The sequence below is a fragment of the Artibeus jamaicensis genome, unplaced genomic scaffold, assembly GCF_021234435.1.
Source record: "Artibeus jamaicensis isolate MK-2021 breed Jamaican fruit bat unplaced genomic scaffold, CSHL_Jam_final contig_384, whole genome shotgun sequence".
NCBI lineage: Eukaryota > Metazoa > Chordata > Mammalia > Chiroptera > Phyllostomidae > Artibeus > Artibeus jamaicensis.
Window position 1 is genome coordinate 10,940,147 of NW_026521810.1, and position 288,358 is coordinate 11,228,504.

General features: G+C 45.1%; 1 protein-coding gene across 4 annotated transcripts; it reads left to right on the forward strand.

Annotated features, from left to right (window-relative positions):
* The first annotated feature begins 16,445 nt into the window (after positions 1–16,445).
* ANAPC1 (anaphase promoting complex subunit 1) lies at positions 16,446–139,115 on the forward strand. Of its 4 annotated transcripts, XR_008391481.1 has the most exons (51): positions 16,446–16,651; positions 18,791–19,027; positions 20,080–20,238; positions 23,193–23,244; positions 23,462–23,562; positions 24,149–24,231; positions 32,964–33,037; positions 34,706–34,851; positions 35,039–35,259; positions 36,193–36,402; positions 39,237–39,332; positions 41,671–41,761; positions 41,852–41,917; positions 48,606–48,740; positions 50,953–51,093; positions 51,650–51,710; positions 55,330–55,517; positions 59,852–59,926; positions 60,682–60,950; positions 62,222–62,313; positions 63,846–63,994; positions 65,909–65,987; positions 66,361–66,397; positions 66,491–66,561; positions 68,850–69,028; positions 72,964–73,178; positions 76,797–76,915; positions 80,531–80,802; positions 84,767–85,001; positions 87,417–87,508; positions 88,705–88,839; positions 88,984–89,066; positions 89,948–90,026; positions 90,724–90,798; positions 97,587–97,663; positions 98,222–98,312; positions 98,404–98,457; positions 99,570–99,763; positions 103,900–103,986; positions 106,179–106,296; positions 108,065–108,142; positions 109,250–109,317; positions 116,543–116,681; positions 118,727–118,813; positions 120,225–120,320; positions 121,703–121,901; positions 126,244–126,378; positions 126,962–127,157; positions 134,580–135,451; positions 138,013–138,105; positions 138,749–139,115. XR_008391481.1 is itself a non-coding variant. In XM_053664556.1 (48 exons), exons 2-48 carry the CDS (start codon positions 18,815–18,817, stop codon positions 127,075–127,077), a joined length of 5,832 nt encoding a protein of 1,943 aa, XP_053520531.1. In that variant the 5' UTR covers positions 16,446–16,651; positions 18,791–18,814; the 3' UTR covers positions 127,078–127,320. The 4 variants fall into 4 exon arrangements, 2 of the variants coding, with proteins under 2 accessions (XP_053520531.1, XP_053520532.1); XR_008391480.1 differs by lacking the exons at positions 138,013–138,105; positions 138,749–139,115 and having other exon boundaries at positions 134,580–137,995; XM_053664556.1 differs by lacking the exons at positions 134,580–135,451; positions 138,013–138,105; positions 138,749–139,115 and having other exon boundaries at positions 126,962–127,320.
* Positions 139,116–288,358: the final 149,243 nt, after the last annotated feature.

Here is a 288,358-nt window from a genome sequence, read left to right on the forward strand (position 1 = left end):
CCTGTCAGTTGTTCTGCCACCAGCCTGGGAGGGAAGGTCAGGATGCTCCTCTTCTCCTCCTTTACAAGGGGCTTAGTGGTCAGAGGGCCTGGGTGGTCTGTCCCTGGGGATGGAGTGGGCGGTCCAGCTGGCTCCAGCTCCTGAGCTGACCCTGGGGCTGAAGGTGGGGCAGGTTCCTGCCCCAGGTCTGATGGAGGGGCTGGTGGAGGGGACACTGGCTCCAGCACTGGCACCGCCGGGGCGGGATCCGGGCCTGGGTCAGGCCCTTCCAGTGGCACTGGAGCGCTCTGGAGCTCTGGGGGTGGATCTGGGGCAGGGAAAAGAGACAGGTTCACACACGTGCCTGAGCTTTCTCTGCCTCTCCAGAGACAGGAGAGGAGCCTCTGCCTTTAAGGGAGCTCCGGCCTTCCACTCCCTCCCGCACCCCCCACTCCTGATCATCTCCCAAGACTGCAGCCCCTCACCTCTCAGCCCTGCCTCATTGGACTCTGGATGCTCCAGCTCCAGCCGAAGCATGTGGATGAGGCAAACCAGATTTGCAGCAGGGAATCTGACCTCCACAAAGGCCTGCTTCACAATGAGCCAGGGAGTCAGCAGGGGCTGGCCACAGTGTGTTATGTCGTGTGGCCAGCCTCCCGACACACAAGCAAGGGTCCTGGGGGGAGGAGGTAGGTGGGCAGCAGAGTCAGATTCCTGCCCTTTCCTTCCACACACCCTCCCATGCATGGCACCCTTGTTGAAACTTGGGACTTCATGCCTGCCCCGCCCATCCAGGGGACGACCCCATGCCACCCCACACCCATGTGGTTGTCCTGGGAACAGCAGGACAGGTGACCTGGCAGGTTGAACACAGAGTGTGTGTGGTCTCTTCTTCCCACCGACAGCTCTGCTGAAGGTCCTGTACCCGGCCCTCCCCTGCCCTCCCTGCACCCAGCAACCTGGACTGCGGGCTGAGACACACGTGTGAGCAGCCTGCTCCCCACAATCCTGTTCTGAGCCTGTCAGCGGGGCTCAGGTGACATGGGTGTGGAGAAAAGCAGGCAGAGTGGGATGGGTCTGTGGTGCGGATGGGGCTCCAGAGCACAATTCATCCTACCTCCCCCCCTTTGGTTCTAAGAGCACTGGGACCCCATCCACAGTTCACCTTGACCCCTGACCTCTGGGAGTGGAAGCCACCCTAACTCAGCCCACCCTCGGGAATCAGATGTGTAAGATCACAGTTCTGCCAGGCCCTGTCCAACTACAATCCCCACTTTGCAGGACCAGGAGGCCCTCCTTCTGGATCCCAAGGCCACTCACTGCTCCATCTGGTCGGGTGGTGTGTCTCCCTGGTCATTATGAGGAGGTTGGCCTCCAGATGTCGAGAAGACTCGTATGCACTCAGGTCTGGGTGGTGGAAAGGACCTGTGAATGATGACTATGTGTGACTCTCTCATTCCCTTCCTCGAACTGAGGACTAGGGATTGTGTCTGCTCCATTCATTCAGTTATGCTAAGTGTCTTCAAATGCGCCTCATGGGTGTAAGCACTCAATACACATTGCCAAGCAAAGGAACTTGGACCAGAACCACCCCAGAGATCTGAGGGGGCCTGGGGCCCCCTGCCATCCCAGAGAACCCGAATCTGGCTACAGCAGAGACAAGGACAAATGTCAGCTAAGTGGTGTCCAAACTCCTTGACAGGTTGTTTTCCATGTGCCTTCCCAAATTCAGAAATGCCACAGGCCACTGATGGGTGAGGCTGCTGACTTTTCATGGAGGTGAGAGAAATAAGTGCCAGGAACAACCACAGCATCAGCTCCTAGTATCTGCCAAGGCTGTTCTCTAAAGTAGTCACTACAAACACCTGTGAGGTTTATTCTCTACCACGCCAGCTGTCAGAGGAGCACATTGAGGCTCAGACAGACGTGGTGACCTTTTCCAGACACACAGCTAGTGGTGGGCAGAGTCAGCACTGTGCCAAAGAGGGGGCGCGGGTTCACCCAGTAAGCAGCTGGTCCAGGAAGCGCTGGGCTCTGGAGAAGGCCGGGTGGATGGACACGAAGGTGGAGATGTCGGGGGTGTATCCACCCAGGAAAGCTGGTACCAGGGACGCCGTCACCTTCTCCAGTGTGAGTCCCCGGAGGGCCCGCATCCTGCAGGCCACCTGCAGGTCAGGTATTAATTCGGGTGCACGCTGAGGGGGACAAAGGAAAGACAGGCAGTCAGTACGATCACTGTGAATCACCAGGAGGACTGAGCTCTGTCTCAAGCTCACCCAGGAACTCCCAGGCCCTCAGGGATATGAAAAGGGGAGGCACAGGAGTGCCCTCGCCAAACATTTGTAGGTGTTAAAAGGACCGTTAAAGCTGGGGGGGCAGTTGGGGTGTGCGTGTGTTCAATTGTACTTTCCAGGCATTTTTTTAGCAGAAGAACATCAACCCTCCTTGTATTGAATCCGTATTAAGAGTGTTGTCCCCACGAGTCCTCGATAGAAATCTCTGTCATAGAGATGAGAACACAGAGGCTTTGGGATGACAAATGGCTTCTCAGGGTCATGCAGGTCAGAACTAAGAACGGTCCTGCGTCACAATCCCTCCAGCTCGCTCAGACTTCTGATGTGGATGGACAGTGACTGGGGAACCTTGCCCTCCCCAGTTTAGACTTAGAGCACTGGATAGACACGGCCCATGAAAGGAATACACTTCAAAACAGACACTTCATTTCTCTTCCATTGACTTGAAAGGGTGTTTGAGACGCTCACTCTGAAGATCCCAAATTCCGTACGAGGGGGAAACCCTTGGGGAGTCCAGACTGGAGAGAGCCCATCACAGCAGCATGTGGGCAGCAGCCTCAGGAAGGAACATTCCATGTGGCAGGTGAGAAGCTGGGAGGTGACTCGAAGTACCAGGGAGGGGATTACCAGTCAAGGAAGGCTGGGGTTGCCCTGGACACCTTGTCATCAGATGGGTCAAAACGGACCAGAGTGAGAGATGCCCAGGCCAGGCTGGGCACAAGGCAGCAGCTACACTGAGAAACTGCTGTTGGCCCTGTGCCTGCTACAGGCTCTTCCATTTGGGATCTGTCTGCGGCCCTTAAATTTTACATGTGCATGTCCTTCCACCAGCAGTCCCATCATCCCTGGCCACATATGCCGACCTGGGGAAAGTATATATTGGGTTGAATGATGTCCAACTGGAAACAGTATATATCAGGTTGAATGATGTCCCCCAAATTCCATGACTTTGTAAGCCATGGAACTTCACTACATGCCTGTACTAGGACTTAGGGTCTTTGAGGAAGGAGTGAAGTTCGAGTTCACTGGGGTGGGACCTGATGCAGTATGACTGGTGCCCTTTGAAGAGGTGAGGAGGACACATGGAGCACAGAGGGGAGTCCATGTGACTCAGAGACAGCAGACAGCCATCTACAAGTCGAGGAGAGGCCCCCCTGGAGAAGGAAGCCCCGCTGACACGCTGGTCTCTACCATCTGGTCTCCCGAGCTGGGAGGAAAGGAATGTGTGCTGTGTATACCCCCTGTTGTGGGCCCAGTCACAGCAGTCTGAGCAAACTGCCACAGTCCCCTCGGACACACTTCAGTGTTTCCCGCAGCACTGCTGAAATGGCACCTGAGCTGAGTTTCGTGGAGGCCCAGCAGCCTCCACTGAAAGGCTGCACCGCTGAGGCCAGCATCCTCCCTTATAAAATACTGAGGACAGAAGTGAAGCCATATCTCCAGGCCTGGCAAGGCCTTGTGATATGTTGTGTGGATGACAAGTAGCAGAGAAACATAGAGAAGAGCTTCATGCCACCCTCCCCTTGTCCATGAACAAACCGTGATGATACGTGTGAGGATGTGTAGACTTGGAGACAGTTTGCAAGGACAGTGGAGCTGACTGCTCCCCTGGTTCCCTGAGCTGGGCGGTTAAAAAAAAACAAACAGCAAAATGCAGATGTGCTCGTGCTCTGCTGTGAAGTGAAACATCGCACTTTTTTCTCTAATATTCCTACAAATTCACGAGGAGTGTCTCTGGTGGGGCTGGTGAGGGCAACAGAGGTCCCAGTTGCCTGTGCACGGGACCATGGGGCAATCCAGTGGGGAAGCTCTGCAGGGCCACAGCAGGGTTCCCAGCTTGGAGTCTGCATCCTTGTCCCTCCCTGCTCATCCTGGGGTCCTGGATGCAGAGACCCCTCTGGACCAGCTCTCACCTCAGACCAGCCCTGGACGGTGTTGTTGGCCCGATGAATCTGCCCCTTGGCCTGGTAGGTGGTGTTTTTGGGCCCGTGGCCCAGCGCCTCCACGATGTCCTTGTTGGAGGTCTGCAAAGGTAGAGCTGGGCACTGAGCTGCTCCTGTTGGCCCAGGAGGCTCCCCCCAATCTGCACCTCTGCATCATGGCAGACCTAGCAAAGCAGCACACAGTCCCGCAGGGCACAGTGTGGACCTTCCCTCAGCCCTGCCGAAGTGACAGCACCACTGGATCCTGTCAGCAGGGCAAGGCTGAATCACTGAGGAAAATCACCTCCTTCTGATGTTATGGAGATGAATACGGCCAGTGCTCCTCACCCGGCTGCCTACACTGGTTCCCTTTGCTTCGGGAGAATACAGATTGCAGGAAAGGTAATCCATACCTTAATCCCCCTCACGCTTTTGGACAAACCACCCTGTCTAGTGTGATGATAAGGCTCTGAGCAGGTCTGCAAGGACAGTGAGCTGGCTGGTCCACAGGGGGCTTGGGGCAGGTAGTTAAACAGTGGAAACGAGCTAAAGGGAGACACAGCAAGGATTCTGTTTTCTCTGTGCTTCCAACAGAACTGTTGAATGGTATTTATGTTCCTTCCCTTCCATGAATCTGGTCAGGAGCATTGGAGGTGAAGATATTAATGAGGGGAGTGGCCCCTTTGAAAGCTTTGAGGCCCAGATTTGAGTCTGGGATCTGGTCCCACCCCAGTCAGCCTGGGGCCTAGGTGTGGGCCCCCTCTCACCTCAGACCGGCACTGGATGGTGGCCATGGCCTGGCCCTCTTGTCCATCGCATCGGTCGATGGTGGAGGTCAACCCCTCAGCCAGCTCCTCCACGATGTCCGGGGTGGAGCTCTAGGAGGACAGAGCCAGGTCCAGGCCAGGAGGCATCAGGGGCCTCCCTGGACGTGGCCCGGGGGGCAGACACCCACCACAAGTTCTGCTCCCCACAGCAGATGCAGAGGGACAGACCTCGAGGCAGTGAGGGAACAAGGTGACAGCTTGAGGACTCCCGATGAAGAAGCGAGCAGAGGAGCGTCGGCCCCAGCACTGAGCTTCTCATTGTGCCAGCCATCAGCGGGGCAGTGAACATGACCCACCCATCAGGCCTTCAACCCTTAACTGTCTGCTCTGGCCCAGGGTGAGTGCCCCTCCTCCCACGCTGTCCCTCCCCACACTGGACACACTCACACAGGCAGGGTGGGAGGGAAGAGGTGTGTGGCTGCCCTGGTCGGGTCCCAGCTGGGGCCTGGTCTGGAATGGCCTGCCCTGGGCTGCCCTCTGTTACCTGAGGGTGCCTGGTGCCAGAGGCTGAGAGGTGTCTGAGGCGAGGTTTGTGCCAACACCTAAAATAAGTGAGACATCCGTCACTCCGGGCTTTCTTCTGCCCAGAGCCTCGGGAAGTCGGGAAACACCAAGGAATCATCCTTGTCTCTCGACTGCTAGCAGTCAAGTGAGCAGTTAGGGGTGCGTGGTTACCAGAATTCTGAATTCTCTTGTGACCTGTCACCAAGGAAGTGAGGTGGCCCATCAAGGTTCCATTACCTGGGCCCCTTCCTACCATCAGAGCCACCCACAGCTTCCTGGGGGCCATTCACTGCCACCAGGCCTCGCCCATGTCATCTGCACACCTGTGAAATGATATCTGACACAGCCCTCCCCACAGCCCCCTGGGAACTGCCCAGGGTCCCAGGCTGCAGGGGACAGCTGAGTCCGGACCTCGTGCACCTTGGCTCTTTTGGAAACTCGGCCTCCTTACTGATGCTCACAGTGCTTTCCATGGGAACTGAACCAGGTTTTGCTGGTGGCCCAGAGTCCAGAAGAGCCACCTGCAGTGGTCACCAGTCTTCTTCCCGCCCTGAGGGGATCTCTGGATGCAGAAAACTAGTTTTCCACAGGCACTTGTTGTGATTCCTGGACATAACCTTTGCCATTCATCACTCCCGACAACAGCGCTCATTAAATCTTCATGTTTCACTTTTGTCTCTCAAGTCCACTGCACCCTTGAGGTGAGGATAAGGTCTGGGTCAGGTTTTGTGTGTTTTCAATTCCATTGCCCAAGTGCCTGGGATTCGCTGGACTGTGGCAGGCGCTTAGTAAATACGTGGTGAATGAATGTTTGGATGAGACTGGAGTTCTCATCTCCTTTTGGAGTCGGCAAAACGAAGACTCAGAAACATAGTCAGTTGGGGTCCCTCGGACAAGCTGCAGAAACCACACACAGGTCCTCCCTCTGACCCCCAAGGCTCACTACACTCACCCCCCACCCCGGGCACTGGCTGACTGCAACCACAGAGAGGGTTGGCTGGGGGAAGGGACACCAGTCTGGGTGCACGGGGCCCCCGAGCATCGGTCCTGGTTCTTCCAACTCTGAGGCCTTGGCACATGGTCTCCGAGACTGGTGGGTTCACTGGAGGCTGGATGTGGATGGAAAGCCCGTCCTGCCTGAACAAAACTAGCAGAATCAATGACCCTTTTCCATCCCTCGTGCTCACAGCCAGTGTTTCCATCACGCTTTCAGTGAGACCCTCCATCCCGAGCCTGCCTCTGCTTCTGAGCCAGTGGAGCCGGCAGAGCTCACTGAGGGCAGCACCGCCTCAGAGAAGCCAGGCTCCTGGCCCAGGCCTGAGAGCCCACATGTCCAGGGGCCTTCCTGGGAATCACCTGTGGAAAAGGGCAAGGTCGTAGGGAGGAGTGTCCAGAGGAGAACTACAGGGGTTCCTGGGAGTGCCCAGAGGAGTGTCCGGTGGAGGACCTGGAGGGGCCCTGGAGGGGCCCTGGAGGAATGCTACTGGGCAGCACTGAGGGGATGGGACGTTGCTCAGCCTGTCCCTTGCATGGGCCTCCCACCCTGGCTTCCCTTGGCTTGTCAGAGAAAACCCATGTAGGTGGCTTCTCACAGGCACCTGTGTGCTCTGTCCACTTTTTTAAAAAATATGTATTTTATTGATTTTCTGTTACAGCTGTCCCATTTTCCTCCCTTCACTCCTTTTGACCCTGCACACTTCCTCCCACCCACATTCCCCCTCTTTAGTTCGTGTCCATGTGTCATAAGTTCTTTAGCTTCTGTATTTTCTGTACTAATCTTACCCTCTCTCTGTCAATTTTCTACCTACCATTTATGGTACTTATTCTCCATACCTTTTCCCCCTTTCTTCCTTTCCCATTCCCCTGTTGATAACCATATAATTTCGTTTTTTGTGGTTCTGTTTCTTTTCTAGTTGTTTGCTTAGTCTGTTTTTGTTTTTGTTTTCGGTGTGGTTGTTAATAATTGTGTGTTTGCATTCATTTTACTGTTTTCTTTATCTTCTTTTTCATAGATAAATCCCTTTAACATTTCTTGTAATAAGTGCTTGGTGAGGATGAACTCCTTTAACTTGACTTTATCTGAGAAGCACTTTATCTGCCCTTCCATTTTAAATGACAGCTTTGCTGGATAGAGTAATCTTTGAGGTAGGTCTTTGCCTTTCAAGACTTGGAATACTTCTTTCCAGTGTCTTCTTGAGTGTAAGGTCTCTTTTGAGAAATGAGCTGATAGTTTTATGGGCTGGGCACTCCTTCATAGGTAACTCTCTCCTATTGTCTTGATGGTTTTAAGATCCTTTCCTTATTTTTAATACTGAGTAATGTAATTATGATATGCCTTAGTGTGTTCTTCTTGGGGTCCAAATTCTGTGGAACTCTCTGAGCTTCCTGGACTTCATGGAAGTCTATTTCCTTTGCCAGATTGGAGAAGTTCTCCTTTATTATTTGTTCAAATAACGTTTCCATTTGTTGCTCTTCCTTTTCTTCTTCTGTTACCCCTATAATTCGGATTGAAATGTTTAAAGATGACTTGGTGGTTCCTAATCCTCTCATTTTTTTAAATTCTTTTTTCTTCATTCTTTTCTAATTGGATGTTTCTTTCTTCATTCTGGTCCGCGCCATTGTTCTGAGTCCGAGTTTCCTTCCCCTCACTATTGGTTCCCTGTACACTTTCCCTTCATCTCACTTAATGTAGCCTTCATTTTTTTCATGTAATTTGTGACCAGATTCCACCAGTTCTGCGAGCATCCTGATGACCACCGTTTTGAACTGTGTATCTGATAGTTGGCTACTTCTTTGTCACTTAGTTATATTTTTTCCTGGAGATTTGATATGTTCTTTCATTTGGGCCATTTTTGTTTTGTTTTGTTTTGACATGCCTGTTCTGTAGTGAGAGGTAGAACCTTAAGTGTTTAACAGGGTGGGGCAATCCACGTGGCTGTGTTGCGATGCTGTATAAGGCGGAGTGGTCTAAGAGGGAATAATGGTGCCTGCTCTGCTCTCCATCAGCTTTCAGTCATATTCCACACTTCCCACAAGCAAACTGGCCCTTCTAGTGATGATTCCTGGGTGGGTGGGTTTGTGTACGTATGGGACCCTGTAGGTCTTTGCAACAAACTCTCAGTTGAAGCTATGAGTTTCTCCCAGGTCGTCAACCCCCCACAGGTGTTTTCAATCAGTACTTTGAAGCTTTGTTTCCCAGCATTGGGGCCCTGGGTTGCTTGGTCTGTCTCACTCCCCAGTTTTGCCTGGTTTATCTGAGTGGGAATTTGCCTGGTGTGGCAGCTGCCTTGTGTTTCCTGCCCCTCCACGATCCCCAGCCTTGCTGGATCTGCCTGCTGCCACTTTGTCATGAGTCCTCTCTGCCTGGGCTGTCCAACTTCGCCCCTCCTACTGGTCAAAATGAATGTGTCTCTTTGGTTGTCGAACTTCTATACAGTTCAATTTTCTGTCAGTTCTGGGTGTTTTTAGTTTCTAAATTATTGTTGTTCATTTGTTGGCTGTGTGAGGAGGGACAATGTGTCTACCTACACTTTCATCTTGGCCGGAAGTCACCATCCACTTTGGCAGTGGATGAGTACACACTTGTTGGGGGTTTTGGATTAAAGCTACCACTTCAGTTGGTTTGGCTACCTGGGGCTTTAGCACAGGAATGACACTGTCCCCTCACTCAGCACTAGCCACTGCTACACTTTTCTGTCCCCATGCAGCCAACACTGCACCCCCGCTCAGGACCCACAGGATCCCCCTCTGTAGTTGTTTGAGGGGCCAGGGTCCCTGTGGTTTCCAACCTCCCAGGCCCAGTGGCCTCAATTCCTCCTCAAGAGGAACACCAACGTCCATCCCCTCTGGGCTCATGAGAATGACCTCCCTGAGCCTGAGTGTCCTGCCAGGGTCACGGTCCTCCATGTCCCTCCCAGAGCCAGGGCTGCTATTGCCATGCAGCCAGGGCACCACCCCTTGGCAGCAGGTTCACCCATTACCTGCCCTCCCTGCCGTTCTGCCAGTCTCTTCCACTGACCCTCTGCCCAGGCAGCCCCAGGGGACAGTCACCCTTTCTTTGCGACCCAGCTTCTCCTCTACAGGGCCCCACACCCAGTTCACATCCAGCCTGGGTCCATCTCACCCTTCAGTTCTGTGACAGGAAGGCTATGGACACTGTTGAAGCTCCTAATTCCCGCTGTACCTAAACTAAACTTTGTTAAATTGGGAGAAAGAGGACAAGGTGTAAGGAAGGAAAACAAAATGTGGCAATAAACATTAGTGGGAGAGATTTGCCCATTATCTAAATGTTGTCTTCACCACACCCCCTCTTCCTCTGAATGAAGCCAATGGAGACACGTTGAGGCATCTTTAAAATCAGGATTTTATTACAGAGAAGCAGAGTGCCATCACCAAGCAAGCAATTCACAGAGACACTTGCCTGAACATGCGAATAATACAAGCTGTCTCTGTGGAGGGGCGGTATCAGTGGTAGCCCTGGGCTGAGTGTCTGCCATCCATCATTCCTGCCCATGAACTTTGTATAGATCATGGGGTGTATAGATCAGGCTTGCAGATGTCCGGTGATGTCTCCAAGGACACAGCATGTGTGAGACATGGTCCGTGCTTCCCACCAGATCCAGGGTGCTCTGGCCCTGTTTCCAGGGTCCCTGAGTGGGGACCCCACTCAGACCAAGGCAGACAGTCACATAGCCACATGGAGCTTCCTAGGGCACGAGATGCAGCCCGAAGCAGCTCTGACTCCCGAGCTCAGGGAGAAGCACAGGGGGATCCCCACGTTTGGTTTCTGGTACCCATTTCTGAGCTCTCTCTCTGGATGAGGGCTGTGTGCACATCGCAGCACGTCTGCCCAGTGCAGCCTGAATCAGAACCTGGGGAAATGGATACACTCTTGTGAAAACATACACACACTCTTCTTCACCAAAGGTAATCTAAGCCTTTCACCAGTCTGAGAGACTCCCATTTTTGTGCCTTTTATCTCCTTTTCTCACCTTGCTTTGATGGCCCATAATATTAACCTACAGAAAGAAATGAAGGTAAACAACCCGACAAGACCAAGCATCTGGTTCCAGGTTGCACCAGCAGCAGGCCCTGAGACAGTTAGAGGGCAGGGGGGCCTGGGTGGGCCTCACGACCACCCCACACCTGTCCCATCCTGATGCAAGACAAAGTGCCTTGTGGCGTCTGGTCTCTGTGAAGCTCCCATAAACAAGCATGTGGGCTAATTCTTTTAAAAAATTCCTCATTCTGTCTTTCTTTCTTGCTCTCTCTCCCTCTTTCTCTTCTTATCTCTTTATCTCTCTCTCTCTCTGTTTCCAGGTGTCTCTTTCTGTTCCTCTGCAGAACCCTCCGTAACACAGATGGCATTAAGAAGGCAGGAACTGAAACATTAAAATCTTCCTTGAATCCATAACCTGACCACATCAGATGTGTTCTCAATGAGAAAAAAGGGCCCTGAATCTCCAAAGTGTTCAGAATGAGGCCAGTGGCCCAGAAAGCTCTCTGGCCCCACCTCTGCCTAGAAAAACCAGAGCCATGAACTGTGTGAATGGAAACAAGGCAAAGGCACATGAAGGAGTAAGAATTGTGTAGAGTCCTGGCCTGTATCACCTGCTTCTCCCACGTGGAATCTCCTGACTCCTCCCACTCAGAATGCACCCTGGGAGAGCTCAGGACCCAGGCAGAGCTGGCCTGATACCCAGGTCCAGCTCCACACCCCCGACTCCCAGCCTGACCCGTGGAGGTTTGGTAGTTCTCCTAGCCCTGTGTTCCTGCTGAGCTCTTGGGACATCACCTAACACTATCTGAGAGTGGCAGATGCCCTTTTACTGTGACTGAGACCCAGGTGTCTGTAGGAGTCCCTCCCACCCCTTAAGAGCTTGTCTGCTAAGATGCAAAACAGAGACCCTCCAGCAGTCTCTGGCAGCCATCCTCCCCTCCCTGCCTCTCTCCAGGTGGCCCTCAGCCACAGAGGGGTCCTCACTCCTTTTTACCAGCACAGCCTCTATTTCTGCCCTGTCGATGGGGCCCTGGGGCTGGTGGGAGCACCATGGACCCTAGACTGGCAACCGAGAGCAGCTGACATTCCTGCCTGAGAGGCTGGGGCCCTCGGCTCGCTGTGCACCCAATGGTCAGCTCTGTAACTCTGAGCAAGTGAAACCACCTCTCCGGCGCTCACCTCTGAACCTCGTTCGGAGAAGATTCAGTGACATTGTGAAGAGTTTTTAGTCCTGTACTCCAAATGGTGTCTGTGCTCAATGAAATTTTGTGATTGCTTTCTATTTGGACCATAAGCACTTTTTAAAAAAAACTTTCTTTTATTGATTATGCCATTACATTTGTTCTATTCCCCCTTCCTTTCCCCTCCACCCTGCATACCCCTCCCCCACCATTTCTTTCCCTTTAGTTCATGACCACGTGTCTCAAGTTCTTTAGATTCTGTATTTCCCATACTATTCCTACCCTCCCCCCATCTACTTTCTATCTACTGTCTATGCTACTTATTTTCTGTATCTTCTCCCCCCTTCTCCTCCTCCTCCCCTGTTGCTAACCCTCCACGTGATCTTCATTTCTATGGTTCTGCTCCTGATCTAGGTGTCCTCTTAATTTGCTTTTGTTTTAGGTGTGGTTGTTAATAACTGTGAGTTTGCTGTCCTTTCACTGTTCATCTTTTTTTATCTTCTTTTTCTTAGGTAAGTCCCTTTAATATAATAAGGGCTTGGTGATGATGAACTCCTTGAATTTTGGACCGTCAGCACTTTTTTGCAGATGCATCGGTTCTGGTAAGATGACATGTAACCTTCGGGGCTTAGCACAGACCAGCATTCCCTCCATGAAAGTGGTGTCCAAATGAGTCTGCGTGACTCACCGGAGGACTTTAACTGAGCAAGCCCAAAGACAAGCCATGTGAAGTGACCATTTCATTTCTTCCTTCCTTCATTCAGTGATTCAATAAACACTCGTTGTGCCAACTGTGTTCCTGTCCAGGCCATTGAGAAACTCATAGGCTGAAGGAGGAGGCTGACCCAAGATCAAGCTCAGCCCCGAGCCTCATCACAGCCCAGAGATAAAAGATAATAGTGCAACTTGGGCATAGGTAGTGGTCAGGGAAGACTCCCTGGAGTAGGTTTCAGGGGTAGTGAAGTTCAAGTTCCAGGTGGGCAAACAAAGATGTGGTGGCAGAGCCCTCCAGGAAGGAATATAAATAAAAAGGGCAGAGAGATGAGAGAGGAATGAGTGGGGTGGGTACGGAAGGTTCGAGAGTGTGTGAGGAGAGTGGTGAGACGTGAGGTTGGAGACCAGCCTGGAGGTGGTCCTGGTGGCCCCATGGGCTGCAGGGCAGGGCTAGAGCTTTGCCCTGAGGACGGTGGAGAGCCCCTGACACAGGAGTGCCATGGCCAGCTTTGCATTTTTTAAAAAAGCTTTTGAGGCCTGGTAGGCATCTAGGGATTGCCTTGGGGTACTTGGTATCAGATTGGTCAAAACTCTAAAGAATAAGAGATTCCTGGGCCAGAGTGGGACCAAGGCAGCAGGTATCATGAGAAACTGCTGTTGGCAAGGTCACTGCTACAGCCTTTTCAATTGAGAATCTGTCTGCATCTGTTAAAATTTTACCTGTGCGTGACCCTCCGCCAGCAATTGGCATCTATCTCCAGCTGCGTATATTATATATACTGTGTTCTGAATTGTGTAACCCCAATTTTTGTGAGTTCAGAAGGAGAACTGTACCCAGCATGGCCTGGGATGAGACACTGACGCAAACAAGGCCCTCAGTGTAGCCTTGCGAGACCCTAAGCAGAAGCCCCTTTTGGGCTTGGACTACTGAACCACGGAAACTGTGACATAATAAAAGTTATTTTAAACCACGAAGTTTGTAGTAATATTGTTATGCAGCATAACCACTAATGCAGAGACCTGTGTATTTTGTCATAAACAGATTAAAAGTGAGAGATAAAGATTTGATCTATTCAAAATTTTCTTTGCATACCATTTATATCTGGAGAGTTTTGCTAACCAGTGGAATGACTACACCAAAAAAAAAAGAGGTCTATTTTATATCAGACATATCTGTATTCAAAATTCAACCTCCTGGGTCCAGAAAGGAATTGCTCCTTGTCTGGAGGACACAGTGGAAGAGCAGCAAGTTGGTGGCCTGCAGGAGTCTACGCCAGTGTGCCTGTGTTCTGTGGAAGCAGATGCCCAATGGCAGCAGGGCAGAATGAGAGGATGGAGAAGACAGATGGTTGTTCTCTGAAACCACCAGAAGTGTGGTTTGGACCCCCATGAGCAGAGCATTTTGAGGCAGAAGCAGAAGATTTGTTTTCTTAAGAGACTTTGTCGATCATGAGTCCAAACAGAGTTTTTAGTGACTTTGGAGTGCTGCAGGGGGCCAAGTGACATGTTCTGCCAGGAAAGAAGCCACTGCTCCTGCACCTGAGGACCAGCAGTCTTTAGGAGTGCTGGAGGGAAACTCTTAGCATAGGCCTGGTGTCCTCGCAGAGAACATCATTGGCTGAGGCCACAGAGAGGCATGTGGAGAGGGTTTATGGGCAGACAAAGAAGAATCCAGGAGGGAGAGCTGGTGAACCCTGTCAGTGACGCTACCTCACAGATGGACCAGTAAGCAGCGTAAGATACTCTTTGTGGATTGTGCTGCTCCGGTTCCCTAGAAAACGGAGCTGATAGGGTAATGTTTGATGCTTACTGGTGCTTAGACCCCATAGAGAGAGAATGAAGTCCTGTTCTGGCACCGCTTCACTAGACTTCCAGAACCTCAGCTGACCCCTGGGCAGGTGTGCCCAGTCAGTCACACAGGGCATCTAACTGGCTGTGTGGAGAAACCATGCTTCAGAACAGTGCACCAGAGGGAGAAGAAAGAAGACTTCAGAAATGGCTCCTTTTTGCCTGTTCCTGTTACCAGGAGAGACTGGAGTTGGGGACCCGATGGAACTTCTCAGTTCCCGTCTCTCAAGACTTCTCATTCAAGTGAGAGACAAACACATACAGTGGAAATGAGATAGCAAGTTTATTTATGAAACAGACACGAGTACAAAACTGCAAGCTGGCACCTGGCTAGTCTGAATGCCCACGTATAGAGGAAATACAGTTGTTAGTAAGCTTGTTAGTAAGTTAGTAAATTTGTTAGATACACTTGAGTTGAGGCTACAAGTGGGCACTCAGCTAATCTGAATGCACCAACTACTGGGGTTCAGGGGTTACATACCTTAGTCAGCTTTCAGATTCCCCCTCCTCCCTCTTATAAATTTTGGGAATAAGGCACAACTAGAAAGGCTTTCTTTCTCAGTTAGTAGAGGCTCTTTGTGTTAGTTAGAGAAGTTGTTACAGAGGCTTCTTTCCCAGCACAGAGTCTCAAGGACTCCCCTTCTGCTGCACTGTTTTTGCTTCTGATGTTTGGAAGACCTTGGCAATCTTATCGGACCAGGCTCAGGACCGCTGAGTTAACTGGTGAGATGTGACTTCCTTTTGTTTCCTGCCTCCTGTTTTCAGTTCTTTGTTACATTATAATGGTGAGGTCCCTGGTTTATTTTCCCTCTGGGTGCTCATTTCTAGCTGCTTCCTACAGTGACATTCCCACAAACCAAAAATTTCCCCCTTATCCTCAGGCCAGGGCAGTTTGGGATATTTTGGTGTTAGAGAAATGACTAGAGTGCAAGGCAGATTACTTTAAGCTCTAAAGAGAGGCCTGGTCTTAGTCTGTTTGGGCTGCTATGACAAAAATAGCATAAATCATGTGGCTAATAAATAACACTTTATTTTTCACAGTTCTGAGGGCTAGGAAGTTCAAGATGATGGTGCTGGCAGATTTAGTATCTTCTGAGTGCCTGCCTTCTGGCTCACAGATAGCCATACTTTTGCTGTGTCCTCACTTGGTGGAAGGGCACTAATGCCACTCATGAATGCTCCACCCTCATGCCCTAAGCACTTCCTGAAGGTACCACCTCCAAACACCATCACATACAGTGTATGGTTTCCACATAGGAATTTGGGGGAGTTACAGGTATTCAGCCCTCAGTAGGCTCCTTCTTGGAGTGAAGTCTTCTGAGAAGAGGCATTTGAGCTAAACCCTGAAGGCTGACATTCCAAATAAAGGGACGAGGATATGCCCAGATACCAAGGCCACAAAGTACAAGGAGTGTTTGGGGAATCTCAGGAGACCATTTTAGTTCAGACACAGAGTTTCAACCAATTTTACACTTCTGGATAAAGAATTTGAACTTTATTTCTTAGGTAATAAGATGTCCATCGATAGTTTTAACCTAGAGATACTACACAATGGGAGCTTAGAGCTCAAGAAAGTTTTCTGGTTCCCATAAGTATGATAGTGTACAGTTAAATCCACAGAAAGGGAGAGCAAGATAAAGCTGAGCTTCCTAACCCAGGTCTGGGAATCACCTGGGGGTGTGCACGTGAAGCTCAGAAACTGCATACAGTATTTTCGTGAGAACCTCCATACTTTCAATTTTTCAAAGGGTCGGCCCCTACAGGTTTAAAGTGCACTAGCAAAGAGAGAAAATCAGCATGCTCCTTCTCTTCCCCCAAACCTGGAGGGAGGTACATCCCATCTGGGGGTCAGCAAAACTAACCCGAGGAAAGTCTGCTAGGTCAGACTTAAGTGGCAGTTCAGGTTCCTAGTGGGATGACCTGGAGAAGATGTGGACACCAGAAGGGTCCTGTCACTATACAGATTCTAGCTGATTTGGTCCTGCTTCCTAGCTGGATGCTCTGCTGGGGAGGGAGCTGGTACCCAGCCAGAAGGTGGTACCTAGCCAGAAGGTGGCACCCAACCAGCTTGGGTACTCCAGCATCTTTACTCATATGGACTTGCCGCTGATTGCCAGGAGCCCAGACCCTATCTCTCAAGGCTCCGCCCCCTGGCCCTGCGCGAAGCAGGACGGGAAACCAAGATGGACGCTTCCATTTGACTACCTTTCCTGAGCGGGGAAACTTACGCCCGCCGTCCTCAGTTGCTGCTCGCTCTTCAGCAGTGGGGGAAGGAGAGGGAATGAAAAGTTGCAGCGGCGGAGGAGTCCCGGTGAACGACTCTGCTGTTGCCCTGGGGGCGCAGCCAGGGCTCGCTGCGCCTGACGCGTCCTGAGTTACTCAGGTAAGGGCCCGCTCGGCAGAGCTGGTGATGACCGCGTGTCCCCTAACTCTCGCACACTACCTAGCCTGGTAGCTCGGAACCGGAGAGAGGACCGGGAGCACGGGCGTGACATGTCCTGTGGGCTGGGGTCTGCGGTGCACCTTGCCGCGTCTCCTCTCTGGCCTCCTTCCTTAGCTAAAACGCGGTGTTCAGGTGCTGCGTCTGCTCCCCGATTGGCCCCTTCCCTTCGGACAGGGTTTTCTGAGGCCCAGGTTCTTAGTCTGTTTTTTTCACCCACCCCTAGACAGGCCGAGGAAGCTCTGCCCTTTTGCGGAGACTTAACTCTGGTGTGCCTTTGGGTTTCCGCTTGAACGAGCTTTGTGGTTACCTTTGGCAGGGTAGTTTTTGTTCCTAGCGAGCAATGCAGATGTCCTGTTTTTAACACATCAATTTAATACAGTACTTTTATATGTAGCTCCTGATGTTGTTCCTGGTACACATCAGTTTGTGGTGCTGTACAAGTATTCAATATATTGCCTTAGCACAAAATGATGTTGTACTGTGAAGATAATTCTATAATACTTTTGTAATTTTTCTCTCAAAAGTTTTAAGATGTTGGTTATCCTGTTGACTAAAATTTAGGAAGACCAGATGATTTTTTGGGAGGGTACATTTTATTAGGTACTCTTTCAGGCATGTCCCAAGTTTAAGTGGTCTCAGTACTGACTTCTCGGAAGGAGGAAAAAATGTCATGATTGTAACATAACAGTTATGTCAGAAATACCATTTAATTCATAGCAAAAGTAATTGCAGCTCTAGAGGAGCTGCATAGGAACCACAGAGGCTTTGAGATATTGCAGCCAAGAAACCTACTGGTGCCACAAAGACTTCAGAGGAGAAACTAAGTCAAATTAAACTTTTCATTGTAAATGCGTTCCAAACACTGTTTTTAATGGTTGTCTACAGTGCTGACATGAATGTTTGTTTTGATTTCTGTATTTGAGGATTGCAGTTTAACTGTGAAGCCATAATCCCCCACCCTCTTAAAAATACATGTTTATTGATTTAAGGGGGAGGGGAGAGTAAGATAGAGGGGGTGACAGAGACAGAGACATACATGGATGTGAGAAACATGATTGGATGCCTCCCATCATGCCGAACTAGGGATTGATCCTGCAACCTCTAGGTAGTATGTTCCCTGACCAGGAACAAACCCCCAACCTTTTGGTGTATGGGATAATGCTCCAATCAACTGAGCCACATTGGCCAGGGCACAAAACCCTTTTCTTATATAAGTGTTGTCTTGGAGACAAAACTGGCACCCACCTTATATGCCACATTATATAGGGTCAGAATTTGACTGCTGGGCATTGCATATAGAAATGGTTTGGAAGCAGAGGGCCATATTTCCACCCACAGCTCATCCAGTTCTTTGTGCTAATAAACTGAACTCTGATATGTTATGATAATTCAAGGCTAGGACTCATAAATTTTCAAACAAGCAGGACTGTCCCATTGCCAGAGTTACTTTATTTGTGCCTTGATGTTTGGACCAAAAATTGGAATTGATTGTAGTTGTATGTTTGGGTGGATTGGAGCTCAAGATTACTGATGACATTTGATAGTTTCTTAAAGCTGGAAGTAGTTTAACTTTTGATGAATTAGAAGTCATATGTGGTTTTTGTTCATTTCAGTATGCCAGTGATCTTTTAGGTGTGCTTTTGAAATGAGGTTCCAGCATCTGAACAGAAATGCCCTTAACGTTGAGAGCCATTTAGTATAAAACTTGTCCAAATACTTCAGTGTAAAGTGTGGAGAAATTAGTGTGTGGTATAGGTGTTGTGGGACATAAGTGCTTGTCTGAACCCAGTAGTTTCCTAGGGTGTTAACTGTTAATTGTTGATTTGTCTGCAACTAAAATGTAACTGTAATGTTAGTTGTGTGATGCTAATGTAACTGTAAAATGATAACTGTGATTACCTGAAAAATCAGAGCTGGTGCTCCCTTTGATGTTATGATTATGTGTATATATATATAACATTATGCATAGGATTGTGTGACACTTATCCAAGGATTAATGACTGTTCTGTAACATTTTATGGTATTTTTCTTCTGACTTTGACTCCAACAGCTGACCATAGTGTGTTTGAATTCTTTTAGAAATAATGTTGATATCTGGAACCCATGTCGAACTTCTATGAAGAAAGGGCAACAATGATTGCAGCTGGGGATTTGCAGGAATTTGTTCCTTTTGGTCGAGACCACTGCAAGCATCACCCTAATGCTTTGAATCTTCAGCTTCGTCAGCTTCAGCCAGCGTCTGAGTTATGGTCTTCTGATGGTGCTGCTGGTTTGGTGGGATCTCTTCAGGAGGTTACAATCCACGAGAAACAGAAGGTTCTCTTAAGATTCTCAGTTTTGTTTTTGAAATGTAGAGAGACGTGATCTACTTGTAATGTAAGGCTATTAGATACAACTGAGAAATGAGTTTGGTGATGGTATTTCCAGGGTAGAGGTTAAGATTTGGTAATTTTATTCAAGGCTAAAATAATGATCTTACTGTATTATGGTGTCATAGCTGTTAATTAGACATGTAACTCATGGACTTGTAATGAGAGTTACTATCATTCAGGTCCATTTTAAACCTCTTTTTCCACTCAGTATGTGAGGACCAGATTTCATGTTATTTGATGGTTAAATAGTAGAGTTAGAAATGGTCCCTACTGCTAAAAAGTTCCATGTTCATAGAGAAGAAAAGAAATGCCACGTGAGTAGATACAGTACTAGTTTTTAAATAGGGGAATGACATGTAAGTGTGTGTCAAAGTCGGTGGTTCTCATCTTACTCTGTTTTCATAGTTTGGGATACCAAAATCTCAGGGAGGGGAAGTCTGCGTAGTCACAAATCTAAACCTTTCTCTGCCTTGTTCATTTGACAGTTGGGACAAGGGAAGGAAGGTGAATGGATGTGCATTTGTGAAGCAGGGAAATCTGCATGGTGTATATAAGCTCCCGGTGTCCCGTGTGCACCTCACTGCTTTCTCTTCACCCCTCCCCCAATATGCTTATTATTTCTTTTTTGTTTCCCAAACATGCTGGTTTAATTTTTATATATATAGGTCAGGTATAAATTTTGTTTGTTTACAGTTTTGGCAGCATAATATGGTAGTACAATATAAAACATTTAATATAGAGAATTCTTGAGCATAATCACGGAGTCCTGTAAGATACCTGATTCATACACCCACACCCCCCACTCTGTTAACAGTCAGTGGCATCAGACCTTTTAAGAGTTGGGCTCTACTGAGTCTTACTCCACAGGAAAAAAGAGAGAGTAGGAGGATTGTATTTGGATGGCTGTTTGATTTTAATTAATAAATCTTGCTCCATACTGTTGAAAAAGAAATAAAAACAGTGCTTGAACATGTCTTACATATGTAAATTTTGAAGGAAAGCTGGCAGTTAAGAAAAGGTGGAAGCGAAATTGGAGAAGTGGATTATGATGAGGAACTCTATGTGGCTGGAAATATGGTGATCTGGAGCAGAGGAAGTAAAAGCCAGGCCTTGGCTGTTTATAAAGCCTTTACAGTTGATAGTCCTGTTCAACAGGTGAGTTGATCGGAGTTTTAGTATTTGATTGATCTTTTTTTTTTTTTTTTTAAACAAAGCTTTTGCTTGAAATTTAACAGAAATGATAAAAACAGCATAATGATCCCAGAACTGGGTGTACATTTTTAACATGTGGTGAAGATAATGCTGGGGAAATAAAAATTTCATTTATTTTCTGTATCATCACTTTTTTACACTATTGTTTGTTAATTTAAAGGAAATGTTTGAACATTCGAGTAACTTGGTTTATTATTGTCAATAAAAATTTATAAGACATTAAGGGTACAAAACTAAATTAACACATGATTATATTTCATTGGGAAGTATTAAATAAATAAAAAGCAGGTTCATTATAAAAGAGTAAGAGAAAGGAAAAAATCAAACTTACTGTCATTGTACTTGGCTGTTAAACTTTATTCTAACAATTAGTGACTAAAGGGATAGAATTAACTATTACTCGTTCAGCTTTTTTAGGAAGACATGCAGGTTTATTTCCAGCTAAAGAAGGAAACCATTATTTAAAGGACATTGCCAGCTAATAAATATAGAAGGAATGGTAGAATTAGAAAATGACCATTTTGTACCCTTCATTGTGATCACTGGTTCAGACAAGGTTTGTAAATAGATAGTAATGCTATTGGGTGACAGGTGTTAGCATGGCATGAAGGTGTCACCCAAGATGAAGGAACAAATACATCTACTTTGAAGCTGCGTGGTGTTCTCCACCTCAACAACGTGATGGGTTTGCCACCACTCGTAGGGAACAAAGGAATGTTCTTATGTACTTACAGCTGTAATGCAGCATGAAGACATGATGTCATCTACTCCATTTTCTTCCCAAAAATATTTGACATGAGTATGTAAACCTAACTTTTAGTTACAGGAAATATGGGGAACCCTAGAGAATCAACTTGTAAAATCTCATGAGTGGGTGGAGGTGTAGATGAAACAAGAATACCCAGAAGTCGATAATTATTGAAGCTGGCTGATGGGGACTCATTATGTTACTCTGTTTGGTTTATATGTATTTGAAATTTTCTGTAATTTAAAAAAACAGGAAAAAACACCATGAGGAACAATGAGACAAATTCAGTATTGGGCAGCGGTCTACATTCTGTCTCTTTAAGGAGTCAGTCATAGAGAGAAGAAAAAACTAGATTAAAAGAGACTAAAGGGACATCACCAAATGTGGTATTTTTTACACCTTGTTGAATGAACTTTGAATCCTGGTTCTTGAAAATCGGCTATACAAGACATTGTTAGGGGAAATTCGAAAAAGTTGCAAATGGATTGAATATTAGGTGATGTTAAAATTTTTCCCCCCTCAGGCAGGTTGATGGTTTTATGGTTGGTTATATAGGAGAAATATTTGTTTTTTGAAGTGCACAATGAAGTGTGTAGGGGTGCTGTGTCATGGTGTAGGCGGTTTTCAGGCACCTCCCCCACTGCAGTCCCCACACGCACACAAACGCACATGGGCAGCTGCGGCAGAAAGTTAGCAAGTGTTAGAGCTAGGTGAAACAGGGGTTCCCTATACTCTTTCAACTTTTGTTACTGAAAATTTTTAGAATAAAAACTGGGAGGGGGGAAATGAATACATTTATAATAGTCGAATTAATCATTGGGCTATTGACAAGATATTTTAAGGCTTTTTGACTCATTTAAGCCCCTTATTGGTAAACAATGAAAATCTTGGTACCTAGACACACTGCTTTTTGCTTGTTTCCCCATTACCTGTTTCCTGGTGAACATTGTGCTTTTCTAACAGTGTACTTGGAAAGATAAACTGAATTATTCTTAAACTTGAGGACATGTGTAAAAGCATTTCTGTCCAGGAGTGTCGAAGCAAGTGATTGTTTTGATGATAATTTTCCCAGCATAACCATATAGTTGGTATAGATATGAAAAGTGACACATGAGAACAGGGACTCAGATAGCTGAGCACCAGTATTCATAGCAGCGTCATTCATAATAGTCAGAATTGGAAACAACCCCTGTGTGTCTGGACAGTTGACTGGATAAACAATATGTGGTATATGCCTATGATGAAATATTGTTCAGCCTTTAAAAAAGGAAGGAAATTCTGACACGTGCTACAACATGGCTGAACCTTGAGGATGTCACACCAGATGCAACATAGCAAACACTGATTACACCTTTGTGAGGTACTTCGAGTAGGCAAAGTCATAAACACAGTAAGCAGAATGGGAGTGGGTCAGGGGTGAGAACCGGGAAGTTACTGTTGAACTGGCGGATTCTGTTTGGGATAATGGGAAAATTCTGGAAATGGATAGCAACGCGATTGCACAACTTTGTGAATGTGCTTAATGGCACTGACTTTGTGAATGGCACTGATTTTGTGCAGCTCCAGGTGGTTAAAATGGTAAATTTTATGTTATATATATTTGTCACAATTGAAAAAGACCCATAAAGTGCCATTAAATAATTTCAGTAAGCCATAAGCATGTCAGTGAAAACTGAATGGCTTTTCCTAGGTTGTATTTTGTAAGGTGAAAGTTAGTTTGGAAAAGTTAGTTTTTTAAAGATTTTTCTAAAGTGAGGATAGGAATGTCTAAGAATGATAAGGTCATTAAGTAAGTCTAGAGATTATAAAATGGCTCTTCTGATCATTTTTAGCTTATTTAGCATGTAGGGTGAAATATAGGTTGAGCCACTGTTTGAAGTCACTTGTACTGCAAGGCTTCTATGTAGTAGATTTAAAAAATTTTTGGCTTTTCATAAAATTTATTTGCAAACATAGCTTATATTAATTAGTGTAATTTATAATATTAATTAGTTTAATTTTTTTCTTTTTTTATTCCTATAGTGAATGCGTTGAGCTGATGAGGAGACAGTTGTTATGTAGATATCATAGTTATTATTTAGATACCCTTAGTTAATAGGTTATTATTTAGATATAATTTTCTTAAGTAAACATTTTGTTTTAATTTTAGGCATTGTGGTGTGACTTCGTTATATCACAGGATAAGTCTGAAAAAGCCTATAGTAAGTTTCTTTTTGAAATTTTATTGCACTTTTTGATTCCAAATATGTATCTTATTTATTTTGTTGTTCAAAATAAGTAACTACTAATAGTGGTTTCGCCTAAGCATTTTTATGTTGTTCATTAAAGAACTTGTGTGGTTGGGAGTTGTCATTTGTGATCGTTGGGATATTTCTGAAGAAAGACCTCCCCATAATCTTACTATGCCCTTGCTCGTAGGCACTGCTGCAGTGGAAAAGTGTATGTGTGTGCTGCAGAGCTCCTGCATCAACGTGCACAGCACGGAGGGGAAGGATTACATCGCGTCCCTGCCTTTTCAGGTGAACCGGAGTGTTTCTTGCTTTTGCATTTGGTTGGAGATTGTTCTTGCTTTAACTGGTTTCAGAAATATTGCTACTTTTCTGTCTTATGGTTAATCTGGATGTTATTTTTACTCAAAATAACTAAATTTAGTAACTTTAGATGCTTACCATTTTTTCATTCTTCGCATAAACAGTAAATTAGTGGAGTGAATTATGAAGTCTTTCCTGAGGGTATTTTTTCTGTTGAAGTGATACGTAGGAAATCCTTTCAGTTATACTAAGCACATGATAAAATTGGTCTTTATCCTGCTTCTCAGCTTTTTCATGCCTAGTGCTAATGTTAAAGTTTTATCACACTGTCACTTTGGTGCTGATATTTGCTGCCCCGGCAGGAAATTGAGATTTAATTCTTTCTTAGACTTGATTTTGTCTTACACTTGCTTGTTAAAACTGCTTTTTAAAAATATTGTAGTTAATGATCATATTATTTTGTAAAACTCTTATTAAACTGGAAGAACATCTGGTGTTTTATATTGTTTCCTGAAAACATGTTATGAAGAGTAGCTTCTTTTACTTCTGTTTTTCCCACCCTTTTACCGGGCAGGTTGCAAATGTTTGGCCCACCAAATATGGATTACTGTTCGAACGAAGCAGTTCTTCACATGAGCTACCTCCAGGTCCACCCAGGTATCCAGTTTACTCAGTTCAGAATATCGTTACTTGGGCTTTTTGTGTTGGTTCTGAGGTGAAATTGTTTCCCTAAGAGTTCGGGATGATGATAACTTCCATGGTAACAGCACAGATCTATGCCATTTTCTTTCATGTCAGTGTTACGCACTCCTGACTTCTGCTCCTCACTTGATATGGAATCATGTACAGCCTTTGCCTCCCAGTTGTAAAATTGAACAAACATACGGCTTTCTTAAAGATAACAATACTCGGTTCTAAGCTCTACCATCTTTTTATTGTGCTACTTTGGGCAAATCATCAGAGCTTTCTTGGCTTTAGTTTCATTATTTGTTACAGAAATACTATCATTTACCTCTTAGAATTTATACAGGATTAAATGAACTAAGGTATATAACCTCTGTCAAAGGGCTTAGTATGCATTAGAAGCACAAGAAATGGTAGGTGCCTATTGATAGTGTGTCTGCTGTCTCTGGAATCAGTTATGAGCTCACTGAAAGGCAGTGCCTATCACAGTGTAGTACATGTAGTAGATAATATGTGTTTAGAAAATGACTTGCAGATTTTAATTTCTTTCTGTGTTTAGATAGAGGGCCTGTTTCCCCTCCACCCCCTTTTTTTCAACCAGTCCTTAAAAACATGCAGCATCTTTATTTTCTTGAAGTTTTTTTTGGGTAGAGACTTTATTATTTTTCCTTTTTTAAAAATTTATTTAATTATTGTTCAAGTACAGTTTCCTGTTTTTTACTCCCATCCCAGCCCACCGCCCCCAGTGCTCCCCACCTCCCTCCCATTTCCACCCCCCCACCTTGGTTTTTGTCCATGCGTCCTTTATACTTGTTCCTGTGAATTATTCCCTTTTCCCCTGAAATTCTCTCCCCTCTCGTCTCTGTCAGTCTGTACTGTATTTCAGTGTCTTTGGTCATATTTTGCTTGCTTGTTTGCTTTGTTTAGGTTCCTGTTAAAGGTGAGATCATATGATATTTGTCTTTCTCTGCCTGGCTTATTTCACTCAGCATAATGCTTTTCCATCCATGCTTTTGCAAAGGATAGTAGCTCCTTCTTTCTTTCTGCTGCATAGAATTCCATTGTGTAAATGTACCATAGTTTTTGGATCCATTCATTTACTGATGGGCACCTAGGTTGCTTCCAGCTCTTGGCTATTGTAAATTGTGCTGCTGTGAACATTGGTGTGCATAGGTTCTTTTGGATTGGTGTTTCAGGGTTCTTAGGATATACTCCTAACAGTGGAATTGCTGGGTCAAAAGGCATACTCATTTTTAGTTTTCTTAGAAAATTCCATACTGTTTTCCATAGTGGTTGTACCAGTCTGCAATCCCACCAACAGTGACCTAGGGTCCCCTTTTCCCCACAACCTCTCCAACATTTGTTGTTTGTTTATGATAGCCATCCTGACCAGTGTAAAGTGGTATCATTGTGGTTTTTATTTGCATGTCTCTGATGGCTAGCGATATTGAGCATCTTTTCATGTGTCTCTGGATCCTCTGCATGTCCTCCTTGGAGAAGTGTCTGTTCAAGTCCTTTGCCCATTTTTTAATTGGGTTGCTTGTCTTCTTAGAGTGGAGTTGTGTAAGTTCTTTGTGTATTTTGAAGCTTAAACTTTTGTCTGAGGTGTCATTGGCAAATATGTTTTCCCAAACAGTTCGTTCTTTTTTTATCTTAATACTGTTTTCTTTAGCCATGCAGAAGCTTTTTATTTTGATGAGATCCCATTTGTTTATTCTTTCTTTTATATCCCTTGCTCTAGGGGACATATCAGTAAAAATGTTGCTGCGTGAAATAGCTGAGATTTTCCTGCCAATGTTCTGCCCTAGGATTTTAATGGTGTCACAGCTTATATTTAAGTCTTTTATTCACCTTGAATTTATTTTGGTGTATGGTGTAAGTTGGTGCTGAAGTTTCATTTTTTTGCACGTAGCTGTCCAGTTCTCCCAACACCATTTGTTGAAGAGGCGATCTTTACTCCATTTTATGTTACTGCCCCCTTTGTCAAATATTAATTGACTGTAGAGAGTTGGGTTTATTTCTGGGCTCTCCGTTCTGTTCCATTGGTCTATGTGCCTGTTTTTATACCAGTACCAGGATGTTTTGATCACACTAGCCTTGTAATACAGTTTGGTATCAGGTATTGTGATCCCTCCTACTTTGTTCTTCTTTCTCAAAATTGTAGTTGCTATTCGGGGTTGTGTATGGTTCCATATAAATTTTTGAAGTGTTTGTTCTTATGTCTGTGAACTATGCCATTGGTACTTTAATAGGTATTGCATTGAATCTGTAAATTGCTTTGGGTAGTATGGACATTTTGATGATGTTAATTCTTCCAATCCATGAACATGGTATATGTTTCCATTTGTTTATGTCTTCCCTGATTTCTTTCTTCAATGTTGTATAGTTTTCTGCATACAGGCCTTTTACCTCCTTAGTTAGGTTTATTCCCAGATATTTTATTTTTCTTTTTGCTATATTGAATGGGATTTTTTCCTTGATTTCTGCTTCTGCTGATTCATTGTTGGTATACAAAAATGCCTTTCATTTCCAGATATTGACTTTGTAACCTGCTGTTTTGCCAAACTGATTAATTAGTTCGAGCAGTTTTTAGGTAGAGTCTATAGGATTTTCCATGTACACTATCATGTCATCTGCAAACAGTGACAGTTTTGTTTCCTCCTTTCCGATTTGGATGCCTTTTATTTCCTTTTCTTGTCTGATCGCTGTGGCTAAAATTTCTAATACTATACTATATAGTATAGTAAACTTCTATACTATATTGAATAGAAGTGGTGAAAGTGGACAACCTTGTCTTGTTCCTGATCTTAGTGAAAAAGATTTTAGTTTTTGCCCATTGAGTATGATGTTGGCTGTAGGTCTCTCATATATGGCCTTTATTAAGTTGAGGAATGCTCCCTCTAGTCCCACTTTGCTGAGTGTTTTTAACATAAATGGGTGTTGTACCTTATCAAAAGGTTTTTCTGCATCTATTGATATGATCATGTGATTTTTGTCTTTGTTTTGTTTATGCAATGTATTACATTTACTGATTTGTGAATATTGAACCATCCTTGCATCCCTGGGATGAATCCCACTTGGTCATGGTGTATGATCTTTTTGATATATTGTTGGATGAGATTTGCAAATATTTTGTTGAGGATTTTAGCGTCTATGTTCATCAGCGATATTGGCCTGAAGTTCTCTTTCTTTGTTGTGTCTCTGTCTGGTTTTGGAATTAGGATGATGCTGGCTTCATAAAAAGAATTTGGGAGTTTTCCATCCTTCTGGATTTTTTGGAATAGTCTGTGAAGAGTAGGGGTTAGCTCTTCCTTAAATGCTTTGTAGAATGCTCCTGTGAAACCACCTGGTCCAGGGCTTTTGTGTGATGGCAGTTTTTTGATTACTGCTTTAATTTCATCTGCTGTTACTGGTCTGTTTAGGTGTTCTGCTTCTTCTTCATTGAGTTTTGGAAGATTGTATTTTTCTAGAAATTTGTCCATTTCACCTAGGCTTTCAAATTTCTTGGCATACAGTTTTTCATAGTAATTTCTTACAATCCTTTGTATTTCTGTGGGGTCAGTTGTAATCTCTCCTCTTTCATTTCTGATTGTGTTTATTTGTGTCCTCTCTCTTCTTTTCTTGATGAGCCTACTTAATGGCTTGTCTATTTTGTTTATCTTTTCAAAGAACCAGCTCCTGGATTCATTGATCCTTAGGATTGTGCTTTTAGTCTCTATGTCATTTAGTTCTGCTCTGATCTTGGTTATTTCCTTCCTTCTACTTGCTGTGGGCTGTCTTTGTTGTTGTTCCTTGAGTTCTTGTAGGCATGGGGTTAGGTTGTTTGTTTGAGATGTTTCTATCTTCTTTAGGTAGGCCTGTATTGCTATAAACTTCCCTCTGAGGACTGCCTTGACTGTGTCCCATAAGTTTTGGGTTGTTTTGAGTTTATTTTCATTTGTTTCCAAAAACTTTGATTTCTTCCCTAATTTCATTCTTGACCCATTCATTATTTAATAGCAGACCATTCAGTCTCCATGATTTTGGGTGTTTTGGGGTTTTTCCTTTGGGGTTGGTTTCTAATTTCAGTCCCTTTTGGTCAGAGAAAATGCTTGGTATGATTTCAATTTTCTTGAATTTGTTGAGGCTCGTTTTGTGTCCTATCACTTGGTCTATCTTTGAAAATATTCTATGTGCATTTGAAAAGAACGTGTATTTAGCTTCTTTGGAATGAAGGGCTCTCTCTGTATATATCAGTTAAGTCCATTTCATCTAGGGTATTGTTTAATGCCATAATATCTTTGTTGATATTTTGTTTGGTGTGTCTGTCCATTTTTGTTAGTGGGGTGTTAAAATCCCCTACTATAATTGTGTTGCTGTCCATATCTTTCTTTTTTTTTTTTCAAGGTTGCATAATACGAGACCAATATTAAAATCAATTTTATTCATATTTAAACTGAAAAACTTCTGTTTGTGATAGCATCACACAGCATAAAATACTCTGTGAAGTTACATCTTTAAAAAACACCAATTTAGTTTTAAAAAAATCGCTAGAGGTTTTTCTAGCAACCACCATGGGTCAGACTTTTAGTTGCGTCTCCAATACCAAAGTCTCCCAGACTGGAGTCCTGCGTCCCGATTTTCAAATAGCTTCTAAATTTTCTTGCATTATTTAAAGTTGCTTCTTTTTAAAAAGCTCAAAACCTTCCCTGCTCGTGTGAAGAGGTGTTTTATACTATCTGTGATCCGGCCCAGCTCCATATCTTTCTTGAAGTCCTCTAAGATTTTCTTTATGTAGTTGGGTGCTCCTATGTTGTGTGCATATATATTTGTGAAGTTAATGTCTTCTTGGTGGATTCTTCTCTCGAGTATTATGAAGTGACCTTCTGGGTGTCTCTTTATGGCCCTGTTTTTGAAGACTATTTTGTCTGATGTGAGTATTGCTATCCCAGCTTTTTTTTCTTGTCCTTTTGCTTGGAAAATTTGTTTCCAGCCCTGTACTTTTAGTCTGTGATGGTCTTTTGTCCTGAGGTGGGTCTCTTGTAGGCTGCATATGTGTGGGTCATGCTTTCTTATCCATTCATCTATTCTATGTTTTTTGATTGGAGCATTTAATCCATTTACATTTAAGGATATTATTGATAGGTACTTATTCATTGCCATTTTTGTACCTGTGTTCCTCTCTGTCTCTCTCTTTTCCTTCCTTTCCTTAAAGGAGTCCTTTTAGTATTTCTTGTAGGACTGGTTTGGTGGAGGCGTATTCTTTTAGACTTCTTTTGTCTTGGAAGCTCTTTATTTGGCCTTCTATCTTGATTGAGAGCCTTGCTGGGTAAAGTAACCTTGGTTGCAGGCCTTTGGTTTTCATTAGTTGGAATATTTCTTGCCATTCTCTTCTTGCTTGGAGTGTTTCCAGTGAGAAGTCAGTAGCTAACCTTATTGGGGCTCCCTTGTATGTTACTTCTTTTTTCTCCCTTGCTGCTTTTAAGATTCTCTCTTTGTCTTGGAATTTTGCCATTTTAATGATGCTGTGTCTTGAAGTGGGCCTCTTTGGGTACCTCTTGATTGGGACTCTGTGTTTCCTGGATTTGTGTGATTTTTTTTCTCTCATCAAATTAGGGAAGTTTTCCCTTATTACTTTTTCAAATAGGTTTTCTATCCCTTGTTATTCTTCTTCTTCTTCTGGTATCCCTATTATTCGGATATTATTACGTTTCATATTGTCTTGCATTTCTCTTAATCCCTCTTCATTCTTTCTGAGCCTCTTTTCATTTTCTTCCTCTTTCTGGGATTTTTTTCCTACTTTGTCCTCCAACTCGCTGATCCGATCATTTGCCTTATCGATCCTGCTTTTGATTTCTTCCACTGTGTTCTTCAGTTCAGAAATTGTATTCTTCATTTGCTCTTGTCCCTTGCTGATAGTTTCTATTTTCTTTTTCATGTTGATATAGTTTGCAGTGAGTTCATTGTAGCGCCCCTGTAATTTCTGGTAGCTCATGGTGAGCTCTTTGAATTTCCTGATAACCAGTGCTTTGAATTCAATGTCTGATAGTTGACTTGCCTCCATTTCATCTAACATTCTTTCTGAGGCTTCCTCTTTTTCTTTCATTTGGAGATTGTTTCTTTATCTTCCTGTTGTTTGTGAGACTCTTCTTATTTGCCTCAGCTTCTTAAATTGATCTGTTCTGGGTTTGTGGTGTATACGTCTGTGGTAGAATACCTGTGAAATTCAGTGGTGCAGTCTCCTTCAGGTATCTTGATGTTCTCCGCTTCCAGCTACTCGTGTGTGTGTGTGTGTGTGTGTGTGATCAGTTGGAGGGGGAGGCAAAATGGTTTATGACAGTGAGACAGTATTTTATGATATTTACAGTCACAGCCGGTAGAGAAGAGATAGAAGATCTTTAGGCCATATATAGTGTTAACTGTAATCTTCAACCCAATTTGCAACTTTTAAGAAAGGAAGGACAAAAGATAAGTCTGTTGTTGGGGAAGGAAGACTTGTGAATTGGATCTAGAAAGCAGTGAGGTTCCGGGCGGTCAGATTTTGAGGTAAAGTGAGAGGTAATAGTAAACAGGTGTAGCGTGTGAGCAAATAGAGTTGATCACTACAGTAATAGAATTCAGGAGCCTGTAAAGTGGGCTAAGATTGGGAGATGTGTTGTGAAGTATTTACAGTTGTATAGAACAGCTATTATTTACAATAATATCAGAGCAACAATCATATGACAGACTCTATGTGATCTGGATAACATGAATAGGGGGTATAGAACTTTGGGTAGTGTGCTAAAGGAAAACAAGTGGCTTGAAGTATAGAAAATTAGCAATACACTGTGGAGGAGAGAACAAGGGAAACCTGTCAAATAATACAATATAACCAGCCAAGACTAAGAAGCCTATACAGAAAGAGGAGGAATACAAAGATACTATTAAAATCTCAAAGAAGTAAGAATAATGAAAAAAATATGCAGCAACTTGTGGCTTCTCTGCTATAACAAAGTGAAATTTGTCTCTCTGTCTCTACTGTTGGGATGCCCCCTCTTTGGGTCCCACTCTGGTCTCTTCGAAGTTCCCAGTTGTTTGTATCCCTTGTGGGTAAAAGAAAACAAAGCAACAAACAAACAAACAAAAAAGGCAGGAGAAGGGAGGAAAAAGCAATCAGTTTGGAAAGAAAGGAAGGAGTAAAACGGGGAAAAAGAAAGAGGAAAAAAGTATTGAAAGATAAAGCAATAATAAAATTAAGAAGATATAAGATTACTAAAAAAAAAATTACTAAAGAAAAAAAAACATCCCTTGTTGGTTTCAAATTGTCCAAACCGGGTTTTCTGGTTACAGCAGGCAGAGGGTCAATTGGTGTGGTTTTTCTGAGAGTGCTCTCCCAAGAGCTAGCCCGGCGCCTTTCCCCTGCGCTCCACAGGGCGATCTGGGTTCTTTTCAGAGCACCTTCCCCAGGGGTCCTTTCTGTGGGCAGGGTGCAGGCCCGCATGTGCCAGCCAGGCTGCTGGACTGGGGTGTGGGCTCCCGCCTGCCCACCAGGCTGCCTGGGTCCAGTGAGATCTGGTACGATCCTTCCCAGTTCTATGGGGGACTCAAGTGCTTCCTCCCTCCTCGGGATCACTGCCAGGCTGGGTGGGAAGCAAGCCAAGCTGCTGTCGCAGGAGAACACCTCAGTCCACTTTCCAAAAACACTTCCCTAGAAAGCCTGCCTCTCAGTCTAGCCCAATCCCCAGCCAGATTGGTGACAACAATACGTCTTTCAATTCTCCCAGGCTGGTGACCACAGAGTCTGCAGTTGAACACGGCCCTTTGTCCTCATTACCCTCTCTGTAAACTAAAGCAGACAGGTTTCTGCCCAGTGTTGCCCAGCCTTGCTTAGAAGGGGAGGGAGGGAGGGAGCTGATGACCCAGCTCTCTCCTGAGGACCCTCCAGCAGGCCCAAGGCTCCCAAAGAGTCTGCTGTAGACCCGCCAGGTGCCGGGGCTCCTGAAGAGTCTGTGGCAGGCGCCCCCGGCGCTGGTTGCAGAGTGAAGCCTCTAAACCCCGATCGAGGCCACCAGGCACTGGCCGAGGGCGCCGGCCGCTGCTGCTGCTGCTGCTCTTGTCTTTACTCAGGTCCCCAAGACCCCACTGACCTGCCGCTTTCTGGTCCTTCCATCACAATCGCTGGCCTCTTATTGTCATAAATGCTGGGGAACTGTTGGTCGTTTCCGCTGTTCCTCAGTAGATCTGCCAGGATTTTCTCCCATGTGTATGGGAAATGGAATCCACTCTGTCCTACTCGCCACCTTCCCAATCATCCTATTTTCTTGAAGTTTTTCTTTTCTTTTTTTAAAAGTGCATTCCTGTGTAAATAGGTGTAGGAGACAACATTTTTTCTAGCTTCCAAAGACACATTGTTGCTAAGGGAGGTTACAGAAAGAGACTACCTTATTGCCCATTACCCCACTGGTTCTGTAATGTCATGACTGCTGTTTACAGATGGTTCCTGGGCTGTACTGATTTTCCACTGCATGTGTGTCTGTTTCCTGCATAAGAGGAGATTTCTAGGAACGAAATAGAAGATACAGTGAAAAACACTAAGTAGAAAGTTTATAGGGTTTCTTTTTGGGAGGTAGTTTTCTAGTTGCTTGTGTAATCTGGAGAAGATTTTTTTTTTTTGCAAGGAAGGTGCAAAATTTGTGCATAAATGGATTTATCTTCTCTTGATTGATTATTTGGTTGTTTGTTACTAGAGAACCTTTACCAACTATGTTCAGCATGCTGCATCCACTAGATGAAATAACCCCACTTGTTTGTAAATCTGGAAGTAAGTGTATTTTTTATATAATTTTTTTCATAGCTTATTTTTTGTATTTGGGGGAGGGGAGAAAATGAAGGTGCTTATAAAAATTTGACTTGCTTTATAAAAATAATAATTTAAGCATTTTACAAAAATAACTTTTATATTATGAAAATAGTTCATGTTAAGGCAAGAACTTCTTGCATACCATGGTATTAACTGTTTTAGTAGTTATTCTTTCCTAAAAATAAGGCCTATAAGTGGATCAGGATTACTGATGTTTGCTAACCTAGCTGTAGAATGATTAATAAGTAACTGATAGATGAATTAAAATTGTTTATTTATTTTTTTGAGAAAAATAGGTTATTAGACCTGTACTGTGTAAATTTTAATATTTCATTTTCCCTGTTCCTCTTAAGCTGATTTACTGGGGCTCAGAATTTTTAATATTTGTTACAAGTATTTCTGGATGTATATTTAAAAATTTTCAGTGTGTCCAAACATGATAAGTAATTGTGACTAACAAGAATAGAAAGTTTAAAAAAATTTATATGTTTTACTTTAAGACTTTATTGCAAGCATGAATGATATTTTAAGATATCACTGAGGTGCTTATCTTCTGTATCAGGGCTTGGCAAACCATAGCCTATGAGGCTTAAGTGCTAAGAATAGTTTTTACCTATTTAAAGGAAGTAGAAAAAACAAAAATGATTATGGAACAGAGTCAGTATGTGGTCCGTAGAGCCTAAACTAGTTACTCTTCGGTCTTCTACAGAAAAAATTTGTTGATGATTCTGTATTAATTTGGTAGCAGTTACAGACAACCCAGATAAACATGTTAGCACCTGTGATTGAATTGCACGTGGCCATCATTGATCATGTTTTTGAATAATATTTAATGACCTTGGGAATTGCTTACTCATAATGCTAAATAAGATACAGAACAATACAGAGTGATTTTGATTTTGTAAAATTGTAAGTATATATACCTATAGGAGAAAAAACTAGAAGGAATACTCCCTGATGTATTAGTAGTGACTATTTCGAGATGATGGTATTATGAGCAATTTAAATTTTATTTTTTATAAAATATTGTAATAAAATAATTGTATGTTTTTATTTGCTAATTCAGCTGAGAGGGGAACATTTAGGGTGCTGTCAGGTAGAGACAGAAAAGTCAATTCATGGTATATAGAGATAGAAAGTCATAAAACTCACTAGGAAAGCCTTATTTTGTATGTGTAATCAGCAAAGTAGAAATAGGTATACTGTTCAGTACTGTTTGAATGGTTATTGTAGAGGACAGATTTCATACAGAAGAAGGGAACCAGTAAGGAAGTCAAACTTGGCAGAAGAGTTCATTGAAATTGATAAATAATTTAATTATTGAAGGATTCATGGACCTTTTATCTGTGGCTGATTAATGATGGATCAGCACAAATCTTTACCTTTTAATTGTGTATTTGTGAAATTGAAACTGGTAACACTCTCATCTTTAATGTATTTTGAGGAATTTAGTGCCCAAAGTAAATTTATTAACAATATTGGGTTAATTAATTAATATATTAATGGATTTTTATGTCGTAATTGGCTTGGTTTGTCTTGATCTCTAGGAATTGTAAGAAGTCTTTTTATAAAGAACAGTTTCGTTAAGTTCATTGTTCAAAATCTCATCATTTCTGTTTCTTCATTAAGGTCTTTTTGGTTCATCACGGGTGCAATATGTTGTAGATCATGCAATAAAGATAGTTTTTCTCAACACTGATCCCTCCATTGTAATGACCTATGACACTGTTCAGAATCTGCATTCTGTGTGGGTTCTTCGGAGAGTCAAAGCAGAGGTAAGGATAAAGTGTTGTTAATACTGAAAACCTTGACATGTTTTGTGAACTAGATTGAGCTTCTGAGGCAAAAGAAAGATTTGTCTTTAATAACTCAAATCTACCCTGAATTCTCACAAGGAAATTACTTTACCCTTTTCATCTAATAATTATCTTTTTCTCCCCCTTCTTATAATTTTGATTTAAGGAAGAAAATGCTGTTTTAAAATTCTCTGAGCAGGGGGGAACTCCACAGAATGTGGCCCCTAGTAGCTCCCTCACGGCACACCTCAGAAGCCTCTCTAAAGGAGACTCCCCCATGGCCTCGCCTTTCCAGAATTACTCCTCCATCCACAGCCAGAGCCGCTCGGCCTCCTCACCCAGTCTGCACTCGCGCTCTCCTTCGGTCTCCAACATGGCGGCCCTCAGGTGGGACTCTTGTGTGCGGCGTCTCCTCTCTTACCAAGACAGCCCAAGAAAAGCATACCCCTTTCAAAACTTTCTCTAGTTTGGGGGCACTTAAAATTTCTTTTGCCAGCCCCTGACTATTTTTGAGGGAAGACAGCCATTATTCTAGTTGTCTTAGTAAGACTTGCGGGTCTACTGTGTTACCCTTTTCAGCAAGTCATATTTGGAGGCTGCCTGTGCTTGCCATAAAATTGGTTCTCTCATTTGTACCACTCAGTGGCTGTAGTTTGATGAATATTGGTTGTAAAAATACTTCAGTACTTTAATTGGCATTATTTTTTTCTTCTTGGCTGTCTATCTGTCTTTCTAGCTATCATCTTATATATTGATATAGAAATACAGTTTTGTTGGTGTGCATATGTGAGTATATAGGAACATAGTTGAGGCTTTTTAAAAAGTCTTCACCTGAGGACGTGTTCACTGATACTGGAGAGAAAGGAAGGTGGGGGGAGGAGAGAGAGCGAGAGAGAGAGAAAGAGAGAAAGAAAGAAACATCACCATGAGAGAGAAATACCTATGTGTTGCCTGCTGTATGCTCCCTCCCTGGGGGTCAAACCTGTAGCCTTTCGGTGCATGGGATGATGCTCCAGCCCACAGAGCCATCTGGCCAGGGCCAGTTTAGACCTTTGAATGATATAAGTGGTACATTTTTTGAAGCAGCAAAAGAAATAATTTTCACTTTTAAAAGGAGGTAGTCTAAGAAGAATTGGAAATCTTTAGAGTATAGTAAAACACATTAACATGAAGTAGTTATACTCTTCTAAGAAACTGTTTTTCTGACTGGGCTTGTGTCATGGGTGCTCTTCGTACCCAGAAATTTGGAAGATGGTGCTGGAAAGTATGGGATGTCATCCTGCATCATTGTGTGATGCCCTCTCTCTCTTTATTTTGCAGTCGCGCTCATTCCCCTGCCTTAGGAGTACACTCTTTTACGGGGGTGCAGAGGTTCAGCCTGTCGGGCCATAATCAATCTCCAAGGAGACACAGTATTTCTCATTCTCCAGAAAGTAATTCGAATAGCTCTTTACTTGCACCAGAAACAGAGCCAATTGTTCCAGAACTTTGTATTGACCATTTATGGACAGAAGCAATTACTAATATAAGGTTTGGAATTTTTTTAAGGTTTTATTTATTAATTTTTAGAGAGGGGGGAAGGGAGGGAGAAGGAGAGGGAGAGAAACGTCAATTGCGTGGTTGTCTCTCATGCACCCCCTATTGGGGATCTGGCCAGGCATGTGCCCTGACTGGGAATTGAACCCGGGATCCTTTGGTTTGCGGCCTGAGCTCGATCCACTGAGCTACACCAGCCAGGCCATATTTCTATATTCAGAGGAAAATGTTGCTAAAAGTCTTAGAAGATATTTGGTATTTTATTTAAACTTCCTTTTAGTATATTCAGTTGTTAATGCTTATAAAAATACATAGTGTGTTAAGGCCATCTGTTTCAGTAGAGGACATTAATGTATTAAAGTGATCATAAACATTTTTGTCATTTATTTTTTTAATTTAGTAGTAAAATAATCACTCAGATTTGAGGTGCTTGATGGTAATGGGAGAAATAATTTATTTATGTAGATTAGGAAACTTGGGATTTTGTATCATTTTAAGAAGTGTTTTAAAGTTTTTGAGTTGGGGGAGAGGGATAAAAATTTTTTGTTAAAAATAGTTTTTGAGTATCGGCTGTTATTTTATTTTTAATTTTTCTTGAAACATAGTTCAGAGCTCTGTTTTATGTGATCTTTTATAAAATTTCCTCCTTAATGATTTGTTCATGAATTCAGCTAATCCCAGTTCAGTTGTAGGGGCTAGTCACTATGGGTTAGCAGGCAAATTAGTCACTTCCCTGTCCTCAAAGAGACATGGGAGGATGATGACACAGGAGACATGGCCTGGTCTGCTGGTGGGGCTTTGGGAAAATGGAGAAAGCACAGTGGGCAGAGGGCATCAGAACCTAAGTTAAGGATAAGTCTGTGGTGTGCTCAGCTACAGATGTGCTCACCAGGGTAGAGAGAGAGATTACCTTTAGGGCTATTCCCTTTGATGAGAGCTGTAAGAAGGTGCTTTGTGTATGGGTCTAAACTCAGGGAAGAAGATCAGAGCAAAGAGAGGTGCTTGGAATTTAAGGAGTATGTAGAGGTCAGGTTCCTGGATGGCCTGTGGATGAGCTCGCAGTTACAGGGCATCTGGTAGCCCTCTGGAACTGTGCATTGTAATTGTGTATATGTGTAGTGTATAGGCTTTTTCCTAAGGAGAGAGTTTTCACACTCCGTAAAGTCTCAAAGTGGGTCTGTGACCACCATACAATTAAAACCTGGTGTTGTAGAATCAGAAGAAGGGTAGGGACTGAAGTCTTGGAAACTTAAAATTTTGGGGGTGAAAAGAGAGAGAAGAGACAAAACAACGAAGCAAGAGAGGTCAGATAGGAGCAGCAGCAGGAGAGAAATATCATGGAACTGAAGAGCCTTTCACAAAGAAAGTGCGAGCATTGCCAGGTGCTGGTGAGGTGTGGTATCAGAGGTGAGTTTAGAGAGGAGATACGTGGAGGGCAGTGAGTTCACCGGTGACCTTGGCCAGAACTCTTGGGGAGAAGAATGGTGGAATAGAGTGGGGGACAGGAAGTAAATGGGGCTGAGGAAGGGAATGTAGACCTAGAGTCTGTCTTAAGGAGTTTGCTTTTGAAAAGGGGTGAGGATGCATAGCTTGCCAGATGGAGGCTGTGGATCAGCGAAGAGTATTGTTTATGCGCACCTATTTAAAGAAAATTTGAATTCATGACTAAATACCTCAGTGTCTCCAAAAAGTAAGGGTAGTTCCTTACCCAACCACAAAACCAGCGTTACACCCAGCTGATTAATATTCAGTCCATCTTTATGTTTTAAGACTTTTATCTTAACATGAGAGAGTAGGTTTTATTTTTAAAGATTGTATTGATTTTTAGAGAGGAAGGGAGGGAGGAAGAGAAGGATGGAGACATCCATCTGTTGCCTGTCATATGTGCACCAACTGGGTACCGAACCCACAACCCATGGATATGCCCTGACCAGGAATCAAACGATGAGATTTCACTTGTGGTACACACTGACCAACTGAGCCACACCCATCAGGGTGAGAGAGTGGAGCATACCCAAAGGAGGGAACGTGTCCAAAATACAGGGAAGAGGAAATGACTGTGGACAAGGAACAGCAAGGATCAACAGTGGAGAGATTAGCCTGGGGGGAGAAAGAAGGCCATGTTTATCAGACACAGACGGGGTGTTTGTGCCAGAAGGCAAATACCCGTGAGTCTGTCTTAAGGAGTTTGGATGCAGAGGCAGGGTAGAGGATAGGTCGCTGAAGGAAAGTTGAGATGGGAATACAGTGTTGAAGTAGCTTTTCTGTTTTTGTTTCTCATATCTAATAAAAAAAAGTTCTACCCTTAAGGGCCTTGCTGTGGTAAGTTGAATATATTGCACATCAGGTTTTACATCTTTTTGGTCTTCTGTACCACTCTAGGAAGAGATCTTTGGGAATAAGAGGTATGGATTGAAAAATAGTGAGGAAATAGAACCTGATATGAGAGCGAGGGAGAAAAGAGATAGGAGGGGGCATGGTGTAAAACGCCTGAGCCCTTCAGCCACGGAAGGCATAGGGATTCAGGTCTGCATTTACTTTAGTAGTTGGTGACTTGTGTGACATGGAAGTAAAAATTTCATTGATGTTGATTTAACTTACTGTGATATTCCCCAAAAGAGCCGTGGAGTGGGCTCAGAATCAAAAAGCTGAAAGAAATCTCTGATCTTGAAATTCAAAGCCTAGAAGTGTTTTTGGGTCTTCAAGGTTATTGGTTGTCCCATGTAGTTTTTAGGTTTCTTGCAGAATATTTTCAAAGACTTTTAATAATTACCATGGTATATTTTTGAACCAGTGCTGACAGTTACTTCTTAATGTATCTATTGTAGAGAGAAAAATTCACAGGCCTCAAAGGTGTTCATTACATCTGACTTGTGTGGGCAGAAGTTCTTGTGCTTTTTGGTGGAGTCCCAGCTGCAGTTACGGTGCGTGCATATTCCTGTTGATTCTGTGTAAATGACGTAGGGCCTCTTTGTCTTTCTTTTTTCCCTCCTTCCTCCATCCTTAGTAGCATTATTGAAATAATTTACATACCATAAAGTTAACATGTACAATTAAACCACTTTTAGTAAATTTACAGAGTTGTGCAGCCATTACCACAATCCAGTTTTAAAAGCTTCTCTCATCTTGAAAAGCCCCCTTGTGCTTGATTTGCAGTCAGCCTCCTTCACACCCCTAACCTCAGCGACCGCTCTGTAGGCCTTTGGTCTTCATGGATTTACCTTTCCTGGACATTTTATAGAATCATACAAAGTGCAGTTTTTTGTGGCCAGCTTCTTTCACTTAGGTTACATAAGGTCTGTGAGAACCAGCCATGTCTTAACACATGCTGAGTGTTTCATTCCTCTTCTGTGCAGCAGTCCGTAGTGTGGGTGCATCATGCCTGGTCTCTCTCTCATGAGTTGATGGACATTGGGTCTGTTTTCATTTTTGGCCTTTGTTAGTCATAGTGCTAAAAACATTGGAGTTAAAGTCTTTGTGTAGACATACACGATTTATTTTTCCTTGGGTAGATTCCCAGGAGTGGGATTGTTGTGTCAATGGTAAATTCATTTTTAACTTTTTAAGGAATTGCCAGACTGTTTCCAAATAGGCTGCACCATTCATTTTACATTGCCACCACCACATTTGAGGTTATAGTTCTTTCTTCTTGACAAGGTTGGGTGAGAAGTGTTTTTATTTTATTTTATTTTTAATTTAATTTATTTTATTGGGTTGGTGAAAAAGTTTATTTAGTTTTTTTGTATAAAATAAAATGTTACAGAAAATTTTTCATTTTCACCAATAACTGTATTGATTTGAGTACGTTGGCTATCTTCCACTATTGGCTTCTAGCGGGTAGAGGCCAGGGGCGCTGCTAAGCACCTTCCAATGCAGAAGACAGCTCCACAGCAAAGAATTATTTGGCCAAAATGTCAATAGTACCATGAAACTTCACAAACCACTTTTTACACATTTGATCAGTCACAGCACCTTCTCTATACACTGCACAAATCTTTTGCATTTCAGTTCTGTTTTTACCTTTTTTGAAGTAATAAAGCATAATACACTGAGTATATTGCATATTTTCTTCCATCTTTAATATTAAAATGGCTACACAAAAATTCACCTATTTTGGTACATTTAAAAAAATATTTATTTATTTTTAGAGAGAGAGGACAGGAAGGAGAAAGTGGGAGAGAAACATCAATGTGTGGTTGCCTCTCATGTGTCCCCTACAGGGGACCTGGTCTACAACCCAGGCATGTGCCCTGACTGGGAATTGAACCGGCAACCCTTTGCTTCACAGGCCTGTGCTCAATCCACTGAGCTACACCAGCCAGCGAAATATTTGGTACATTTTTTAATGAACACTGATATGACTTCTGTCAAATACAATATAACCAAGTTGTTTCTAATGAAGTCAAGCACAACTAAGCACTACTAGAGCCATTGTATGGTAAAAACTAAATGGACTTTTTGGCCAGCCCAATATTTTATTTCTGAGGATATATTTATTGATTTTGGTAGAGGAAGTGGGGGGAGAGATATGATAGACATCAACCTGAGAGAGGAACATCAATAAGTTGTGCCCTTAATGGGGTTTCAACCTGCAGCCTAGGTATGTGCTTACACCTTCAGCCTTTTTATGTGCTGGATGATGCTCCAGACAACTGAGCCGTCTGCCCAGGGTGAGAAGTGTTCTTAATTTGCATTTCCCTAATGATTTATGGTGTTGAGCATCTTATGTGTTTATTAATCATTTATTTCTCTTTTTAGGTGAAATGCGTATGCATGTTTTTGACTGTTATCATTTTACTTTGACCTAATTATAAATCACAGGGAATTGCAAAATAGTAGAGTGGTGCTGTGTATTGTGCGGTCTTTCAGTCCCAGAGATGATCAAAGCTAAGGAGTTGACATCAGTATAAGCCACAGACCTTGTTCAGTTTTCATCACTTTTGCATGGATGTGTGTGTGTATGAGAGAGATTTGTTCAGGCACCACAATCAGGGTACAGAACTTCTTTATCATCTCAGAGATCGCCCTGGTGCTTCTTTGAAGTGACACACACCACACCCACCCACCCCTGTCCCTAATCCATGACAACCACTAATCTATTATCCATCTTTACACTTTTGTCATTTAAAGCTGTTATATAAATGGATTCATATAGTATGTAACCTTCTGGGATAGGGTTTTCCCATTCACTGTTTCCCCTTCAGATCAGTACAGGTTGTCACATGTGTCACTACTTTGTGTTTTTTTTAATTTAATATTTAGCTGTGTAAAATTTCAAGAGAGTAACGATAAGAGCCAGCTCATCTTTGGTGCCATCACCAACATACAGGCAAAGGATGCAGCACCAGTGGAGGTAAATGCAGGCACTTTGCTTAAGAAATTGAAAATCATTATGCTTTGTAATTTGCATAGATTGGAAAATAAAATTTGTGTCCTCTTTTAGAAGATAGACACTATGCTGGTCCTGGAAAGCAGTGGAACCCTGGTGCTCTACACAGGAGTGGTTCGGGTAAGCAACGAGCAGCCTTTGGGTTCTTTGTAGGACTGCCTCAGGATGATTTAGCAATGTTACTTTAGTTCGATATTTGATATTTGTTACCTCCTGTCTGTAGGATTTGGTAGAAGATTTGTCAAAGGGTTGAAAAGTAAGCCTGTGATTTAGATTGGACCTAAATTGGAGGTTTAGGACTTGTTGCCCTTAGATGGATTGGCACTGGGAGTCTAGCCCAGTTGGGGAACCTGAATGCATATAGGCAGGTTGTTTTTAGAAAAAAGTTAAGATGAAGTTTTATAAAGAATAGTTTTGAAATTGATATATGGGTAGCTTTGTTAAGTCTAAAAGTTTTTGTAAAGTTCCATTATATTAGATGTGTAATAATGTGTGCTGGATCTTTTATCAGTTATGAAATTTACAGATGAAGGATGTAAATTTTACAAATTTAAATACATGTACACAGTTTGAAGAGTAATGGCATGAACATTCGCATAGGCTTGACCCAGGTTAAGAAGTAGGCTGCTGCCTGTTTGGTTACAATCCCCGGGGCTCTCTCCTGATTGTTTTGTCATTTCCCCACCTCCCCTAGATGGACACTGTTCTGAGTTTTGCAATAAATCAGTCCTGTTTTTTTTTACTTCTGGTCTTACAATTACATATATATCAGTAGAGTGTGAATTAATTTTCCTTATTTTGAATTTTTATATAAAGGAAACTATACCATATACTCTTCTCTGAGTTATTTTGTTCAACATTGTGCCATTTTTAGATTTATCTGTGTTGATGAGCAACTGTTTTTTTCCTCAATTACTGTTATATGGTATCCTATTGTATAATGATACCAAAGCCTATACTATTTCACCAGTTATTAAGGTCGTTTGCATTGTTTCTGCTGTTCTTCTAGTAAACTACACTTTGTTAAAACATCCTTATGTATGTCTCCTAGTCTTTATAGTATATGCATATTCACCTCACCCAGGTGGTGCCAAAATTGTTTTCCAAAGTGTAGGTTGTACCAGTTTACATCTCTCCCACTCCTGGCCTCCACCAGCGTATGAGAGTTCTGAATACTTTTTACATTCCTGCTTAATCCACTGTACTATTCGTTCTTGCTCCTCCACAAGTCCCCACTTTCACCCGCCCCCAAATCGGTGCCTCATTTAACAGCCTGGTGAGAACAGAAGTCTACATACCACACTTGGCTTTGCTGACACTGCTGAGAGGTGGGACCCAGACTTCTCCATGGTGTTTGGAGTAGGTTGGTTATTGTCCAAAAGGATTTTTTTGTTAGGCTGTCTGTTTTCTGATTCTTTGCTCAGGGAGAGGAGAATTTCTTGGGCTTATTTTTTTGTTTGCTCCCATAATGAGATTGTGCCTCAACTTTTGTGCTGCCCAGAGACCAATCTGAGACATGAATGGTATTGCAGAGCAGCATTCAGTTCTCAGATGTTTTACTGTGTCCTTGTTGGTCAGTTTCACACATGGGTCACTCAAGGCCTGCCTAGGATTTCATACACATACTTAGAAAATCCTTTTCTCTATTCTTCTGCCTGATTACTGCAGGGTGGGGGTGGAGTACAGTGCAGGAGGGAAGGGGAGAGGTGTATTGCCTTATTGCAGAACAGGGATGAAAGCCAGTGCTCTTGCCCGCTGCACAGTGTCTGCACAGTGTGGGGAGGTGAAGGGGCTGCCTCAAGGCACTACAAACAGGGCTCTCTCCACAGTCTGCAATTGCAGTGCCTACTGAGGAGAGGAGGTACAATCTAAGTTACTATAGAGCAGGCCGGTAAGGTCGGCCTGGCGCACAGTTTCTGTGATGAGGGAGGATGAAACTTAGTCCTCACAGGTGAAATGCAGTCTCCAGACCACAGCTCTAGAATAGGAAGGAGGCCACTGAGTGCCATGGCTTTTTCATAATGCTTGCCTGGAATGGGGCAGGTATGGTGAAAATGTTTCTGTTCTGCTTGCCCAAAATTTTGGCTTAGAAGGAGTAAGGTTTTCGTGGGGCCCCTTTTGGTGTGCGCCTGTAGCATTTCTAAGTTGAAGGCTCCTTAAGAGCCCAAAGCCTGGTTATGTGTGGAGTTTAAGAAAATAGAAACTTAGGGATTTCATCATAGGTTGTTACTGCTGTGTAGGTCCCTAAGCCAGTCAGTTGTCCTTCGTCACCTTTCAGAATCTTCTGTTGCGTGCTAAATTTCATGCAGAGTTTAGTAATTAGTGGGAGGAATAGTGTGAAATGTGCTTACTCCATATTTTAATTAGATGGAGGTCTCTCATAGCTTTTTAAAAGCATTGTATGTATACAGGGTGGGACAAAAGTAAGTTTACAATTGTTTGTATGGAAAGTAGTACAAGAATTAATAAACAATAATACAAGAATAAACTGTTTTGTATACTCAAAACTGTGTTTTTGTCCCACCCTGTATGCATTAGTTTTCATTCTCATTTTGTTTTTTAATACTATGGGTTTTAATTGGGCAACTGGTATAATTTTAATAAGTTTTAGGGAAGTATATTGACATAAATACGTATGTTGTTAAATTTCTTTTTAGTTTTAATCATTTCCTTTTAGTATTATCAAGAGTTTTCAGCTGGTATGTATGAATTTATGTTGTGTTTTCCCAAGAACCCTATTGATAGCTAAAATAAGGGATGATTAGCATGGGTTGTCAATTCATCCTTTTTAGGGTCAGTGAGGAATTTACTTGATGGAAATTTTTTTTGAGGAAGAAGTATTTGAGAGTCTGTGATGGAAGACAGAGAGTGAGCTAGAGAGCACAGCTTGAATTAGGTTGGATTGTTTCTTTAGTATCACTTAGCTGCATTTTTTTTAGCCGTAGACAAATAATTGGTGTTCTGACTCTCTTCCTGGAGATTTAGTTAACAAATTTGCTACTTAGAGTCTCTGACAGCTTAGTACCCCTGCTGTCTTTATCACCAGTAAGGTAAAAGAAAAAGTACATTGTATATGGAATTTTGTATAACATTGATGTGGACCCCAGCTCATGGGGTCCACCACATTGTGGATGGAGGAGAGACATTCACACGGACTACCGAGTCCTGTGGAGGAAAAGGGACAGCATGGCTTTTTCTCTTAAGGGGAGCGAAAAGCCACAGCCCTTGCTGTGACTGGTCTTTATTGGGTTTCTTGGCACATTACATGATGGTCCTCACTTACTATGCACAGGTTGCTTAGGTGGTTACCTTTTACAGAAAACAAAGGAGCGAATGCTGCTTATCACACCACAGAAGAGGGATATTTGCAAAGGAAAAGGGCAAAAGTGGTTGAACCAGTTATTCCTTGGAAGTTTTAGCATGGATTTTAGGAAGTTACTTTGCAGTAAATGTTTGCCACAAATTTGGGTGAGAGAGTTTTTAGCAAAAAGCAAGACTCAAAGCGGCCTAGGCACATTGCAGGCCTGATTCCCCATGGCAGAACCTATCTGTGGGCGTGGATCCTGTGCATCTCCAAGTGGGAGCTGGGCCCAAGCCACACAGAAAAACGGTCTTCTACATAACATCTTGACTGTGTTAACATTTCCCCCCTTCCTACCAAGAAAAAAAACAGCCAAATCCCAGTAATGAAGAGGGGTCAGCCCAAGAGAAATTATACCGAGATATTTGTAGTTAAGTGGAGGAATTTGTCTTTCTAAATTTAATTTAAATTATATTCTATTGTTAATGCTATTACAGTTGTCCCAGTTTTTCCCTTTTTGTTCCCCTCCACCTGGATCCCCCCACTCCCTTAGGTAATCCCCACGCCATTGTCCATGCTCATGGGTCATGCATGTATATTTTTTGGTTACTGTATTTCCTGTACTATACATCCCCATAACTATTCAGCAACTACAAATTTGTACTTCTTTTTTTTTTTTTTAGATTTTATTTATTTATCTTTAGAGGGGAAGGGAAGGAGAGAAGGAGAGAAATATCAATGAATGGTTGCCTCTCATGAGTCCCCTGCTGGGAACTGGCCTGCAACCCAGGCACGTGCCCTGACTGGGAATCGAACTACGATCGTGTGGTTCGCAGGCCCGCGCTCAATCCACTGAGCTACACCAGCCAGGGCTAATTTGTACTTCTTAATCCCTTCACCTTTTTCACCCATGCCTCAGATCCCCCTCCCATCTGGCAACCATCAAAATGTTCACTGTATCTGTTACTCTGTTTCTGTTGTTCGTTCATTTATTTTTAGATTCAATTATTGATACGTGTTTATTGCCATTTCATCATTCATATTTTTGATCTTTAACATTTTATGTAATACTGGTTTGGTGATGATGAACTCCTTTAGCTTTCTCTGGTCTGGGAAGTTCTTTATCTGTTCTTTGATTCTAAATGATAGCTTTGCTGGGTAGAGTAATATTGGTCGTAGGTCCTCACTTTTCATGATTTTGAATATTTATTGCTAATCCCTTCTAGTCGGCAAAGTTTCTTTTGAGAAATCAGCTGATAGTCTTATGGGAGCTCCCTTGTAGGTAACTAACTGCTTTTGTCTGGCTGCTTTTAAGTTTATCTATTTGCCTTTTAACCATTTGCATTTTAATTATGATGTGTCTTGGTGGGAGTCTCTTTGGGTTCATCTTGTTTGAGACTCTATGCTTCCTGGATGTGCATATCTTATTTCCTTCACTAAGTTAGGGAAGTCTTCTGTTATTATTTTTTCAGATAGGTTTTCAGTTAATCACTTGCTCTCTTCTCCTTTTGGCACGTTCATGTTGTGATTATTCGTACATTTGAAGTTGCCCCAGAGGCTCCTCACACTGTCCATTTTTCTGGATTCCTTTTTCTTTTTGCTGTTCTGATTGGGTGTTTTTTGTGCTTTCTTATATTCCAAATTGCTGATTTGCTTCTTGGCTTTATCCACTGTACTGTTGATTTCTTGTAAATTGTTTATTTCAGTTAGAGTATACTTCATTTCTGACTACTTCTTTTTTATGGTTTCTATGTCCTTTTTAATGCTCTTGAAGTTTTCTCTGAGTTCATCTGCTCTTCCCCTAAGTTCATTGAGTATCTATAATCAGTATTTTGAACTCTGCATTTAGTAGATTTTTGTACCCATTTTGCTTCTTTTCTGGATGAAATTTTGTTCTGCTTTTTAATTTGGGGCCTGTTTCTTTGTGCCCTCATTGTGGCAGCCTCCCTGTGTTTGTTTCTATGTGTTAGGTAGAGCTGCTATGACTCCCTGTCTTGGTAGTGTGGCATAAAGTAGTAGGTGTCCTGTAGGATACAGTGGCACAGCCTCCCCTATCACCTAAGCTGGGTACTCAAGGTGTGCCTACCATGTGGGCTGTGTACAGCCTCCTCTTGTAGTTGAGCCTTGATTGCTGTTGGCAGGTCAGTGGGAGGGATTTACTTAGGCCAGTCAGCTGCAAGGACTGGCTGTGACCTTGACCACCGTGTAGGATCAGCTGTGTAGGGGCCCATTCCTCAGAGCAGGGCTCTGGTGCCTGCCAAGTCTACCCCTTGAGTGTGTTGCTTGTGCAGGTGATGGGTAGTGGTGCTCTGACATGGTCTGTAGTTGTCTGCTGGGTACACAGGCTCTAGGGCTTCCCAGGAGGTGCAAGCCAAGGTTAGCCACTGCGTTTGTTCTGTTCCTGGCCACCTGGCATGAGCAGCAGAGTGATATGGCTGCTACTTGTGTTGGGCACTTGGGTGCCCAAGTGAGGCCAAGCTGTGAACCTAGGCCAGTTGCTGCTAGTGCCAGGCCTGGGGCCACGTAGCCAGAGGTACAGGGCTTGCTAAGGCCAGATGCTGCTTGTTTGAGAGAAGTTAGGAAAATCTCAAGTATGAGCCAAGGCAAATCATTTGTATGCAAAACCACTGAAAACAGCTTGGATGGTCCTGAACTTGAGTGGGGTGAAGCCTCAAGGAATCACCAGGGTGGGGCAAACAGTGCAAGCTAGGTTGATGGAATCTCATATGGTGCCTGCTTGCACTGTGGGTGAGGGCTCAGAAAAGGAACAATGGCCTCTGCCAGTACTTCTGTCTGGGAGAAAACTGCGCCCTCCCAGCTCTTGCCCCAATCCCAGACACTTCAGTTTCTCCCCGTATGCCTCTGGTGCCTTTCAGGCTGCTGCCCTGTGCTATAGCTCAGAGGGAGGGAGTTAGAATACATCTGTATGCAGGCCCTTTAAGAGGAACTGCCTGAGACTCAAGCAGTTTCTGTGTTCCACAGCCTCAAATCCCCACTGGTTTTTATAGCCAGAAGTTGTGGGAACTTATCTTTGTGGCACTGGAACCTTGGGCTTGGGGGCCTGTTGTAGAGATGGGACCGCTGGATCCTGAGATATACCTCCTGATTTGGACGCCCCCCCCCCCCCATGTGGTGGTGGGACCAGCCTGTTCTACGAGTTCACCCCTCCTACCATTCTCAATGTGGTTTCTTCTCTAATTCCATGGTTATCAGACTTCCATTCAGCTCGATCTTTTGTGGTTCTAAATAATGGTTGTTTGGTAGTTTAGTTGTAATTTTGATGTATAAGTAGGTCAGCTGTGTTTACCTATGCCACCATCTTGACCAGGAGTCAGATGGAGGAATTAGATACATTACTAAAATTTCAATTCTTTTTTTTAAGTGTGTTTGGTGAGCATAAAGTGTGAAATATCAAAAGAAATGTATGCTTACATTCCATAACATTTTATTTAACAGTATGATACTTTAAAGCCAATATTTTTTTTCATATATTTTTATTGCGTACAGGTGGGAAAGGTGTTCATTCCTGGACTGCCAGCTCCTTCCCTGACAATGTCCAACCCGATGCCTCGGCCCAGCACTCCGCTCGACAGCGTTAGCAGTCCTATGCCTCTGAGTAAGCTACTCGGATCCTTGGATGAGGTGAGAAAGGAATTAGGTGTTGTCAAAAATTATTAGTGTTTTAAAGAAGTTTGGTCAAATGTTCATTCCATGATGATTTTTTTTTTCTGTTTTAAAAATGACATAATTGGAAGTTTAGCTGATACTTGTAGAATATAAATGTCTTGAAGCACAAATGATTTATTAAATATGCACTGACGTCTGGTGTGATGTGTAAGGTACTCTGGGAGGTGCTACAGAGGTGAGACTGAGGCATTCTTTTCCATATAGGAATCTCAGCATTTATTTGAGTGGAACAGATGTAGTGTCTGCATATGAAATTATGTTTAAGCTGGATTATTAAGACATATAAATGATGAATAAATTGTCCCAGGGGAAATTCACTGATAGGAAGATACGTTCTGATAGGTTGAAGTGGGAGAACCACATCTTGGAGAAGCCTGTCTGACTGGGTTGGACTGTGATACATAGGATATCTGTAGGTGGGAAGGAGTGTTTGGGGCAAAGAGGGTTCACAGGAGCCTGGGTGTGGGGGCAGGAGAGTGCAGAACCCTCGTGCGCATGTTCCCATCTTCATCTCCTAGTGCGCAAGTTAAGACAACTTGTCTGGGGGGCAGAATGAATGAATGCTTATGAAAGTACAAGAAGTCTGTTGGGTGCGGCAGGCAGGGTGGAATCATCATGATGACGTGTTTTGGAGTGTTTCCTGTGTGTTAAGCACTGTTCTGAGTGTTTTGTATGTATTAACTTATTTAATTTCTTAGAACAGCTTCATTGGGCGTATACCGATCCCTGTTTTACAAATGGATGCATGGATGTACAAAGCTTCCTTGTCTGGAGCCCTATAGCTAATAAGTGGTTGAGCTGGGATTTTCACTTTTACTAATATGCTCTTAGAAGAGGGATGCAAAGGTGGTTTTTATTCTGAATGTAATTACCAGAGCATTGCTGGTGTCTGAGTATGGAGTTATGAATGTTAGGTTGTGTCTTTTAGATGATAAGTTTATCTTAGGATTGATAAAAGACCAGTTAGATTATAATTGATGGTGTCTGTGTTAACTGAAGAGATGCAAAGAGAGAGCCTGCGTTGGGGCAGTACTCTCGAAAGGAGGGGAGTGACAGGAAAAGCCTAAAGAGGTGGAAGTGACCCTGTTTGTTAGCTGCTGGGGTTTGTGCTGTGCTAGGGTGAGGTGCTGGGGAGCGAGGCTCAGTCCTCTGAGCAACCTGGGTCAAGTTAAGAACTCTGGAGAAAGTCTGTATTTGAGAGACATCTGAGTGCAGATGTTTAGGGGCAGTTCAAAGTGAAGGTTGGTGGTGGCACTTGTGCTGGGTAATGTTGGGCCCTAAGTATTATTTTATAAACACATACAATATTGAGCTCCTTCCTTTCAAGCTAGACATTTGCAAAACTCTTGGAAAGGGAGCTGTAGAAATACCTTTTTGTGTGTGGTTTGAAAGAATTTCTTTTATAACATAACATGGTTCCCAACTTTTCTTGGCATTCAATAAACCTAGGAATGGTTAGTGTCTTTATGGCAGCTGCCAGATTGTAGCCTAGCGTAACTTGTTGGCTGGTCCCACTACTCTGGGGGATTGTGCAGCTAGACTTGGGTCTAAGATGAGTGGAGCTTCATTTTGGGGTAGCTATTGGGGTAGAAACTGGAATATAATAAATACATCTTATGCCGATTGGCTCTTATTGTTGACAAGATAGTCACTTAGAAATTTCCTGTAAATTGAATTACAGGAATCCAGAAGGGTTGGTGGTCAGGACTAGATTTAAAGTAGGAAGCATCCGCATGTAATTAGTAATTAAGATCATTTAAAATTTTTGTTTGCACATCTACAGTTGAGGAAATAAAATGTTGTCCTCAATTTTTAGAATAGACATTTGCCTGTAGGGGAAGCATCACTAAGTAGCTGTCTCAGTTCTTTGCTTTCTCTTTGCTCTTCTTTCTTCTCTCTGGCATCTTGGACCCTCTCGTCATATCTACCTTGCCTTTCTCACATTTCGTCTGTAGCCCTGTGAGGTTGCCAGGAGTGTTGCTGCCTTCTCTTCCCGCAGCCCTCCCTAACTTGCATACTCAGTTTGGCATAACTTCATCATTGCACCTTCAGCAGAATGATTGTAAGTCATTATGTGCAGTTGTTAGACTATATGCAAATGGAATAAAGTTTCTCTTTCACTTCTCAAAAAATACTTCACATGTGTTGTATTTTTTACTTTTTATAGGTCGTTCTGTTGTCTCCAGTTCCAGAACTAAGGGATTCTTCAAAGCTTCATGATTCTCTCTATAATGAGGATTGTACTTTCCAACAGCTTGGAACTTACATTCATTCTATAAGAGACCCTGTCCGTAACAGAGTGACTCTAGTAAGTACGTTTACATAAATGGCCTTCTAAGAGATATGGCTGTCATTTCAAATTTGTCATAATGAAGAATTTTGTCCGAAAAATGAAAACAAACATTTCTCATGATATTTAAGATTTTTTGTAATGTGTTATTTCTTCTCACTATTTTACTTTAAAGTAAATCTGGTTAACTTTTAAGAAGTTTTTATATTATTAAAATGTATTGAAAATAGCCTGTTCAGTAAGTTGAATTTTATGTTGATTTTTGTCTTCAAAAGTTAGTTTCCCCTTTTTTTGGTGATGATGAGTCTTAGTGTGTATATGAAAATTATACACTTTGTTAGAAACAAGAATTTTTGTAAATGTTTTACAAATATGAACTTTTACAGTGTCTGAAACTAGGAAGTATTTACTCTGCTTTGAAAAATATTTGTGTTTTTTTTTTCATTAATTTTATTGAATATTGCTTTGACAGGCAAAAAAATCTTACAAAACATCAGCTATGTCTGAGACCTTCAGAAACTTGGCAGCACAGATTCTGTTGATTTGCTCTTGTTTGTTTCCATTCTTTTCCTAGGAACTGAGTAATGGCTCCATGGTTAGGATCACTCTTCCCGAAATTGCCACATCTGAATTAGGTATGTTGGAGGAGCACAGCTGGATTCCATGTATTCTTAGTTTGATTTGTAAGATTTGCAGTCATTGCTGACTTGTGTACATAGTTGGGGTTTTAAAATTTTTGCTGTTTTTGAAGCCAGGAGATGGCATTTTTTCCTTTGTGGAAAAGCTGTAAAGAGCCAGGAACATGTGCTGTCCCTTCCCTGGGCACTGTGAGGCTAGGTGTGACTTGCAGGATGTGCTGGTTTTGTTTCTCTGGCTTTCCTTACGTGGAAGGTGCCATGCAGGGACGTGACAGCCTAGGAACATGCCTCCTGCAAGAAACTCTGGGAAATGGGGAAGCCCAAGCAATTAAAGTAATTGTTAGAATACTTGGTGGTTTTAATCCTAAATCTCTCAACTGTTAGAGCAATGGAGACGTGAACATAATTGCATTAATTGTATTAAAATATTATAGTAAAAATACAATCAGAAGTTTGTTGTTTTTTTAAAGATTTTATTTATTTATCTTTAGAAGAGAAGGGAAGGAGAGAGGGAGAGAAATATCAGTGCGTGGTTGCCTCTCTCGTGTCCCCTGCTAGGAACTGGCCTGCAACCCAGGCATGTGCCTTGACTGGGAATCAAACCGTGGTTGTTTGGTCTGCAGGCCCACGCTCAGTCCACTGAGTTATATCAGCCAGGGCTCAGTCAGAAGTATTTTTAATACAACTGGAGTCTCCTTGAATTATTATTGTAATGCAGTTTGGAAAATGCTAGGTGGAGAATATTTCTGATCATAGAATAGTAAAGAAAACTAGAATTGAAAGGATGTACCAACAAACATAAGTTAAAAAAAGAATGTCTATATGACATAAGGAAAAATGCATGATGTCTATTAGTTTCGAAATCTAACTGCCAAAGCAAAGCACTAGCAGATAGTGTGATTTCTGGATTTTGGTAAGTGGCCCAGAATGATTTTTTCATTGTAGGAAATTGGTATGATAAATGATATTCTGAGTTGGTGTAGAGATAACTTTGTTTTTTTCAAAGGTATTTAGCTGCTAGTTGCAAGGCTACATACCTAGAAGTATAAGCCTAAGCAAAATATGTAGAAACTTGGAGTTCCGGCCAAGATGGAGGTGTAGGTAGAAACTCTTTGCTTACTTACACAACCAAAAGAAGGGTACCAACCAATCTAAAAGCAATAAACAACCAGAACTGCTGGAAAATCAAACTGCATCAACAACCAAGGAGTTAAAGAAACATTCACCCAGACTGACACCACCACAACACAGCAAAGAGGGTTGCCTCACCCAGGTGAATACTTAAGGCCCCGTCCGCTTACAACCTAACAGGTGCATGGAGGCAAAGAAATATGGCCCAAATGAAAGAACACAGCAAAACTCCAGAAAGAGAGCTAAGTGATGAGAAGATAGCCAACCTATCTGATAGAGAGTGCAAAACACTGGTAAGCAGGATGCTCACAGAACGAGCTTGGTCACAAAATGAAGGACAAAATGAAGGCTACCCAAAGTGAAATAAAGCACAATATACAGGGAACCAACAGTGATGGGAAGGAAACTGGGACTCAGACCAACAATTTAGAACAAAAGGAAGAAATAAACATCCAATGAGAACAGAATGAAGAACAAGAAATTAAAAAAATGAGGAGAGGCTTAGGAAACTCTTGGACAACTTTAAACGCTCTAACATCCGAATTATAGGGCTACCAGAAGGAGAAAAACAAGAGTAAGAAGTTGAGAACTTATTTGAACAAATAATGAAGGAAAATTTCCCTAATCTGGCAAAGGAAGTAGACTTCCAGGAAGCCCAGAGAATCCCAAAGAAATTGGACCCCAAGAGGAACACACCAAGGCACATCATAATTAAGTTACCCAAGAATGAAGATAAAGAGGGAATCTTAAAAGCAGCAAGAGAAAAGGGGACAGTTACCTACAAAGGAGTGCCCATAAGGCTATCAGCTGATTTCTCAAAAGAAACTTTACAGGCAAGAAGGGGCTGGAACAAAGTATTTCAAGTCATGAAAGGCAAGGACCTTCATCCAGGATTGCTCTATCCAGCAAAGCTTTCATTTAGAATGGAAGGGCAGATAAAGTACTTCTCAAATAAGGTCAAGTTCAAGGAGTTCATCATGACCAAACCATTATTGTAAGAAAAATTAAAGGGTCTTATCTAAGAAACAGAAGATAAAAAATTATCAATAGTAAAATGACAGCAAACTGAAAACTATACATAACTGAACCTAAAAAAAAAAAGAAAACAAAAACTAAGTAAACAACTAGAACAGGAATAGAACCAGAGAAATGGACATCACAAGGAGGGTTTTCAGTGCAGGGTGGGGGGCGGGTGAAGGGAAGAATGGGGGAGAAAAGTACAGGGAATAGGAAGCATAATTGGTAGGCATAAAATAGGGAGAGGTTAAGAATGATATGGGAAACAGAACTCAAAGAACTTATATGTACAACCCATGGACATTAGCTAAGGGAGGGGGGATGCCAGAGGGTTGAGGGGTACAGTGCCGAGTGGGGAGAAAAGAGAGAAAAATATTGGGAAAACTAATAGCATAATCAATAGTAATACTTAAAATATATAGAAACTCATAGCAGATTAAAAAATAATTAAAACCAAAAATGAAATCCTATTTCCTGACAGCTGAATAGAAGTAACATAGTCCATGCACATAAGTTTTTGTACTTTTTTTATAAAGTGCTCCTCAGCTCCTCAGGCAGTATCTGGTTTACACTTATTTTGGATTCAGCCATGACGGATTTGGTTATGTGCTTTTTTAATATTTACTCCATTTGATTTCAGTGTATATACACAGATAGCAAATTGATGAGAAAAGGAAATACAGCTGAGGATAGGTCAGGTGACAGTGACAGTGACAGTGTGCTGGGAAGAATCTTGAACGAGAATGTAGGAGAACACAAGCACTTTGCTGTTTGGGGTCAGTCAAACAGCAAAGCCAGGCTCTTCACAGCAGCAGTGCTCACCACCTGGAGGTGTCACTGAGTGACAGTGTAACCCCACAACTGACATTCACACTAATGACACTGAGTCAGTAAGAGAAGCATGGGATTGAAGGGTCTGTTTAAGACAGCATGGGAAACATTTTTAGACACTGAATGCTGTCAGGTGTTTGAATGCATTCAGTGTTTTAAAGCTCCAATAACAAGAATGTTCACTTGTGGAGAATATCTCTTGTACTGAAGTGTTAAGGCAGTATTTCATATGAATTTATCTGTGTGGAAACTGTTGGCATAACTACCTTTAATTTATTGTCCAATCTAGGAATGTTTGAGACTGAAATGGGTAGCTATTAATAATTGCTGGGCAGTGGATGTCAATTACTTCTGTCTCAGGTTAAGTGGGCTGTTTGTTACCTTATTTCTGACCTGAAATTAATGACTGAAAAGCTGCCCTGAGACCTCTTGCAAATCCTGTGGACTCCTGTAGTTGATCTAGGTTTCCAGTGATGGCCCAGGATAATATGGCATTTTATTGGCTCTTTTATGACAGTTCTCTCTTTATAGTAGTTGGCCTTTAAATAGTAGTAATAATTTAAAAACTTTCATATTAAAAGGGGGAGAGAAATGCATGCATAGGAAGCATACTAAAATTAATCCTTGCTTTTAACAGTACAAACATGTTTGCAAGCAATTAAGTTCATCCTGCCAAAAGAAATAGCTGTTCAGGTGCTTGTCAAGTGGTACAGTGTCCACAGTGCTCCAGGTGGACCGAGCTATCATTCAGAGTGGAATTTATTTGTGACTTGTCTCATGAACTTGATGGGTTATAACACAGACCGCTTAGCATGGACAAGAAATGTAAGTATATCTGGTTGTTTCTTTTTCCTGAGTTATTTTGGTATCAACGTAATGTTTGCATAAATAGTAATACAGCTTTCAGAGTATATAGCAGATCAGTTTTCTAATAAGCATACTTTATTCAACAAAATGGAATAATACTAAAGTGTATTATATCTATATTGTAAATTTCATATTGTTTCATATTTTATACTATTTTACCAGTAATTATAATTACTGCACTTTTATAATGTGACAAAGCATGTTTTACTATTATCATTTCATCTTTTAAAAATGACTGCAATTTATGCTAGGGTTAGTAGTGATAGTCTTGGTTTTACTGATGAAGAAACTGAGTTACAAAGAGCTCACAGAGTAGAGATTTGCTCAAAACGCGGCCTAGACTGTGTCTGCTGACTCCTGGCTCAGTGTTTCTTTCTGAAGCCCAGAGTCTTCACACACAGATTGCTTGGTCTGTGGGAAGGAATGTTTGATTTGAGGGGGATCGAAACTGCTTAAGCCTGAGTATCTGTAGAAAGCTGTGTCCCTCATCTCCTGCCCTATAAACGTCCTTAGAAGGCCCTTCAAAGCTACTTACAGAGTCAAGAAGTGAGAGCCTTCATTTTGATTTCCTCTGGGCTCCTGAGGTTTACTCCCAGGACAGCCTTGCCTGGGCGACTGCAGAAATCACTCTTTTGTCCAGGTAACTCAGCTGTTTCTGTCTGTACATTTTAGATCATTTTAGATCTGTACTGGCAAATCTACCCCCCCTCTTTTTTTAAATCCTCACTTGAGGATATGTTTTTTGTTGATTTTGGAGAGAGAGAGAAACAGAGAAAGAAACATCGATGTGAAAGAGTCATTGATCAATTGCCTCCTCTCCTGTACTGCAACTTAGGTATGTGCCTTGACTGGGAATCAAACCTGCAACCTTTTGGTGCATAGGATGATGCTTCAACCCACTCAGCCTCTGGCCAGGGCCTGACAAATTTATTTTAAATATCATTTATTTTTCTTCATTATGAAAGGGTACGTGCTTATTGAGGACAATTTTCAAAATGGAAGAATTCAGAAGAGGAAAACAGTACTGTACAGAGATGACCAGCCTAAACTTTTTTGGTATTTCATTTTAGAATATAATAGCAGTGAAAACTTCCCATAATTTAAAGAATTCTTCGGATAGAACTTCTAGTTTCATTATCCTCATAAAAGGATACCATGTGGTGTCACCATACGTAACCAACAACCAGTCCTCGAACATTGTTGAATACGGTTTTTTCCTTATGGGTAATTTGCAAATACTCTTTTACACACAGATTTATATATAGGTGCACATATATATACACTCACACATACACATATACATATATATAGTCCTTTCCCAAGATTCGAACCTTAAAAGAGGGATTATTAGGTCAAGTAACGTTCAGAAAGGGCCTTCCAATTGACATTCTCACTAGCATCATTTAAAAGTGCCCATTTAGCACATTGATGATTGGTGGTGTGGTGAACCTTTGTCAGCTTCGTGAGAAATTTCATCTTATTTCTGTGTAAACAAATGGGAATGGTTTTTCCCAATTCTCATTGGTCATTTATAGTTTTTATTTTTTGACTTGCATAACATGTCCTTGCCTCTGTTTCTCTCTCTTCTTAGCCCAGCAGCCAAAGTAATCCTGTCGGATAAAGTCAGGTTATGTCACTCCTGCATGGAACCCCCTGTGCCTCCCATCCTGCTCTGAGTAGAGGCCGGAGGCCTTCCCCCAGATAAGATAAGCTTAGGTCTTTTTCACATGTCACCTCAGTGCACACCGCCCCATCCATTCTCTGTAGAATTCTCATCTCCCCACACTTTATCCCCTTTACTTGTTTTATTTTTTTCTTACCACTAATTAAATGTAATATGCTGTATATTTTACTTTGTTTGTGTGTCTCTCCTTCTCTTATTGGCATGTCAGTTCTACGTAGGCATGTCATGTAGGCAGGGTTTTTTTAGTTTTTTGTCACGATCTCTAGGACCTCCCATGGGGCCTGGCTGGCTCAGATGCTCAGTGAACATTTGTGGAATAAATGCCCTTTCCATGTGGATGTAGCTTTAAGAGTTTGTGTAAGTTGTAGCGTATGAGAGAATTGCCCTCTGTGGTATTATTGAGAAAAATCAGTCCACTTCATCTTTTTGTAGTGTTTGTGTGTCACTGTCCTTTGGAACTTGTTGATGAATACAGATTGTTGTGCTCCGTTCTCCAACAGAGAACCTGTGGGCCCTCATGCTTCTCTGTTGTGGGAGGACTGAGCACCCACTGTGATTTCTTTCGTAGAGAAGGACATGGCTCTCTGACTTGTTTACTGCATGATAGTTCTAAAGGAGGGAACAAGGGAGTTGGTGTTGAGCCCAGGTTATTCATTTTATAAGAGGCCATAGTTCAACCCTTGCCGTGTTTCATCCTTACAGTCAGAGCTCAGGAAGGAACAGTCTTTATTATCAAATTGTGTTTTCGTGTACTTTGTCCAGCTTTAGCCTTTTTTCCTACTTACAGAATGGGGTGGATAGTAGGGAGTACAAAATTTCTGCCAATGACTTGTTATGTGATTTTTGGCATTTCTTTGCACTTTTCTTAATGCACCGATGTAGTAAATGAGAGCACTGGACCAGATGATGTTTCCCTCTGGTGTCCTTTAGGATGCTCGTGTTTTTGTTACATACAGAGCCCCTGCTGTGGGCCAGGCCCGGTGCCAGGCTTTCAGATACACGTTGGGCAGGACAGATAGTTCCTCTCATGGGATTGACTGTGTCGGGGGAAGGCAGGTAGATAAATATTTTACACACAGGTTATGACACAGGAGCATAGAACAGGGCTGGCTGACCTGAGAATTGGTGAAATAATGAAGGTAAAGCAGATCTGTATATGCCACAAAGGGGTGTATATATCAGACAGTTTCTGCTGTTCATTCCCATAATTTCAGGTGTTAGGACTCTGGGAACAATAGCAGGGACATTTCTCTCTGTGGGACTTAGACACTGTGTGTGCGTTTGTGCACTAATGTACAGGGTGGGGAACATTTATTCTTGTATTATTATTGAATGAATTATGAACAACGGTAAACCTACTTTTGCCCCATCCTGTATTTTGGCTAAATTTTTGGGTAAGATAACTATCATGGCATCTGTTGCTTTGATTTTAGTCTTTTTTGTTTTGTTTTGTTTTTTGATTATACTGTATGTGAGTTGGGCTGTGTTTTATTTGAACACTTCACAAGAAAGAATATGTTTTCTCTTGATCAGCTTTAAAAATTATTTTATTCAGTTTTGTATTTAAATGTTCAGCTTTTAAAATTACTTCTACCTACATTTAGTTTTTGTAGAGACATCAACTTTTAGGGATAGGATTAATTGAAATATATATATATGAAAGTTCTGTTGAGCATAAAAAGTAGTCATTGCTGTCTTTAGAGTTATGGTTGATGAGGTGGCAGTGAGAAGTAGCAGAGACGGGGCAAAGGTTATGCCAGAGGGAACCGAATAGGAGGGCACTCTCAGAAAATGGCTTTTATGTAACTGCATTAGTTAGGGCAGGCTAACTACCATACCAGGAAGTCCTCAAGAGATACAATGGCTCACACACAATAAAACTGTGTGTCTTGCTCATATGACAGTACTTAGCAGGTCAACAGGCCACACAGTTATTAGGGACCCAGGTTGATGGAGCAATGAGCCATCTCCAACTTGTGGGTTGACTCCATCTAGTCAGGTTCGAGGTGCAAGTTCATGGGTTGTGATGTCCAGGAAATGGGCCTGGACATGGCGGCCTGCACTTTCATCAGAGTCTCACTGTGTCAGGGCCACACCTAACTCTGAGGGTGGCAGGGATATGTAGCCTGGCTGTAGGGCCAAGAGGAGGAGGAGAGCACAGATTTTGAAAAGGAACTCCCTGTCTCTGCCATAGAATTGTTAGACTGTCCACTGTGGACAGACCCTAAATAAAATGTCTTCTTCATTCTGGCATGTGGCTGACATTGAGTTGATTTTTTTGAGACGTGGCATATTTGGTTATGGCTCGTGGTCCTTCTTCTAAAGGAGTGAAGATACACATCATCACAGAAATAGAGGAGGAAAGGGAACTCCCACTGAAGTGCCTATGAGCCCAGGCACTGTGCTTCACATACATGGTTTCACTTAATCTTCACAGTGATCCTAGAAGGAAAGTCTTTATTTGTACTATGTTTTGCCAGGCAAAAGGATGAGTTTTGGTCACTCAGTTTTCATGGTTGGTGGAACTAATTTCTGCATCTTTTCAGTTGGTCAGTCGATGCTGACAACTTTATATGATTTTGTCTTCTCTTTTGGGGTTATTTTCCAGTTTGACTTTGAAGGGTCACTTTCCCCAGTAATTGCACCCAAAAAAGCAAGGCCTTCTGAGACGGGATCTGATGACGTAAGTATTATTTCTTGCTGATATTAATTGACTTGTAGGTGCTTTTATGGGCCTCCCATTTCGGTGGTGTGTATGCTGATTTGTGTATGTAAGCATACCTCATTTTATTGCAATTCACTGACACTGTTTTTTCAGAATTGAAGTTTTGTGGCAACCCTTCCTCAAGCAAGACTGTTGGCACAGCACGATTCTTCTAACAGTGTGTCTTTGCGTCACATTTTGATAAATCTTGCAGTATTTCAAACCTTTTCATTATTATCACATTTGTTATGGTCATCCGTGATCGGTGATGTTTGATGTTACTATTGTAATTATTTTGGGGCACCACAAACTGCATTCATGGAAGATGGGGAACTCAGTTATAATGTTGTGTTTTGTCCTGACCCCTCTGCTGACTGGCCGTTCCCCATTCCTTGTGTCTCCCTTTCCGCGGGCCTCCCTTTTCCCTGAGACACAACTAATAACCTTACCACGGCCTCCACGTGAAAGGAGGAGGCACGCATCTGCCCCTGGTGAAGATGCCGTGAGGACTGTTGAAATGGCAACAGATGATTTAGGATATTGTGGAAATCACTTTAGCTCTTATTTTACTGCATTGTGATTTCTTTTCATATTCTTAGATCAATTTAATGTGAAAATGTAACTTGAATTGCTTTTTTAAAAACATCCAGAATACCTGGAACTTGAATTGCTTTTTTTTAATGATGAAATTACAAGGAGGCGTGATTTTAAAATTAATATCCTTTTCTTGGCAGGATTGGGAATATTTACTCAATTCAGACTACCATCAGAAGGTTGAATCTCACCTTTTGAATAGATCTTTATGTCTGAGTCCTTTGGAAGCTTCTCAGATGAAGGATGAAGACTTGTCACAGAATCTCAGTCTGGATTCTTCTACACTCCTCTTCCCTCACATACCTGCAATTTTTTTTGTTCTTCACCTTGTCTATGAGGAGCTTAAGTTGAATACTCTGATGGGGGAAGGAATTTGTTCTCTTGTTGACCTCCTCATTCAGTTGGCAAGGTAAATGCTGTCTGTAGAGTGGAAACTTCTAGAAGTACTTAGGTGACTCGATCTTAGCTGTGAATGTTATAGAGGAAACTTGTAAATAGATTTCTGAAATTGGTCTTCTTAAATCCCAGAGCATTTTTTATAAACCACAGAAGTATCTGAAGATACTGGCTGTGTAAGGGCCTGCGGGTCATGCTAAGGTTGCTAGTTTTGTCCCAAGATCAGTGAGAAGTGATGGAAGTGTGTTAAACGGTGGGGATATCCTGCTGAGCACTTCATGTTGACAGGATGGCCGGCTGCATATGGTGGAAGTTCTGTGACAATACTCCCCACATTCAAATAGCGCCACACTGCACAGCATCAGAGTTTAGCTGCATCAGTTGTCAGAAAACATAGGCATCTTGATCCCCATTTAGGGATGAGAACACCTGGTCGTGTGTTCCAGGAACACGAGTCTTGGCTAGCCGCTATCTCCCGTCTGTGCTGTGTTGTCACCGTCTTCGGTCATCTCTGTCTTCTGTGGATCTACACTCAGATTATTCTGATAATGCACTTTAACAGTCATTCAGGAGTCTGTGCTTGGCACTGGTTTCTAAACACACTTAGGCATTATTTACTCCTTTGTGATCCTTAATGATAAAGAGAGTTCAGTTGAATCAAAGTATGAAGTCTGAGTTAAGATTATAGCATATTTTCTAATTCCCTTGATCTTGCTTGAGATACTGAAATTGTTTTCTGAGACATAACAGTTTTAATTGATGGTCAGCTTCTCTCAGGAAAAATCTTACTATCATGAAAATTCTTTTGTCATGAAATTATTCCAAACTAATCATGGGCCTTCTAAAATAACATTTGTATAATGTTTCACATTTTCATAAGGTATTTTTCACAATTGAATCTTAAAACTTCACCATGGGTAAACCAGCGTTTCCCTGTTTTCTACAAGAAAATATTGAGGTTCTGGAGGTGGTTTACTGAAGATCACACAGCAAATAAGTAACAGGGTAAACTGGGCCACGGTGTTTTTACAGTAGTTTTACCCTAACAGAATGTGCCTAGCAGAAGGAGTTGGATTGCATTTATCATATTGGGAACTGGAAAGTCTAGAAAGAGAATAAAGAGACTCTAGATTTGATTATTGTTTTTCTAAGTGAGTTTCCAAATTGCAAAGTTGAACTGATGAATTCTAACTCTGGGGTGGGGCGAATGCTGTAATTCCTTTCTTATTTTTTCTATTTTGTTCTTATTGTTTTCTATTTTCTATTTTATTCTTATTGTTTTAGGGACTTGAAATTGGAGCCTTACTTAGATCATTACTACAGAGATTACCCAACACTTTTCAGAACTACTGGACAAGTGTGCACAATTGATCAAGGTAAGCATTTGTGTTAAGGAGTTTGTGAATGGTGTAGTGACATTTGCTTGTGTTTTTCTTACCACTAGTCTCTAAGTCAGGAGGCAGGGCCTTTCCACTGGGCAGATTTTAGTTTGTGCTTGATCTCTGGTTTGCAATAAGCCATAGCTTTCATAGTGTGTGGAGAAAATTATACCCACCCCTAAGGTTCTGAGTTGCAAAAGCTTAGAGAGCTTTCAGTGCTAAGGACGCTGTGTCCACGACCTGCACTTTGTCATCCAAGTGAATGATATTAAAATGTAGTTCCTTAGTTACACTGCCCACATTTCAAGAGCTCAGTAGCTGCTTGGGGCTAGTGGTTGCCATACTGGAACATGTTCATTACCACTGCCTGAGCTAAAGAGACTCAGGAGTGGGGCCCAGTTGTTAGAACACGGAGGAATCCTGGCTGTCTCTGCTGTTTTCTCACCTTTCAAGTTTGGGTAGAAAATTTTGGTTAGATTCTTTATATGCCTTGAGCACAAAAATACACTCTCTTTCCATCCAGTATGGGATAAAATAGTAACTATTTAAATTCTACATAGTATAATATAGTCAGCTTGTTTACTGTGGCAGAAAATATGGAACATTTGGGGAAATTTAGAAAATGTTATTCTGCTCAGTATTATGAAAGGGGGATCCCAAAAACCTCAGAAATTATTTATAAAGAATTGAGTGTTTATTCTTACATGTTTAAACTTTAGTCACTTTCAGAGTACTCTTCATTTGATGCAACACCTCTCGAGATGTTTTTTACATTGCTCAAAATAGTTTTTGAACTTACTGATTTTGAGGTCTTTTAGTGCTTCTGCTGTTCTTGGGCTTTTGTTTCACCTCTTCCACATCAGAAAACCATTTTCCTTTGAGGACTTTCAGTCAGTGAAACAAAAAAAAAAGCTGCTCTTGCCCTGGCTGGTGTAGCTCAGTGGTTTGAGCGCAGGCCCGTGGGCCCGCGGGTCTGCAAACCAGAGGATCGCTGGTTGGATTCCCAGTCAGAGCACATGCCTGGGTTGCAGGCCAGTTCCCAGCAGGGGACCTACGAGAGGCAACCATACACTGATATTTTTCTCCCTCTCTCCTTCCCTTTCCCTCTAAAGATAAATAAATAAAATCTTTAAAAAATAGAAATGGATATTTAAAAAAAGTCACTCTTGGGTGAATAGGGAGGTTGGGGTATGAGGGTTAAAAACTGCTGAGTACTCAGTGTGGTGTGGGCAGGTGCACCTATAAATCACCCATCATAAAATGGGCAAATGAATTGAAAGAGTTTTCAGACAAATTCTGTTTAGCTGAATGCAGCCTTTCACTACAATACCAGCTGGTACAATGATACAGATGCGTTCCTAGAACACTAGCCTTCCGTGGGAAACCTGTACTACAAGGGACCTGCTCTCCAGAAGATAATTCCAGTGTTTTTGGGGTCCCCCTCGTATCTGTCAACACATTTTTTGTTTAGAATACAACAACATTGTTTTAATGTATTCTTGTATGTCTATAAACATCGAATTTTGAAGGTCAAACAGGGTTTATGCATCATCCATCATTTTTTACCTCTGAGCCACCAAGCATCTACCAGTGGGTGAGTTCTTGTCTGAAGGGTGAAGGGACGCCACCCTATCCTTACCTCCCTGGCATCTGCGAGAGAAGCCGACTTGTAGTTTTGGTAGGTACTCATAGTGTTGCCTAACTTGTTTGTTTTTCTCTTTTTAAAAAAAAATATGATTTAAAAATTATCATACAGTAAAATGAACTTTAAAAAAATTTGTGTGCAGTTCTGTGAATTCCAACAAACATAGATATGTAATCACCACCATAGCTAGGTTACGGAACAGACCTCCCTCCTTCCCGGCTGAAATTCCCTGACGCTTTTGAGGTTCATGCACGTGTTCCTTGTATCAGCAGTTGTGAATACAGCTGCAATAAACATTGAAGTCCAGCTTTTTGTGTGAACATAAGTTTTCATTTCTCTAGGGTAAATACCCAGAGGTGGGATTGATGGTCATATAGTAAGTACATATTTGGTTTTTTAAGAAACTGGACTGTCTTTCAGAGCGACTGTACCATTTGACCTTCCCCCATCGGTGTGGGAGCGTTTCAGCTTCCCTGCATTTTTGTCAGTGTTTGATACTCTCATGATTTTTAATTTTTGCCATTCTGCTAAAATGTGTAGTGATACCTTTTTTGTTTTTAATTTGCATTTTCTTAGAAACTGGTGCTATTTTGAGTCTTCTAGATTTGTCAGATTGTGGATTGCAAATATTTTCTCCTGGTTTGTAGCTTGTCATGTTTCATCATTCTCTTAATGTTTATCTTGCAGAGCAAAAATGGTTAATTTTGAGGAAGCCAATTTATCCAGTTTTTTCTTTTATGGATAGTGTTTTTGGTGCTGTGTCTAAGAATTCACTATTTAACTTTAGAATACAAAGATTTTTCTCCCTGTTTCCTGGTAGAAGCTTTACAGTCTATGATCCATTTTGTTAATCGTTGATGAGATGTGAGGTTTAGGTTGAGGTTCTTACTCAGTTTGGATGTGTCCAAATCTTTTAGCACCATTTGTGGAAAAGATTATTGTTTCTTTTATAGTTTCGTCGAAAATACGTTATTTTCACTGTTTTTTCAGTATGTGACTCAGTAACATTAAATACATTCATTGTATTCAGAGCAGCTTAATCCCAGAAGTTTTTCATTCCTTGCAGCTTGGATGGAGGCATTTAAGTGAACCCACCAAATACACTGGTTTGGCCCTGTGGCATGGACCCAGTGTATGTCTAGCCAAAAGCGGAGCCAGAGGAGTATAGAAATGCCAGAGTTCTTCAACCTCCAACTCAAGTTGTATTAGTCAACAACTTACAGATGCTTGTGTTGTAACTTTCCATTGTTAAATATGATGTCGCCTAGATTCAGGAATATATCATGTGATATACTCGTATTGGTTTGGAATGCAGAGTTTTAAGGTCCCCCAGCTTTGCACTGAAATTTCAGTAAAATCATGCTACTTCTTTCTTTCAAAAAAAAAAAGGCGGCTGCAGGTACAGATCTGGGAGATGGAAGCAGGTATTTGAATGAGAAACTTAAAGGCTGAAGTGGAAGAACCTTAGGGTTGGAGGGTCAGAGGATCAGGGTTTACTTAACCAGAAACGACCCGGAAATGTCCATTAGTTCATGAGTACATAGACAAAGTTGGTACATCTGTATAATGGAATACTGCTTAGCAGTAGAAAGAAACAAACTCCTAAGAGATGTGGTCAATGTGATGGTTCTCAAAGGCACACTCATGAAGTAGGACACAGAAGACCACACATTTGTGGTTCCATTTACATGGCACTGTAGAAGAGGCCAACTACAGGGAGAGGACACAGATGAGTCGCCTCCGGTGCTTGTGTAGGAGGAGCAGCTGGACCACAAAGGGCAGGGGGACCTCTTTGGGGAGAGGGAAGTATTCTGCATCATGATTGCAATAGTGGCTATACAGCTGTGCAGCATTTGTGAAAATGCAGAGTGTGCACCTAGATGGATGAACTTTCCTATGTGTAGTGATACCTTAGTCATTAAAAAATGTTAAAATTCTCCTATGCAGAGTATCGCGCTCTATATTCTTGGTGATGAAAGCTCTGTTTTTGATGAATCCTCACGCTACTTATCAAGAATAACTCCAGGTAAGTCAGTGTATTGTTAGACTTCCCAAATAAAATTTAATGAATGCTGATACAAAAATTGAAATTTAAAAATTAAGAATTTCCTAAGTGTTTGCCTAGAGACCACATCTTGCCTCATTTTAGAAATTGCAACTTATACTATTCTGGTCTAAGTCTGCAACTGATTGTCAAACACCAGGATGATTTAAAATTGTATTTTCGTTGTGCCTAAGAAGGATTACTTTAGCTCCAGAGAAGTACTTTCCAGCCTGCTTATTTTATTATTTTCTAGGAGTTGTTAACAAAATTTTATTTCAAGATTCCTTTTGCATGTTATGTATTTTTTTTAACCAGGAAGACTATCAAAATAAAGTTTCATTTTTTTACTTTGTAGCCCCCCCAAAGTCACAAGCAGATCAAGAGGAAAACAGGTGACTTTTATTCAGATTGTGCTTTTATATTAAAAATATAAAACAGTTATGTGTCACTCTTCTGTTTAATAACTGAGTTTTGTTTTTTTACAGGTTTAGTTTTAGTCATTCTACATCGGTCTCTAATCTAGCTGAAAAATTAGTTGTCTGGATGGCCAGTGTAGGTAAGGTCTACTTACTTTCTGTGTGTCACTGAAATGCTTTCCCTGGACCCTCCTCCCCAAGCCAGCGTCCGCAGAGCTAGCTAGACCTGGGAGGCATGGGGAGAAAGGTCTCATTCTGTGAGAGGGTCCCAGTTTCCCTGACAGTCTCACAACTTTCATATGACATCAGCAGTACCTGCTCTTTATCTCTCAGCCTCATGATGGAGAGCACCAGTCACTGCATACCAAACCTGAAGCCATTGTCATACTCAGACATCAGAAAGGACTAGTTCTGGCAAAACCTGAAAGTAATTATACAAACATTGCAGGTGTGCTTTGGAAGGGAAGAGGCCAGGGATTTTAGGCACCGAAATGAAGATTCATGGGTACAGCAGGGAAAAGAGTTTTCTCTTCTTTAATCCTAACCTTGTGCTCCTAGGTTTCAACTAAGTCAAGTACTAAGGAAATTTTTCACAAAAATATATTTTAAAAAATCAAATTACTGATACGAACATATAAAAAATGAGGATGTTTCTATGCTAGGAAATAATGCTCTAAATATTACAGGATATTTCTGAATCCTTTTTTTAAATTTTATTTATTTGTTTTTTAGATTTTACTTATCTCTCTTTAGGAGGGAAGAGAAGGAGAGAGAGGGAGAGAAATATCAATGTATGGTTGTTTCTCGTGTGTCCCCTGCTGGGGAACTGGCCTGCAACCCAGGCCTGTGCCCTGACTGGGAATTGAACCGCAGTCCTTTGCTTCGCAGGCCTGTGCTCAGTCCACGGAGCTACACCAGCCAGGGCCTATTTCTGAATTCTTAAAGACTGTTCTAAATGACTTAGTTTTTCATTATTCTTTCTTATATGCCCCCTTGAAAATTATGATAGCTGTCATTAATATCACAGGATACCTATGCTGAAAAAATATTGGATGAGTTCTATTTATATATTTAATAAAAGTATTATTTTCATATAAGGAAACATTTTTGCCTTTAATAATTAACTTTCTATATTAATAACATACAATTAATAAAATTGAGAAATTATTTCAGGGAAAATAAAATTTTAATTAACATGCAGATTTGAAAAATTTTGCATACATATGAAAGAATGTATGAAATGTTTAGAGAATAACCATAAAGTGAATATGGATGTACTGGCCCCCACTATCAGAAATAGAACACCGCCAGTGTGGTCAGGTCCGTGTGTAATTACTCCTGGTGGTGTCCTCCCTCACCGCCCTACCTCAATTTTGTATTCTTTTTTTCTTTTTTTTTTGTAGTTTTATCATGTTTATATATTGCTTAGTATTTTATATTTTCTAAAAAATTTTTTTATTTACTGATTTTTTTTTGAGAGAGAGACACACACACACACACACATACACAGGCATGTTGATTTGATGTTCCACTTATTTATGCATTCCTAGGTTGATTTTTGTATGTAACCTGACCTGAGATTGAACCACAACCTTGGTTTATCAGGACAGTGCTCTAACCAACTGAGCTACCTGGCTAGTGCCCCTGTTTTATGTTTTTGAACTTTATGTAAATGGACATAAATATGTTTCTGCTATCTTATTTTCGCTGCATGTTATTGTTTAAAGATTCATTCATGTTGATTCATGTAGCAGTAGGTCATTTGTTTTCATTGCTAGATACTTCATTATTTGAATATATCAAAACTTACTTATCCACAGAATGATAGCAGTGGGGCCGTTTCCTCCCTTTCGTTTTTTGTCACAGTGAAACAGTATTTCTAATGAGTATTTCAATGCCCGTGTCCTTGTGCTGATGTGCACAAGTTTCTGTGTGGCTATAGTTGTACACTGGCCCATCTGTACATGCCAGTGTTTTCCAGTGTGGTTGTCTGGTATGTACCACTGTCAACTGTGGTCAAGAATCACTGTGGCTCTGAATGGTTGCCAACACTTGGTATTGACTGACTTTAATATTTTTCTGTCAAGCAAGTGTGAGCTTCTATTTTCCAATGGTTTTAGTTACCCTGATTACTTATTGGGTAGACCATCTTTTCATACATTTATTGACTGTTTTCATCTGATGGAATGCTTAAGTCATTTGTAGTTTTCCTATTATATTGGTTTTCTTTTTCTTAAGGTTTTAAAAAATTTTATGAAGAGACCTCTTCTACTAATCCCTGAATGTCAAAAACATTAGCCTGGTAATGGAGTAAATAAAATTAATTTTTTTCTCATTTGTCAGGATAGATGTTTGCTAAGTAGTCAGGGAGTAACCAGGAGAGTGGAAAGTCTAAATTAAAAATGTTCTCCCTTCCTTTTACCATCAGGTTTCACTTTAAGAGACTTGGAAACTCTTCCCTTTGGAATTGCTCTTCCCATCAGAGATGCAATCTATCATTGTCGCGAGCAGCCTGCTGCAGACTGGCCAGAGGCTGTGTGTCTCTTGATTGGACGTCAGGACCTATCCAAGCAGGCCTGTGAAGGGAACTTACCCAAAGGGAAATCTGTGAGTGTCAGCAGAAAGTTCAAGGTTCAGTTTAAGCATTAGTAACATCAAAGGAGCAGTGCTCTACAGTTCTCTTAGGTCTTTCTGCAAGTGTATATATCACATTTGTCTTCTTTTAAAATATATTTTATTGATTATGCTATTACAGTTGTCCTATTCCCCACTTCATTCCCCTCCACCCTGCACACCCATCCCCCACCCTCCCCCCTTTAGTTTATATCCATGTGTCACAAGTTCTTTAGATTCTATATTTCCCATACTATTCTTGCCCTCCCCCTGTCTATTTCTACCTACTGTCTATGCTACTTATTTTCTGTACCTTCTCCCCCCTTCTCTTCCGACTCCCCCGTTGCTAACCCTCCATGCAATCTCCATTTCTGTGGTTCCGCTCCTGATCTAGCTGTCCTCTTAGTTTGCTTTTGTTTTAGGTGTGGTTGTTAATAACTGTGAGTTTGCTGTCCTTTCACTGTTCATATTTTTTATCTCCTTTTCCTTAGATAATTCCCTTTAATATTTCATATAATAAGGGCTTGGTGATGATGAACTCCTTGCATTTGATCTTATCCGAGAAGCACTTTATCTGCCCTTCCATTCTAAATGAAAGCTTTGCTGGATAGAGCAATCTTGGTTGTAGGTCTTTGGATTTCATGACTTGGAATACTTCTTTACAGCCCCTTCTTGCCTGTAAGGTCTCTTTTGAGAAATCTGCTGACAGTCTGATGGGAACCCCTTTGTAGGTGACTGTCCCCTTATCTCTTGCTGCTTCTAGGATTCTCTCCTTCATTGTAATCTTGGCTAATGTAATGATGATGTGCCTTGGTGTGTTCCTTCTTAGGTCCAACTTCTTTGGGACTCTGAGCTTCCTGGATTTCCTGGAAGTCTATTTCCTTTGCCAGATTGGGGAAGTTCTCCTTTATTATTTGTTCAGATAAGCTTTCCACTTGTCGCTCTTTCTCTTCCTCTTCTGGTACCCCTATAATTCGGATGTTGGAATGTTTAAAGATGTCCTGGAGGTTCCTAAGCCTCTCCTCATTTTTTTGAATTCTTGTTTCTTCATTCTTTTCGGTTTGGTCGTTTTTTTCTTCCTTCTGGTCCACTCTATTGATTTGAGTCCCAGTTTTCTTTCCATCACTATTGGTTTCCTGTGCATTTCCCTTCATTTCAGTTAGTTTAGCCTTGATTTGTTCCTCTAATTTGTGACTAAAATCAAGCAGTTCTGTGAGCATCCTGATCACCAGTGTTTTGAACTGTGCATCTGAACTGTTGGCTATTTCTTGGTCGCTTAGAATTATTTGCTCTGGGGCTTTGAGCTGTTGTTATTGAGCCATAATGTTTTGGTCTGTTTGCCCCTGTTACGTATGAGGGGTGGAGCCTTAGGTGTTTACCAGGGCGGGGCAACCCAGGTTGCTGGGTGTGATGCTGTATGTGGGGGTGGGGTCAGAGAGGGGTAATGGTGGTCCCCTCTGCTGCTTCCTGCAAGCCACTGAGGCCTGCGCAGTCTGTCTCACTGCTCACTCCTTCACTTGGTTTATCTGCGCACGAATGTGACCGGGGCCATCCAGCCGCCCCGCGCCCTCACTGGGTCAACCTGTTGCTACCCCACACCTGGGATCTGCCAACCGCCACCTGTGCGCCTAGGTCCATTGGGCCGCTTTTTTCTGCCCTACTCCACTCTGCCAGCCACTGGCTCCGCCTCTTACCAGTCTGGCTGAATGGTTCATTGTTGTCGGACTTCCGTGCAGTTCAATTTTTTGTGTTTTGGTTGTGTTTTTGTTACTAAAACTTTGTTATCTTTAAACTTTGTTGTGCAAGGAGCAAATGTTTCCACCTATGCCTCCATCTTGGCTGGCAGTCCTCACATTTGTCTTTTTTATATTGTGTGCCAGATGGCATTTATAAATGGAAAAATGTTATTAATTATAAATCAAACCTGAGAACAGGAGATTTTTGAATGTTTCCTCTGGTCTGGACCTGTTTTCACCTTGAGTCAGGACAAGTGCTAATCAGTAGGGCAGCTATCAAGGCTGATTCCCTATTTGTACCATTATTGGTAATTTACTTTGTCATATATGGGAAAATGTAGAGCACCTAGATCCTGAATTTGAATAGGTAATACATAACTATTTTCTTTTTCACACATTTCTTGAGTTTAACCTTTTAAATAGGTATAACTATATCTGTTTAATCATATAAAACTGAAGACCCAGGAAAAGAACCTTTTGTGGAGGGGGAAGGGGCACTAAGGTTACCCCTTCTGAACACTGCCCTGTATCAGTCTTCAAGTCTGTTTTTTAAAGAATGGGTTTTAAGAACCCACAAGTAGAAAGTGAACTGCATTATTATCCTCCATTTATTTCTTTTAAACTCAGCCTCTTTTAAAACTTAAAAACCGAACTTTAAAAACTTCTTCTAGACCTTGAGTTAACTTTCAGAACACAAATGGTCCTGCTGCATTGCCGTGAGCATCAAGGACGTTTCAGGGACAATAATTCCACTCCTGGTGACTGCATATTTGGCGTGTCTCTCACTCGCCTTTGATCCAACAGATGATAGTCAACACACTGTAACTATTTGTAGTCCACATCAGGTCTTAGCCACTGATGCTTCAGAACCTATGTCAAAATTTACTCCTGATTAGTGTTGCCGCCTGGATCTGTGACAGAAGCAGTTTCCGTGGGGCTCCAGCCTCCAGCAGGATCCCACCAGATAGTGCTTCTCAGTCTGCACTTAACAAAATAACTCTTAGTTGACATTTTTATTTTAACAGAAAACCAGTTTTTTTGGTTAATAATATGGCTATCCTTTCCTTGACCAAGTAAGTTTTAGCCTTTAGCCCCCTTTCACTTACTGGAGTGAGAGCAATGTCACATCACTAGCAAGTGTCATCATCAGCACCGAATGCTGTTGGTGACTGTCCCTTGTGTTTAGCTGTCACTTTAAGTCTGTCTGAATCCAGTTTGTTCAGTTACTTGAGGCTGCATTTTATGAGTCATCTAGATTCAATTCGTCAGCTCTTTAGGTCTGTATTTTATAACTAACTCATCCATTAGAATATAGTTCTCTTAAAAAATTGGGCATTTATAGGAATTGTGATGAATTTTTATGAACTAAATAAAAATGATTATTTACCATATCTGCCATTATTTTTTCATGTTAATGTTGTCTTTATGTTAAATGTTGCAAAACCTCTAGCATTTCAACTAGGAGTTAATCCTGTGTTTAAAAGAGTGTAAAATGTTACTGAGAAAGGACCCGTCGTTCGTACCCATGCTGAAGTCTGAATTTCGAATGGGAGGGCTCACATTAAAGAACATGCTGAGCTTATGAGGAAGGAATGATAATCAAGGGACAAATGTTTTTCATTTGTTTTGCTACATTTAATCCCTTTCCTTTTAAGAAATTTTTATTTGGAACATATTTGTAAACAAAAGTGAAAACTAGCCATGATCCATTGTATTTAATTAATAAAGTACTAAAGGAAGAAAGTATTGCTCAGCTTTTCCCAATCCTTACTATATACCTCTCATATATTTATTTTCTACTTATATTAGTCAAAGGTAGCATTTAAATCATTATGGGTTTTAAGTAATAATAGGGGGCTTATATTCCTTCTATAGTAATTTGTTTTCTTTTCAAGATATTTAGGATATAGTTAGATTTTTACAATTTATTTAGACTCTTTCAAGGGAATCCTCCTCCTGACTCTTGTCTTAAATTTAAACTTTTTCTCTTAGCTCAATCAGAATTTTCCAAGTGGATATCTAATGGTACTGTAAAAGAGAGGTCTAGGTTAGAGTCTTGGTACATATTGGGAATCCAGGCCAGCCTGCTTCCTCTGTGTCCATAGTCATGCTCGTCATCCTGGACATCCTCGAGTTCCGTCCGTGCGTGTTGGCTGGTTTGTAAGTTTCATTACAATCAAGTCTTTTACTCAGGTGCTCTCATCAGATGTTCCTTCAGGAACAGAGACTGAGGAGGAGGATGATGGCATGAACGACATGAATCAGGAAGTTATGTCACTCATATGGAATGAAGATTTAAGGGTGCAGGATGTGCGGAGGCTGCTTCAAAGTGCGCATCCCGTCCGTGTCAACGTCGTGCAGTACCCTGAGCTCAGCGACCATGAGTTCATTGAGGAAAAGGAAAACAGGTAATGGAAAGCATGGCTTATACCTCTCTTCAGAGTTGTTGTTTTTTTAATGCTAAAACCCGAAAAAGATACTTTGAAGTTAAAAGTGCCATGTATTTTTAATTTTTATCCAAACTTAATCTATACATTTTCAAAATATGTGTAGACCCTCCTCCTGAAATACAACTGTCTGATATTTTTAACAGGTGAATCTAAAATCATTTTGCTCTTAGTTGCTTTAAGAATTTACAAAGGATCCCTGGCTGGTGTGGCTCAGTGGATTGAGTGCTGGCCTGCAAACGCAAAGGTCACTGGTTCGATTCCCAGTCAGGGCACATGCCTGGATTGTGGGCCAGGTCCCCAGGTGGGGACATGTGAGAGGCAATAGATCAATATGTCTCTCGCATATTGATGTTTCTCCCCCTTTCTCCCTTCCTCCTCTCTAAAAATATATAAATACAATCTTAAAGAATTTACATAGGAAAATGTTGAACTCATCCTTATGTTTCTTGATCAGGAAAATATTTTGAATGCTTTTCGTATTGTTTCAGTGTAGTTTAAAGTTACACCAGTATTTTTTTTTCTTGCTCCCATTAGAAACTCTAATAATGATAGGTAATAACTGTATAAGCCTTCTCTCTAACACTTATGTCCCTCACTATGTCACTCATACTGATTTGTACCTTGATAAATTGTAGGATTCAGTAGTAATCAATATCACATGGCTGAAATTCCCGAGTTGTTGCTTTGGGACAATTCAGCTTAATTTTTTTCAGTTACAGTTAATATTCAATATTATATGAGTTTCAGATGCATAGCAGAGTGGTTATACATCTACATAATTTATGAGGTAATCCCCCCAATAATTCCAGCACCCACCTGGCACCATACATCGTTTTTACAATATTATTGACTATTTTCCCTATTCCCTGTGCTGTACTTTATATCCCTGTGGCCATTTCGTAACTACCAGTTTGCGCTGCTTAATCCTTTCACCCTCTTCACCCAGTTCCCAATTCCCTGTCCGTTTGGCAACACCATCAGTTGGTTTTCTGCATCTGTGAGTCTGTCTGTGAACTTTGTTCTTTAGATTTCACATGTAAGTGAAATTATATGGTAGTTGTCTTTCTCTCTAGCTGGCTTATTTCACTTAGCATCATACCCTTTAGGTCCGTCCATGTTGCAAATGGCAAGATTTTATTTATTTATTTATTTATTTAAGATTTTATTTATTCATTTTTAGAGAGAGGGAGAGAAACATCAATGTGTGGTTGCCTCTCATGTGCCCCCTACTGCAGCCCAGGCATGTACCTTGACTGGGAATCAAACTGGTGACCCTTTGGTTTGCAGGCTGGCGCTCAGTGCACTGAGCCACACCAGCCAGGGTGAATTTTTTTTTTTATGGCTGAGTAATATTTCATTGTGTATAAGTGCCACATCCTCTTTATCCAATCATCTGTTAATACACACTTGAGTTACCTCTACATCTTAGCTATTATAAATAATGCTGCAGTGAACATAGGGATACCAATATATTTTCGAATTAGTGTTTTAGATTTCTTTGGCTATAAGTCCAGATGTGGAATTGCTAGGTCATGAGGTAGGTCTATTTTTAATTTTTTGAGGAACCTTCACACCATTTCCCATAGTGGCTACACCAGCCTGCATTCCTACCAACATTTTGCAGATACTTGTTTGTTAATTTATTGATGATAGCCATTCTGACAGCTATGAAGTGATACTTCATTGTGGTTTTAATTTGCATTTCTCTGATGATTAGTGACATTGAGCATCTTTTCATATTTCTATTGGCCATCTGTATGTCCTCTTTCAAGAAGTGTCTAATCAGGTCCTCTGCCCATTTTTTAATTGGATTGTTCTTTACTGGTGTGGTATGGGTTCTTTATAAATTTTGGATATTAACCCCTCATCAGATGTATCATTGATGAATTTTTTCTTTCATTCAGTAGGTTATCTTTTTGTTTTGTTGGCAGTTCAATTTAGATTTAAAAATTCTCTAGTCTTTTTATCTGCCTGGTCTCTATTACCTGTCATCATCTCTGCTAGTCTTTTCTGCTTTTTTTACTTCCTGTGGTACTTAACTGCTTCTAGGGAAGGACCATCCACATTTAGCCTCTGGCTATGGAAGGTCTAAGTCAGTCATACTCCTCCTGTCTGTTTCCTTCCCCTGTGGTCCCAAGTATGAGTCACTATAAATGAGGAGATGGAGTGACAGAGAAGTTGTATGAGAGCCTGGCCAGTGTCTGTGGGTGACTTTGGATAAATTACTTAAGCTCTTGCTGTCTCAGTTACCGCCTCTGTAAGAACAGGCATGATTGTAGCATTGGTATCTCACAAGGTGGTTCTGTGTATCAGGTGAGTTATTTCTACATAATGGTGGGCATACTGACCAGTACATGGCAGAGCTCAATGTAGTCAGTCATTTGAATAGAGTTAATTCTGTGATGCTGGTTTTATTTTTACCTTTTACTCTCAGAAATCAGAATAGGTCTTTCAGTCAGCAGGTGCTATGATTTTAATTGGCAGTATTTTTTTCTTTCCTAGTACCTCATGACATAGTGATACATATTAAAATCAAAGGCATTATAAGTGGAAGGGATACAGTATTATTGTTTTCATTATGGTATGTGGGTTATGTGTAAGATTTCTGCCAAAAACTGTTACGGGGTTTGCCTCCTTGCTTTGACTGTCCATATTCTAAATTAACGTGAGGCAGTGTTTCCAAAGAATCTTACAACAGCAAAATTTTCCCCACCAGTGAACTAGAAAAGCAGCTCTGAGTGTGCAGTTAGGGAGAAAGCAGCTCTGAGTGTGCAGTTAGGGAGAAAGCGTGCTTGCAAATAGCTTTGTCTGCAGAGGCAGTGTTAGCCTCTAAAGGGATGTTTCTGTGTCTTCAGATACAACTTGTGTTAAGTGTTTCCTGGTTATAATGCCCCTACTTTCACAATTTGTTTGATTTAGTTTTCTTTTAAATGTGATTTATTTTAACATAGAAACAAGTAGCCCATAGGAGCCATTTTAACCTTGAACATGACTGATACGTAGTGATATCCATCCTGTAAATCCTAGCTGTCATATATAGGAAAATCATTCTGTGTTTTCCCTGGCAGTGCTATGAAATCCACTGACCTTTAGTGTAGGAACTGCCTTTCCTTCCTTGTGTGGAGGCCATGAAGGTGGTACTTCTGAGTCTCTTTTGGCAGAAAGGGTGTGAGGAGGACCCCAGGTGTATTAAGGGCAGCTATACTGAAAGTAACACAATGAGGAAACCCAAAGTATATTTTCCTATGAGAGAGTTAGCAACAGTTAGAACAGAATTTCAGGTTTCTCTTTTTGGATGCCTGGGAGAATTGGCTTGGTTTATGGACCAGCTGGTTTTCATTTAAAGCAAATATAAAACAAAAGAAAGGAAATGGGTCTCCCCTTAGGGTTTATAAGGAGGGGTGAGAGTATTAGAGAATGACTGTGCTTGGATGATTCAGCCACATCTTGGCATGGATTTCCTGGATGTGACTTCATCTTACGCAGCATACCCTCTTTTGAAATACTTGCGCAGAGATTGCAATTCAATTTTTTTGTTTAAAAGTTTTTCATATCTTGTTTTAATTTTAATTATAGATTGCTGCAGTTGTGCCAACGAACTATGGCCCTTCCAGTAGGACGAGGGATGTTTACCTTGTTTTCATACCATCCCGTTCCAACGGAACCATTGCCTATTCCTAAGTTGAATTTGACTGGTATGTTCAAGTCTGGGCTCAGTGATCAAGGAAATGAAATGCTGTCTTTGTCCCCAGTGATTTTGCTGTTGTTTAATACTTGCTGTAGTGCTTATCGCTGCACAAGTAGCAAATCAGACTAAACATCGAGGGAAGTAGAATGTAGTCCATTACTAATTTTTGCTTTAAATGAGACTATTTTCAGATGTAGAAAGGCACTTGAGAAAGTTTAGATATTATTGATGATGGTAAGATCTTAAAATATTGTATGTAAAAATATTTAGTCTTAAAATGTCTTTTGTCTTATTATGAATGTATGATCCTTATACAAAAATGAGAAGATATACTTACTTAACTAGTCCCACTAGTGTTGAAATTTTGGTGTATAAGTTCCTGAATTTTATTTCTCTACTTTATAATTTTATATTTGTTTAATTATCAGAAAATTTAAATCCATTTTAGAAACTGTTATAAAAATTTACTATATAGTGATCATCTGTCCATATCTTTCATATCTATGTATATAATTATGTATATGTATGTATGGAGGTATTGTATACATGTGTTTTTAATCAACATCTTTACTTGTTCTAGAGTATTTTACTTAATGGAATATAATTCATATAAACAGCCTGGTATTGTGAATTATTGTTTCTTGCTATGATAAATATATTTGGGGAGTGTATTTCTTCTCATTTAGGATAATTGCTTAGAAGTAGAACTCTTAGGACAGCAAGATTTTAAGGCTCTGATGCAGCAGATTATCAAATTGCCTTTCTGATTGGATGCATGAGCTTTTACTTCCACCAGATAGAGATTGCTCCTTTTCCAGTATTGTTGATGATGGGTTTTATAGTGCCCGTTCACCTGATACTAGTTTGAATGTGTTCTGTGGGTGACAATCATGTACAGCCAAATTATGGGAAGTCTGTAAAGTGTAGCGCATGTGGTTTGATGAGACCTGTACAAAATATATGTATATTTCAAGTTGCATAATTTAAAAAATTCAGGGTCTTCGATTTGTAAAGAGCTGTGCTTTCAGCAATGTGTGAAAAGTGTGAACAGCTGAGTGAAGAGCCCCCTCCCATCTCCAGTATCACACCTAGTCTGGAGTCCTCATCTCAGTCTGGAGTCCTCACACTGCTTTAGTCACTACCACTGGTGACTCTCACTGTGAACAGCCATTGAATCTTGATGGAGGGCATGGGATATAGGTGTTTATTAGTCTCGGAACTGTTTGAAGGTTTTCGTAAAAAAGGCTTGGATTAGAAGAGGATCCCACGAGAAATTGGCAAATGTTAAAATGTATTAAATGTGGTTGTCAATGCTGTGCTTGGGTGCTATGCACGAATTATTGTCTTTTAAAAGAACATTTAGTGAAATTTGCATGATTAAAAATGTGTTTATAAGCCCTGGCTGGTGTAGCTCAGTGGATTGAGCACGGGCCTGCAAATCGAAGGATCGTGGTTCGATTCCCAGTTAGGGCACATGCCTGGTTGCAGGCCAGTTCCCTACAGGCCAGTTCCCAGCAGGGGACGCACAAAAGGCAACCATACATTGATGTTTCTCTCCCTCTCTCCTGCCCTTCCCCTCTAAAGATAAATAAATAAAATCTTAAAATAAAATGTTAAGAAAATGTGTTTATGAATTTAATCCAAAATTTTACTCTTGCAGTCATTCTGGTAGGTACCCTCTAAGAAACAGCTCTCTTGATTTAATAATATTAATTTAGAAAAAAATATTTTCTTAGTCTCTTAACTCTCCCACTGATAGGCCTGTTGTACATTTTGTATGTTGTTGTTCTTATTGAAGAATATATTCAATTCTTATTATTTTACCCTTTCCCTATCATTGATTTTGTATAGATATTATGTGTTATATATATGATGAGTTGCTGCTTTGCAAGGTTTACATGTTTTTTCATTGTTTATCTCTGTGCCTTTTTGAGAAAGTCAGAGTATAACTGATGACCCTGTTACCCAGTGTAGTGCTGCCAACAGCAGCGTTTGAACCAGATCTTAGGTAAAAAAGCAAAGGGTAAAGCCCTACATTTTACTTTGTGCTTGTGTCTGTGTGTGTCTGCGTGTGTGTTTATGTACCCCAAGTAAGACATTGTGCATCTGTGTAAATTTTTCTTACACAACTTTCAGAAATGCTTTAAAACTTTATTTTCAAACATCTAGTGAATTGTGTGATTTTTAATGCAGTTTTTAGCATATTTATTTTATATATTCATGACTTGAGCCAGCGTAGAATATTAAAAATATAAAAAATCAGTATATGCTTACACAGATAGATCAAAACCAGACTCAGGGAATTCAAAGAGAACATACCATTTAGTTTACATTGCTCTTAAATAAATTGACCACAGAATTATTAAATTTAATGAGTACTCTTATGGTACACTGGGTAACTCAAGTCTATAAAATGATGCTTTTTATAGCACTGTCTATGAATGAATTTGGTGTTAACAATAGTATATAATTATCATTATATATGTGTGTGTGGGGGTATATATATATATATATATATATACCCCCACACACACATACACAGAGACATATAAGTGAAAGAGCAGATTTAAAAGGTATTTATCTCTTTTTATTTTTTACTTATTTTTTAATAGTTTATTTTTTACTGTATTTTTTCCTTACCATTTATCCCCCTTATACCTTCTTCCACTTCCACACATCCCCTTTCCCCTTGCAGTCACCATACTGTTGTCCGTGTCCATGAGGTCTTTTTTCTTTTTTGCTTGATCCCTTTATCCCTGAACTCCAACCCAGAGCTCCCAACCTGTTCTCCATCTGTGAGTCTGTCTCTCTTTTCCTTGTTAGTTTAGTTTGTTCATTAGATGCCACATGTGAATGAGATCATATGGTATTTGTCTTTCTCTGACTGGCTTATTTCATTTAGCATAATGTTCTCCAGGTCCATCCACACTGTTGCAAAGGGTAAAATTTTCTTCCTTTTTACAGCCTACTAGTATTCCATTATATAAATGTACCATAGCTGTTTTATCCATTCATCTACTGATTGGCACTTGGGCTGCTTCCAAATCTTGGCTCTTTTCCCTCAATGTCTTGAGAAAAACATGGTGTGGCATATTTAAAATTAACATTAGTGTCACTAAACCTCATGTTGGAATTTATTGTTAACATAGTTTAACAGTAGTTAACTGTTAAACATAATTTAACTACTGTGACAGTAGTCTTAATTTTATTTTTTAATAAGCTTTCTGCTGTTTGAAAGAAGGATTTTAAAACCATGGACACCCTCATTAGATCTCCAGAGCCCCATGCATTTTAGCAAAAAAAGGAGGAATTATTTTAAGCAATTAAGGCTTTCCACTTGCATCAAGTTTGATTCACATGCATGACAGTTTCAGGACTCATAGTTACTTAATATAATTAAGGGTTTTGAATGTAGAGAAAGCAATCTCTGTTCTCAAAAATCTAAATTTAACAACTTTGGTTTTGTAAATTTCTTTATTCTTTTTTGCAAGTCTTTAACATTTTTTTTATTGTTGTTCAAGTACAGTTGTCTCAGCAAACTGACAGTAACCAGGGGGGAGGGGTGTTTTGGTGATTTTGTAAATTTCCATTCTCTCAGTTTTACATTGGTTTGCATTAATAGGGCGTGCTCCTCCTCGGAACACAACAGTAGACCTTAACAGTGGGAACATTGACGTGCCTCCCAACATGACAAGCTGGGCCAGTTTTCATAACGGTGTGGCTGCTGGCCTGAAGATAGCTCCGGCTTCTCAGATCGACTCGGCCTGGATTGTTTACAATAAACCCAAGCATGCCGAGTTAGCCAATGAGTATGCTGGCTTCCTCATGGCCCTTGGCCTGAATGGGCACCTCACCAAGCTGGCCACTCTCAACATCCATGACTACTTGACTAAGGTGAGGACTTGTGCTCCCAGCTCCTGGGATTGTGCCTCACCTGGGCTGTTGCAATGCTCCTAATTGTTCTGTTTGCTCCTCTTTCTTTGTTCTTATGCCTCTAAATCCATTCTTGTAGCAGGCACAATAGTCTTTCTAAAGTGTAAGTTGAAATGTGTCACTTACCTGGTCGAAACTGTGTAATGAATGGTCTTCCATTGCTCTGAATGTTCATTTAGGAGCCTAAGTGATCCAACACACTTCTCCAACCTTACTTTGTACCAGTTTTCCACTTGCTCCCCATGCCCCAAATGGGACTGGCCATTTTAGCCTCTTGCATAAACTGTTTCTTTTAGCCTTAAACTCTTCCATTTTTATGCCATAAAAATTCACCTGTTATAGTATTCAATTTACTGGTTTTTAGTGTGTCCACAGATTTGTGCGTCGTTATCACTGATAACATTAGAACATTTTCACCACATTGTAAATGAACGTCATACCCAGTAGCAGTCACTCTCTGTTCCTCTCTCCCACCAGTCCCTGGCAACCACTGATCTGCTTTCTGTCTCTATGGATAATCTGCTGATTCTGGACCTTTCATATGAATGGAATCATCTAATGTGCAGTCTTTAATGACTGGCTTCTTTCTTTTAGCAGAATATTTTCAACATTCAACCATATTATTTTTTGTACCAAGCATTTCATTTTGCTTTACAGCTGAATAGAAACTATTTTATGGATATACTGTATTTTATTTATGCATTCATTAGTTGATGGGTATTTAGGTTATTTCTACTTTTTGGCTATTATGAATAATGCTGCTGTAAACATGGCACATGTTTTTGAGTGGGCTTATATTTTCATTTTTCTTGGGTATATTGCTAGAAGTGGAATTGTTGCATGATATGATAACTCTTTGTTGAAATTTTTGTGGAACCACTGAACAGTTTTTCAGAGTGGCTGCACCATTTTACAATTGCACCAGTAGTGCCTAGGAGTTCTAGTTTCTCCATGTTCTTGCCAGTATCTGTTTTTTAAATTATAGTCATCCTAGTAGGTGTGAAATAACATCTTATTGTGGTTTTGCTTTGCATTCCCCTGCTGGTTAATGATGTTGAACATCATTTTGTGTGCTGATAGGCTATGTTTTCTTTGGAGAAATGTCTTTTCAGATTCTTTGCTTAATTTTTAACTGGGTTATCTTACTGAGTTGTATTCTGTATATATTCTGGATAGTAGTCCATTAACAGGTAAAAGATTTGTAAATTTTTCTCATCCAGTTTTTTTTCACTTTCTGATGCCATCTTTGAAAGACATAAGTTCTTAATTTTGATGAAGGCTACTTCATTGATTTTTTCTTTTTTTGTATTTTTAAAGTACATTTCCTTGATTATGCTATTACAGTTATCCCATTTTTTTCCCTCTCTTTATTCCTCTCTGGCCTGTATCCCCCTTCCCACAGCATTCCTCCCCCACCCTTAGTTCATGTCCATGGGTTGTTTATATAAGTGCTTTGGCTACTCCATTTCCTATACTGTTTTTAACTTCCCCCTGTCTGTTTTGTACCTACCATTTATGCTTCTTATTCCCTGTACCTTTTCCCCCATTCTCTCCCTCCCCCTTCCCACAGATAACCCTCCATATGATCTCCATTTCTCTGGTTCTGTTCCTGTTGTAATTGTTTGGTTGGTCTGTTTTGATTTTCAGATTCAGTTGTTGATAGTTGTGAGTTTGTTGTCATTTTACTATTCATATTTTTGATCATCTTTTTCTTAGATAAGTCCCTATAATTTTCATATAATAAGGACTTGGTAATGATGAACTCCTTTAACTTGACCTTATCTGGGAAATACTTTATCTGCCCTTCTGTTCTAAATGTAGCTTTGCTGGATAGAGTCATCTTGGATGGAGATCCTTGCCATTCATGACTCAGCCCCTTCTTCGCTCTAAGTTTTCTTTTGAGAAATCAGCTGATAGTCTTATGAAAACTCCTTTGTAGGTAATTCTCTCCTTTCCTTTTGTTGCTTTTCAGATTCTTTCTTTAATCTTAGGTAACTTAATTATGTACTTTGGTATGTGCTTCCTTAGGTCCAACTTGTTTGGGACTCTCTGGGCTTCCTGGATTTCCTGGAAGTCTCTCTTTCCTTTGCCAGATTGGGGTAGTTCTCCTTTATTATTTGTTCAAATAAGTTTTCAATTTCTTGCTCTTCTTCTTCTCCTTCTGGCACCCTTATGATTCAGGTGTTGGGACGTTTAAAGTTATCCCAGAGGTTCCTAAGCCTCTCCTCATTTTTTTGAATTCTTGTTTCTTCATTCTGTTTTGATTGAATGTTTATTTCTTCCTTCTGTTCCAAATTGTTGATTTGAGTCCTGCTTTCCTTCCCTTCACTATTGGTTCCCTGTATATTTTCCTTTATTTCACTTTTCATAGCCTTCATTTCTTCCTCTACTTTGTGACCATACTCAGCCATTTCTGTGAGCATCCTGAATACCAGTGTTTTGAACTCTGCATCTCATAGGTTGTCTATCTCCCCATTGCTTAGCTCTTTTTCTGGAGTTTTGATCTTTTCTTTCAAATGGGCCACATTTCTTTGTCTTGGTGGATCTGTTACATTGTAAGGGGCAGAGCCTTAGGTATTTGTCAGAGTGAGGCAAGTCACGTTCTTGCATTGTGGTGCTGTGTGTGGGGGAGGCATAAGAGGAAATAGTCCCGCTTGGTTGGCTTTTGCCTGGCTTTCAGTTACTTCCCCCGCTACCCACAATCAGATTGGGCCCTTTTGGTGCTGATTCCTGGGTAAGTGGGCTTATATACATCCTAGGACCCTGTGGGTCTCTCCAGTGAACAGTCCTCGGAGGCTGGGAGTTTCTCCTGCCCCCACAATGCCCCCAGGTTTTTATAGCCAGAAGTTTTAAGACTCTTTTCCCTACTCTGGAACCATGGCTTGCATGGTCTGTCTTGCCCCCCAGGTCCCCCAGGTTTATCTGCACACAAATGTGTGACTGCCTGCTCTGCCAGCCGCCACCTCCACCCAGGCTTCCCATCTCCGCCCCTCCTACCAGTCTGAGTGAATGTTCTTCTTTAACGCCTTGGTTGTCGGACTTCTATAGTTTGATATTCTGGCAGTTCCGGGTGGGTTGTATTTTGTTTTTAAATTTGTCCTTCTTTCCGTTGTGGGAGGAGACAAAGTGTATCTACCTACATCTTCTCTTGGCTGGACAGTTAGTCTGTTTTTTCTTTGGTTGTTGTGCTTTTGATGTTGTATCCAAGTCATTGCCTGGCCCGAGGTCATGAAGATTCACACCTGTGTCTTCTAAGAGCTTTATAGTTTTAGCTCTTAAATGGAGTTCTATGATCAATTTATGTAAATTTTTATATATAATATAAGGAAGGGCCCCACTTCATTCTTTGGCATGTGGCTCTCCAGTTATGACAGCTCTATGTTTTGATAAGACTGTTCTTTTTACATTGGATTGTCTGGCACCCTTGTCAGCGGACCATCAGTGTGAGTGAGGGTTTATTTCTGGGTCACCTCAGAGCCAGTTACATGTTCTCTCACTTGACATCAGTCTTTCCCTTTAATGTTGAGTGTCCCCCTTTCTGCCACTTTAGTGGCTCATTTGTGCTTATCCTTCAGGTCCTGTTGTGAGCTTTACTCTTTTTAGAGATTTCTAATAATTCCTCAGGCTCTGCTAATCTAAATTAGGCAGCTTTAAAATACTCTTTTGTATGACTTTGCACTTTTTCAATGCACTACTTTTTAATACTGTATTTGTATGTTTTTAGTTTAACATTTCTCCCCCTTTGGGCAGTAGCTTCATGAGGATAAGCACCATGACTGTATAGTTTGTTGTTGTATTCTTGGTGCCTCTCACTGTGCTTGTCACATAAAAGCACTTATTCAAAGTATTGGCAGGCAGTGTTTTATTTAAAACTTCTTAATCTCTTTTGGTAGTGGCTTAAGTTTCTATATCCTCTCTGTTGTAGGGTCATGAAATGACAAGCATTGGACTACTCCTTGGTGTTTCTGCTGCTAAGTTGGGCACCATGGATATGTCCATCACTCGCCTGCTTAGCATCCACATTCCTGCTCTCTTACCCCCAACATCCACGGAGCTTGATGTTCCTCACAATGTCCAAGTGGCGGCAGTAGTTGGCATTGGCCTCGTATACCAAGGAACAGCTCACAGGCATACTGCGGAAGTCCTGTTGGCTGAAATAGGTATGATTATTAGTTCTGTGTCTTCATTAGTATACATTTCCCGCTCCATAGGAACCAAAGTAAGAATGATAGTAAAATTATAAAAATTGAGGAAAAAATAGTAGCTGATAAGAGGATAGAGATGATCTGATACTAATAAAAAAACGACAAGTAATGTTTTTCAAGGCTGGTATTACTGTGCAGGTTATCAGTCTGCATTTTTTTTTTTTGGCAAGCTGAGTAATGTCCGTGATGCCATTAATGAGGTGGTCTCAGTGCCATGTGAGCCTGCTTTTATCCTGCTGGGTTCTGCCAGGCAGTGTCTAGTAGTGGTCTGCACCTTAAACTCAGAGTTGATTATTTTTGGTCCCCAAAACACAGTGTTTATTCTTTTGGGCAAAAACACTTCCAAGAGAATGGAAGTGATAGATTCCTGCTTTCCTCCTTTACATGCTAGTGGGTGTGTTGGTGATGAAATGCATTTTCTGTGTTGTCATCTTTTTCTGGCCTCTGGAGATGCTATTGGCATTATTAGTATTGGTACTAGTCTAGATACGTACTTAAATGTCCTGTTCAATCCTATTCAGGATCTTTTCTACAGATATTTGAGGATATATTGTTGAAGATACTTTATTCTCTAGGTTGATTGCAGCAGTCAGCTGTTGCCACAGTGCTGCTACATAACACATAGCCACATGGTTGGCCTGAGCATCTGTGCTTCTGGCTGCAGATTTGTGGGGCTGCTGTTCTGGCTCTGCTCCAGGTGCCTTATTCTGGGGCCCAGGTGGGAGGACGTGCTGCTTTAACAGTGATGACAGAAGGCAGAGGGAGAAACCAATGTTGGAAGCACAGTTCAGGCCTTGGCTTAACATTGCATCAGCTGAGATCCCAGGCCAAAGCCAGTCACACATCCACTGTAAGAGTGTGAATGTGTGTGTACTGTCCCTGTAGGGCCATGAAGTATTGGAACAGTTTCGTCTGCTACGGTGATGAAATAAATTATTTTCAAAACTGAAATTTGCCTACAAGATAATTTAACATTCTTTGCCTATTTTATAATGGCATCTGAGGATATCATCCATACAAGGTATCTGATTGGCAGCTTCATCATGATGACACACCCGCTCATGCATCACGTCTCATGCAGAGTTTTTTGGTGAAACATCGAATCACCCAGGTGACTTAGCCCCCCTGCAAGCCTGTATTTGGCACTTTGGAACTTCTGGCTTTTTCCAAAACTAAGGTCACCTTTGAAAGGGAAGAGATTTCAGACCATTCATGAAATTCGGGAAAATACAACAGGGCGGCTGATGGTGATTGGGAGAATTGTGTGAGGTCCCATGGTGCCTACTTTGAAGGGGACTGAGGCATCATTGTCCTGTGTACAGTGCTTCTTGTATCTTGTATCTTCTTTAATAAATCTCTCTATTTTTCGTATTACGTGGCTGGACACCTTCTGGACAGACCTCATATATCTCACAGCCATAGCACACACTTTCATAATATAAATAGGAGATTGGATTCTTATAGCTTTTTTATGTAATTACATACTGTCAGAATGTACATACTGTTTTTATATTGCCCTTTGCATATATCATCGTCATAAATGCTTTTAGAAATTAGTTTTATAGTGTTTAATATCATTGAGTTGGTATTCTATAAATTGCCTAATTATTTTCTTATTTTCAGGATTTTCAGACTGTTTCTAATTCTTTGCTGTCATGCATAAACGTTATGCTGATCCCTTTTGTATAATACTTTTTTCATTGGATTTTTTTTTCTGAAGGTAAAATTGCAGGCATGTGAACTTTTTTGGAAGGGGGAGGCTTTCATATATAATACATTTTGCTGCCTTAACAGGTAGAGTTAGTGTTATGTGGTGCTTTATAAAAATGTAAATTTTGCATCTAGCCAGGCTTTTAGGATGAATACAGAAATTCTGCCATAGTAGGGTAGCTCAATAATATACAGATTCAAAAGAAGTGTCTTGAAACAGAATATTTAATGTGCTTAAAAACTTGTAGGAAGTATCCATAATATTCATTATCAGTATTTGAATATGGTCTCACAACATCTAATGAATAGATTTGAAAATAAAAAGCAAATACAAATGCAAAAAATTAAAACTCCTTGAGCTCTCCTCCCTTTAAAAAATTTTCCCAACTTCTTAGGAATTAAAAAAAAAAATCATACCTACAGTTTCATAGTATTTTAAAGTTACTGCTTTTAAATTAGAAAATTAAAGGAATCATTTTGGGATTTATTGTGTAGTAAACTGACAGTTGTGGATAACCTTTGTGATAATCTCCTGTTTATTGAGTGAGGTTATATTGAAACCATAGTTCTTATGCAGTTTACTAGAAAGTTAACTCTAAAATTCTTCTGATAGAAGATTTCAAGAGGCCAGCTTGAATCCCATTATTTCCTCTTCCACAGGCCGGCCCCCTGGCCCTGAGATGGAATACTGCACTGACAGAGAGTCCTACTCTTTAGCTGCTGGCCTGGCCCTGGGCATGGTCTGCTTGGGGGTAAGCACGGTCTGTCCTTCCGAGGCTTCAGTGATGACGTCTGCTTGTGGAGATGAGGAATCTTGATACTTTACTCTGAATATTGGTCTGCCATACTGGGATTTGATTTAAACTGATGCTTAGCTGTTTCTTCTTTCTGGATATTTTTAAGACATAAGATGAAGTGATAGCCTGATTAGACAAAAAAACAGCAAATAGTCAAAAATGTGTCTATGATGGGGAACCTGACGGGTCTGTAGTAGTTGGTAGAGAGAAGTCATAGCCTTTTCTTGGCCCCCAAGTGTTCACTGGCCTGGTGGGATGTTGCCACAGTAGCATTTGCTTTGTGACAGAATGCAGTGCCACGATGATCCATTTTTAACCCCAACCATGAGATGTGATAGAGAATTATCAAAATCGTTTCATTCAGTGACCGTCAGCTGGAACGTGGGTTCCTTGAAGAACCACAAATACATGGTTAAATTGAAATTAGATTATACAAAACAGGATGACAGGTGTTTGACTCTTCACACTTTTACTTTAACTCCAGGGCAAATGATCCAATGAAAAAGCTTCAAAGTGGTAATTGGGACCTGAATTCTGGTCCTGACTAGTGAGTCTGTCATTTAACTATAATATTGTCTAGTGGTGGTTAGGCAACTCCACAGACTGTGGGGCCACACTGCCTGTGTCATGTCTGGCCCTGCCACTTGCTAGGTGTGTCACTTTGGGCTTTACTTTCCTCACCTATAAAATAATAGCTCTTTGATAGAATTGTCATACTAAATAAGTTAATCTGCGTTAAACACACAGAATAGTCCCTGGAACAGAGTAACTGTTCAGTAAGTTATTTTTATTATTATAGTTATTGTTGCTCAAATGGTTCATAGCCACAATAATGAAGCAATTCAGATGTTCATAGTTTAGTTTTCATTAACATACTTAATATTTTCTTAGACTTTTAGTGCAGTTGACTGTATGTTAAGGCCTTTATGTATTTTGTGACATGAAAATATTAACTTGAACATAGAAACATTATGATTTTAATGTGAAGTATTAGTAGCTTGAGTATTAACTCACAGTAGTAGTTATTTTAATTGAAAAAAACCTCATCATACCCTGATTTGAAGTTAGCTCATGCTCTTCCTTTTCATGGGTATGTGTTATGGACCTCATTTTTAAGATTTCCTTCATGTCTCTGTTGTTTAATTCTCCAGCACGGCAGCAATCTCATAGGTATGTCCGACCTCAATGTGCCTGAGCAGCTCTATCAGTACATGGTCGGTGGTCACAGGCGCTTTCAGGCGGGAATGCACCGGGAAAAACACAAATCTCCAAGTTACCAAATCAAAGTAAGTCCAGATCAGAGCAGTAATTTGAAAATAGTTTTTATATCAACCTTTAATAAATGTTCATTTTAAGCATAAGTTAGTATTCAGAAGAATTTTATAATAATTCACAACTCTCTTACACAAATGAACTTTTCCTTTTTGTAGGAAGGAGATACCATAAATGTGGATGTAACTTGTCCAGGCGCCACTCTTGCTTTGGCTATGATCTACTTAAAAACCAATAACAGGTACTGCATCTCTGACCCCACCCCTAGCCACCAGTGGGGCTTCCTTTCTCACCTCAGTAGTGAAACTAAGGTATCTCGATGGATTTGTTTCCCCTCTGCCGGCTCTACCTGATTTTAATTCTCTCAGATACTAGAGATTATATAGATTTTTATCTAGAAATAATTTATTTCCTATTTTAATGATTTCTGACAATATAATTGCCAATTTTTATTGATTTCTGTGTCATAGTTGTCTCAAAAATGCCCAAATTGCTTTTCATAAATTTTGCATGTCTTTGTGAGGATTGGTAAAACCAGAAACACGTAGCATTATTCTGTTCTTTGTTCCTATTTATAAAAATGGTTTCTGCTTAGTTCAAGTTTTCCTAGTGAACCACCCGTCTACTTTTCCAACCCCCATTATTAGTGCCGACACTTGAAAGTAGATCTTTGGCATTTATTCTTTTACATTTTGCATAGGAATGTAAGTTGAGTAGGAGACAGTAAACTCTGCTTAAGTCTTTTAATTTAAAAAATATCTTAAGATTCAAGGAATTTTTCAATGTTGTATATTCCTCCTCTTAGAAAAAGTGAATGTATGCAAAATTAACAAAGTGGCTAAGAACAGGCATTTGTTTGTTTACTATTTCAATGAATGTGTATGTTCTTTCTTGACACTGAAGCCAGACAAAACTAAACATTCGCTCTTACGGAGCTTATGTTGTTGTAAAACATATACAGATACATAATAATTGTTATGTTAGAGGATGTAAAGTACTATGAATGCCAAGAAAATAGGACAGTGGATGGAGTTGGGGAGAATGTTGTGAAATCCATCTTGGGCTTCTTGATTACTTTGCCTCTTCCTGAACAGTGTGCTTGTTGATATCTTCAACTAATAGGTCCATTGCTGACTGGCTCCGAGCTCCTGACACAATGTATTTGCTGGACTTTGTAAAACCAGAGTTTCTCTTGCTTAGGGTACAGTACTTTGCATTTTTTTATTTCTTTTAACATGAGTCTGTATGTGGTTCTCAGCTTTAGCTTGCAAATACACATGTTTCTACAAGGGAACCTTTTACTATTAATTCATTATGTACATATAATTGGTAGCATTCTTTTAAAGTTTCCCATGTTCAGCTGTAGGAAGGCTGGAAAGGCAGCCACATTGACATATTAAACCTGGAGTTGACATTTCAGATTCTCACATTATTCAGAACTTCCTAACAAGCAGCGAGTGACTGGGGTTTCACTACTGCTTTCATTATTAGTAAGGATGCAGTATTACTGTTAACGGTATAATTAATGACAGTAACTGTTCAACATAATTTCCTCAATTATTCCCTCTATAATGTTAAAACTTGTATGTTTTTCGCCTTGAAATTATGTACACCGGGCTATGATTTTTTTCTTTTATGGAGCAAGTTATAAAACATCCTCGCTGGTTTCTCCAAATTGCAATGACAGTTAACTCAATTTTAGGGTGGTTTTTTTTTTGTATTAAAATATAAATCTTTATTTTAATGATTGGTTTAGGTTGATTCTGTATACACTTTATTTTTCAAAGGACCATCATTTGGGAACCAGTTTTTAAATTACTCTGTTTAACATTATCATTGTCATAAAATCTGTGAACTTTGCCAGCTCTAATGAATTTTTTCTGTATTACATTTTAAAGACACTTGCTCGATGCCTGATTTTGTGGGATGATATTTTACCAAGTTCCAAGTGGGTTGATAGCAATGTTCCTCAAGTAAGTACATATAATAAATTTTTTTATATCTTTAATGGCATAAAGTTATGATTTGGGCTATTTCAAAACACTATAAAATACTTAACAAGGCAATATTGATGATTATGGTCCCTCTTGAAAACATAGGAACTTTCATTTTAAGTTTGTCTGCTGGTCATAGGTCAACCTTTCTTTCTGGTCCCAGATTCCAAGAAATTGTACTTTTAAAAAATTATTTTTACCAAAGTACCCTAAAGAGCATTTTTGACATTTTTATCCTAATTAGGTACATATTTATCTAAGATGCTATTTTACTTTGTGACAATTTAAATCTCTTATATAATAACTTATTCTAATTACTTAATGACATGTTTATCCAATAAGCCAAATAGTTACCAATAAGCAGACTCCATCAAAACTCTAAATCAGATATTAAGATAAATACTGCCCTTTAATTAGCAGTCCATTTCTGGTGGTGTCAGTTCCATTTTATTTGTGAAATAAACTTATTTGTCCTTGGGAATTCTTGAGAGTATTTCCCCCAATATCTGTATAAGAAAAAGTTCAAAATAAAGACAGGTTGAAATAACTTTATGGACACACCCATATTGCCAGTTAGATTCTATAATTAGTAGTTTACTTTATAAACTTGTTTAATCACATGTCTGTCCATTTACTCTTTATCCAGCTCTTCATCATTTTTTATATATGAGGTCGCATTTCAGTTGGTTGCGGCCAGTACTGTACTTCTCTCTAAATATTTCAGCATATGTATCAATGACTAGTATTTATTTATATTCTTTCCCTTTTAGGATAAAGTTTATATACAATGAAAAGTACAGATCTTAAGTACCGTATTTTTCAGACTATAAGACACACTCCCCCCAAATTTGGGAGGAAAAGGCGGGTGCATCTTACAGTCCGAATGTAGTTTACCTGGCTCACTGTGGTGGGGGGGGGTTGGGGAAGCAGCGGTGTAGCCAGGTCACAGGAGCAGGGTTGCCGCTGCATTTTCCTCCCAAATTGGGCGGGGGGTGTCTTATAGTCTGAAAAATACGGTATACTATTTGATAAGATTTAACTAAAATATATGCTCATGGAAACAAACGTTCATCAGAATGGCCAGAAGTTGCCTCCTTCCCTTATCCAGTCTGTTCATTTACCCCCTCCTCCAGCGCAACCAGTTTTCCGATGCTTTTCTAAAATAAATGAGTTTCCTGGCCTTACACTGTTCATATTTTTAATCTTCTTTTTCTTAGATAAGTCCCTTTAACATTTCATATAATAAGGACTTGGTGATGATCAACTCCTTGAATTTGGTCTTATCTGAGAAGCACTTTATCTGCCCTTCCATTCTAAATGAAAGTTTTGCTGGGTAGAGCAATCTTGGTTGTAGGTCTTTGGTTTTCATGACTTGAAATACCTCTTTCCAGCCCCTTCTTGCCTGGAAGGTCTCTTGAGAAATCCGCTGACAGTCTGATGGGGACTCCTTTGTAGGTGACTGTCCCCTTATCTCTTGCTGTTTCTAGGATTCTCTCCTTCATTTTAATCTTGGCTAATGTAATTACAATGTGCCTTGGTGTGTTCCTTCTTGGGTCCAACTTCTTTGGGACTCTCTGACTTTATTATATGAAATGTTAAAGGGACTTATCTAAGAAAAAGAATATAAAAAATATGAACAGTGAAAGGACAGCAAATTCAACAGTTATTAACAACCACACCTAAAACAAAAGCAAACTAAAAGGACAGCTAGATCAGGAGCAGAACCATAGAAATGAAGATCAAATGGAGGGTTAGCAACAGGGGAGTGGGAGAAGGAGAAGAGGGGAGAAGGTACAGAGAATAAGTAGCATAGACAGTAGGTAGAAAATAGACAGGGGGAGGGCAAGAATAGTATGGGAAATATAGAATCTAAAGAACTTGAGACACATGGACATAAACTAAAGGGGGGGAATGGTGGGGGGAGGGGTGTGCAGGGTGGAAGGGAATGAAGGGGGGAATAGAACAACTGTAATGGCATGATCAATAAAATATATTTAAAAAAATTAAAATAAATAAATAAAATAAATGAGTTTGCCTGAAGTATGGTAGTGGTATCACATATAGTATACACCCTTTGTATAAGACTTTTTTCATGATTGTGAGATATTAATGGTTCATCCTATTTATTGTTAAGTACTGTTCCATTGTCTAAACATACCACAGTTTCTTTTTCCATTCCCCTTTGTTAGACACCCCATTCCAGGTTTTAGCCATTATGAGTTAAGGCCATAAATCTCTTATACAAATATTTTTGTGCACTTACATATTAATTTTATTTTTAATAAATATTTAAGATTGCAATTACTGAGGTGTGGAGTGGATGATGTATTTGGTTTTTAAGAACTAGTTAATCTTTTCCTAGAGTTTGTACTATTTTACACTTTGGCCAAGAGCATATGAAAATGCTGGTGCTGTACATCTTGTCCATATTCAGTGGTGGTGGTCTTTTTAATTTTAGTTCTGCAGGTAAATTTGTGATGATAGTATGTAGTTTCCACTTCTGTTATTCTGCTGACTGATGATGAGGGAACATTTTCATTTGCTAATAGTTCCTTTACATATTCTTTGGTGTGAAGCCTCTGTTCCTGTCTCACCTATTTTTTTTTTTTTATGCATTTTTGCCCTGGCTGGGTGGCTCAGTTGGTTAGAGTGTTGTCCCGTACATCAAGAGGCTGCAGGTTTGATTCCTGGTCAGGGCACATACCTAGGTTGTGGCTTCAATCTCCAACTGGGGCACATAGAGGAGGCAGCCCATCGATGTGTGTTTTTCTCTCCACTTCCCCCAAATCAATAAACATATCCTCAGGTGAGGGTTTTTTTAATGTATTTTTGTCTTTTTATTATTGAGCTGCTAGAATTTTTAATACATATGGGAAGCCTATTCTTTCTCTGATATATATTTTGGAAATATTCCTCCCAGTCTCGTTTGCCTGTTCATTTTTTTTAGTAATATTTTTGCTTAGCAGAAGACTTTCAAAGTTTGATAATGACTAGTTTATCAGATTTTATTTTATGGGTATTGTGTCCTATGAAAAAAAATTTGCCTAACTCTGAGTCTTGAGTATACTCACTTGTTCTTTTCTCTAAAACCTTCAGTATTTTAGCTTTTGTGTATAGTTATGTCATCCACCTCAAAGTAATTTTGTTTATGGTATAAGGTAGGCATTGAGGTTTTTGTTTTTTAAAAGTGTGGATATTGAGTTATACTAACACGATATATTGAAAACACCTACTTTTCCCTATGGACTTCCTATGGCTCCTTTTGTCCAAGTCAAATGAGTGTGGGCTTATTTCTGCACCCTATTCTGTTTCTTTATCTGTCCTCACGCCAGAATCATACTCGTGATTACTGTAGTGAGTTCTGAAGTCAAGTAGTGCAGCGGTCCCCAACCGTTTTGGCCTCAGGGACCAGTTTCCTGGAGGACAGGGCAGGGAGGGGGTGTGACAGGAGGCACTTGAGGACTGGTTGGGGACCCCTGACATGCATGTCTGCCATTGTTGTTGTTTTTTGTGATTTCTTTGAGTTCTCCAGGTCATTTACTTTTCCATATAAAATTTAGAATCAGCTTATTAGTATCAATATAAAAATCTGGTGCATTATAATTGAAATTGTATTAAATCTATAGATAAGTATATGGAAAGTAGGTAATTAAATATCGAGTCTTCTAGTCCAAGAATATAAAATCTATCCATTTTTAAATCTCTCAGAAAAGTAAGGATCTTGAACAGTTTTTAATGTGTATTTCTAAATATTTTACATTCTTTTATATACAGCAAGTGGAATCTTTCTGTAGAATTTCATTTTCTTTTTTTTTAAGATTATTTATTTATTTTTAGAGGGGAAGGGAAGGAGAGAGGAAGAGAAATATCAATGTATGGTTGCTTCTTGTGCTTTGCCTGCTGGGAACTGGCCTGCAACCCAGGCATGTGCCCTGACTGGGAATCAAACCGCGATTTTCTGGATCGCAGGCCCACGCTCAATCCACTGAGCTACACCGGCCAGGGCGAATTTCATTTTCTAAATATGGAATTGATTATTTATCAGCCTTTTAACCTGTGGCATTTAAGTGCATATATTAGTTAAATAAATCATTATAAAGATATTATGTTATGTACCTCATTGTCATTTTTTTTTTAAAAAAAACTCTCTTCAGATTGCCTGATGTGGCACTGTGCTGTAAGTTGTTCAGGTGCATTGCCCTGTGTGTATGGGTGGGAGCGATGAACTCTTTCTTATACTATAAACTCTTCAAAGTCAGCTACTGTTTCCTCTCCATCTTTTTTTTTCTAGCTACTAGTATCTTTTTTTCCTAGCTCTAGTGGCTAGAGCTTAGTACATTACTGTTACATTGAAAGAGGACAGATTGGATCAAAATCATCCAGCAAGTAAGGGGTAGGGTCAAAATAAAACTAACTGTAGGATTTTAGATTTTGAGATCATTGCCTTGGACAGAGGAATTTGGTGGTCTTCTCTCTTTTTATTCTAAAAAAAGTAACAGTGCATTTTTATTAGTTAACTTTATAACACATCTCAACATAGTTTTATTTCTTTTGTTTCTTTTTAAAATATTTTATTATTTAGTCTGGTAGTGTTGTCTCAATTTTTCTCCCTTCTCTCCCCTTTTGCCCACCCCACCCCCTACTCTCATAACCAATCCCAGTTGGCTTTTCCTGCTCATTTCCTGTGTGCCTCAATTTGCCCTTGAAGGATTACATTTCTTCCTTTGATTACTCTTTATATTGTTAATTATTTTTAAATATTAGGACACCATAGTAAAGGTAAAAAGGAACTGGAATGAAGAGGGTTCCCCCTCCCCCCATTCAGTTGTTTATAACCCAGGCTCTTAGCGATGCTTTTAAATGGTTTGTGATTCCCGTGCTTAGGATAGGGGTGGTATAGATTAATAATAATAATAACAGCTAACACTTTATTTAAAGGCGTTAATTTTAAGAGCTTTGAGTGATTAAGTCTTCTAATTCTCACAGAAACCTAGAAGGTAGGAAACCTTGTTCTGCTGATTTTACAGGGGAGGCACAGAGCAGTCAAGAAACGCCTTTGGTCACAGGGCTAGTGTGTGGCCCTGCAGGTTCACACGTAGGCCTTCAGGCTCCTTTTGAAGATCAGAAAGGACCTTACAAATGCTATCATTGGGTTACACACCACATGCGCGTGCGTTTATGTTGGGTTGGCCAAAAAGTCGGTTACCTTTTTAATGTATCATGGCTCTAATAGTGCTTAGTTGTCTTTAACTTCATTAGAAACAATTCGTTAAATTGTATTGTGACAGCTGACTTGTCAGCATGCATTTTTTTAAAAAAACATCAAAATTGGTGAATTTTTGTGCAGCCATTTTAATATTAAAGATGGAATAAAATACACAGCATTTTCAGCTTATGCTTTATTATTTCATGAAAGGTAAAAACACAACTTAAACGCAAAAAAAGATTGTGCAATGTATGGAGAAGGTGCTGTGACTGATCAAATGTGTCAAAAGTGGTTTGTGAAGTTTCTTGGTACTATTGACATTTTGGCCAAATACTTCTTTGCTGTGAGGCTGTCTTCTGCATTGGAAGATGTTTAGCAGCGCCCCTGGCCTCTACCCACTAGAAGCCGATAGCAGGAGATAGCCCACATACTCAAAATATCCAAATCAATAAAGTTGCTGATGAAAATGAAAAATGTCTTTTATTTTACAGAAAAAACATAATGGACTTTGTTGGCCAAACAAATGTATTCACACATATATGTGTGTGTGTGTGTGTATATATATATATATATATATATATTACTTACTTTGGAGTTATATTAGTTTTTCAGAATGTCACTCAATTTCTGAGTAAATAGCATTCAAAAAAGCCCTGAAAACCAGAAGGGGAGAATGATGGAAGTAGTTATCAACTTATATTTCACAGCCAACATAATTACTTTACATCACTGAGATTATCAAAGAGAAAAGGTATTTGAAGTTTTTTGATTTGGTGATATTTAGTACATTAGAAGTTTATATTGTAAGTAATTTCTGAATATTTATTGTTTTATCATGGAAAACATCCTGAAATGTTATTCTCATGAGCAGTCTTCTAAAAAGGATAATAGGGGTAAATCATCAGTGTTTCTCTGTTCTATGTACTTGCTTTCACATGTTTAGAAAACATATAGCCTTTTCTTTTTTATTTGTAATTTTTAAGTGAAACAGACCAAATCCCTTCTTAGTTATTAAAGTTCTGGGTATTCTGGGTTAAAAAAAAATCTTGTTCACTACCTGTGGGAAAGGGATGGGTTTCTACATAGTAGTTGCAGATGAACACATTGACATTTCAACTTCACTTGAATAATTAATCTAATGGCCACCTTCACCTGTGGTGAGCTTAATGCTAGAAACGTCCCAAGACCAAGTGTATGTCTCTGAGTAGAGTTCTCTCCAAGTGCGCCTTCCTTTCATGCCGCTTCCCTGCACCCCTGCCCCAACTTTCATTCAGCTCACTGGTGTGAAGTTTTATTACGCTGCTGTTGTTTCAGAATATACTTAAGTCCTGTAGTTTATTTTCATTTAGTCCTGTTCAGTTTTTGTTCTCATTTGGGCCATCTTAGGCTTGAAATTAGGTTGCACAGGCATGATTACAATACGGGCCTTTGAATGAAATGGTTTGGCAAAGCTTCTTTTATGTAAACATGGCCAAGATAAGCAGTGTGTTATTTTTCAGATCATTAAATATTTGTAACTTGAATATTAATGTTCAGGTATTCTTGGTTTGTATCTTAACAGATTATAAGAGAAAATAGTATCTCTCTCAGTGAAATTGAATTGCCTTGCTCAGAGGATTTGAACCTGGAAACCTTGTCGTAAGTTATGAAATGTGAAATACAAATGAGCTGCCCTAGCACCTGTCACATGAGTAATAGGAATGTGCCCTGTAAGGGCTGTACTGCCCTTCACCTTCGGGTAATTCTGAGTCCCTGTGTTTCTAAGGATTGCTGATCAGAGGTTCAGAAAGATGATTTCTTTTGTTTGTTTGTTTTTGTTTAGGTCTCTGAAGTGTAGCGCTGTTGCTCTCAAAAACTAATGTTGGAGATTTAATTTGTACAGATTCATTCCCCTTTTATTCTTTCCATTAAAAAATGGCAGTGATATACACACACACACACACACACGTATATATTTTTGCTGCATATGAAACATGCAGGCAAAGAGGTGCACGTTATCAGTAATGGCCACATGGTGTTTCTGCCAGAGAAAACTGCACAGGTACCTGCTGATTGCGTAGAGGCACAATTGCCTGTTTCCAGAATAGAAACTCACTTAGAGACAGGAGAGTTATCGTTTTTACCCAAAGATAATACTTACAATGAATTTTAAGGCAGAATGATGACAACAGTAAACTTTGTGTACTCTGTCTCTAGGCAAGCACATGTCTACATAATTGCAGGAGCCTGCTTGTCTCTGGGTTTTCGATTTGCTGGCTCAGAAAATTTGTCAGCATTTAACTGCTTGGTAAGAAGTATCTTAGTTTATTCTGTTTTCTTTTTCACAAAGTCTTAATATGCTTCCTTCTGACTTTAAGTTTTTTCTTTTGTTTTTGCAGCATAAATTTGCAAAAGATTTTATGAGTTATTTGTCTGCACCGAATGCTTCTGTGGTAAGTCTTTTTTTGGAGTCTTAAGCTTGAAGAAAATTCACAAAGTTACTTGTATATTGTCAGTCTCTGCAGTTTGTTTGAATTTAGAATGGGAGATTTGAAGTTTTATTTTTATTCTGGGATATTATTTAGGGGAGAATATGATTACCCTTGAAGAGGGTGCACAGGTCTCTGGATCTCGTGACAAGAGAGTAAATAAGAAAAGCCGTGCCCTCCATGGATCCTCATACTGTCTACTGTTCTGTCTCGGGACTGAGTGTTGCCGACTGCCTCGAAATTAGTATTTAGTAGAAACGGAGTTGTTTTTAGGGAGTTGCTGCTGTGATGACAGGAAAACTGCAAGATTTTATTTCCTGGTAAAATCTACACAGATTTATGCAACATTTTTATAATGTGAGGAAATTAGAAACATCAAAAAGGCTAAAAGTAGTTAAATAAATTTGATTATAGTATATCTGTACTTTGTTAGACGGAGGGGGCTACCAAATCATGTTCTAGGAGAATTTGTTGTAAGATTGTTTATAATAGATTAAAAAGGTTAGAAACATTGTGTATAGTAATATCTCAGTTTCATTTGGAAAAATATGTATATAAATACAGGAAAAGATTTGGAGAAAAAGAAAGGCAAAATGTTTACTAAAGTTCTTTTTGGGTGTTTCTATTTTCAAGTAATTATTACACCTTTTGTATATTTTATTTTTTGAGTTTTTTACATTGGATTTAAATTTCATAATCACAGAACTTGTTCTTACAGATTTTTTAAAAGTTATAAACATTTGTAGTTTAATGATGGCCATGTTAGTTTTGATAATGAAGAAATGTAATACACAACAGTGGGAAATAAAGTAATGTTGGCCCTGGCCAGAGAGCTCACCTGGTTAGAACATTGTCCTGATGTGCCAAGGTTGCAGGTTGATCCCTAATCAGAGCACATACAGGAACCAACCAATGAATGCATAAAGAAGTGGAACAACAAATCGATGTTTCTCTCATTTTATCTTGATCCTTTCCTCTCTCTCTAAAAATCAGTAAGTAAAAATTAATAAAAAAAGGAATGTAATATGACAGTTGATAATAAATGGACTACAGCAGTCTTCTTTTTGTATTTCCAGACGGGTCCTTACAACCTGGAAACATGCCTAAGTGTGGTGCTGCTGTCTCTGGCCATGGTCATGGCTGGCTCAGGGAATCTAAAGGTTTTGCAGCTTTGTCGTTTCTTGCACATGAAAACAGGTGGTGAAATGAACTATGGTTTCCACTTAGCCCATCATATGGCCCTTGGAATTCTATTTTTGGGAGGAGGAAGGTAAATGAATATTTCTTTGATGATATCATAAGCAAGATCTATCTATAAGAATGACTTATTTCGAATTTGAAGATGCATGGAAATTTTTTATTCTGGCTAGCTGTTAGCTTATCTGGAGGCATTATTACACTATAAAGGGGCCTTTTTATGGTTTAACCATCAATTTATGCCCTGCTTGGTAGTTACCATCCTCTCCTTAACATACTTAGCATCGCTGCATTTCTCAGAAGAGTATGTAAACTTCATTGCTAAGCCTCTTGTTCCCCACCGTTGAAGGATTTTACCCTTTTACTAAAGTGTTTCCTCATAAAGGTCACAAACACTACAGCCAGCAAACCCTACAAGATTTCCTTAGTGTTCAATTTCACACTCTCTTTCCATTATCTGTCATTCCTAACCACCTTATCTTTTTGTAAGACTTCCCTGGCTCTTACTGATCTGTATTGAATACACACACACAAACTACAAATCAGAGGAGCACAGCTCGGGAACGACCTGCAGTCGTCCTGCAGAGATCAAGACATAGCTGCGCACTCCTCTCTGCCCTGGCCTCCCCTCTCCCAGTCACTGGTATTTTACTTCTGCCCAAAGATAGCCACTATTTATTGCTAGTTTTCTAACACCTTAAATTGGTTTTGCCTGTTTTTGAAATTCAAATGGAATCATACAGTATGTATCCTTTCGTAACTTCTTTTGCTCCACATTGTATTTGTGAGAGTGCTGTTGAATTCCATTGTGTGGTAGGAATCAATAGCCACAGTTACTGATTTACTCCGCTGTTGATAGATATGTTATTTCTAGTTTGGGGTGATTATGAATAATGCTGTTGTGAATATTTTTGCTTATGCCTTTGATGTATTGTATGTGGATCTGTGCACTAAGTGGAATTGGGTCATAGGGTGTATGTTTATGTTCGGTTTCTGTAGACAGTCCCATCAGTGCTCCCAAGTAGCCATACCATTGTACATGTCCATCGGCACCATATGACATTCTAGTTGCTCCCCATCCTTGTCAACACTTGCTATTAGTCATGTTGATTTTAGCCTTCTGGTAGTAGTATCTCATTGTGGTTTTAATTTCCATTGCCCTGAATAATGATAATGACCAACTGGAAACATTGTGTAACGTCCAGATCTCTTGCTACCTATTTTCATATTCGTTTACTTTTTAAAATTTTATTTGTGGTAAAATGCCATAAAATTTACCACCTTAAATATTTTTAAATGTACACTGTGGGGAACCCTGGCCAACAGAGCTTTCCTGGCCTCTGCAGATGAGAATAAGTTGTCCCAGACACGATCTGTTGTTCCGGTGGGAAAGAGTGGCGATTCCCTCTAGCGGAGAATGCCCCAAGCCCTTCTCCAAAATGGCTTTTATTAGGATTGTAGTGTGTAGGGGAATACAGCATACATGCATAGCTTACAGTTTATCGATCAATGTCCAAAAGGCTATAGTCATAAAAAACTGACATTATCTACAGATAACAAATGAAGAAACACAGAGACTCTCTCAGGTCAGGGTCAGTGAGACATGTTCACACCAGATGGTTGTAAAGGCATGTTTCAGGGGACAAGAGTTCACTCCTTATGCTTTGAACTTAATCGTCTGGTTTATATCACAGGGGCTTTGGCAAGGCAGAGCAAGCTTGAAAGGATACAATGTGCATTTCAGGCCAGGAACCTAACCCTCTGTGTTAGTGTCGGGTCTGTGTTTCCTGGCTTTCCAGGGAGACTTACCGGCCTGTCTCAGGGCCTGCTCCTGCGGGGTCGTAGACCGGCCTGTCTCAGGGCCTGCTCCTGCGGGGTCGTAGTCTCCGAAACCCCACAGAGTGGTCCCTAGCAGTGCGTACCGTTCAGTAGTACGAAGTACATTCACGTTTTTGTCGTAAAACTGAAACTCATAATACACTTTAATCTGTGACTCCTGTAGTTCGCTTTCTCCCAGTCCCTGTCAACCTCTGTTCTTTCTGTTTCTGTTAATTTGTCTACTGCGTATTGCTTTATCACTGTTACCCCGAGGCCTCGGTCAGTTTTGTGTGTTGTAGTTACCTTCTCCTACTCTGTGGCTCATCTTTAAACTCAGTTAACAATGTCTTTTGATGAGGAGAATTACTATTTTTATTTCATGGTTTGTACTTTTTTGTCCTGATGAAATATTTTTCTTCACGGCCCTGCCCCCCTTCCCCCCACCCCCCTGTGAAGATATTTGTCTTCCAGAAGTTTTTTAGCTTCTCCATTCATTACGATTTAAAAACCTACCTGGAACTTATGTATTGAGAAGTTTAAATTTCTCTGCTGTTCTCTGGAACCACGTTTGTTATAAATTAAGTGTTCTTATACATGTGTTTATTTCTGGGCTCTTATGTTCAGTTGGTCTGTTTTCATACTTGCACCAGTGCCACACTTTCTTAATTATTGTAGCTTTACAGTAAGCTTTGATGTTCTAATACAGTAGAACAAACCCTCCATACTGGGATTTCTTGCTCAGTAGTGTGTTTTTCTATTCTTGGTACTTTGTAGTTCCATGCTGTATTAGTATTAGAATTCCTTTGTGATTGGCACAGTACATAGCCTGCTGAAATGTTGATCGGAGTTGCACCGAGTCTGTACACGGGTTTGGGAGGTATTGAAGTCTAGTACCGAGGTCACAGCCCTGAGTCTTCCAGGCAGTGAAGGTGGTGCTCCCCTGCATTTACTCCGCTCCAGTGTGTGTGACCTTGGTGCACAGACACAAATTCTTCAAGTCGTGTGGGTTCACTCATCCTCTTTCAGACTGAACTAAACATTGGAACTTGCCTTTACAGAGCATAGAGGTTGTCAGAAAGGTCGCATGCCCTTTTAACAGGTTTTCTACACTTGTTCTTTCTGTAATCACTGAGAATTAAGAATGGCTGAAGAAATTTTAGTATAAAAATTTTTATTTTATGATTTTTGAAATTCTATTTTCCTTTCACAGTAAGCCCCTGCATTAATTTTACTCTCTTATTCAACCCCCTCTCATCATTATATACTACACGACCCTGCTGAACTCATACACGTTGAGTAGGCTTCCCCCCACGCTGCTTCTGCCTGTCTAGTGACTCCTGGTTGTTTGATGGTTACGTGCACTCTGTGACAGCGTGTAAGTTTCTGACAGCACAGCTGCACCCTTACGTTAATCTCAGAATGCCCACCATCCATATCTAATGCTTGTCTTTGGATTTTGGTTTCATCAAAATGATAAAGTGCACCTGTCAAAATATTTCCTTAAATTTTGACATCTCTTCTTCCTAAATTAATTAAATACATTTGTGTGATAAATGCTAAATTCTTACCTTATTTGAAAATAGAAACAGGGACAGAGGTTGGGGGATAGGTGTGTGAGTGTGTACAATAAAATATATAAATATATTGAACCGCTTCAGTGGGGGTTTTATATGATGTCCTGTACAATCTTTATTTCAAAATACCTGCAAGATAAACTAGAACTTTAATCTGCCCATTTGCCATGCTGAATTTGAGCAACATTAAAATAATTTAAGGAAGATTTTAAAAGATTTTGCTTTACTAAGAGTCTGTGAATTTTATAGAATAAGTTTACATTGATAACAAAAGAGTTACTTATATTTTGAAAAATAGTTATTTATGCAGTCATTGCAACTTTGAATGATAACTTTGCCTCTTTTACTTAGTTTATCAATCTGAGGAATTATTTGTGCTTTACAGAAGTAGAAAGTTTGAGGTGCCCAATTTAAAAAGAAAAACTTGTGTTTTTAAAAGTAATGTTTATAATTTTATAAATAGGTATAAATGAAACTGGAGAAAAAGGAGGTACCTGACTTTTTAAATGTCTGTAATCTCTGGGATCCCACTCATGGTCCTCAGTACTGTGCTTATTTTAGATTAAAGCTTTGCTTATTAATTCAAATTTTATAATCTAACATTCATGGAATGATGCATCTGCTTTAAGTAGTACGTAATCTCGAAATGGTTTGTGGACTGAGAAGGGAAGTAAGTGTTCATGGCGCTGACACATATTTTCAAGGGCTTGCCAGCGCCTTGTCACAGGAAGGACCCCGATTGCCTGGTTTTCAAGAATGCTGTGAAAGTTTGGCGGCATCACTAATTCCGTCTGCACCTCCTGCATTTGTCTTGCAGGTACTCTCTGAGCACCTCCAACTCCTCCATTGCCGCCCTCCTCTGTGCCCTTTACCCGCACTTCCCAGCTCACAGCACTGACAATCGGTGAGTCCAGTGACTCTGTTCTTAACCATCTTCTTTCAGCTCTCTAAGGGGATAAATTGGTTGTGTTTTGTTTCCCTGGATTCATTTCCAAATTAGCTCTTTTGTGTTCTTGAACTTAGTTATCTTTCTGGCTAAATATTTTAAGAACTTTCTTTCACAAAATTTTAGACCAGAAGAGGACTTTAGACATCTGATGGCTGGTTGGTCTTCCACTGTACTCCAACCAGTAGAACTGCTCTAACCCAGAAGTAGATCAACAGGGTTATCTTTAGAAAAGAATTCATCAAGCAAGAGATAGTAGCCAAGAGGAGCTGAAGATGGTACATTTTGTGCTATAATTAATCCCAAGAAATTTGTCTGATGTAGTGGCAGTGTCTATATGAATTCGTTTTTTCCCCTTTTACATGAATGCCAAGAAGTTTTATATAAATGACGTGAAAGGGACAAGAAAAGCGAAGTACAGCAAAAAAGCCAGAGTCAATTTAGAAGTGGCAGTGAGCAGTAGAACCTCAGACACACAGGAGCAGTCTGACGATGCAGAAGCTGTGCCTTCGGAGCACGAAGAACCAGCCACACTCCTGCTTCCCTAGACCCTCAGGTACAGCAGATCTCCTGTGTGTGGAGTAAGGGAAGGAAAGAGCTGCCTACATCTCAGTGACATCTGAGATGACCGGTGTTCTCACCTGAAGGCACCCTAACAACTGCCCAGCGATGAGCTGCTCGTTGTGGTAATGAAGCCATCACTTTTAACCGTATTGTAACCCGTAGAGAAACTTCTTTTACAAAAGTAGTCTGACATGAAAGCCAGGCTTTAGTGATGGGTGGTGCATAAGAACATTATTGTTAGAAACATTTTCGGCTTGTTATGGTTACTATTGGTTAGGGTACAGTGGAGAGCCACACTCGCACATTGCTGGTCATCATGTTTGTTGGTTTAACTATTTTAAACAGAGCAGTTTGGTGTTAAATACAGAGAACCTTTATGTGACTGATATATACCAGTTTTTTTTCCTGGCCATGATTGATTTTATTTCTAATAGATTTGCTAGGGGTGGGTAGATTTAGGTGGGAATAGGGAGGGTATTGCTATAACTGAATTTAAAAAATAACGTGAAGTCTCATTTCATTCTTCTCCTCTGAAATCTTAAAATGTAAAAATTTTTTGTGTGTTTAAATTCTAAAACAGATTTTAAAGTTTTTTTTTTTTTTTGAAAACTCAGCATATACGCAGAAAGAAGAATATTGTCATTTTCTCACATTATTTTTGGGTGCACTGTACTCTGTGCATGCGTATGTGCTTGTACACAGGCACATCCTAGTAGAAGAGCTTTCCTGTTTGAGGAAAACTGGCACTGTTTTCCCCCCTTTATTCCCCAGGCTTAAGAAAAAAAAAACACCTAGAAGTAAATTCCTTAGGAGGTGGAAAGAGGTACCCATGTTGAGCTGAAAAGGAAATTTGAAAATTGATTTTATAAGTGATCAATGTATTTACCACCCTATAAAACCTTGTAACCGAAAATTCAAGAATTCTTGTGTAGCCCTGACTGGTGTGGCTCAGTGGGTTGGGTGTCATCCCGCAAACTGAAAAGTATCCAGTTCGATTCCCAGTCAGGGCACATGCCTGGGTTGCAGGACAGACAGGTCCCTGGTTGGGGTTGTGTGAGAGGCAACCACACATTGATGTTTCTGTCCTTCTCTTTCTCTCTCCCTTTTCCATCTCTAAAAATAAATTAAAAATGTATTTTTTAAAGAATTCTTTGGTAAAGGATTGAATGTCTATAATTATGTTTTAGAAGATTCTATTGATTTATTTATTTATTTGGAGAGGGGAATGTAGGGAAAAAGGGAGAGAAACATCAGTGTGCAGTTGCCTCTCATGCGCCCCCTGCTGGGGACCTGGCCCACAACCCAGGCATGTGTCCTATACTGGGAGTCCACCCGTCGACCCTTTGATTCACAGGCTGTCACTCAACCACTGAACCACACCAGCCAGGGCCAAATGTCTATAATTTTTTAAAAAAGAGAATTGCTCCAAGACTTTTTAATTGGATCACCTCATCTTCCTTCAGGATAGCTGTCGTTGCAAGATAGCACACTAGTGTCTGCCCGTTATGGCTTGGTAGCCACAGCATGGTGTAGAGCTCAAGCTGTTGTCACCAGATGATTACCCCCTGCCTGTGTTTGGTGAACAGGTACCATCTCCAGGCTCTGAGACACCTGTACGTGCTGGCTGCAGAACCACGGTTGCTGGTGCCTGTGGATGTGGACACAAACACTCCCTGCTATGCACTCGTAGAAGTTATATATAAGGTAACTCTTTCCCCTGTCATTGATTTGTCATTTTATTACCACTCGCCTATCTTTGCAGGTCAAAGTATTTCAAAAGTATTGGTCTTTAAAAGATGACAGTAGTGAATTGAACCCTCATAAAAACTGAAGCCTGTGAAGTACTTGCACATCCTTCTGGACAGTTGGGCTCATTCACAGTCTGTGGGCCTAAGATCTTAGAGACAAACAGCTGCTCTTTCTTCCTTAGAACTTGTTTGAAAATATCCCTGTTAACTTTATCTGGCTGATGGTAGCGTTCTGAAAAATGAACTGAGTTTGCACCTGTTCTGAAATTTGTTAGCAGAGTACTTTAAAGCCAGTGGTCCTTTGTTTGATGAGAGATGTTTGATTTAGATACAGGAGATACATTATGCATAATGTATCCTTCCTTTATTCAGAAAATGATTAAGTACCTTCTATGTATCAAAATTATGCTAGGCTCTGGGATGCAGAATATGACACTGTCATATTCCTTGTCTATTGGGGAACAGGAAGGGATGCCGTAAGAATGGAGTGGTAACCAGAGGTATATGCGAAATGCAGGGGGGCAGAGGAGTGCTCCATCCTGCTGTGTGCAGGTGTAGGGGTGGGGGGAGGAGCAGCCACTGTGTTTGGGCTGAGGGTGTGCCCACTGCAGGGGCACGGTCCCAGCAGAGACGGCTTCATGAGGTGTGGCAAGTGCATATTGGCAGTACTGCTGTCAGCAGAGTGCAGGTCTCGAAGTGACAGAAGGTAACGCGGACCCACACAGAGTCGTAGGCTTGAACCCTTTGAGATGTGAGCATCAGAGAAGGTCTTCCGCTATTTGGTACTCTGTACAAACTGTGGAGAAGGAGAAGTGTAAAGTGGAGATGTTTCTTCTTTGTAGCATCCTCTAACTCAGTGATTTTCAACCGCTGCACCACAAGAAGGTTTTAAAAGGTGCAATACCTGTTAGTCATGGACACTGCCCTCTTTTCTTTAGACTGTGAAATAAAGTGACAACACACAATAGTGTCCAGGGTGAATGAATCAAAATTATACCTATTTTTTTTGTCAGATTAGAAAAAATATGAGGGAGACCCAAAAGAACTCAGAATTTATTTATAAAAAATTGTGTGTTTATTAACATGTTTAAACATCAATTGTTTTCAAAGTATGCTCCATTTGATGCAATAAGCCTATCGAGATATTTTCCCACTGTTCAGAACAGTGTTTGAACTCAATGGATTTTGATGCCTTTCTGTGCTTCTGCCATTTTTTGTTTCACCTCTTCCACATTGGCAAAATGTTTCCCTTTGAGGACTTTTTTCATCTGGTAAACAATAAAAAAAGGTCATTTGGGGTGAGAATGGGTGACTAGAGAGGGTGATGCATGGGAGTCATGCTATTTTTGGTCAAAAACAGATGAACACTCAGCATGGTGGGGGCAGGTGTATTCTTAAATCACCTGTCAGGAAATGGGTAAACACATTAAAAGAACCTTCAAAAAAAATTCACTGAAGCAGAACCCATCCTCTCACAAGAATGCCAGCTGGTGCACTGATCCAGATGGGTTCCTAGAACACTCACCTAGCAGGGGAAGCCTGTACTACCCTCCCCTCCAGGGGGCCTATCCTCCAGAAGATAATTTCGTTTTTAGTTTTTTGTTTCATTTTTGGTGTGCTGCAGAATTTTAGTAGTTAGTTTATATGTGCTGTGAGATGAAAAAGGTTGAAAATCACTGCCCTACCTCCACAGTGAATGTGGCTGTTCTCTTCTATTTCTGAAGGGCACTCAGTGGTACGAGCAAACCAAGGAAGAACTGATGGCTCCCACCCTTCTTCCAGAGCTCCACCTTTTAAAGCAGGTAAGTTGGATATGATTTAGGGAGATCCACCCAAGGGATCAATTCAGCCAGAGAAACTTAGCACAAAAGATAGCTAAACAAAAGCCTGTGCTTTCACAGTGTTTCGTTTTTTCCCTTCAAAATGAGTTGGTTTAATTCCAGCCGGTACAGAATTTGGGATGGAGCAAAGACTGAAGAACACATTTTGGCAGGATTCTGGGCTAGGTTTACTGTGACCTCCCAGCTAAGGTTGAAATGGCAGAGTGAGAAGAACTGAAGAGATGAGCTGCTGCAAGATTATTATTACTACTTTTTTATACAAAAGTTTATTTTTAAATGTACATCAGGCTTCAGGATAACACTTCATTCTAGCTATAGGTGGCAACAGATGTTATAACAGGATCCCGATGTTAAAACAGGAATGGAATTCAGGATCATTGTTGCCCCAGGCACAAAAAACAACTTTTTTGCCAGATTTCTTAATTCCACCTGTGGCTGAGGGGCCATTCCCCACAGCAAGCATCCCCTACCCCTGGGACAGAGACCTATACCAGTCTGTGGCTGGGCTGCACAGCAGGAAGTGAGCAGCAAGCAATCGAAGCTTCATCCTGTTCCCCCACTCCCTACATTACCGGCTGAGCTCCTTCCGCCCCCCCATGGAAAAATTGTCTTCCACAAAACCAGTCCCTGGCACCAAAAGGGTTGGGGACTGCTGCCCCACGCACGGCCTTTGCTTTTAGCTTCGATTCTTCTCTTTTATACTTCTCTTATGCTTGAATGCCTTGTTTTCCTTATCTATCTTGACGTGCCTCTTGGGCTGCTGCAGGGTTTCTTCTTGCCACCTTCAGGCTGGACATGACGGCTCCCATCCTTTTCCTGCTTTCTTAGTGTTTTTCAGGAAACAGGAAAGCAGCCCCAGAAGGAGCTGTCCTGGGGAGTAGCGCGGGTCTTTCCTGAAAGGTTAGGTGGCACTTACGTGCATCTTTGTCTAGAAATAGAGCTTGTTAACTGCTGAATATATCTTTCCTGCCCAGTTTTTCTTATTTCCTCTGTGAAGCATGGGTCTCCTTTTGTCAGACTGGCACTTTTCCAGCACTGGGTTGACTGTATCTACATTTATTTTGGCAGATTAAAGTTAAAGGCCCACGATACTGGGAGCTGCTCATAGACTTAAGCAAGGGAACACAGCACTTGAAGTAAGTATATTGAGGTTCTCAGCTGTCTCTGGGCAGTGAATAGAAGTATGTGGGAAGGTTATTACCTAGAATGGTTCCTGTCATGCTTAGATCCCATCCAGGAGAATATCTTTGAAACAGTTGTGTTAGAAAATGAAATTTTTAATGTAGAAATAAACCCCTAAATATTTATGTTCATTCAGTGAGAAACTTGAAGTGACTTAAGTTGGGGCAGTAGTAGAATTAAATGTTGGAGCAATGATGAACAATTTAGCTTCAGAAAATAAGACCGATGTGTATCCCCACAAAGGAGACCTGACGACAGTCGAATCGATATTTGTCAGATGACATTTTCTGTTGTGTCCCTTAACTATTCTCTTGTTAGATTGTTGACATAAAATTAAAAGATTATGGTAGATTTGTTTTGGGTAGAAATCGTCATATGTAAATAATTTATTTAATGGACAGAGAATGTTAATAATTTTATAGCTGCAGTGGTTTGTAAATTAAGTCTTTAAATTTCCAGAAAACTTAACAAGCTTGCAAAAGTTTTTATAGTTTAGTCCCACTTCCCATTTCCTCCAAATCATCTATGTAATATCTGTATTCTGTCTTGTTCTGTCCGCAGATCTGCAGCATCACTTCCTTTCTGCTGCACACCCATCAGCAGCCCTTCATTACCTCTGTGGCCCATGCATAGTACACATTCGGGAACACAGGGGACGTGAAGCTGTGTCAGATTAAACACTGCCTCTGAAGCTCACACATGAGTAGACAGTCAGAATGCCTTCTTTTTTTTTTTAATTTTATTTAGTTATTTTTCAAGTACAGTTTTCTATTTCTCCCAGCCCAGCCCACCCTGCCCTGTGCTCCCCACCTCCCTCCCATTTCCACCCCCCTTAGTTATTGTCCCTATGCCCTTTATACTTGTTCCTCCAAGTCCCTCCCCTTTTTTTTCCCCTTAAATTCCCTCCCCTCTCCCCTCTGGTCGCTGTCCCCTTGTTCTCTATTTCAGTATCTTTGTTTTTATTTTGCTTGCTTCTTTGTTTTGTTGTTTAGCTTCCTGTTAAAGGTGAGATCATATGGTATTTGTCTTTCAACACCTGGCCTATTTCACTCAGCATAATGCTTTCCAGTTCCATCCATATTGTTGCAAAGCGTAGTAGCTCCTTCTTTCTCTGCTGCATAGAATTCCATTGTGTAAATGTACCACAATTTTTTGATCCATTCATTTATTGATGGGCACCTAGGTTGCTTCTAACTCTTGGCTATTGTAAATTGTGCTGCTATGAACATTGGGGTGCATAAGTTCTTTTGGATTGGTGTTTTGGGGTTCTTAGGATATAATCCTAGCAGTGGAATTGCTGGGTCAAAAGGCAGGTCAATTTTTATTTTTCTGAGAAAATTCTATACTGTTTTCCATAATGGTTGTACCAGTCTGCAATCCCACCAACAGTGAACTAAGGTCCCCTTTTCCCCACAACCTCTGCAACATTTGTTGTTTGTTGCTTTTTTTATGATAGCTATCCTGACCGGTATAAAGTGGTATCTCATTGTGGTTTTAATTTGCATCTTTCTGATAGGTAGCGATATTGAGCATCTCTTCATGTGTCTCTGGATGTTCTGTATGTCCTCCTTGGAGAAGTGTCTGTTCAAGTCCTTTTCCCATTTTTTAATTGGGTTAGTTGTCTTCTTAGAGTGGAGTCGTGTAAGTTCTTTTTATATTTTGGAGATTAAACCTTTGTCTGAGTTATCATTGGCAAATATGTTTTCCCATTCAGTTGGTTGTCTTTTTAATTTAATACTGTTTTCTTTAGCCACGCAGAAGCTTTTTATTTTGATGAGATCCCATTTGTTTATTCTTTCCTTTACATTCCTTGCTCTAGGGGACATATCAGTGAAAATGTTGCTGCATGAAATAGCTGGACTTTCCTGCTGATGTTCTCCTCTAGGACTTTAATGGTGTCACAGCTTATATTTAAGTCTTTTATCCACCTTGAATTTATTTTGGTGTATGGTGTAAGTTGGTGTTCAAGTTTCATTTTTTTTTGCACGTAGCTATCCAGTTCTCTCAACACCATTTTTTGAAGAGGCTATCTTTACTCCATTTTATGTTACTACCCCCTTTGTTGAGTATTAATTGACCGTAGAGACTTGGGTTTATTTCTGGGCTCTCCGTTCTGTTCCATTGGTCTATGTGCCTATTTTTATGCCAGTACCAGGCTGTTTTGATTACAGTGGCCTTGTAATACAGTTTGATATCAGGTATTGTGATCCCTCCTACTTTGTTCTTCTTTCTTAAAATTGCATCTGCTATTCAGGTCCTTTATGGTTCCATATAAATTTTTGAAGTGTTTGTTCTATGTCTGTGAACTATGCCATTGGTACTTTAATAGGTATTGCATTGAATGTGTATATTGCTTTGGGTAGTATGGACATTTTGATGATGTTAATTCCTCCAATCCATGAGCAAGGTATATGTTTCCATTTGTTTGTGTCTTCCTTGATTTCTTTCTTCAGTGCTGTGTAGTTTTCTGCATACAGGTCTTTAACCTCCTTAGTTAGGTTTATTCCCAGATATTTTATTTTTCTTGTTGCTATATCGAATGGGATTTTTTCCTTCATTTCTGCTGATGCATTGTTGGTATACAAAAATGCCTTTGATTTCTGGATATTGACTTTGTAACCCATTTGAGCAGTTTTTGGGTAGAGTCTATAGGATTTTCCATGTACACTATCATGTCATCTGCAAACAGTGACAGTTTTGTTTCCTCCTTTCCAATTTGGATGCCTTTTATTTCCTTTTCTTGTCTGATCGCTGTGGCTAAAACTTCCAACACTATATTGAATAGAAGTGGTAAAAATGGACATCCTTGTCCTGTTCCTGATCTTAATGGAAAAGCTTTTAGTTTTTGCCCATTGAATATGATATTGGCTGTAGGTCTCTCACCTGTGGCCTTTATTATATTGAGGAATGCTCCCTTTATTCCCACTTTGCTGAGTGTTTTTATTATAAATGTGTGTTGTACCTTATGAAAAGGTTTTTCTGATCTATTGATATGATCATGTGGTTTTTGTCTTTGCTTTTGTTTATGCGATGTATTACATTTACTGATTTGCGAATATTGAATCATCCCTGCATCCCTGGGATGAATCCCACTTGGTCATGGTGTATGATCTTTTTGATATATTGTTGGATGCAATTTGCCAATATTTTGTTGAGGATTTTAGCGTCTATGTTCATCAGCGATATTGGCCTGAAGTTCTCTTTCTTTGTTGTGTCTCTGTCTGGTTTTGGAATTAAGATGATGCTGGCTTCATAAAAAGAATTTGGGAGTTTTCCATCCTTCTGGATTTTTTGGAATAGTCTGTGAAGAGTAGGGGTTAGCTCTTCCTTAAATGCTTTGTAGAATTCTCCTGTGAAACCTTCTGGTCCAGGGCTTTTGTGTGATGGGAGTTTTTTGATTACTGCTTTAATTTCATCTGCTGTTACTGGTCTGTTTAGGTGTTCTGCTTCTTCTTCATTGAGTTTTGGAAGATTGTATTTTTCTAGAAATGTGTCCATTTCCCCTAGGTTTTCAAATTTCTTGGCATACAGTTCTTCATAGTAATTTCTTATAATCCCTTCTATTTCTGTGGTATCAGTTGTAATCTCTCCTCTTTCATTTCTGATTGTGTTTGAGTCCTCTCTCTTTTTGCCTTGATGAGCCTACTTAAAGGCTTGTCTATTTTGTTTATCTTTTCAGAGAACCAACTCCTGGATTCATTGATCCTTAGGATTGTGCTTTTAGTCTCTATGTCATTTAGTTCTGCTCTGATCTTGGTTATTTCCTTCCTTCTGCTTGCTGTGGGCTGTCTTTGTTGTTGTTCCTTGAGTTCTTGTAGGCATGGGGTTAGGTTGTTTGAGATGTTTCTATCCTCTTTAGGTAGGCCTGTATTGCTATAAACTTCCCTCTCAGGACTGCCTTGCCTGTGTCCCATAAGTTTTAGGTTGTTGTGAGTTCGTTTTCATTTGTTTCCAGAAACTTTTTGATTTCTTCCCTGATTTCATTCTTGACCCATTCGTTCTTTAGTAGCATACCATTCAGTCTCCATGATTTTGGGTGCTTTGGGTTTTTTTCCTTTGGGGTTGGTTTCCAATTTCAGTCCCTTGTAGTCAGAGAAGATGCTTGGTATAATTTCAATTTTCTTGAATTTGTTGAGGCTCGTTTTGTGTCCTATCATGTGGTCTATCTTTGAAAATATTCCATGTGCATTTGAAAAGAATGTGTATTTAGCTTCTTTGGGATGAAGTGCTCTATATATATCAGTTAAGTCCATTTCATCTGGGGTGTTGTTTAATGCCGCAATATCTTTGTTGATATTTTGTTTGGTGTGTCTGTCCATTTTTGTTAGTGGGGTGTTAAAATCCCCTACTATAATTGTGTTGTTGTCAATATCTTTCTTGAAGTTCTCTAAGATTTTCTTTATATATTTGAGTGCTCCTATATTGGGTGCATATATTTATGATGTTAATGTCTTCTTGGTGGATTCTTCCCTTGAGTATTATGAAGTGACCTTCTGAGTGTCTCTTTATGGCCCTTTTTTTGAAGTCTATTTTGTCTGGTATGAGAATTGCTACCCCAGCTTTTTTTTCTTGTTCGTTTGCTTGGAAAATTTGTTTCCAGCCCTTTACTTTTAGTCTGTGATGGTCTTTTGTCCTGAGGAGGGTCTCTTGTAGGCAGCATATGTGAGGGTCATGCTCTCTTATCCATTCAGCTATTCTGTGTCTTTTGATTGGAGCATTTAATCCATTTACATTTAAGGTTATTATTGATAGGTACTTATTCATTGCCATTTTTGTGCCTGTGTTCCTCTCTGTCTCTTTTTCTTTCTTTCCTTAAAGCAGTCCTTTTAGTATTTCTTGTAGGACTGGTTTGGTGGAGGCATATTCTTTTAGACTTCTTTTGTCTTGGAAGCTCTTTATTTGGACTTCTATCATGATTGAGAGCCTTGCTGGGTAAAGTAGTCTTGGTTGTAGGCCTCTGGTTCTCATTAGTTGGAATACTTCTTGCCATTCTCTTCTTGGTTGGAGTGTTTCCATTGAGAAGTCAGTAGCTAACCTTATTGGGGCTCCCTTGTATGTTACTTCTTTTTTCTCCCTTGCTGCTTTTAAGATTCTTTCTTTGTCTTGGAATTTTGCCATTTTAATGATGATGTGTCTTGAAGTGGGCGTCTTTGGGTTCCTCTTGATTGGGACTCTCTGTGATTCCTGGATTTGTATGACTTTTTCTCTCATCAAATTAGGGAAATTTTCTCTCATTACTCTTTCAAATAGGTTTTCTATCGCTTGTTCTTCTTCTCCTTCTGGTATTCTTATTATTTGGATATTATTACATTTCATATTGTCTTGCATTTCTCTTAATCCCTCTTCATTCTTTCTGAGCCTCTTTTCATTTTCTTGCTCTTTCTGTGAGATGTTTTCTACTTTGTCCTCCAACTCGCCAATCCGATCCTACGCTTCATCTGTTCTACTTTTGAAACTTTCTACTGTGTTCTTCAATTCTGAAATTGTATTCTTCATTTTCTCTTGTCCTTTGCTGATAGCTTCTATTTCCTTTTTCATGTTTATATAGTTTGCGATGAGATCATTGTAGTTCCCCTGTAGTTTCTGGTAGCTCATTGTGAGCTCTTTGAACTTCATGATAACCAGTGCTTTGAATTCAATATCTGATAGTTACTTAGCCTCTATTTCATCTAACATTCTTTCTGAAGTGTCTGCTTTTTCTTTCATTTAGAAATTGTTTCTTTGTCTTTCCATTGTTTGTGAGACTCTTCTTGTTAGCCTCAGCTTCTAAAATTGATCTGTTCTGACTCCCTGGGTTTATGGTTTGAACCTCTGTGGTATAATACCTATGAATTTCAGTGGTGCAGACTTCTTCAGGTATCTTGATGTTCTCCATTTCCACCTTCTCCTTTTTTCGTGTGTGTGTAATCAGTTGGAGGGGGAGGCAAAATGGTTTATGACAGCAGAAGAGTATTTTATGATATTTACAGTCATAGCTGGTAGAGAAGAGATAGGCGATCTTTAGGCTATATATAGTATTAACGATATTCTTCAACCCGACTTGCCACTTATAGGAAAGGATGGACAAAAGATAAGCCTCTTGTTGGGGAGGGAAGGCTTGTAAGTTGGAACTAGAAAGCAGTGAGGTTGCAGTCTGTCAGATTTTGAGGTAAGGTGAGAGTAAGGAACAGTACATAGGTGTAGTATGTGAGCAAATAGAGTTAATCACTACAGTAATAGAATTCAGGGACCTATACAATGAATGGGCTAAGGTCTGGGAGATGGGTTGTGAAGTATTTACAGTTGTATAGTACAGCTATTATTTACACTAATATTAGAGCAGCAATCATATAACAAACTCTATGTGATCTGTCTGGGTACGGGGTATAGAGCTTTGGATAGTGTGCTAAAGGAAAATAAGTGGAGTGTAGTTTAGAGGATTAGCAAAACATTGTGGAGGAAAGAACAGGGGAAACCTGTCTAATAATACAATATAACCACTCAAGACTAAGGAGCCTATGCAGAAAGAGGAGGAATACAGAGATACTATTAAAATATAAAAGAAGTAAGAATAATGAAAAAATATGCAGCAACTTGTGGCTTCTCTGCTATAACAAAGTGAAATTTGTCTCTGTCTCTACTGTTGAGATGCCTCCTCTTTGGGTCCCCACTCTGGTCCTTTCACAGTTCCCAGTTGTTTGTGTCTCTTGCGGGTAAAAGAAAACAAAGCAACAAACAAACAAACAAAAAGGCAGGAGAAGGGAGGCAAAAGCGGTAAGTTTGAGAGGAAAGGAAGAAGGACTGCAGCTGTCTGGTATTTCAGTGTCCGTCACAATCTCTGGTCTTTTCATTTCATAAATGCTGGGTAACCAATGGTTTATTGCACTGATTCTTTGTAGATCTGCCAGGATTTTCACCCACGAGTACGGGAGCTAGAATCCGCTCTGTCCTACTCTTTCGCCATCTTCCAGTATGCCTTCTTATTTAACAAGTTCCATGAGTCTAGAAGCCAAGGAAATGCAGAACTTGTTTTAGCTGTTTTGTGGGGCCTGATTTAATGATGGACAGAGTAAACAATCATATACTTTAGTGGAAAATGGTGGAGACTTCATCTCATAAGAACAAGGTGTTGGGAACCATAACGTTTCTGACCAAGAACCACCAATACCTCATATTAAATTCATTCTTGTTTTCTTTCAGGTCAATCCTTTCCAAGGATGGGGTTTTATATGTTAAGCTCAGAGCAGGCCAGCTCTCCTACAAGGAAGATCCAATGGGATGGCAGAGCTTGTTGGCCCAGACTGTTGCTAACAGGAACTCTGAAGCTCGGGCTTTCAAGGTAGTGTGGGTTGGTAAAAAGTGAAGAACGGGGAAGAATTCCACATCCCCTTCACCCACCTAAAGACATGCTTCTGGAAAAGCATTTATGGTACTGTCAAGACTGATCTGCTCTCTCTCATCACTGCAGACTGTGGGGAGTGAATGACCCTGGGTCTGTTTGTGCCTTTAAGTGGCAGTCATAATAAAATAAGGGCCATCTGCTAGGACTCTGATGGCAGACATAATGGCAGAGGCAGTCACAGTGTATCTTACCACTATGAAAATATTTACTTTAACAATGATTAACCCTCAACTCTGTCAAGATTTCTTAATTCATGGTAAAATAGGAAAACATTTTTGCAGGGTAGCACTTAGTTTCATTTTTAAACTTCAGTTTGTTGCTTACAGCTTGATGAGGGTAAAAATGATGACAGGTTTAGTCTTACTGGTTTTATCCCCCAGATATATGAATGCCTATACGGTAGTGTTTGGAATGAATAAATAAAGATTTTACAAAGCAATCTTATTCCTAAAGGTTCAGTACACATTTTGCTCTACATTCCAGAACTCAGATAACCTTCCAGTACTTGATACGTACTCCATGGTCTACCATCAGAATTTCAGAATTTAACCCCAGTTTTCACTAATTTCATGAGCAAACGTGTTCCTACTGGAGATACCTTAGAAGCACTATAAAGTAGTCAGGACCCCCGAGGATAATTACACAGAGCGAAACCCAGCACACGGACTGGCTCAGTGGCAGCAGAAGACTGAGTGGCAGTGTTTGTTTTTCCCAGTAAGGAGGCAGCAGTTTATTTTAGTTCAACTCACATTTCATTGTAGATCAGTGACTTACGACTGAGTCTTTGTAGTAGTTCCCAGTGTTTAAGGAGATGGAATTATTTAACATCAGTGAATGTTGTTTGGCAGTAGTTGATAGGCTAAGAAATACTTTTGCAGAAATTTTAGACAAAGTTCAACATATTAGCACTGTTGCCTCTTATATAAATTACAGCCCATCTAAAATACTCCAGTTTGTAAAGAAAATAAGTAAGTTTAGACTTGTGTTTGAATGGAGAAAGTGTGTAAACATGGAAAGACATCTCCGTTTTCTGACTGCTGGGAGTTCAGAAGTAAAATATAAACCTTAGTGGAAAATGGTAATATGCATTCATATTCTGTTTTCAGTATTTAACCTTGGCTAATAGTCTTTTTCTTTCTAATTTTTTTATTGTGGTAAAATACACATAAAATTTACGACATTAACCCTCTTTAACTGTATAGGTGAGTGTGTGTAAGTACATTCATATTTTGTAGCTGTCACCTCCAACATCTCCAAAACTCTTTTCATCTTGCAAAACCGAAACTTTGTCTCCATTAAGTAGTGACTTATCCCACTCTCCACCCATCCCCGTCCCTTGGTGACCTCCATTCCACTCTCTTTCTGTGATTTCGATGACAGGTATCTCAAGTGAATGGAATCATTCAGTATTTGTAGTTTTGCCAGTGCTTTATTTGGCATTCTTTTTTCCATACCTTTCTAGTAACAACCTAGTTTGCTTTTCAGTTAGTGAGTGAGGAGGGTAGCTTTTTGGGGGGGGTGAGCTGTGTAACAAAAAGATCTATTATTGGTTGTTTTTTTCTTTTTTTAAGATTTTATTTATCTTTAGAGAGGAAGGGAAGGAGAGAGGGATAGAAATATCAATGTATGGTTGCCTCTCGTGTGTCCCCTGCTGGGAACTGGCCTGCAACCCAGGCAATGTGCCCTGACTGGGAATTGAACCGTGGTTGCTTGGTTCCCAGGCCCACACTCAATCCACTGAGCTACACCAGCCAGGGCTATTATTGGTCTTTTGATAGTAGTTCATGTTAGCTTGTGCAAAAAGCTTCTAAAACTTCTGAGAACAAGTTGATGAAGCTCTAGCAAGTTTGTTCCACCTTGGGTTTTATGGGGTCATTGTGTGAAGAAAATGAGGTAGATTTCTTACAATGGCATACATTACCATTTGAAGCATAAGGAAAATAATCCTTATACCTTACTTATATTTGTTGTTTATTTTTTAGCCTGAAACGATTTCAGCATTCACTTCTGATCCAGCACTTCTGTCATTTGCTGAATATTTCTGCAAACCCACTGTGAACATGGGTCAGGTATATGTATGGTTTGCTCAGCTCCAGTGGTAGAATTTGTTAATATGTCTACCTGTGGACACCACCAAATAGTCACTAGTACCCCTGTCTGTCTTTGACATTGATTACATGCCTCAGGTACATTGGGTTATTTTTGCATGGCAAATACAGATTTTTCCATAGTCTAAAACTATTAAATTCAATGACTTCCTGCCTTGATAGAAAAAGCAATTTAAAATTTCTGAGACACTAATTTTAATAGGTGATTAACTTTCTAATGTCCATACTTATACTGATTTATGTTTGCAGTGTTTACCACCCTTCTCTTGTTTTTATGTAATTTTATTAATTTTGTTTCCTCTGTATTTTATAACCCTTCTTTCCGTTGTGGCTCTAAAACTGCGTACTTCAGGGTTCAGGGTTCCCCAGGTCACTGATTCAAGCCGTCATTGCAGAAGGCAAAGCCTGGACATAGGAGTCAGATGATCTGGGATTGGTGGCTTGTTGCCCTCAAGTGTGTATGGTCTGGCGAAAGTTTTTAACCTCACCATACACAGTTTCCTCATTTTTAGAAGCGAGGTTATAATGGAAACCACCTTATATTCTTGGTTCAAGGGTAAAAAGGAATAACTTGTCTCTTCTAATTTATTGACTCTTTACTGTGTGTAGGCATACCTCAGAGATTTTGTGCATTGGGCTGGCAGCTGATAGTATAGCTTTTAGACGCAAGACCTGGTGACACAGGTCTTGTGGTGACATAGGTCCTGCAGTGACACGGGTCATAATATTTTTGCTGGAGGAGGGTCTTACCTTTAGTTAATAAAAACACAACACCTGTGAAGAGCAGTAAGGTAAAACGATAGATGCCTGAATTAGGCACTCTGCTCAGCACTTTATGTAACTTTCTCATTTAGTTCTCACCCTGAGGGTAGGTGCCTTATCACTGAGGGTTTACAGATCAGGAAACTACCTCTCAGAGATGGCACGTGCCCACGGTCACAGCTAGTAAAGACTGGGCACTGCCCCCAAGGCCACAGGTCTCTGATGAAGGCTTGTACCTGCCGTTAACCCCAGTTGGATGTGGCTTTGCTGCCTTCCCTGAACTTGTTCTGCTCAGTGTGGCTGCTACCTCTTTGGTTACTGGGTGCCCTTTCTGGATCCTGCCCTCACCAGCACCACCCAGCGCTTGATCCAGTTTTCTCCTCCACAACATTTACATCTTTAACTGTACCTTGGGAGTTAATTTTGGTTGCATTTTATTGATGTTTCATTTTGCATGTGCTGCGATTTCATAAAGAGCCACTTGTTTTACCCTTTTCTGTCAGTCATGGCAGAGCTTAAGAATGGGCCATGCAGTTGCTATACAGTTGTTTCTTGAATTGATTTTGGCATGTACATTGATGTACTACAAACAACTTCTGGTTTTTCACAGAAACAGGAAATTCTGGATCTCTTTTCTTCAGTACTCTACGAGTGTGTTACTCAGGAGACCCCGGAGATGTTGCCTGCGTACATAGCAATGGATCAGGTGTGGTTCAGAAACCTGTTTCAGTTCTGATGAGACTTATCCTGAGCAGTAAGATCAGGTTCCCAAGTGTTGATCTTTTAAGTTTCTCATCTGCACTTAGACATTCTAAAAAGGAAGCTTCATCAAAGTGGAAAGATCTGTGCATATCCAAAAGCTAAGCATTGATGATGACAGCAGTGCCCTTCACAGGCTGCCTGACTCTAGGGTTCCCATTCTCCTTAACCAGGGAAAGGACATTACTTCCCTTTCTCCCCCTGTGTGGCCTCTGGCCTCCCTCCTGAGAACTTGTTTGTGGAGGAGACTGCAAATGAGCAGGGTGGACACACTGCGTCCTGCTGATGGCGGGCACGTGCGCACCTGTGTGGTGAAGCTTGCAAGAGGTTACAGGACCAGTCTGTGGTTTAGGGAGCTGTAATTAACTTTTAATGTGTGTGTGTGTTACTGCTGTTTTAAAAGAACCTAACAATGTAGGAAATGATGCCTGACAGTTTTCTTTAAGGATCAGGTCAGTTTATTTACTCTAGTTTATTAGCGACACATAAGGCTTTTTGATAGGATAGCTTTCAGACCCAAATTTGAAGTTAAGCTAAGCCCTTAGTTTTCTAACTCGACTAAAATTTATCCGGAAAATCTTAAAAATACAGATCCTCGAAACTCATTCCATAGCTACTGGTTCAGAATTTCTGGGATGAGATCTAGTTTTACAGTTTTACATGGCTCTTCAGGTGAATATGATACAGAGGGTTCCCAGGTAAGCATTTGGGACTCAGTAGCTAAAGGAAAATTATCTAACGGCACAGTTATTCCTACTGAAAAGCTGAGGGGGAAATACATTTAGGTAGGGGACAGTCCTCTAGACCTGAAAATCACAGCATTCTAGGTAACATTCTAACTAAAAGGCAACGTCCAGTATAATCACATCGGCCCCAAATGCTGGCGCTGTCTGGTGTCTGACAATATTGATTAGAAAGTGTCAGTGTGTGACGTTTGCACTGGCACTGCTTTCCACAGCGCCTTTCCCTGCAGCAGCCAGCCCACAGGCTGTGTTCCGCTGCTGGTTGGGAGTGTCCTTTCCTCTTACGCTGGGAACCTTCACCTTGCTGTTGTCACAAGCAGGTGTCTGTGGAAGAATACCTTGTCTGGTTGCCACCATGGTGGCTTTGGATTTGGGTCCCAGGGGCAGTGTTACCAGGAGTAGTGCTTTAGCCTTCGGAGGCTGGATCCCTGGCCTCACTCCAGCCGTTGCATGATACCCCCCCAGGGTTCCCAGAGGTGACGCTATAGACCTCTTGGGTCTTCATTTTTTCACAGCCATTGAACCAAGAGTGGCCTCATTTGCCCTTGTGGCTTTTACCCGAGAGCTCTCTTTTTCCCTCCTCAAGGCTGTGAGAAGACTGGGAAGAAGAGAAATGTCTGAGACATCTGAACTTTGGCAGATAAAGTTGGTGTTAGAGTTTTTCAGCTCCAGAAGCCATCAGGAGCGGATGCAGAACTACCCAAAGCGGGGGCTCTTCATGAACTCTGAGTTTCTCCCTGTCGTAAAATGCTCTATTGATAACACCCTGGATCAATGGCTACAAGGTGAGAGCCTGTGCCCCTTGTGCTTTTAAGATAATGCTGCGGCTCAGCTTTCCTACTATAAATGTTCTTGTTGGAAAGCAAGACAAATCTGGTTATAAACCACAATGCCTGTGGATTTAATGTTTCAAGTTAGTTGAATTAGGCTGATTATCTACGTCACATTCTTTATAAATATATTAAACTCTACTTTGTAAACCATGGAGAGAATATACACAGCATTTTAAGTACCACTTGGCAGTGAAGAACCTGTTTGACCTTTTCTGGGGTCAGATCATGTGTCCTTACTGGCCTCTGTCTTCTGTTTCTGAGCAGGGTGTCGCCTCTCTGAGGCCAGTGGCCATCTTCTTTCCTCTTCACTGTCTCCTGTCCCCCCGCCCCCTGTCCTGTGTTTATTGAGCGAATACTCGTTTTACCAGCTGTGAGTCTGTGGGAACCTGGGCCATCACGTAACAGTGGTTTTCTGTCCATGGGAGTACTAACACCTGTGTCCCATCTATTATTTCCTCCTGGGACTCAAAAGCTAGCACAGCTTAAAAAATTGTTTTCAGTGTAATTATTTTTGTTCTCACTTTGGGGAAAAATATGTTATTTTATAGATTTTCTTGTTTTGATTCTGTTCAATTTAGCACTTGATCACCTATAGCAGACCTTTGCTATTGTTAAGAAATAAGCCCTCAAATCTTTGATTTGCAGATTCATAGAATGCAACGAAACTTCAGCAGCAACTAGAGCATTCTCTAAAACAGCACTGAACTGCTTTTTCTCGAGTGCTCTCTAGGGCACTTGATGGTTACAGCATTGCTCTGAGCGCCCCTGAATTTGACTGCTGCTCTGGCTGCCAAAAAATGGCTGTTTATTTTATAGTGTGGGACCCATCGCTTTTTAAAACTCTTAAATCTGTAGCCTCTGCTCTCAGAAGAACTAGCTGTTGGCTTTGGGATGGTTGTCATAAGAAACATTCAAACCTGTAGAGAGTTGAGTGTGTTTGAGCCAAACTGATAAATAACAGTTGCCAGGAAGCAAAATTTCAACAGATTGAGAGAAAGCTCTGGAGAATGGTGATTTAGCACTTTATTTTATATACATCACAGTCAAAAGAGGAGGTTTAAGAGGGTTACAAGAAATCCATTGGTGGTAGATTGAGGAGGCAGGAGAAAGCCAAGTGGGGAAACCTCTGGGATTGGATAGAAAGTAAAATGATAGACAGACACTTTCACACAGGTGGGTACAGGGTAACTATCAAGGATTAACGCAACAGCAACAACGAGGGGGTCTGTGGTCTCCCCCCAGTGTGGCGCCCGTGCTTTGAGGGGTCTGAGAAAGGAAATTTGACATTCTAAAGGTGCGTTAGTATAGATGCGAGAAGACAACAGACAGGCTCAGTTAAAGACTGGCCTCTGACGGGGAAAATTACCCGCCTAGGACATGACTACCCAGCATGAACTGCTTTTAGAAAGTTAATTTCAGACCATCCTACGAGGTTACTTTAGGTCTGAGTTTGTGAGGCCGCCACACAGGCCTCCCCTGAGCTCACCAGGTTTCACTGGTGGCCCCTTTTCCACAGGATGGAGTACAATCAGTTCAGTAAGATGTAGAACCTATGTATGTATCAGCGTGGAAATGACATTCATGTTTGTGCCTTAAAATTGCAAATTCATATGTGGACTGTTAGGGTCACTCAGTAATGATCCAGATTGTTTGGGATGACTCTTCATCCCAAAACACATCGGATTTATCGTATTGTCAAGACGTTCTGGCCTCAGTTAGACTTTAATCTTGAGCAGAGAAAATGGGTTTTAAGTTAAGAACTTAAAGAAGTTTTCTTAACTTTTTAATATGTTATTATAAAAAAATTAAAGCACAACACAAAGGAAGCAGAATAGTTTAATAAGCCCCACCTCCAGTCTCAGCCGCCGCCCGCACCCTGCCGCCCTCCCAGCGTCCGGGCTGCGCCCAGGGCCACGTTCCGCTGTTTTCAAACTGCGCCGTTTTCTGTCCCCACCGCAGTGGCCTAGGCGTTGTTTTTGGCATTGTTGGATTGTTTAATTTCAGACAGGCTGGTGAATGTGTAGTGGCATCTCGTTTAGTTTTAATTTGCATTTCCTTGGCAACTCAGGGTGTTAATGTGCTTTTTTTTTTATTATTATTCATACATTCTTTGTGAATTGTTTAACCTTTACCCATTTTAAATTAGCTGTCTTGATTATTGAGTTGTAGGAGCTTCTAAAAATTCTGGCTACAAGTGTTTTGTGAGATGGTTTGCAGATATTTTCTTGTACTTTTTGGTTATTTTGAAAAGTAATTTTATTCCTTTTTTAGAGAGGAGGATGAAAGATAAGGAGAGAAACATATATGTGAGAGAGAAATATAGATGGTTACTTCCAGTACATGCCCAGATCAAGGACCAAATCACAACCTAGGCGTGTGCCCTGACCTGGGACTCAAACTGGACACCTTCGGGTTTGCAGGACAACACCCGACCACCCAGCTGCACTGGGCAGGGTTGCCTGTGTGTTTTCTTTAGGGTGATTTTTGATGAACAGAAGTTTTATGTTTTGATGAGGTTTAATATATCATTTTATGGTTACTGCTTTTTGAGTGTGGTCCTGGAAATCTTTCCTAGAGCAGGTGATAAAGTTTTTTAAAGTTTTCTATTAAAAGCTTTACAGTTTTATATGTAGGTCTGTGATTCGTCTTCAAATACTTTTTATATAGTATGAGGTTGGGGTTGAGGATTTTTGTTTGTTTGTTTGTTTCAATACAGATGTCCAGTTCTAGGACCATTTGTGGAAAAGGCTTCCCTTTGTAATAGAGCTACTTTGGGGCTTTGTTGAAAATCAGTTGCCTTTTTAGGTGTGAATCTGTTTCAGGACTCAGTTCTGTATTATTGGCCAGTCTGTCTGTCTGTCTTTATGCCAGGACTACACTGTCTTAATCACTGCAGGTTTGAAACCAGAAAAGCTGCTGTTCGTTCTGCCTGTCACATGCTAGACCCAATAAGCAGAAACAGGGATTGAATCTCTATGGGCGCTTTATTCAGATGGCTGGGGATCTGAGAAGACTGCAGGTTTGGACCCTAAAAGACCCTAACGGCCCCCAATGGACCGTCTTACATTTCCTTCCAAGCCAGTCTTTGTGTAACAGAAGACAAAGTGTGGTGGGGGGTTTTGAAATTCATGGAAAATTAGATTTAAAAAAATAAAATTCTTGCCCTAGTAGTTAGCTGTTCCCTGGGTGGCGGGCAGTCGCCATCTCTCCCCTGGGACACAGTGGCCTGGAGGCCCCCACTGGTCCCCCAGGTAGTCTTCAGCAGAACCCCAGGTCAGTGGTCTCTCTGGGAGCCAGGATGGGCCTCCTCTGCGTTTCCTGAAACAGTAGCTTTAACATGTGCATTACCTGTTAGGCTTATTAACTATTTACCTTAAACTAAAATTTTCCAACTCTTGAGTCCCCTCTTAGGTTCAGAGTAACTTCTGAAATCTGGTAGTGGAAGTGGTTGTGTTAAGAGGAAAATTTATAGCGCCAACTGCTTACAATATGAAAGAGGAACAGTCTCAAGTCAGTAATCTAAGTTCTTGCTTCAAGAATCTAGGAAAAGAAAAATAAACCGAAAGCAAGCTTCCCTTTTTCCAGTTTCTTGAAGCGAGAACTTAGATTAGTGACTGTAACAGTCTTGTGCCTCCAGCTGGGCATTTTGCCCAGGGGAAGAACAGAATGGCTTTTTTGAGCTTTGTTGTGGGAACTAGGCCACTTTTTCCCTCTGGAGCCTCCAGCTAAAGAGTTGCCCAGCATCTCACCTCTTGGACTTCAGTTGGAACTCCTGCATGTTCCTCAGTCAGTCCCCAGGGCAGAGAATATCCTTCACTAAGTGCCTAGGGTTTGCCTGATGCCCCTGGTCACTGGTTCTGTAAGTGTGGTCCCTGGAGGAGCAGCAGCAGCAGCAGCAGCAGCTTGTCCTAGGACCTTGTTAGAAATGCCAGTTTTCTGGCCCTGTTTAAGAAATTCTGGGTTTGTTTTCATCAACTTATCAGGTTAAAGTTTGAGGACCTCTGGCCAAGGCTAATCAGAATCCTGTCTGGGATCTGAAGTCAGTCCTCTCCAGTGTTAACACAGAGGAGGGGAGGGTGGTAAAGTGGGTATTTTGGGAGATCCCCACAGTGCGCCAGTGTGCTTTGGCAGCACTCATCAGTGTTGTTCATTTGTGTGATCTCTCTCTGTTCGCTACAACTGTGAACTCTGCAGTGACAGGCACTCTGTCAGGTTGACCGAAGTAGCCTTAATGCCCAGCATAGTAGCTGCCCAGTATATGGTATGTGTGTAATTTCCCATGTTTCTCCCACAGCTGGGGGCGATGTGTGTGTGCACGCCTATCTCAGCGGGCAGCCCTGCGAGGAGGCGCAGCTGGGCATGCTGGCCTGCTTCCTGGTCTACCACTCCGTGCCGGCCCCGCAGCACCTGCCATCTGTTGGACTGGAAGGTACTGGAGACCTACCTCCACTTTCTTTTCAGAGCATGGGATCAGCACGTATTTTCTGTAGTTTCTTAGTAGGGTACATTTCTAGTGAGTTATTTTCTCTAGGTTTTTTTTTGTCTTCATGTGTGGGTGTTACTTTTTGGAATCTTTTCTGGAAAAAACTCTTTAAACTTTACATACGTATAAACTTTTATTTACACTCAAAAGGATGGAAGATGCTTCACAGAGCCCAACACGTATACATACTAATAAACTAAGTACTTATATTATTATTCTCTCTTAATTGATTCTTATTAGGTATTTTCAGTTTTTTCATTAATTGTATTTAATATATATTACTAAGAATAGTTTCACATATAGTTACTTATAGGTCACTTTTGAAGTACAGATTGGTTGAATTTAAATTTTTATATCAAATTTAACAGTGCATTAGGGAAATTCATAATTTAATTTTTTTGTTTGGGTCATTGTTTTTAAAGGGAAAGAATGCCATCTTTAACCTGGTTGTGGCTGAAGTTTCCTTTAGAGAGGGCGCGGGGCTGAATCTGTGTGGTCGTGACTGTTCCCACTCTTTGCATTTCTTTAGGGAGCACAAGCTTCGCTGAACTCCTCTTCAGATTTAAACAGCTGAAAATGCCCGTGCGTGCTTTGCTAAGATTAGCGCCTTTGCTTCTTGGAAACCCACAGCCAATGGTTATGTGATCATGTCTGGTGAAAAACCTGCCCTGAAATGTGACTTCTGCATAAAAACATGACCAAACAACAGAGCTAAAGAGACATTTGTAAGTTTTATAATATACTTAGGGGAAAATGAGCTGCACAGACCTCAATGTATTTTAAAAGCTGAGCATTTTAAATATTGCAGACTGTTGCTGTCAGCATTAACACATGATCTATAAAAGTGAGTTAAAGTTTACTTTTTTAAATAAAGTTTTTTGGTTTGTTTTCAGAACTCTTGATTTAGTTTGGGATTCCAGAGAGTAGAGCAGTGGAGGCTGGGGTGGACAAGGAGTTTTTAAAGTCTTTCATCTATGGTGGTGGTTCAAGTGAGGCTGACTTTATGCTAAAAAATACAGAGTTTTAAAAGAAGCTCTTAAAATTTTCTGCATCAACAAAAGGCCTTCAGCATTTTCTGAGATGTCACAGTTGCCTCGTTTGGAATTAGTTTGTCCTTGCAGTGCCAGTGCCAGGCATCCTCAGAGTCCGACCGATCACCTTGAAGGGGGGACTGACATCCTAACATGAAGCCTGTTCTAGAGAAAATACGAAATTTCAATTATAGGCAGGGCTTCAGAAATTACCTATTTCCACCCAAAACGTAGAGAATGTACACCTGTGTCGGGGGGTCTCTGGACTAGATGATGATGAAAAATACTCATAAAGACGTCTCCAGCATCAGGTTTACAGTACAGAAGGAAGAAAGCGAAACCGGAAAAGACACCAGCATTTAGGCTGCTTGTCACTACGAAACCCAATAAACAGTGACAGTGATTGAATCTTTTATGGGCGCTGTATTCAGATGGTGGTGATCTGAGAAGATGGAGGGTTCATACCCTAATGGACCATCTCACCTTGTCTTTCCAGGCCAGACTTTTTATAAGGTGGGGGCGGGTGGATAAACAAGGTGCCGTGAGGGCTTTGCGATTCAGGGAGGATTAGGTGAGCCAAGCTGCAACGTTCCTGTCCTGGGAGGTTAGCTGTCCCAGGGGAGCATGGTTGTCTGCTGTCCCTGGAACACAGAGGTCCGATGCCTCCCACGTGTCCCCAGGCGGTGATCTCTAGCAGTGCCCCAGGAGACTGGCTGTTTTCCCAGGGGCCAGGATGGGCCTTATCTGTAGTTTCTGAAACAAAAGCTTTAACATACTCATTACTTGCTAGACTTACAACTTTTTCCTTAAGCTAAAATTTTCCAGGTCTTGAGTCCCCTGTCAGAAGCTCCCTGCTGTCCAGACTGTGACACGTGTGCTATACTTTCTAAAAGGTCGCTGCACCGCAAACTGGCAGAAGCTATAGACATTCCACATGTTCACATCCTGCATTGTGGTGTTTAGGTTTAAGTAAAAATTAGAGCCAGTATAAATCTTTCCATAGAGATTTTGGCAAAAATCCATGTGGTCTTTGCTTTTGCAGCAGTAGTGGGTTTTGCAGACATGTACCCAGAGGCAGGCAGTGCCATTCTGCTTTTGTGCTGATTTTTTAAATTTTTATTTATTTATTTATTTATTTATTTATTTATTTTTAGAGGGGAAGGAAGGGAGAAAGGGAGAGAAACATCAGTGTGTGGTTGCCTCTCATGTGCTCCCCAACCAGAGACCAGGCCAGAAACCAGCACAAGTGCCCTGACTGGGAATTGAACTGGCGACCCTTTGGTGCGCAGGCTGGCACTCAACCCTCTGAGCCACACCAGCCAGGGCTGCTTCTCTAGTTTCATTGGCTTACCTGCCCGAAGGACTAGCCCCTGCACGGGAAGCATGGCTGAGAGGCGGCTGGCCAGGAAGGTGAAATGTGCTTCCCTTCACACTTAAGTAGTTTTCCTTCTCTAACAAACAATGAAAAAAGTTGAAATGGTAGATTATATCTATTCCATTTCAATGTAAATTTAAAGAACTCAGAGTCTTGACAACTGTTACTGTGTTTTCACTCTGAATTGTTTGTAACTTGTGTGCTTTCTCTGAAGAATGACTTGAGAGACAGTAACTTGCACACACATGAACTTACATGTATGAGGGAGAGTGGTCATTAGAATGTTGTCAACAAAAGCAAAAAGCAGGCTAATAAGAGGGAGCACAGTAAAATATTGCACACACTCTGGAGACGGCATTGTCTCTGTTGGGCCAAGCAATTAGTCTGCAGGGAGCAAAGAGGATATTCTGGGCAGTGTGCTTTTGGGCAGGCGTGCTAGGGTCGTCAGAATCAATTTCGGCTACTTACGGGTTCTCAAAAGTTCTTGAGTGTAGCTCTCACCATCCCAGCCTATTCAGAGACATGGCAGGGAAGAGCTGGGGAAACACCCTTGACTCAAGTGTTTTGGCGCAGAAGTGGCCATGTCACTTCCAATCACAGCCTGTTGGCAAGAAGTCGTCACGTTGCTCCACCTTGTGTGGCTACTCTTCTACTTGTCCTCGAAGGGGAGGAGGATCAGGTGTGCTAGTCTGTCATAGTACGGGTCCTAAGTTAGTAATTCCCCACATCTGTCTGCTACTTACACAGATAGAATGCTCCTAAATGCCTCCATAGATGAACATAACTAAAGATGCAGTGTAGTTACACACTCATACACTCAGATTATTGTTTTCTGGAAGATGCTGACATCTGCGTGAAGACATGAACTTGCAGCAGCTCTGAGGCATAGAGGCCGGGCCTTAGCAGGAAACCATTGGGTTCAGCCCACAGAACTCTTGGTTCTGCCTAATCTTACCTGAAAAGGCCACTTTCTACCCTTTGTGTAGAAACCCCTGACTTCATAGCTTAAGGAGAGGGGTATGTCCCAGCTCCTGTATCTGTCAAACCTATATACAAGTGAGCAAATCAAGCTGCAGTGGACCCACCCAGGCCCCCGCCCACCCCACCCAGCATCCTTTCCAGTCTCTCCGAAGGACTCAGCCTGAACCGTATCAAGATCACAATCCCTATTTTCATTTGAAGCATTTTCTCTGTTGCCCTCCCCTCCCCTTTTTTAGTGCCTCTGAATGATTAGAGCTGGGTTTTGCTTTGTGAGTCCGTCTAAATCTCAGTTTTTATATGCTATTCAGTGTATTTTCATCTTTACTGTGTCTTTTATTTGGTCTCTTTTCTTTGCTTTTTAAACATTTGTTGAATTCATTACTCTTAGCAGTTAGGATGGGTCATGTTTTTTAATACATTTAACACTAATATCATCATAGGACCCCCATCTCAACACCCTCTTTTTTTTTTGCCTCGGCTTTCACCATCTTGCTTCCAGCATTGATGGTTTGCTGGGACCACCCCACTTCCCCCCAGCATCCATTTGCAAGTCCCTCCTATTTTCTTTTTCCTGTCTCATTCTGAAAATTGGGCTATTTCTACAATGTCATAGCATACAATGCCACAGGACCTCTCACTTTTATCCCCACTCTTATCAGCCTCAGATGGACACATCAGTTGGTTCCAGCCTCTGTTAGTCCTGAGCTTGAAATCCCCACCATCTCTCCTTTGGGCAAGACTGCTCTTCATGTTGTCAGGAGCAGCTCCAAGCACATTTGTTCGCAGACGCTGATTGTTTAGAACGGGCAGGTTTCCTCCTCTTTTTTCATGTGTTTCTCCCCTTCTGTCTCTTTCTTTTCCTTGCCATCTGCCAGTCACTTTTTTTGCCTCTTCCCTTCAGATTCCTCCTCCTTGGTAGTCCAGGCGTTTTCCCAGACTTTTGATCGTTCTTTCTCTGCCGGTCCTGAGACTTCACAGAGGCTCCTGCTTCAGTCTCTTAATTCCCTTGGGTGCCTTTCCACATTACTGCTAGACCCTCTAGGACATCCAGGGGTCAGGGGCCTTTGTTGGCTGACTGCGGGGAGGTTGAGGGCCACTGCGCCATGGGCTGCCGTGGTTAGGGCTCTCCCAGCATTGTCTGTCATGCGGGTCTGAGGAAGTCGGAGAGCCCGTGCTGGTGCTGCCTGGAGCCTGGGAAGGAGGTAACAGCTTCCACGTCTGGGAGGGGTTGGCAGGGGGTGGGGGTGGTGGCTGGAGCTATAAGAAAGTGAGATCAGAGCGGAGGGGAAGGCAAACCCTGCCACATGGTGCACACTGGGAAGGAGCTCAAGGAAAATCAGTTGTCACCTTCATGTTCTTATAAGTGACCAGACCATCTGCAGTATTTTTTATATTTGCTAAAAATAACATTATCTTGGAATTTTGAGGTTTCTGACATACACAGTAGTTCTTGGTCCTCAGAAAAAAGCCTGTGGGTGAATTCAACCTCACGGTTTATGTCGGAGCACGCCTGGTCGGTCTTCTCCGAGGGCCAGTGAGGGTCTAGCGCACCCTGTAGTGTGGCAGGCCGGCTCCACTCACAGGGCTACTCTAGCACCACCTCTGCGCAGGGGAAGAGCTTCTGTGCATTTCACCCACTGTCTCCCGCACTTCAAGTAAATCCGAATATAAAACCTCAATTTAAACCACGGAAACACACTCTCTGAAGGGTGTGTTTCTAGAGAGGTGGTCATTCTCCGGAAATCCCTCGTTGTGTATACGTCTCCACAGTCCTCTCGTGCACTTGCTCCCTTTTCTCCAAGCAGTCGTGTTTCTTCCAGGGACCAGAGAGCCCCAGGAGCTCTTCTGTCCTTGACACACCCTTCAAGTGCCTCAGCGTAGCTCGCTTCACGTGGGAAGAACACACAGATGTGATAAAAGGTCAAAATCTATCTGTCTTTCCTCCCAAGAGCCTCCACGGTCACGGTCTCTTTTTGAGAAAGGGTGACCTCAGTGTTTTTCATGTATTTATGTTTAAAGTTTTTGATACAGATCAAAACCTGCAGAGATTTTCATTGCTTAGATCAGCATTTTAAGACTTTTTCCTAAAAGAAAAAAAACTGATAGACTACTTGGGACCTGTGTTGCATAGTACATGATTCCATAGTCAAGTTCAACTAAACACAGATACTTTACCTGTCACAGGAGTTCTCTGAGCCCTTGCAGTGCTGATCCGCACCAGGGACTACAGTGGCTTCCTCCTCAAGCTGCCAGCCTGGCAGAGGTGACTACAGAGCACACATGTGGAGTTGTCTGACTCTGCACAGCCCCTGCCGCACCCCTGCACTCACCTGGACCACCTGCAGCCCCCGCTCTCTCCCTGGGAGCCTAGGGGGTGGGTGCACTGGCACTTCCGACTCCAGACCCGGTGATGTGGGTTCTGGGCCTGGATCTGAAAGGCAAGCAAAGGGAGTTAACAACTGGAGGACAGGTCCAGCCCGCCGCCCCTGGTGGCCCTGGCCTCGTCTTGATGCACCTCCTCACACAGGTCTTGGGTGACCCAGGCTTGGCACTCCATTGCGTGGAAAAACTCCATCTTCAGCTTCAGGAACTCCTTGTAGCACTCTGGCCAGTGCTGCTTGCCCAGCAGGCACTGGAATATGCTGCTCTTGGAAGTGGGGTTGTCCTCCACGTCAGAGGCGATGTAGCTGCCACAGGAAAAGAGGGGAGCCTGTTCGGGTCCAGTGACAACTCCCAGCCTTGGGCACACTTAGTGCCGGGGACAGCATGTCCAGGAGAGAGGATCCAGGGGAGTCCCATATGCAGGGAGCCTGCTGGGCTGTGCTGTGTTCAGCCCAGGCCAGGCTGCTGGCTTCTACCACTTCCATGGTGGCCTTCAGCCACTCATCTCTGGGCAGTAGGCGGGTTTCCTGGGTACTTCTCTTATCTCAGGCTCTTACTCGTGGCCTGCCTTCCCCAGGACCATGCTATCGCTGACAGCCATGTCTTCTCCGTGGCCCCCCAGTTGGGATCCTTGGGACAAGGGCAGTGAGATTGGGGCAGGCCATGCGGGGGCGTATTGGGCAGAACTGGGAGCAGGTTCCAGGGAGGCTCTCACAAGGCCAGGCAGAAATGGATCCTGTTGTTGCTGTAGATACCTTAGACACTCTGAGGAGGTGTCAGCTTTCAGGAAACTGAATAATGGGATCCTCTGCAAAGGAAGGTAGAGGGGATGAGGGCTTGGAACACCCTGCTGGAAGCAGTGAGCCTGGGGCTGTGGGACGTTTCAGAGGGAAGGGGCCAGAACCTTCTCTGGGTCCTTTGTGGCAGTGGAGGGTCATGAGCCTTAACAGAGGAAACAGCTGCTATTCCTTCCATCGACACATGCAGAGTGAGGTTAACTGTGGAGCAAGGATATTGCCATTGTTATTTAATCTTCAACATACGGGAGCTGTTTGCTCCAGAGACCTGACCTAGATCCCAGAGTTTAACAAATTTGCCTTAAGTCAAAAGCTTGGCTGTGGCACTGGGCCTCTGTGACGCCACGTCCTCGTTGCTTCATCATGCTGTGACTGTAAGGCTTCCCTGCCCCTTCTGACACCTGAGTACTCGTGTGGTGGTGGAGAGTTCGAGGCATCCCACCCTCCCTTTCCGGGGTTCCCTCAACCTTAATGACCTGGCCTGGCCTTGCCCAGCAGGCTCGGCTGGGATTACACTTGTTTCCTGGAGGTGCTATTTTGCAGTGTAGACCTGAGCAAGATGGGTCCTAGCTGTCCCTCACTTTTTGCCAGCGACTGTGACGTGCACAGCAGGGGGTGGGGGGAGATGGGCCATTCGCCCTCCCCGCCCCGTCTCCAGTCATCCTGGCTCCAGAAGAGCACTGTCCAACAGTATTCCAGCGCTCCCTCTCCGTGTGCTGTCCGGTATGGCAGCCACTTGCCATGTGTGGCGAGCGAGTCTGGGGTGCTGAGCTTTGAAAGATTACTTAGTTCACAAAAAAATTACATTCAGATAGCTACCTGTGGTTTGTGGGTGTTGTATTGGACAGTGTGCCCCATGGCTCCCTAAGTCCTGCCCCTGGTCCTAATGTTACCCTTCAGATGGGCCTCCTGAGGTAAGTACCCTGTTCGCGAAGCTCTCCCATCCTTGTGCATGCCCCATCTTCAGGCATCATTGCTTTTCAGAAATGTCCTGCTTTGCATGCATCACTGGCTAGAGTATTTTATTTCTGCCCTTATGGTTTGTCTTTTGTCTGTGCCCTCTTTGAGCATAAAGCTAGCAAGTTCTAGTTTATCCTTTCATCACTAGTCTCAAATCTTAACTAGGGGGACAGATGAATGTCTCCGTGGGCAGTGAGTGTGGTTGGTTCTGAAATGTCTCGATGACTGAACAGTCAGCTGGGAGCCTCTTATCCCTCACAGAGCCCAGGGCTGGGGGAGGTTTGCACGTGACCCAGAGCCACTGTCGCCCAGAGTTCAGTGTAGACGAGCCCTGAGCACTCTACAGTTCTGAGTGCACACCCAGAAGTCGGTAGAATGCTTCTAGGTTCTCAGGACTGTAACTGGGTTTTCTCCTCTTCATCCTGAGTTTTGTTCCCTTGACATGATTGACAGTCCCTATGGCCCTCTGATGCCCCCTCTTCCAGGACGGCTTGCAGATGGTTTCTGAGCAGGCTTGAACTGGAGGCCGAGCAGCTGCTCTCCTGGGCAGCTGCAGGGACAGAAGATCCCCTGTGAATACTGACCTGACCTACCTAAGGTCCTGTGTCTCCCCTGTTGCAGCTCACCCTGAAGACTGGACCCAACCTCCTGAGGACAAGGTGACAAGAGGTTACTCAACAGTAACTGATGTTCTGTGAAAGGCTGAAGAAGCAGAGGGATGCCTGAGGACCCATACCTGCCTCTGCCTCTGCCTCCAGCAAGCTCCTTCTCATCTGGCCCCTTGTCCCCCTGATTCTGTGCTCAGGCATGGCCTCTCGAGAGGCAAAATTGGAGGCCAGAGGGCTCCTGTTCTCCAGAGCTGCAGGGAGAGAGGAGGGCCCCAGCTGGGAAATCCTGGGCTCCTTCCTTCCCATTCACCTTGAGGACTGCCTTTGACATCTAAAAGGATGAGAATGACCCTCTTTCCCTTTGCACTTGTCTGTAGAGGGGTGTGGGAATTGAGTTATTTACTTTTCTTTGCCAAGGAAAAGCTGCTGTCCCTGCCTCTTTCCATGGATCCTTCTGTTCCGAGGTGACCTCTGTGGAGGTGAAAATAAGATTCTGTACTCATAAATGTGTTAATAGTGACCGGAGTAAACAGGATGATGGCCTCCCTGTCTCACCCAGCAGACCCATTCTTGTGAGAGCCAGGGATGATGTTCCTGCACCTCCATTCAGAGACCAAGGGTGAGGGCTAACGACCACACACCTGCCTGCCCTTCCATGCACACCTTCTTCTTCTGACTCTTCTTGACTGCAAGAGTCTCCGTGGCAGCAAGCACAGAGCTCAGAGGGTTCCTGTCTTCTCGTACCACAAAAAGGAAGGTTCTCAACCTGTTTCTGACCAGGCTGTTCCTTTCTGCTTAACCTGCTCCTTGTGAAACCTAGTAATAATTATAATGGCAGTACAAGTAGCTGGCAGTTACTGATTGCTCACTGAATGTCAGATATTGGTAAGTGTACTAAGGATTACCTCATTCGTTCCCTGTAATGAGCTGTGAGATAAGCTGTGTATGACTTACCTGATTCACAGACGAGAAAGCCAAGAATGAGGTGTGCAGGATCTGCTCCTTGGCTGGTAAGAGCACTTTGGACTTGGGATTAGAACTTGTGTCTGACAGTGCTCAAGGGAAGAACGGCTAGTGGCAGGAAATGTGAACCTCAGTCACATTTCCATTAGGGTTGAGCTGGGTGATCTTCCATACTTCTAGTTCTCTCGTCAGTTCTACCTAACTAAACATTGCTGTGAACCACTACAAAACCGTGGGCAATAAAGCCTGGCTAAAATGTGACCGGAGCGCCCATGTCTGTCTGAAAGACCCTCGAGGTGATGGAGGCAGTGCCTCCGGCCTCCCTGAGGAAGGCCAGTGCAGTGCACCCCACCCGAGGACACTGATGCTCATGACTGGTGCAGGGCTGCCTCTTCTCGCCCCTCCCACTGTTCTGGCTCCTGAGGCTCTCAGGGCAGCCCCTGACTACTGAGTGCTCTGGGAGAGTCCGCTTTGCTCTCCTCCTGTTTTCACTTCCTTCTCCCTTTCCCTCACCTCTCCCCCCCCACCCCAAAATCTGAGACTTGTTGTTACACCTACTGCACTCCCCAGTCACTCATCTGGAGACTCCCAGTGGGTCCCACCCACCTCTCCTGGGACTGTGGAGTAGTTCAGTATCCCACGCTCGGTCTTGTGCAGGAGCGAGTGCTGCCCAGCTTGTGTGAGCACCCTGTGGCTCTTGTCAGGGTTTCGGCCCTCACACTTACCCAGAGCATGGCCTCAGAACATGATGAAAAGAGTGCTCACCATAGTCAGTCTTCAGGGTTAAGTGGCTCCCAGGATTCCGGAGCCTCGCCAGGAGTCAGGATGACCTCAGACCATTCCACCAGGAAGTGCTCTGGTGTGTAAGTCACCCCAGGAAAAGGCCATGGCTGGAGGGGGTTGGCGTCCCAGCCTGAACACCTGGGTCACTTCCTATTATCTCTGTGTTAGCTCCACTGTGAAACGCATCTTGTGTTAAATCCATCAACGACTCCAAATGGAAGTGATCATCTTTCAAAAAATGGAGAAAATGCAAAAATAAAAGTTGGTTAATTACTCATTCATGGTAACTTACTAAGGTAGTTTTACTGTTTTATTTGTGTTTAGCTATGAGCATATTAAGATTAAAGAATTTTAACTTATATTTTGGATAATTGGAGACTCATACGCCCAGTGTCCCCCAATGGTGCAAATTTGCATAACCATAGCACAGTGTCACCACAGGAAATTGACCCTGTACAGTCCATCGACCTGATGCAGTTTTGTGTGCACCAGTTGTGTGCGTGTTTAGTTTTGTGTGACTGTATGACATGGGCAGCCCCATGGGATCACCACCAAGATGCAGAACATTCAAGATACAGAACAAGCATCCTTCATGCTACTTTCTTATAGTATGTCCTCAACCCCTAAAAACCACTAATTTTTTCCATCTCATTTTGTAATTTTAAAAATACCGTATAGCCCTAGCCTAGTGGCTTAGATGGCTGGAGAGTCATCACATGCACCGAAAGGTTGCGAGTTCAATCCCTGGTCAGGACACATACCTGGGTAGTGGGTTTGACCCCTGGTCAGGGTGTGTACAGGTGGCAACTGATTGATGTTTCTCTCTCACAATGGTGCTCCTCTCTCTGTCTCCCTGTTTCTCTGTCTCTCTGTTAAGTCAATAAGCATATCCTCAGGGGAGGATTAAAAAACTAAATTGTATAAACAGAACTAGATAGTGTATAGTCTTCAGGGGTTGGCTTTTCACACTTAGCATAATTCTCTTAAGAATCACTCAGTTGTTGAATAAATTGCTATTTTATTCTTACTGCTTTGTATTACTCGATGGCCTTATCGTGAAGTGCGTATTTAGTATTGTAAGAATCCTCCACACTCTTCTACAGTGACCCCGGCCTTTTACGTCTCCACCAGCAATGATGCGTTTTTCAGTTTCCCCACATCATTACCAGCATTTGGGGTTATCACTAGTCTTTAACCATACATTACTGCGGTTTAATTGGCATTTCCCTAGTAGGTAATGATGTTAACGCTTTTTTGTGTGTTTATTTGCCTTATGTATATCCTCTTTGATGTCTGTTCATGTCTTTTCTAATTGAATTGTTTCCTTTTCTACTTTTGGGTTTTCAGAGCTTTTTACACGCAGTCCTTTGTAAGACATGTGACTTGCAAATACTTTCTACCATCTGTGGTTTGTCTTTTATCCTCTTGACAGGGTCTTTCACAGAACAAAAGTTTTAGCATCTTTTCTTCTTGAGAATGTGTTTTTGGTGTCAGTCTAAGAGGGCTTCACCTAGTCCTAGGTTCCAAAGTTCTGTTCTGTGTTTATTTTCTAAATGTTTAAGTGGGATGTGAGGTCTAGCTCGAGGGTTGAGTTTTTGACTTGGATGTTCTATTGCTTCAGCACTATTTGTTGAAAAGACAATCTTTTTCTACATTGAATTGTTTCTGCATCTTTGTCAGAAGTCAGATTCTATTTCTAGGTTCTCAACTATGTTCCATTGGCCTACATTTATCCTTCTACCTTGACCGCCACGGCCCCGTGACTGCAGCTATAGAATAACCCTCAACATTGGGTGAGCTATTTCTCTCACTTTGTTCTTCTTTTCCAAGTTGCTTAAGCTATTCTAGGTCCTGTGCCTTTCCTTATAAATTTAACAATAAACTTATCTCTGTATATAAAAATATTCTCTTGGATTTCTAAAGGAATTTCTTTAAATCTTCAGATTAATTTGGGGACTCTAGTAATTTGTGCTGATGAAAAATATTTAGCCTGGTAGAGACAAAGTTTTGGGGAGATTAAAGAAATACTTTTTAAGATATTTGAAGATCAGCCACGTGGAGAAAAAGCCAAATTTGGTGGGGAGGTGGTATGAGGCTCTGATTCTCTTGCTCAGTAGAGAAATTTCCTGTTATTATATTATAAGAACTCTTAATACCCAGCAAAGTCGAAATACTTGTGCAATAAGCACCTGCATACGCGTGACCTAGACTCTACAGTGAGCACTTCACTGTAGAAGCTTTACCATGCGCGTCTATCCGCTCCTCCCACCATTCTTCAGCCCGTCGAGTTTTAAACAGCTTTATTAATGTGTAACTTGTATATCATAAAATGTACTCAGTCTAAGTGCACAGTTCAACAGATTTTAATGTAATTTACACAGACTTGAACAACTGTCACCACTATCTAATTTTAGAACCTTCCCATCACCCCCAGAGACCCCTCCCGCTGGCTTGCAGCTGCTTCCCAGTCCCACCGCCAGCCCCAGGCAACCACCAGTCTGCTTGACTTCTCTACAGATTTGCCTTCGGAGATTTCACATAAATGTAATCATGCCATGTACGTTCTTTTGGGTCTGGTGTCTTTAACTCAGCAAGATGTTTTTGAGACGTTCATCTGTGGTGAAGCATGCTTCGGTACTTGGTCGCTTGTTGCTGAATGGTAATCTATTGTATGGATTAACTGTATTTTTTATCTGTCCACCAGTTGATAGACATTTGGGCTTTTTCACTTTTTGGTTACTATGGATAATGCTGTTATGAACATTCATATTGTAGTACATGGATGGATATGTTTTCATTTCCCTTGGGTAAATAAATAGAATTCTGGATCACACAGTATATTTACTTTTTGAGAAAATGAGGCATTGTTGTTTTTTTTTTAAACAACTTTATTGCGATGCTCTCCTACCATACAGTTCAGCCACATAAAGTGTACAATTTGATAGCTTTACAATTCAGTGTGCATTCACAGAGTCATGCAACCGCCACAACAATCTAATTTTAGAATTCTTCCAAAACCACCCTCTGAACGCTACACCCCTTATCCACCACCCCAGTTTCTTTGTACTCTCTCATGCTCGTGCCCAGCCCTGTGTAGCCATGAATTCACTTTCTGTCTCTACAGAGATAGGCAAAATAGCTCTGCCTGTTTTGAACACGCCATGTCAATGTCATCATAAACACGGGGTCTCTGTTGACTGGCTTCTTGTACTTAGCACACAGTCCATTTATTGGTGTTGCATCAGCACTTCACCTTCCTGGTTGCCAGATAACGTTCCATTGTGTGATGCACCACATGTTACTGGTTCACTCATACACTGATGAACATCAGTTGTCTCTACCTTTGGATTGCTGTGAACGATGCCGCCGCGATCTTGGGTGCACGACATTTCGTGTGCACAGACCTGTTTTGTTTTTCTTAGAGTGAAATTGCTGGGTGATATGGTAACTCTGTATCTGACCTTTGGAAAAACTGCCAGACCGCCTCCCAAAGTGATGCCCCTTCTTACACTTCCACAGTTAGTGTGGGAAGGCTCCAGTTTCTTCACATTCTGCTCGGATTACCTTTTTATTACCTGTACTTGTGATCGCAGCCATCCTAGCGGGTGTGGAGCAGCAGCTCACGGTAGTTTTGATATGTGCTTCCTTGGTGGGTAGTGGTATAGTGTGTGTCGGCCATTTGTACATCTCCTTTGGAAAAATGTTCAGATCCTGTGACTATTCTAAAATTGGGTAATTTGCCTTTTTATAATTGAGTCATAATTGTGTTTTACGTATTCTAGATATACTGTATCTTGCTGTGTATAATGCACACCTTTTTGCCCAAAATCTTTGAGGGAAAAGTAAGGGTAATACCTCAAATACATGAGCTGTGCATTATACACTGCAAAATACAGTGATTTCTTTATCAGATGTATGATTTGCAAATGTTTTATCCTATTTATGTTTTGTCTCTTCACTTTCTTGATGGTATCTTTTTGAAGCATCAAAAGTTTTAAATTTTGATGATGTCTGATTTCTTTCCCCTCTCTTGGTTTTGATGTCATATTTAAGAAATGATTTTCTAATCCAAGTCATGAAAGATTTATGCCTATGTTTTCTTTTAAGAGCTTAATAGTTTTAGCTCTCACATTTAGGTCTTTGATACTCTTCAAGTTAATATTTGTATATGGTGTGAGGTAGGGGTCCAGCTCCCTGTACATACTAGTTTCTTCCCAGCACCATTTATTGAAGAGATTATTCTTCCCCCCGTTGAATGGTTTTGGCATCCCTGTCAAAAACAATAGAAAAATTTTTAAACAGAACTGGTCATAGGTGGCACGGGTGCCCTGTCTGAGGCATGAAAGGTTAAATGGCAGCACTCGAGGACCTGGGGGTGTAATAGGGAGGGAAGTGGGCAGAGGTCTCTCTCTCAGTCGAAGGCTTTCCAACTCTAAGGGGTTGTGGTTTTGGTGGGATGGTGGCAGGAGTATGTGTGTGTGTGTGTGTGTGTGTAAGAGCGGAATTGAATAATGGGTTGAATTGCCTCCATCATTTCAAGCAGCCTAGCTTCATTTGTGTCTGTTTTGTTTACTGAGAATCAGTGGGGAAATTAGTTTGAAAGATTAATTTGAAAAATTAGATTTCACGAGTAAAAATCATTAGAAACTTACTGATTATTGATGAATCAGAAAACAGGGGTCCTAAGAGCACCGTTTGGTCCAGCCCCAGACACACACGAGCACGACATGGCAGAGCCCAGGCCCTGGAAGAGCCCCCGGAGCCTGGTTTGGTGTGGAGTGAGCCGCAGGCTCTGCCGTGGTTCCCTCTAACTGGGGCCTCACGAGGACTGCCCTGTGGGGTCCAAGGCTGTGGGAGATGGGGGCCGCCGTCTTCGCTGCCTCCTCTGCCACTGTTCCTGAGCCTGTGGTCTCCATCCCCAGGTCCAGCCCACAGAGGACTGCGAAGCCAGGCTGCCCTTCGGCGCGGTGGCTACATTCCCGCCTCCCATGTGCTTTGGGTTTCACAGCACATGAGTTTCTCCTAGTGAGATAATGACTCTTGGATGGCAATTACTGTTGTTGTTATTTTTAAAATTATTTTGTGTTGGGAGAATAAAAGGGGAGCAGGGGCTTCTTTATGGAGTCTCTATATTCTGGAAATTTTTATTTCCTTGAAATCTCTGGCATAAGTAGGGGTGGAGACAGTTTGGCATTGCCACTCCTTGGACTTCACAACAGATGCCTCCTGGGACCAGTCACAAGCACCCACGGGGAGCCCAGCACAGAGCTGCAGGCTGGGCTTGATGAGGGACAGCTCAGTCAGGGGGTTGCTGTCACCACCCCCTCCCCAGTTCTGCGTGTTGGCATAGGCGAGGAGTCCGTACTTTAGGGGTTAAGGTCTTGGGATATTTCAAAAGAAGCCAGAAATCCCAACTTTTATGTGAAATTTCCAAACTTCAAACAATAGCAAGAAATTTTTAAAAGTTTCAGAGTGCTCTATGGAGGACACATAGGACACAGCAGCCGCTGAGCCCGGTCAGGGCTCTGAGAACCACTGCAGGGGACTGGAGGGCGGCGTGCGGTAGGGAGCTTGCAGGAACCGCAGTCTCCTGTTTCCCCAGGTCAGCAGGCCCTGCCTTTGCAGGAGGGAAGGAGGGTTGTCCCAGTCTGTCGCTTCAGCTCTTAGCTCCACTTCCACTCATTTATTTTCCTGTAGTGGCGGTAGCTACACTAACAGTCATGGTGCTGGCCCTGGTGGGCTGTGCATCCCTCTTCTTCGTGAGTTGGCTGGTAGGGTCTAGCTGGGCTCTGTCTTTGACTGGTGATTGCTCTTTCTTGACAGGGCATGCGGGAGCTGAAAACAGTATTTCCATCAGTAGTTGGGAATCGGTGCATGTAGACGGTTGACTCTGCATTGATCTACGCTGATTTATGTAAGGGCATAGATCGTGAGATTTTGGTATCCACTAGACATCCTGGAACCAATCCCCTGTGTATACCAAGGCACAACTAGTGAAGTTTTGGGGGAATCAGAAGTTACACCCAGATTTTCAATTGTGCATAGGTCGGCACCCCTAACCCCTACATTGTTCAGGGCTTTACTGGATTCTTTGTCCACCATGAGGCCATGACAAGGATGTGGACATGTCACTGAAGAAATGGGCCATCATATAAGTCTATCACACTTATTAAAATAACCATGTATTGGGCCCTGGCCAGGTAGCGCCAAGATTGCGGGTTCGATCCCCAGTCAGGATATATAAGGGTCAGCCAGTGAATGCATAAATAAGTAGAACAACAAATTGATGCTTCTCTCTTTTCTCTGACCCTTCTCCCCAAACAATAAATAAAAATTAAAATAACCATGTGTTGGGAAGGTTTGAGAGTTCACACTACTGGGAGTCGCCACCTCTGGGGCTGACAGGGTCTACAGTGTTTATTCAATACTCAGAGCCAAGGACCATCGCTCTGCTCTCTGCTTCCACAAAAGATGGAGTAACAGGGATTAAATTTACCCTCCTACCTGAAAAAAAGTTAATGGGAAAATGAAACAAAACCAGCTTCTAAAGCATTGCTCATCGGCCATGCAGTACAGTGGCCCTTGGGAGAAGGGGGATAAGTGAGGGGAGTCCCTTCCTAGAAAAGTTTTATTGGTAAATAGCAACGTTCTTCCTGATATTTCCAAGGTCAAGCATTGTTTCCCGCCATCATCAAAGATGAGGCAGGGGTCCTGAGCCCCACTCCTCCGGAGTGTGCCCAGGCGGCGTAGCTGTCTGTCCTCTTCGCTCCCGTGATGTGCTGGGCCATTAGTGTGTGTGCGGAGGTGCACCTCTGGTGTCGGTGGTGCCCCCAAATCTTTTCAGCATGCTCTTTGCAGTCTGATAGCTCCTCACATGTAAATCCTGCCTTCCACGGTTAAATTCCCAAAGATTACATTCACAGCCTTCCTTGCTTTTAAGGCGCAAATGTGACTGAGGGGCCGGTAGTCGTGTGTGCCCACTGAGCAGGTACCGTAGCTGGCGTGGCCTGTGGTAGAGGGGCAAGGGCTAGGCTGCCCTCTGGTGGTGGTCATATGATTCAAGATGGGACCAGATGGCTGTCCCTGCTTAGTCGGTGCCCGGGGATGGCCCTGGCTGGCCTCTTTGTCCAGCACTCAGTGAGTTGCTGTGCTATCTTTATCCTGTAATAAGCAGTTCACTTCTTAAGCCAGCAGAGGGGAACTGGGAACACTGAGCAGTGCATGGGATTTAGCTCTGTCTCAAACTCAGGCCAGAGCTGATGGGCTAGACTCTGCAGTTCAACAGCAGCGTGAAGAAGCTAGGTCCTTCTGCCACTCCTTGTTCTACACCTTCCCTTTCGCATCCTGGACGTCCGGTTCCTCCTCCCCAATTTGTTGACATCTCGTGTTTTCCCTGTGGTGCCCAGCAGGTCCAAGAGAGTGGCTCTGGTGTCGGCCAGGAGACACAGGGACATTCACAGGTTCCAGTTCTGGGAAGTAGACTTTTCACAGCCACAGTCAGCAGCCAGAAGGAGAGTTAGCATCAGAGGGACTTCTCCTTTCCTGTCTCATGCCAGTACTCCTGCTTGGGCTACAAGAAGCCAGCCCTCTTCCTCGCCCTTGCACTGGGCATGGCTCAGAGGCTGCCTTAGCGGTCATCCCCTGAGCACACTTTGTGGGTCTCTGTCGTCTGGAGCCTGACAGCACTTTCAGTGTTTCTGCCTGGCCCCGTGCCGTGTGTCTCCAGCTTCAGTGAAGGCTCCTCAGAACCCTGACCCCCAGGGGATGCTTGTGCAGTTCCTTATGTTATCACATCCAGGTTTGGAGAGTGTTTGTCAGATGCCACATGGCCAGGGTCACAGTCACAGACCATAGTGGGGTGTACTCCCCTCATCACCAAGTCAGAACACGTGTAGAACAGTGCCGCGATGCAAGGTCCCCTTGTCCTAAGGTGCCTTCTCCTGGAAACAGGAGACCCAAGGGGCTGTTTAATTGTATAATAGCTCAGGTGGCTAAAGCACGGGTCTGGAGACCGGGTTTGGTGTGGGGCAGTTGGTTGGGGTCATTTCCTAGTCACCTCCTGACCTGCAGGACAGCAGGGACAGTGATTCTAGCCAGTTCACCTTTTTGGCACGGGGTATGTGATTCCAATACTGACCAGTAGGTGGCACAAGCCGCACACCTTAAAGCTTTCCCAGAGGAAAGATTTATTCTTACCAGCCACACTCTGGCAATGCTTAATCACATGGAAGGAACATGCAATAACTACTGGTATTTCTGTAAACACGCGTGCTAGGAGCAGCTGCCAGTGGGGATGAGGACAGAGGGAACTCAGTGAGAGGTCTCCTGAGGACAGGCTATAAAAGGAACACCCTGCGGGTTTTTAATTTAAGAGCCTGCAATTAACCTTTGTGATTCATCCAAAGAAATATTCTGAACCTGGAAGGACAATGATAATGCACGTTGTGGGTTGTGACCTGGTCCTCAGTCTACCCTACCCTTCCCTCCCCCAAATGGCAAGTTTCGGAGAATGAGATTTCCTCCCTTAGGGCAGGGTGCCCGCATCCCAGCCCGGAGCCTGGCTGTACCTTCTGAATTGGCCTTGACTGACTTTCCTTGCGCTTGGCAAGTTGCTCGCCTCTGGGATTTGGCCTTTCTTGGGAGAAAAGTTTACTTGAATCTCATCTGCCATTAATCAAATTATTGGCAGATGGATGTGAATCTGAAGGGGAGACAGACCATGGCAAGCAAAGTGGAACGTGGTCCGTGACGGCAGTGAGGGCCGGATGCTTATGCTTTTAGTGTGTGTGGACACCAAGAGCCTGCGGTGAATGTACGTACCCTGACACTGACCGTCTTAACTGCCTCTAAGTGCACCGGGCAGGGCGCCTTGAGTGCATCCTCACCTCGCCTCCATCAGTACCATGTCCAGCGCTGTTCTCCTTGTGAAGCCGAGACTCTGTGCCCCTGAACACGCACCTCCCATGCGATGCCCCTCAGCCCGGGGTACCCCCACTCTGCTTTCTGTGTATGTTCACTTAACTGTTTTAAGTACTTCGTGTAAGTTGAAGCATATAGAATGTGTCCGTTCATGACTGGCTCATTTCCCTTAGCATGATGTCCTTGAGGTTCACCTGTGTTGTAGCCTGTGAGAGTTTCCTTCCTCCTTGCACGAGAATAACGTTCCCTTGCGTGTGCACGCCACATTTTGTTTATCCGTTCATCTGTGCACGGACGCTTGGGTCACTCATGTTTCAGTTCTGGTGAGCAGTGCTGCAGTGGACACAGGTGTACAATATCTCTGAGATCTTGCCTTCAGTCTGGACGTGCCTCTCGAAGCAGGGTTGCTGGGCCATGCATTGATTCTGTTTTAACTTTCTGAGGAACTGCCATGTTGTGTTGAGAGCGGCTGCACCATTTTCCATCCCCACCAGCAAGCAGTACACAGAGATTTGCATTTTTCCACATCCTCACCAACCTTGTTTGTTTGTTTGTTTGTTTTAAAGTAGTCACCCTAATGGGTATGTGATGGCGTGTGTGTGGACACTCAGTTTGTTTTTTCTAGGACTTTCTCTTGAGTGGGCTAAGCTCACTGATACCTTTTTATGGCAGTGGGATGATGGTAAGAAGATGTGCCCCCACCCCTGCTACCCTCTCCTCAGAGCATCCTTACACAGAGCCCTTGTGCGGGGGCACATCTGGCTCCTCCACCCAGAGACACACTTTAGGGCGGCTTCATCGGGAACAACCTAGGTCACTGGCATTTCCTGGGAATTCACCAGGAATTCACTGCTTTGAAGAGAATGCACTTCAGATCCTCTGAGGACAGAAGTCAGGCTGGTGTGGGGTCCAGGAGTCCCCTCCCTGGAGTGCCGTAGCCCCAAAGTCTCTTGGGGTCACCTGCCTTTATTGTTGTGGGTTCCCACTTATCTCTAGATTCATTTATTTAAAAATGTTCCTGCACATCTCCCAGAGATACACCCTGGCAGGTACAAGGCAGCCAGCCCTCACAGAGTGTGATCATGAAGGAGGTGGACCCAGGCTTGGTATAAAGTTTCTCAGGGAAGAGTCAAACGCCGGGTTGTTGGGAGGAGCTGGTGCGTGGCCCTCGGCAGGCCTGCACCTGGGCGCTCCCTGCTCTGCGTCCTTGGCAAGTTCCTCCCCGTCTCTGTGTCTGAGCTCCCTGATACACACATGAGGGTCATGGCCACTGTCGGAGTTGTCCCGAGGTTTCAGAGAGCCAGTGCAGACATGCCCAGAGTATCGCAGGTGCAGTCAGTGACCCTCTGTCTTCCAGTCATCTGCTCAGCATGAGATGGGGGCAGTGTTACTGAGCCTGTTTGGGCAGTGAGAGGAGGGAGGTGGGGTGTGAGAGCTTAGTCTTGCTCACCCACCTGTATTCAGATGACAGCTGACAGGGACCACTACTGGCAGGTGGACAGATGGATCTGCTCCCTGCAGCGGGAGAAGGAGACGGTGAACCCTGGGCTCCAGCTCTGGTGGAGACTCTGTCCCCGGGGGAAGGTGGAAAGCCATGCACAGGAGATGCCACTTCCTGGCAAACCCAGGGTTCGGACTGGGGAGTAGTTCAGCTCTTCCAGAAAAAGTTTCACCCTGATTCTACTTTATTCCTGCGGTTGGCCAATGGAGCAGCTGCCCAGGGAAGTTACAATGCATTCAAGGGCAGGAGGATTTCAATTTTGTTATTATATAATTTATTGAACATTACAGGCATTGACGTGTTTGTTGGCTGATAATATTGGGCTATTTGTATTAATGGCTTTATTAAATAGAAGTTAGTAAGGTTGTTCCAGTAATAGTCTTGATTGACTGTTCATAGTTTCCCTTTCCCTGATTTCACCTCATTCTCTATGACTTGCCCGTATGACAGCAGAGCACCCTGCTTTACAGATGGGGAAACTGAGGCTGAGGCTCAGGATGCATGAAGGCTCGAGGGGCAGCTGGGGCAGGCCTGGGTCTCAAGGACATGCTCATCGGGTCACAGCCTCCACAGCTCACCAACCCGAACGCAGCCCCTTGGCCTCTGTCTTTGGCTGTGCTTCTGAGATGCACTTGCTGGAATGTGAGATGCTCTCTTTCCAGGAGAAGTAGAGTTTGTATCTCAGCTTTAGGGCAGGAGATTTAAAATGCAGCCTCCTTCTATCTATGGGGTAGAACCCAAGGAGAGGGCCAGTTGAACGCAGGTCCCGCTACATGATCCTTATATTCTCCTCCATGGGTTAGATCTTTTTTCCTCTTACAGCTCTCTTCTGCTAGCCAACCCAGGGCTAAGGAATGTGAGGCTCAGGGGAGGAAGGAGAGCAGAAAGCAGGGCCAGCTTGACAAGGAGGCCTGGGAAGCAGGAAGGTTGGATGTTCTTTGCTGAGTCGGGCATTTTTGCAGATTCAGTGGAGTTTGGTTGCAATGGTCCCAGGACCTTCTGTGGCTTTTGCAATTGGGAGTGTGGGTGGTGGTCATCAGAGACCGGGGCCGTGGTGGGGTAAGGGGCACAGTCCTCCGTGCCTGACAGTTGCAACCTTTAATTTGGGAACTATTGTGGTATTGTTGGTGTCACTGGGGTTTGGTGTCACTGGAGTTTGGTGTAAAAATCTGTGATGATTTCTTTGTGATTTCACAGAAATGGATGCCAGCGGTTGGCCTATAATGTGGTAGCGCTGGTTGCTGTGTTTGCTCAACAGCTTTCCAGGAGGGCGAGGCAATGGGAAGTGGTCAGTTTGCTGACTGCAAGCACCAGCCACGGGCACCTCACATTCTTGCTCAAGAACTTTCCCAGGTTGGGTGCTTGTGTAAATTTGCAGAAACAATACATTCAGCCTTCACCCTTTGTTCCCTAAATAAGAAACTTCATGGTCTGTGCTCTGCTGAGGAAGAAAGAGGACTCTGCCCTCTAGAACTGGCCGGAACTCCCAGAGGTGGCTGTCAGCCTGTGCGCCTGCTGTGTTCCGCACCTCTAGCACCTCTAGACTTCCACAGACTCGTCCTGTGCTTTGAACTACAGATGCTCACGGCTCATACTCCGCGGTGTCCGCTGTGTTAGTTCTGGTGGGTTTCTAAAGATTGCAATAGACTTTCTCTCGTGGCACAGGAGCTCATGGGCTTGACCCTCAAGGCCCATGTTCTCCCCGGTAACTGGGAACACCTGCTCCGTCTCTGCCATGCTGCAGGGCGGCGGTCCTGACTGAGACACTGCCCAGGGTGCGCCCCTGTTCTGTGGGGGGTAGAGTGCTCCCTGTCTGCATTCCCTGGGGAGCCTCAGGGGCCAGGCTGTGGATTCCGATCTGGCTTTCTGAAGGCGTGTCACTGTCCTGGGGTAGAGCCCCCTGTTTGAGAAGGGACAGGTCCCCAGGATTCCCTCCCAGTCTCATTCCACGTACCTGTGCTTTCCACAGGGACTTACCTGCAGCAGCAAGATTTTGAAGGAGGAGAGGCACAGAGTTTGTGGATTTTTTTTTTTGAGGGGAGAACAAAGGTAAGACTCTTAAAAAATACTGAGATATAATTGACATAAAACATGACCAACCCATGTCGAGCACACCCGGAATGTATTTTGATATTTACAGGGGGTCATGGAACCATCGCCAGAATCCAGGTGCAGACACTCATTGCCCCAAAGAAGGTCTCTTCAAGTTCTGTGGAGTCACCCCTCATCTTGGGCCCAGCAGCCAGTGGCCTGTTTTCTATCGCTAGTTTTACCTTTTTGAGAATTTTGCATCAGTGGAATGGAGCAGTGTGCAGGCTTGTCCACGCTGCTCTGTGTCAGTGGTCAGTCCTTTTCACTGCCAAGTGGTCTGCATGGCAGGGACACACCACCGTCTGTCCTCCGGTTCCCCAGCTGGTGGACACTGGAGCCCTTCCGGTGTCCGGGATGATGAGTGAAGCTGCCGTGAGCATTCATGGGCAGGTCTCTGTGAGCACTTGTCTGTTTCTCTCGCTGACTCACCACATCAGACGGTAGAGGTGGACTTTGTAAGGTGCTGCCAACTGCTTTCCAAGGTGGCTGCAGCAGTGTGTTTCCAGAATTGGCGCTTTCAGTCCAGGACACACAGCTAGACTTCCTGGCATCCCCGGGCACCTCTGTGCGACGGTCTCACGGAGTTTTTACCGGACCCCACGTGTGCTTAGGCAGCTGGCTCTTAGGCAAAGGCGATTGCCTATCTGTGGATGAGATGACCCCAGCTTGGAGCTCTGAGTGCCAGGTGAGCTCTGTGCTGTTCTCCCGAGGACACCGAACGCAGCCCGCCTCGCACACGTGCGGAGGACCTCCGAGCACCCCTTTGCTGTGTGCCTCGGATGCACTTCCGGCTCATCCTGGGCTGAGGCTCTGCTCAGAGTGAGAAAAGAGTATTTGTGGCCGTCGAATCAGGGGAAGCAATTACTCGTGGAGACTTCACGGCATGCTGACCTTTATCCCACGTGTGTCAGAGGCTGGCAAGGGCAAGTTTAAATTTGAGACGATGAGTGTCTGGGTCAAGGAAGGTTGCTGCTGAAGGCTTGGATTGGGGCCCATGGCTCTGTGTCTCATACCTGGTGACATGGACTCCCAATGATAAGAAGAGCTGTGGGGGCGGAAGCCCCAACTTTGGGCTAGAGCTTCCTGCAAGGTTTTCAGAACTGACAGCGTTCAGAGGTTGCGGCCCCCGAGCCACTGGGTGTTGCCTGGGAAGACTCTTGCCCACTGAGCCTCTTCACCTTCCCAGGGGAGACCTGGGTGCTTCTCCTGGAGTCCGTCGCCCTCCTCCTCGGGGGACATGCGTACATCACGGTGGGCATGTCCTGTGTCTGTGGGCCTCATGGTGTCCCCAGATCGTGATGTGTGGCGTTTAGACCGTGTTGCTTATTTACCACTCTGCAAAATTTGGCCTCTGAGGAATCGGCTCCCTCACATTGCCTTAAATTCTTGGATGCTGCCTCACTTGTTCACACCAGTTTCTGAGGCTGAGGCGGCTGTGGGACCCCTGATTTGTTTAAGGCTCAGCAGTAGGAATCCAGGCCTCAGCTGGGGGTTAAGTTTAGGCTCTAGATCAAGTGACCCCAGGGTAGGTGAGGTCACCCCATCTGAAGCCTGTTTGGGGGGTGTCTCTTTTTACTGAGAACAGTGACTGGACACTACAAATGTCACACTAGGAACATCTGGACAATAGCTCCGTCCTCGCAAAGGTGTGGGGTCCTGCCCCCGTGCTGCAGGCCTCGTGCGGCCCACCCAGTGGCCAGCGGGCGGGCCGTGAGAGGCGCCCCCTGCGCTCGGCCCTCCGATCTGCAGGCACCCATCTTCCCTGGGCGGCAGCGATGCGGCCCCCCAACCTTGGTGTCACTCTGGTGTGTCCCCACCTCCTTTCAACCCACTTTTGAAATCTCCTTGAGAGGGAGCAGTGTGCACTGCCACCTAATTTATCTTGAATCCAGGAGTTCTGGGCGATCCCAGGGACAAAGGTGGCCTCCAGCCCACACCTGGCAGGTCAACCGAGAACACATGGGAAACAGCAGGGTTTTTCTGTTTCAAAATAATAGGTTTAGAAGGAGCTGGGAAACCGTGGGGTTTAGTTGCAAAATGGCTATAATTGTGGGAGATGCATTTTCTTTCAATTTTGAAACATATCACACAGGGTACACAGAGTAAGTAACTTCCAGTTAAAGGAGGCTCTTTCATCAGGGTTGGGGGACACCCCTACTGGTTGGAAGGTGGTGCCTGGCTTGTGAGGTGGCCCCGGGGGAGCCCTATCTTGTCCTCTTCCAACGTCCACGCAAACAGGTGGGAAAGCCACAGTGTGCAAGGAACAAGTATGTTCTCCCCTCAAAAGAATCAGGAGGAAGCTGGGCTGAGCACCAGGTACCAGAGAGGTCACAGGGAGAAGCTCCCCGGCCTGGAACTCCCCGGTGGCTGACTGCAGGTGAAAGGCTGCCTGTGGCCCTGCAGGGCTGCCGGGGCCCTGGTCCCTTCCGGTGTGGTGCTGGGGGCCTTGCTCTGCCCGCATTCCCCTCAGCACTAGGGACAGAGGTCTCCCGAATGCCCTCTCTCTGCTGAGCACTGGGGAAGCCAGGACGCAGAGATGCGGGGGAGAGGGCCCCCATTACAGGACAACGTGTGGTGTGCCTGGTTTGTGGTACAGGCCCGGAGCCCAGGCTGGGCCAGGGGAGGGGTGTCACGGGGGTCCGTGGGGCGGGGTCACAGCAGCACCTCTGGGAAGGACGGGAAGGACAGTCCCTGACAGCACAGAAGGAATGGGTCCAGCAAAGCGGAGAGCTGGGAGACCCTGCAGCGGTGAGCAGTGTGACCGGGCGCTCGGGCTGGTCTGGCTGAAGGCTCTGGAAGAGGACTGACGCGTAGGTGGGGGAGGCAGGACAGCGACCCGACTCCACCCCGCGGAGGTCAGCCCTGAGTGTTGGGACACAGCGTCTTGCATGGTTCTGGAGGCGTAATGTGTGAAGCCTCCTCCTAGACCCACATACTGGAGAGCCCAGGCTCTTTGGAGGCTGTTCTGCTCTGCTTCTTGGGAGCAAGGAGCTGCATGACCATGGATGCCTCCCAGAGGCTGACAGCATCCATCCAGTTGCCAGCAAACATCTGCATCTGGTCAGCCTTCTGAATGTCAAACACATACACTGCTAGTGGGAGTGCGTGTGTGCACATGTGTGCTGCTCACGCGCATACATGGAAACACCAGCTCTGTGCCTTCTCCACTCAGTGAAGCCTCCAGTCAGGGATCTGCCCCGAGCTCCAGACGCGGACTGCCAGCTGCCCATCCCACATTCCGCCTGGACCTCTCAGAGGCGCCTTGAACTTTTAACACTTCCCACTACGTACCCTTTATTCACACCCCCTTCCAGCCTGTCCTCCTCCAGGCCTACACTCCAATCTCAGGAAAAGGCCACCCCTCTCCCTGGCACCATCTTTGGTTTCCTTTTTGCTTATACCCGACAGCTCCGTCCCTCAGATCGGGGCTCCCTTTGACATACCCAGGACCCACCCCTACCCCCCTCAGCACACCCACCCTCTCTGGACCACTGCACTCCCTTCTCCCCGTGCGCCCCCACCCCCTGCCCCCACAGGCCACTTTGTGCATCCTTTAAAAACAAGTCAGTTTGTTTCACTCCCTCCCCTGCTCAACACGCTTAAATAGTTCCCCATTTCCCTCAGGACACCATTTCAAGTCTTTCCACAGCCCACAGGTGCTGCACGATCTGGTCCATGGTGCCCCCGGATCTTCACCTCCAACTTAGTCCACTCCATCCACACTCTCCCGCTTTGGCTGACTCCTTGACATTCCTTAAAGGCAAGCACACACCCACCCCAGGGCCTTTGCACCTGCTGCTTTCTCTACCTGGAGCGCTTTCCTCCTGATAGCTGGGTAACTAGCCCTTTCACTCCCTTCAGGTCCCTTACCAGACAGGCTTTGCTGGGAACTCTATAAAACAGCAGTGTCCCCCTCCATTCTTCTCTTTTTAATAACCAAAAAATAAACCTCATGTTATGTGGTATTTATTAAAATACTAAAACATAGAACTTAACATTTCTATTTCAGAGACTTGCCTAGACATTTCAAAAAATTCCTCCTCCACTTGAGTTTATGGAAGAATTTCATTGCAGATTTACCGGGGATGCTAAGAGGCCAGATGTTATCCAAGAAATTCGGGGAAGTTCTGTGCCAAAGTAGCCTACTGCCATTCTGTTGTCCCTTAGCCAGCCCTGCCTGTTACTCGTCACCATAGGAAGTTCCTGCTGCTAATGATCTGTTTCCTTGCTCTCAAGGAAGCGTGTGAGAGCAAGGAACTGTGTCTTGTGTTCTGATTACCACCAGGACCTCCCTAGAACAGTGTTAGCATTTGGAAGCTGTCTGGCGAGCATTTGCAGAATGAAGGGACTGAATTCATCTGCCGGGGGCCTGGGCGGGCAGACATGGAGCACTGCTGTGGTGGTCCGGGCAGGCATGGCAGAGGTGCGGCCTCCGGGGCGGCCTGGGGGATACGAAGGAGAGGAGAGGGATGCTGGCCAGGCTGTGGATGACTCTGTACAGCCTGTATTTCAGATAGTAAGTATGATTTAACCTTCAGTTTTTGAAGTCAAATGGCGTCTGGTCCATTCCCTGTCCCATGCTCCCTACCTCAATTCCCCAGTGCTCTGTGCCCTGGGTCCAAGTGGCCAAGCTCAAAGGCCACAGGCTGACCTTTAGAGGAACAGTGAGAGGATCTTTAAAGCTAAATGGGAAAGACCATCTAAATTTGACCCGGAATATGATAAAATGTAAAGATGTGTAAAGATCTTTGTACTTGGGCATTTGAATTTCTTCAAAATTTCCTTTCGGTTGTGTATGGCCATTTGAAATTGGTGATCGAATATTAGGTTTAGTTTCTACTGTGTGGTTAATTTCCATGCAGGTGTGGTGCTGGCTGCTAACCCATGATTAGGTCCCAAAGCTGTAACTGAGGCATCACCCACTGACTCACTGGAAGTTGCTGGAACTGCCAGTAGGGAGCCTGGGAGATGGTAAGAAAAACCCAGGACTTGGAAATGGGGATAAAGGATGACGGCGCGTCCGCTCAAGGTCGCGTCAGAAGACACTGCTTTGGGCAAGGCCGTCATGCTGGATGGTGCCTCAGTCATGGGCCCTGTCGTGGAGACCACCCTTTTCTCCCTGAAGTGGGTGCCGCAGGAGCATCGGGGCCATAGCATTTCAGAAGTCACCTTGTTTGCGTTTCCTCATGTCCAAAATTCAAACAGCTTTCTGTACTAACAAACTTTGGAAGTGGGTCTTGTTTTTCTAAGACTCAACCAAACATTAAGAAAAAAATCACCTGTAAAAAAAATTAAACTGAGGGCACTAGGCCCCTCTGTAGGTCAGCAAGCCTGGGGCTTCTGCAGCCGTAATGTGCGTGGCTGGGCCCAAGGGTTGGGTGAGGCTGGGGCAGAAGCTCCAGTCCCAAGAACAGTTTGTCCAAGGAGGAGTGGGTGGGTTCCTGGTGCACGGGCAGCAGCTGAGCTGGACGGAGCTGGACCCAGCTGGCAGGCTGGGCTACCCTGTGAGTCACAGGGACACTGACCCAGGACCAGGTCTGTCCTGAAATTAGAATGTCGCTTTGGGCGCACGCCTTCTCTTTCTCAGCGCCTCCCAGGTCTCGTTTAAAATGCTCCTCATCTGGAGGCAGTACTCGTGGGTGCAGTTTCTCTCACCTGCTGATTTTTACCTCATGGAAAAGCGGGCTTGCTTTATACCACCGACTCAGCTTGGTGGGAAACATCACCCTGGTGGGGACGGGAGGGGCTGCCATCCTGAAGTACGTGGGTGTACCTGTTCAGGTAGGACACAGCTCCTCCTATTACCCACCGCTGGGGTTTGAAAACTTACAGAAAATGGGATAAATGAAGGGGGAGCAGTTCCTCCCCCTTCCACACTCCTTCCTGGGGCTGACATGCGGATATCTATTGCGAATGCGGTTTTGAAGCAGGCAACACCACAGAGAGGCCCTTTTATCTTTATTTTTTTAAATCAAAGGTTTTTAAAAGAGATTTTATTTATTTATTTTGGTGGGAGAAACATCAATGTCCAAGAGAAACATGGATCTGTTGCCTCTTGCACGCCCCCAGTGGGGGCCTGGCTCATTCAACCTGGGCATGTGCCCTGACTGGGAATCGAACTGGTGACCTTTTGGTTTGCGGGGCACTGCCCAGCCCACTGAGCCACACCCATCAGAGCAAGAGGCCCTTTTAGCACAAGAGCACACAGGAACGCTACCCTGGCGAGGTGAGTTTCAGCAGCTGGATTGTTCTGTGGTTACTCTGCCCCAAGGCCAGACCACAGGCCTCCCCTTCCCCACTGACCACACCAAAGTCAGGGAAGGGGGCAGAAGGGCACAAAAGAAGAACTTTCCCCCTCCATATGGGGGAGGGCACAGGAGCCCGGCTTCAGCTGAGAGCCGCTGGTTCCAAGCCCTGTGTCTGGGCTCTGTAAGGGTCGGCATACGTGGCCTGATGTGAAGAGAGACCCTGGGCCCCCATCCGGACTGAGCGTGCTCGACAGGCCGTCAGTGAGCCGTCTGGAAACGGGCCGTGCCCCTCACCCCCCCACTGACGGCGGCATCGTGCTGGCTGACCTCGCGGGCGGCGGGCACGTCGCCCCAAATACCATGATGAACATTTCTTCTCCCCACCTAGCAGCCTATCCTCTCACCTACCCACTCATCTAGGCACCCACGCAGTTAAATATTTCAGAGTTGAGCCCCCTGAGGCCTGGCTTTAGGAGCTGTGCAGTCAGTGAACGAGGCAGGGCCCTGTGTTTTGATGGTCATCTCTCCCATCGCCCAGAAGGAGTGCGATAGCACACAGCACCAGGGCGGCTCGCTGGTGCTGGCCGTTCCACGGTTAGAGGGGCGGGTTTCCAGGAGGCCTGTGGCACGCGGCTGAGCCCAGTGTTGGACACCCGGCAGGTGTGGCCGGACCCTGGCCGTTCCCGTGGACAATGGAAACGATGTCAGCTCCCCGGGGCTGTCATGAGGACTAGGTGAAAGCAGTGAGCCCCACCATCCCTGTCGTGAGGATGTGCCCGAGTGGCAGGTGGAGACAGCACACCTCTGAGGCAGAGTCGAGCAGAGTTCGGAGCGGAGCGAGGCGGTGCCAGGCGGTGCCAGGCGGTGCCAGGCCTCCCTTTGTGAAAGAGCCCGGCCCCAAGGGTGCGCTCAGCCTGCTCTCCACAGTCAAGGCCGGGGCCTGTGGGGAGCGTCTGTTTTTAACTCGGCCCCGAGGAGAGTTAGAGAATCTGGCCAGAAGAGAGGTCACGGGGTGACTTGACTTTCCAGGTCATTTCTGAACCGAAATGCCACCTCAGCCCTCAGGTGTGACTCAGGTCACAGGCACATGCAAACTCCGTTTCCTCCCAGGTTCTGGGTGAGGGATGCAGCGTGTGGCAGGGGTTTGCTGTTGAAACGGCTTGATTTATTTTTGCTGTTAGAAAAGCAGATCAAAGATCTTATGACAAGTTGTTAAAGAGAGCAAGTTGTGAAATGATACATGTAACAATTGTTTTTTTTTTAATTGATATGAGAGAGACAGAGAGGAAGGGAGGGAGTGAGGGAGGGAAGGGAGAGAAACAAGGATTTGTCGTTTCACTTATTGATGCATTTACTGGTTGATTCTGGCATGTGTCCTGACCAGGGATCGAACCTGCAATCTTGGCCTATCAGGACGACACTTGAACCAACTGAACTTCCCAGCCAGGGCCACAGGTAGCAAAATTTTTTTACAAATGTGCAAACATGTAAAGTTCTGGAGTTTGCACACTTAACCTTTAACAAAGATTGAGAGTAAAGGAGAACTTTTTTATTTTATAGGCTTTTCTCTCCAGCATTTTCAGATATTCATGAAAACATGACTTATCATGTAATACATACAGTATATGGTGTATGATACATATTTGCCACCTGAAACACCTCGGAAACACAAAACTGACCCTACACAGAAACCTCAGGTTGGCTGTGACGGGAAGAAGGCACCTTTTCTGACAATGTCCACGTCTGTCCGCAGCATCAGTCCTAAGGACTCAGCTCTGAGTCCCCACTCCTTTTGCCGCCCTTTGCTGGCAGGTCCCTTTGTCCTTATGGGCAGGCTCTGTGATGGGCAGATGTGCTTCTTCAAGCTTCAGTTTTACAAAGCCATCTTTACTAAAAATGTTATAAAGTAAAGCCTTTGGGAAGATGTGTAATGCATTAGTACACCATGCCTTCAATTTCCCCCTATTTTTTCCTGATGCTTTTTCATGATAATTTTCCTTTGTTTTTCAACTGTGCATTGCTATATTCTCATTTACTTTGATTTAAACAAAAATTAAGGCACTAGCCCTGGCCAGTGTGGCTTAGTTGATTGGAGCATTTTCCCATAAACTGAAAGGTTGCAGGTTCGATTCCCGGTCAGGGCACGTGCCTGGGTCGTGGGTTCAGTCCCCTGTTGGGGTGCGTACCAGAGGCCCGATTGACTTTCCTCTCTCGCATCAATGTTTCTCTCCCTCTCTCCCTCCCTTCCCCATTCTCTAGAAAGAGCGTGTCCTTGGGTAAGGATTAAGAAGGAAAAAAAAAAAAAGGAATTAGACCGATGTCCTGAACGCAGAGGTTTCTTGAAGTAGTCTCATTACTTAACTGTTCTCCGCTGGTAAACTCGCCACACTCAGGGTCTTCTGAGGGGCAGGAAATGGTCACGTGTCCAAGTCTATCCCCTGAGGCTACTGCCAGCACTGCTGCCCGGTTCTGCAGGTCTCCACACACAGGACCCTCCACTGCCTTTGCGCTCCTGGGCCCTGCGGGGAGCCGTCAGGTAGTCCACTCCTCAGACACCAGTTGGGCCACGAGGCTGAGACTCAGCAACCCGGCCAGCCTGGGCCACTCGGGCGTCCGTCCGGCTGGGGCCTGCCTGCATTCTCAGCGCCCTTTGCCTCCACCACCCGGCCGTCCTGCCTCCACTGCCAGGCCTTCCCTGGCGCCCTCCACCTGCCCCTGCCCGTGGGGTGTCGCTGTCTGCAGGCACCGGGACCTTGAATCAGCTCAGTCTCTGGGACCACCGTGGGTGAGCCTGGGCCCCAGACAGTCTGTCGTCTTTTGTAAGTTTGCACAAGTAAGGACTGATCGGTTACTCGAATGTTTAATAAATACACAGCGAGCACCAGTGTAAGAACGGAGGGCGAGTCCCGGGCAGGCCCAGCAGGGGCCGCGCGCCCCTCCCGCCCCCGACACACGCGCGGCCGCAGCTGCTGAGCGTCCGAGGCTCCTCTTTCCTTCTTTGTTCCTCCCTCTCCCTCTTTTGTTAAAAGAAAGAAATACGTCATTTTTAATAGAACTAAAAATATATCAAACCCCTCAACAGAAATCAAATGAAGAGATGTATGTCTTCTACATGGAAGAGTATAAAGCATTATAGGGAGAAAAATTTAAAAGGGCACAATAAATATTTATGACCCATGGACATGAACTAAGGGAGGTGATTGCTGGAGGGAAGGGCACTGGAGGAGGAAGGGAAACATTGGGACAACTGGAACAGCATAATCAGTAAAACATACTTTAAAAGAGATGGGAGGGGTTTGGGCGGTGGGCAAAAAAGTGGAAGAGGTTAATAAGTACAACTTTCCAGATATAAAAATGGTCATGGGGCTGTCAAGTACACGCAGGGAACACAGTCGATAATGTTGGACTCAGCGTGCGGTGCCAGGCAGGTGCTAGACTGACCGGGGGATCGCCGTGTAAGGTATATCTACATGTCTAATCACTATGCCATACACTGGGGATGAATATGCCATTGTATAACAACTGTAATTAAAAAACAAACTTTAAGAAGGCTGTTTAATTGGAACAATGACATCTTTATAAAATTCAGTCGGTATCTTATATGAGGCTCCCTTTTTGATGTGACTGGCTGCTGTCCAGTGTCACAGAGCCACCCTGAGGAGCCACAGCAGCCTGGTCCCTTCAGGCATCTCTCCCCCTGGGAGAGACTCATCCATCTAATCAGGTGGCCTCTCTAAAGAAAAGCCTGAGATGCGCTACCAATGAAAATGCGTGGGCTGCACGGTGCGACATCGTGGGGCCTGTGGGCCCGGGTTAAGGGCTTGTCTTAGGTTACCGCCATCTGTCCTCCTTCACCCAGGGACTTGGAGCCCTGAGCCTCGAGCAAGAGAAAGTGGGCAGTGATGCTCAGCGTAAAGGCAGGGACAGTCCTGGGCCCCGAAGGCGGTTTGGGCCACAGGGGACGGCCGCTGGCAGGGCTGCAGGAGTGTGCAGCCTCGCGGGGGCCAAGAGCACAGGTAGCGGCCTAGACAGCCGAAGAACTCCAGGCATTCTTACCATCCAAGGCCACTGCTGCCACACCTCCCAGACCTGCCGATGGCAACCGGCCGGCTGAGCCGGACACGTTGCCGTGGGGACCAGACACTGAGAGTCGGTGTCTGCCCGGCATTGCTGGCTCGCCCCCGCTCCTCCTCGGGCGCTCTCTCCCGCCTGAGTGGCCGCTGCACCACCAGGGCAGGAGGCGCCCTCGGCCTGGCCCTGACAGTCCCCCAGGGGCTCTGCTGTTGTTTTGGCGGAAAGGCCTACAATGCACCTTGCACAGCCCACCTCTGTCACCGGCTGGGCGGCTGATATTTTGGGGGTGACAAACCCTTTGGGGAGCTGCCACTCCAGCTCAGGCTTTGCTCTTTGGTGAGCCTGGATGTCAGGCTGGTCCCATGCTCATGCCACATTGGGGTGAAGCTGTCTGCTGCGATGTTTGGGGCAGTTTCCAGAGCCTGGGACTTGGAGTCAGCCTGGCTGCTGGGTGGCACAGGCCACGTCTTCACCCTTGGCACCCAGGTTCCTTGTCAGTAGATGAGGTCAGAGTAGAAGCCCCTCACAGGGTCATGAGGAGTAACGGAGACCATTGTTACAGAGCTGGGCTCAGTGCCACGGCACTGAAGTCTGCAGAGTCAGCAGCTCTAAGGGGTTAACGCAGGGCGGGGAGGGAGCATTTTCTGCCCCACTGCTCCGGCCAGAGCGGTCTTTCAGTCACCCTTTCCCCCACATCACCACCCGTGCACTTTCTTTTTAAGACTTTGAAGTGTGCTTTGTGCGATCAGGGAATTGGGTTCAATGAATCACAGTGATGGCACAGGATTAAACAACAGTAGTGACAGATGTGCCATGGTGTCTATTCATCCTTCCCGTCCGCTCTCCAGTGACAGCACTCTGTTTTCTGCACACAGGAGCCAGGGACCAGGCAGGACTTGGGGTCCTCTGTGAGGCCGAGCTGAGGCTGGCCTCCTCCTGGGGGCAGACGTGTGTTCGACTGTCACCCACTGTCAGCCTGGGGTGTGGGGGGAGCGGGGAGGTGCTGCTCTGGGTGGTCAGCCTGCCGCCACCCCACTGGGGGTGAGCCTTTCTTTTCCTGGAAAGTTCTTCCCAAGTCTCAGAAAGGGGATTGAGGCTTTGTCCGCGTTCCCCACAAGCTGACTCACCTGTGGTTTTTGTTCCCAGAGCTTCCTCTGCTACGTTTCTGTTTGGGGGGAGTTGCGTGCACCCTGTTTCTCCCACATCTGAACTGGGCAATGCCTGGCCCCTTCACCACACCCTGACCTTCCAAGAAAACCTTCTGGGTCTGCAGCATGCAATTTTCCAGTGGTTGAGGGGGGAAAAAAAAGAGTAATGTGTTATTTTGTGTCATGTTTTGAACATTTTTAGTTCAATAAAAGCAATACACCAAAACCCATGTTTTAGAAACACCTCCTGGCCTTGGGAACTCTGCGGGGGTGGCCCTGCTCTGGCCTCTGCCCTGCACACCCCACCCAGGCCCAGTGCCCGGACAGGTCTGGCCGACTGCGTGTCCTTCCCCGTCCCCAAGGGCTGGCTTGTCCCTTTTTCCTTTTTATTAGCTTATGGCAGATCACCCCAACTGGACTGTGGGCTCTGAGGACTGAGATTAAATACCAATCTTTTCTTTTTTTAAGTATATTATATTAATTATGCTATTACAGTTGTCCCAATTTTTCTCCCCTTCATCCCCCACCGCTCAGCACCCCTCCACCCTCCAGCATCCCTCCCAGCCCCTTAGTTCATGTCCAGGGATTGTATATATAACTTCTTTTTATACATACATTTATATATACATTTCCCATATATTCTTAACCTTCCCCTGTCTACTTTGTACCTACCAATTATGCCTGTACCTTTTCCTCCATTCTCCCCTCTTCCCCCTTTACTGATAACCCTCCATGTGATCTCCATTTCTGTGATTCTGTTCCTGTTCTAGTTGTTTGCTTAGTTTTTGTTTTTGTTTCTGTTTTCATTGTTGATACTTGTGAGTTTTTTGTCATTTTATTGTTCCTTGTTTCCTTTCCTTCACTGTTGGTTCCCTGTATATTTTGCTTTATTTCACTTTGTATAGCCTTCATTTCTTCCTTCACTTTGTATCCAAACTCAGTAATTTCTGTGAGCATCCTGATAACCAGTGTTCTGAACTCTGCATCTTACAAGTTATCTATCTCCTCATCGCTTAGCTCTTTTTCTGGGGTTTTGACTGGTGCTTTCATTTGGGCCATATTTCTTTGTATCAGCGCACCTGTTATGTTATAAGGGGTGAAGACTTAGGTATTTGCCAGGGTGGGGCAACCTTCTTTGTTGCGTTGTGGCGCTGTGTGTGGGAAGGGGTCAGAGAGGGAACAGTGGCACTTTCTTGGCCCTCACCCCACTTTCCGTCACTTCCCTCCCTTCCCACAAGCAGACTGTACCCTTTCAGGGGCTGATTCCTGGGCGGGTGGGTTTGTGTATGGTCTAGGACCCTGTGGGCATCTCCAAGGGATTCTCCTGTGAGACTAGGAGTTTCTCCCACCATTGCAGCCCCCATAGGTTGTATAGCCATATATTTTGAGTCTTTACTTTCCCGTGCTGAAACCCTGGGTTTTGTGGTCTGTCTCGCTCCCCAGTTGTTCATCCTGGCTTATCTACGTACAAATGTGGGGCCGCCTGGTCCTCCAGCCCCTGCCTTGCTGTGAGTCCTCTCTGCCCCGGTTGCCCCTCCCACTGGTCTGGATGAATGATTCTTTAACTCCTTGGTTGTCAGAGTTCCATGAAGTTTGATTTTCTGGCACTTCTGGTTGTTTTTTGTTTTTAAATTGGTTGTTATCCTTCTTTCAGTTGTTCAAGGTAGCAAAATATTTCTGTCCATAGCTCCATCTTGGCTGGAACTCCTTGAACACCAATTTTTTAAAAAAAATTCTGTAAAAGGAAATCATACTCCCTGAAGATGAAAGTAATGCAAACACAGGGGAGTACAAGAAGGAAAGTCAATTCTGGCTGTGACCCGGACCCCCAGGGAGAACACCGCCCGTAGGCTGCAACGTGCACCCGGTTTGCTTTCTCTTGCCTGTGCCAGCCCCTGTCTCTGTACCTGCCTGCACCCGGTGCTGTGTGCATGGGGGTCATGCACGCGGGTCACTAGGCCATCACTGGGACAGAACGGCACCGTGCTTCTTCATCGCTTCTTTCCCCTTTCTCTTCCTTCCTGACCCTGGGCAGAGTATACAATGTCTTGTAAGAAGCTGTTTCTGACAACTTACTTGATGTCTTGAACTGATGATAGTCAACAGTTATTTTGAGGGTGATGAGTGTTAAGAGCATGGGCTTAGTAGCCCAGCCGCCAGGATGTGGAGCCTGTCCGACCTAGGCAGGGACACAAACTCCCACCCTCAGTTCAGCCTTCCTCAGACGTTTGTGGTAGGGTTTGACTGCGTTTTGCCCAGAGCCTGGCATTGCAGACATTTGATGGTGCTATGTCAACGAATATGGGAGTGAAGGCTACAGCAGCTTTCTCTCAGGCAAACACACACCAAAGTGCAGTCAGAGCCGTGGGGTAGGAGGCGGCTGAGGGCTTCCATCCACCGTGATACTGAGGAAAGCACCTCCTCCCACCCAGGAGGGCCTTGGAGCAGCCCCTGCATGGGGTTCGCCAAGCTTCTCTGCCCCCCATGTGCACAGAGAGAACAGTAGGTTGTTCCACACTCACTGGGGCACTGGGCAGCTGGGGCTGTGTCTGTGTCTGAGGGTGACCAGCTGGGTGGCCTTCTTCAGGCACGCTGGCGGGGGCGGGGGGGGCGGGGGCGGGGGGGGCGGGAGTTGATGGCACGTGTGGTACCTGAACACTGTGGGCGGCGGTGCTTCTGGCCCTGTCTCCTCTTGTCATTGTGTCCCTGACTTCAGTCCAGCAGTCCACTCTCCTCCTTGTCCCTTCACCTTCGTGTTGGTGGTTCTGGGTCTGAGGGCTGCTAGGGAAGCAGTGAAGGGCTCAGAAGTTTATTTCTGTCCAACAAAGAGAGACCACAGTTTCTTCTGTTTTCTGGTCCAGATCAAAGGAAGGAGATGGGAGAGGGCAGGCTGCATGGTCCTTAATACACAGACAAGTTTTTTAAACAGTTCTCACCAACCAGCCTTCCTGTGAGGGTACCAGGCAGGACCCTCTCTTCCAAGGCTGGCCCTGGGTCCTTGTCTGTGGCAGGAAGCGGTCGTCTGTCTTGGTCATCTTGCCATGAGCCAGAAAAGGCAATAAGAGAGGCATTTCTAAGGTGGCGATGAGCAAGTCTCCACAGTGGTTTCAAAGGCCCATTGGTTAGATTCCGTTGGCTCCTGATAGATGAACCATCCTATAAACCAACACTAATGTAAGCTGCAGAGTCATTCTAGCCAATACGTGATCAATATGTCTATCAGCATGGGGACGCGTGGTTTATAGCTCAGTTATATTTCCCCACACAGTGCTGGGTTTGCGTGTTCTGGAAGGGCGGGCGCACGAGGAGGACAAGGCAGAGGAGTGTTGGGAGGTCACCTGGGGGACAGGAGGAACGCCCAGGTCAGGTGCATCTGGGGGAGTAGGCAGGGACTCGGGTGACCTTTGGCAAATCCCTCCACTCTTCAGCTTCTCTTTCTTCTATAAAATGCTGAACAGTGTATTGTGTTCCGGACGTTGGTAGGTGTCTCACTGAGAAGGATCTTCTATCAAGTACCTGTGGAAAACACTGACTCTCCACGTCCTTCCGTCACAAACCCCATTAGCAAACCATAGGCTGAGCGAACACCTGCTCAGGGCCATCAGCCAGCATTTCCCTTGATGGTTTTTGACCAGAAAACCCCATTTCTATGGCCATAATGGTGACCAAGGGTATCGTTTGGGAAATAATCGGTTTAGATGTCTTTTCTGCCCTCAGCCTGTGATGTGGGAATGGTGGCATGCACAGCGCGCACTGGTGACTAAGGCTGGGGCGGGCCTCTGCTCACCTACTTTAGGAAGGGACGGCTGGGAAGTGGCAGCGATCACGGCCCCTCCACCTGAATTCCAGGCGCGTCCTCCATCAACCCCAGTCCCAAACCAACACCTGGAGTCCTCACAGGGTCCTGGGGTGTGGAGCACCCAGCAGAGGGCCACAGTCATTTCCTCCCTGGTCAAGCCTTGCATGCCTCATGGCCTCAAGCCTCTTCATTCTCTCCCCACACCTCTCTCGTCTCCCTGCCAGGCTGTCCGGAGTGTGCCTGCAGCCCCACCCTCCTCTGCTCTCCCTCGGCCCCGCCCGCCCCCACCACCCTGGCTCTGCTCTTAGGAGAATGAGCCTCCTGTCATCCCTTCCTCCTCATCCGCTTCCTCTGCTTGAAGTGGGACATCACTCCTTCCTGAAGTCACTCATGATTACATCCTGGGGCTTATTACTTTCTGTGGCTTGAAAAACGTGTTTGTTTGTTTGTTTGTAAAGAATATGACTGTCTAACCACTGTGTTGTGCACTTGAAACTAATACAAAATAATATTGATTTGTAAATAGTCATTGAAAAACTAAAAAAAAAAAAGAAAGTTGTTTTTAGAAAAATTAAAGTAACTTGGACTTAGGGAGCTTTTCCAGTCTTCAGAGCCTTCACTCATGACCTCAGGTAACTGTGTCAGCCCCCGTCCGAATGGCAGCGATCAGGCGCGTGTGTGTAGACCCCGCAGCCCACGGGGCAGAGGAGGCCCAGGGCATCCATCGTACTGTCCCAGTAGCGGCGGGAGTCCCGAATGGCCTTCCTTCAGCCCAATGCACTGGGGGCTTGGACCTGCAGAGCTGACCGTCTGTGGGTGCTGGCTTCTGCGGCAGCAGCAGAGTGTTCTTGCACTGCCATCTGTCGTGATATGTGGTGTGTAGCAGTCTGCAGACAGGCTCTCTGGCCTGTATCAGAGGAATAGTTCATCGCCTGGCCATTTGAAGGGGGAGTGGAGGAAGCCCGATGGTGAGCCAGCCCGGTGGGTGCGGGTAATGATGCGGAGCTGCAGGCAGCATGGCAGGGACGGGTCTTCACTGCTTAGTCCTCACCAGGGAAGACACACCCGTCTCCTTCACAGGACACGGGTTTGTCAGTCCAGCCTCCTGGCTCCTCCATCTGCAGCAGCACCCGGGTGCACCTACCTGCCGATTGCTCAGAGCTGTCATGGGACACAGAGGCTGTGGCTGTCATCACACTCCGTGTGGGGGTGCGGGTGCGTCTTCTGCACTGTCATGTGTCCTGTGGCTCAAACTGACACCTTCCCTTTTTAAAGAAACTCTCCCATTGCATACAGCATAATTATACAACCTTCTCCTGCTCCTCACCACAGCAATCGAAAACGTTCTAAAAGACAAGAAGCAACTGAGTGCTCTCGCGTGGTGTTCTGAGGCTCAGACCCAGAAGATGGTGGCCAATCTGATGTTCACGGCATTGAACTGGGCCCCCGCAGCCTGTGGACCTTGTGTGTCTCTCTCCGGCAGCACAGCTGCCTGCCTGCCTGTCCATTGGTTGTGATCCAGCATCGACAGATCATAAGTTATGAATGTGGTGGGAAACTTCAGAAAGTGCTGGGTGAATGTTGCATCTCTTATGCCTCATCTCACAGAACAACCAACCAGGGAAAAAAGACAACTTAGACTCACTGAAGAAGAGTGGGTTTCCGTGTAGAGAGACTTTTCCTTGTGCAGAGATGCTTTTGTGCCCTCAGATGGTGCTCCCAGAACATGCACCACATGGGGCTCCCACACGTGGGCCCGGTACCCCAGCCCCTCCTTGTCCTGCTGCCCCAGGCTGCCCCTCTGCTTCCCTGCCCTTCGTGGTTTCTCTGAATCCCTAGCAGCTGCATTGGCCGGGAGGCTCTGAGCCCTGTGCCCACAGGTCAGCTTTCAGGAAGCAGAGGCATCCCTGGGTGCCTGGGCCGCCTGGGAATCCCAGGGGCCCAGCCCAGGGGTGCACAGCAAGACAGGTGACTGGAACACCGAGAGGCCCATGGGCAGTGCTGGGCTGAGGGTGGACAGAGGCAGCTGCCCCTCACCGGGCCCTGCAATGACTTCAGTGTTTTTTGTCAGACCTTAGTAAGCAGGAGACCGGCTGGGATCAGAGAGCCCCAGTGCCCCCAGGGCAGGGCTGGGGCAGGCAGCTTCACAGCCACCTCGCCCCCCCGCCTCGGGCCCATCTTTGGGTGCAAGAAAGGCAGCCTTTGGTGTGGCACACATCTGGCCAGGTGTGACCATGTGACCTGTGTGCTATGTGACACGGAGTGTGGCAGCTTCAAGCTGGCCACCTCTTCTGGGGTGGCTGTGGGCCTGGCTGACCCCATGCTGCCCTGGACAGCAGGGCTGGTGGCGATGAGCCCAGTCGTCAGGGAAAGGGCCCTGACTTGTGCCTGGCGTGTGGCGCACCCTTTGCGCACAGGCAGTGACGGGCCTCAGACTGAGTTGGCGCGCACTGACCCTGGTGTGCAGGATGGTGCCTGCGTCCTGCCTGTCCTGGAGGCTGTCTTTGTCTTTTTAAAGTCAGAACACACATCTCTCAGGACGGAAGTCTTCACAGCCATTCCCAGCACCCAGAAGAGCAAGCATCTCAAATGTTTTCTGGAGGTTTCTTAAAGGAAATCTCTCACCGTTCTCTGGGGTGTGGCACTCAGCTTCTGGGAACAGACACAGTTCATCTTGCAGAGAAAACTGTTTTGCAAGAGGTTTCCCACAATTATGGTCTGAGGGAGGGTCCCTGCCAGCTTTTCTTAGTCACTTGAGCTTAGGGGGAAGGTGGTTTTGTTGTTGTTGTTGTTCTTTCTTTTAATCTGAAGGCCAGCCATCTGGGAGCAGGCACACGCGGTAATTACCCAGCGAGGAGACAAAAGGGCTGCCCATCAGCAGTTTCAGTGCACTGCAGGTGGCTGATGGCTTTTGGAGGAATGTCACAAAGTGCCCTGTCTGGGGGTGAGTCAGAAATCCTTAGGTCACTTGTGGTTTTCTTTCATGGTTTTGCTGTGACTATTAACTTGTTTTTACTTAACAAGAAAAACAGGTGTTTGGGTGTCTGTTGGAAACCCTGCTGCCTGCTCTGAGCTGCGCACCGCAGTCCCACGCTGCCCAGTCCGGCCACCACCAAATGGAGAGCCAAAACAAAGGGCCACCAGTGGGCCCTCCTGAGCTGGGCACAGATGCCCCTGAGCTGAGCCTGAAACACAGATCCTGTGATCACGGGAACAGGGAAAGTGTATGGGGTGACCACCAACCTGGGGGATTCGAGCTGCTCCCTTGCTGGGCCAGCCCACAGGGCCCCCAGATCTTCGGAAGCAGCCCCCACATCTCCCTCCTGGAAGCGTGCTTGTGCCCATGTGCTCTGGCCTTGCCTGTAGTTTTCTGCACGCAGCCCAGATGAGCTGACAGCTCTCACTGTGTGTTCCCTTGCTTTTCGGAGGGAAATAAAAGCGGCATGTTTGTCCAAACACTGCTTTGGCCTTTCTTTCCTCCTGGCCAGGCAGCCAGACCCTGCGGGTTTTCTGTTCAAACTAAGGCCATTGCACACGCTCTGTGTTTCCAGTACAGGAGACACAAGAATTCCGCCTCTCCAGTCGCAGGTGCCAATGCTTCCCTGGGGTCCTCGTGCCTGAAAAGATGAGTTTCAGGCTTTCCTGAAAAGACCTTCAGAAATGATGGGAGTTGGCTCCAATCAAGGCTGCTCCATTGACAGGGAGGAAAGGGAGGGAGGCACCAGTGCGGGCCTTGGCCTTGGGACTGCAAGTGGATGGGATCTGCCAGCAAACAGACTGAGAGGTTTTTTTTAAGTCAGGAGTTAAAGGTTCCCCAAATGTGCCCCTTACTGCGCCTGCAGGATAACTCCATGACTGTAGACAAGAGTTCTCTCTAGGAGCTGGTGGCCTGGGAGTTAACCTGCAGCTTGGAGCATGGGTGGTTGAGCTGCTAAGTCGTGATGGCTTGGGGCCTGCCTTTTCAGGCCTCTGCCACCACACTAGACCCAAGGCTGTGGGGCTCCCTGGAAATCGTGGGGTGACTGGACTTCTCCTTCTATGGCTGGGAGCTCCACAGATTGGCTGCCTTGCCACACCACTGCAGTTGGCAGGAAGAATCAGGATGGCTGGTGAGTCAGAAGGTCCGTGTTACTAGAAATGAGTCCACGGAGGTCATTTGCAAGGGAGATGTCTGGTGGCTCTCCAGGAGGTGCCAGTGGTACAGCCGGGGAACAGTTACTGCTGTCACTTTTGCTCTGTCCCCTGCTGCATTCCTAGTCCTTGGACACATAGGTCTGGCACACAGCAGTCAGGTGGTAGGTGGGGTGAATCCCTGGTCTTCCTTTTGGGAGGACTGAGGTTGTACAGGGTGAGACACCTGTCAGTGACACACTGGTCGGTTTGGGGGCCATCTTTTGCCTTTTCTTCCTGTATGGAAGTATCGGAGGGCCATGGATCGTGCAAACGAGGCAAGCAGACAGCCGGCAGCTGTGGGCCACAAGTGCACCAGACTAGGACTCCTGCCTGAGCCGTTCCATCCCCCTTGCCGGCCACTCATCAAGGGTAGAGATGGCTCTGCTTAGCCTTTTGGCCACAGAAGTAGCATTTGTCATGCTGGTGAAGACCATGAAAACCCTGAGAGGTGGACAAAGGTCTTAAGCCCACATGAGCTACTTCTAAGGTTTCCCTTGATTTGACTAGTGTTGGCTGAGCACCTGTTGCACATGGGGACCGACCAGTACAGATGCTAAGGATGTGGCTAGTAACACACCGGATGAGACATCCGAATAGGAGTTGCTGTCGTGTTCCCTGGAGCCTTCTGAAGGTGTTCTTAGGGGACTGGGCAGTGGCGTCCCTCAGGAACTGACAATGCAAGAGAGGTGTCCTTTTTTTTTACCTGAAAATTGAGCCCCTGGTTTTTGTTTTTCAGTCTGGCCATAGCTCTGGGAACATCATCACCCCAACTGCTTGCATGCCGCCTACCTGCACAGCCAGATCTTCTCATCCAAGATCAGGCACAACATGGTCATGGAGGATGGGAGCCCAGAAGAGGGGCCAGGAGGAGGGGACACAGAGCAGCCTATGCCCCTGTCTCCTCGACTTTACTGGCTTCCCTAGAAATGGAGTGTCTTGGGTGGGCTTGGCTGTGTGTGTTCTATGTCCCTCTCCTGCTGGTGACAGCAGTGTCTTCCCTTCACACCCCTACCACGTCCAGTGACTGTGACCTTTCCTTCCTCCATAGTCAGTCGTTCCTTCTTGCCACCAGGGTGAGTCCTCGCTTTGTGCCCAGAAGCGTGCGGCCAGGGAGAGTGGCCAGGCTAGGCCTGTCCTCACAGACTCTTCCTTCTTGAGAACTAGGAGCTGGGGGGGGGGGGCCAGTGCAGATGCTCTCGGCACAAGCCCAGCGCTCCCTCAGAGCAGTCAGGGGGCCTAAGTGGTGGGCAAGGGTTTGATCTCCCTTATTTGGCCCAGGAATTGGTGAGCTCACTCAGGGGAGAGGGTGGGCTGTGAAATCAACCTAACCAAGGTGCTTTGGAGAGAATGAGGACCAGCGGCACCTAAAATTCTACAATGTAGCCCTGGCTGGTGTAGCTCAGTGGATTGAGCACGGGCCTGCAAACCAGACAATCGCGGTTCGATTCCCAGTCAGGGCACATGCCTGGGTTGCAGGCCGGTTCCCTACAAGCCAGTTCCCAGCAGGGGCCACACAAAAGGCAACCATACATTGATGTTTCTCTCCCTCTCTCCTTCCCTTCCCCTCTACAGATAAATAAATAAAATCTTTTAAAAAAATTTAAAAAAAAATTCTACAATGTGATGTCCATGTGGGGTTTTCTTCCTCTGTTCTCAAGGTCACCTTAAGGGGAGGAAATTGCCTCCCCTTCCTTGGACGGGCAGAGTTGGGGAGAACGCGTTACTTCATTTTTCTCTACCCAACCTGCCCCCAGGGAGGACATGTCCTGTCTGATTGGGAGACTGGTGAGAGCCTGAACACGCTGGGCCACGTTTACAGGGAGTGTGACCACCAGACTGTCCAGCCACACTCTCCCTTCTGTGTCCCACATACGCGTGGCCATGAGTCTCACCCACTGGGGAGGAGGGCCGGGGCTCGTCTCTGGTCCCTTTCCAGAGGGCAAGCATGTCTGCAGTAGAATGATTCTCTCTGACAGCCCAGTTCTTTCCCACCATCTGCTGGGCGCATGAGCCAGGACATAATCTTCCAAACACTCAGCAGCCCCAACCTCCCCTCTGGCAGTTCCAAGGCCTAAACTTGGCGAGTGGTGCTAGGAGTCTCGAAGTTGGTCTCCAGGACCCATAAAGTTCTCCAGTTCAGCTGTTCCAAGGAGCTGTGAATTTGGTGAGTTTGGGGCCATTTAGTCTTCATTTCAAGTTTCTTTCATGTATGAGCTATAAGCTTTCGGGAGAATTTGTTTCTTGACTACCAACTAACCACAAATAGTCTTAGAAGTGAACTCATTAATGAGTTGCTTCCATGTCCTTGTAGTAACATCTTACAAACTGCTTTGGCCTCTTGGCCAGGCTCTGCTCCCTGATGTCTGGGTCCTCAGCTGGGGGGACACACAGACTGGTGGTGACTCAGGCTGAGGCCTGGAATCATTGACGGCTGGCATTTGTGGCGGTGGTGCTGGCCATCAGCTGGGACTTCATCTGGCATCACTGGCCAGGACATCTACCGGTGGCATGTTCTCTCACTGTGGCAGCCTCAGGGGGTCACCCTGCTGACACGGGGGTTCAGGATTCCAACTACAAGGTAGAGACTGTATTGCCTTTTATGACCCAGCTCTGGAAACCAGGTGTGACAGTTGTGCTTCATGCTTTTGGGTGTGAGCAAGCCCCAAGCCTGCCTAGACCAAGAATCAATCCCACTTCTTGATGGAGGAATGCAAGACTCCAGAAGAGTGTGTGGGATGGGAGGTGTTCTCGTGGCCACCTTTGGAAACATCTTCTGCCACAGAGCAATCAAAGAGGAGGAGTTGGGAATGCTTCCTGTTTGTCTATTTCTACAGGTAGCACAAGGTTGAGAAGAGCCAAGGCTGGTGAAGCAGTTCTCCAAAGCAGCCAGGAATGGAGAATATGGCGGGTTTCTCCTGCATTTGATCAAGACACACCCAGGAAAGGGCATGGGCTCTGGGGCCCTGGCTTGGTTGGGAACACCGTTTGCTGGCTACATGTACTATTCTGGATGTGAGTTCTTGCATTTGCAGCTCAGCATTCCTCCTTTTGCCATTTTGGACCCAAAACACCACCATGAAGGGGCGGTGGTAGTTTTCAAAAAAAGCACTTGATGCAGCACCTGGGACCTAGCGTGCGCCCAGCAAATTAGGCTGCTACGACCACTGTCTGACTGCCTCGTGAGCTCTAATGACGTCACACAGGGAGTAACACATCCTTTGTCTTCCTTGGAACCACCGGAAGGTGGACCGTGTGAAGGTTGCTGCCTGGCTGCTGCAGCGAGAGCGTAAAAATACCGCCTCCCCTGCCCAGCCCCGTCTCCTCAGAGGTAAGTGACTCTGTGATAATAAGATTACAGCATCTTTTCCAGTGGTTAGAAAAATGCCTTAATTTTAAACACTTTATATTTTAAGTACTTTTTGATTATGTTGGTCTGAACTTCTGGTATGTGTATACATTTTATGTGTGGTAAACATTATTTAAAAACATTCATGACTCAAGTGTTCTTTAATATCATCTTCTTGGGCCTGTGAGCCAAATTTCTGTCGCTGTTCACGTAGGTAGAAAGGTGACCTTGTCTCTCCATGATCTGAACTAAGCTGGATGGAGACATCCCAGGGAATAGGTAAATTTGGGCTGAAGGCCAGGCAGCCTCAGAGCCACAATAACTTTACCGAAGGACTGTTTTTTCCTCTTTGTGTCTGTCATGTTTTGATACATAGATGCCTAGATTCAAAACAGTGGGCTCGCCGGGACCCAGGAAGCACATGGAATTCCCAGAACAGCCACAGGTGGGTGTGCGTCACCTGCCGGAGGATCTGCCACCAGGAGGACCTGAGGTGAGGCAGTGGGATGCCCGCTTCAGGTAGCAGATGGGCCCGGCAGTGTCAGCAACCACTAAAAATTATGTTTTACAAGAAGTTTTAGTGATGGGGAAATATGAGGCACTGCTAAGGGGATTGCATCAAACTGTGACCGAGGATGGATCCAGGGGGTTGGCTGTAAGGACCACAGGCAGGAGGCAGAGCCAGCCACACTGCGTCCCCATTCTCCAGGGTGGTGCGGGGGAGGGAGGCCCAGCAGAAGGCACAGAGCCCAGGGTGGGGGTGGGGGTCAGTTAGTTCCTGACTGACAGGTCAGAGGGGGAGGAGGATCTTGGCTAGCCGGGAGGAGGCGGGCTGCTGGGCAAGCGACCGGGGCACTGCAAAGTCCCCACTGTGGGCTCTTTCCCATGAGCCAGCCTGGTCATGTTACCCGCCCCTGTCCTTCCCCTTGACCGGAGGCCTCAGTAGCTGACCCCTTGGTCAGTGGTCCTGTAGGCTCTCTAACCTCCTGTGCACGTGGTTCTCAGTTTCATTTAGAAAGGCAACTTGAACACCACCTAGTCCAGTAACTAAAGAGTCTGCTTAAGTGAGTCACATGGCTTAAAAAAGAAATTTATTCTATTTGTATTTTCCCACTAATAGTTATGAAACACTTGCTTTAGCCCTGGCTGCTGTGGCTCAGTTGGTTGCAGCATCATCCCATGGCCCAACAAGGGTTGTGCGTTCAATCCCCAGTCAGGGCACTTAGACCCCTAGTCGGGGCAGGTATGATACCCAAGTCTCGGAGTGTACAAGAGGCAACTAACTGATGCTTCTCTCTCACATCGCTGTTTCTCTCTCTCCCTTCTTCTCTCTCTAAAGCAATGAGAAAAATGTCCTCAGGTGAGGGTTAAAAAAATAACACTTGCTTCAGGGAGGGCTGTGCCGTTTATCTTCTCGGGCTTAATACGTTTTATTTACAGCTGCTGGTTTAGATAGTAATGAAAAGAAAGGATATCATTTGTCTCAAAACAGTGATGAAATGGTAAAGCACAAATTCATGTTCCAGAATGACTGCTCTCCACCTGCCGTTGGCCTGTTGTGGCAGCCACGCACTCCCTGGGTCACTAGGATCGAAGGGGCCAGGGAGGGTGCAGACTTCTTTCGGGCCTGACAGCTGGAGGGCCGGCCACCTCTGGGCTTCGTTGGATTCAGGCAGAAGGTACACGCGCACCTTCTTCTCAGACAGGTCCACTCCCTTTCTGCCTCCTCTAACAGTTATTAACAGGCATCACTGCATTAATTGCTGCTTGTCTCAATTCCTTCTAAGGGAAAAGTTGTGGACATTCTTATAAAATAAATAAATAAAAGGGAAAAAACTTGTACTATTTCAGGAGGAATACATGCTTATTGTTGAAAATTCACATATTGACTCTTGGCCATAAATCCTTTTAAAATTTTATCTGCTTTTTAAATTTTATTCTGAAACCATTGTAGAATCACAGGTAGTTGCAAAGATAGTACAGGGAGGTTCTGTGGACACTCCATGCAGTTGACCCCAGGGTACACCTTACATAATTATAGCACAATACCCAACAAGCAACTAACTGTCTTGGCACATTGTGCGCCCATGTTTCATGCCACTCTGTGACCGAGCAGATTCCTGAAACCACCACTGCAGTCAAGACACAGAACGGTCCCCCCACCAAAGAGGCCCCGCAGTTCCTCCCCTTCTATTCACACTCCCCTCTCTCCACACCATTCTGAGCCCCCGGCAACTACTGCTCTGTTTTCCTTGTGTGTAGTTTGGTTATTGTGTAAAAGTTATGAAAGTGGAATCATAGCATATGCGACCTTTGAGATGGTATTTTTTTCACTCAGCAGGATTCCCCCGAGACCCATCCAACCTGTTGCATGGGCCTGTAGTCCATTTCTTTTTGCTGCTGGGTAGTGCTCTGTTGTGATGGTTAATGTCACCTGTGATTGTGATGAGCTCATGGTACCTAGATATTTGATCAAATGTTATTCGTATATTTTAGTGAAGGTAGTTTTTAAGATGAGATTGACATTTAGATCAGTAGATGATCCTCTACAATTTGTGTGGGCTTCATCTAACCAGCTGAAGGCCTCAGCAAGAAGATGAACCTCCCACAAGGTGGAGTAACTCTATGCTCCCAGAATATGGCCCTCAGATTTCAGCTGCAGCCTCACTCCTTCCCTGCTCTCCAGCCTTCCAGCGCACAGGTTTTGGGCTTGCCAACCACCATAATTTTGTGAGCTAATTCCTTAAAATATTTCTCACTCTCTCATTCATAGTGTGGTTGTAACAGTTTAACCACTCACCCACTTATTGAAGGACAGGTTTTGTTATTTCCAGTTTTTAACTATTATTAAAAAAATAAGGCAACAATAAAAATTTGTGAATGAGTTTTTGTGTGGACATAAGTTTTTATTTCTCTGGAATAAATACCAAGGGTTACAACTGCTGCATCATAAGGTAAGTATATGTTCTGCTTTTTATGAAAATGTCAAACTGTTCTCCAGAGTGGCTGTGCTGTTTTGCATTGCCAGCAGTCACCCACCAGAGACCAGGCTCTCCATGGCCTCACCAGCGTTTGGTGTCGTCACTGCTTTCACATTGGCAACTCTGATAGGTGTGTGGTGGGATCTCATCCCGGTCTTAATTTGCATTTCCCTAACAGCTAGTGCAGTTGAATATCTTTTTATGTGCCTATTTACCATTTTGGGTCTTTTTCAGTGAACTGTCTCTGTTTGTTCATTTTCTAATGGGATATGTTTTTCCTGTTCACTCTGAGTTTTATATATATATAAAGTAAATATGAGTCCTTTTTTATTGTCAGATATAAAGTCTGAAAATAATTTCTTCAAGTCTGTGGCAGGCAGAATTTCAATGCTGTCTACCCCTCCCCACTCCCCGAGATTCCTGTTCCCCAGTTATTTAATCAAACATTAATCTAGGTACTGTGTAAAAGGACTTTTCAGATGTGATTAATGTTACTTAGTGGCTGACTTCAAAATACAGAGATTACCCTTAATATTTTATCTGGATGGGCTCAATGTAATCACTTGAGCCCTTAAAAGTAGAAGAGGAAGCAGGGGATGTGTGTGTGTGTGTGTGTGTGTGTGTGTGTGTGTGTGTGTAGAAAGAGAAGATGGAAGAGGAGGAAGAGGAGGAGGAAGATGGCAAGTCAAAATGATTTGAAGTGTGAAAAAGATTCAACCCACCATTGTTGCCTTTGAAAATGGAGGAAGGGCACCACTAGCCAAGGAATGCATGAGATGTCTAGAAGCCAAGAATGAGTCCAGGCCAACAGCCAGCAAGGAAATGGGAGCCTTAGTCCAATGACAGAATGAGCCTGGAAGGTGAGTCCTCAGAGAGTCTCTAAAGGGAACACAGCCTTCACGCTATGGAAAATCCAGAGCAGAGCGACCAGCTGAGCCTGCCACACTTCTGACCTACAGAACACTAAGGTAGTAAATGGGTGTTGTTGTAAGCTGGTAAGTTTGTGGTAACTTGCTGTGGAAGCAATAGAGTACTAATACACAGACTGTAGTTCATCTTTTCATCCTCTTTCACAGAGCAAAAGTTTTACATTTTGATGAAGTCTAATTTATTGCTTATTCTCTTTTATAGATTGTGCTTTTGGTGTCAAGTGTAATAACTTTTTGCCAAGCCTTAGATTCTGAAGATTTTCATTTATGTGTTCTTATAAATGTTTCACAGTTTACATTTCTACATTTAAATATGTAATTTGTTTACAGTTAACTTTTGTAAAAGACATAAAGTGTAAGTCAAGGTTCTTTATTACTTTTTGCCTTTGGTTTTCCAGTCACTCCAGCATTTGTTGAAAAGCCTCTTCCTTCATAGAACTGTTATTGCGCATTTGTCAAAAATCAGTTGGCTGCTCCTCTGTGGGGCCATATTTTGGTTTTCTATTCTGTTCCACTGGTTTATGTGTCTCTTCCTCTCCCAATGTCACAGTTGTATTTGTTGTTGCTGAGAGTTTTTATTTATTTGATTGCATTATATTTATCTTAATTTTTTAAATTATATTTTATCAATTATGCTATTATAGTTGTCCCAACTTTTCCCCTTGAGCCCCCTCCACCCAGCACCTCCCACTCCCTCAGGTAATCCCCACATTATTGTTCACTTCCATGGGTCATGTGTATAAATTCTTTGTCTACTCCATTTCCTACACTGTACTTTACATCCTTATGCCTATTCTGTAACTACTTATTTGTACTTCTTAATCCCCTCACCTCTTCACTCATTCCCCTCACACACCCTTCCCATCTGACAACCATCAAAATGCTCTCTGTATCCATGATTCTGTCTTTGTTCTTGTTTGCTTAGCTTCTAAGATTTAATTGTTGATAGATATGTATTCATTGCCATTTTATTGTTTATAGTTTTGATCTTCTTTTTCTTAAACAAGTCCCTTTAATGTTTCATATAATATTCATTTGGTGATGATGAACTCCTTTAGTTTTTTTCTTGTCTGGGGAAGCTCTTTATCTGTCCCGTGAATCTAAATGATATCTTTGCTGTGTAGAGCAATCTTGGTGGTACATCCCTGCTTTTCAAACTCTAAATATTTTTTGCCATTTCCTTCTAGTCTGCAAAGTTTCATTTGAGCAATCAGCTGACAGTCTTATGGGAACTCCCCTGTAGGTAACTACCTGCTTTTCTCTTGCTGCTTGTAAGATTTTCTCTTTATCTTTAACTTTTGGCATTTTAATTATATTGTGTCTTGGCATGGGTCTCTTTGCATTCATTTTGTTTGGGACTCTCTGTGCTTCCTAGATTTGCATGTCTATTTTATTCACCAAATTAGGGAAGTTTTTTTTATTATTTTCTCAAATAGATTTCCAATTTCTTACTCTTTCTCTTCTCTTTCTGGCATCCCTATGATGTGAATGTTGGAACACTTGAAGTTGTCCTGAAGGTTACTTACACGATCCTCCTTTTTTTTAATTCTTTTTTCTTTTTGCTATTTTATTGGTTGGGATTTTTTGCTTCCTTATGCTCTAAATCATTGATTTGATTCTCAGCTTCCTCCACTCTACTATTGTTCACCTATAAATTGTTCTTTATTTCAATTAGTGTGCCCTTGGTTTCTGACTGGTTTCTTTTGTATGCTGCTGAGGTCCTTACTAAGTTCCTTGGGCATCCTTATAACCAGCTTTTTAAACTCTGCCTCTGATAGATTGTTTATCTCCAATCCTTTAACTCTTTTTCTGGAGTTTTGATCTATACTTTCATTTGAGCCCCATTTCTTTGTCTCCTCATTTTGGCAGCCTCCATGTATTTGTTTCTATGTATTAGGTAGAGCTGCTTTGACTCTGTGTCTTAGTAGTGTGGCCTAATGTAGTAGGTGTCCTTTAGGGTCCAGTGGCACAGCCTCCCCTATCACCCAACCTGGGTCATTGAGGTGTATCCTTCATGTGGGCTGAGTATACCCTCTTCTTGTAGTTGAGTCTTCATTGCTCTTGGCAGATCGATAGGAGGGATTTACTCAGGCTAGTCAATTGCAAGGGCTGGCTGTGAACACTGACCACCAACCTCTACCCTTCTGGGGGATCAGCTGTGTAGGGACAGAGTGGTGGTGCTCTAGTGTGGTCTGTAGCTGTCCACTGGGTTCACAGACCTTGGTGTTTCCCAGGTAGTATATGCCAAGGTCAGCCCCCTGTGTTCTGCCAGTGGCTCCCCTGCATGAGCTATAAAGTGGTCTGAAATGGCTGCTACTTGTGCTGAGCTTGGAGATTCCTATGCAGAGCCAAGCTGTGAATCAAGGCTGGGTGCTACTAGTGCTGGGCCTGGGGCCACTTAGCAAGAAGTAGGAGGCCTAGGGGCTCATTGATGCTTGCTGTTGTTTGAGAGAATTAAGGAAGTTGTGAAGCATGAGCCAAAACCAGCCATTCATATGGAAAAGTCATGGATAGCAGTTTGGGTGGGTCCATTAGTTAGGTGAGATGGAATCTCAAGGGATGTCCAGGGTGAGACACACAGCGTCAGCCAGGTTCCTGGAGTCTCAGATATGCAGTGGACTGCTGACTCTGTGGCTCTGTGTGGGTGGGGGTAGTCTCAGAAAAGGGACAATGGCCTCTGTGTGCATTTCTGTCTAGGAGAAAACAGTCCTCCAGCCCCTGCATTGATGCCAGACACTTCCACTCTTTCCTGTATGTCACTGGTGCCTTTCAAGTGCTACCCAAGTGCTGGAACTCAGAGGCAGTGAGTCTGAGTAAGTCCGTGCATGGGTCTTTTAAAGGGAACTGCTTGGTACTCTAATAGTTTCTTTCATTGACTCAGTCTCCCTTGGTTTTTACAGCCAGAAGTTATCTTTAATTATCTTCTGGACACTGGAACCCTGCAGTGGGGGGCCTGGTGTGGGGCTGGGACTCCTCATTCCTGAGATATACCTCCTGAATTTTTATTCACCACATGTGGATATGGAATCAGCCCATTTTGTGTCTCTAGCCCTCCTACCAATCTGGATGGATGTGGTTTCTTTAATTCTGTAGTTGTCAGACTTCCATTCAACTCATTTTCTTATGGTTCTGAGTGATGGCTGTTCTATATCTTTGTTGTAATTTTGACATGGTTGTGCAAGGAGGTGAGCTGTGTTCATTTATGCTGCCATCTCGACTGAAAGTTTCAGTCTTAATTACTATTGCTTTATAATAAGTGTTAGAGGTGGGTTGAGTAACACCTTCCTACACTTCTTTCTTGAAATTCTCCTGGCTATTCTCAATTCTTTGTTTTCCATAAAAACTTAGGAATGATCTTGCTTATATTTATAAATATCTTGCTGATATTTTGGTAGAAATTACTTTAAAACTGTGTATCAATTTGGGGAGAATTGATGTCTTCAGTATGTTGAGTATTACATTCCATGAACATAGTATGCCTCTATGTTTTTTAATTTAAATTACTGTCATCAGTAGTTTTTAGATCTTAGCATATAGGTCCTGTACATGTTTTGTTAGATTTATAGCTAAGTATTTTATTTTTAAAAAAGAGAATGTAAATGTTATTGCATGTTTAGTTTTGGCTTTTATGTATTCATGGTAGGATATTGAAATTCAACTAATTTCTGTATGTTGATCTTTAACCTTGTGATCTTAATGAACTCTCTTACTCAAGAAGCTTTTTTGGGGGGTGCTAGATTATATAGGGTTTTCTGTGGAGACTACCTGAAAAGAGCAACACTACTCCTTCCTTTCTGATCTGTAAACCTTTCATTTACTTTTCTTGTCTTACTGTCTTAGCTAGAAATTCCAGAAATATGTTGATAATAGTGGTGAGAGCAGATAGCCTTACCTTGTTCATGAGCCTAAGTGGAAAGCATTCAGTTTTTTATTATTAAGTTGGATGCTAACTGTAGTTTTGGGTAAATACTGTTTATCACGTTGAGGAAATTCCCTGTATTCCTAGTTTTCTGGGAGTTTTTATAAAGAAAGTATATTGAAATTTGTGAATTTTTTCCTGCTTTAATTAGTATGATAATGTGATTTGTATTCTTTCATCTGTTAATGGTGGACTACATTTACTAATTTTCTTTTTTTAATATATTTTATTGTGAGTATAATATTACTGTTATTCCATTCTCCCCCCCTTCTCTCTCTCCCACCCATATTTATGCTTCCCTTCGTTTATGTCCATGGGTCATACATATAAGTTCTTTGGCTTCTACATTTTCTATACTATTCTTCACCTTCCCCTGTCTATTTTGTACCTACCATTTATGCTTCTTATTCCCTGTATCTTTTCCCCCATTTCCCCCCTCCCTGCTAATAACCCTCTATGTGATCTCCATTTCTGTGATTGTTACTGTTCTAGTTGTTTGCTCAGTTTTTGTTTTTGTTTTTAGGTTCCATTGTTGATAGTTGTGAGTCTGTTGTCATTTTACTGTTCATATTTTTGATCATCTTCTTTTTCTTACATAAGTCCCTTTAACATTTCATATAATAAGGGCTTGGTGATGATGAACTGCTTTAACTTGACCTTATCTAGGAAGCACTTTTCCTGCCTTTTCATTCTAAATGATTGCTTTGCTGGATAGAGTCATCTTGGATGTAGGTCCTTGCCTTTCATGACTTGGAATACTTTTTTCCAGCCCCTTCTTGCCTGTAAGGTTTCTTTTGAGAAATCAGCTGATAGTCTTATGGAAACTCCTTTGTAGATAACTCTCCCCTTTCCTCTTGCTGCTTTTAAGATTCTCTCCTTATCTTTATTAACTTGGGTAACTTAATTATGATGTGCTTTGGTGTGTGCTTCTTTGGGTCCAATTTCTTTGGGGTTTTCTGAGCTTCCTCAAAGTCTATTTCCTTTGCCAGATTGGGGAAGTTCTTCATTATTTTTTCAAGTAGGTTTTCAATGTCTTACTCTTCCTCTTCTCCTTCTGGCACCCCTCAGATTCAGATGTTGGAATGTTTAAAATTGTCACAGAGGTTCCTAAGCCTTTCTTCAAGTTTTGAATTCTTGTTTCTTCATTATGTTCTGGTTAAATGATTATTTCTTCCTTCCGGTCTAAACCATATTGATTTGAGTCCCAGTTTCCTTCTTTTCACCATTGGTTCCCTGTACATTTTCCTTTATTTCACTTTTCATAGCCTTCAGTTTTTCCTCTGTTTTGTGACCATACTCAACCATTTCTGTGAGAATCCTGATTACCAGTGTTTTGAACTGTGCATTCGATAAGTTGGCCATCTCTTTGTTACTTTGTGGGGAAGCTTTGCCTGCAGAGACCCCCATCTGCTAAGGATGAGAATAAGTTTACCAAGACATGATCTGCTTAGGGAGGAAAGGTGGCTGATTTCTCAAAGGAGAAGGACCAAGATCCTTTTACTCAATGGGCTTTTAGGGGTTCATTTTGCACAGGAATACAGATGAAGCTCATTGATCATTGTCAGGCAGTAAGGATCAAACAATATATAACATACAAAGAACTATTAGGGCTTATTCTGAGTCCGGGTCTATTAGCTAAAAGGCTACAAAACTTTGGAAAACAAATTCATTTCTTGCTCAGACCCTTATCATTTAATTGAGAGCATTCTTAACAAAGCAGGTTTCACAGGATTTTATATATTCTTTCTTAGGTCTGATCACCCAGGGGGCCCGCCCTTTCCAGCACAGGGCTGCACCGCCCTCTGTCATTGTTTCAGGCTTAAATCAGGCAGGGGAAGTAAAGCAGCCAACAGATTAGGAGACTTCTCAGAGACAGAATGAGGACTCAGGGTTTGTCAAAGCTGAGGGGCTAGAGTCCATCACCCCCTTTCTCCATAGCCCCCCAAGTCCTTCCCTGGGGCTGGTGATCATGCCTGTCTTGGGTGGTTCCCCCCTTGGGGAATCTTACTTGTCATTGGCTAACTGATCAATCTGGGGGCCAGTTATGGAAAAAGGAGCAGAAGCAGTGCTCCTGCCAGGGAGATAAGCTTTGTCTCCTTAGTGGCTTATGGTCTGAGGGTCACTCACTCAGCCTTAGCCATGGGGGCAGTTATAGCTTCTGAAACCAGGCAGGGTGGTTTCTAACATCACTTAATTATATTTTTTCTGGAGCTTTGATCTGTTCTTTCATTTGGGCCTTTTTTTTTTTTTTGGTCTTGGTATGCCAGTTAGTAGTAAGGGGCAGAGCCTTAGGTATTCTTGGGGGGGGGGGCCAACCCACAGGGCTGTATTGTGGTTCTGTGTGTGGAGAGGGGTCTGAGAGGGAGCAATGCAGCTTGCTTGGCTCTCTGCTGGCTTTCAGTCACTTCCTCTGCTTACTCACAAGCAAAGTGGGCCCTTCTGGTGCTGATTCTCAGGTGGGTGGTTTTGTGTACATTCTAGGACCCTGTGTGTCTCTCCAGTGAACTCTCCTGTGAAGCTGAGAGTTTCTCCTGCCACTGCAACCCCCAAAGGTTTTTTTCAGTCAGAAGTTTTCAGGCTTTATTTTTCCACACTGGAACCCTGGGTTGCATGGTCTGTCTCACTCTCCAGTTGTTCCTCCCAGTTTATCCACATGCTAATGTGGTACTGCCCCATCCACCAGCTGCTGGTTCACCCGCCCCAGTCCTCCAGCTGCTGCCTTGCTGGCAGTTCTCTTGCCTGGCTGTCTGTCTCCACTCTTCCTACTGGTCTGGATGAATGTTTCTTCTTTAACTCCTTGGTTGTCAGACTTCCATACAGTTCAATTTTCTGGCAGTTCTGGTTATTTTTTGTCTTTGAATTTGTTGTTGTCCTTATTTTGGTTGTGTGAGGAGGCACAGTGTGTCTACCTATGTGTTTATCTTCCCAATTTTCAAGTATTGAACCAAAGTTGCATCTCAGAAATGAACCCCACTTGGTCATGTGGTATTCTTTTTATGCCATTAAATTATATTCATTAATTTTTGTTAGGGATTTTGGCATCTATATTTATGATATATTGGTCTGTAGTTTTCTGGTACTGTCTTTGTCTGGTGTGATATTACATAATACAAAAGTCATAAAATCAAATGAGAATGTTTCCTCTTTATTTTCAGGAAGAAATTGTGCTAAATTTATGTTAAACATTTTTTTAAACATTTGTTAAAATTTCTTTCAATGAAATAATCTGGGCCTGGAAGGTTTTTTTTTTTAAGGAATTTTAAAATTATGAGTTGCCCTGGCTGGTGTAGCTCAGTGGATTGAGTGCGGGCCTGCAAACCAGACTTATCCCGGTTCGATTCCCAGTCAGGGCACATGCCTAGGTTGCAGGCCAGTTCCCAGCAGGGGACACACGAGAGGCAACCATACATTGATATTTCTCTCCCTCTCTCCTTCCCTTCCCCTCTAAAGATAAATAAATAAAATCTTTTAAAAAAATATGAGTTAAATTTATTTATTCGTTTTAGAGCTATTTATAAAATCTATGTCATTGTTGCATGAGTTGTGATAGTTGGTAATTTTTAAGGAATTAGTTCATTTCATCTAAGTTGTCAAATTTGTGCATGTACTGTTGTTTATAGTGTTTCTGTATAATGTGATGTTTGCTACATCTGTAGTTTTATCATGTTTCATTTGTGATCTTGGTAATCTGTGTCTTCTCTCTCTCTCTCTCTCTGTCAGCCTTGCTAGAGGTTTGCCATTTTATTGATCTTTCAAAGAAACAGCTTTTTGTTTCACTATTTTCTCTATTGATTTTTTGTTTCAAATTGTAATGATTTCTGGTCTTCCTGATTTCTGGTTTCTGGTGCTCCTCCTCTCCCAAGCAGGAGAGGACTGAAGTGGGTCATGGACGTGGAAAAGGGGTGGGGGTGAGGAAGTTGTTTCCATCTTCACATTTGGGGTGTTGCTGATGGGAGGGGTGAAGAGGTGGCAGGGAACAGCCGAGGTCATGGGGAAGGGGTGTTTCAGCAGATCTCGTGTGCTCATTCTCTCTCCGACTCCACATTGCATTATGGAGTGAGTGGAGGTATAAGGAGGGCACACCCCAGATGCCCTGAGAAACACAATCTCGTTTGAACCTCATCATGCAAGAAATGGGCTCTGTCAGCCTCAGTGTCTCAGGACAGAGCCCTCCCTCTTCCAGCACCAACCTGGGGAGCTCTGGAGGCTCTTCATTTGCATTTAAGGAGCCTTGCTCAGGAGGATTTTTTTTTTGAAAGTGTGTTTGAGGACTCAAATCTTGTTTGCAGAAGTGAGGTGGCCTGGATGGTGCCAGGCCTCACCTTCTGCCTGGGGCGGAGGGTGGGGGGCTTCCTGCTCCTGAGCCTGCCCACACTGTTGCGGGGGAGTGAGTGGGGGTGTGCCCAACAGCACAGCTGTGCACTCCATTTAATAGGAGCACCCTGGCTGCCTCTCACATATAAATATATGAGAGGAACGCTTTCCAGTCCTTTTGGAGTCCAAACAGCTCTTATACAATGGCATTTTGATGAGCCGAGCATAAATGAGTTGGAAACATTCAGATAACATTCCCCCAGGGTTCAAAAATCGATGAGAAAAGTGCTTGGCAAAGGGTCTCAGGGGCTGGGCCAAGAGTATGAAAAATGATTTGAAACGTTGTGATGAACCGAAACTACCATCGGCTTTCACTGTCTCTGCCGCCGCAGAGGGCCTGGGAGAGAGGGCCTTGGGCAGGAGGGGAGCGCTCCGTCCTCTCCGGTGGCGGAGTGGAGAGAGCCACTTCGTAACCATGGTCATCTATGTGGGCCGTCCCCCCTGGGCTGTCTGCTGTCGGATCCTTCTGCCCATCCATCCATCCATCCATCCAACCAATGAGGACCTACCTACAAAGCACCGGTGGCGTGCACGGCTCCGGGAGGACCGCAGCGGCGGTCTTGCCATTGCAGAGCTCGGTGTGGTGCTGGGAAACCCTTGTAACAAAGCCTGAGGACAGGCCATGGCTACAGGAGTCCGGAGAAGGGTGGTGCCCCTTTGAGATGGTGAGGGAGACTAGCTTGCCAAAGTTTTCAGTGACATCCCAGTGGGGTATTAGGATGCCTCCAAGTAGGACCAGGGTCACTAAGATGAGAATGTCATTTGTGATGAAAAAGGAAGGAAAGGGTTCACCCTGCCTTTGAGCCCAAAGCTGCCCCAAATGTGCTCCATGAGAGTGGGATCTAGAGAACACAGCATTGGGAGTGTGGGGGGCTCCTCATTGCTAAGGGAAAGCCTCCTCCCTCTAATTACTGCCTCGGGACCATTGCTTGCTACCCCATGCAGCCCCACCACAGTCCTATGTGGTAGATACTCTTGTCTTCCTTCAGGAAAGAGGCTTAGGGACAGCATTCAGCTGCAGGCCACCTGGCTGGGAAGAGGGGAGCTGGGGCTAAATCTGGGTTCACTGGCCCCCGCACTTGGTGATGGGCTTCTGTCCATCAGGTGAGAGCAGAACCAGGGCACCAGTTGCTATAAAATCCAGGCCCTGTCCTCAGACTTGACATAGGGTGTCTGACCTTCACTGGGAAGGGAAATTGCCAAAAATAAGGAAAACGTACTGCCCAGGATATGCTGCCCAGGTAGCCTCTCAATGAACCCGAGTCCTTGGGGCAGAAGACAGACTCTTAGAAGAGCTTTAGAGGCGGTAGAACCCGATTTCTAATTACACTGACCTATCCTGTCTCAAAAGGGAGCTTTTAGTGCATGGGTGTTTTTTTCTGCCTTGGACACAGTTATGCTTTGGGTCAGTGGTGTACATTTAAATGTTGGAGTACCTGAGACAAATACTTCAAACATCTTTTCCTCTCACCTTCTAACTTGCCACCTGAGAAACCCCTTGCTGATGTGCCCTGCTGGGCATGGGATCCTCCAAGTGACGTCTGCACACCGGCCTGCTTCTAAATGTAGAACCGCCACAAACGCAACAGCTGCCAGTGCAGACCAGAGCCGGGGGGTGGCACTGCCTACCACAGCCCCTGGGAAGTCAGCGTTTGCGGCCTATTGTCTAGGCTCTTGGGAAGGTTTTGAACCTTCCCAAGAAGTGGTTATGGGGGCCAAATCAAAGTGCAGTCTTCTCTCCAAGTGTGCAGGGGCTGATCTGGGCAACTCCTTGTGCTTTAAACCACATTAAAGAATACACAGCACGTACATGGCACATGGAGTTCGGTTCAGGCGTCGGTAATAGGGAAGAGATTTCCACCCACATGGATGTCAAGGAGGATGTTTGACAGTCACGCAGGATGTGGAGCGACTCCCTGTTGTAAGGGACCCTCCTGGAGTTCATGGTGTTTCTGACATTGTTGTTCATGTCCCTCCCCATCATGGTGACAGCAGGGAAGGCCTCACCCATTTCCCGTGTCCCTGAGGCAGCTGTGTCCCCCACTGATGAAACCCACCCGTGAAGGAGACATTTCGGAAAGCACAAAAAGGTGGACTGTTGGGTAAAATGTGCTTCTCTCTGTCCCTCTGAGAACACGTGACTGCTCTAGACATCTAGAAACTTCTGAGGCCCATCCAAAATTAGTCCCTTTGAAACACAGAAGGTTACAATGGTTTTCCTGGACAGGTGATGTTTTTCTTCTTAAACTGCTCAAAACAAGAAAATGACTGTTGCATTCCAAAACAACAACCAACAAAAATACTCTGTAAAGAATCGGTGCTTTAGAAGGCCAGCTGCTCTCAGCCCTTGCCCTTGTAAGAATGTTGTCAACTTCTAAATATGGGAGTGTGAAATATCGTCTGCCTCGGAGCCCCACTCACCATGTGGGTAAAGGTCAAGCTCTGTCTTCAGCACCTGTGGTGTGTCCTCTGTTGTCAACAAGCCCCAGCACGGGGTCTGCCAAGAGCACTGAAGCACCTTCTGCTGGCAGCTCTCCCGGGAGCTCTGAGGCAGCGAGGTTGAGGGTGCTCTCTGAGTGTGAAGAGGTCGGGGGATCCTGACCTCTGCCAGGCTGGGAGATCCACCACCCCGCTGTCTGCAGTAGGGACTGGTGGCAGAGCCAAGGGGTGTTCAGCGCACAGCATCCAAACCTGGCTCCTCCCATGAAGTGGCCCCAGTCAGAGAAGCAGACCCCTCTGAGATCTGACCTTCCCACGAGGATGCGTGTTTGCGTGATGAATGTGTAGAGTCCCCTTTGTACACAATGTGGTTATGGGGGCCGGGGAGGCATGTACGAAGTGGGACGCTGGCTCCTCACGGGAAAAAACTGACAGTGACCAGCAAGTTTTCCCTGAGCACCCCTCGGCCACGGCTGTGCCCTGAGTGACAGTTCCACGTGTCTGGGCCAGCAGTGTTGTGGGCACTTAATGTACACGGGCAGCATGGTAACACGGTGTGGGCCCGGCGGTCAGGTCTGCACAGGGAGGGAGGGCAGCTGTGTGTCCACACCACACCAGGACCCATCCACTCCCTGAGGTGGGACAGTGGGACAGTGGGCGTCCAGGATGAGGGTTCGGGTCCTGAAGGCTGCATGTTCAGTCCCCACAGCTCGTGATCCCCTGCCTCCTTAATTCTCGTCCCTCATCGAGGTGCCGGAGGGAGGTGCTGCCAAGGCCCTCAGGTCACACACAAGGAAAATGAGACCCAGCGAGGTTAAGTGACATGCTCAGAGTCACCTGCTGGTGAGGAGTAGTGCCAAGACCAGGGTGCAAAGCCTGTCGTAGAGCTGCGCTCTGGGGACCTTGCCGAGGCAGCGTTGCTCTGATGATGACGGACCTGGAGACCTAGGCTCTGGGGCCTCCTGGTCCAGGGAGACCCATACGCCTGCTGCACAGGAGAAGAACCCAAGGGCCCTGGGTGGAGCCAGAGGTGACGGGGATGTGCGTACTGAGAGTCAAGGCCTCCTGGCCCTCTTGCACACTCACTGTCAGATGGGGAAGGGACCCTCGGGTTCCTGAATCATGTCCTGTTGTCTCAGGGTGTTTGAAGGCAGGGTGACAAAAGGGGGCTTTGGGGTCTTTAGACCACTCACAGGCCATCAGCCTTTCCCACTAGGCTGGCGCATCACGAGTGGCGCTCAGTGGCCAGTTGCGGCTCCTCTTCCTGCTGTGGCCGCTGGTGCTTCCTGCCCTGTGGCCGGGCAGGCTTGGGACCAGTCTTACCCAAGAGTTGTGAGTTCAAGCAACAACTGTGAACCTTGGTGCTGGTGCGAGGCCCTCCAAAGCCCTCTTTTCTCTGGGCAGAGGTGGGCAACCCTCAGAGTGTCAGTTCCTCCACTTGTGGGGACCCCCAAGTGACCCCAGTGAACATCTCAGGTTGGGGCTGCAGTTTCCAGACCCAGGGACCATGGGTGCCTGGCAGGGAAAACCAGACCAAGAGGATTGGGTGCTTGGGGAAAATGCTACTCTGAGAAATCAAGCATTTTGCCAAATTTGTGGGTGACATGGCTAGAAAGTTGGGGGTTCAACCTTAACCCCAGAAGTTCTCAGTGCTGCCCTGTGGTCCCACTGCGGATGGTGCCACAGTCAGGATTCAGAGAGGGCTGCGGTGGTTGTGCCTCGCGTGCTTGCTTCCCAGGGCACTGTCGTCTGCACACAGCGTAGGTCTGTCATTCACTGGGGCGGGAGAGGTGTCTGGAGGACATACTGGGTGCTGGCCTTGGACGCCTCTGGGAGCCGAGATCAGTAAGGCAGAGAGCAGGCCAGCCTTGTCTGCTCCTCCTCCTCACTACCCCTCTTCGGGTGCCGATGCCAGCCGCCTTGCCCCTGACCCTGTGCAGGCAGCATTGCTGTTCCACGTCACAGGGAAGGCCTGTAGGTTGAGAGGGCAGCCGCCCCACCAGCCAACTAGTGTGAGCCAGGCCCATGTCAACACCCCACGTGCACAGGCTTTGGCATAGCAGTAAGTGGGAATGAGTTTCAGGAATCTCTGCCTGAGTTAAGAGATTCTTCTAGAACGGCCAAACCTAGTGTGGGTCTAACCCATTATGAAGGCCAGGCCGAAGCAGGGACCCGTGTGGAGCTGCACAGGGGAGGGTGTGACATGTTCTTTTTCTTTATTTTCCTTTTTATTGAATTTATTGTGGTGCCATTGATTAACAAAATTATCCAGATCTCAGGTGCACAGTTCCACAGCACATCATCTGCACACAGTGCTGTGTGTTCACCGCCCCATGCCTCCTTCCACCACTGTGTAGCCCCACTGCACGCTCCTCCACCCTGGTCCTCGGGCGTGTAGATTACACCAGTGCTCTTCACACCCCAGTGTGCACGTGAGTTATCTAGAGCCGTGTGGGAAGGCAGATTCCGGCTGAGCATGTGCGGAGGGCAGTGCTGAGATTCTGCATTTCCTCTGGGCTCTCAGGCGCGGAGGAGGCTGCTGGGCAGGACCACACTTGCAGGAGTGGAGATGTTGGTAATCAGAGCTCCTTCTGAGAGCAGTGGTGGCCAGGGAGACGCCAGCCGGGCCCACCTGTGCAGGCCCCCGACTGCCCCGGAGCTCCGTGTGGGGCCGGTGCGTCTGAGATGTCCTGACAGGAGAACGATGGTAAGAGACTTCAGTGCGAGGCCCTGCGCACGCTGTTTTCAGATGGGCAGGACTGTGTTTTGGTCTCTGAAATTTGGCTGATTGGGCCACAGAATAGATGGTCGGTTCCAAAATAAGTTTTGTTTTCTGACATATTGAAGTAATTAGAAGTAAGGGAGCATTTCCTGCTCTTTTTGAATAAAGCAGACAATGAGGCAGGCTGAGCCACTCTGGTAGGCAGAACTCTAAGTTGGCTGCCAAGACCTGCACCACCTGCCCCCTGCCCTTCCCCACACCCTGGGGCGCACGCACCTTCTCCCAGGTATTCGGTCAAACGCGGACCTACGTGCTGTTGGGAAGGGAGTCTGCAGCTAGAGTTAAGATCCCCCAACCAGCTGACTTTGAGAAAAGGAGATAATTCTGGGTGAGCCTGGCCTAATCAGGTGAGCTCTTAGAAGGAACTGGCTCTTCCTGGGGAGAGATTTTTAAAGTGTGAGAGAGGTTCGCCTTCACTACTTTTGAGAATGGAGGGGACTGTGTGCAAGGAAGGCAGCTGGTCTCCAAGAGCTGAAAGTAACCCCTGGCTGACTGCCAGCAAAGAGACAGGGACCTGAGTCCAGCAACTCATTCGCCCAACAACCTGAGTGATCCTGCAGGCAGAATCTTCCTTAGAAATGCTAGAAAAGAATGCACCTGTCCGGTGCTTCGATTTCATTCCTGTGACGCCCTGGGCAGACCCCTCAGCCACGCCAGCCACGCCGGCTGTGGGCTTCTCGCCCAACAAGCTGTGAGCTGACAGATGAGAGTTTTAAGCTGTTAAGTATGGAATAATTTTATACGATGAAATAGAGAACTAATACAGCCACAAGAGGAGACCTTTTGAACACACATGGTGGCGTATCCCTGTGCACATGGGAAGAAACAATTCCTCTTTCTGCACTGAACTTAGGAGTCAGAATTGCAAATCAAGTGTTTGGAATCTGAAAGGCATAGTTTTTCTACCTTCAAGTTAATTTTGTATGTAAATTGGCTTTCTTCTTGTAGGAAAAACTAAAGACGTTATATTAAAAAAAGAACTAATGTTTTCTTAAAATAACTGTGCCTGAGAAAGACACAACTGTAGTATTTTAAACTATGATATTTTTGTTTTTCTGCTGTCTAGTAGGAAAAATACAGTTTGAAAGCATTTGGTTAACCACCCGCATCCACACAGGGGGGTGGAGTGGGGGCGGAGTGGGGGGCAGGGCTGCTAAGCTGGATTAGAATGTTGTCAGAGGTTTCGAGTAGACTTTTTCTGGTTGTGTTATTCGAATTTCTAAAGGAGATCTCAGTTGCTTTCTTAGTCAGCTCTGGCTGCTGTAGTAAGATTCTGTAGATGGGGCGGCTTAAACAGACATGTTTCTCACAGTTCTGGAGGCTGAGGAGTCTCAGATCAAGGTGCAGCAGACTGGGTTCTGGTGAGAGTGCTCTCTCTGGCTGGCCGATGATTGCCTTCTCCTTATGTCCTCACATGGCCTGTCCTTGGTGTGCTAAGTGGGGAAAGGGAGAGAGGGGCAGGTAGAGAGAGGGAGAGAGAAAGGGAGAAGGTAGAGAGGGAGCTCCGTGGAGCCTTTTATAAAGGTCACTAGTCCCATTCATGAGGCTCCGCCCTCTTGACTGAACCACCTCGAAGGCCCACCTGCACATACCATCACCCTGGATATTAGGTTTTCCACATATAAATTTTGGGGGAACCCAGACTTTCAGATCAGAGCAAACCCAATCTTTCACGAATGTTTTCCCAGCCAGTGGGAGTTTGTGTGAAGGCTGGTCTAGAGGCAAGGTCAACTGTTTGGGGCAAGAATTCTTTGTAGACGAGAAGTTTGTTGTGTTGTTTTTAACTCCCTGGGTCACGTGTATCCTTCTAGAACCCTGTCTAGCTGGTTCCTGTTAAGCGCTGAGCAAGCCCCATTCTGCTTGGGGTCCCCACGCTTCCACTCCCCGAGCAGAGTCCCTGCGCACGCCCTCCTACACGCTCGCTCATGCACATGAGCAACAGGGTCTGCAGGTGTGTGATGACTATGAATATTCTTGTTCCGTCTGAGTCCGCGGCACTAAGCAAATCCAGGCATCAGTATTCGTTTTTCAAATAATGGATAATTTGCATGTCACTTTGAAATAATATATACTAGTAACAACAATAATCAATCAGCAGCTTAATTTATAAAGTAAAAAAAAGCACCCAAAAACCTACTCTTGCTGTGTCCACCATTAGTAGTTTGTTGACTGTCTTTCCAGATTTTTTCTTTTCACACACAAACATATACAAATACGTGAGCCTCCCATTTAATACAAGGTGGGCCCTCATATGCATATTTGTCTACATCTAGGTTTCTTTCTTTAATTTCACGTTTCATTGACATCTTTCCACAGCCTATGCTCAAATCTAAATAATTTCTTTTGGCACCAGCATTCAGTTGCCCAGGGATGGCGTGACGTGTAATTTCGTGTCAGCTTGACTGGTCACAGAGTGCACAGGTAAAGTGCAGTCTCCGGGTGTGTCTGCGAGGTGTTTCTGTGGGGCCAGCATGTCCATCTGTGGACTCGGGACTGGGCAGCGGGAGCTGGGGTCACTGCCTATGCTTGAGGCGGCAGTTTAGTTGGACCAATGGGTGGGGACTCCTAGGGCACCATGTTTCGTTCAGACTCAAGAGTCGCTCATCCACAAGAGTGAAGCCACCAGTTCCATGCCCAGGCCTATGCTTGGCCCTGTGCAATTGAATTAGAAAATAAATGTTAAAATCCAGCTTTACCTGAAAGTATTAACGTGTATCATTCTCTCTAGAGGGCTTCTAGGTATGCTGCCTTAGTTGGGTTAAGTTGTGCTAATACACAGGTGTTTATTTTGGGGGGCACCAAAAGGTGGGGTACAGAGGCTGCCTTTGTTCTGCTAGATCTGATCGCTTTGCAATGTGCCCAGTTCTCAGCACGTGACAGGCCTGCAGTGTCAGCTCAGGACACAGAGTCAGTGTCGTCCCACTGCTGTTAGGATTATTCACACCCCTCAGCTGCGGACCCACCTCTCTGGAGCCTGGTCTCTGGGGGAAGAATGTCTGAACCCGGGGGCCTGTGGGCACAAGGCCTCACCCAGCCAGAAGCGTGTTGCCTGGTGGCTGTGTGTCCTTAATGTCACAGTGCCCTCCCACCACTGAGGCGCCTCCGAGGAACAGCTCAGGGGCCTTCTGTGCTGGAGTTGGGGGCAGATGGAAGGCCTGCTGCCACCTCACGCTGACTTCCCTCCTGGGGAGGACCCACAGCCCAAGATCCTGCCTGTGGCCTTGGCTCCTGAGCAGGAGAGGATTCTGGTAGTAGCACAACTGGTGGATCGATTTGTTGACTCTCGGGCTTGTTCAGTTAGTCCCAAATACTCTACAATAGTTTCTTAAAACTACCTTGCAAGTTCTCATAACTAAACACACTGAAATCTGCACCCGTTCTCACCCCAGGTCAGCGTGTTGTGAGGAATGCGCACAATGCCGTGGGCAGGACAGCTCTGTGGAGGCAGGGCTGGTGGGACGGGATCGGCGGCGGCTCAGGCAGGCGTCTGCCATGGGCACGAAGCCCTTTGGGTTCAGTTCTCCATGCTGTCCATTCCCCAGCTGAACCCTCCCTGGGGCTCACTGTGTGAAGCCACCTTCACCAGTGGACGTGAGGGGGGACCTCACTGTCCTGGCCATCCCCTTGGCCCCAGCCTGTGCCCAACACCTTGAGGGAACCCTATAAAAAGAATAAATGAATGGGTGCTATTCTACATTTAATGGCTTGCTTGTGACTTTATTTTATAGTAAACAAAAATACAAATTTGTTTTAGTAGAGGGATTAAGCTTACTTCTATAAGAACAAAAACCGCCAGTTCAGTCCCGAGTCTGCCCCGTAACAGCCAGACACCAAATGGCAGCTGCGCTTGTCTGCTGATCGTAAGACTAGAGATAACTTTTATTATATATTAAAATATACTTTAAATATTTTTACCACATTATCGATAAATATTTATTGCCTTTATCACAAGACAAATCCACTTAAAGGAAAAAATCAAATATTTCACACTTTCTTTCTGTGCAGAATGAAGTCGCAAACGTCACATGAACGGTGGAGAAAAGCTGGGCCCTCAGTGGTCGGATCGCTGACCTAGACCACACGGTTATGTGATTTAGTGGTTAGAGGTGACGGAGGGGAAGAATAAAGATACTTATTTCTATTCTGCCAACACCAAAAGCGGACACAGGTGGCCTCCCATTGTTTGCACACCCAGTTCACACAGGTTTGGGTCCGTGTTGCCTCACCCCAGATGCGCCCCCAGCGAGCGCACCCCACCGCACACGGACAGCTGCGCCCCGGCCCACTCAGCATGAAAACCTGAGGCAGACGTCGGACTGGGCCGTGAGGTTCCTAAAACCCGAGGTAAGATGCCCTGTCAGGCAGTTGTAACCTGGCAAATGCCCACGTGTGACCACGACAGACCCCCCCGACATTGTCCTTGGCACTTAACGTGGCTCAGAAAGGGCCACTGATGGAATTCTTGGTTCCTCTGACTAACTTCCAACCTCTGCTCAAGAACTGGGCAGCGGAGGGAGCCAGACCTGCTGGGGTGCACCACGGCCTCAGGGGGTCTCCCAGCAGAGTGCGTGGCCGTCAGCCTGCCTCGCAGATGCTCAACACACAATGACTTTCTTACCTCCTTTACTTCCGGGTAGGGTCAGTATCTACCCCCTAATTTTAAGGAGTTGCTTTTTTTAATCCTTACCTGAGGATATGCTTATCAGTTTTAGAGAGAGAAGAAGGGAGAGAGAGAGACACACGCGCACACACAGAGGTGCCTCCTGTGTGCCCTGAATGGGAATTGAACCCACAACATTCTGGTGTTTGAGATGATACTCCAACCAGTTGAGCCACCCAGCCAGGGCTTGTAAGGGTTTCTTTATAGTCTACTCGTTTACTATTTTTTCCTTTGTGCTGAAATGTCTGTATCATCTTCAAAGAAAATTTTTTATTCTCTCCCTAATAGGTGGCCTTTTGAGCTTAGGGATATTCTAAGGGAATTTTTAGGATCAGCTACTTCTTTTAAGACATTTAAATATCAGATTGAGTTACATTTGCTGAGTAACCCCTCTGTGCCTTTGTCTGTAATATGTATACCACTGAGAATACAAAAGAATGGGAAGCTGATACTTTTTAAATAGGGGTTCACCATCTTATTTTCCCTCCTTATTTTCCCGTGCCTGAAATTACGATCTTAATGAACTCTTTGTTCTAATACAACCATGTGTATAACTCCTGTTACCGTCACCACCACCACCACCACCACCACCACGATAATCACAGCTCAGCTGCTGTCACCACCAACACCGGCTCCCCCACGTCCACCGCGCACACAACCACCGCCACCATCACAATCCGCCGCATCGCTATCTCCACCACCACCTCTACCGTAAGGTGCCACTGCTGCCAGTCGCTGCAGTCACCACCACTAGTACCACCGTCACCGTCGCTATGGCCGCCTGCCTCCGTACCCACTTCTGCCACCACCATTACAGTTATACCGCCACCACTCTCACCGCCACAACTGTCATCTTCATCACCACGGTCACCACCCCATCACCTTTACCCTTAACACACCATGTCCACTGTCACCCCCCCAATCACCAGTGTCACCATCACCGCCTCCACCACCTGCACCACCACCTCTGTTGCAAGGACACCACGGCCACCAGCACCACCACTGCCGGCACCAGCACGTCCAGCCACGGTGCCGTCCCTCTCGCTCATGTACGGACAAGACCGCAGAGCAGAGGCTTTCAGACGACACCTGTGAAATCCTCAGGCGCTTATGAGCCCCCGTGGCGTGGAGCAGGAGTGGGGACTCAAAGGCCCCTGAACGGAGGGGCTGTGGGCCCACCCTCTGCCACGCGGGCTCCAGCTGAGGCTTCCCTCCTTATTCGCTTTTCATATTGAGTTCCTCATAAAATTCCACCTGAAGAAAGAGTTCCAGATCTTCAAAACGATTGTAAACCGTTGCACACATGGTGCCCCATCATGCTTTATTACATGAGTGGATTTTCCCAGGAGGAGTTTATGAAAATGTCAACCAAAGGAGAAAACATCACAAATGTGTTCATCATTAGGGAGCAGGGTCACCCAGGGTGGTGGCGGGGAGAGGCCAAGTCTCCGCGCTCCTGGGCCGGCGTCAGAGACGTGAGAGAGGGAGGGAGAGGTTGAGGGCAGCAGCGCCAAACGTTTTGGTTTCCAAGATACACGTACTGGGAATGTGATCGGGTAAGTCTGAGTCCAGGAAGAAGAGCGGACGGCTGCAAGCCTTTCCTGTAGGGCTCGGAATGACAGCTTTCTCTGCCAGCTCAGCGCCCAGCCCCCGCTTTCATGCCAGGGCCAGGCAGGCTCTTCTGGGAGGTTCTCTCACTCCGTACTCATTTCTGGCACATCTTATCCTCGGGGGCCAGTGGTGTAAGTCTTGTTTCTTTTGGACAGTGTGTTGGAGAGCCTTGTTGGGTGATCGTCTTCCTTGAAATATTACTGTCTGGGGAAAAACGTGTGCTGTCATTAGACATGAAACACAGCATGTTCTGTTAAAGCCCACGGACACTGATCTGACCCTTAGGAGCCGGCCCAGCACTGCCGGCAAACCCTTCTGTCGTTACAACCGTTGTCCTTCGCACGCTGTGTAGACATGTTAAACTGTGAGAGGCCAGGGTGACATTTGTCACACTCCAGTTGCTTGCAGAAGTTTTCTTTCTTATTTTATGCTCTGAGTTTTCTTTCTTATATTATGCTCTGAGGAACAACTGGATGGGCACCGGGGAAGGGTGGGGAGGCTGAAGTCGAGAATCGCGTGCAGGGTGAGGACCAGGCTGCAAGGCCTTCTTCTGGGGGGCAAGCCCACGTGCCTCCAGAGCAGGCAGACAGTGGCAGTGGGCACTGGGGGCTGGCTGTAAGGCAGGCAGACTGGGGCCATGGGGACCCGGAGCTCATTCCCCCTCTTAACAGAATGAAGCCACTCAGCTCCAGGCCATCTTTGCCAGGAGAGAGTGAGAGCCCATTATTGCCAGATTTTCTGTCCCCCCTTCAAATAAGCCAGAATTAGAATTTTTTAAATGCAAAAATGCCTTATTTATAAAATGTTGGCTACTTATTACTTTTAAAAAATTATAATACAGTGCAGATCAAATGAGGACTGCCTCTAGATATCTGGTGTGCTTTCCCCATTCTATCCAATACAGATTTCCAGTTTCCAAGTGCAGGTACAGAATCTGCGCCCAAGGAGGTTATGGCTGCTGAAGCTCTATTTCACCCACCAGCCACCCTCTGAGAATCTGTGCAGGGAGCGTTGGTCTGCGCTGGTCCAGGCAGGCAGGGGCGTTCAGGGTGCTTCTCCCAGGGAGCAGTTTGTGGTCAGACCACTGGCCATGGGCTGGGGAACTTGTATTCCAGCTGTTTCCAAAGCTAATTGCCCAGCTCTGGGCACCTGTAAAACAAGAGAACAAAGGGAGTATGGGGATTTCAGTATGTGTGTGTTCAACACTCTTACTCAAAACTAACACCAGTTTGAAAAAATGCATGCACTTCTGTGTTGATTGTATCATTATTTACAGGAGCCAAGATCTGGAAACAGCCCAGTTGTCCATTAGTAGGTAAGTGGCTAAAAAAAGCTGTGGTACATTTACACAATGGAATACTATTCAGCCATAAAAAGGAAATCTTACCTTTTGTGCCAGCATGGATGGACCTGGAGATTATGATGCTCAGGAAATAAACCAGTCAGAGAAAGACAAATACCATAGGATCTCACTTATATGTGGAGTCTAATGAACAAAATAAACTCACCAACCAAATGGAAACAGAAGCATAGATGCATGGAACAGACTGCCAGCTGTCAGAGGGGAGGGGAGACTGGGTGATAGAAGGTGAAGGGATTAGCCAAAGAACATATATGCACAACTCAGAGACACAGACGACAGTGTGGCGATGGCCGGAGGGAAGGAGGGCAGCACAGAGGGGGAAATGGACCCTCTTCAATAGTGTCAACAATAAAAATAAAGATACCTCCCGGCCCATTGCCTCAATGCCCAGCAACTGAAACAGAGGAGCGAGAGCTTCTGCAGTGCAGGCAGGGGTGTGGAGAGGGGATGGGAGCATCCGGGAGCAGCAGCCTCGGGCTCCTGTGCACCCTCCGGCCTCGGAGGGCTTTGCCAAACCCTGAACTGTCTTTTTCAGAATCTTCACTTGGAGCGTTTTTTTCCCTTATGCTCATCTAAGAGCCAAGCTTTTAGGGAAACAATTTTGAAAAGATGCCTTTAAAAAGGAGGACTTGGCCAGAGGAAATTCTTACAGGAAAAAGTTGAGTGGAAAATCCAGACCCGGAGGCAAGCTCTCTCCAAACCTAGGGCACAGATTTCTGGTGAGTTCGAGCTCCCACTTCTTCTAAGCAAAGACGTGCAGCTAAAGACATGGGCAGGAACAGAAGACCTGGTCTTGAAGGAACCGCGGGTTCAGGTACTGCTTGAATACCCTGCATTAGCGAAATATTACAAATTCAGTCTTTGCAGTGCTGATGGAGAAAACATGACGGGTTCTGTCCTGCCCCGCAAACCATCCCCTGAGGAGCAACGGTTGTGTCTGTCTAGTCCCTCCTGCTGTGCATTTGGCGCAAATAACCCCTACAAATGTTGAGAATAAACTTCAGTGGAAGCAGCAGAGGGAGACAGCATTGGAGTGAATTGCGTGTTGTCACAGGCCCCGCTTGTCACCAGCAAATGTGCACACCTGTGGAGTCAGAACGGGAGCAAAGCACCTTGGAACAGTTATAATAGTGCTGATAACAGCTTCTTAAACACTGAGAAGATTCCCCACTGAATCCTCATAATGATCCTCTGAGCAAACACCCTTCGGGTTTCACAGATGAGGACCCCGGGATGATAGGGCAGCAGAGGGGCTTGGAGCCCTGCCCTACCTGTGGCTCAGGCTGCTCCTAAGAAGCCCGGCTTTTCCTGCTGGCCTGTAGCATTTGTGGTGGGCCCCTGGTGCCCCTCTTTTCCTGCCACCTATAGAAGCCTTGCTTCCTGGGGCACCAGTACAAAGATGCAGTGTGGCAGGGGCGGCTTTCCAGGGTGGCTCCCGGCCTACTGTTCCCTGGGGCCTTACCCTCCCTGCTGGTTCCAGGAGGGTATACAATTTGCCCTTCCAGGGCTGAGACCCAAAGATGTTCCTGGTTTGTCCGGCCAGTTGTACCATCACTGCAGAAGCTGAGTGTGAGGGCTGTGAGCACTAGCAATCTCCCGAGTGCCCCAAGCTATTGACTGAGTGTTTGTGTCCCCTGCAAACTCATACTTTGAGGCCTGGCCACCCAGTGTGATGGTGTTGGGAGGTGAGGCCCTTGGGGGCGACTAGGCTATGGAGTGGAGCCCTTGTGAACGGGATGAGTGCTCTTGAAAGAAGGCACATGAGAGATGATCCCCTCTCTCTGCCACGTGAGGACCCAATAGGAAGGTGCCACTTGCAGACCAGGGAGGTGCTGTCACTAGACACTGGATCTGCTGGCACCTTGATCTCAGATTTTTAGCCTGAAGAACTCTAAGAAATACATGTTTTCAGTTTAATAAATGTTTGCACCCATCTGTGATGTTCTGCTATAGCAGTGCAAACAAACTGAGACTTCCTGGTCTTCATTCTGCAAGAGAGAAATGCAAAGCTGGGTCCACCTTTGCTGTCCACTAGCTCTCTGGGACTTTGTCACTTCTAAGAGCTTCACGAGGTGGCCAAGTGGGCATTGTGGCTTCTTCGGGTGCCAAAACCTAGACGGAGGAGAAGCAGGTGCTAGGTGAGAGGGCCTGGGCCCTCCTCGGGGATACCCCCGCCCCTGGGAACCATAGGCTGGCTAGGAAGTTGGGGAAGAAGCAGTTCTCAACAGGCCGAGGAAGGGCTTCCTGGGCAGAAGGAACCTGAGAAAGGGAGCCAGGGGGAGCGGGCTGGGGGTTCAAAGCCTCAGTCCTGCCTTGGGGCCTGGGGTGGTGGGTGGGGTACACTACACAGGCCTTCTAGCCCCTGGTGTCTTTGGTTCAGAGCTGGTCCCAGTTCAAACATCAGATGTTGCTCTCAGGCCCGAACCACATGTTTTCACAAATGAAACAAAGCAAGGCTTAGAAATGATCATCCTGAGAAAGGTTCGTCCTTCCTCCTTTCAGCCCCTTCCCCGCCCTCCCCAGGTTACAGGAGACCGGTTGCCATCCAGGACTTTGCAGGGACGTTTCCCTGCTGGTGGGAAGTGCCATGTGCGTCATGTGTGCTGACACAGTCTGTGTCTCCTGCTCAGTGGCCGTCTTTGGCAGCGTGCACGTCACAAGTGGGAGGGCTCCAGAGAGCCCTCAGCATCTTCGTGTTGAGATGGGCTTTGGGGATCACCTCCTCCAATTCCCTTTATTTCAATTCCATTCCTGGGGATTGGCCAAACAGGGGCTCTGACGAAGGCCACAGGGAGTTGCTGGGCAGAGAAGCCAAGGACCGGAGTCAGAGCCTGGCCGAGGTCATGCTGAACTTTGTCCTAGCTACAACCTCTTTAGAACTTGGCCGTCCCAACCGCTGTGTGGGGGTAAAAGGGCATCTGCTGGCACTGTGGTGAGGATTAGAGGGATACAAGCATGGTCAGTGCTTAGCACCCTGTCTGGAAGAGCAAGACTTCTTGTTCTGTCACTCGTGGTCTCAGTGCCTTATTCATCTAGACCATAAGTTACTCCGATTTATGGGTTTATGATCCAATGAAACAAATATTTATCGGGTCCACATGCATTCAGTAATTTGTCCAAACATAGGACAAACCAAAGGCTCTGGCCTGACCCCCAGAACCTGCCGTTTCCCCCTGGTGGTGGTGGTTGAAGAGATGGTGGTGGCTGTGAGGGTCAGGGGGAGAACAGACTGGATCTCAGGGAAGAGGAGGTGCCAGGGGACAAGGCCGGGAAGGGGGTGCTGGTGGCAGGAGACCCCAGGAAGGGAGCCAAGCAAGAAGGCGGGAGAGAGCTTTGAGATGGAGGAGGCAGCCAGGGGTCTGAGGAGTGAGTGCCATCATGATCTTCACCTGTGACCTTAACACCATCAGCCTCACAAGGGCGAAGTTCGGGAGGAAGAAGCTGGGGCAGGGAAGAAGCTGGCAGAGACATGGTAGGAGACTGCCCATGTGTTGGAGTCCAGATCGGTGTGATATCCATCCCAGGGAAAGAAGGCCAGAGGGGCTTTGCCTTGAAAGCTTACCCACTGCATGGGCGCCCGAGGGTACCAGGCCCCAGGGCGCATGGAGGCGGCTTTGTGCACTCAGGCTGAGAAGCCTGGCACTGCCCCTCACTCACCACGTGTGGCCCTGAGTAATGTCTTTGTTTCCACTGAGCCTGAGTTTCCTCATCTGTAAAGTGGGTCACTGAAAGTGGGCCCTGGTTCCCCAGATGGTGACAGGGAAAACCACATGGGAATGACGGAGGTCCGTGCAGAATCATTGTTCAGTACGTGCTCACTATTATGTCGAAGGCTCCAGTTCTCTCATACTCAGAAATGAAAATTACAATAGCATTTCTGCCCTGGAACAAAACAGGGCCATGTGTGTGAAAGTCATTTGGAAACACAAACGTGCAGTACAGTGTTATTGTTGGAGGAGATTTCAGTCCAGTTTTGTCGAGAGGCGGAGGGAACATGAGGGACAGTGGGGAGTTTTATGAGTTGAGTTAGGAGAATGGGACGGAGAATCACAGGCTGGGTTTCAAAAGAAAAAAAAAATCATCTTAAATAAAGCTTTATGTTTTCCCAACAGATTTGTTAAAAGAACATACAGTCCCCCATCACTGGCCACTTGTCAAATGAAAGGAAGAGAGACTTGATTCGGGGGGCCAGACGGCCGTTTCAGCCACGAGTGGGCAATGTCAGTAAGAGCTGGGCAGACGCAACCAGGGCCAACTAAACTGCCAACAGGAGAGCAGGCTCCTTGTGTCCAATCTGTCACTGTGCATGCTCATCGTGATGGCAACTCTAGAAACCTCTGCAGGACCACTGCCCCGGCAGCAATGGCCCAGTCCTTAGGCTGCTAAGCGGAGATTCGGGTGCTCTGCCCCGTCACGCTGTTGATGGCATTCTTTCAAAATTGTGTCTCGCATGTTTCAACTGGGCATGGTGCTCTCTGCCAGCTCTGAAAACTCCTTATTTTGGGAGAAGGAGTTTGGGAGAGCTCCTTATTTTAGCTTCTTGTTGAGTTTCTCCTTATGAATTCAACCTTCAGCAGGCTAGGTTATCACCCCTCAGTGATGAAAGCACCCCCAACCCCCTTCTTGGTGCTGTCTTCACAACCTGGTACCGTGTTGAACGCCAGCAGGGAGTATCTGGGTGGCAAAAGGGATGTGGGGGGTGTTACTACATCAAAAGACGGACATGCCATCAAAGAGAAGCTGATGAGGAAAAGAGGCCAAGAAATAGGATGCAGCCCCTCGGCCAGAGGCTGCGGGGTCCATTCCAGCAGAAGTTCTCAGACAGCAGCTGGGTGTCTGAGTTCGGTCCAATTCTGATGTCACCCAGAGTTAGCACAGACCCCACAGGCTCAGGGGCTCAGGGGCATGGTTCCACAAGACCACCAGCCCATTCAGACACCAGTCACGAGTCCTGTGTCCCAGGCTACTCACACACTGTCCAACCTGGTTACAACATGGACATGATCACCTGTGTAGTGTCTGCAATTTGTTAGAATGACTCACATTGCTCAGGAAAGTGCTGCATTTACAACCACCGTTTTATTATAAAAGTTTACAAATGAGCAGGCAGAGGGAGAGATACCCAAGGCAGCAAATTAAAGTTGCAGTGGAGGGTAGCAGGTACAGACATCTCTGTCCCTGTGGGATCAGGACGCAGTGCGCCGCCAGTACCTCGATACTTTTCACCAACCAGGCATAGGAGACCCTTCTGCGTGGCGGGGGCCCGGCTCCCACTGGGAGATGCAGAGGACCCACACCATGGATGGGTTCTCCCATGGGGAATCAGGCCTGCATTGTTGCCTAGGCCAATTTGAGTCTTGCTTTTGCTAAAAACTCTCTTACCCAGATTTGTGGCAAACATTTACTGCAAACTAACTTCCTAAAATCTATGCTAAACCTTCCAAAGATGATCGTAATGAGTTCAGCCACTTTTGCCCTTTTCATTTGCAAATATTCCTTTTCTGTGATGTGATTAGTGGCATTGGCTCCTTTGTTTTCTGTAAAAGGTAACCACCTAAAGCAACCTGTGCATAGTAAATGGGGACCATTGTGTAATGTGCTAAGAGACCCAATAAAGGCTGGTCACGGCAAGGGCCACAACTTTTGCTCCTCATGAGAGAGAAGCCGTGCTGTCCCTTTCCTCCACCAGACTCAGTAGTCCACGTGAATGTCTCTCCCTCATCCACAATGTGGCAGACCCCACAAGCCGGGGTCCACATCAACCAGGAAGCCCTCAGCCTCGCTGTTCCACGTTTTGTCCAGGGTTTCAACATAGACAGGCTTGAGCAAGTCGTGGGCCCTGTGACTGAACTCACCTCCCGTCCTCCCTGGAGACCAGGGTGGAGACCAGAAAGCGCCACCTCAGAGCCTGGTGGTCTTTATTGGTAAAATGAGGCTGGACACAGGACCTACCTCTGAGGACTGTCATTCAAAGTCAGTAGATAAGGCTGGTAAAGGTTTGATGTAGCCTCTGGGTCTGCAGGAGCTCAGAAATGGCAGGGTTCAGGGTGGCAGCAAAAAGGACAAAGGACAGCACAGACACTGTACTGGTGACAGATTTCCTAAGCGGTTCTCAAAGCTGAAAAAAGCACAGTCAGGACAAATACCTTGGTTGATGCTTAGAATTCGTGTTTTTGAGAGGAGGTCTTGGTTGGGAACCTGAACGGTTTGGAGATGGACAAGGATGGTGATCTCAGCACCGGGACTGGCTCCCAGGGACGCAGACATCTGAGGGGCCACTTCCTAAGCTTTGGTTCTGAGAGGAAAGGCCAGGTCCTTCCCCAACACCTCCTGTCCGAGAGTGTGAGTGACACATCCAAGGGGTTGAGTGTAGTGGCTTTTTAAAGTTATTATGATCATCTTTATTACACTCATTATTTCTCAGTAAGACAAATGAGCTCAGAGGTCATTTTGCCATAATTCATTTAGAAAGTTGAATTGGCAATTTCGATCAGAAGCATCTCTTGAATATGAAAGGTGTGTCAGGTTTGCCAGGTGTTCTCTCCCTTCATCCTCCCCTGGGCAAGCTCAGTGCCGGGACCTTAGGCACAGGAGCCCCAGGGCTGATGAGAAGGGAGGCAGAGTGCCTTCGTTTGGCCCACAGAGGGAGCGAGGGGCACAGAGATGTGACTTCTGAGCCCGGCTGTGCCTACATGTGTTGGAGGAAAGTTTTCGAACTCGGCGCTTCAGTTCCTCATTGCAAACAGAGGGTTCAACCAAATGGCTCTCATTCTTTTGTTTCCCAGGTCTCCCAGCTGTGACACGGTTGGCCCCCATCACCAGCGACACTGCCGACTGAGCGCTTGCTACATGCCAGACCCTGTGCCAGCGCTTCCCACTCTCAGCCCCATTGCCCCCTGACAGCGCCTCCAGGAAGCAGCACCTTCAGCATCCTTGTTTGCTAGATCAGGAGACTGAAGCTCAGAGGCTGAGCGACATTGCTAGGGTCTCTCAGCTCATCACCAAGGAGCTGGGTGGAAGTCCAGGTGTACGTAAGTCCATGAATCAAAGAGAACAGACTTGAAAAGGGTTAAGGGGAAACCAACTTCATTAACAGCTGAAGAGGGTGTGGAGAAGACTCAGCTGAGAGGCAGGGTGCTTTTGGCATAAGACATCTGGAAAGATTTTTAACAAGAGAGAGGACGAGAGACCCCAGTCTCCTGGATAACAGACATGCATCCTCTTCCTGGCTCAGGGCCGGCCAGGGGCAGTCTAGTCGCTCTCTGCTGGGGAGTAAGGGGTGGTCCCTTAGAAATGTGGACGCCGTGGGGACAGCCCTCCAGGAAGAAGCCAGTTAGACCTGCACCCTGTGGCCAATAATTTAATAAAGACACAGTCCAGTAAGGTGACACAGAACAGAAGTGAGGCCCACGGCAAGGTTATCCCTAGAACAGAAAGAGCAGGTTTGTCTGAGGCTGTGGGGGGACCGAGGACCGGCGGTCTGTGATCTGCTCCCCGTCCGCACCGCCTGTCTGCCCGCCTAGATTATCTTGAAGGCAGAGGGAGAGGAGGGAGCAGGGAATTGAAACCATTTGGTCTTGGGGCTGATATTGCATTTTGTGGGTTTGGCAAAGAAATTTTTAGTCATTACTTTTGTTAACCCTTCCTTGGAAAATGAAGGGCAGACCAGAGTCTGTCTCTGCTGTAGAGGTGGCGGCAGGCAAGGGGCAGGTGCTCTCCCTTCCTCACGCCATGCCCAGCTTTCTTGTTTTTTCAGTGTGCAACAAGACACCTAAATAGTTGCAAACTCAAGAGACTGTCCTACTCCATTTTGCTTCTCCACGTGACTTACGTCCTCACCTCGAGTCTCTCCCCGACCGAACACACTTCCTTGCCAATAATGAACATGAGCCCGACTGGAAATGACTGTGCTTTCGGGCTCCACTCGGAAGTTTGTTTGGGTCAGAACTGGCTCCTCCGGGCGGAAACCTGCGTCCTTCCTGGAGGGGGCAGGCTGGAGCCTGTTGCTGCTGTACTGGTAACCCCGGCCGCACAAGCCGCCGTGAGTGGTAGTGGTTTGAAAAAGCAATACAGAAAATATAGTCATATGTTGCTCCGTGACAGGGACCTGTTCTGAGAAATGTGTCATTAGGTAATTTTGCTGTGTGGACACTTGGCGTGCACTTGCCCACCTAGCCGGAACAGCCTACTGTGCACCACGGCCCCACGGGGCAGCCTGCCGCTCACGGCTGCAGCTTGCACAGCACGTTACCGCGCTGCACGCTGTGGGCAGTGGACACACTGGCATCGGTGTGTGTGCCTGAGCGTGCGTAACCATGGAAATGGTACAGTAAGAATACAGTACAAAAGATAAAAAATAATGCATGACTCTAATGAAAGCAAAGCTCTTGGGGATTGGCTCATTTATAACATTAAAAATAAGCATTACTAGGAGGGGAAAACTCAGAAGTTTTTAAAGAAATTTGGTCTTGAATGAAGTTTGTAAACCTCCACACCAACTGAAGACTCTCAAAGGGTGAGGGGCTTGAAAAACTCTTCTAAGAGCTTTGTCAGCTGCCTTTTTAGATTTTCTTTGTTCTCTTCTGGTAGGAAGCCTTAACAATCTTTGTTTCACAGCATAGATTAATCAGATTTGGAAAGAGAAACTCAGAGCTGTTCCTTCAGGTTGACTGACCTGTCCTTCTTTTCTAAAAAAAAAGCAAACTTCTGCTTACCAAAAGTTGGGGCAAACTAGAATCGAAAGTGAGTGATGACAGTTCAGAGAGGAAATGAAGGACAAGTGACAGGTCCCAGGCTGACGGCCAGTGTCTGCTTAGGAGGAGGCGGAGCCAGTGCCATGGAGTGACCCCCTGAGCAGGCTGCTCCAGCAATCCGCAGAGCTGGCTGCCATGGTGGGCGAGGGTCAGCTTGGAGCACACCGTGCATGTTCCATGACATTTCCTTTTCATTAAGATTAAGAATTAGCTGTGTTTTATTGACAAGTAATCACGAAAACATCATTTTTGAACAGAAATTAATGCCAGTGCGCTGGTTTCCCTCTTGGGAGACGGTGGGCATGGTGGGTAAGAGGGGGCCGGGGCGAGTTGGTGCGGGGCTGTTGTAGCAAGACGCACCGGGCAGGTCCCTCCCTCCCAAGGCAGAACTAGCTGATGCCATAGTTTCCGGCTCTGTTGGGCTAGCTGAGGACTTCCGGCATTAGCATTCAAACAGGTGATTCCCTTTGTCCCCGTGCTTGGTGAAGGAGCGGGTGTCATCAGTTGTCCACAAAGAAGGGTGGCTGTGAGTGGCCTGGGAATGGCACGAGTAGACCGTGCACTGGGAACTAATGGCCTTACCAACTGCCTTGCAGCTGACCTGCATAACACATGCAAAACTGTTCGCCCACTTATTTACCCTCTTGAAAGCTGATATCTTAGAAATCCCATAATGATAAAAACAAGTTTCTTGTTGGAAAAGGAGCAACTATACTCCAATGTAGGCCTTCACGGTTTGGAACATTCAGGCTCCCGTGATTTACGATGGGGGTGGGCCTGTGGGCCAGTTTATATCCACGGTCCCACATTCCAGCCCTTAGAAGAAGCGAGAAATACTCATGTGAGCCCCCACCTGTCAGCTGCTTCTGGAGTGCTCCAGGTAGAAATGAGGGAGGGGGTTTCAACAGTGCCAGCTAGGGGACAGTTCTCCCACGATGCCAGTGAACTGTGGCATCGGGGGTGTGGTGACACAGGGAGGCAGCCCCTCGGAGCTGTGTTTAGAGACACCAGTACTGCCGCATTTCCTTCCCTGACAGCCTGCCCTCGGAGAGTCCTCGCTAAAGGGGCAAGCCTTTCCTAGTGCTGGTGGTAATTCTGTTTTATAGAACAAGGAACAGGGTTTGAGGGTGGAATTAAATAAAGTTCCCCCAAGCGTATGCAAACCTCTTGAAAAGAACATCGTTTACAGTTGCTGAAATTTTGTGTTTGTGATCATTTACATAAAAAGTCTGACATGAGTCTTTTTACTGACAATGTGATTTCTCCAGGGGAAATTAGACTTAGAAGTACAGCACTTTCCTCTGGAACAGTGCTCTGACCCTCTGTGCATGGGTCGTGTGCGTGACCTGAAGTCATTAAGAATCCACCTGCAGAACTAATCCCGGTCTTGCAGAGGCTGACCGTGGTCATCTGTGGAGGAAACCTGGGGGAGGTGGTGTGCAGATGTGAAGTCACTACTAGTTAGTGATGGGAGCTTGGCAAGGTGCCCGCATTTTTGCACCTCAGTATTCTCATCAGTATGCTGGGGTGCTGCTGGTAAAGACACTTCCTAGGTTTATTGGGAGGATCAAACAAGTGAACAGTGCACACATGAAGTGCTAAGAGCACTGCCTGGCTTGCGATGTGCCTCAGTGGTGCCGTCAGGGGCTCTGTGCAAGCACCGTGACAGTTCCCGAGTGGGACTGTGTCCTGGGGCTTAGTGCTGCGCTCTCACCTTCCGAAGCTGCCTGACATTGCGCCGTCACCGTCAGAGACACTTCTAGTCGATTCTCTGTGTGCACATTCCTTCCTGTTGTGTTATCAGAAAGAAAGGAATTGGGTATGGTTCAAAACTATGGGGGAGGAGGCAAATGAGATAAAGTTCCCATGTGGGCCGAGTCAGCTCTTCTGAGTGGTCTGTGTCTGACGCACAGAGGCAGCTGCTCCGTCTCAGCAAAACTGGCCCCGATCCCTCCTGGCAGCGCTGACATGAGGGGGACCTCGGTCATGTGTCTGACTCTGCTCACAGGTTCTGCTCAGTGTCCCTCTCACCTGCGCTGCTGTCCACCGACTCACACTCCTCCAGGCAGTTTCTGGATGGCCTTTGCAAAGCTTCTTTTGGTAATCCTTTTCATTGAAATGTAATGTACATAGGGAGTGTATCGTGCTGGGTTGCTAGCATCCACACACCTGTAAAAGCCCCACCTCAATAAAGACACTGACCTCACCAGCGCCCAGTGTGCTCTAAAGTTACCACTAGCCCGACATCCCTCACGATGGATTGGCTTTGCCTGTTAGAAGTTTGGGGTGAGTGGAACCACACAGTATGCGTCTGTTGGACTTGGCTTCTTTTGCTCAGTGTTCTGTCTGTCTGTGAGCTCCCTCCACGTTTTTGACAGAGGTAGTTATTTCTTTTTCATTGCTGTACAGAGTTCCATTATATACCTTTGTTCATGTATTCTACTTTTTCATCCATTTTCCTTTGATGAAAGTTTGGTTGTTTTCAGTTTTGGACTCTCACGAATAATGGTGTCACGAATGTGTCTTCGGGCAAACGCATGTAGACATTTCTGTGGGTACATGCCAACCAGTGGAATTGATGGCCGTAAGGTTTGCCTAGATTCAGCCTCATTGCACACTGCGTGACAGTTGTTCAAAGTACCTGAAGCAACTTCCTCTCCCACCAGCAGGGTATGAGCACTCCTTTGCTCATGGGCACCCACACTGGGTCCTATTAGCTTATTTTCTGAATGCATGTAGTACTGTCCATCCGCATTTCTCTTATGATTAAGAATGTTGTACACATTTTTTAAAAATATTTTATTATTTATTTTTAGAGAGAGGGGGAGGGAGGGAGCAGGGGAGAGAAACAGCAACATGTGGTTGCCTCTCCCACACCCCCTACTGGGGACCTGGTCCACAACTCAGGCATGTGCCCTGACTGGGAATCAAACTGGCGACCTTTTGCTTTGCGGGCTGGCACTCAGCCCATGAGCCACACCAGGCCGGGCTGTTGTGTGCATTTTTAGATGTTTGCTGGCCATTTGGGTGTCTTCATTTGTGAAGTGCCTGTTTTCATCGTTTGCTCAGTTTTTAAATCAAACCATCTGTCTTTTATCTGATTTGGAGAGTTTCTTTATATATCCAGATACGGGCCCTTCGGTGTGTGTGTAGTGTATTTGCTGCCCTTACCTTCTCCCAGTGTGTGCTTTGCCTTTTCACTTTCTGAGCAGTGTCTCCTTTCTGAACAGCTATTCTTAATTTTAATCAAGTTCAGTTTAACAATTTTTCATTATAATCATTAGTGACTTTTCTGTCCTGTTTGGGGATTCTTTGCTTGGCTCAAGGTTATAAAATTATTCTCCTATGTAGTCTTACAGAAACTTTATTGCTTCACCTTATGCATTTAGGTTTATAACACTACAGGGGTTTATTTTTTTGCATGGTGTCAGGTCGTCATCAAGGTTCACTTGTCCCACATACACATCCAGGAACCCAAAAACATTCATTGAAAAAAAAATGACCCTTGTCTGTTATATTGCTACAGAATCGTTGTTCTAAATCAAGTGAGCATGTGTGTTATTGTCTGTTTTTTAAATTCTTTATTTTGTACTATTTGCCTATTTGTTCATGAAAAACTGCATTTTCTTCACTACTGTAGTTTAATAAGAAAACTTGATATTTGCAGTACAGATTCTCCCACTTTGCTGGTTTTGTTGGCTGTTCAGTGGGCTTTGTATTCCTATGTAATTTAAAACAAGCTTGTCCCATTACATGCAACATGCACACACACACACACAACCACCCGGGGATTCTGGTTACAGTTACATCGCATCTATAGATGAATTAGAGAATAGTGATTTCTTTATGATGTGGAATCTTCTGATCCATGAACATGGTAGAGTCTTCCATTTATTCATGCCTTATTTAATTATTCTCAGTTATATTTTATGGCTTTCTATGTAAAGGTCTTATACTTTAATTTTCAAATTTTTAACAGCTTTATTAAAATATTTCACATATCAAATAATTCACCTCTTTAAAGTAAGTCAATGTTTTTTATATATTGCATTATTGATTTTTTAAAAATTGTACTTATACATATATAAAATTTGTCATTTTAATTATTTGAAGTATAATTATATTCAGAATGTCCTGAAATCATTGCCACTTCTATTTCCAAAACTTTTTTTATCACTCCTAATGGGAACACTGTAACCATTAAGCACTAATTCTTCACTGCCCCTCTCCCAGCCCCCCGGTAACCCTCTAACACCTTCCGTCTCTGCGATTTTGTCTGTCCTACATACACATCTAAGTTGCCTATTTACCTCGTATCAGTGGATCACACAATCTTTGTCCTTTGCTGTCTGGTTTGTTTCACTTACTATAATGTCTTCAAAGTTCATCCATGTTGGCTAAATAATATTTCATTGTATGTATAGACTCTGTTTGGTTTCTCTCTAATGTCTGTCAATGCACACTTGGGTCGTTTTCACCTTTTGGCTATTGTGAACGATGCTGCTGTGATCATTGGCGTACCAGTATTTGCATCCCTGCTTTCAGTTCCTTTGGGTACTTACCTCGGAATGGATTGCTGGATCATATGGTAATTCTATGTTTAGTTTTGGGAAATCACCGTACTGCTTTCCATAGTGGTTGCAACATTTTAAATTCCTATCAGCAGTGTACAGGGGTTCTGATTTCTCCACATCCTCATAAATACTTATTTTCTCTTCTTCTTGGGATAAAAGCCAACCTGAACATTGTGTTCTATCTCATGTTTTTTTTTTCTTGAGTCCTCACCTGAGGCTATGCTTATTGATTTGAGAGAGGGAGAGAAAGAGAAACATGGACTGGTTGCTCCTGTAAATGCTCCAATCAGGGATTGAACCTGAATCATTTTGGTGTATGAGATGATGCTCCTATCAACTCAGCCACCCAACCAGGGCTCACTATGATTTTAATATGCATGTCCCTGATGACTAATAATATTAAGCATCTTTTCATGTGCTTATTGGCCATTTGCATATCTTCTTTGGAGAAATTTCTATTCAAATTCTTTTTCATTTTTTAATTGGGTTATTTGTCTTTTTATTATGGTGTTGTAAGCAAGTGTTCTTTATAGATTCTGGATAACAGACTCTTATCAGATATGGAATTTGCAAATCTCCCATTTTGTGGGTTGTCTTTTCACTTTATTGTGTTCTTTGACACACAAAGATTTTAATTTCAATGAAGTCCAGTTAAACTGATTTTTTCTTTAGCTGTTCATGCCTTTAGTGTCATGAAGATTTACAGCTATGTTTTCATCTAGGAATTATATAGTTCTTATATTTAGGTTGTTGATCTACTTTAAATTAAATTTTGTATGTGGTGTGAGGTATAGGGTAACCTTATTCATTTTCATGTGGATTTCCTATTGTCCCAGCACCATTTGTTAAAATCCATTGATCATAGATGTATTAGTTTATTTCTGGACTTTTTATTCTATTCCATTGATCATTAAGCCTACATTTCTATCCTTATACCAGTACCACATTATCTTAATTACTGTAGCTTTTTGTAGGGTTCTGTAAGTTTTGAAATCTTGAAGTGTAAGTTCTTCAAACTTGTTCTTCTTTTCCAAGATTGTTTTTTGTTGCTTTGTATCTCTTGTAATTCCATATGAATTTTAGGATCAGTTTATTTCTGTAAAACAGCTGTAGGACTTTTGAGAGGAACTATATTAAATCTGGAGAGGAATTGGGGAGCATTGCCATCTTAACAATAGTAAGACTTCCTCTCCACAAACACAGATTGTCTTTCCATTATTTAAATCTTTAGTTTTGTTCAACAAAGTATTGTTGTTTCATTTTCAGTTTTGGTATGTTTCTTGCTAAAGTTTTTGTATTTTTAAGTACTATTATAAATGGAGTTGTCTTCTTAATATCCTTTTGAATTGTTCATTGCTAGCATATAGAAATACAATTAATTTTTAAGTATTGTATGTTCTCTAACCTTCCTGAACTAGTTTAGTTACCATTAGTTTTATTAGTATTTATTGTTATTGTTGATTCTCTAGGTTTATATATAGAGGGGTGGGGAAAAGTAGGTTTACGGTTGTGAGTATGTGAAACATAGAGTTTATTCTTATATTGTTTATTAATTATTGTGTTCTTTTCTATATGGACAACTGTAAACTCACTTTTGCCCACCCCTATATAAGCTTGCTTACAAATAGAACTACTTTTACCTTTCCGATTAGATGCCTTTTCTTTCTTTTCTTCATGAAATTTAGCTGATTTTCTTGATTAAATGCTCCCTAGGGTGCAGTGAGTCTTTGGCTATTTCCCGAGTTTTATTTCCAAAGTTTCTTTTGAGGAATTTGACCAATTTTAAAATTGCTGTTGTAGAGGGGCACACACTATTGCAGGTCCTTTCTTCTTCACTTCTGCTGATATCACCTCAATCTTCTAATAAGGATGTTTATTTTATTCCTATGTGATATAATTATGCCCTCTTGTAGTTTATTTTCTATTTGTGTCATCTGTTTTGTGTTTCTTTTTCTTCCTTATTGCCTTTTTTATCAATAAAATATTTTTATTATTCAATTTCCTCTTTTACATTAGCTTGCTACTTTTAGAATCTTGACCTATTATCCTTGAATAAATAAGTATTATTACCATTTATCAATTTTATGACCTTAGAACACTTTAACTCTATTTACTATTATTATAAAAGTGAATTTTAATTCCACATATGTTTTATTTTCCTTGAGCCATCATTATTGTTTTGTACAGTTTATGTTTATTTATAGTTATTCATTATATTCCTGTTTCCTTACTTTTTTTGTTTCTGTAGTTTTCTTTTCTCTTTCTTTTTTCTTTCAATGGGGGAATCATTTAACTTTTGTTACAGAAATTTGTTTAGTATTTCTCTCAGTGTGGGTTTGATGAATCCTCTGGGGATCTTTTGGTGGGACTTGAGATTCCAAGTGTATGTATTTTGCCTTCAGTTGTGAAAGATATTTCACTGGGTATAGAATTCTAAGTTGTAACTTATTTTTTTAGTGCCTGACACATCACCCCATTGTTTTGGCTCCCATTGTTTTTATTAGTAAGTTAACCGTCATTCTCATTGTTGCTCCTTTGAAGGTGATATGTCTTCCCCACTCTGCCTGCTTTCAGGACTTTTCTGTCTTTGCTTTCATGTAGTTTTACTGTGGTGTATCAGCGACGATACTGCAATACTTGACACGTAGCTCTTGGATCTTTTCATCAGTGGATATTTAGATAGGGATCAAGCAGGAAAAACACCACATGACAAAAATATCGCAACACTTCTAATGATTAATTTTAAGTAGTGGTAATGAGGTTCATTTATATGAACCTTAGATCCTTTCACTCTACATAGGTGAAGAGCCAAGTCCAGTTCTTGGCATATAATTAGTGCCCTGGAAATGTTTCAATGAATGAGTGAGTGAGTCAGACCAAAGTGATGATCAGGCCAAAATGAAGACAAATAAGCTTTAGCTGTTGATCTGACACTCATCTAGTTCTCTTGGCTAGGTCTCTAAACTCTTGGGACCACTTTCTTTGGGACATTTTCTTTACTTATAAAGGAGGGCATTGGTGTAGAATATACTTATATCCTCTTATAGCTTGACTGGTCTGTGAGATGTCTTAAAAGAAACTATCTTCGTGCACAGAGCTCTGGAGTCAACCATCTTGGTAGCTTCTCAGCCTGTCTTAGGGCTTCCAGACAGGACAGGCCTGCTTAATTGGTAAAGTTTCCACCGCAATTGCCACGTGTCCCGGAGTACAGAGATGAGGTTGGTTGTCCTGCTTCACCCCAAATCAAGTATTTCCTTGCTCCCACAGCTCTAAGTCAACACCTTGCCTTTCTGCAAAGCTGCATACCTATGCACCTTCCTGTATGATGCCTTCTCCAGCTCTGCATGACTCACAAGTGCCTGGTATAACATCTGACTCATGGTGGGCAGCCAGTGAATCATGAATGAAGGAATGATGTCCCTATATTGTTTCTGGGGTAGCAGGAACTCTGCGGCATGGTCCTGTATCAAAGCGAAATTCTTTCTCTCCTCGAGATACATACATATTTATGGAAAAGAGATTGTTTTTACTTTTTGAATTTACTTATTTTTAAAGATTTATTTATTAAATTTGAGAGACAGGGGAAAGGAAGGAGAAAGAGAGGGTGAGAAACATTGATGTGAAAGAGAAACATCAATCAGTTGCTTCTCATACACACCCAACCTGAGACTAAACCCACAACCCAGGCATATGCCCTGACCAGGAATTGAACCAATGACCTTTCGCTTTGTGGGATGACTCCTAACCAACTGAGCCACACTGGCCAGGGGAAGAGGTTTTTTTTAAAAAGAAGGTAACCGGTACTGCTTCAAAGCTTTTCCTTGAGTGTAAGCTACAAACTTAATGGAGAAAGACAATGGGGAAGGGAGGAAGGTCTTTAGTTTAGCTTTCCTCCACTGGTCACACTCCTCCATATGTCTCTGCTCTGTGTTCCTGGTCCTGAACAGCACATCTCTCCTATTCAGAAAGCAGATAGGTTTCCATGCAAGAGAAAGGCCTTTTGAGAGAGTGTCGTATGCAGGTGTGATGTGGGGCCCGCTTCGGTTCTCACCAGCCCACACAGCAGAGTCTGCTCGGCCCCTCACCTGCAGCTCTCAGCAGGAGCAGTTCCTCTTTTGGTTTCTCACACTGTCCGTGTCCTCGTCCACTGAAAGCCCGAGAGACTCTGATTCCCCACGTGCTCAGCCTACCCTGAGGTAAAACCATGGCCGTCCTCTGCTTACTTTCCAGGTAGGAGTTCCTTTCGATGTCAGCTTTTCCCTACATTCAATACGCCTTCCATAAACCTGCATCCCTTGGAACAAGACAATGTGGTTTTCAACCTTGTCTTTACTCCCTCCAGATGGGTGACTCTTGGTGAACCGGTGACAAGGATTCCTTATCTGTAACAATTACTACGAGGATGTGTGTGAAAACTTGACCCAGGCTTCAAATCTGGGCTTTACTGTCCATGAACTGAAGCACCTTGGGGCGGAAAGATTTCTGGAGCCCTGTTTCTCCATTAGGGACTTATGTCATTGCTTTGAATGACAAATGAGATCATACATGTAACGGGCACAGGAGAGAATCTAACTCAATATATATATATATTTTAAATATTTTTAAATTTTATTTTTAGAGAAGAGGGAAAGGGAGGGAGAAAGAGAGGGAGAGAAACAGCAATGTTCAAGAGAAAGATCGATTGGTTGCCCCTTGCATGACCCCAGTTGTGGATTGAACCCACAACCCAGGCATGTGACCTGACTGGGAATCAAACCAGCAACCTTTTGGTTCACAGGCCAGTGCTCAACCCACTGAGCCACACAAGCCAGGGCTCAGTATATGTTAATGGTTGTTATATCCACAGCCTCTGAGGTATAGAAACTATTCAGTACCCATTTCCTCTTTTATTCTTGGCCTAGATGTGTCTTAGTAGGAAATCAAATTGTGCTGTCTTTACTTCAGGAATCACATGAAGGATGTAAATGATAAAGTTGTTCCTCCTGGTGTCCTCCTTGTTCTCGATTGAGGTTGCTGGCATGGTCCTTGTAGAGAAGCCATTAGTCTCCTTTAGGAGTTCTTTCCTAATTTGTTATTTGCTGAACTGAAGGGTTCTTCCTTTGGGGGATTGTCTACATGCCACAAAATTGCAGTTTTAGTTCTTTTAGATAAACAGAGAAGTTGGCTTTGTGTGCCCCGGTGAGGCCGGCTGGGAGACAGTGAGTGATCTGGCAGGGCTGACGCACAGGCCTTCACAGAAAGTGCAGGCCCTCCCTGGGTCACGGCTGCTGGGTCACGCTGCCCTTCGCACAAGGTGAAAAACAGAAAGTGACTGAGGGGTTGACAATGGGTGAAACCCCTTGGTAACTCGGCAGATCACAGGCTGCACATCGTGGTTTATTAGGATGACTGTCATTCCTTTCTAGAATTCTGAGAATTAGTGACAAAGAAATGGCAGAGATTGTGCCTCCTGTGTGTCAATTCACAATTTGTGTGATGTCTGTCATCTTGCTTGTCATCAAACAGTAAAAAGAAACCACACTGCTGATGAGGGATTCTTCCCCGCACCCCCCCCACCCTCTAGAGGCTTTATTAACCCCAAACTTTTACTTATAGATCTATGTATGGCTCCCTTGACTTTTTAAAACAGGATTCGTAAGGTGCGCAGCGCTGCTGGAGCCAGCGGGCCTGCTCTGCTCCAGTGGGGAGTGGCGGGGGCCGACTCTGGCACTCTTTCTTAAGTGGCACCGTGGCCTTCCCAGTGACTCTTGTTCTTATTGGAGAAGCTGCTGAACCTAGAAACCCTCTTGCCTAGTTTATGCCAAGTGTTACACAACCATAAAACCACCAAGTTCTAAGTGCTCTCGTGACTGAACAAAACAAGCAGACATTCTTATAAAAAGGTGCTCAGGGTCAGTCAGCACAATAACAAAGCAGCAAAAGGTGGCCAGGATGTTGTTACTCTGTGTGTGCACATGCACGTGAGCTTGTGTGTGCTTTAGGGACCGGCACTTATCGGGTGGCTCTGTGCTGGGCCCTGGGGCCTGGGGAGGTGCAGTTGCATAGTGGTGCACGGACAACCTCTGAGTCTGATCCATTTAGAATCCAGTCCCAATTCTATACCCAGTGGCTGTGAGACCCTGGGGAAGGGACATAGCTGCTCTCTGGCTCTGTCTCCCATTCTATAAAATGGAGGTGATGACAGCAGTTGTCACCTAACAGGGCTGTAGTGAAGATTAAACAGGATCACACAAATAAAACGCACAGTGCCAGCCTGACACAATGCACACATTGTTACCACCAGATTAGCTGCTCTTGCTGCCATAACTTAAAGAACACAGATTCATTGTGGTACAGTTCCAGATCAGAAATCTGGCCCAGGTTTCCCCATATGAGAATCAAGGTGTCAGCCAGTCTGTGCTCCTTTCTGGACGCTCTAAGGGACAACCTGCTCCCTTAGTTATTTGGATTGTTGGCAAAACTCAGCTCTCTGTGGGTGGTTGTAGGACTGGACTCCTTGTTTTCTTGCTGGCTGGAGACTGAGGGCCATCCCCAGCTGCCAGAAGCTGCTGCGTACCTGAACTTGTAATGCACCTTCCCCATCTACAAAGCCAGCAATAGTGGGTTGAGTACTTCTCACACCACATGTCTAACCAACTCTTCTGCCTCCCTTTTAAAAAATACCTAATTTACTTTCTTTTTTGTAAAAGTATAGTTGACACACAGTATTTTATCAGATGTGTAACATAGCAACTAAACATTTCTATATCTTGCAACGTGATCATTCTGGTAAGTCCAGTAACCATCTGTCACATGCAAAGTTAAGATATTATTGCCTGCATTTCCTACGCTGTACATTATATCCACGTGGCGTATTTATTTTATAACTGGAAGTCTGTACCTTTCAATCCCCTTTGCTTTTTTTGCCCTTCCCCTGCTACCCTCCTTGCTGGCAAACTTCGGCTTATACTCTGTATCTATCAGGATATTTCTGCTTTGTGTGTTCATTTGTGTAAGTTTTTAAAATATTTCACATATAATTGAAATCATATGACATTTGTCTCTCTCTGTCTCACTTATTTCACTTAATATAATATCCTCTAGGTCCACCCATATTGCTGCTAATGGCAAAATTTCACTCTTTTTTATTGGCCGAATAATATTCCATTATATACATCACATCTTTTTTATTCATTCATTCATCTATGGACACCTAGGTTGCTTCCATATCTTGGCTATTGTAAATAATGCTGCAATGAACATAAGGGTGCATGTATCTTTTTGAATTAGTGTTGTTTTCTTTGAATAAATGCCCAGGAGTGGAGTTGGATCACATGGTAATTCTGTTGTTAATTCTTTAAGAACTCCCACACTGTTTTTCATAGTGGCTGCACCAATTTAATATCCAACCAACAGTGCACAAGCGTTCCCTTTTCCTCATTCTTGACAACCCTTGTTATTTGTTCTCTTTTTGATAATAAGCATCTAACAGTTGTGAAGTGATATTTCATTGTGATTCTGATTTGCATTTCCCCGATGCTTAGTGATGTAGAGCCTCTTGTTCTGTATCCACTAGCCATCTTTATGTCTTCTTTAGAGAAACATATATTCAGACCCTCTGAGTGTCTTTTACTTGGATTTTTTATATTGAGTTGTGTAAGTTCTTCATATGTTTTGGTTATTAACCCCTTGTTGGGTATATCATTGCAAGTATCTTCTCCCACTCGATAGGTGTCTTTTTGTCTTGTTGATGATTTTCTTTGCTGTGCAGAAGACTTCTGTTTGTTGTAGTCCAATTTGTTTAATTTTGCTTTTGTTGCCTTTGTGCAAGAAGTCATAACCAAAAAAATATGGCTAAGACCAATGTCAAAGAATTTACTGCCTATGGTTTCTTTTTTAATTATATTTTATTGATTATGTTATTACAGTTTTCCCATTTTTTTCTCCCCTTTCTCTCCACTTGCTCCTATACTCCCCCACCCCTGCTGCACTCTCCAGTATTTCCATTCCCCCGCTTAGTTCATGTCCTTGGGTTGTACATATAAGTTCTTCAGCTTCTCTGTTTCTTATACTATTATTCTTAACCTCACCTTGGCTGTCGGAGTTCCATGCAGTTTGATTTTTCTGGCACTTCTGCTTGTTTACTGTTTTTACATTGGTTATTATCCTTCTTTTAGTTGGAAGTGAAGCATTTCTACCTATGCCTCCATCTTGGTTGGAACTCCTGCCTATGATTTCTTTTAGGAGTTTTATGTTTAAATTTTTAATTTTGAGTTTGTTTTTGTATATGGTGTAAGAAAATGGTGTAGTTTCTTCTTCTTCTTCTTTTTTTTTTTTTGCATATATCAGTCCTGTTTTCCCAACACAATTTGTTGAGGAAACTGTCTTTTCCCCATTGTATATTCCTGCCTCCTTGGCCATAGATTAGGTGACCATACCAGCATGGGGTAATTTCTGTACTTTATCTTCTATTCCATTAATCTGTTATATGATTTGAGGTGGTACTGTACTATTTTCACGACTACTGCTTTGTAGTATATTTTGAAATCAGAGAGCATGAAACCTCCAGCTTTGTCGTTCTTTCTCAAGATTGCTTTGGCTATTCAGAGTCTTTTGTGGTTCCATATAAGTTTCAGGATTATTTGTCCTACTTCTATGAAAAATTATATTGGTGCTTTTATTTTTATTATTTATTTATTTGTTTAAAAAATTCTTGTTGTTGTTCAAGTACAGTCGTCTCCATTTTCCTGCCATGACTTTCCCCCACCCCACCCACTCCCACCTCCCACCCTCAATTCTACCCTCCTTTGGCTTTGTTCGTGGGTCCTTTATACATGTTCCTTGATAATCTAAATAAGGGTTGCATTGAATCTGTAGATTGCTTTGAGTAGTATGGACATTGTAATGATATTAATTCTTCCAATCCATGAGCACAGTATATTTTTTCATTATCTGGGTCTTCTTCAGTTTTTTTTGTAATGTGTAATATTTTTCAAAGTACAGGTCTTTTGCCTCCTTGGTTAAATTTATTTCTATTTACTTTATTCTTTTTGATGTAATTATAAATAAGATTACTTTCTTAATCTCTTTTTGATAGTCCTTTACTAATGTATAGAAATGCCACAGATTTCCATATAGTAGTTTTTTATCCTGCAACTTTACTAAATTCAGTTATTAGTTCTAAGAGTTTTTTTGTGAAATATTTAATATTATATATATATAGAGAGAGAGAGAGAGAATATGTCATCTACAAATAGTGACATTTTTACTTCTTCCTCTGCAGTTTGGTTGACTTTTATTTTTTTCTTGTATGATTGCTGTGGCTCAAACTTCTAATACTAGGTGGAGTAAAAGTGGTGAGAGTGAGCATCCTCGTCTTGTTCCTGATCTTAGGCAAGAAGCTTTTTACCACTGAGTATGATGTTAGCTGTGGGTTTGTCATAATAGCCTTTATTTTGTTGAGGCATCTTCCTTCTATACCCAATTGTTGAGAGTTTTTATCACAAATAGATGTCGAATTTTGTCAAATGCTTTTTCTGCATCCATCTACACTATCGTATGATTTTTATCTTTTTTTTAACATGGTGCATTACATTAATTGATTTGCAGATATTGAACCATACTTGCATCCTGGAATAAATCCCACTTGATCATGGTGTATGATCCTGTTGTTTTTCATTAAAATTTTTTTATCCTTACCAGAGGACACTTTTTCATTGTTTTTAGAGAGAGGGGAGTGGTAGGGGGTGAGAGAGAGAGAAACACTGATGTGAGAGAAACAGTGATTGGTTGCCTCCTATAGGCTTCCTGATCAGGAATCGAACCTGCAACCTTTCAGTGCATGGGATGACACTGAACCAACTGGGCCACAATGGCTGGGCAGTCCTTTTAATGTATTATTAAATGTGGTTTGCTAGCATTTTGTTGAGAATTTTTGCATCTATGTTCATTAGGGATATTGGTCTGTAATTTTCTTTCTTATACCGTCTGTCTGGTTTTGTTATCAGGGTAGTGCTGGCCTCACAGAATGAGTTCAAATACATTCTTTTCTTTTTAATTTTTTGGAATAGTTTGAGAAGGCTCATATTAATTCTCTGAAAGTTTGGTAGAATTTACCTGTAAAGTGATCTGGCCATGGAGATGAGGGGTTTTGTTTCTTTGTTTTGTTTTGTTTTGTTTTCTGATTGAACTTGATTACTAATAATTGGTCTGTTTGGATTTTCTGTTTCTTCTTAATTTAGTCTTGGAAGATTGTATGTTACAGGAATTCATAGGTTATAGTATATTATAATATAGTATAGTATATTATAGTTTGTCCAATTTGTTGACATATAATTGGTCAGGGTAATCTTTTATGATTGTATTTCTGTGGTGTCTATTTTAAGTTCTCTTTTATTTCTGATTTTATTTATTTGGGCCCCCCTCTCTTTTTCCCTTCATGAATCTGGCTAAAAGTTTATCAATTTCATTTATCTTTTCAAAGAACCAGCTCTTTCATTGATCTTTTCTATTCCTCTTCTGATATCTAGTTCATTTATTTCTGCTCTAATTTTTATCATTTCATTCATTCTGTTGACTTTTGGCTTTGTTTGCTCTTTTTCTTATTCCATTAGGTGTCAGGTTAGAGTGTTTATTTGAGATTTCTTTTCTTGCTTCTTGAGGTAGGCTTGTGTTGCTATATATTTCCCTTTTAGAACTAATTCTGCTGTGTCCCATAAAGTATGAAGTGCTGTTTTTCTATTTTTATTTGTATAAAGGCATTTTTTAATTTTCTATTTTTTCTTCATGAACCTATTATTTAGTAGCATGTCGTTGAGACTCCACATATTTGTATTTTTTTTCAATTTTCTTCTTGTAACTGATTTTTAATTTCATGGTGTAGTCAGAAAAGATTCTTTATATGATTTCGATCTTCTTAAATTTATTGAGACTTGTTTTGTGGCCTAACATATGATCTCTCCTGGAGACTGTTCCACATGCGCTTGAAAATCATACATACTCCATTGTTCTTGGATGAAATGTTTTGTAAATACCTGCTTAGTCCATCCAGACTAATATGTCATTTGAGGCTGTTGACTATCTTGTGAAGGTTGTGGGTCAGGTGTTTCTCCCCAGGTTTCCTTAACTACGGACAGGGACAAAGTCACAGATTTCCAACCTCTGAGGGGAGGTGTGAGCAGGGATACCTCAATAATGACCACCTACAGTGAATAAATGGGGAAGCTAAAATTTGAACCCAGGTTTCCCCCATGGTTTAACTTCTCCCATGATTCTATTCCCCAGGGTAAAGTCAGTTTGGTAGGACACTGTTCCCTTGTTTGCTGACCTCTTGTTTTTCCCAGTAGTGTTTCCATCATAAAGATGACCAGCAGGAAGAGATGTGTGAAGCAAGGTGGGGGTCTTGGCACTGGTGCTGCTGGGTGAGGGAGGTACTGTGGAAGGCTGAACCAAACTTGTGATTGCAATAGGTAAACCACAGTTAACCTTTCCAACAGCAAGGTCCTGGAGGAAGAGTAAGATCCGGATGGTGAAGCCAAAGAGGCCACTTGTAGACAATAGCCTGTGGCTGGCACCAACACAATGCTTGGCAAATCTGAACACTCACTATGTGACTGTTGATTGACTACAAGAAAGAATTTCCCAGAGATGGGATTACTCATTCTATTCTGGGCTGAGAGGAGATAGTATTTTCGTTTGTATGTTTAATTCGACTATGAAATGGGCAACATACCCATAAATAAGAGCAATTTAGGAGAGTGCCATCTAATACAGCCAGGGAAAATTGGTGCTAAAATGGTGTATCCCCAGACTGTTCTCATTGCAGGGCCCTCAGTTCTGAAAGACCTGAGCCATACTGCTGAAGGACATGTGCATAGCTAAGCTGGCTTCTCTGTACATGAAAGTCGACAAGTTGACTCAATGGAGATATGCACAAATACACATACACAACCACATGCAGCAGCTTAATTAAGAAATGTAGTCATCCAGAGGAATTAAAAGAACTGAGATCAAGTGTAGCAGATTGACAATTTTTTAAATCTGTAGAAGTGCTTATTTCAGAGTGATACCAATATTTCGCTCTTATTATGTCAGGCTTGAGGCCAGGCACTCTCTGTGCATTAGCTCACTTGTTGCTCCCCAAAGCCCTACGAAGATTTCCCCTTTACCAAAGAGAAAACCGAGGTGCAGAAAGGTCAAGGGTGAAGGTGTTGCTCAAAGCACTACAGCTGTGGTGGAGCCCAGGCAGAGCCTGCCTTGAGTATGAGGAAAAGATGACTCTAAGATGCAAAACAAAGTTTTTAAAATAGAAATGAGGCTAATTTGGGGAAAGTACAAATCACTAAAAGGCTTTGGGATGGGTTACTAGGAGCTTGTGGAATCTTCTGGATGCACTGAAAAAAAAAGGCATAGGGTGTTGTTTGCAATTGAGAAAAGGTGGAAAGAGCTCAAGGGTCCATCGAATGATAAAGGGATAAACAAAATGTGGTATTTACAGAATATTATGGGGCCTTAAAAAAGGAAGGAGGGTGGTCCTGGCAGAGCAGTGGAGTGGGCAGGAGGGTGCTAGGGTGGCACTGCTGCTGGGAGTGCAGTGGGTGGTTTGTGGGCTGGCGCATGGTGTACGATGAGGTGCTGCTGACCGAGCTGTTGGAGCTCACTGCCTTCTATGTAGTCACAGCCAATCCGGTGCTGTTCCTGAATGGTGTGCCACTGGGCTGCAGCTCTTCATGGGCGGGCTGGCCAATGTGTGACGTGGCAGGGCTTGTACCATCTCGTTCAGCTTGGCACTCTACCTGCTGGACTTATTGGCCTTCTGGCTTCTGGCCATGCCCATCTTATATGCAACTGTTCGTGGTGGCCCTGTGACCCTCAAGCCTCTCAGCTGCTAGGCGCTGCTGCCTGACATGCCCACTCAGCCCCCTGCTGCTGTGTGCATGCTGTGCTCAACGTGCTCTTGATGGTTAATTAAGCATCCGAACAAATAGGATGCTTAATGCAATACTTTCTGAAGGTGAGGGCTGGTCTCTAGGAGAGGCTGTTGTTTCCTCAGGTGTTATGTGCCACGTGCTAGGAACACAGACGTAACTGTCACATCCTTCCCTGGCCTGGCCCATGTTCCTTGATGTTCTCTTAATTGCCAGCTACGAATTCCACTTATTACATGTAGCTCTTAGTGTCTCACAATGTTGAGCACTCTCACAGCAGGGCTCAGCAGGTTTGAGCCCTGAGAAGTGGTGTTTTTGCAGGCAAGCTGCGTCTTTGGTTTCTAACACATTGACTAGGTTTCACGTTGCAACCCTGGGAAGAAGGATCGGGTGCTTTTTGCATGAAAAACGTTGTGGTCCGATTCACGTGTGAATGAGTTTTCTAGAATAATTACATCTCAGACTCACTTAGGAATGTGTGATACAAAAAGGAAAACAAAGTGGAATCATGTACATGGTGCAGATGGAAACATACGAGTTCATGCTGCTTTCAAATTTTCAAAAACTTGGGACACAACTTGTGGTGGATCAAACAGGCCCTTTAAGTACACTGTTCAGAGTTTGGTGGGAGGCATCCTTGGATAATGCCGCCCTTCGGCACCCAAGGGCGGCATTACTACTTTGAAAATCCTGTAAAGGGTTCAAGTGCAAGGCTTCATGCTTTCCTTTGCCCTCTCTACCCTTGCAGCCAGGCGGAGGCAGCAGTCGTGAGTGCAGGCATCCGTGAGGCTGGCGTGTTTTACACGTTTACTGCCCAGTCTGTATTTGTCTTTGTGTAAACTGCCTGTCCACATCTCCCTGTTTTTTAAAAGAAGGTTGTTGCTTTTTCCTTATTAAATTGTTTATAATTCTGGGTGCAAATTTTCTAACTGATATGCATGTTGCAAATATTTTGTTCCAGTCTGTTGTGTTGAAACTGAATTTTGTTGTTGTATGCAATTGAAACATATAGTCCTTTTCTTTATAGTATTTGCACTTTATTTCTATTTACCCTAAATTCACAAAAATGTTAACTTATATTTCTTGCTATGCTTTCATAGTGTGTGATTTATGTTTGATTCATAGGAAATTCATTTTTATGTGTATGGTGTGAGGTAGGGATCTCACTTAATTTTGTCCCAGTAAACTTTATTGATTATCCCAACAGAATTTATTTAATTTCCCACAGGTTTGCAATCCCATCAATTTCATATTCACTTACTTATGCACATGGATACACATACACAACTAAGTTATGAGAGTTTTAAAGAGTTATTTATCTAGCTATTTTAGTTTTTAAGAAAAATCTCTTTGGGTTCATTAAGCAACTCATTTATGCTGTTGTATTTATTAATTCTGTGTTTTTTTACTTTGCTAATTTGTTTTCTGTGGGTTTTTTCTTGCTTCTTGAGTTGAATGCTTAGTGCTTCCATTTTTACTTAGTATTTTCCTATTATTTGCATTAAAGACTGTAAATCTTTTTCAGAATACCTCCCTGACAGCAACATACAGGTTTTTATATGCTCAGTCATGTTTGCTTTAAAATAGTTCACTATTCTGCTATTCTCACTATTTTTCTGTTGCTTTAAAGTTCTTAGAAATTCTTCTTTTGCTGTTAACTTACATGTTATGGAATTTTACTCAATAAAGATGCCCTGTGAGATTCCCACTTGAAAGCCTGTTGAGGTTTTCTTGAAGCCTAATTGTGGCCATTTTTTCCCTGTGGGTTTTGTGTGTTTGAAGTGGATGTGTATTTTCTGCTTATTGGTACAAAATTCTCTATTAAATCATTCAAAGCATTTTGATCTTCACTTTTGAGGGGTCTATTTAACCTGTTGAGTTTGAGTGAGATCTGTTAAAGTGTCCCTTGTGATGAGGACTTGTCCATTTTTTGACTTTCTATCAGTTTCTGTATTAAATATTTTGGTGCATCAAGTTGATCATTGCAATATAGGTTTTGTTTTTTAATTAATTAGATATGTTTTTTTCTGTCCTCTCTGATGCATTTCTTTGAATTCTATTGTCTGGAAGTAACATTGCCCTAGTATCTATTTGTTAGTGTTTGCCTGAGATGCTATTTAACTGTTCTTTTTATCCTTTTTGCATTATTTTGCTTTAGGGGTATCTTGTAATCCCAGGATTTCTGCTTTTACAGAAGGACTTAACCTCAAATTTTTAGTGATAACCAATGTTCGAATTTATTCTCGCCATGTTGTTCTGTTTATCTCCAAAATGCTACCCTTTCTTTCCTCTTTAATTGAAAAAATCTGCCCTGGCTGGGGTGAGTCAGTGGATTGAGTACCAGCCTGCAAATCAAAAGGTTGCCAGTTCGATTCCCAGTCAGGAACACATGCCTGAGGTGGGGCCCAGGGGCCCAGTTGGGGGCATGTGAGAGGCAACCTATCTCTCACATATCAATGTTTCTCCTGCTCTCTCTCTCCCTCCCCATCTCTCTAAAAATTAAAAAATAATAAAATTAAAAAAAAACCTTTTTTGCCTTTTGATTTTTGCTTTCTTTTTAATTTTAATGTATTGAAAACAATACATCTCAATTCTGTATTTTTCTGATTCCTACTGAAACTTTAGTTCACATGTTGACACCAATCTTCCTCACTAGTGTGGTTTTAACTACACTTACACTCCTCGTCCCTTGCTGTCCCATCGGAACACGACAGAGCCTTAACTCCCCTTTCTCTGTCCTCACTGCCTGTCACTTTCAGGTCGTCTAGAATGAGCACCAAGATCAATGTTCATTTCTTCTTACAATCAATTTATGGTAGCTATATACTTTATTCTTTACCACTTTTTAAAATCCCCTGACTATATTTTGGACTGTACTGCATTTGCTGAGGACTCTCCTTTAGTAATTCTTCCAGAGAAAGGGCCTGAATGGTAAACTGCCTGTGTTCTTGTCAATCAGGCGCTGCTGCGTTAATGCTGTACAACAATTAGTCAGGGGTTCTGTAGTTTGCAATGACAAACATATGTTTTGCTGGCTTGTGCGTCTGTCGTCCAGCTGGAGTTTAGCTGCCCCTGGATAGGCTTGGCAGGGCTTGGCTTCAACAGGAAGTCAGATTTGGATCTGCTCCAGTGTCTCATTCTGGGAGGAGCAGCTCCCTGGGGCATGCTATTCTCATAGGAGCGGAAGCGGCTGGGCAAACCGTGCAATAGCGTCTTCGGTTTTTGCTCACGTGTCATTGGCTAAAGCAAGTCACATGGCCAAGCCTATAGCCATTAGGGTGGGGGTGTAGATTCCTCTTTCTCTGCTAGGAAGCATTTTAAAATTTCATAGCCTAAGGAGGAGAGTGAAGAATAGGGAACAGTAATTCAATTTACTGTGACATAACTGAGTTCCCACCCCCTTCCCCCACAGTTAAATAATAGTTTGGTAGCGTGTAGATACTCTGTCCTGTTCTTCTCTCCCTTTTCCCTCACCCTCCCCGCCCCTCCTCTCCCTTCTCCCTGGGCCCCGCCTCCTTTTTCTCCTTCTCCTTCTCCTCCTTCTTCATAAAGCCTATCTTCTCTTATACCTGGAAGGTTTTACTTGTCCTCGTTTTAGTGCTTCTTGCTTAAAAATTTTTAAATGTCTATTTTGATTGGTATAAAATTAATTATGTTTACTTATAGGTTTCCTTCTGTTATTCTTTTTCTGGACAGTTTATTCTTCCCTTTTATGAGTTTGATGCTTCTTTCGTGATAGCATTTCCTTTAAATATTTTCCTTTTGTGGCTGTGTTTGTCAGTTTTTTATTGGAGATTGTCCAAGTGCGGTATGTCCTTTACTACAATCTAGTGACGAGGCTGTGGTGGACAGGACAAGTGGTCTCTGGGTGTCGGCTCCGCATCCATCCGATCTCATCTGTCATGGGTCTTGTAAGCTTCTGGTTCACTGAGCATGCTTTTGTGGTTGTCTGTCTTAGTTAGAGATTATTTCATTTTATAAAGCATACTTTATTGTCATCTCTAGAGATATGGGATGAGAACAAAGGAAGGCATTTGTGCCCTGGCTAGTGTCTTCTCAGATCCCTTCCTGTCCGAAGTTTGAAAAGGGAAGTGAGAGCCTGAGAACCTGGGAGAGAAGGAGCAGGAAAGGGTCCTGCTGTTAGAGTCCTGTCAGCCGGGTCCCTTTCTATAGTCAGGCCTGGCTCAGTCTCCGGGGACCATCGACGGGCAGGGTAGAGATAAAGTCCTCGCTTCCTTTTCTGCCTTCCGCCTCTTCCAGCCTCCTCCTACTTCCTGTGCTGGGCGGTGTGGGAGGAAGCCGGCCACGGCCCTGGTGAGCACCCTCTGCACGGTGGGCACCCACATGGTGGCCTCTGTGGAGTCGTTCATCTGTTCTTTGGAGGACCCAGCAGGCTGCCCCACTGCACAAACTTCTCTTGGGTTCAAACTTTTCTTTTTAATGTATTCTTTATTCCAGGAATGCCTTTTGCCAGCTCAAAGATGCGTTCATTCAGTCATCAGACGCTTGTTGAGTGTGCTAGGTACTTAGGTGTAAATCAGGGCATGCAAAGATCATTTGCAGAGGTCCTGCCTCACTGGGGCTTTCCATTCAATAGGGTTCTAGTAGTACCCAGGGAATGTCTGACACAAAAGGGGTCGCTTCCGCTTGCTCAGATGGAGAGAGGGATAGACTGGTTGTGAAGGTTTTATAGAGGGTATGAGTGTTCATTGAGTCATGAGAGGTGAGTGGGCATTCTCTGAGCAGTGTAAAGAGGGAGAGGATTGCAGCAAGTGAGGCTCTGAGGTAGATGGTGGGTCCAGCCCCCCATTCCCAGCAGCGAGGCAGTGAGTGCCTGGGAGGTTCTGAACAGGGTCGATGCGGCTGCCCTTTCTGAATCCTTTCATTTGGGGATTCAGAAAGACCCATTTGGCAGATGTGAGGCAGAGCGGTTGAGTGGGGCCGGCCAGATGTGGGGGCACCAGTAAGCAGTTGTTTGGAGTCCTAAGAGCTGGTCAAGAAGAAAGCGTCCATGAGGGTGCTCCTGTGTGGGAACCTCTCATGCAGAGCCAGGCGCACAAGCTGCTGGACCACATCCGTGCTCAGGTGGGCGCCAGGCCACATCGCCACGGAGGGTGCCATCCGGGGACAGGACAGCTCCTGAGGCCCATTCCCTCACAATGCGCCTGTTCTCAGGGCTCTGGGGAGAGAAATGGGCAGAGCCTGAGAAGGGAAGCAGGGCCTCAGGTGATATAATTGCCCACACGGTGAAGCGGCAGGGCAGGAGCAGGAGGCATCAGAATCAGTCAGTTAGTGTGTTTCAGGGGTGGGGGGATGCTGCATCATCCAGGCAACACTTCCTCTTCTGTGCCAGGGAGACAGAAGCAGAGAAAGAGTGGCTCGTCTTGTTCTCCGACATGTGCTGCTAGTAGGAAATCACCTTGATTCCAAACAAGTGAGTTTAGAAGTATTGGGCTGTCTGCTGTTTTTGTCCTGCACGTCACAGGTGCCCACTTACCAGCTGGGCCCAGCTCCGGGGCTGGCGGTGCAGCCTCCCGAGTGTCCCTCCCAGAGCTCCTGGGTGCCCCGCACTGAGCCTCACCGCTAAAGTCGGGGTCAGGTAGAAGCGTTCTGCATTTTGGAAATGGTGTTATCCGGCACGGTTAGTGCTAATTATAATGGGATTTCATTTGCAACAGAGCTCAGCTGAAAACCCCCTTTTGGCTTCCTGCTATTTTCTTGTAGAAAAACTATAAGAAAGAGGCATCGTCAGGTTTTATTGTGGGTTGAAATGTCTCATGTTGGATTCTGGCATGGAAACAATTTCTTCTGGAGTGTTGTAAAATGTCCTTTCAGCGTAAAAGAGGAGTAGAAAAAAGCATCTTCACTTTGGGGTATTTTACCCCCTAAGGACTTACTGGGTTTGTGTCATGAGCTTAAAACTGTTAGGTGTGGCACTGGTCGGAGGTGGGGGCAGTTATGAAACAAGTGCAAAAATGCCTCATTTATCTGGAGGCCGCTTTTCTGGGAGACTTGGTTATCTGGAACATAGCCAAAAATAAGATCATAATAAAAGCAGCCACCAAACTGCCAAAATGTGATAAAAAGTCTGAGTATCCCGGCTCTGGCTTGTAACACACATCTGTAGATACTCCTTCATAGTCAATTTACTCTGAATTTAGATACAATAAAAGCAGCCTTGGCCATGTGTTTCCTTGACCCTCAGTAAATTAGAGGGATTGAAATGGGGAGCCTTCCAAAAGCAGTGACCAGAGGCCAGAGTGACAGCTGGCAGGCTGGCAGTGAGGCGGGAGAGAGGAGCCACAGAGCACAGGTGGGCGAGAAACGCCAGCCGCGCCGCACCACGGAGAGACCGGCGTGTGGCAGAGGGCCGAGGGCGGCACCGCAAGCTCCGTTTCTGATCCATGGTTTTGTGACCATGCAGTCCATCCAGAAAACTTCCTAACCCACGTGATTGAAATAAAAGCAACTTTGAAACTTTAGAGTAAAGGAATATTCACTTTTGTGAAACTCATATCTTCCCTAAAGGTTACTACCGAGACACTGATACAGCCTGATGCCACAGGGGCAGCCCGTCCCCACCGTCCAGGTGGCCGGCACAGCCCATGAGGGTCTGCCTCGGTCTGGTCAGCTGTGAAAGGCAGGGGCAGTCTTGCACAGAGGAAGCATAAAAATATGTGGGAATTTATGATTTTTAGTCTACTTTCTGTTAGTCAGGTAGAGTAATTTCAATTGTTCTACTTTGGAGCTCACTGGTTCTCTTCACTTCCGTTCTGCTGTTGAGTCCATCCAAGGAGCCTTTTATTTTACCTAGTTTACTTTTCAGCCCTAAAATTTCTATTTGGTTCTTTAAAAAAAAATCTCTTTTCTTGCTGAGGCTTCTAATTTATTTGCTGAGACTTTCTATTTTTTCATTGGTTTCAAGGGCATTTATAATTTCTTATTGAAGCATATTTATGATGTCTGCTTTAAAATCTTTGTCAGATTATTCTAAGCTCTCTGACGCCTCTGTGTTGGTCCTTGTGGACTCCTCTCTGATGAGCAGGGTGGCTGTGGCTCATTACTGCTCCTCATGTGGCCTCAGGGGACACCTCTCCGGCACGTGGGAGGCAGGGGCCTCATTACCACTGGGCTAAACTGAGGGCCCCGACTTCACTCTCCTTTGAGCCTACCGTGGCAGGGAGCGAGAGGCCTCGTGGGTGCAGGGTTGGGCTGGAGACCCAGGCTTCCCAGGTGGTCTCCACTGACACCGTGTTGTAGCAGGAGGTGCTTCTTACTGTGGGTGAGGATGGAAGTTCCAGCTTCCGACCCAGCCTTTCCTGAGACTGCCAGACAGGTGGGCGGGGCACCTCCCTCCAGGCTGTTCAGGGCAGCCGTCTGAGCCCCATTTGGCTTTGCTTGTGTGGGGGGAGGCACAGTTTTTCCTAGGGTATTTGGTTGGAGGAGGGTAGTTGAAAGTTTCCTGTCTTTCTGACTGGGGTTTTTTTTTTTCTGCCTTTTGGTTAGACAGGGAAGGCTCCTTTTGGGCTTATTTTTGCCTACACCCATTGGTGCTTCCAGTTTGCTGGCTTCTTCGGCTCCAAGTTGGGGATACATAGGACAAAAATTAACTCATTGAACTCATTATTGTTCTGTTACTTGGGTTCTGAGTTCCCCAGCCTGTCCGCTTTCTCCCTGCCTTTTGGAGCCTCTATCTACCTATCATCATGTTTCATGTCCAGGACTTTCAGTTGAACTTCGTAGGAGGAACAGGAAAAGTACGAGTACTTTATCTTTCCAGTAGCTGAAATTTCAGTGTTACAGTTTTAATGATAAGAAACTTGCCCATTTTAACTGGTTTATGACAGGTTCCAGCCCAGTGGATTATTGATTTGTGAATGTGATGGAACTCCAATACAGTAAAAGCATCACTAGCGGGGTTGTGTTCTACACACCACATACCACTTACGCAGTGCTCTACAATTGTGAGTAGCTTTTGTGAGCAAATCTGGTAACTGGAACCCTCACTGTAGCATTGTTCTTCAAAATCCATGTGGAGAGATCCCTTAATCTAGTGGGCTTAAGTAAGATTAGCATCTGAACACAGCACTTAACAAAACCACTATTTCTACACAAGCTGTGATTTATATCAGGAAACATACTCTCGACATTTCTTGAAGAAACACCACCAGCTAATTCATGGCAAACATACTTGGCTGACTTGGTTTTTCAGACAAAAAAAAAAAATCATTCAGTGGAAATTACAGGTCTGCCGGGTGTAAGAAGAATGGCAATGCTGGAAGATGGAAAAGCAAAGGTGGTCCCGGATCCAGCGCCCACTGTCTGGTGGGGAAGAGAGATGCGAAGACATGATTTCAGTGGGAGAGGGGTGGGTTCTGTCACGGAGGGACGAGACAGCCCTGGAGGGGCTCACAGAAGGAGCTCCTGGTGGGGAGGGTGCGGGCACAGATGTTGGGCAGCTGTGGTGCCGGAGGTGAGCTGAGAGTGGGGGCGAGGGTGGGGGGAGGGAACAGCACACGTGGCCCCCAGGGAAGAGAAGCCATTACTGCTGAGGGAGAACGGGCTGTGGAGCTGCGTCACGAGACACAACTGGAAACGTGGGCAGAGGTGGCTAACAAAGGGTCTGGGTGCTGCAGGTGGAGTAAAAGTTTTCATTAAAGACAAAAATAGTTCTGAGGAAATAATGCTCTTCAGTCTTTGATTCGTAGTTTTGCAGCAGTTAAGAATACAAATGCAAGACTAAAAATGGGAAACAAACTGGAAAGCCTGGAACGTGTGAAAGAAATGGCTGTGGCGCCCTCCAAGGGCATTGCTGAACCAAGGAAAGAGGAGGGTGGGGTGCGGGGAAAGGGTGTGCCCAGGGCACAGAAACGTGCAGGAGGGGGTGTTTTTCTGGTGTTGCTGGGCAGCTCTGAGGCCGCAGTGCACCTGTCGCCCTTCAGTACAGTGGTGTTTTCAGAGCTGGGCTCGGAGGCCACGGGCCGCCCCGTGGAACTGCGGGTTCCCTTTGTTGGAAGAGTGCAAACGTTGCCAATGTTGGCGGCCACCTCCTGGGCCAGCGAAGCCTTTTGAAACTTCAGACACCCAGTGTGTAGCTGCATGAGATGGCCCTCTGGGTCCCTTTTACCTCTGAGAGTCTGTCATTCTCACTGAGCCCCCAGTAAGTCTGATACAGCGCAAACTGGGTTACTGGTAGGCCAGCTGAGAACCGTGCTGGGGTCAAAGCACGAAGCCCACCAGCCCATCGTGGTCCCCGCCGAAGGAAGGGAAACGTCACGATTTTCAGTGTATGTTTTCTCCACCCGCCTCCCTTTCTAAGCGTCCCCAGACGTTCTGGCCCTTCCGGATGAGGACGACTCCGCGAGAGCCGCCCTGGGAGCGTGTGGTGGGCTTAGCTGTGCGAATTCCTCCCTGTGCACCTAGATCGCACCCCGTCCCCCGGCCTGCTTCAGAGTCAAGCTTGTTCCAGGTTGGGGTACTTTGACCCAGGCCCATTCAAACCCACTGCAGACACAGTATTGTCAGTGTCGGCAGGGAGCTGAGCCAGCCGTGGACAGAGTCACACACTGTGGGAAATGGTGTGCTGTCCTTCACCCACTATTTTCACAAACATTACTTCTCCATCCTCTGCTCTTTCCCTCATCTTCTTCCCACTCCTGGGGCGATGAATAATAAAAATAAAAACACATCATAGCCAATGTATTGAATATTTACTGTGTTTGAGGCAATATTACACCTATTTAACCTTCTCAGTCACCCTAAAAGTAGGTTGTATTGTTATTTCCATTTAACAGATGGGAAAACTGAGGACCAGAGTGACCAGGGAACTTGCCCAAGCTGGCAAAGCTGGAACCTCACTCATGAGCCCAAATCTTGGAGCATCTCGCGTGTGAAGCCTCATTCGATTTCTGTTAAAGATCCAGTCAGCAGTCTCCCTGCTTTGGCCCTTGTCTCCCCAGCAAGGCCTGTGGGAATGCTGTGAGGCTGTCTGAAAACTGCTCCTTCACAACCGTGAGGCTGAATGGACATTCACTCCTGCTCACACCCAGATAAGCACTGCTAAGGTCAAGACACAAAACACGCCAGCTCCCCTCATGCCTTTGCCAGACCTCCGTGACCACTGCTCCGACTTCCATCACCATGGTTTAGCTTTGCCTTTTCCCGAACTCCTTGTAAATGGGAACAGTGGGTCCTCTTTTATGTCTGGTCACTTTCACTCGGCATCTGTAAGGTCCACATAGCACTGTGCTAGTAAATTGGATCTCGGGGGGGAGAAAATGAAAAAGAGTAAAGAGCCCAGTCATAAGACCACACCTTTATAGTCAATTACTATTCACCAGAGGAAACAAACATGAACAACAGGCTAAAGACAGTTTATTCAATAAACGGTGTTGGGAAAATTGGACAGATACATGCAGAAAAAATGAAACTGGACCACCTTATTATACCACACACAAGAATAAACTCAAAATGGATTCAAGACTTACATATTAGACCCCAAACCATAAAAATCCTAGAAGAAAACATAAGCAGCAAAATCTCATGCATGGCTCATAGCGATATTTTTATCAGATATATCTGCCGAGGCAAGGAAAACAAAAGAAAAGTTAAACAAATGAGACAACATCAAACTAAAAGGTTTTTGCACAGCAGAGGAAACAATCGACAAAATAAAAAGACACAGAATATGTGTCCCTTGTGTTCTCCCACAGAGTGGAAGAACATATTCATCAATACATCTGATAAGGGGTCAATATCCACAATTTATAAAGAACTTGCAAAACTCAAAAAAAAAAAAAGCAAACAATGCAATTAAAAAATGGGCAAAGGACCTGAATAGACACTTCTCCAAGGAGGACATACAGAGGGCCCATACACCTATGAAAAAATGCTGAACGTCACTTATCATCAGAGAGATGCAAATTAAAACCACAATGAGATATCACCTCACATCTGTCAGAATGGACGTCATCAATCAACACACCAACAAACAGCAAGCACTGGTAAGGATGTGGAGGAAGGGAACCCCTTGTGCGCTGTCAGTGGAAATGCAGATTGGTGCAGCCACTGTGGAAAGCAGTATGGAGATAACCTCAAGAAATTAAAAGTAGAACTGCCCTTTGACCCAGTGATCCCACTTCTGGGAATATATTCAAAGAAATCCAAAACACTAATAAGAACATAAGACCCATAAGTTCATTGCAGCATTATTTATAGTCACCAAGATACAGAAGCAGCCCAAGTGTCCATCAGTAGATGAGTAGATAAAACAACTATGAGACATTTAAACAATGGAATACTAGTCAGCCATAAAAAAAGAAGAAAAATTTGCCCTTTGGACAATATAGATGGACATGGAGAACTTTATGCTAAGTGAAATAAGCTAGTCAGAGAAAGACAAATACCCCATGATCTCACTCATATGTGAAATCTAATGAACAAACTGAACTAACAAGCAAAATAGAGACAGACTCATAGATAGAGAGCAGGATGACAGCTAAGGGCAGGGGAGGATAGGAGATGGAAGGATTGAGCAAAAAGGAAAAAGGACTCATGGACAACAGTGTGGTGATTGCAGGGGGCAGTAGGCAGGTATAGGGGACTAAATGGTAATGGGGAAAATGCAATAAAAAATAATAAAAGTCAAATTTACAAAACAAAAGGGAAAAAGAAAGGCCCTATTTGTCATGTTTGCTCATTTCAGTGGTATAACTAATCCCACCATGGTAGATTGCAACCCATGGATGCTTTCACCACCAACTTGAAAAATTCCAGAGTATTTCACAGCCAGCTCTTATGAGCTGGTAGAAGCCAGGCTTCCCCCACCCCCATGCTATATTTCGTGGTATGTAGTTGTATATCATTCATTCTCTTAGTGTATTTATGTTGGTTCTTTTTATTGTGGCCTTTTAGCTAAAGTCACTGGTTTAAAAATAAAAATGTCTCCTTGGGGGCTTTTTCCATCATAGCTCGTGCAGGGGGGAAGGGGAGGCCTGAGCTGCAGTCCTGCCTGTGCAGACCTCCCCGCCCCTGCTCCTGCCTCCGCTCCCCTGCCTGCCTCCCAGGCTCAGGAGCACACCGGTGGGCACTCAGTAAATGTTCTGTCCATCCTTTTTTCTTTTTCCCTCGGGGAGGGTGACCGTACCTTGGCGACATCATGTGGAAATGTGGGAACCTATGTTCCTGCAGGATCTCTGCTTGGCATTCAGAGCACCTGCAGGATCTTTTGGCTTTATTTCTATCTGTTCTCTTTGATTGAGAAGAGGAGGAATAGGAAGAAAATGAGGGAAGGGGAAAAGGTGGGCAGAGGGGGGGAAGGAGGAGAAGCAGGCCTGCCATTGCTGTCTCTGGGCCTGGCCTGCAGGAGGAACTCTGTCCACAAACAGACTCTAGACCGGGCAGCCCTGATGGGCCCAGGAAACCGGTTCGCAGGAAAAGGATGTCGCCTCGTTTCTGAGCCATTTTCCTGCTTCGGGGCAGGCTGCCACACCCAGGCGCCCGCCATCCGAGAGATGCCCCAGCTCCAGTGGATGTGAAAGGAAACCCTGGGGACAGGCTGTCAAAACAATGGCACGAATGTGACAAGAGGATGTCACAGAGGGACAGCCTGTGAACAAATGTATTTTTTCAGGATGAAGGGGAAGTGGAGCACTGACTGTGGAGGGGAAGCTTGGTGTCACCAGGGCTCAGGGACCTGCTGACACTGAGCTCGCTGCGCATCAGGGCTGGTGTCCACCTCGGTGGGCCCCTCCTCAAGGTGGGGCGGGAAGCTCCTTCCGTGTGGTTGGCACCAGCGGGCTTTCCCTCTGCAACAGGCAGGAAGTCGTCTCCCGCCTGCCTCGTCAACTGTGAAAACACCTGGGCTGTGGCCAGGTGAAACGGAGGGCCCTTTCCTGCCTGCCAGCGCGGTCCCCATTCCTCTGATGGCCGCGTGCGATAACCACAGTGTCTGCTTCCAAACCCGAGCTGGTTTTCCTTGGATCCCCGCTCCAGCACCCCAGTTCTAGGACTTGGGGCTTCCCGAATCAACTTCCTGCATCCCCAGGGCAAAGACCCTGTTCAGATTCCCAGCTGGAGGCCCCAGCTTGGCCATCCTCTGTGGTTCACGCACCCAGGGCTTGGGATTTCGACCCACATTCCAAGGGCGGAGGTGGGAGTGCTGCCTGTGTGGGATTTGAAACTGGGGCTGGCCACAGAACCCCCCTCTCCACAATCTGAGTGCCGCGGGCTGGACAGAGACCCGGCGCGCTGGTGCTCCCGTGGCCCCCTGCGGGCCCTGGTGAGGCTGCTGGGGGGCCTTTCCCCCAGAGGAGCAGGCACACATTTGCCTCTATTCAGGTTGCGGCTCACGGATTTAATAATTTTCCCCACAGTTAGATGTCGAGTTGCTTCCTGCTCTTAACTATCACAGACAAGGCTGTGTAAACTTTCGGAATCATAAGTTCTACTTTCTTTCTTCCTTATGAAATATATCTAAAAGCTGAATTAGTAGGTCACAGAGTACAAAAGATATCAGGCTTTAAATATAATAGCTGTTGCCAAATTGCTCTCAGTGAGGATTTTGTGGCTTATATTTCCCTCACTCGGAGCCTGTTCCCTTCTTCCTCAGGGGCTCTTTCAGAGTTAAGGTCAAGGCTGGTGTTGTTTTGATCTTTGGATAATGCTACAAAATACTCAGAGTATGACATGTGTGTTAAGAGGAGGGAGGGTTGCACGTTTATTTTCTATTAAGAAAGAGAGTCTTCAGCTCTGGCTGGTGTGGCTCAGGGGATTGAGTGCCAGCCTGCGAACCAAAGGGTCACCAGTTTGATTCCCAGTCAGGGCACGTGCCTGGGCTGCAGGCCAGGTCCGCAGTGGGGACACATGAGAGGCAACCACACACTGATGTTTCTCTCCCTCTTTCTCCTTCCCTTCCCCTCTCTCTAAAACTAAATAAATAAAATTGAAAGAAAAAAAGAGAAACACTTTTTCAAAAAGGAAAGTGTCTTCAATGTCATTCCTTCTATCTTCCTGACCTGTTGTTTAAATCCCTTAGTACATAGAGAGTGCACTTGAAAATTAAAAAAAAAAAAAAAAGGAAAAAAGAAAGAATATTGTGTGGGATGGAGAGATTGTGGGAAGTTTTCTTTTTCTAGTCAAAATGTTTATACAATGAAAATGGGAGAGAAATCTCCCATTTCCTGGGAAAATGGGAGGAGGGAAATCTCCCCTCTGACCAGAGTGTGAACGCCACTGTCTCGGACGTGAGACTCATCAGCAGAGAGGATGCCTGTCCGTTCACTTTCAAGTTGGACAATACGGAAGCCCCTTTGTCCCACTGGGGGACCAAATTCCCGAGCTGGCCCATGTGTCGTCTGGCTTGGGCCGGGGCTGAGTCTTGCTCTAGCTGTGGGCCTCCCGGCGTCCACACGCCACAGCAAGGCTGCTCTGCGCCAGCCCCGGCAGCTGTCCCGGGCCACCCCAGGCTGTCAGACTGCTCCGCTGGGCTCCGTACGGGGCCCTGGGGCCCCAGCTCTGCAGACCCTGCAGGCAGGGGAGGGGCGGAGCAGCAGCAGCTTAAATGTACAGACAGAGGATAGCCGGCAAGGTCCTGCTGCTCGGCGCCCCAGGGAGAGGAGATGATGGGTTTCACCGCTCGCCTTCAGATTCTGCCCTGCACGGACCCTGCCACACGAGAGGATGCCTGCCATCTTTGTCTCCTTCCTGGAAATGGCGATGTCAGGAGTCCCCTCAGCGGCAAGCGCCAGGGCAAGCCCCTCCTGGCCTGCATGTTTAGTACGTGTTTTATGCACAAAGAACTTTCATGGTGCCCTACCTCTTTTTTTTAAATCAATTTTATAGTAATACATGTGTACTGGGAGAAAAGTTTGACGAGAAAAAGAGAAAAATGCAAAGAAAACAACAATTTTGACCTCTAACTGTGAACACCTGTCATGGGCTGAATTGCGTCCCCTCCACCGCCGATTCCGTATGTCGAGGCCCCGAGCCGGCACCTCGGAATGGGGTCTTACTTGGAGCAAGGTTTTAGGAAGGGATTAAGTTAAAATGCAGCTGTTAGGGTGGGTCTTGATTGAGTCTGACTGGTGTTCTCATGAGAAGAAGGTGTCCTTACGAGAAGAGGGGGTATCCTTCTGTCCACTGATCCCCAACATTGCACGGAGTGGGCATGGCACACACTCCGGGGCACAGGCCCTTCCCAGGACCCTCCGGCCCTCTGCACGTCCCCTCCTCCTGCCCCACTCAGGAGTCCACTGTGCAGCTGGGGCCAAAGACTTGCTCTGTGAAGCCACATGTCCCCTCGACCCCGGTCTCCTCCCAGGGCTGCTGCTCTGCACTCGGGGCTGAAGGGAGAGACGTCTGTTTTCTCTGCTCTGGGCCAAGTCGCCCGTGGCTGAAGCAGGGCCCAGGGAATGGCCCTGTTACACGGGAGAAGGCACGTGGAGAGGAGGAGCCCACTGAGCGTCTCAGGAAGTCTCACCGTATCCACTTAAAGGGCCGATGAAGAGAGAGATTCGTCTTTTAACATAACACATTACATTTTACACTTTGTTGTTATTGTTTTTAAATTTGGCTCCTTTCAACAGCAGAAAGTTCCAGAATATAGTAGTAAAAATAAATGGACTTTTCAATGCTTTGGGGGTTTCTCTGAAATGATCAGAAGTTAAGAAACTGAGTTACATTATCTTACTTAATTTTTTTTTATTTTTAACATTGTCTGCTAGCTTAATCAAGGAGTTTTCAAAACTTTTTAGGTGCATAAACACCTATTTCTGAAACCACTGTATTGTACACTTTCACTTCCCACAGACACCAGGTCGGTGACAAGAAACCGTCTAAACAACCTGCAAAACTGAGGTTCTCGGAAACATGCCTGGGACCCGCCTTTCTGCGTGTGTCTGCTTTGCTGCTCCTTCTGCGGGTCAGTCCTACCCTGTGCCCCCTGGAAAATCCTGCCCCTTTTCAGGGACCAGCTCCAGGGTTATCTCCCCAGCTTCACCGGAGAGCCTGCCTCCCAGAGCCGGAGAAATGGTTCTCTTGCCTGTGTTCCGGCCTTCGTCACTGTGATGAAGAGTCACCTGCACACCTCCCTTCCCGGTGCTGCTGGAATCTAGGGCCTACACGCCTCTCAGACCTGCGGAATCTGGAAATCTCCCCAAACCCTAATCACTCACCATTGAAGGGGTGTTGCCCCACTGTGCACAGGTAGATCCCGTGGTCCTGGGCGTCTGGACGTGCAGTGGTCTTGTGTCTTTTTTGATATGGTCACAACTGAGAACAGCGGTGGGCGCAGCCTCAGTTTCCCCACCGGAAGCCGCTTCCTTCCCGGGCCAGGTCTTATCGCTCCCTCTGTCAGAGCCAGGCGCACAGTGCCGTGGGGGGAAGCGTGCCCCTCCACCCAGATTCCGTGTTGGAGTCCTCACCCCCGGTGCCTCAGAATGTGACCTTACTTAGAAATAACAGTTGCGGGTGTAACTAGTGAAGACGAGGTTACACTGGAAGTGGGGCGGGCGGGCCCCCACACCAACATGACCAGCGCCTTTACGAAAAGGGAAACCTGGACACAGACATGCGCCCGAGGGGAACGGACTGTGACGCTGAGCGAAGGCAGACCATGGAGATGCTGTACAGTCAAAGGCACACGGAGGACGCCAGCAAACCACAGGAAGCTAGCTGGCCGGGTACGGACTCTCCCTCACGACCTCAGAAGGAGCCGCGCCTGCCTCACCTGATCTGGGATCTCCAGCCCTGGAGCTGGCAGCCGGTAAGGTTTGTCATTTACGCCATCCGGTTTGCGGAACTCTCTCGGGACAAAGTTCCTGGTAATCCCACACTAGAGATGATCCGATGGTGTCGTATCCGGAAGAGGGGGCACCCTGGAGGGACGCCCGGTTGATCCTTTCATGTCCATGACCATTTCGTGTTTGCAGATGCAATCCCGGGCTGTCTGAGGGCCCTTGCAAAGGCCTGTCTCTGTCACTTTCTGAGGTCACATTGTGGAACATTTATTTTTAAAAGAAGACTTTTCTCTTATGGTTTCTTTCCTTCTTGTGTTTCCTTACATGTCTCTCATTTTTCTCCTGGGAAATAGTCCACCTGTTTCTGTGATGAGGAATGTGTGCTTTGGTCTGAGCTTTTGGTACCCGATGTCAGGCACTTTCGCTGTCACCAAATAGGAGCCCTGGACTTATTGTCCCCTCACAGACAAAAGGGGAGATGCCCTTTTGACTTATTTTCAGCTTGTTCTGTAAGGCTGCATCTCCACCACAAAGCTCCAGTGACAGGTGGAGGGGAACTGCAGAGCCGAGACGGATCTTACGGACCGATGCGTGTGTCCCTGCAGACGTCACTCACTGTAGGCCCACCCCCCATGTGATGGTGTTTGGAGGTGGGGCCACTGGAAGGTGATTAGGTTTAGCTGAGGTCGTGGGACTGGGGATCTTATATGAGGAGAAAGAGACAAGAGCTGGCTCTCTCCTCGACGTGAGGACACAGAAGGTGGCCACCTGCAAGACAAGAAGGGGGCTCTCACCAGACACCTGCCGCCACCTTGATCTTGGACTTCCAGCCTCCAAAACTGCGAGAAATAAATATCTATTCTTTAAGCCACTCAGCCTGTGGTATTTTGTTGTAGAAGCCCAAGCAGACTAGGAAAGAGGCTTTGCTTGTCTGCTCCAAAAGGGCTGGCCTTCCCAGTATGCAGCAGACAGGGATGCAAATGGTGGGTTTTGAACGGCTTTGGTGGCTACCAAAGGATTCGCTCAGAACCAGAGCAGAAACAAAACAACTGTGCCTGAAAGAGACAGGGTGTTCTCCAGTGCTACTGATGGGTTTGGAAACCCAGATGCATATGAATTCTCATTGACCCATAAGATTGAGCCAGCTTCACCTCAAATAGAGAAAGCCAGCCTGCCATCTGCCCACCTCAGGCATTGCCTGGGCTCCTACTCTGTGTGCAGCGGTCCCGGGCCTTAGAGACGCAACACTGTGGAGATCCTGTACACTGTCTCGTGTTGCATGTGTTGCAGGAAAGGAGACGCAAAGGTATTGTCAGAGGCACAAGTGAGGGAGCAGTCACTTCTGGACGTGTGACTCTTCTCCTGCAGGGCTTGCCGGCATGTCCTGCTGGGCAGCTCATCACCAGACCATGAGGGAGGTGAACACTAGCATAACTTAAAAATTTCCGTGTATAAACTGTCCACAGAACTCTGTGAAGTCAGTGAGTTGGCATCATTTTCTTCTAGCTCACAGCCTGATTATTTTTGCAGATAAATTTAGTTCTGCTCGAAACCTGTCTATTCAGTTCCTACTCTTCATAAGCACTGGGCTAGGTCCCAGGGAGGATACTTGTGTGTTGGGCATAGTGTCTACCCCCAGGGGTGTGATCCTGCGGGAGCAAAGCCACACGCAGTGCCGCGACGTGCAGCGAGGCTGAGCACCCAACGTGAGCTGTGCAGGATGGGACAGGGAGAGGCCGGCGGGCACACATGCCCAGGGGGCCCAGGGGAGAGGGCAGTCTCATCCCGTGGGGGCTGGGGTTCTATTCTTGACAGGCGGGGAGACCTCTGAGGAGCTGTTACATGCAAAGTATGGAGGCAGCTGTGTATCTGGGCTCATGTGGGCTGCTTGGAACGGAAGACTCGCAATGGGCGTGAGATCGGAGGCACATGCAGAGGGGACTCCTGCCTCATGGACAGGTTTCGCCTTTGTCTTCTGGGTCCAAGAGCCTACAAGGTATTGTAGTTGAGCCTGGAGGCGATGTCACAAGCGAAGGTGAAGGAAAGGTTGATAGGGTGGGTGGCGGAGTGCTCTGAGCCAAGGACGGGAGGAGAAAGGGGGCACACACGGAACATGACCCAGGACTCAGACAGGGCCTGGCTGGACACGCAGCCCTTGAAGGAGCAAAGGGCGAGGGAGACCCCACTCAGCCTCAAATGCCACACACATCACATTAGAACCTGCGGAGTTTGACGCATGTGGGTGCTTGTTTTCTTCTGTAAGTGCTGGTATTTTTAAAACCATCTGCTGTTGTAAGGAACATAGGCTGATTCTGTGCACCATGGTGACTGTTTCGTTTATACTCACTTAATGATAAGCAGCAGCAAAGGACACTGTAACAGAAACCAAGACTTCCTTTCCCATTTATCAGGAATAACTTTTTCTCTGGCAAATGGAGGCATAATTGAACACTATTTTCTTAAAAGTCCCTAACAAAGCGGAGCTGTCTCCCTACCCTGCACCCTCCCCAACGCCCCCCACCCCTGCCCAGCAGGGGAACCTCTCTTCGGCAGAGGGAGCTCAGCCTTTTATTCCCACGTGGAAAGAGACATAAATTTGGGGCGTGCTTGGACTTCTCTAAATTTCTGTGGCCCACAGTTCACAATCTCCTCAAGGGATATTGAAATTCTCAGTGATTTGTAAAATACTTAAACCGTTTATTTGTTCTGATCCTGAAATCAGACTTACTGAGTCAATTCCCAAAGTGTCCCAAACCGTGAGAAGTCCCAGGCTGAATGACATATTTAAAAGTTGCCATAAATGCTGGCGACAGGACGTGAAGATAAATCTGAGCCATTTCACATGCTCGGCTGGGTAAGTAATAAAAGACATGAACTTAAATATATGTCTTCTTGCTTTTCATGGCTATATAGATCAATAAATTTTGTAAAATTTAAAGATAAAGTTGAGACATTTTGAGCTTTATGGGAATGACTTGCATGGTGACAGGAACCACAGTGCGGCCCCTGGAGCATGACGGAATTTCCAGTCCATGGTTTCCTGGCATAATATATATGTGTCTGGGGGGGAGTATTTCAGAACCGGCCGGCACATGGTTTCTGATAAGATGCATAACTCAGGGACTCAGGCCTGTTTCATAGGAAAAAGATGAGCACGCGTTGTGCGATGGGGATCCAGGCTCGCCGCTTCTCCCTCGGGAACCTCGGGATGGAGACCGGCTCCCGCTGATGGGGAGCCGTAACCTGTGCCTGCGAAAGCGACTTCCAGCCAGAGCTCTGCCAGCGTGCCGAGATTCAGGGCTCTCCCAGGACTCCGGCTGCATCGTTTCTGTCTGGCTGTGACCGCTCAGAGCTGTGGGCAGACGCGCAGGGAGGGGGAGGGGCCCTCTTCAGGAAGGGGGATCCCCTGTCCCAAAGGAGGTGCCAGACATGTGCTGTCACTATGCCCACAGGAGCCCTCTGGCCCCGGCCTCCGCCAGGGCCTGAAGCCTCTCTGTCACTTGGTTTGAGACCAGGGAGACCAATGGTCTCAAACCATTGTAAATCACATCACAAAAAGACTATGTACTTATTAATGTAAACATTTTAAATAGGTAATTAGCCACATAATTTAAAAATCAAAACTATGTGAAAATGTGTACAGAAACAAGTTTCTCATCCCACCTGCGCATAACCACCTCCTCAATCAGGGAACTAGTTTTTATGGGTTCCAGTCTGTCCACCCCTCAGAGTTCCTTTGTGCAAATACAAATGGGCAAAGATACCTCGTGTTTTCCCCTGTGCACAAAAAGAAGCCTCCTGTTGCATGCCTTGCTTTCTCACTTACTATGCCTTGGAGATTGGACGCTTCCTTTTTTCTTCTCACGGCTGCATAGCCGACTGATGTGGAGATGACTGTGTTTGCAATCACCTGCCCCAGAGAAGGCTCTGGCCGACTTGAGCATTTTGCTATTTCAAGCCTTGCCAGGTACCCCACCCCGCATTCTCTCATTTCAGGCAGAGCTGTAGGACAGATTCTCAGAAGGAGAATTGTTGGGTGTAATTCTCCTCCTAATTTTGGCACATGTTGCCTGGTTGCTCCCCATATTCCCACCCACAGTGTATGAGGTGCCTGCAGTGAATGACGTTGTAACATCAGGGATTTCTGCAGTGGTGTGCTGGTCAACACTTAACAACTACCTCTTCTCCCTCTGCCTAAATCCCCAAAATAAAAACAAAAAAAGCTCTGATTTGGAGTGTCTGCTGACTTCCCTGGTGTAAATACTTCCACTCAGGCTGACTCCAAGCTACCATCGTGGTGTCCCTGAACATGGATCTTGGAAGAATGGAGCAATGGCCTACCTTCACGTGTATTTCCAACACAGACACGAGAGAGGCAGGCAGTAGAGGCAGTGCCGGAATGTTGCAGTGTAATTAGAAGGTTCTGAGGGTTGTTTATTTATTTACATTAGTGCTAAAATTTATTTACTTATATTTTCCCTTTTTATTGAATTTATTGCGATGACACTGGTTAACAAAATTATATAGGTTTCAGGCACACAATTCCACAGCACATCATCTGTACACCACATTGCGTGCTCACCACCCCACGTCAAGTCTCCGTCTGTCACCACGTGTATTTCCTTTACCCTCTTCTACCCGCTACCCTCCTCCTCCGGCAGTCACCACTCCGGTGGCCATATCTGTGAATTTTTAAAAATGTTTTGCTCAATCTCTCCACCCCAGTCCCCCAACCTGTCCCCTACTTCCTGTCAGCTGTCATCCTGCTGTCTATCTGTAAGCCTGTCTTTGTTTTGCTTGTTAGTTCAGTTTGTTCATTAGAATCCATATATGAGTGAAATCACGTGGCATTTGTTTCTCTTTGTCTGGCTTATTTCACTTAGCATAATGTTCTCCAGGTCCATCTACGCTATTGCAAACAGTAAGATTTCCTTCTTTTTTTTTACAGCTGAGTAGAATTCCATTGTGTAAATGTACCACAGCTTTTTTAGCCACTTGTCTACTGATGGGTGCTTGAGCTACTTCCAAATCTTAGCTGTTGTAAATAATACTACAATGAACACAGGGGTGCATATATTCTTTCAAATTAGTATTTCGGGTTTCTTTGGATATATGATGAGGTCTGTCCAGAAAAATCCAACCATTGTTAATATAATGAGAGTTGTTTGCACAGCAGCGATGTAGCCTGGCAGCCAAGGAGAGTGGACTGGAACGAGCATGTGTGAACAATGGCAACAGCACTGTACTAGTCAGTGAGTGGTGGATGTCATTGAGTGAGCATATGTACTGTGTGGCTGTTGCTTTCAAAATGACTAAGCAAGTAGAGCAACAAATCTACAACAAATTTTGCATTAAACTTGAACATTCTTCCATGAAAACTGTTTGGATGATTCAGAAGGCCACAGCTATGGGCCACTGGTGATTGGCAGCTTCATCATGACAGGCATGCACCCACTCATGCATCAGGTCTCGTGCAGAGTTTTTTGGTGAAACATCAGATCACCCAGGTGACTTAGCCCCCTACAGCCCAGATTTGATGCCCCATGAGTTCTGGCTTTTCTCCCAACTAAAATCACCTTTGAAAAGGAAGAGATTTCAGACCATCAGTGAGATTCAGGAAAATATGATGGGGCATTTGATGGCAGTTGGGAGGATGATGTGAGGTCCCCGAGTGCCTACTTTGAAGGGGACTGGGACATCATTGTCCTGTGTGCACTGTTTCTTATATCTTGCATCTTCTTCAGTAAATGTCTCTATTTTTCATATTACCTGGCTGGATACTTTCTGAGGAAATTCCATACTGTTTTCCACAGTGGCTGCACCAGTCTGCATTCCCACTAGCAGTGCACTAGGGCTCCCTTTGCTCCACATCCTTGCCAGCACTTGATGTTTATCGATTTATTGATGCTAGCCATTCTGACAGGTGTGAGGTGAAATCTCATTGTAGATTTCATTTTCATTTCTCTAATTAGTGATGGTTTGGGCATCTTTTCTTATGTCTATTGGTCAGAAGTTCTGGGTTTTATTTTTTTATTTTTTAAAGACTTTATTCATTTATTTTTAGATACGGGGGAAGAGAAGGAGAAACAGAGGAAGAGAAACATTGATGTGTGAGAGAAACATCGATCTGTTGCTTCTTATATGCTCCCCAACCAGGGACCAAAGTGCAACCCAGGCACGTGCCCTGACCAAGAATGGAACCAGCGATCCTTTGCTTTGCGGGACAACAGCCAACGAACTGAGCCACACCAGCCAGGTCCAGAAGTTCTGGGTTTTAGTTTCTTCATTTTTATTATAATGTATTCATTATAAGTTTATGTAATTAAAATTTTAGTAATAGCTGATTTTAATAATGGCTTGCTAAATTCCCAATAATTGAATAATCTGTTCTTGTGAGCTGGTAAGAGTCAACTCCAGCAAAATCCTGGGGTTTTAATAACCAAATTGTAGAAAATTCAGTGTCTAGTTTTAATTTTTATTATGGTGGTTTCATGTTTAAGGATCATTTAATTGCATTTCCTTTTCTGCAAAATACCTGGTTGTGTTCTTTGTTCTTTGTCTGCTAGGTTTTATTCTTTCTCTTAGTGAGTTGTAGGTGCTCATTACATATTGAGGTGATTAGCTCTGGTCTGTGTTATGAATTGCAATGGTTTATCCTACTTTGCTATTCATCTTTCATGTTTGCCCATGGCATTTTTTTGTCATGAAAAAATTGCTGTTATTGTTCTTGATAAATGTAGTGGAATTTTTAAACCTATTTTATAGTTTCTGAATTTTGAATAATGATTAGAAGCAACAGGATTATGTAATTTTTTCTAATCCTAATCACATCTCACATATGTAAATCAGTTTCTTATATTCTTGGTAATTTGTACAATTCCTTAACTTATCAGAATTTGTTGTATTGAATTTTGCCTTTTTTTGAGCCAGTTCATTATTTTAAAACCCTTCTCACTCTGTGATGTCGCAAAGAAGCATGGTGCATTACAGGTGGGCCTGGTGCACACAGCTGGAAGGAGCGCGCACACAGGGAGATCACGAAACGTTTATCGAGCATTGAATCGCTCGTTCATGGTGGTTAACCTACTGCTTTTCCCGACTAGTATAATTTCCTACATGGGAAATAGTTCGTCTCTTATATTTGACTTCCCATGTGAACATGACTGGCTTGGTCCTGCTCTCTCCATCCCACACAGAGAAGCCAAAGCTCCAAAGAAGATGCTGATGCATGGTTTGTGTTTTGAGAAATAGGAGTCAAATCACCAGGTGAAAAGGCATGGACCTCACGGGCAAATTTTCCTCTGCATCCGCATCATCCCTGACAACACCGTTGGACATGGTCAGCATCCACACCTTTCAGGGTCTCTTGAGAAGCCTCATGTGGGGTTTATATGGCATAACCTTAGAAGTCATTATGTGGGAAGCCCTACCTCAGTGTACCTCAGAGCCACTTGACTGATCAAATGGACTTTTATTTTTAGCTTCTCAATTTTGGTGCTGACTTTAGAAATGGGAAAACTGAACCTCAGACATGATAAGTAGTTTGTCCAAAGCCCCCACTGCTACCCTAGCTTCTCGCAGTGCATCTGGAAGACACTCTATCCTCGACAAAAAGAAGACCATTTCAGAGGACATGATTCTCCCAATTCCCTGGATTCTGGGGCCCATGTCACTGTCCCATGACAGGCACGACCTGAGTAGTGGTCACAGTCTGGTTTTCCTCCCAAGGCACTTTCTGTGGGGTGGCCACAAAGGGCAGTGGCCATTCGAGCCAACCCTGTGCCCTGGGTGGTAAGCCTCTTTCTTTCAACCTCTGCCATTAGAAAAGCATGGAACAGCAATAACGACCCCCATACTGAGGGCACACCGTGTACCGCCTGTTCGTGTGCCACCTGTAGTCCTCACCCAACACTGGTGTTAGAGTTGTTACTGCCATTTTACAGAGAAGGGAACTGAGGCTCAGAGAGGCTACAGAACTAGTCCAAGGTCAAACAAAGGAAACACTTCAGCCCAGTGGAAAGACAGGTCTAAAATGACCCCAACACTTTTCCTGCCAGATGCAGGAATTTCCGAACTCATTTTCATTTTACAGTCTTCAGACACAGAAATCCTCACTTGACAGGCAGCCGAATTCCTTCATGTTGCAGGACACACCTTTGGAAGTGAATCACCACTGGGCGGAGAGCTCGGCTCCCTCCTTGCTGCCAGCTCTGTCCGCAGGCTTGCCGCCCACTTTTGATCCAGACGACCTTGACGTTCTCTGTGTTTGAGGGAAGGAAGGAGAGGGGGTCTGTTGTTCACTTTGTTGCTGTAATTAATTTTATTGAGGAAAGCACCGTGTGTTTTCAGAGAGAATTGTAAACACTAGAAGAATTAGAGGACCTTGAAGTGAGCTTGTGTGTGCACTGGAGTACCACCCATGGCCCCCCAGCTTCAGACCCCGCAGATTGGCAGCTGTTGACGGGGTGGACACTGGCTGGAGGCTAGGTCTGAGCGGAATGGTCTGGGCTGGACAGTGCTTCTCCCCAGCCAACAGGGCAAGGAGCCCACTTCTGTTATGGCGCCTTGGCTGTGGGTAGACGTTTGCACCCGCAGCAGGGAGCTGAGCCCGAGACACAGCCAGACACCTTCTGGGAGGCTGGCTTCACCGCTGCCTTCAGCACGTTCCCAGGAGAAGGGGCCTGGCTTAGGAAATGTCCCGTGACCCAGAAGGAAACCTGATGTCGAAAACTGATATAATTGAGAGACTAACAAAAATTAGAATGAAAAAGGGAGGGTCTAAATGAATAGCCATGGTGTTTTCTCCATTTAAAATACCATCTTCTTGACTCTCTCTGATTAGGAATGGATTACATGCTTATCCAAGAAAGCTCTGAAAGGGAGATAAAAATCTCTCATTATCATTCTACCCAGAGATTTAACTATATTTTTAAAAGAATATGGCCTGTAAATCATTTTATCTTGTTAATCAGTCCTCAACTGCACAACACCAGACGACTCGGGACCCCGGACAGACACACTCAGCAAAAATGCTTTCTTTTGTTTGTTGTTTTAAATAGTGAGTATTTCCACCCAGTATGAAAACTAGGTTCTTGGCTATGACCTATAAAACCTCTGGGCTCAATCTCTTTCCTACACACACATACTTCTTCACCCACATGGTTTTTTGCCCATTCAGGCTCATGCTACCCAGGTGCTTTTGCGGCCTCTCGGGATGTCGGCGGTGGAATTTCATCACTCTGCCCGTTTTCCATCGTGCTGCCCCTTGGGTCCCAGAATGGACTGCCCATTTATCTCTTTCCAGACAAGGGCAGTCAGGATCAGGAGAGTCAGCTATATAGACCCCTCCTTCATCTCTGGGGCTTCAGCAAAACCACCCCAAGCCCAGCAGGTGCCCAAGCAGTTCATCCTTGAGGGTCTTCCATAGAGGAAAATCTCCGGGGACCGCATGGCCTCCATAAACCGCTGTGGTCAAGTGTGCGTGCTTCCACCTGAACCACCACCCACAGTTATGAAATTACCTGTTTTTAAAAATTGTTGGGTAGAAGTTTAAAAAGGTGTTATTCCCCATCATGCACTTGATAACCTTTCTTTAGAATTTACATTTCTTTCTTTCTTGCTTTGTGTTGTGGGCTCACCCTTTGGCAGTTCTCTGTGGCTCTGCCCTCTTCTCTGTCCACATCCCACAGTTCTCCAGGGAGACAGCTCAGGCTCTTGCGAGAGCCAGTAGAGCCGGTTCATGGATGCGAGGAAAGAGCTTCCCCTGTGCCCACTGTCCATCCCCCTGTCTCCTCCGTCACGGACCTCCCAGGTCTCCACCCCCCCGGGTCCCCAGGCCTCCCCTTCCATCCAGAGTGTGCAGTGAAGTGCGCAGCTGCGGTCAGCCCACGCGCCTCCTCTGGGGAGAGTTTTGTCCGACGAATGCCGGAAGACTAGTGAGCACATGGGTGACATTTTTGATGCTTGTTTGAGATTGATAGATATCAGGCAAATAGTAGAAGTTTCACAACATTACTACAAATAAATTATTTGGAAAACAAAATAAAAATAAAATAAAATAAAGTCAACAAAAGCAAGAAAAATTCCCTAACAAATACTCAAAACACAGCCCTTTCCTGTTGTGATGGCGTTTCTGCCACGCTCTCCTGGGCTTTGACTCTTCTCTTACTCTGGGTTCGCAGGGCTCCGTTTTGCTCCTCTCTGATTCTTGCCGCCCTTGTCCCTAGCTCCTGTGGCTGTGCCGCCCTCCTCTGAGACCTGAGCAGCGCTCGCTGGGCGGATGTGAGGGGTCAGGCCAGGCACTTCAGGAGACTTCAGCTGTGGGGAGCGGAGTGAACACAGGGGAGACAAGTTGTAAACTCAGAAAGTCTTTTGTGAAGATCAGGTGTTCGACGTCATTAGCCTTTAGGGAAATACATGTTAAGGTGCAACAAGATGTCACTACACACCTATGGGAATTGCGAAAGTAGAAAATAGTGACATCTCTAAATACAGGCCAGGGTGTGGAGGGACTGGATCACTCCTAAAATGCTGAGTGAAAACATCCAACCCCCAAGGGGTACATTCTGTAGAATTCCACTTATATGATCATCTTGAAATGACAAACGGATACGGATAAATGGAGACCCGGTCAGGCAGTGGGCGGGGCACGAAGGAGGTGGGCGTGGCTATGGAAGGCAGCGGGAGCGTCCTTGTGGTCACGGACCACGTGCCTGCGTGCTGCGGTTCCGCAGTCCAAATGCACGTGCCCTTGGACGTGCACTGGGGGAAACTTGGCAAAGACTACATTATTTCTCATAACTGCATTGGAATCTATACTTAACTCAAATTTAAAAGTTTTCGTTTAAAATAAGGGAAAAGAGCAGGCATCTGCAACAGGCTTCCTTAACCCACACATTTTCATTTATTTTGGTTGGATTATTTTATTGACATATATTTTTATGTAATATGTTTTGACCAGTAATTGTTGATTTATTATTGAGGATAATTTTAGAAAAATCTACATCTATCGATACTTTACGGTACTTAGGATTTTAATTATTGTGTCAGAATATTAACTTATAATGGAATTGCTGTTGTGTGTTTGGAATGTTTCCTTCTGCTTTCTGTGTTGTTTTCTCCGAATCTCTTGGTCTGCGTGTTTGTTTTGGAGTTTCTCACACTGAAAGAAAGGGCTTCTCAATGTTGGGTAACTCCAAGTCACTCTTATTTATAACTTGGGACTGCAAGTTCAGTTGGAAGCTCTACGTGATTGGGGGTGCGGAGAGGGCAGGGCTTGCTGATGAGCAGGCTTCACTGGAAGGTAGGTAGGCAGCAGGGTGGCCTTTCACGAGTGGACCCTAATTAGTGGTTTTACACGTGGATGTCCTCCAACCTGGCCGGGAGCGGGGCTGCGGGGAACGGGAGGGCGCCCCCTGCCTGCTCTGCGTCGGGTCAGTGTCAGGGGAAGGGGCATCATTTTCATCTGCGTGTTTCTCAGCTCATCACAGCTGGGCACGTGCTGTTCTCCTTGTGTCTGTTTTCTATCCCCTGGGTGGGGGTGGGGGGAGCCCTGGCCCTGGGGCTGGGGGAGGGCATCTGGAGGGTCTGAAGCTGCGTGCATCGCCCTCCTTCTATCAGCACCCCTCTTCCTCGGGGACCCGGAACCCCTGGCAGAGTCTGCGAGGAGTCCGCCCCCTTCTGTTGGTGCCTTCTCTCTCCAGACGCATAGATGACAACTTTCTTCCCCTCCCCCAACAAGGTCCCCCCTCTTCTCCATGCTGGTTGTATGTTTTCCATCATTTTAGTGGGTTTGGGGGAGCAGAGGTGATAACTGCGTGAGCCTATGAGTTTTGTTGTGTTGAGTTGAACCCCTGGCACATTTCGTTTTTTGCATTCTCAGAGGCCATTCCTCATTTCAGAACAGCATTGTCCGGGCAAAGGGACCATCACCACATCCAGTGTTTACGTTCATTACAAGATGCAGTCTGACAGTGGAACCACGAAACACCCAGCAGGCCCCCGCGTCCGAACGTCCTCCCTGCAGACTGGGAGCAGAGCTCGCCTGGAAGGGAGGGAAGAAAGCTGAAGAGAGGTTTCAAGGGAGCGAGAAGCAGGGAGCCCCGCTGCCACTACTGTCCCCTCGCCCTTTACTGTGGAGCTCATTATCCCTTCCTTTTCTCAGAAAGAGCAACAAAGCAACTTTTAGGAACTGATTTCCAGTACAAGGAACTGGGAGCATAAACTGGGCCAAAAGCACAGGGCTGACACCTGACCTGCAGGGACAGGTCGGGGCAGGCTCTCCTGCCTTCAGCCCTGAGAGACCTGGCAGGCAGTGTGACCACACCCAGGGGGGGCAGCACTGGCTTGGGGTGACTCCAGCCCAGACCCGAGGCCGAGTGTTGAGCATGCGGAGTGAATCTCCACAGGGAAGCAGTGGAGTGAGGCTATGCAAGCCATTTCGGGCTTTTTATTCCTTCTATTATTCTCATGTTATGTCATGAGCACAAAATTCTTGGCCACAAAAGAGTAAATTAATGCAAAAAAGAACTCAAGTCTTGTCTCTCTTGCCTGGGTTTGGCCTTGGAGCTTAGTTTTCTTGTCTGTTAAGTGGGGAACAAGGACAATGACACCTGACACAGAGGCCAGCTGAGACTTAACACAGGCCCTGGCACCGTGCCTGCCCTGGGCAGAAACCTGTGCTACAGTTTCACTTCGTGTGTGGTTGTCCCGGCGACCTGTCCTGAGCCAGGAAATGATCTTTGAGCCCAGGGACATGTAGGGTGGCTCGAAATCCATGAGGACAACTATGTCATGAAAGTTTGGCTTCACCTCTGAGGGGAGAGTATAGTCCATTTCACATCTACACCATGAGAGGATAGACAGACCTATTTCTAGGTTGCCAGATTGAGCAAAAAGAGACAAACAGGGTGCCCAGTTAAAGTTGAATATCAGGCGAGCAATGAGTAGTTTTTTGGTATAAATATGTCCTATACAATGTCTGGCACATGCTTATGCCAATAGTCATTGTTGTGTGTCTGGAATTCCAAGTTAACTGGGCATCCTGTGTTTCGCCTGGAGCCCTCCTGCTTCCCGGGGCCGCGCACTTCCTTGTCTCGGACCCACCGTGGCCTTCGGTGCTGGTTGCAGCTGTGTGAGGATCTGAGCTGACTGTCTGAGAGGACCTAGTTCCGCTCACCTGTATCCATGAGTCTCACAGTGGGCCAAGCGCAAGGCCAGGCCACAATGACCCCTGCCCCTCTTGGACCCTTTCCCAGACTCAGATGTCTCTGTGAGCCTTTTGATTGCTGTTGGCCTTAGACCTGGAAAACTTACAGAGTGGGTTTGCCAAGAGGCGAGAAGACACTGTCTGGTCTTCGAGACAGTGCAAGAGCTTGGAGTCTCCTGGGGCTCAGTCAGTGCCCCTGCTTCAAAAAGGCCTGCAGGCAAAGTCCAGACCGACGACGATGGGAGTCAAGGTCCAGCGCTGGACGCCTTTTTCCTCATCTCCCCTTCCCACTCTCCCATTCACATCCCGACATCTCCAGTTTTTAGGAAACCCTGAGCCTCTGGTGCAGGGCTAGGACAACGGTGGTGGCCCTGGGAGGCACTGGGGACAGTTACTGCCTCTTTCCCGTCCCAGTAGGTTCCGCTGTCCCGCAGCCCCCACCCTTTTCTTGGGCTCTAGAGGCTGCCCTTCCAGCATATTCCCACAGTCGGATCCTTTCGTGGCCTGTCGCAGCTACATCCCTGCAATTCCCGAAGGGCCCCGGCAGCCAGCATGCTTCCTTTTCTCAAGCGTGTGTGGGAACAGGAGCTGTCTACCGTGGTTAGCAGTGAGTGGGATTTCCTAGACCCTCAGCACCCACTTCCTGCGGGAGCCCGTGGGCTCTGAGCCTTGTGAGCCCCACCTGATGAAGCGTGGGCGGGGCGAGCCCTGGGTCCGCTCTACCTCCCTCTCCTCGGAGGACTCTCAGGGGCCCCGGGGTGTGGGGCTGCCCGTATCGGCTTGTCAGAGCTGGCTGTAAGATCTGCGGCAATTTTGTGAGCCGGTTATTAAAAACAAGTCATTATTATAAATTATATCAACCTTAAATAAATTATATCAAAAGGAGAGGCAAGGAGTGGTAACGAACTCTGAACTCGGCACTTCCTAATTATTTCACTACAGAACACTGTCATCGGTGTCCTTGTGGTTATTTACACCTTTGATCTGCGGGGATAGCAGACCGTACCCGCGGTGGGAACAGTGCCAGGTACGGGGTCTGTGTGAGCATGGGAAGCTCTGTCACGGCTGAACTCACATCGCAGGAGGGGAGGGGAGACAATACATGAACAATCGTGATACAATTTCAGAAGCAGTAAGAGATTATTAACAAATGACACCTGGCGAGGGGCTCACAGAGGCAGGTGGCCAGGCCAGCCAGGCTTTCTGGGGTCACCGACTTGCCTTGTGAATCTCCCTGCACTGTGCCTGCCCCCTGCGAGCCTGGTCCCCTGACGCCTGCCGTGTTTTCATCTGAGCGCCTCTTTCCTCTCCTCCTGGTCCCATTCCCCCCGCATGGCTCACGCAGGGAGCGCTGCTCACCGCACTGTCCTGGGCAGGAGGTTACGTGTCCTCGCGAGGTCACAGGTCCGGGTCCTGTGGCGCCTGCCGAGCGGTTCTGTGCACAGCAGCAGCCGCAGCCGCCGGGTGCAGCGGGCCGGCCGGTGGACACCCCAAGGGCGCCTCCCTGGGGGGCAGGGTGCTCCTGTGCTCTGCAGGGAAACACTGTGTTTTACAATGGTTTTTTTAAAAGTTCAGTAACAGAACTTCTAAAGCAAGCACTGATTTGTAATATTTCTTCTCATTCATTCATTGGCGCCCAGAGGTGTTCACTGTATTATTAGAAAACATGTGTTATCATGGTACTGACAGACTTATAAGTTTACGGGGAAAAGTTGTAGTATGTTTTCTCACTGTATGAGAAATTTCCCCCTCAAATAACTGAGGCTGTGGTAGGACAGGCTTCATCAGGACAGTTCTAAAATGGGGACACTTGTGCTGTTAAGGGCCCAAGTTGTGGTTGCCATGACAAAAGGGACACTTCCCCCGGTAGCTCTCATCTTCTGCATGGGGACAGATCCTGGCGCAGGATGGCTGTGATGGACTGTTTACTGCCCTGTCTCGGGCCTGCCAGAGGCCTCCCCGGGACCGTGTAAATCATCCGAACTGTGGAGTGACCCCTTGCAGCTGCTTCCTGGATACCGCACTGGCTCTAGTTCTCAAGTGTTTTCTTTGAAAACCCCACCCCTCCCTCCCTCGTGTCCATCCCCACCCTTCTCTCTCCTCCACCCTCTCTCCCTTTCCTCCCCTACCTCCCACCGTCCTCCACAAACATCAGCACCTCCACCCGCCCGGGGCACCTGCATCCTGAATGGAGCTGCCAGCCTCTGGTTCCTCTGGTTCCTCTGCGCCCAGAACCGTCGACAGCTCCCACCTGCAGAGGCAACCCTGGGCGGGGCCGTGTGCGTTTCCAGCAGCTCCTGGACCTTATTTACACATATGTCCCACCTAACTAGGTTGTCAGGTCTGCTGCCCAGCACTTGACCCCGGGCAGCCTGGTTCAGCTGGAGAGCTAAATCCTGAAGGGGCGCCCTTCGCACCAGAGAGTTTCTCTGATAGTTGTTTGCAGAATTTTAGGGGGAAGATGCAAGTAAATATGAAAACATTAAATAAAGAGGAAGAATTAAACCCTCAGGGGTCCCAGAACCAAGGGTGGGCCTAAGTTAGAGTTGCCTTTTGAGTGTGATGGGGAAGATTCAGGGAGAAGGGGACTCAGGCAGGACCCGTCCTGTAGCTTTTGCCTGGCGGGTACAAGGCTAGGCCTGGCAAGCAATCGGGACGACTCTGGGGGCTGTTTCACTGCCCAGGGTAGTGGAAGGTCTCCCAACCAAATGCCTGGCATGTCCACAGCTAAACCTGGCCAGGTGGCAGGTGCAGCACCAGCAACAGTGACGCCCCCCATGTGCTCACCTTCCAGAGTGCTGGGGCAGGCAGCAGGGCTGGCGGGCTCTGTACTGATGGTCAGGTTCATGGGGCACCGACTCCAGACAGGAAGCCTTCGCAGCCGAGGGCACTCGGGACCAGGGCCTCTCCCCTGGCGCACATTCTGAACAGCACGTATCCAAGAGAGAAGCAAACCTGGGACTGCTCCCCATGTGGGACGCAGCTCTCAAAGTCCGAGGCCCACTCAGAGAAACCCCACAACTCTGGCTTGAGTGGGCTGGGCTTCTCGGTTTGCCTGGATACAGCGAGGCCTGGCAGGCCCGGCAGCCTTTTGGGGTGAGACTGGGGGACTCCATTGGAGCCCCCAGCTTGCTGTCACTGTGGTTGTTGGTAAGGGGCCACATTTGCTGTGATTGTTGTTAGAGATCTTGCAACAACAGAGTAGAGTGTAGCCCCACCTTGGTGAAGGTAATTTTACCTTACCAAGTTGGAATCGGGGGAGGGGACTGGAAATTTTTGAAATAATACAAAGTTTCTGTAGTTGAAAACAAAGTTAACATAACTTCAAAGTTGAGGAGGGGCAGGTGGGGCGGCTGGTGGGTAGCCTGTTCTCTGCTGCAGCCGCTGGGAGCACGCACAGAGAAGCCACCATCCTGGCTTTCTGGTGGGAGCCCTGCCACCGTGTGCTTCTCTGCACCTGGGGGTTTGCAAAATCAAGTGAGATAAATGTCACCAAGACCCCAAAGCACCAGGAGATACCAGTCTGCTATTTTTAGAACAAGCATCCTAAGAGATATTGGAGATGATGCTAAAATTAAAGGTAGCATTAAAGATCCACAGAGAGCCCCGCCCCTCACTGAGGGGTCAGTGTAGGACATAAGGAGGGCTCCCACAGCCTGTCCCGCCAGCGTCCCTCCGACACTGTTGGAGTCCCACCTCCCAGGGAGACCATTTCCTGCAGCTGGACTAACACCCCCCTCCCCGTGAGGAGGCAGTGGCCCAGAGAAGGGAGTGCACACTGTCAGCTCCTTCATGAGAGGGGCTGATGGGTCTGTCCACAGACCCCATCACCAGCCGCAGCTGCACCCACTGGGTGCTCACAGAAGACCCCTGGGATGGCACCACTGACCTGTTGTCTGTGGGTGCTTGTGGGGCCGTGGATTGGAGAAGATGAAGGGAGTCTGACTTTTCACCTATATACCTCGGAGCTTCTTAATGTCTGGAATAATTATACGGTTGCAATTCTAAAAACAGCTAATTAAAACAAGGGAAGAGGGACAGAGTTCTGCTGTGGAAACCAGGCCCACATAGAAAGGAAGAAGGAGATCTGTGGGAAAAATCCCAGGACGCTGTGGCCGGCGCGTCTCTGCAGCAGTCGCCTGGGCAGAGGGCAGCCCACGCCTCTGTTTGCTGCTCCGTGTGGCTGAGCGCACAGCTCCTCCAGGGCCCATGCAGCCCACTCCCTGAGGCAGGGGCGTTAGATACCTCAGTCCACTAGGCTGCTCTAACCGAACAGCATGGGCAGCTTCAAGGTCATTTATTCCTCATCGTGGTTTGTAGTCGGCCACCTTACTGCTGTGTCCTCACACGACACAGAGAGGGTCACCTCTAATCTCTCCCTTTTCTTATCAGGGCACTAATCCCATCCTGGAGGCTCCAACTTTATGAACTCCTCTAACCCTGATCTCGCCCACAGAGGCCCTGCCTCCCAGTACAACACTGCGGGTTGGGCTGCAACATCTGAATTTTGGCAGGGGGAGGGAAGATGCAACATTCAGTCCATAACAGACAAAAGCTCTTTAGGAACCGCTCCCCCCATAAGAGGCTGCTCTTGGCTGGGGCCCACCCTGCTTGCTCCCCATGAGACTGTGGGACGGGGTGGCAGCGCCTCCCCCCATCCTGCTTGGCCCTCACCAGGGGCAGTATCTGGCAGAAGCTCAGGGAGAAGGGGCATCCAGGAGCTGCAGGAAAGGAGAAGAGTGGGAATGAGGGCCCTGGGATTGTCTGGGAAGACTCAGGACAGCCCTGGCTGTAGAACCACTGTCAGGAATAGGACGTTAGCTGGGAATGTAGGGCTTTTGTGTCCTTGGGGCCAGGAAGTCTAGAGCAAGATGTGGATATAAAAGGAGTGAGTCACATCTCTGCCAGGGAGGGGTGAGCAGACGGCAGGCAGACCCTGCCCCATCACCGTGGGAAGGACACCATCTCTTGGAAAAAGGAGCTCTGGGCTTTGTCGAGGCTACAAAATGTGCAATAAACACTCGCTTGGATGGAAGTTGAGCCAACTCCAGCGCCCCACTCCACCCAGACCTGTGTACTCAGCAGCAGATGCTGAGTGCTGCCCCCTAGAGACTGGACCTCGGGGACCAGGAAAGACCGAGTGCCAGCTGGGCACAGAGAGCGCACAGTCAACAGCACTTGGTGACTCTGACCAGCCCCTTTTCAGGACAACGCTGCATACAGCCCCTCATACATTCAATCACAGCCCAATCTCTTTGAAAGTCATTTTGTAATTTTGCAGCTCAAAGTAACACGAAGTAACAGCGCCTGAGCCCAGACCAGGCTCCTAGGACAGTCGCGATAAGTGTCTCTGTTGCTCGAACACTTCAGACCCGAATGGGCTCTCGTGAATTTGCCGTCTGCTCAGTTCCCCTCATTGAACAGCAGACATTGCTAAGAGCTGCAGTATAAAAAGGTTACTTGTTGGGGTTTTTTTGCAAAAGATATTACAAAACAGAGCTTGCCCTGAAACTGGAGAGTAGTTCTGCATTAGCATGCTTTTACAGGGTTTAGCTCCTGTCTGTGGGCAGTTTGCAAGCGTCCCCCCACCTTCCCATTCATTTGTGAAGAAACCTCCTACAGGGTGCTATTAAAACACAAACTTACTCATGTGCTTAGTCAGTGTAGAGTGGCTTTTCTTTCACAAGTGCCCGATGAATGAGTTCTGAAGTAACAGGCCTAGAAAATGAAACTGCTCAGAAAAAATATGAAAATGATTTGAAAAGGTGCCAAAAGACACTCTGAGTGTGTGGGGGGTGGGGACATCAGCTCCTGGGAGTTTCAAGACCTCCCGGTCACGGTCACGATGGAGAAGGAAGTGCCTCGGGAGCGGGTGTGGGAATAAGTGACCCAGTTTTACAATGGGAGGCACCCACCACGGACACCATGAGGCTCCTCATTCTCATCAACGGGCCACGTGTAAAAAGAGCACAGCGACTCACAGCTGCCTAGTGACTATGTGGGTATCACCAATGCCCTGCCTTTGGGTCCCTGCTCTGTTGCTGTTTAGCTGTGTGGTCTGGGGCAAGTTGCTTAACCCATCTGAGCCTCCATTTCCTTGCCTATAACATGCATATATAATAACAGCACTTACTCCATAGGGTACCCTACAGCCCATTCCTCAGAGCTCAAAAATTAGATTAATTGCTATCCTTGGTTTAATGGTCTCCACCTCTGATCTGTGTGTGGCTTTGTCCCTTATTTAGCTATGCCACTAGTTACTTCAACTGTGTAAAGAACACCTATGGATCTACCACCCAAAATGAAAGCTTTCCTAGGACAGTAAACTATATCTCGGCATATGGTCCCCAATATCTCACCCATCCCTTCTCCCCACTCCTGAGGTCATTATTGCCTTGGGTCTTTGTTTGATTTGATGCTTCTGCGTGTATCTCTAGAAGACATATACTTGTATATGTATACATATTTCTATGTTTATGTGTATGTATGTATTGTATATATCTTAATTATACACATGTATACCTTAGGTGTATCATGTATATATGTCCATACATGTATTATATGTGTATATATCTTAATTGTTTTAACTTTGTAACCGTGGTATACATACTGCATGTCTACTTTTTTCACTTAATGTTATATTGCCAGGATCCACCCAGTGTCACCGTGAGTCACTTGCTCTGGCTGCAGCAGCACAGGCAGTGAGCAGAGTGCAGTGCAGTCGGCCGCCGTCCCACTGAGGGCGCTGGGGGAGGGGTGCAGGTGTGCGCCGGCTAGACCAGGGTTATAAAATCGTCTGCACGCGAGTCTGTGGTTACACAAGGGTAAGAGTTTTTCTTGGCTCCAAAGCTTGCGAGGAAATTATGACAGGGACCGTATGAAAGTACAACTTTAAGAGAAAATGTCAAACCCTTTTCTAAAGAATTTGCACCAATCTGTAATGCTTTGTGATTCACCCTCCCCAGCACTTAACAGTGTTAGATGTTTACTTGCTGCTAACTGAGTGGGTATAAAATGTTACCTCCTCGTGATCTGCATTTGCATTTTTCATTGTGAATCTCTTCATGAATTCACTGGGCATATGTCTCTTCTTCTGTGAAACATGTCTTGGTGTCTTTCCCTCAGTAGTACCCTGAGTTATTTGTGGTTTAAAAAACATTGATTTGTATAGTTTTATGTATATTATTGATATTAAAGTTTTGCGGTTGGTGTTATGAATATCTTATTCCAGTTTCTATCCTATTTTTCACGTTTCAAAGGCAGCTCTTAGTGAACAAAAGTTCTTTATTTTGATATTGTTAAACTTACCATTTTACAATCAGCTTTATGAGCTCATCTGAGAAAATCTTTGGCTATTAAAAGGTACAAAAGATAGCTACCTGTATCATCAATAAATTCTAAATTTTAAAAATATTTAACTCCCTAACAACCTGAGTTTATTTTCTAGATGTCGTTTGAAGGATATGACCTCTTTTTTGCCCAACATGGGCACCTATTTTTTTCACCAGCTCTATTTTTTATCAGCCTCGGCTCTTCTCACTGACTTCCTTCATGGTCTGTGACCTACCGAAGTTCTGCACACATGCGAGCCTCCTTCCGGACCCGCATTTGAGGTCCATCATCAACTTGTTCCGTCTGTAAACCGGTGCTGCAGCGTTCAAATTACTCCGGCTTCACAAAAGCCCAGATTTCTGGCAAGGTCAGTGCCCCTCACTTATTTTATAGAAATGGTGTGGATTTTTTGGTTGAATCTTTCAAATAAGTTTAGAATCATCTTTTCAGTTTTTATTAAAGAAACGTTTGGGAAATTCTATAGGAATTAGACTCACTGTATAGCTCACATTACAATTTTAAATCATATCCATGAACATGGTATATCTCTCCATTTATTTAGGGATTTTTAAAAATATCTCTTAATAAACTTTGATACTTTTACTTGTAGAGGCCTTGCACACCTACTGCTAGATTTAGTTTCAGGAAATCTATCAATTCTCTGAAACTATTATAAATGGTGTCTCTGCAATTATACTTTCTAGTTCTTGGATGCACATACATTTTATATCACCACTAAACGTTATAATTTGTAATAATGTGTAGATTTTTGGAATTTTTAAATGTGAGCGACCACCATATCTTATGCAAATGGTAGTAGTTCTATTTCCTTCATAAGATTATTTTAAGGGTGAATTGGGATTATACAAACAAATAGCACAGTGATTGGCAGCTGGTAAATGCTCAGCAATCATCCATGTTTACTGACATTATTGTTATTATTAATTAATGGAGAAATTTTAGAAATAGTCTCAACCAATCCCCACATGTTAAGGAAAGAAACGGAATCCCCAAACCATTGGACAACTCAACAGGGACCTCACAGGGGCTCCCGGTTGCGGTCAGGCGCCTTCTCTCCACCCTCACCAGCCTCACATCAGTGTGGCCCTGTGTGGCACACACTTCTGCTGGCAAGAGCCTCTCCTCCAGTGGGTTTCCCAGCACATCCACAGCGCACATTTATTAGATCAGCAGCATGAATTAAGCTCCCTCTGTGCACTGGGCTTTCCTACAATGCACATACTTCTAGCCGAGCAAATATGTCACAGTCAGTCAGATGTGCAGAAAGTAATTATTTCGTTTTGAGAATTCTCTATAGTGATGTCATCCTTTCCTGCTGATGACAGTCTGGATGGAAGTGAGCCTTAAACTTGTCTGCTGAAAGCAACTTGGACTCTCTTGGTTTACCTCCATTTCTTCTGGGTAAATACATGGTTACCCAAATTTGGATTTCCTTCTCAAAGGCCTGCCCTACCCCCCAGGTCCCTGGGTGGCGGCTGAAAAAGCCAGAGAAGCCTCTGCATCCTCGCGCTGTGTACTGGGGCCTCTGAGCGCCCCGGGCCTTTGGGACACAGTGGCTGTTTGTTGGGCCGAGGCTGACCTGGTCCTGTCCTTGAACCCAGTGCAGGCACCACTGGGTCTGGAGTGCCACCAGACTGCCCCAAAGTCAGCAGAGCCCCAGCTCACAAAACTTTCTGGAAATGGAAAGGAAACATCTTAAGGAAACACACCTGAAGTCACATAGAAAAAATATCATTCTATTGGACGCCCACTCTGAATAAGGTGCTGCGCCAGGTGGTTAATAAAGAGTTGGCAGGAGTGGCCTTTGTTAATTATGTGTGTAAAGTCTGACCTTCACTGTTAACATCTGGCCCCCTGTTTTCCAGTGCACGCTGGTCACATCACACGTCACTCACCAGATGACTCCTAGGAGGGTAGGAAGGGACTGCTCCTGTGGGCTGAGTGAGCTGCACAGGTCCTCCACAAGGGCCCTCTGAGTTGAGACCAGAGGCCTGATTGGGATTTTAGCAGAGGCTTCAAAAGAGAAAGGGAAGTAAAAAGTCAGAGAAAGCCTCGTTAACCAGTAAGATTTTCAGGCCACCAGGACAAGGCTTCCAAAGATGTAAAGGGAGTCTGGGTCCGATCCTGGAACAGCAGGGGAGTCACTAGGTATTGAGCAGAAGGTGACACGGAACTGACCATTCAGGAGATTATTTGGATGCGGTGTAGTGTACACGAACTGGAGCAGGGCGCTTCACTCCGAGGGCAGAATGAAGTGGTGGGGGCAGAGGAGTGACACCCTGTGCTCAGGTGTACTCTGGGAGTGCACGCAGGGGACGTGCTGTGACTGTCGCAGTCAGGTCATCAAGCAGCGTATGCCCATCACGTCCTGTGCGTGCTTGTGTGGGTTTCGCCTGTGCTCTTGTGAGTGAGCACATGGAACTTGGTAAATTTTCTTCCTACTTGAAAACTAGTGGCAATGTAGTCTTGCTTTCTTGAGCACTGACTAGGTCCCAGGCTGGTCTCTGTCCTTCAAATGCATTAATCACTTAATCCTTACAAGCAATCAAGGAAGGAGGCACTGTTACTACTTCTGGGTTACATGTGTGCTTGGGGACACTGGTGTGTGGAGAAGTTGGGCAAGTTGCCTGAAGCCACACAATTAACCCCAGAAGTTGTCTAAGATAGCTAGCAACAGACTTTCTTTACACAAAAATCCATTCAGGAATTCAAGGTATAGTTCTTTTCACAGAGTGGAGTTCACAGCATTTTCAGAACAGAGCAGTTTAGTGCGGTGCACCACAGGTGGGTTCCCTGGTGCAGCCAAAGTCATTTCCACATCAGCTGCTCACCACATTTTCCTCCCTCATTCTTGCATCAAGCCACCGTCCCCCACCCTCCACCTCTTTACACTGACCCAGCAGACATCGCCTGGCTTCTGGCAAAGCATCTACAAGGCTACTCATACTTGAATCAATATTTTGAAGGGATATCATCCTTTTCCCAGGTAGATGCCTTCTTCTTTCTAGAGATTTTGATCCTTCGGGGATAGTTTGTTTTATAGTTTTCTTAATTCAATGAACAGACTTAAGTGTTTTCTTAATTTAGTTAGTAGATTCTCTTCATCCATGTCTGTTTGTTTAGGGACCTACCTTTGACAGTGGGAAGGATTCAGTGGGCATATGAAGGTGCCGCAGAGAAGCCCAGCTGGTCTGTGTAACTGGCAGGAGTTCAGTTCGGTTTTTCTCACACTTGGGGCAGCTGCGGTGCCCAGACCCCACCTGTCCTGCCCTCGAGGAGGGAGGGATGGTCAGCGCAAGCAGGTGGCAGAAGAGTTCTTCCTGTGTCTCTCAGAAGCACCAAGTTTTGTTTTCTCCTTCAAGAATTTGAAAATATTTTGTAGATTGTCAATAGTCAAGCTTTGTGATGGTTTCTTTACAGGGGGATTGTGAAGGTGGGAGACTGCGGTACGTCCTCAGGGGCTCGCTGAACGGTGGTCTGGGTGGGGAGGGCCACCTCCACTGACTGGGAGACCCCGTGCCCTGTGTCCATCTCCTGGAATCCTGGGGAGAAAGCAGAGCTGAGAAGAGAGAAGAAGGGAGGAGAGGAAAGGAGGGAGGGGAGGGGAGGGGAGGGGAAGGAAGAGGAGAGGAGAACAGAAGGCTGTGAACTGTGGTTTCTTTTTTGCAAGGCAAAAACCTCCTGATTCAGATATCTGCCAACAAATTTAGAGTTAAAGGAAGCTGAGTCTCAAACTAGATAGCTGTCTGATAAGATAGAGGAATACCTTCATTATCTTTTACAACATTTAATTTTTAACTTTGTGTCCTAGAAAATCTCAAACATATACAGAAATAGAGGGACTATTGTCCTAACCCCCACCCCTGTGTATTCCTCGCCTGGCTTCAACAACGATCGACTTACAGTCAGCTTGATTTCGTCAGTAGCCCCACCCTGCCGCTGTCTGAATTTTTAAAAAAAAACAAATGCTAAACACTGTATCGTTTTATCTGTGCGTGTTTCAGTGTATATCTCTAAAATACAGGAAGTCCTGTTTTTCATAAACACAGTCACAATAATCATGATTTTAAGGAAAATCAAATCAATTCATAAGGCTTAAGAAAGAATCCCCTGGCATTCACACCCCTGCTATACCCTCGGTGTTAAATGACTCGCTGTCTGTGTGGGCTGAAACGCTCAGCCTTCCTGCCTCTGGAGTCTGGCAGGAGTCATATTTGCCCTCTGACCCAGAGTTCTGGGAACACTTTTGTGAATGCGCTTGCCCTCTCTCTAGGTTTTTGTCTGTCTGACCCTCTTTCACGTGAACCATCCCCATTCGCAGCTGCAGAAAACCCTCAAGAGCAGTGAAGGTGGGACTGAGAGCAGAGCCACTGTCAGAGCAGCAACTCAGAGGGCAGGTGCCTGCCGCACGATGTCTTTGAAAGTGAGCACAAAGGCTTCCAGAACAGGGGTGGCTTTCTGACACCCATATCACAGCAGTGGACTGATCCAGGAGAGCCGTGCTCAGAAGTGCCTGAGGCAGCCGATATGAATTGCAGATAAGTGACTGTTCAATTAATTTATAGCAGATAGAGATTAGGGAGTCCATTGTTGTCATGTTCGAGCTTACTAACCAGCTTGATTTTTCATAGGCACCAGGATGGCCACATACCCTTCCTTCTCTGGGGGTCACAGGCACCTCAACGCTGTGTCTCTGTGGCTCCCCAGATGTGAGGCCACGGTGTGGAAGGGGCGTTGGCTCTGCTCACTGGGTCAGATACTTCTGAGAAGCTTCTTCCCCAGGGTTTACAGTGAATTTCACAGGTGGGCGAACTGTTTCAGACGATCAGAAAGATATGCGCTCCCGGGGTCACCCAAAGACCTTCCTCCTCATGTTACATTAAAGCTCAGTTTGCTTCTAGAGCAAGAGCCAGTCCATCATGTTTTAATCAATGACATAAATGTTTTGCTCAAGTTCAGATATCGAATAAGAGTCATTTTCTTTCCGAGGGCACGTTACCAGTTTCATGAATATATACTCTGTGTTTCATTAGCATTCTTCTAGCAAAACATGATTGTGACTCATTTCTGAAATATCTGCTCTCGCCTGCAAGTTGTTTCTCAGTTTTTACAAAAATTGTGTTTTCTACTTACTGGCAGAAAAGTTCAATACTACACCAACCTAAAATGGGTATGATGAGAAAACACACTGCACACCTATGTAGTCTGGGCTGCTACAGCGAACTGTTCTCCAGCCCTGAGCCTCGGTCAAGGTTAGTCCAGCTCCAGGCAGAGACCTGGGAGAAAAGGGCAAGTCGAGGGCTAATGGTAAATTTCCCTACTGTGGATATGCACCACCCAGTTTCTTCAGGTTTTCAGCCAGGCCGAGGTTTAAAAAGCTGGTCAGAGGATGTTGCACGAAGTGAACGGGACAGAAAACTGCTTTCCGAATCGCAGCAGAGAGCTGAGAGCTCCAGCCTCGGAGCAGTTGAGCCCTTCCTCCCATGTCCGGAAGGGCGAGCAGCTCGGGCCAGCCTGTCTGGTCTCAGGGGCATGCTTTTCCTTGAATGAACAAGAAAAGATGTTCTCCACGGTCCTGGCTGTGAATGTCTGTCTTTCAAATGGATGCCTCTAGGTCTCTCACTCTAATTTGGTGGGAGTTGTCTAGCTAACCTCTTAGGAACCACTCCAGCGTCCACTCTGCACTGTGTCCACCGGCCCCTCACACGTGTCCACAGCAGTGACAACGTGCTGGATCTCTGTCCAAAGTGACCACGTTTGTTGTAATGGCTTTTGTCTGAAGGACACTCTGGAACAGGAGCTGTTCCGTGCCTGCTCCACCCAAATGGCACAGGGTGCAGAAGCTCCACGCCCTTGGACCCCACCTACTTTCCAGCAGTCTTACCTTTGAGTCAGAGGAGCCAGACAAGGTTCATTCTCCCTCTGCAGGTGGGGCTCAGACAAACTCATTCCAGTGCATGTCCACAAAAGACCCTCAAGGGCTTCTAGAAGCTTGCGGCCCATGGAGGCCACCCGAGTAGATCCTCTCTGGGTACAGATGGAGTTGTTTCCAATGGCTATGGCCCTGACCGCACAGTCTCCGGTGGGAGGCGTGGTCTCCTGCGGCACACACAGAGCCAGGAGCTGAAGACTGTGTTACTGGATCATCTCCAAGTCCTCTCAGCCCAAGAAAATTATTCTTGATTCTCCTTGGACCGTTGTGAGAAACTGGAAGTGACTGCTTGGAAGTGTCACTGGTTGGCCCTCCTGGTTCCTATGTCACTGACAGTGACACCTCAAGAGCTCAGAGGGAGGGGATGATGCAGGCAGAACTGAGGCCTGAGGACCCCAGAGACCAGCTCAGATAAGAAAGGAGTGGCGTTGAGCCCCTTCACTCTATAACCTGCTGGGGTGACAGCCCTGACTTGGGGAGTAACACCTCTGTCAGCCTGGTTACCCACAGACACATTTTCAGGGGAAGGAGCTTGGGTTCCTATTGGATGCATGAGTCAGAGCCAGGGTGGAGGCCACAGCCCAAACCGAACAGTACAGTGAGAGAGACCAGTGGGGCAGCCGGGCTCTAGGACTGGGTGGGACGGGCTGGCTGGAGGCACAGGAGGCTGGAGCTGAACTCGTCTCCAGGTCTTTTCAGACGCACACCTCTGGTCTGTCAGGTGATGGGCTCCTGGCTGCCCCCCCCCCCAGGGACCTTCCCACTGCCTCTCTGCTGGGTAAGGACTGCTACAGGATTGAGGGCCTTGTCCTGGCTGTGGGGTCCGGAATTCACAGCCCAGGAAGGATGAAGAAACAAAGTCCATGGTCAAGTCATTTCAACGACACTTCTGCTTTGGACATTTACCATGGCAGAGTTGTGTGCAAAGTACTACCGGGGGGCGGGGTATGACAGGTTACATCTCCCCTCCCCCAGGGACACAGTTCCAGCTGGGACACACCAGATATAGAATCTCCTGGACTTTTATATATCCCTTTAAAAATGTGTGCCTTTTAAAATACGTACCCTTGAACAACCTTGGTTATTAACACACTGGGTCCTACATTAGGAACAAAATCTACCCTTTTGTAAACTGCTTGACAGACCTTTCACGGCCCTGCCACACCCCCAGGCCACTGAAGTCCAGTTTCAATGGTATCCTCCAAGCCACATTGATGCTATTGCATTTTGCTTCTATTATTTTATAAAAATGAGCAGGAAAGAGAATGAAAATGTTCTATGCTTGAGATAGGAAGCTTCGGCTGTATACATTAAAGAGAGGCTAGGCAAAGTTGAAAGATCACCCAGATAAAGTGACTTTTGAGTAAAACCCAAGGGGAGCAAGGAAAGGATGTACTGAGATTACCGGAAGAGGGGCGCTCCGGGCAGATCGGAGCGGGTACAGCCCAGGTGCCTGCTGTGGGTCCTGGCCTTCCTCTGCAGTCTGCTCTGAGTCTGCTCTGGCGTTGGTCTAAGGGGAGCAAAGGAGCACTTACAACAGCTGCTGTGCTTGTGCGGAAGAGTTGGAAAATGGGCTCCTCTTGAGAAGTGTTGGATGGACTAACTCAGAGGTAACTCACCGGCCAAACGATCAATCTGTGTGAAGTCTGGAAACCAAATCAAACTTGTTTACCGATAAAATGAGACTGAACATGATTACTCTTGCTCGATGTTCTTGCTCATTACTTATTCCCAGGACCTTGCATGGTGCTGGGCGTGTACCTATTTCTCCATGAGGGACTGTCAGATGGAGGCTGCAGAAGGCTCATGTGGGCCATCAGTGCTGGCAGGTGTCACCTGGGAGAGGCTGTGAGCACACGGACAGCAGGAGGCATGGCTGCCACTGGCACTTGAAGATGCCACACCCCATGTTGGTAAGTGAGTATTTCCAAGGCACTTTTAAAATAATCATTCAATACTCTATCCTGAGCATTCTCAGTAACATGAAGCCTCAGTTTCCAAACTTTCCAGGCAAATAGCTCTTCTTATTGGCACATTGGAGAGAGGATTTGATCCTTTTGCTACCAAAAGTGCCCTTGCTTCAAGTTCAAACCCAGAAGCAGTGGTGTGGTTGCTCTTCAAGCTGATCCGTGCACCGTAACCACAAATACCAGCCCTGGTCATGGTTTCTAATTGAATGTGACTTTCTTTGTTAACGCCTGTCCTTGCCCCCAGCAGCAAACTGACAAGTGGGACTTGCTTTTAAGAGCTGAAATGACGTAGCTGATAACCAACAGCTTGTATTAATTTTTCCGGATAACCTCATGGCACTTTTAATGAGATTCGTGGCAAACACGCCATTTCTGGGGCAAATTTATTTGTCCTTGCAAAGCAGAATGTCAGCGATTTTTATTTCCTTTGTGCCTGACGTACCGCGGGTTGTGTTTTCAATGGCAATTGAAACAACCTGGTATTTTCAACTGCCATACAGGAAGGGCAAGATTTTTCCAAGAGCGATAAGATCAACACAACCACAGTTAAATGTCAGATGATCCATGGTTAGGAAATGGCTGGCTGACATGTCTCCCTTCACCCCCCATGGTGAGATGGGTTGAGACTTAGCAAAGGGCTCCGGGAGATGAACAAGGCAGCGAGCTGACCGCTCAGCCTCCAGATAGCTCAGCCATGAGAGGCCAAGTGGCCGGGAAAAGTGCCCTCTGTCCTCAATGTGCTTCAGCGCTCGGTAACTAGTGCTGCTTCCTCTGCACAAGCACTGCATGGGGATGCACACTTGGGCCGTCTGGTGTTGCCAGGGTCCTCTTATTTCTAAGGCTCCATTGCCCTTCCCCACGGAAAACATCAAATCAAATTCTCCATCATAGTTGAAGCCTTTGGCAGCAGTGTCGGTCACATGGCAAGTCCCGCATCCCTTGTTGTCCACTGTTTACACCGCCTCTAATAAGAGCTCAGGACAAAGTTTGGAACTGCGCATCTCTTTCTGATGCTAGTCAGAAAGGAAGTGGGTGCTGAATTCACTAACACAATTTTCAGATTTTAACATGCCTAGAATTTCTGCTGGGGCATTTTCTGCTGTTTAGGGCTCTCACAGAAGGCAGAGAATGCTGAGACCCCACAGGTTATGGAAGGCCTGTGGGCAGGGTGGGTCTTCCCGCTGACCCTGAGGCAAAGAGCAAGAGGGGTTGGCCGATTCCACTCCATCCGGTACTTCATGTCATCAAGAAAACCAGCCAAGAACAAGCACTCCTCCGTCCTGTTGGGGGCTGACCCCTCTCGTGTTTGGTGGTGGACTAGGACACACCCGCTGGAAAGCAGCAAAGAACCCGGACCTGAAACACTATGTAAAAGGGGCCACGGACCAATTACCTCGCTTCCTCACTATGGTTGGCAGCCCAGCACGGCCAGCTGTGTACAACGTGAGCACCCTCCCTTGAGCACGAGTCTCAGTTTATCATTCCTAACTTAGGAGTTTGTTAAAAGAAGCAAATCATACATATATGATTATGAGGAACAGCAGCTTAGAATCCCCTGTAACTGAACAAGAGCTGGGTGCTGAGCAGGTGTTCTCGGGATGGGGCATGGATGGTGGAGCCAAGCAGAGCTTTCAGGTTCCCACGTGGGCATGACTCTTGCCAGAGTCACACAGCCTGCCTGTCCCATGCTGCCATTTCCATGCACTTGATACAGTTGTTAGGAATTCTGGCTCTGGAAAAAGGTTTCTAGTTCAAAACTCATCATATTCAAGACCAGTGTGCAAAACAGTGTTTTGGGTCGTGATTCTTACCCAGGAGTTTTGATTACAGTGGTCTGGGGGTAAATTTGGGTCCCCTCGAACGTCCGCACAGGCCGTGTGCATATATGGACACACCACCAGTCGCTGATGTGGGCAGAAATAAAGACGAGTTTGAAGAAGTTTCCAAACACCCTGACAGCCCTGTCCGTCTCAGGCAGGCCCGAGTTTGGGTTCGGTGGACCCAAACACAGAGGCTGTGCTCGCGTCCGGTGGTGCCCACATCTGTACAGTCCAGAAACCTTGGCCTCAGCCTGCCCCAGGCTGCAGACCTGTTTGCTTTAATGTGAACCTGCCAGGATCACCGATGACAGCATTTACAGCTTGGAATAAAAAGTGATTTGTGGTGCTATAAATCGGACACCATATAATTTTGCTTTTTACCCAAGGCTATCGGGTTACTTCACAATTTCATTTCTCTTCATATTCAAAAGAAGGATAAATCAGCGGCTTCTCCTACTTAGCGGCTCGGCCCCCTACAAAGCCAGCATCTGAAGGTAGCTCTCAGCGGGAGAAACTGCTTTGCCACATCTGTCTACATCGGTCTGTGTGATGTCCTGTGGCGTCCTGTGACATTCTGGCTCCTACGTGGGTGCTCCTTGGCAGTGGCTGCACCGCAAACAGCAGGGTCTTTGTACTAGACAAAGGCCACACTTCTCTTCTGCTGCAGTGACGGAGTCCCATCACCACCTGCGAGACAGTGCTTTGAACAGTGACAATGCTCCGGGGCAGAGAGTAAACAGGTTGCACCCATGTGACACCGTTGAACACACCCCTCATGTCTTCTCGCGGTGGTTTGCCAGAATTCTTTTTAGAATTCCCCCCGTTTCACCCAAGCCAGTCTGGTATCTTCCCGGGCCCATCACTGTAAGTGTATTTAGTGTAATGAATACAAAATCAGGTACAAAAACTATAACGATTGTAATATAGCTAATAACTATGAGTATATAATATGAACATATTTATTACAAATGTATATTTATAATGTACATGAAATGAAATGTTCTTGAACGAGTGGACGGCTGCGCCTCTGGGCCCGCCACCGCCCCTTGGCCTCACGCGAGCGTTCTCTGTCTCAGGCAACAAAACAGTGGCTTTTCTTCGGCCTCACAGAACGGCACCCTCGTTTTCTAACTTTAACTGTCTTAAGGTTAAAATAGAACAATACTATAATTTTAGGGTTTATAGTTTCTTTTCTACCCAGAAAATTAGTACTTTTTACATTTCTGATCTCTACTTTAAAAAAATGACACACTACCAAATTAATATTCCAATGATACTTTTTCATTGAATTTATCAGGGTGACATGGGTCCTTAAGACCATACGGGTCTCAAGTGTACAACTGGACGAAACGCCCTCTGCAGGCTGTGCTGCACGCCCTCCACCCCAGGCCGTGCCTCTGCAACCCCATCTCCCCTCTGCCCACCTCCACCGGCCCTCCCGCCCCTGCCCTCTGGCTGTCACCGCTGTTGTCTGTGCCGAGGTGTCATGTGTGTGTGTGTATATATATATATATTTTTTTCTTTCGGTTTTTTCCCTTACTCTCTTTACTTTCTTTCTCCCAGGCCCAACCCCCACCCAACCCCCATGCCCCTCAGACAGCCATCAGACTGTTCCAGAAATCTACGCCTCAGTTTCTATTACATATTCCAATTATATCTAAACATAAAATTAATATCGGTGTTTAATGCTGCTAAAAGTCAGTTTACAATAAATGTCTAATTTAAATATGAAAGGTAAAACAAGTCACCTTTTAGAAAAAAATAAGAGAATATCTTCATGATCTCAGCAAAGACAAAGAATTCTTAATGAGGGCACCAAAAGTGCTGAGAAAGAAAAAAAGATGGATAAAATAAATGCACTAATGTAATGTCAGGGACTGACAGAAATTTCTCCCACCTGGGGGACAAGGAAGGCTATGAGCATCAGAAAGAACCAGGAGTGGGACCGACCCTGATTTGGGGAAGACAAGCTTCAGAGGAGAATGTCAATTTGCAAACAGGTGAAAACTCTTTGAGGGCAGAGAAGTTCACAGATAGCAGCAGCATCCACTACCACGTCCAGGGCTTGTCGTGGCGCTGACCCTTAATGCATGATATGGCGTTCCATTGTGACAGTGACCCAAAGAAGCAGATATGATGCTGAGCAAGGTTACGTGGCTAGCCCAAGGTCAGGGAGCTCGCTGGAAACTGGGAATCTGAGCCCACCTTGGTCTCACAGGGCGCTGTGCTGCACCATCCTGGGGGCAGGCCACGCAGGTGCTCCTGGACCACGGCCCAGCGGTTCCCAGCTCAGCATGAGTTGTGCCTGCTCCGTCCCTTTGGGCCACATGCTCTGTTTTGTTCTATTCAGAATATGGGGGGGCAGTTTGATAGAAAAATCACAACATAATTTTAATTAAAAAATGCAGACATTTAAAGAAACAGCACTGGTAAGTTTTCTTACTTATATATCATGTTTTCTTTGGAAGGCTTTTCGGTTTAAAGAGCATATGATACAGCTGGAGGGTAAAGAACAATGAGAACAGCACATCCCTGCAGTTTTGCAGTGACTCGAAGTGGCAGCTGCCTCCTGAGGGATTAGAGAGAGGAGTCCTGGGACCTGCCTGGAACTCAGCGTCCTTGAGCCTCCTCTTCCACAGTCTCTGCTGCATTTCCCGTTGCTGGCTGTCAACAGCTGTCAGGTTTATGAAGAATGAAATAGTCACACTCATTTTGGGGTCTCAAGCTTTGAGCACTTGAGTGCCGTCTAGCATGTTAATATCACTTAACACCCCCACGCCCACCTGCTGAGGTCGGTGGTGAGAGAAGACGCGGCTGGTGCTGGTGCCTGGATATCAGAATGGGTTTCAGACATTTGCCTTGAAAAGTTCCTCCTGTAACTGAGACTCAAACAGAAACTTCAAGAATAAATGTTCAAACTTCCAGATTGAATGTAATACCCATGTGATGTCGGGTATGAATAAAAATCCTCAGCACGGGTTTTCAGTAAAGTGAACGTGTGCTTAAACCTTGACAGTCCCAGGGACCGGAGCAGAGCTCGGCGGTGCCACGGTTTCTCTGCAGACCCAAGTCTCAGATCAGACACCATGCCCCTCGCCTGTAGCTCCTTCGGTCCCCAAATTGCTCTGGACCCTTCTTACCCGAAGTGCAGTCCCCCAGCAGTGGCAGCCCAGGGAGCAGGTAAGAAATGCGGACTCTGGGCTTCCCCTGGACCTGCAGAGTCGGGTCTGCATTTCACAGAGACCCTCCAGGGGTCTGAATGCCCCTGGGGTTCAAGAAACCCAGAGATGCTCTTCCAGGCCATCAGTGTCGGTGGCGCTATCCCCTTCTGTCTTTAGCACGTATCTGTGTCTCCCGGCCCCTGCTTTGTGATTTTGCCCTGAGCATGGTCATCCAGGGCCTGGGAATTTAAGGCTGGTTTGGCTTTCTCATGCTTGCCTGGCATGCTGGCTGCAGCCAGGGTTCCTCGGCCAGTCGCTCTGTCTACCGCCTCAACCTCCGTGCTCTTATCTGGAGACAGGCGGAACCGGGACGGAAGGGACTCTGCAGGCGGAAGAACACGGGAACCCTGCCGGAGCAGCTGCCTGCGAGGCGAGCCCGTGTGCTGGCAGAGGGATGGCCCCCGGGACCGGAGCCTGTCAGTCTGTCAGCAGGACTAATAGAGGATTTCAGCCGAGTGTTTGGAACCGAGCTACATGCTGCCCTCAATCCCAGTAGTTGCCCACACTTGCACCCACTTTCTTGTTTGATAAAAAATAAGCATACCCCTCCAAAAATTAGATAAAATATTTTAAATTCCTATTGCACCACATTGACTTCTTACATAAAATGATTAGCATAGATTTAGAGGCCTGTTTTTAAGACCCATTTCTCTCCCTGGATTTACCTCACTAGTCCCAGCTGATTCCCTTGATTTTTTAAAAAATCTGATGTTCGCCACCTTCGCCTCAATCTTCTCGGGCTCTTTCTTCCTCTCCCTCCTGCCTCCCACCAGCCACACCAGCCTCCACCTTCAGCTGCCGGGGGAGGAAGCGCCATCCCCACCTGCTCCCAAGGCCCTGCAGTCAGGCGCCTTGTGCCCAAACAGTGTGCAAGGAGAGGCCTGAGAACCTCTGTGGGCCAACCCCGTTGACCAACAAGAAGTGACTCATAACAGCTCAACTCTGCGCTTGGCTGTTTGTAATAACAACTTGCCCATGGAAGTGCGTCTGTGCTCCAGGCCCTGGAAGGAAGGCCTGGCAGGGCCCCTGCACGTTTCGCGTTTCGGCCGCGCCGGAGCCCTGGGCAGCCGGTGAGTGGGGGGGAGGAACTCAGCCGCCGCCTCGGCAGTTCGGGGCAAGGACGAGGGGCAGGCCTTTGGGGCCCCCCTCTCTTCTGTGCGGATCGGCACACACATTCACAGTGTGGGCAGTGTGTTCTCTGTGGAAAGCCGTCTTTGTTTAAGCAGAATAATATTTTGATTGCATGGGCGGGGCTGCCTTGCACCCAGATGTTTGTATATTGGGGAATCCTCCTGTGATGCAAATGCAGCTAAGGGAATAAAAGCCTGCACTGATATGGTGGGGCGCCCTAAAACAGTGCCCACCACACAGAGGAGACACAGGCACCCCACAGAGGAACTCCAGCCGCTGTGCAAACAAACCAGTGGCTGACCGCTCACTCTGGTTGTCCATCTCTGTCCTCTGCAGGGATGCGGAGACCCTGGCTCCCCCATCTCACTCTCCGCCACCGTTCTGGACCCCAGCAGAAGGGCTGCAGAGATGCCCCTGCTTCTCAGAGCCCTTGGCCTGGATGGGATCCACATCACTTCCTGTCACTTCCCATCACTTCCCATTGTGAAGAACTGACCGGCCTTCATGGGGCTGGGCCTGCTGCTTTCACAGCCCCATCGACGTGAAGAGGGTACTACATTCTGGTTGACAAACACTTTCTCTACCACAACTCACATTTGAGGGTTCACCAAACACATTCCTGTAAGATGTCTAATGCTTCCTCTGTGGAAGTCTGAGTGACTGGCAGTATCTTTATTTATGGAGAGTGGGTTGAGGTCCTAGGACATTTACTTGCATTTTGGCAAGTGTGAGAGGAGGAACAAGATCCCAGGGACTTCCTGTGCCATTTTCATCACACTGGTATTGGTTTTAATTTTTAAAAAATCAAGTAAGGGAGAAATAAGTTGGCTGCACAGCAGCAGCAGCTCTGTGGCCTGTTGTCGGAGATGGGCTGCGGGCCTGCGCCGGTCTCGATCGGCCTCCTCCGTGGGGTGCCCGCCCTCAGGTCTTCCTCGGGCCTGGTTCTCTGGGGCCCAGAGGAGTCTCTGGGCTCTTGTGAACTGACGCCGGCTTGGCGCAGTTTAATCTTCCTTAGATTTCATAACTCCAGTGGAACCTGAAAATAGTTTTGTTTTTTCTCCCTAAAACACAGATGTAGCAAGTCTTGTGAAACTACAAGTAATCCAGTAAACAAACCCAGCCCAGTCTCCGCAGCTCTGGGTGTAGCCAAACGTTAGGAGCTGGAGGGGCCAGCTGTTTGCCTGGACTGGTCTTCTTCACTCCCGGGTGCCCCTGCCTGGAATGCAGTCTTCACTCCCCATTCATTCAGGTTTTATTTTCACTTGCCCTCCATTTATTTAAACAAAACCTCTCACCATTGGGACCCTGGAGGGTGGCGAGTGTGCACAGAGAAGGCTGGGTATGATACACTGGAGCTGAAAAATAAATGTTAGAATTAGTAAACCTTCGGAGCCTAGTTTCCTTAAGATTTAGAGTTCAACTTATAAATATGGCTATTTTACTTACTAATCCAGTTGTATAACCTATAATTATACCCACTACATATTTTAAGTTGCATATACATGCCTAATGTATTTTATTTTCTTCTTAAGTATTACTTCACAAGCAAAACCTTTCCAAGCACTTAAAACATGTTTGAATTGAACTTACAATGCACATTCAATCTATGTACAACCTTAGACACATTATTTTATACTATTCAACTTATACCCCGAATCGGAGATCAAATACCCAATTACATCCTTTATAATCACCAGGTCCTGTGTGTCTCCCCCACATCTCTTGCTGGAGGAGCCCCAACTCTTAGAGGTTAAATGGCAGGGGGAGGGTGTTGTGTCTCTTGCAGGCCCTGCCTCTGGGTTTAGACACTGAACCGTTGCCCAGGACGGGGGTCTTGGCAGGATGGAGTCCCCCTCCTTTGTGGGCCCAGTCAGGACCTTCTGCACATGCTGTGGCCTTGCCTGTCAGGTCCCCCATGGCTTTGAGACTGCAGCGGGCCCTCTGGGACTCACGCCCCCTCTTCCCTGCCCCCATGGTATCCTACCTGTTCTAGATGAGAATAAATAACCATTGTCCTGCTGTGTGCATTCACCCTGTGAAGGAGGCCAGGCGGGGTGATCAGCTCCCGGCCGCCACGGGCCGATGACGGCAGGGCAGGGTCGGTGCCTGCCCCCATGAGCTGTGCCGCACCGGAGGTACTTTCTTCCCCTGGTTTGGCTGTTACCATAAAACTGCTGGGTTTGTTGCTATCCTCATGTTCACAAGGCAGCTGTTAACTACAAAAACACTAGTTCACATTCCCCAAATGAGAGCAATGCTGAAATTGTGAAATGATACCCAGTGTTGTCCCCTGGGGTCAGTCACTGCAGTCGTGGGGACACGGCCACTTCTGCGTCCAGTGCGGCTCTGTGACGCTGCAAGCACCATGCTGTCGTCTGGTGTGGCTACTGCTCAGGCTGTAGAGAGGTGAGGGCAGATGGTGTGTTCACTGAGCCTTTTTGGTAGCAAGAAAGGGAAAACTCAGAAACCTGGAGGCTGCATAAGAAAGAGAGAGAATTCACTGGAAGAGTCAGGCTGAGGGGTTCCCGGTACACACCGACTGCACGTGAACTGGGAGATGAGTCCAGGTTCCCCCATCACGACCCACCCACGAGAGCTGGGAGAACCTAGTGAACTGGCAGTCAGGGGTCAGGATACAGCCAAAGGGAGGCCTTGGCTCTGCCACCCACCAGGGAGTCACCCAGGCCGAGTTGGGCTCAGCTTCCTCGCCCATCAAGTGAGCAGCTGGACTACATGTCCTAGAACTCACGATCCTCTGGTTTTCTAACAGAATTTGGATTGGACAATTTCAAATTAGTGGGATTGAAACTCTGTCCTAAGTCAATGATCGCCACCTTTCCAAGTAGTCTCTAGGAGACATGTATTTGTATCACGTTTTTTCTTTTGGCACAGTTCTGAATTTCAACTCACGTACTGGAGCTGGCACACTGAGAAACCCATCCATTGTTGAGGGCGTTTGGGTGTTCTGAGTTTTAGAAGGGTCTGGCTGGATGCCGTTCAGACACCGACGTTGGAAAATACCTGAAAGTTCTCCTCCATCGGGCACCTGGGGCAGCCAGACGTCCTGGTGCCGACTTCGCCAGAGCGACCCTGTCAGGCGCGGACATCTGGGAGTCTGGGGCCCCGTTTCGCCCTCCCAAACGGAAACTTACACCCACTGAACACTGACTCCCTGTGACCTTCTCCCAGGCCCTGGCACCGCCGTCTGCTTTCCGTCTCTGCGATCGTGATTTTCCCAGGTGCCAAGTGGAGTCCGCGCCGTTGTCTTTTTGCGGCTGGCTCATTTCACCCAGCATACTGTCCTCAAGGCTCGTCCTTGTCATTGCAGGATCTGTCAGAATCCTCTTCCTTCTTAAGGCTGAACAATACTCCATAGTATGTATTTACCATATTTTGTTTATCCAGTCATCTGTCATGGAAACTTGAATTGCTTCTATCTATTGATTATGGACTACTGACTGTTGACTGCTGCTATGAACATGGGGTGCAAATATCTCTTTGAGCATCATGCTTCAATCCTTGTGGATAAATACCCAAAAGGGAAATTGCTGGGTCATAAAGCAATTCTATTTTTAATGTTTTGAGGACTGCCACACAGTTTTCCACAGTGGCTGCACCATTTTACACTCCCACCAACAGTGCACAGAGGTTCCAGTTTCTCCACATTCCCACCTACACTTGCTATTTTCTGGCCCACGTATGTGTGTGGGGTGACTTTTTTAAACCACGTTTTTTTCTGGTGGGTTCTCACAGGCTTTGCCTTGCCTCCCTCTAGCCATGGGTCTGGCCGTGTTCCCAGGCACAGCACCTTGGCCTGGGGAAGCGTGAGAACCCATGAGCGCCTTCGGAAGGAGGACTTTGCCTTCTTCGGGGAAAGAACTTTGGCGCATGGGGAGCGTGGGAAGTTTTCCTTTGCTGGCTGAGGGCTGGAGTTGTCACGTAAACGGACCAACAGACTTGAGGAAAGGGCCAGTCCTTCTGGCGGGAGGTTTCTAGCTGCTGATGGGCCCAGAGTGATGAAGTTGGAAATGTACCATGATTGGGCTCTGCTCGTTGGCAGGAATGGGCAGTTGTGTGACTGCAGAATTCCTTTTCCTCATGGACTAGTAAGGTGGTTCGTAGAGAGACATTGGCCAGAGCAAGCCCAGCCTCCTGGAGCATTGTGTCCTCCACCAGATGGACCATTAAAGATATTGTTTCTAAATGTTAGCTCTTTCCTCGAGTAATGCTGTGAACTTCCCTTCTCCTCTGAGGCCGGTAGTAGAATCCAATTATGTTTCTAGGCTGTTGCTTCAAGTCACAAAATTCTTCCTAAGAAATACAGGAGACATTACTGTGTCGAGAATGGGATCCCTGCTCTTTTGGGGGTGAGAAAGCCCTGCTCCGTAGACCCACAGGGGCCGCTCCTGAGGGGGTGGGGGACGCAGGCCAGAGGGCAGAGAGGGCACAAAGCTGCTGCCAGAGAAAATACCAGCAAAAGTCCCCAGGCTCCTCCTGTGCAGAATTTCCTTCAAGCTCCTGCAATACCCTGGGGGCAACCGTTCATCACTCAGTGCATTGAAGCAAATCATACAAAAAGGCTAGACAGATTTTTTAAAATTTTAAACTGGCTTTAGAGAGTAGATTAAGAAAAATTGTCCTTGCTGTGTAAATAGCCTTTGAGGGGATTGTGTCCCCACCATAGGGAAGTGCTGCAATGCTGACCTGCATCTCTGTGTCCTTTGTACCCTCCTGGAGGCCGGGGAGGGTCAGGTGCAGCACGGAGCCCGCACCCAGCGGCCCTCCCTGCCATTCACCCTCCCTCTTCCCCGCCTCGTCCCCCACCACAGCCACCTCGTCAGCTGCTGTCCTGATGAAGAGTACACCTCCTCTCACCATCAACGAGGTGGATGCAGAACAGACACTGTAAGTTAGGTAACCAATGGATGGAATCGCCTATGAAATGGAAGTGACAGAAAAACAATACGAAAGCAAAAGTTAAAATTCCATGGACTCGATCAGAAGTGAATTTCTACTTAGGAACATGTTAAGAAATAGTCATTTGGCAGGTACCGCACACACCCAGCCCCTGGCAGCCACTAAACTGCTCCCTGCCTCTGTGGACGCTTCATATAAAGGGGCTCGAACAACACGTGGCCTTGGAGCCTGACCCCTTCCGCTGGCATCACGTCTTCACCATCCGTCCACGTTGTAGCATGTGTCATACTTGATTCCTTTTCTTTTTTGGCTGAATAATGTTCTATTGTACGTTATCAAACGATTTTTAGGTTAGTTTCTTGGACAACTCAGGCTCAACAGAAACATTGTCAACTTCTGACCACTGGCTTCTAGTCAGTTCTACGCACACACCAGAGTTCTTGCCAAGACATTGGCCTCAGACCTGCTCTATTTCCTTCTTTCTTGCCCCTCACCTCTCTCTCTCTCTCTCTCCTTTGATTCAACTGTGGCTACCGGGAGCCTTCCCAGAAAGCCATGTGGGGAAGGCCATGGCTTCCCCTGCATCTGTTTCTGGGCCCCTTCGGGCCTTGGACACTCAAAGATCCTCCAGTCTCATTTCTTTCCACTTGGGGTCTATAAGCCATTGACTTTTTTGACTTCACAAGGCCCTGAATTTCTGAATTCTCTCTATTTCTTTCTATGTAATAGCAATTCCATCAACTCTCAGACATCACTCATTATAAGACAGCGTAGTTCCGTGCACCGAGTTAAAAAAAAAAAAAGGCCCCTCTGCTAATAAAATTATGACACACAATACAGAGAAGAAGCAGTTACAATGTAAGAGCGACGGTGCACCTCACAGTCAGTGGCATGGATAACAACAATAATAACATTAATGACTGACACTGACAGAGGTCCTCCTGGGTGCCAGGAGTTGTGGGTTACCCCTTGAGAGAAGTGCCCTTATTATAATCTCTCGTATGTTAAGGAGGCAGTAGAGGCAGAGGGAGGAGGCTGGCCCAGAGGCCGGGTCCCCTGCCCTTGCTCCACAGATGGCTGTGGAGATGCATCCTACATCCGCTGAGCATCCGTGCGCTTGCAGTCACCCAGGGACATACATTTGTTGTCACCTTAGGAGTGTGCGTGTGGGCAGACGATATTTTTCTCTCTCAGAACTTTCAGTCTAGTTGGGAGGTGTAGGGGAAAGATCACAGTAAAATATGAAAGCAGGAAGGGGAGAAGGGATGTCAGTTGGCAAACCCACTCTAGTGCACGCTGTCCCTTGTTGATGGTATCCTCTGTGTGTCTGACTGTGGCCCTCCAGCCCATGGTCCATAGGCAATGGACCTCTCTTTCCCAGTGTCATAGAGCAGATCCTGTGGAAAGACATTGGTGGCCCAGCCTGGAGCCATCCCATGGTAGATACTGCTAGTTGTCAATTGAGACCACTTCTCCCTTCTGGCTTAATTCAAAAATATGTTATATTTCAGGTGGCAATGTGTCCAGTGAAAAGATTACATCTAAGACTGGCTTTCAGCTAGGAGAGGCCATGGGACTTAGTTTTACATGGAACTATTAAGAACTTTCAGTAAAACACCTTAATGGTGGGTGTGGGTGGCATCTAGTTACACTTTTTTGTCTTCTCTTTCTCCTACTGGCAATTCAGAGACTATGGAGTTGCTGGCTGGAGTTCCCACAGCCATCAAGGTCACTTTGAAGTTGAAATCCATGATCCAAGATGGTAGATCGGAAGAGAAGAGCTCAAGTTTTTAGTGATACTTTGGGGCTGCCACGCCAGTCTGTGTGCCCTACGCCACACTGCTCTTTCACGGGAGAGAAACAAAGTCCTAACCTGAGCCATTTTACCACGCAGTCAGACAGAATCTTAGTTGATGCCCTTGCCCACTGTGTGACGAGTGGTTTAGGGTGGGAGGCCACTGGGATGACAGAACCTGCAGGACCACATGAAGGGAAGGGGAGGGTCCACCAGGAAAGGCTGCTCTTGTACGGATGACAGCTTATCCACTACAAAGACTGCCACTTCCTGGGTGCGAACTAGGGGCCCAGGCCTCTTCTAAACACTCCACCTGCATTGCTGTTCAATCCACATGAAAATGCTGGGATGAGACTCTCAATTTACAAACAAGGGAATGAAGGCTCAGGAAGGTCACTTTCTCAAGGACACTCGGTTGGAAGCTGGGTTTCAACCTGGGTCTGTTTGACTCAGGAATAAACTCTTAAGCCCTGCTGTGCAGACCCCCCAAAACTGTGCAGATGTGAAAGCTGGAGAGTGGCCCGATCTGATCTGTGGCTTTGTCTCATCACAGAAGTGAAAGAAGCGGTTCAGAGAAGGGAGTGGTGCGGCAGTCAGAGGGTGGGAAGGCACAGACAGACCCTGCCTCGGCGGGCGGGCCGTGCCTGCCAGTGACACCGCTCATCAGCAGCTCCTTCCCAGGCCTGGGCGGGGGTGGTTCCTACTAGAGAAGATATTTAACTCACGAGTTTTCATTAAAAGCCGCTAGAGATTAATGCCCTGTCTAAAGTTCTTGTTAGATTACATTTAATAACCCATCAGTGGCCACCGAGAAGTGTGCTGGGTTTTTTCTCCAATACAGTTGGAGGTTCTAATTATGAGCTGTTCAAGAGGGAGGAACTCTGACAGCCTGGGGTGTTTGTGTTCATGTGAAATAAAGTGGAAATTAAGAAGCCAGTGCTGCTGTTAAGAACATCACTGTGCTTCATACCAAGACGACCTTTCTGAGGAGAAGGCACCACCATCTCTTGGCAGGGTGCATCAGGCCAAAGAATTATTTAAGATGAAAGGTTTTTGTTTGGTTTTGTTTTGCCAGTTATCCAGCCTGAGAACTTCCCTGTGATGCTAAATCATGCAAAAATGGTGAAGAATGTCTTGGCTGCTGTTTACAATGGAAAGAAACCATTCATAAGGTCTTCCTGTTGGCCAAGAATGGGTAATTAAACTACCCTGGCTCTTGATAATAATTTTGCTTAGTGTTTCTCTTGTTCAAGTTTCCAAAGTCAGTCTGTCTGCGCCGAGCCAGAGACAGCTGATTCCAACAATAACCTCAGAACGCCCTTAACGCGTGTGCCAGGACTGGACGGTACTGTGTTCTGTGAAACACTTGCTCAGGGCTCATGCACGCTCTACTAGCACCCACCTCACCCCGGGCTGTGATACCTTCTCCATCTCAGCTGCATTTCTTGTGGTTTTCCTCCAATCTCTCTGGCCAAGTGTGCTGGGTTCCTCCTACCCCTTCTTCACACATTTCCTCTCTCTCAGCCAGACTGGATCTTTATTTAATTCCACCTCTAGCACATGAACTCTGGCCCACTCACCCTCTCTACATGGGTGTCTGATAGCCATGTCTAAATTAAAGCGGTCACCCTGCCCCAAAGTGCATCTGTTCCCACTCGACCTCCCTATCACAGTAAATGGCACCGCTCAGTTGCTCAAACCAAAGATGCCCCCAAGTCCAATCCATTCATCAACTTCACCTCCAAAACATTACTCTAGCAGCCCACCCTCTCCATCTCTGCCACCATTGTCACATTCCTAATGGGACACACTGGACTTCCTGTGTCCACTTGGCCCCACACAAGTGCTTTCCGCTGAGCAGTAAGTGTTAGCCTTGGAAAATTCAGGCCACGTCGCTCCCCTGTCCTGAACCCTCCAAGGCCTACTCAGCGCACTTGGCACAAAGCCCGAGTTCCTCCCGGGCCTCCCTCTTCGGCTCCATCGCGTCTCCTCTCCCCGGGGTTCACCGAGCCTCAACTGTGTGGCCCTCTTTCAGACCCTGCCACATCCCGGGCTCCCTTTTGTCTCAGAGGCCTCGGCAGTAGCTGGTTCCTTGTCCCCGCTGAGCCACTGCCTGGCTCCTGCCTGTCATTCAGGTATCAGATCGAAGGGAACCTCTCCAGAACGGCCACCTCCAAAGGCCGCTGGATCTCAAGCTGTCCTCTCCCACCCACGCTAATTCTTTGCATAATTCATCTCACTGGGCCGCATTCTTCTTGGGCACTTTATTTCTGTCTCATCTCACCAGAAGGTAAACACGATGAGAGCAGGGGCCTTTCGTGTCCTTTTCCTGCAGCATCCCCGGGACCAGCATCTGTGCTCCACACCTGGCAAACATCCATCAAATATTTGTTAGATGATTGCGTTCCAAACATGTATTTTTCTCCATATAGCCTGATATCTTCTTTATTGTGGTCTGCTTTGCTAAGTACTATCTTATATCCATGCAGTTCATACGTAGGCGACTACATTTTTTTTAAATGCTGCATATTTAGAGTGTGATTCATTCATTTACAATTCTAGACTCTTGACTATATCCTGTGAGTCAGAAACTGTATTGTTGGCATAAATTTCAAATAACCAACCACAGATATTTGGCATTTTACCAAGTCAATGGCATTTATGAATAATTGCCCAGGCTTAGAGATAGTCATTATTGTTCTAGACACTATATATATTTGTTTTTAATTTTCATATAACCCTCTGAGGTTGGAACTACTTGTCTTGATTTTGCAAATAAACGTAGTTTTCTAATGCTGTGTGACAAATCACCACTAATGAAATGGCTTAAAACAACTACCATTTATCAGCTCACGGTCCTGTTGCTCAGAGCCTGGGCGGCATTCACTGAGGTCCCACACATTGAAACCAGGCTGTCAGCTGGGCTGAGCCAGGCTGCGCTCGCCTATGGAGGCTGTGAGGGACAACGCTCTCCAAGTTCATCAGGGTTACTGGCAGAGGCCAGGTCCCGGTGGCTATAGATCTGAGGTCCAGTGTCTTTTCTGGCCCTCAGCTTTTGAAGACTGCCCTCCTTTCTGACCCCAGGACCCTTGTGCTCTGAGTCTCGACTTCCTTTTCCACATGCAGCTGAGGAAAATCTCCTGCTTTTAAAGGGCTCACCTGTATATTCCCTTCTCTTACGGTCAGTTTGCTTGGCTTCACTTACATCCGCAAAATCCCTTCCCAGAAGTACTTAGATTAGTGTTAGACTAACTAGGAATCTGCCAAATTGTAATCTATGCTCACAAATTATCTTAATTACAACAACTTCAAACTGGCCATATCAAGTGTTTTGCTTTTGTCTTTTTTACCATTTGTCAGTGACAGGAGTCACAGAGCAGCACAAATGTCAGCTGAAGTTTTGGGAGAGTAAAAGATGAGGTGCCAGGGTTGGCCCGGTGGGGCTGAGCTGCAGCTCCCAGCTCCGCTCTCCCCTGGCGGTGCTGCGGAAGACGGCTTGTCCCAAGTGAATGAATCCGAGGAGGAAAATGCGACTCATGGGAGCCGATGTTTCCAGAGATGGGCATCTGTGCTGTTCTCCCCACCCCAGTTGGACTTTGCCCATGCTCCCCACGATGGAGACCAGGAGCCGGAGCCCAGCGTCCAGGGCCGGAGCTCTCTGCTGGCTCCAGGGGCAGCCCGCACTCAGGGAGCTGGTGCCTGCAAGGTCGCCTGCCTGTGCCATCAGCCATGGCAGCTTCAGTTCTGAGGTTCCTGCATGTTTTAATTCGCTTGACAAACAGCTGTAAACTTGAGAATTTGAAATCTTTTTTGCACCTTTTCCCTAATTTCCCAGATGTCACCCTGTACCATAGTGTGTGTTGGCGCACACGGTACGGTTTCCCGCTGGAGTACCCCTTGAGGTCATCTGGCCCACGGATCCCAACCCTGACGGGCCTGGACACCAAAGGGGTCCCGCGTTGGCAAAGATGGCCTCTGTGCACAAAAGACCATTGGGCGACTTGGACTGACTTTTTGGAGAGCTGTCTGCCGCTTTCCTGGGGCACTCAAAGTCGTCTCTGCACACCCAAAGTTACCGACAACCAATCTAAATCGAACCCTTTCAAATGCAGGTGTGAGTGCCTCTTTGAAGACCCCAAAAAGGTGACCAGTTAGTTTCTGTAGGAAACTCAAGAGACAAGGACTGCCAGGGGGCTGGTGGCGATGGAGGCCGTGTGGGCCGGAGTCAGCTCGTCCAGTTTTAAGAGCTGATTCTGTGCGTGTCTCCTTACCTCCCTCCAGTGACATCGTGCTGGGAGCTGGAACTGCAACCGAGGGAGAGTTTACCTCCCACCAATCAGTAAGCACCACCAGTTGTGGTTTGTTTTACTCATTTATGTTTGGAGAGCCGGTTGTTAAGTATTTACTGCCACACCACTGGTGGACACGTGGAAGATGGACGGGAGTCAGGAGAGGCTGGGTCTCCAGCTCGGTGCCTGGGAGTGTGGACGCACTGGCAGCACCTGTGGGGGCTCCGCTGTACGGCTGCTGACGACCACTGTGAGCTGGCACCCGGAGTCTGAACGAGGGAGCAGGGGGAGGTCAGGGCTAGCAGTCCTGGCTGATAGCCAAGAGGCAAAGGGGAGGAGAGAGACAGTGGTCAAGGGCGGAAGGTAATCACAACATAACACGCAGCCCGTTTGAGCAGAATGATGCCTTCTGGGTTCCTGAAAGAAGGGAGTCACCCCAGGAGCCAGCAGTCCCTCTGGCTGGGTACTTACCACGGAGAAATGAAAACTGCGTCCATGCAAAAACCTGCACACAGATGATCACAGCAGCTTTATTTGTCAAGAATGCCCCTGAACAGGGGAAGGGCTAAACAACCGATGGTACACCCACACAATGGAACAGCACTTAGAAACACAAAGGAAGAAGCATGGATGCACACAGCAACCTGGATGGATCTCAGGGTGTGTGTGTGTGTGTGTTGTGTTGTGGGTGTCTGGGGAGCCCAGTGGGACTCCCAGACCTGTCCCACAGATCCCGGAAGCTCTGTGTCCAGCCATCAGCACCGACGGTCTTCCCAGCTGGGTGCAGAAAGCGGTCATCTCACGAGGTCAGTTCAGTCCACGGGGTCCAGCCCTGGAGTGAGACACTCACCTTCTTACTGATCTTCTCAAGTCAACCTTCCCCCTTGGGAACAGGGCTTGATCCACTCTCCAACTGGGGCCTCTCTCTTGTATTTCTTTTCCTTTCCTACTAACACTTACTTCCCCTCCACTTCCTCAAACCCTGCCTTCCTCATTTCCCTGATGTGTCCCCACATCTCTGGTGAAGAGCGCCCCTTCCCCACCAACGGGGGCTTTAGTTTTAGCTGTGATATTTTAAGGTTTAATCATAAGAATATTATATTTGTGTACTGCTCGCCATTACATTTTTAAAATTGATGTTACTTGTCTTTTACTAAGGATGATGAAATATACAAGAGCACACACAACATGCACAGATTGGCCTGTCCCTGCTTAGTCAATGTCCTGTCCTGGCTGTGGGTTCTTTGTCCCCAGTGCCAAGCCCTCCCTCGTGGCAGGGGGTCTGGCTCCTCCTTCTAGCTCACCCAGGACTCTATCGTGCATCACCAATTTTTCCCTCCAGACTAAGTCATTTCAATCAGTAAGTACACAGATGAGCAAAGAAGAAAATTTCCCTTGACCCCACAGGCCCCACCAGCTACAGTCCCATTTCTAGAAAGCAGTGTCTCTTCTCACTGTCTGGTTTCTCTCTCCACTTTCGTCTCCAGACTCTCTTCAGACCTTCGCACCTCCTCTCCAACAAGGACCCCCTTGCCAAATCCAGTCCCCAACACGTGGCCCCTCAGGGACGACTATACAGGTGTTCATTCTATCCTTCGAAAGCACCTTCTTTCCTTGCCTTCCAGGGGCTACATTCTCCTGGCTCTCTCCTCCCCCGTCGCTGGCCCCTGATCCCCACAGCCCCGCCCCCACCCCTTCTCTGCTGGCTCCTCCTCAGCCCCGACCCCCTGAGGCTGTAGAGCCCCAGAGCTCAGTACTTGCTTCCTTTGCCAACACTTGCTCCTCTGGTGAACTCATCCAATGTGTGGCTGCACAGATTATATTCTGACTAATTTAAGATGCCCTCAGTTGTAAGTGTACCACTGAATTCAAGTTCCACCAAGGAAGAAAAATGCTGCCAGTTAAACTCTTACTTCCCATCATTTCAGGTGCAAGTGTCCCTTTGTTCTCAGAGTCCCCGAACTGCCCTGGGTGAGTGTTGGTGCTTCTCTGCCCTCATCTCCCACGTGGTAGGGAGCAGGTTCATTCTTTGTCCTCTGTTCCCCCTCCAACTCTTTATCGCTCATCCCCTGGAATCCTTACATGGGCTCCAGGAGGTCTCACCTGGGACAGTGACCTGCCCTGCCACAGTCTGTGGGAATTCTCTCCCTGGGGCGTGCAGCACACAACCTGCACAACTGCACGGGGTCGCCTGACTTCGCCCAGTCCTCCGACTCCCTCCTCCTCTCCTTCCTCCCTCCCTCCTCTTCTTCCCTCCTTCCCTCCCCTCCTTCCTTCCCTCCCCTCCTTCCTTCCTTCCCTCCCCTCCTCCCTCCCTCCTCTTCTTCCATCCTTCCCTCCCTCCCTCCCTCCCTCCCTCCCTCCCTTCCATCCTTCCCTCCCCTCCTCCCTCCCTCCCTCCCCTCCTTCCTTCCTTCCCTCCCCTCCTCCCTCCCTCCTCTTCTTCCATCCTTCCCTCCCTCCCTCCCTCCCTTCCATCCTTCCCTCCCCTCCTTTCTTCCTCCCTCCCCTCCTTCCCTCCCTCCCCTCCTTCCTTCCTTTCCTCCCTTCCTTCCTGTTTTTCTTTCCTGGACTTTTGAAGCTTGAAAGCAAGAATAAACCTCCTTAGTTCTCTACATTCTTTGCTGCCGTCCCTGAGGAAAGACTTCCAGAGCACACCCCATGGCAGAGAGGCCCTGCCCGGACTGAAATAGGCTTGGGAGCCCGCCCCAGAAGCAGTCAGCGTGGCAAGGAGTGGCATTTCCTTGTTTTGCTTCACTACATCAAAGTTCTGAGTGTGCGGATAGAGTCCAACGGAACAAATGTCACGGCTGCTGCTAGTGGGGAGGGGTGGCAGGCATGGGGACACTTCCAGGTCTGCTCCACAGGGCCACAGGTGGGCAGGGTGTCTGCAAACAGAAGAACCTGGGTCTGGACTCAGGCCCGTAGACGGGAGGAGGTTAAGGATGTTGTAGAGATGTTTTGTTCCTTATCCTATACGTTTGATAAGGAACAAAATCCTAGAAAAAAGTGAGGTGGAAAGAGGGGAGGGACTGGACCTGGCATACAGGGGTGCAGCCCCTCCCCTCCCAGGAGGGCGGGTGGTG

Excerpts from the sequence above, each read along its gene's own strand:
- ANAPC1 (XM_053664556.1), top strand. The coding sequence starts at position 18,815 with ATGTCGAACTTCTATGAAGAAAGGGCAACAATGATTGCAGCTGGGGAT. Across the intron at positions 41,918-48,605 it reads TCTACACAGGAGTGGTTCGG|GTGGGAAAGGTGTTCATTCC; the intron begins GTAAGCAACGAG and ends TATTGCGTACAG. Across the intron at positions 98,313-98,403 it reads TGTCAGCATTTAACTGCTTG|CATAAATTTGCAAAAGATTT; the intron begins GTAAGAAGTATC and ends TTGTTTTTGCAG.